Source organism: Muntiacus reevesi, chromosome 1 (assembly GCF_963930625.1).
Source record: "Muntiacus reevesi chromosome 1, mMunRee1.1, whole genome shotgun sequence".
NCBI classification, from domain to species: domain Eukaryota; kingdom Metazoa; phylum Chordata; class Mammalia; order Artiodactyla; family Cervidae; genus Muntiacus; species Muntiacus reevesi.
In genome coordinates this window covers 11,223,373-11,459,204 of record NC_089249.1, presented here as the reverse complement: position 1 = coordinate 11,459,204, position 235,832 = coordinate 11,223,373, and the positions used below count along the sequence as shown (strand labels likewise).

The 235,832-nt window shown below is 39.4% G+C and overlaps 3 protein-coding genes and 1 pseudogene across 3 annotated transcripts; 1 reads left to right on the top strand and 3 right to left on the bottom strand.

The window, feature by feature from the left end:
• Window positions 1-59,816: 59,816 nt before the first annotated feature.
• SPIC (Spi-C transcription factor) lies at window positions 59,817-71,817 on the bottom strand. Its single transcript, XM_065921020.1, has 6 exons — window positions 71,769-71,817; window positions 69,796-69,821; window positions 69,135-69,228; window positions 67,357-67,469; window positions 65,746-65,854; window positions 59,817-60,244 (listed from the first exon to the last, which is right to left on the bottom strand). Exons 2-6 carry the CDS (start codon window positions 69,796-69,798, stop codon window positions 59,817-59,819), a joined length of 747 nt encoding a protein of 248 aa, XP_065777092.1. The 5' UTR covers window positions 69,799-69,821; window positions 71,769-71,817.
• Window positions 71,818-86,140: 14,323 nt separating this feature from the next.
• On the bottom strand, window positions 86,141-113,388 carry LOC136163794 (zinc finger X-linked protein ZXDB-like; annotated as a pseudogene).
• Window positions 113,167-124,530, top strand: ARL1 (ADP ribosylation factor like GTPase 1). The gene is made up of 6 exons (XM_065937631.1): window positions 113,167-113,393; window positions 115,569-115,706; window positions 117,571-117,652; window positions 119,370-119,481; window positions 121,281-121,459; window positions 122,184-124,530. Exons 1-6 carry the CDS (start codon window positions 113,390-113,392, stop codon window positions 122,212-122,214), a joined length of 546 nt encoding a protein of 181 aa, XP_065793703.1. The 5' UTR covers window positions 113,167-113,389; the 3' UTR covers window positions 122,215-124,530.
• A 3,471-nt stretch (window positions 124,531-128,001) lies between these two features.
• Window positions 128,002-218,210, bottom strand: UTP20 (UTP20 small subunit processome component). The gene is made up of 62 exons (XM_065937618.1): window positions 218,009-218,210; window positions 217,018-217,098; window positions 215,236-215,302; window positions 214,991-215,123; window positions 214,093-214,281; window positions 213,152-213,233; window positions 212,391-212,528; window positions 211,785-211,940; window positions 210,973-211,119; window positions 210,754-210,888; window positions 209,506-209,583; window positions 207,584-207,762; window positions 203,292-203,447; window positions 203,059-203,147; window positions 201,359-201,464; window positions 197,763-197,913; window positions 197,032-197,094; window positions 196,120-196,278; window positions 194,605-194,681; window positions 193,765-193,844; window positions 193,151-193,394; window positions 189,253-189,438; window positions 185,909-185,999; window positions 184,784-184,869; window positions 183,868-183,993; window positions 180,648-180,814; window positions 178,561-178,769; window positions 173,661-173,804; window positions 172,989-173,068; window positions 170,544-170,761; window positions 169,770-169,914; window positions 168,333-168,420; window positions 167,302-167,445; window positions 167,047-167,097; window positions 166,788-166,940; window positions 165,311-165,466; window positions 164,857-164,997; window positions 164,303-164,440; window positions 160,716-160,855; window positions 160,392-160,474; window positions 155,722-156,011; window positions 151,193-151,332; window positions 150,858-151,014; window positions 147,523-147,621; window positions 146,730-146,897; window positions 145,223-145,389; window positions 144,394-144,535; window positions 143,394-143,510; window positions 141,853-142,023; window positions 141,489-141,620; window positions 140,695-140,805; window positions 138,834-138,913; window positions 138,332-138,401; window positions 138,026-138,208; window positions 137,169-137,300; window positions 136,556-136,688; window positions 134,584-134,771; window positions 132,043-132,114; window positions 130,150-130,413; window positions 129,827-129,953; window positions 128,575-128,720; window positions 128,002-128,331 (listed from the first exon to the last, which is right to left on the bottom strand). Exons 1-62 carry the CDS (start codon window positions 218,051-218,053, stop codon window positions 128,176-128,178), a joined length of 8,346 nt encoding a protein of 2,781 aa, XP_065793690.1. The 5' UTR covers window positions 218,054-218,210; the 3' UTR covers window positions 128,002-128,175.
• Between the last annotated feature and the right edge of the window lie 17,622 nt (window positions 218,211-235,832).

Here is a 235,832-nt window from a genome sequence, read left to right as displayed (position 1 = left end):
TTAATTCAACATATACTTTAATTTTCACTAAGACTATAAAGAAAAACTTCTGTATTGATGATAATGTTATGTTCCCATTAGCTTTTTGTTTTTATCTGTTCTTAATTATTGGGTTTAAATTTTTTCTTACTTTTCATCAATATACTAATATTTATTTGTCAAGACAAATCTCTGTGTTGAATATTTTGTCTCATTTTCTCCTCCAAGAATAGCAAAATTTTCTATTAAGAAATATTTAGCTTTTATCTTTGTTTCAAGAAACATCCTTTAAAAAATTACAGTGCATACAAAAAGATGAAGTAATGATACATGCTACAACATGCATGAAGCTTGGGAACATTATGCTTAGTGAAAGATGCCAGGCAAAAAGACCATATATTGTATGATTCCATTCATATGAAATATCCAGGATAGGCAAATCTATCGCATCAGAAACTCAATTAGTGGTTGCCTGGGTTTGAAGGGAGGTGGGATTAGAAGTGACTGCTAGTGGATATGAAGTTTCTTCAGGGAATGATGAAAATGCTCTGGAATTAGGTAGTGGTAATAGATGCACAAATTTGTGAATATATTAAAAATCACTGAGTTATATATTTAAAAATATATGGGGCATGGGCAAAAAAAGTCAGACCAGTAGCCATTGTTTTGTTTCAACATGGCAAACATGTACACAAATCTAACTTAAAATATTAGTAGACTGTTAGCCACTTTATCCCCAAGTTCTCATGGAACTGATGGAGAAATATGAATTACCAGGTGGTCAACCTAAGAAAAGCATATTATTGGGTTGGCCAAAAAGTTCATTCACAGTTTGTGGAAAAACCCGAATGAAAATTTTGGCCAAAACAATAATTTCTTTGTCCACATCCATGGCATCTTATGGATGAGGACTAAAATTAGTTTATATGAAAAGACAACTACCTGTGTGCTTTTATTGGTATGTGTTTTCAAGACCATTTTCAAAAGACTTTGATTGATTTGTATGGAATCAGCCACACTGTCTCACTTAATTTCCCCCGTGGCTAAGAGCGCAGCTGGTCAGACTTAGCTCTGCCAAGCTTTGTGCCAAGCTATCTTTTCATATAAGGATGGAAACTCAACTTAGAATCAATATCATCATGCTTTAGCTATTTGGTGGGGAGGAGGCGGAAAACCAGTCAAGAAGCTCAGCAAACATCTTCTACAAAGAAAGCCATTTCTCAATCACATAGTGCTACTGGGCATGTTGTTTTGCTTTCTAAAATATTCCTTTGCTCTTAAACAGCTAAATGTCAGCCAGAATATAGTATATTCTGTAACGCAAAGTTAGATGTATTGAAAGGAAAAAACAGTAACTCCCCCCTCCCAGTCTATCATTAGAGTATCCATTAATAGATGAAACAAATTAAAAAACCTAGAATTTGAAGTCGGACTCTTGGTTTCTATTTCAGGACCTATCATTAACCAGAAGAGTTTAAGAAAGTCAAGTGGCCTTTCTGGGTCTCAGATTCCTTTTGTGTAAAATGAGGGGTCTGAAAAAATGACCTTTGAAGCCCCTTCTAGGCTTAACATTGTGATTCTATATGACTAGTCCTTAAAAAAAGAATCATTTCCCCCCAGCTTTCCCAGCACACTGAATACCACATATGAAATGGACATAAGCGCAAAGTGTCATGTTGCAAAGAATGTTTATAGTGATGGGCAGATTTCACACATGCCACAAAAGAGGTGCCATGCCATCACTGGCTTCTGCAGACACTTGGTTGGGTTTTTAATACACTGATCATTTTACTGAAATGAACATGTGCCAGGACATACTGCAATCCATGGAGAAGATATTTTATAGCCCAGGGAACTTTTTGGTAATTAAGGACTTGATTTTAAAAAGACAAAACATTATTGGAGGAATTGGAAGTATGGACAGATTCCAAGATAAATAGTTGTAGAGTGCATTACATGGTTAAAGCAAGATTCCAAGTTAGAAGAATAAGTAGACATGTATAATTTTCCCAGGACTGTATTTTTTTTTAGGACTGTTTTGTTTTAAAACATGTAACCTCTATTTCTGATGTTATATACTCAGCTAGAAGTTTTCAGATTCCTTATCTCCAACCTCACTCTCAGGAAAGGGAAAATTGGTCAACAGGACTCTTTTTTTTTTTTAATTAAATCCTTTACCGGGTTTTTCTTTTCATGTTATTTAGGATGAGATTAAGCTGAATATAACACAAAATCACAAAATAATGCCAATTGAACCGAGACAGAAGTATTTGTCACTCACTTAAAGCAAGTCCAAAAGTAATTAGAGTCACTGTTGTGACTCCACACAGCTATCAGGGATCTAGACTCCTTCTTCCTGTTCTGTCGTCCCAGGTAACTCCACAATCCAAAATGGCTGCTAGTGCTCTAGCCATTACATCTACATTCCAGGCAGCAGGAAGAAAGGACTCACTCTCTGAATATCTCTGTGATTTCTTTGAAGTCCCACATAAAGCATCTAATACATCCCGCTGGCCATAACTTGATTACATGTTCATATCTGACTACAGAAGAAGCTGAGTGGAATTCTCAGTGGTAATAAGCTTCTTTTATTAAAGAGAATGAGAATGAATGTTAGATAGGTCAATATCAATCTCTGCCACATCTTTCAAAATAAAAGCAGTAATGTTCCCTGCCCCAACCAAAGAGTTCAGAGAAATATAAATAAGTTATAAGCGTATGTTGTATAGCACAGGAATTACAGCCAATATTTTATAATAATTACCAGTGGAGTATAACCTTTAAAAATTGTGAGTCACTCTGTTTTACACCTGAAATTTATGATATTGTATATCAATTATGCCTCAATTAAAACAAATTTTAAAAAATCCTATACCCTTCATGTTAAGTTTGTGCCTAGACATTTTAGTTGCTTCAGTTAGTCCAACTTTTTGCAACTCTAAGGACTGTAGCCCACCTGCCTCCTCTGGCCATGGGATTCTCCAGACAAGAATACCGGAGTGGGTTGCCATGCCCTCCTCCGAGGGATCTTCCTGACCTAGGGATGGAACCCACGTCTCCTATGTCTCTTGTGTTGGCAGGCAGGCTCTTTACCGCTAGGCCACCTAGGAAGTCCTGGCAACTGGTTGTTGTGTAGTTGCTCAGTCGTGTCTGACTTTGTGACCCCATGGATTGTAGCATGCCAGGTTTTCCTGTCCTTCACCATCTCCCAGAGCTTGCTCAAACTCACCTCCATTGAGTCGGTGATGCCATTCAGCCATCTCGTCCTCCGCCGTCCCCTTCTCCTCCTGCCCTCAATCCTTCGCAGCATCAGGGTCTTTTCTGATGAGTTGGCTCTTTGCATCAGGTGGCCAAAGTATTGGAGCTGGTTACTGAGTATAAAGAAAAGCTACGAAGTTATAATTATTTTGTATCCAGATACCTGGGCTTCCCAGGCGGCCTAGTGGTAAAAGAATCCACTTGCTAAGCAGGAGACTTGGGTTCTAACCCTGGGTTGGGAAGATCCCCTGGAGAAGGAAATGGCAACCCACTCCAGTATTCTTGCCTGGAGAACCCCATGGACAGAGGAGCCTGGCGGGCTACAGCCATGGGGTCACAGAGAGTGGGACACGGCTGAGCCACTGAGCGCAGTACACGACAGTTACATAACATGCAAACTGATAATTTTGTTTAATTTCCAATCTTTATTTAATTTTCTTATTACATTAGCTAGAAGCCCAAATATAATGTTATAATAGTGCAGAGGGTGAGTCTTCCTCTCTTATTTTTGATTTTAATAGAAATGGATCTAGATTTTGAACTTTAATATGACATTTGTTATTTGTAGTAAATATGCTATTATGTTTATATAGTTCCCCCTTTTTCCTATTCACTTAACTATTAGTAATGACTATTGATTTTTATCAAATGTATTTTTGTATACATTGTTATAATCACATGTTTTTCTTCTTTAATTTGTTTATAGAATGAGTTCTATATTTTGAAAAATTGCCAAATGTTGGATAATCCTTGCCTTCCTGGTAGTAATCCTATTTCATTATGGTGTATTACTCTATTAATACAACTCTGTATTCATTTGCTAGTATTTTGTTTTAGGTATATTTGAATTGGTTGATGAAATTACTCTATAAGTTCTTTTTGTGCTATTTTTATCAATAAGTTATATTAGCAACATAAAATTAATTTAGACCTATATCTTTTCTGACATTTAAAATAGTGTAAATAACAGGAAAATGTTTTCACTGAAAATAGATGATATTTGGTTATAAAACCATCTGGCCTGGTGCCCATTTAAATGGTAAATCTTTGACAATAATAATTCAATGTCTTCTATGGACTTTTAAACAATGTACAATGCTATATTAGTTTCAGGAGTATCTACTTTTTAAATAAACTTTTTTGCTTTACAAAACCTTTTAATTCTAGATTTAAGAAAATTTTATGTACAATGTTTTATTGGTAATATTTTGCCATTTTTCTGACCCTTGATTACTAATATGTATTTTTATTTTACCTCTTTCCATTAATATGTTTTCTAGTGTATAACTATTTTTGTTGGTGCCTTGAAAAAAATAGTTTATGATTTTGCACTATTTTCTTCTCCTAACTTCTTTTGGTCCATTTTGTTTTTGTTGTTGCTTTCTATGTTGAGAATTTGACTTAGACTTTATTTACAGCCTAAGTCTTTAGTTATATTACACATATTTTGATTTAGAATACTTACTTTTTCATTAATTTCTGAATAATTTCTAAGGAATTAAGGGGTTTGTTACTTTATAAATAAATTTTTTAGTGAGGTAAAATTCACATCACAAGTAATTAAGCACTTAAAGAGAAAAATTGAGTTGCATTTAGTACATTCAGAATGTTGTGTACTCACCTCTATCTAGTTCCAAACGTATTCATCATCCTAAGAGGAAACCTGGGACCCACCTCTGCTCATTCTCAGGCAGCCAGTGGTATGTTTTCTGTCCCCATCAATTTATTTGTTCTACATGTTTTATATAAATGGGATCATACAATATATGACCTTTTGTGTCTGACTTTTTTTACATAACAATGTCTTCAAGGTCCACTCACACTGTGTTATGTAGAAAGGAGTACTTTACTCCTTTTCATGACAGTAATATCTAGCATATGAATATACCACAATTTACTTATCTGTTCATCTCTAATGGATATTTAGGTTATTTCCACCTTTTGTGACTAATGCTGCTGTGAACATGTGTGTATGCATACTTCATTGAATACTTGATTTCAATTTTCTTGGATATACACTTAGGAGTAATTGGTGGATCATGTGGTGATTCTATATTTAACTTTTTGAGGAAGCACCAACTGTTTTCCTTAGTAGCTGCACTATGCACATTCCCAGCGGCAATGCACAAAGGTTCAATTTGTTCATATCTTTGTCACCACTTATTATTTTCGTTTTTAAGAATGATAGCCATTCTGGGAGTTCCTTGGTGGTCCAGTGGTTAGGACTCCATGATTTCACTGCCCAGGGCTTAGGTTCAATCGTCCTTCGGGGAACTAAGATCCGGCAAGCTGCAGGGTGTGGCCAAAAGAAAAATAGCCATCCTGGAGGGTGAGTTATATCTCCCTGTTGGTTTTAATTTGCATTTCCCTGATAACTAATGATAGCATTTTTTTATGTGCTTGTTGACTATTTGCATATTTTCTTTGGAGGAATGTATAGTCAAGTCCTTTACCCATTTTTCAATTGGGCTGTTTCTGTTTTAAGTAATAAGAGTTCTATATATTTTGTAGTGCTGGGAAAGCTGAGCAGATTCATGTAAAGAATGAAATTAGAACATGCCCTAGCATCATACCCAAAAATAAACTCAAAATGGATTGAAGACCTAAATGTAAGGTCTGACACTATAAAATTCTTAGAGGAAAACATAAGCAGAACATTCTTTGACATAAATAGCAGCAAAATCTTTTTTGATCCACCTTCTAGAGTAATCACTATAGATAGTAACTGAAGCCATTAAATTAAAAGATGCTTGCTCCTTGGAAGAAAAGCTATGACAAACCTAGACAGCATATTAAAAAGCAGAGACATTACTTTGCAACAAAGATTCATCTAGTCAAAGCTATGGTTTTTCCAGTAGTCATGTATGGATGTGAGAGTTGGACTATAAAGAAGGCTGAGCACCAAAGAATTGATGCTTTTGAACTGTGGTGTTGGAGAAGATTCTTGAGAGTCCCTTGGACTGCAAGATCAAACCAGTCAATCCTACAGGAAATCAGTCCTGAATTTTCATTGGAAGGACTGATGTTGAAGCTGAAACTCCAATATTTTGGCTACCTGATGTGAAGAGCCGACTCATTGGAAAAGACCCTGATGCTGGGAAACATTGACGGCAGGAGGAGAAGGGGATGACAGAGGTTGAGATGGTTGGATGGATGGCATCACTGACTCAACAGAAATGAGTTTTAGCAAACTCTGGGAGATGGTGAAGGACAGAGAGGCCTGGCATGCTGAAGTTCATGGGGTCACAAAGAATTGGATGTTACTGAGTGACTGAAAACAACCTAAAGAAAATAAAAACAAAAATAAACAAATGGGATCTAATTAAACTTAAAAACTTTTGCACAGCAAAGGAAACCATAAACAAAATGGAAAGGCAATCTCCGAAATGGGAGAAAATATTTGCCAGTGAAGCAATGGATAAGGGGCTAATCTCCAAAAGGTACAAACAGTTCATGAAGCTCAATAACAAAAAAAGAAAAAACAAACAACCCAGTCCAAAAAATGGGCAGAAGATCATCTAAGTAGACATTTCTCCAAAGAAGGTATAGAGATGGCCTCACTTATCTATTTTCCTTTGAAGCCAACTTAAGCCAATTTGTAAAATGGCAAATTTAAATTAAATAAATAAAAGAAATGATGTTTGTATTTCAGGTTTAAACATATTTTCTTTAACTTAATTTGATAATAAAATTATCTGTCAAAAAATTTAAAAATGTCATATTAAATAAAAGCTACTCATATATCATAAAGTAGACTACATAGCCTAGGAAATCTTGTAACAATAATTAAGGACATATATTTCAAAGTATTGTTACATTTTATAGGCATGAATGTATCATGAATGAAAATGTTATATATTCGGTTCAGTTCAGTCACTCAGTCCTGTCCAACTCTTTGTGACCCCATGAACCACAGCACGCCAGCCTCCCTGTCCATCACCAACTCCTGGAGTCCACCCAAACCCATGTCCATTGAGTCAGTGATGCCATCCAACCATCTTATCCTCTGTCATCCCCTTCTCCTCCTGCCCTCAATCTTTCTCAGCATCAGGGTCTTTTCAAGTGAGTCAGCTCTTCACATCAGGTGGCCAAAGTATTGGGGTTTCAGCTTCAACATCAGTCCTTCCAATGAACACCCAGGACTCATCTCCTTTCGGATGGACTGGTTGGATCTCCTTGCAGTCCAAGGGACTCTCAAGAGTCTTCTCCAACACCACAGTTCAAAAGCATCAATTCTTCGGCACTCAGCCTTCTCTATAGTCCAACTCTCACATCCATACATGACCACTGGAAAAACCATAGCCTTGACTAGACGGACCTTTGTTGACAAAGTAATGTGTCTTCTTTTTAATATGCTGTCTAGTTTGGTCATAACTTTCCTTCCAAGCAGTAAGCGTCTCTTAATTTCATGGCTGCAATCACCATCTGCAGTGATTTTGGAGCCCCCCAAAATAAAGTCAACCACTGTTTCCACTGTTTCCCCATCTATTTGCCTTGAAGTGATGGGACTGGATGCCATGATCTTAGTTTTCTGAATGTTGAGCTTTAAGCCAACTTTTTCACTCTCCTCTTTCACTTTCATCAAGAGGCTTTTTAGTTCCTCTATACTTTCTGCCATAAGGGTGGTGTCATCTGCATATCTGAGGTTATTGATAATTCTCCCGGCAATCTTGACTTCAGCTTGTGCTTCATCCAGCCCAGCGTTTCTCATGATGTACTCTGCATAGAAGTTAAATAAGCAGGATGACAGTATACAACCTTGATGTACTCCTTTTCCTATTTGGAACCAGTGTGTTGTTCCATGTCTAGTTCTAAGTGTTGCTTCCTGACCTGCATACAGGTTTCTCAAGAGGCAAGTCAGGTGGTCTGGTATTCCCATCTCTTTCAGAATTTTCCACAGTTTAGTGTGATCCATGCAGTCAAAGGCTTTGGCATAGTCAATAAAGCAGAAATAGATGTTTTTCTGGAACTCTCTAGCTTTTTTGATGATCCAGCAGATATTGGCAATTTGATCTCTGGTTCCTCTGCCTTTTCTAAAACCAGCTTGAACATCTGAAAGTTCACAGTTCATGTATTCCTGAAGCCTGGCTTGGAGAATTTTAAGCATCACTTTACTAGCATGCGAGATAAGTGCATATTAAATCAATGTAAAATTATTTTTACAAAAAAAGTTTTATATATATTTCGAATACTAAACACTTAACAAATAGATGATTTGCAAGTATTCTCTCTTGTTCTGTAGGTTACCTTTTCACTTTCTTGATTATGCACAAACTTTGATGCACCAAAGTTTTTAATTTTGATGAAGTCTGATTTTTCTCTTGATGGTCAAGCTGTTGGTGTCCTGAAGATTTCACTCTGTTTTCTTCTAAAATTTTTATGGTTTTAACTCATATTTAGGTTGTTAATGTTTTCCTTCCTTCCATTGTTTTTGTTGTTGTTGTTAACACATTTTGAGTTTATTTTTTATCAGTGTGATGTCAGGGCCTAAATTCATTCTTTTGTATGTGGATATCCTGCAAAGCAGTAGACCTGGGTTCAATTGGGTTAGAAAGAGCCTCTGGAGAAGGGAACACTACCCACTTCCGTATACTGGCCTGGAGAATTCCATGGACAGAGGAGCCTGGCGGGTTACAGTCCGTGTGGTTACAAAAAGTTGGACACAACTGAGAGACCTTCACTTTCACTTTTATCCAGTTGTCCCAGCAGCATTTGTTGAAGAAATTATTCATTTCTCACTGAATGGTCTTGGCACTCTAGTTGAAAATCACTTGGCCGTAGAAGTGAGGATTTATTTCTAGTCTTTCAGTTCCATTCCATTGGCCTATATGTCTCTCTCTTATGTCAGTACCACCCTATTTTTATTACTATAGCTTTATAGTAAGTTTGGGACTTGGGAACTGTGACCTCTAACTTTGTTCTTCTCTTTTAGTATTATTTTGGCTATTCAGGGTCCCTTGAAATTTCATTTAAGAATCAGCTTTTAAGGACCTAAAGTGGGTGCTTTAGTTGCTAAGTCATCTCCAACTCTTGCAAACCCCACGGACTATAGCCTGCCAGGCTCCTTTTTCCATGGGATTCTCCAGGCAAGAAAACTGGAGTGGGTTGCCATTTCCTTCTCCAGGGAATATTCTCAACCCAGGAATTGAACCCCGGTCTCCTGCATTGTAGGCAGATTCTTTACCAAATGAGCTACAAGGGAAACCCCAAGGATCTAAAGTTAGTGATTAAAAAAAAAAGAAAAGAAAAAAAATGTATATATACATATAACTGAGTCACTTTGCTCTACATCTGGAGTAATCACAACATTATAAATTAACTATAATTCAATTTTTTAAAACTGAAGTTTAAAAAAAAATATGAAAATGTATAAAGATTATCCAAAAAAAAATTTTTTTGAAAGTGGATTAGTCAACTCAGGCTGCCATAACAAAATACCACAGACTGGGTGTCATAACAGTAAGTCATTTCGCACAGTTCTGAGGCTGGAAGCCTGAGTTCTGAGCGCCTGGTCTGATTACAGTGGGCGCTCCTGTCCTGGTTTGTAGATGGCTGCTTTCTCATTTTGTCCTCCAGGACACAGAGGCAGAGAGCAAGCTCTCTCGTGACTCTTCTTATAAGGACACCAATCTCATTGTGAGGCTCACACCCTCAAGACCTCATCTAAACTTAATTACATCTCAAAGGCCTCATCTCCAAATACCTTCCTGTGCACGGGCGGGGGAGGGGTAGGATTCAACACAGGAATTGGAAGGGGAGTGGGGACACAATTCAGTCCATAGCAGAAGATATATGTAGAGCTAAAGGACTCTGTTTAGATGACTGAGAAGCAATCAGGAGGAAGGGGCTTATGGCAGCAGATGATAGACCCCTCGTCTCCCCCCAGGTGGCACCAGTGGTAAAGAACACACCTGCCCCTGCAGGAGACGTAAGAGACATGGGTCCAGTCTCTGGGTTGGGAAGATCCCATGGAGGAGGGCTTGGCAACCCACTCTAGTATGCTTGCCGGATGAATCCCATGAACAGAGGAGCCTGGGGGCTACAGTTGGTCCGTAAGGTTACAAAGAGTTGGACACGACTGGAGTGATTTAGCGCGCACACACGCACATCTCCCCCAGCTCTCCCTCTATTCCTTGCTGGGCCCCTGGCCAGGGGCGAGGTAGGGAACTTAGCCTAAGCTTCTGCCCCCAGGCCCCTTTCTCTCTGTGTACATTCTCCATCCGGATAAGCTCATCCCCTCTCGCATCCTCAGCTATTACTGTGTGAACAAATTTCAGAATTCATCTGTGTTCTTGATCCTGAGTTCTGCTTCTAAACTTACAATTAAATATTAAAAATTTAAACAATTAGAGACAAAAATTGCTAAAATTGTTGCATTTGCTTCCAGTTTTTCCTATGCAAGTTTTGTGATGATTTATGAGCTTCAACTCAGTAACTGGGTAAACGGTGGAAACAGTGACAGACTTTATTTTTTGGGGCTCCAAAATCACTGTCGATGGTGATTGCAGCCATGAAATTAAAAGACATTTACTCCTTGGAAGGAAAGTGATGACCAACCTAGACAGCATATTAAAAAGCAGAGACATTACTTTGTCAACCAAGGTCCATCTAGCCAAGGCTATGGTTTTTTCCAGTGGTCATGTATGGATGTGAGATTTGGATTGTGAAGAAAGCTGAGTGCCGAAGAATTGATGCTTTTGAATTGTGGTGTTGGAGAAGACTCTTGAGTCCCTTGGACTGCAAGGAGATCCAACCAGTCCATCCTAAAGGAGATTAGGCCTGGGTGCTCACTGGAAGGACTGATGTTGAAGCTGAAACTCCAATACTTTGGCCACCTGATGCGAAGAGTTGACTCATTGAGAAAGACTCTGATGCTGGGAAAGATTGAGGGGAGGAGGAGAAGGAGACGACAGAGGATGAGATGGTTGGATGAAATCACCGACACAATGGACATGGGTTTGGGTGGACTCCGGGAGTTGGTGATGGACAGGGAGGCCTGGCATGCTGCGGTTCATGGGGTCACAAAGAGTCGGACACGACTGAGAGACTGAACTGAATGTCTTAGTAAAACAGAGAGGGAAAGAGACTCTCTCTCTTTCATCTCTACCTGTATCTGTATGTATGTCTCAGACTTACTCTGCATGCACTTGAAGCTACCAGGAAACTGATGTTTCGACTCATAACATCATAAATTGCTATTATGAATAAATGACCTTTAAACTTAGCACTTCAGTGAATGGATGGTGATAAAACTGAAGCTGTTCCCCCAAATACTTACAGAAGCCCATTCCATTAAAAAACAAAAAACAAAAAAACTTTCTTGCACAAAATGTTCCTGGACTCAACCATTCTTAAAATGAAAAAGAAAGGAACCTGCCTTCTTGACATTCCTTAGTGTGACTTTGGATTTTATCTCACACCAAGTACAAGTTCATACTGGAAGCCTTGCAGGCTATCAATAGAACTCTGCTCACCCGCCTTATTTTAAAGCTGAAGCATGTTAAGCCCTCTAAGCCTCTCCTCATAAGACATACCCTTCATCTCCCAAATTAGTCCTGGTGCCTTTGCTGGATCCTTTCCAAGATTCGGATGGTCTTTTAAGTTTCGTGTCCTGCCACACACTGTTGTAGTTTACAGTCACTGAGAGTTCCATGGCCTTAAAATCTCTTTTAATTTATGAACCCTAACAATTTCCAGTCTCCATGTCTTCTCCATGCTTATAGTGTTTATCGCACACAGACATTTTTCTAATTCTGATGACTATGGGTTACATGGGCAGTAAATGTATTTTTAGCAAGAAACTAAAAAACAAACCAAAATGAAACAAATAAACAAGAATATCAAAGTACAGGGCAACTCAGAGGCCCCTGACCCTGACCTGTGGTTTCCCATCCGCAGGTCTTAGCTGGTACTATTTCCTGCAGCTGAAGCAGTGTTCATTCCCACTGTAGTGTTTCCAAAGCTGATGCATTTCGGAAGGATCAACTCAAAGGTGACATCCTTCACAAAGTCTTTTCTAATGCTCTGGCTGGATATTATCTCTGACTTTTCTGAATACTTTAAATATATTCCTTGTGTGCCAATTACAATCTAGCTCCTATTGTCCATATTTATGTGTCTTACTGTTTAAACCAGAGATCTCAGCCTGGTAGCCTGTGACCTAAAACCAATCTGCAGGTTAATTTTGCCTGGCCCACACACTTGTTTCATGTAAAAACTATAAAAATCATTCAAATCATGAACTTTTGGCTTATCTTGGAAATACTGGGTGTAGGTAGAGACAACAGGCTGGATCTCAGGGGGGTCACCCAAGTTGCTTCTTAGGTCACTTCACTCATTTGTATTAAGTACCAAGCCCAGGTGGGCATTTCAATTTGCAGTACTTAGTCAAAAGTTTGGTATTCTTGAGGTAGCATCTTGTCTTATCCTAATAGTTTGTAACCAGCATTCAGGCTTCCCAGGTGGCACTAGTGGGAAAGAAGCCCCCTGCCACTGCAGGAGACAAGAGACACGGGTTCGACCCCTGGGTGGGGAAGATCCCCTGGAGGAGGGCATGGCAGCCCACTCCAGTCTTCTTGCTGGGGAATTCTGCGAGCCGAAGAGCCTGGCAGGCTACAGCCCATAGGGTCGCCAAGAGCCAGACACGACTGAAGCGACTTAGCATGCGCACACAGCTGAACAAAAAAGTGTGAACAGGTTGACAGGTAGGCCTTTCTTCTTTTTTCTTTAAGTAACTTTGAGGTAATGTCAGTGAGATCTGACCAATTTCTCCCATTCCCCTCTTCCATCATAACATCTTATCTGTCAGTAAGTATCCACTCCCTCCTTACTGGGCATTGAAAGCTTAGAGATAGACAACAAACAAGTGTTTGCCCCTTCTCTGAGGTGACAAGACACACGCAAAGGAAATAATTTATGAGCAAGCCATCATTGTCATTTCAAGGAAGCGCAGCAAAGTTTTAACAGTAAGACCCTGGAGCTGGGTTTTTATCTTGGCTCTGTACTTAGCATCTTCCAGCGTTCAGTGAAGTATCTAACCCTTAGTTTCTGCATCTTTGGCTGGTCCCTTTTCAGGGTCTAGACTGGGACAATAATCACAGCTGCCCCATAGAGATGCCAACACATGTGAAGTCCTTGGCATACTTTCTGAACCTGGTAAATGTCTTACAGGTGGAAAGAGTTACTATTGGCAGCTAAACAATCTAGAATCCACTATATGAGAACATCTAAGCAGTATACAAAATTCACCAAGCCCTCTCTCCCATATACATAATCTGTATTCTCAGTTAGTCTACTGTTCTCTACTAAAAAAAAAAAAATATATATATATATATGTATACATGTACATATTTACATGTATACATGTATATATGGCTGCTAAACATTCAGAGTCTACTCCTATGCGTGATTGCTGGCTTTGTGTGGGTGTGATGGAAAAGACTGGTTTGTCACAATGAATCTTTTCACACTGTGGACATGTAAAGACCAGCCGTTGGTCTGCAGCTGCAGCTGCTATTTGCAGCGCTGGGGCCTCTGCGACGGGATTCTGCAGCTCAGATTTACTTTCTGCCTGCTGCCTTTGTTTGAAAAGACTCTGGTCCTGCTCAGCTGCCTTGACTCCTGCCGCTGTCACACATTGCTGTGGTTTTTCTCGCTGGCTGAAGACGTGCTTCTTCTCTCCTCTGATGCCCAGAAAACTCAGGGGAGTGACCATCATCATTCAGGAAACTTTTCCAGAGCTTCCCTGGTAGCTCAGAGAGTAAAGGATCCGCCTGCAGTGCAGGAGACCTGGGTTCAACCCCGGGTTCAGTCTCTGGATCAGGAAGATCCCCTGGAGAAAGGAATGGCTACCCACTCCAGTGCTCTGGCCTGGAGAATCCCATGGACAGAGGAGCCTGGCGGGCTCCATAGGGTTGCAGAGTGAGACATGATTGAGCGACTAACACTTTCACGTTTACACTTTCCAATATCCCAGGCAATCTGCTAAGCATTTTACATAAATTATCTCCTTTCACACTCATAAAATGCTGCATTCTATCCACATTTTAAGATGAGAAAATTATAGTACAAGGAGTTTGGATAATTTTCCAAAGCTCACAGTTAGGATGGATCCTGTATTTGAAAGAAGGTATGCTTTTTGTAACCCAAGGTCTTAACCACTAAACTGTATTTCCTCAAATAAATTTAGGTGAATATCTTTCCTTTGAAAACACATGTCTCCTGATCCTGAGATGCTTACTGCTCCCTTAGCATGACAAAGAAGGTGGCGAAGAGGTGTCCTGTCTAGGCTCAGATCTCTGTAGCGCCATCTGCAACGCCACTTTTTAAGGGCTCTGGGAAAATGAGGAAAATGCAGTGATCAACTAGCAAAGTCTGCAAAGGACTGCCATTCATAATGTCTGTCTATTGACTGTGAAGGGAAAGTTTGACATATAAGACTTCCAGTGTTTTACTTTAGAGGGATGTAGCAATAGAATGATTTCATGGCTTAGGACCACAAGTCAGACAGAGTCATAACCATCATATAAATATTCCTGAAAGTTACACTAGCCTTAGTTTCCATTAAGTAAAATAGAAAAACTTTTTTATATCTTAGGATTTAGTCCAGCTCAAAGTCTTTTAAGAGAAAAAAAAATGTATATATCTTCAAATTCTGTTAAGTCCTTAGATCTTCAGATATAAATGAGAAACCTAGGTGCATATCTTAAAAAGTAAAGGAACGTGAAATGAAAGGAAGTGGTCAGCTGGATGTGGGGTTGGTCCAGAGTTGCAGATACTTGACAGAAAACCAGGTAAAACCATGGTTAACAGGGGCAAAGGGGTGGTAGGATAAGACTGATAGTGTTTAAGGGTACAAACTTGTCACAAATACTAAAATAGAGATAGGGGATTTAATGTACAGTTCACTGGACACAGACAATAATATTGTACTTTAAGTATGTACTATGATAAATATTATTAGTGTCAACCATATTAAAAAATATAAATGTTATCAAAGTAACATGATGTATACCTTAAATTTATACTATGTTACATATCAAATTTATCCAATAAAACCATGGTATTAATATCTTCATTTACCATTTGACATGTGTACTGTGCTGTTTAGGAGACAGCCTGGTAATTAAAATTTGAAATATATAATTGAATAATTGATTTAGATTTGTGGTCTTAAGCTGAAATCTCTTAGACTTTATGGGCAATATTAACATATCTCAGAGAATTTTATTTTATACATACACATGGGTTTACTTAAGTATTTAAAGTTTTACTTAATTCATAAAAATAAAATATTTTTTAAATAACAAAATATATTAAATTTATGAAACCTGGCCTATTAGAGCAATGTGTTGTTTAGAAAGATAATTTAACTAACCAGATTCATAAATGGAACAATCTGATTATGCTATCTCCTTAAAAGTGCTGACTAAATTTTGCCAGAGGTAAAAATATAATTATTTGATTTGTAAGTTCAATTAAAAAGCTTTTAAAAATCCTAGGTTTGATTATAATCAATTTAATACCAATTGTTTATTCCAAAGCAAATTCTGAATAATCTTTTGTCTATACAGAAGTTTTCAGCACCACCCTAAATCTTCCTGTCATTCAATTCAACAACAGTCTGGAGATAAACAAGACTCCCATTCCTTAAAGAGACCTCAGTTCAGTTTAGCTTAGCATCCATTTATGGAGTGTGTCCTCTGGGGCTAGCACAATGTTAGTTTAGCACTGGATATTCAACAATGAAAAGACCCACCATCTGCCCTCAATAGTTTGCTGGGGAGACAGACACAGACACCCACGGTTCTGTGGGTGAAACTCAAAGGAGCTGAGGGATTGAGCTGACACCTTTCTATACCACCCAGGGGACTAGAACTCATGGTTGCTGATGCCATCTTGCCATTGTTGACTTAGAATGGATTTTTTTAATCTATTTATTTTTTAAGTGAAGGATAGTTGCTTTACAGGATTTTGTTGTTTCCTGTCCAACACCAACATGAATCAGCCATAGGTATACATATATCTCCTCCTTCTTGACCCTCCCTCCCATCTCCCTCCCATCCCACCCCTCTAGGTTGACACCAGACAGCAAATTCCCATTGCTATCTATTCTACATATGGTCATGTAAGTTTCCATGGTACTCTCCATAAATCTCACCCTCTCCTCCCCTCCCCTTCACACCCCATGTCCTAGTATGCTTTATTGGTAAAACCTACGAACTACTTAAGAGGCCAGACTCCTTCCACTGGTTGAAAAATTTGTTCCCACCAACATAGAAAGCCTTCTTGGAGTCAGAGCTGCATTAGCCACACAGCATGACTTGCTTCTCCTATATTCTTTATCAGGATGAATAAACCTATCATTAACCCAATCATCTGAGCCAGAAAATTTGACTCCTCTTTGACCCCACAGTTCTCCAAGATCTATTAAGTCTATTTCCACCATAGTACTGTGATCATTTCCCTTCTCAGAGACAACAACAGAGATGATCATAACTGCACACAGGGATCAAGTCTTCTGTTACATTCAAATATCTTTGTGTATAACTTGCCTCCTGTGACATATTCCCAAGTAAAACATCAACAGAGTCACATCGCAAACTAATTTTGCAGAAATGACCTAAATCTCCAATAGCTCTTTTAAAATTCTACAGTTTGGATATATCTTGGACTCTCCACACAGAATGCTGGCCATCTCCTTTGAAGTGTGGATCTGTTCTAGAATCCCAATTGATGGTGATGGTTTAGTTGCTGAGTTGTGTCCGACTCTTGCGACCCCATGGACTGTAGCCTTCCAGGCTCCTCCAGGCAAAAATACTGGAGTGGGTTGCCATTCCCTTCTCCAGGGGATCTTCCTGACCCAAGAACTGAACCCAGGTCTCCTGCATTGCAGGCAGATTCTTTACCAACTGAGCTACAAGGAAAGTCAATTAGGGAATTTAAATTTTTCTCCAGAAATGTCTCAAAGAAAGAAGAGTTTCAGACATGCTATCTAAGAGCCTCTTAGATGAAGAACTTTCAAACAGATCTTCTTCTGACCCTCATATGCTGTCTGAACCTTACAGGCTAACACCACAAAGCAAATATTTTAAAACCAAAACTAGAACAACCAGCTTGAAAAAAAAATGCATGGCATCATTTACAGAAGCTGATTATGACCCAGCAATTCCACTCCTAGCAACCCAATAGAAATACAGTCACATGAGATAAATAGCAGCAATATTCATAACATAAAACTGGAAATAATCCAACTGTTCAACACTGTAATGGATAAATTATGATATGCTCACACAAGAGAATATTAGATAGGAATGGGAATAAATAGTATGGATGAATCTCACAAACTTAATGCTAAACAAAAGCTACTGGATACATAGAGAATACATACATACTTCCATGTTGCAAAGAACAGAATAGGTAAAAATAATAATCTATGCCATTAAAAGTTGTAATATTCTGCATCTCAGTCGAGATGTTGTCTACACAATTGAGCTTGTATGATAGATCATTATACCTATAGAATGGAGATTCATTATAATATTCTTACATTTAAAAACTTGGGTAATAAAATGCAAAATCAGGAGAAAAACATCTTCTCATCCATCTCATGTTAATTTTAAGGAAAGAGTCTACTGTAAAGGAACAAATTCATCTTTTCTATTTTCCTCCTAGTGTGAAATCTTTGGAATATGATTCAGTAAAATTCCCTTTATCTGATATGACAAGATGGTGGGTTAATAAAAAAAATCTGATAATTTTTGAAAATGGTATGTACCAATATTTTAATATAAATTCTCTAAGTGCATTCAACCATCAACCTTTTGATGTAAGACCAAGTCTTTTTTCCTTATTAGTTAGACTGATTAGAGATTCTTATCATTACTACATAAATGATATTCATATGACTGCCAATATTTGTTTTTCAAAAGCAGAGCCAAAACTTAAGGTCATTTAAAAGTCAAACTGTACCTAAATTGCCTCTAGATTTTTACATTTTCTAAGTCTGTTACAGTTAGTTGTTTTATCACAACTACTTTTTTTCTTTGCAATGTGAATTTACTTATGCATTCAACCTAGTTTTCATAGAAATAACTCTTCATATTCATATTTCTTCTGTTTACTTAATATTTAATTAAATTCCAATAATAAGAATAACTGGCATTAACAGGTTTGGGAACAAATAATACTCTTGATAAGTCTATAACTCAGCTGGTAAAAGAAGTAAGCCTGTGTGCTTAAGAGTATTCCAGGGTGCTTGGGGCATGGGTCAGTATGTTTTTTTAGAGAGAGAGGTGGTTAATTTTTCCAGTCAGTTAAGTGGAGGTGGATAAAGACAGTTAAGATAATAATACCTGTTATTTCTTGGCTACTAATTCTGAATCAAATGCTATGCTGAGCATTTTGCATACATGATTTCATTTAATCCTTACATTCTGTATTCATTATTCCATTTAATTCTTATAATACCCCTGAAAATTAATATCACTATTTCACAGATAAGGAAAACAAACTTCAGAGAAACTGAGTAATTTGATCTAATATTTAAATATTCAGCAAGTACAAGAGTCAGAATTTGAATCTGGTTGGTCTCTAACCACCCTAACTCCCATGGTGTACTTCTTCTCATACTGACAAAAGCTGGGAAGAAATGTTAAGATGAAAAAAAAAAAAAAAGAAATGTTAAGATGTTTTCCCTTTACCTAAAGCGAGAGGGCTATGTTTGATCAGAAATGTTCTTCACTTGAAAGTTTCACAGGCTCAAGTCATCTTTAGAGGTTACTAAATGGGGGATAAGACAAGATCCTGGAGAAAGCCAACTGTCTGGGTTCATCCTTTCTAAGGAAACTGTCTCTGAAAGGAGAAAAATATCTTGGCAAGCATGATATAATAAATAGTAGCTATGAGGCATCCTGGGCCAGAAAAGCTTACTTTCTTTAAATAATTTCTGTGGGTATCTTTGGACCTTCCCATAAGTCACATTCTTTTCTCCCCCCAACTTGGTTATATCATTAGCACAGTCCAGTTGCCTCCTCCTAAGAAAGGGAGGAAAAAGCTTCAAATTTTAACCAGATGCTCGTAAGTTTTTCAGAGAATGTGAAATGGAAAATTTATTTTAGATTTAGATAGGTAGTTCGCAGGGCTACCCAGCTGGCACTAGTGGTAAAGAACCCATCTGCCAAAGCAGAAGACATAAGAGATGTGGTTCAATCCCTGGGTCGGAAAGATCCCCTGGAGGAGGGCCTGGCAACCCACTCCAGTATTCTTGCCTGGAGAATCCCATGGACAGAGGAGCCTGGCAGCCTACAGTCCATAGAGTCTCAAAGAGCTGGACCCGACTGAAGTGACTTGGCCCGCAGAAGGCAGGTAGCTTGCTAACGCTGATGGACATCAAACTCTCTTGTAGGACAATGAAAAAAATGCCCGAATTAGGATTTTTACTTCCTTGTCCAGACCCACATTCGGATTTAATTGGGGTGGATGGGACAGGGCTGGGAGTCAGTCTTTTTTTTTAATTAATGTTTCCCCCAGTGATTAAAATGTGCAGCCAAGATTGTAACTACAGGTCTCAACAGTCAGACTTTTAAGGACCAAATGGTGTAGTTGATTGATTCAGAGGAAGGATGTCTGCAGGCATTGCTGACTTGATACAGTGGAAGTATTTCTGAAAGGTCACTGGACTAGAGCACTCCCCTCACTTATTATTTTTTCATTTGTGGTGGTTTGTTGATGCTTCAGCTTCTTTGTCGAGTAGCTAATGACCTAATAACCATCACTAAATCCACCAAGAAAGAGGATATAAAAGGAATCTTGCAGTGAACAGTTTTGTGATTATTTTTAGAAAGCTTAATATTGAGCTGAGTATAAAAGGCTATATTCTATTCATGTCACATTTAAAAAAAAAGTGTTCTTCCCCATTTCATACCAAAGTTATCACTTACTTTTCCTTTAAAAACTGAAGTTAGGTTAAGATGGGATTTTGATGTATCAGACTTAGACTGCACAGGAGTATTTAAAAACACAAGGTTGTCACCCATGGAGAATGTTACATGAATATTGGAGCAAATAATTTTACATTTTATCATTTTCAAGTTGAAAATTCCCCACTTTTTTTTTCCTGTATGTCATTATCAGGATATTCCCGGGGAAGAGCATCAACCTAATGATGAGTTCAGCTAACTTAGAACAGAATACATCTTGGTATTTTCACCTATCATTAATAAAATATTCTATTAGAAAAGACCCTAGCTTTACATTCTCTATCTAGATTTGAAACAGAAAAGGGAAGAGGGGAAGAAGAAGATCTGGGTGTATTTTTAAGGACTAAAATTTTGCAAGTTATGGTGACAGTAAGCAAATTCTGTGTGTCATAGTGCAAAATGGTCCTCAGAGGGCTCAATGTGGAATTTTCATAGTATTCAAGGTACAATTAGTCAAATGCATCATAAGTGCTAATTTTCTTCTCCTCAGTTCAGTTCAGTTCAGTGCAGTCGCTCAGTCGTGTCCGACTCTTTGCAACGCCATGAATCGCAGCATGCCAGGCCTCCCTGTCCATCACCAACTCCCGGAGTTAACTCAAACCCATGTCCATTGAGTCGGTGATGCCATCCAGCCATCTCATCCTCTGTCGTCCCCTTCTCCTCCTGCCCCCAGTCCCTCCCAGCATCAGGCTCTTTTCCAATGAGTCAACTCTTCACATGAGGTGGCCAAAGTACTGGAGTTTCAGCTTCAGCATCAGTCCTTCCAATGAACACCCAGACTGATCTCCTTTAGGATGGACTGGTTGGATCTCCTTGCAGTCCAAGGGACTCTCAAGAGTCTTCTCTAACACCACAGTTCAAAAGCATCAATTTTTCGGCACTCAGCTTTCTTCACAGTCCAACTCTCACATCCATACATGAACACTGGAAAAACCATAGCCTTGACTAGACGGACCTTTCTTCTCCTACCAAACCCCAAACTCATCTTTATTATTTTTCTGAGAAAACTTATGTATTTGAATCATTTTTTAGGAGAGACAGGAACTCTGTTGAGACATTTCCATATTTATAGAACAGGCAAATCATGAATTTCCAGTTCTGTCCTATATTTATCTTAAAGGTTTATTCAAGGTCATCCTAATGTATTTTTTGGTGGGGAAAAAATTTATAGTCGTTCTGATCAAAATGTTTAAGAAAGTAAAATGTTAAACTTTTACCCTGAGCTTTCTGGATATATTCATTTTAAAGGAAATTGACACCTACCCCAAAACAAAATTACATGTCATCACAGTTTTTAAAATTATGGTTTGCTGTTCCTTTCTCCCTGGCCATCTTAAACATGTATATTTATAGGTTTGATGAAATGGATACTTTGTGTATATTTGAACCATCAACTCTATGTACTTAAGGAGATTTGTAGAGTCACTTTCCTAAGCATAATCGACTGAAATCACTCTCAATGTGACCCTTCAGTCCCCCTGAAGCTCTGCGTTCCCCTCTACAAATTGAGTAAATCTGATCAACACAGGAGTCTGACATTTTCTAAGAGAAACAGGCAGTTCTGCAGATTTAGAAAACATTTTCTCCTTCAAAATTTCCCAGTTTCTACAGACAAAGAAATAGAGACACTGGTTGAGAGGCCCTCCTATGGGGGAAGATTCTTCATCCCAAAATAAACTCTTCCTGCTCAAGTTAGAGCCTCAGGCTTAAAGTCTCAGCGTCCTGGAACCAGAACAATACAAACATGGGATAAGTGGAATGAGACAGGGGCATTTGTACGTGATGTGATCATTGCTTTGTTGGTGCGGGCGCAGTGTCACGCTGGGAATGTGCTCAAGTTAGGGGGGATTTTAGTCGAGATAAAGCAAGACTAGGTGCCATCTACTGGTGAAGAAACTGAATTTTTTTCCAGTTTTCCAACAAAATAGAGTCTCTTTTCAGACAATGCAGTGTACAGGTTACACACGTCATCGGCCCGTGGTCATGATAAGCTGTCTAACCCATTCCCCAGCCTGATTTAGAAACTTCCATTTCTAGTTCTAAATACTTACAAGATGGTAAAGATAATACAAAGGGATGCTTACTATGGCACTGTTTGCAATTAGGAAGAACATGAGCCAAGTGCCCAGTAATCAGAGTCTGACTAAATATATGCTACACAATAAAATGGCACTGCAAAGGAGCTGATAGCCATCCGAAAATAAAGAAGCATGTATGTATGTATATGTGGGTGTGGGCCGATATGTCAGAGATATGTCAAGAGAGACAAGCAAATTGTAGGACAGTGTTATAATATGATCCTGTTTTGTAAATAACATTTAATAATAACATGGAGGATCGCTCATTTACGTATTGACAGTTTTCAGTTACTGTTACAGTAAAGTAGTACCACATACCTACTGTTTGTTACCAGGACACAAGAAAACCAGAACAAATGATTTTTAAAGGAAAATGAAAATTTTCAAAGTTTTGGCTATGTAACATTTTAATTTTGAAATTTTATGCGTTTATAAAATAAAAATTGTCATAACCTTTCTAAAAAAAACCTTTGGTTTATATATGCACTTCCTTTCCTAGGAACTTATTCTACAGAAAACAACCACACAAAATAGCAAAGATTGTATAAAATCACATAGATACAGAGAAAATATAGAAATGCTATAGAAATGAAAAGGGGAAGTATTCCACACTATATACAAAAGAAAAAAAAATCACCTACAACCTACAATTCCATTATCCAAGTGTTTGATGTTATTGGTATATGTTCTTCCTTTTGTGAAATTGAAACAGTCAATTTCACACTGTTCTGTTCACATATATATTTTATGTACTGCTTTTTGTAATGTTTGACTTTGCAAAACTTTAGAAAGTCCTAGTTTTAAAGGCACACTTTTTTTCATTTTCCAGCTGCATCTTGAAATAATGTGAAACAAAACATTTCCCGTTTCACCCTCCCATCTCAACCCCTTCTCTTTGTTAACCTAGTTTAGGTATTGTTTTCATGCTGTCACCAAGGCTAAAACACCAGCATCTTCCAAAATAGAGACTAAGGAAATGATCAGATTTCGTTAATGCTCAGCTCAGCACAGTAACGTGGCTGGAGGAATAAATATATGCTGAACAGTGGCAAACACTGTTCCTTGAATAAAGGACTGGCTGAAAATTTCACAATCCTTGCAAAATCTGACAAACGAAGAAAATAAGATCCCCTGGTGAAATGAAAGCAAATGGGAAGATGGTCTTAATCTCATTCAAATCTGAGTGAAGAACGGTATTAGTCACTAGGAAAACTCATTCAGAAGAGAAGTGCTCGATAAGTCCAGCTTATGTACTTTTCTCTTTAACTGACAGGGAGACTCCTAGTGGATTTGGAGAAGCAAAAAGAAGGGGTTTATGCAACTCTGTGTGTTGACGGAAAATTTTATTCAAGTGCCTGGCTTGCCTAAGAAAGGAGGAAAGAACGCTTGGGGTGACAATGATGACAGGTCAAAGGCTTGAGGGTTTAGCTACGTGAGGGCCTACTGTATTACACTCAGGGTTATTTTGGGATGGTCACAAGAGTACTTGAACCCTGAACAAAGAACTCCTCCTTGCCTTATCCTATTGCAGAGGGGAGTAAAGTGTTTAAGTGCCCCAATTCTGAAGCAACTGTGAAACCCCAAACAAAAGGTTAGTGAATGGGACTCTCTTCCAATTCTCTTGGGCTGCCTTTCTCCTTAAAAACCATTGCATTCACATACCCAGGGTTAGCCCTGTTTTCCCCATAATATTTATAACAGACTGCTAAAAGGAACACTTAATAGGACTGATGAAACACGAGTGGGTATCTGATATAGCTGGTGACAGGTACAGTAAAAAAAAAAACATAGTGACTCTAGTTACACTTGGTTTTAGCCAACTTTGTCCCAATAGCACTGCCCTGGGTACTGCTGGGAGTTGAATTTAGAAAAGGAAAAAATAGCAGAACCAAGAATCTATGATCAAAGTCAGTTTTCCTTGTAGATAAGCAACTCAGAAAGATGAAGCCTTCAAGCCTCTCTCATGACAGATACAGGAGAATAAGTTTTAAATAATAATACAAACAATACAGACAAAAACACTTTAAAAAGAGTAAACAAGTCACCCTATAGTTAGTTGGATAACATTAACTTCCCTCCAAATTCAACACCACTCAGTATCTGCTCTGGAAAATATCTCTGTGACCAGTAAAGACATTGGTCACAAGCCCTGTGTTAAATTAGCGCCAGCTAACTGAAGTCTTTCATCTCTTCCTTCCATTAGCCTGAACTTGACAAAGATCCCAAATGAGTAAGAATCTTTCATCTCAGCAGTAGACTTCCAGGACAGTTATAAATATAGGCTTTCTCGTGGGGTGAGGTTTTAACTTCTGATATACAAAGTGTTAATGGTTTCAGTAACTACCTGGCCAAAACTCTGCAGTACTCTATTTGCTTGTGATATATTATGATTCTATTATCCAAGCTAATAACTACTCAGCCAAATGAAAGTCTCTCCAAGCCTTTGTGCTTTCTTTCCTCATCCCATTCAGATTTAATTATAATGTTCAAGATTTAGTTCATCAAAAAATTTAATATAAGACCATTCACAACTCTCCATCTCCAGCAGGCAATGTAACATTACTGGTTACTCTTCATCAAGTACAACAATTCTGTGTGGTAGGTAGTGTGATTGTCTTCATTTTACAGATGAAGAAACTCACGAATAGAGGTTTCAGTATTTGGCCCTCCACCACAGCTATGAAATGGTATTCCTTTGTGGCTCAGCTGATAAAGAATCTGCCTGCAATGTGGGAAACCTGGGTTTGATCCCTGGGTTGGTAAGATCCCCTGGAGAAGGGAAAGGCTACCCACTCCAGTATTTTGTCCTGGAGAATTCCATGGACTGTATTATAGTCCATGGGGTTGCAAAGAGTCGGACTCGACTGAGCAGCTTTCACTCACTTCACTTCCAGCTGTGAAGTGGTAAAAATGAGATCTGACTCTAGATTTTCAGGCTCCCAGCCCATATTCTGAACCTTGGAGAAAACATAAGCTAAACAACACCCTCAGTCTCTCATTTTATCTTCCCAATTACCTTATATAACCATGGATAGAATCCATTCATCAACAGTTCAAATTCTACCACACTAGGAACATCCAATATCAATAGAGTCAAAAGATATTTTAAGTTACAATCAGATGGTTGGGTCAGTCCATCTCTCCATCCTGGCAAACCCATCTGTTGTTACTCCTTTCATGTGCCTTTCCACTCCTAATTTGGTTTTCCTCTTACATTTGACTCTGACACATTCTTTCCTGCAGGTTGCCAAACATCCTTGCGATGAAACAAACAAAAAAGAGTCCTGGAAGAGTATCCACAGCTTTCCTTTCCTTTCCTCTCTGTCTGTCAAGAAAAATTCTCCTTCTCTCCAAAGCAGAAGAATTCTTGCTTGGTAAAAGAGAAGCTAGGTCAATTAAACGATAAGGAAACTGGGGCAGAGAGATCATTTCCCCCAAAGTTTGTTCTGCTCTACAGTGATAGTGTCAAGATTCTAAATCTAAATACTACAGGAATTACATTTTATTAATGCTTGTACACCCATAACATGATGCTAAGTAAATATTAGGTACTTGGTCAAAATTTGTTATATGAATGAAATGAATAGAAAGGAAAAGAGAGAAAGAAAGAAAATTGGTATCAGTGATATATATTACTATGTCTGAGTTCATGGAAGGCAGAGACAAAATTAGGTGAAATTATTCTCACAGTTCTTTTTGTGCTTCCTACAACTAGCACCCTCGAGGTGACATCTGAACGTGTCCTAGGTTTATACTTACTTATGTGTTAGAGCTGGTTGTGCAATAGTGAGGTGCTGAATTAAATTGTCCTTGAATATCACTGAATAAGCAGTTCTCTTCCTGTGTTTTCATTCCCCGTGTATTTTGTCAACCAGCAGACTTGCATGCCCACTATTTATGACTGACAGCACAGGGTGAAAGAGAAACAAACAAAAAAATGGGTATGGATGCCATTATAGTTGAGGGTGTCACATTATAGAGCCAAATAGTTACAGCATAGGATGGTAGGTGCTCTGGTGGAGAAATGTACCCAGTGCTGGGGACAGTGGACAGGGATTCCATCTTTTGCAGAAAAAGTGAAGATGATGGGGAAATGGTTACAGAGGAACCTGCAGGGTGTGAAGGACGTTCCCAACAGAGAAAATAGCCTGGGCAAGGGTGTAGCAGCGTGCACATCATGCCGTGTCGAGGGCCTGGCGAGAGGGCTTGGCAGAGCAAGGGTGCCTGGCAGGGTCCAGCCTAGTGCCAGGAGTGGAGACTAACGAGGAGGCTGAGCCAGACTCGGGGGGGCCTGATCTGCCTTGCTAAGGAACTTGGGTTGCTTCTTCTGTTTTATTTTATTTATTTTTGGGGTGACACCACATGGCATGCAGGATCTTAGTTCCCCTACCAGGGGAAGCATGGATTCTTAACTACTGGGCCACCGGGGAAGCCCCTCTTCTGCTAGCATTTTAAAGCACGCTTAGTTTTCCTGACTAAGTACACAGTGTCTGTGTGTTCCTTGCTGTCCGATTTCTAAGTGAATCTGATTGAAACATGTCTGCCTGCCTGGACCTTGGTCTTTCTGGTAAGTCATCCTAGAAGACTCCATATTTTGGGAAGACTGCAACTGCCAGCCACAAGTTTGATGAGCAGCCCAAGGACCATGGGGATATTCTGGGTTGCCTGTGTGAAGTAGTGTGAGGAGAGGCATAATAAACATTTGTCCCAAGCACACCAGAAAACGTTATTCTTATTGTCAAAGAATAGCCTGCTAAGTAATATTGTTTGTTGGATTTGCTTTCAATATTATACATGTATTTAAGTTACCACATAATTAAACTTCAAAAGGAAAGATCAATAAAATTAAAAAGACAAATGATTTCATGTTAAAATACCAACCACTAACATTTACAAAATTTTTGTGGTTGGTATTTTAACATGGACTCATTTACCTCTTTAATTTTGTTCATTAATTTTTACATAATATAAAACATACATGTCCCATTTCACTTTTTCACTTAGCAGTGTCTCATATAGAGTTCTTCACTCATTTATTTGTTCACTCATTCACTATAGAAATATTAAGTAGTAGTAATCACAGGCTGTGCATATCTCATCTAGTCCTCAGAGAAAATCTGAGCTAGATACTATTGTTATCCCCATTTCAAAAGGAAGAAACTACAGCTCAGGGATGCTGTGACATGCTTAAAGTCACACAACCAGCAAGCAGTAGAGCCGGAACTCAAACAGACCCCACAGATGTTAACACTTAGTTCTGGCCTTTACTATTCAATTACAATGTACTTAGTAACTTCTGGTTCGCTTAAAGACTCTCATCTGAGGCCATGTGAGTTTTCTATAGGGCTTCTGAAGAAAAATTTGTGCCATTGTTTTTTGTTTTTTTTTTTCCCATTGTTTTTTTAAAGAAGGAAGTTCAGAGAGAGGGGAGAGGTAGCTCTTTCTTTGGGATATATTCCCATTTTGAGTATCATCTGTTTTAGGACCCTTGTTTATTCTGTTCTGATCTTTTCCACAATGATGCCACCGATTATCAAGGCCCCCAGTTATCTGTTGACATACCTGCTGGTCCCATCAGCACTGAGGGTTTTTTCTTCACAGTCCATTTAATTTTCTTTTTAAACTTAAAAAAAAAACAACCCTGCACTTTGCCATAAAGTGAACAATATAATGGAAAAACAACATTTATGTCCACAGTAACCCTTTCACTACAAATATCACTGTGGCCCCCAGCCCAATCTCAAGTAACAGCCAAAGTGTATTCTTCCATATTGTTGTTCTCTATCTCATACAATTATATTTGTTCATATCTAAAGCTTTTATTTTTCTTTTACTTAGATGAGTGAAATAAATACAGTACAATTTGTTAATTTCTCTCACTGTGTCATGACTCTTACTCAAGTCAATACATACAACACTAATTCATTAATTTTATTAGTATGGATATACCACAAATTTTTGTTTTTTCCCCCATTTTAATGAAATTTATATTTTTGCTTAAACAACGCTACATAAACATCCTTTTGTAAATATGCTTATATTCTGGTGCTATTATTTGTTCAGGAAAGAGTCCATAAAGAACAAAAGGATACACATGTTTTGTAATCTGAATGTAGGTTACTACATTTCTTTCCCCAAATGTAAGTCAAATTTCTAACAGCAATGTATGACAAGGTCCCTTTCCCCATATCTTTGTCAAAACTGAATATCATTAATCTTCCAAATGTTTTCACAAATATTTCCCTGCAAATGGTATCTCATTATTTTCATATGCATTTTCCTGATTACCAATCAGGTGGAATGTCTTTTCATGTATTTATTATGCTAGTTAGCCCTTTAGGAAATTTTCTCTACTATGAATCCATTTTTTATAAATACTCTATATTACAGTATTTAAAAATTCATGCAAGAAAATAACAATCTTTATAAATTGATAAAATGTTTATTTCAGTTGGAGAGAGGAGCTCTATAGAGGGTTTGATTGTGTGGGGTTTCTATTTATTATTTTAAATTTTTTTGTTAATAGATCTCATTGCTACAAACGCACACACACACATATATACATACTGTATTGTTCCTGTCTTATTCCCTTCATATTTTCTCTTCACCTTTCTTTTCTCTATAGCAGATCTTATAGTGTTCCACCCATGTCCCCTGGGCACCAGCCATTCCAGTACGTGCCTGCAGGAGTCATCTTCCTCAAGCGCCTTTCCATCCCCCTGACCCCAGGGCTCCCCCACTCCCCAGAGGCAGGCAAAATGGATGGGAGTTGGAGGATAATGGCCTTAGCTTTCTTCTCTCTGGGAGAGAAGGATGATTTTGAGATGCCTTTGATACGTCTCCCAGATTTACCCAGCAGGACGGTCTCGGGTGCCCATTCACATGCCTGTATTGACTCCCCCACCTCTCGTCCCACCTCTTTATTAGTGCTTCCTTTGGGGAATATCTACTTTTAGTCAGGCACGTTGTGAACTGCTGAATATACTCTGGTGATCAAGACGCCCGGAGTTCCTCCCCATGTGAGCCTAGTCTTATGGTTTTCCCATTTCTTTGCTTCTATGTTGGTTGACAAGTATTAGTATGGAAAGCAAATGTTGCAGAGCCCAACATGATTTTTAAGGAGGTCTAATATTCAGATGGTGTTAGAACGAACTCAGAGGGGCAAACAACTTGGAAGCTGCTCCTTTTGTCTTTATAGGAGTCTGGCATGAACGTGTTTAAACTGACACATTTCCGTCATCAATCCCAAATGTTTGCATTCCCTATCCCAACTTACTTCATTTACTTCTCCTGATTGGGAACATAACTCTACTGATATGTAAATTCTGAGTCATAAGGAGATCTGAGGGTACAATGTTGATCTTGACATCACATCCTGTTTGAAGGATTGTAAGGCCTCCCCTCTACAAACACACACACACATACACTACCTCTTGCAAACTTCAGAAAACTTTCCTTTGGATATGTGGGTTGTTATGGTGATGAGAACAATGGGACTGAGAGGCACTTTCAGAAATGACTGTAAATGAGGCTTAAGTAACTTTCAAGAACATTTTCCTCTCTAACTCAGTCTTGGTCAAGAGCATTGCTGGGTTCCCTTGGCTTGTGGCAAATACATGTCTATGCTCATTCACTGAGTAGCTTCAACCGCCAAGTGACTGGTGTAGATACAGTGGGGAACACAGATACAAAACCTGCCGTTCAGGGGTTAATGGTGAAAAAGAGCACCTTAGCTAGCAAGTAGACACGTAAGTAGAAAAATGGTATCAAGAAAAAAATAGCGGCTATAAGCAGAATTATATCTTGGATTTGTCATTTATTTACATATTTGTGATAACACAAAAGGGAAAAAACAGGGAGCGCCTACTTTGGTTTGGGGCAGGAGGTTCTTTAAGGAAGTATTAGTAAACTAAGTTCAGAAAAATGAGTAAGAGACAGAGGATGGAAAGAGAGGACTGTTTCAGGCAGAGAAACAGCACTGCAAAGGTCATGAAGTGGGAGAGGCCATGCTATATCCCAGTACTGAGAGCACAGTGAGAGTGGGGTGCTGGTGTTGGAATTAGAAGTGATGCACCGAAGGCTTCATACCACATCTATTAGTAGGTCTGTCCCTAGAAGATATATTCAAAGCTATGGTTTTTCCAGTAGTCATGTATGCGTGTGAGAGTTGGACCATAAAGAGGGCTGAGTGCCAAAGAGTTGTTTCTTCAACTTGTGGTGTGGAGAAGGCTCTTGAGAATCCCTTGGACTACAAGGAGATTAAATAGTCAATCCTAAAGGAAATCAACCCTGAATATTCACTGGAAGGATTGATGCTGAAGCTAAGCTCCAGTACTTTGGCCACCTGATGAGAACTGACTCAATGGAAAAGACCCTGATGCTGGGAAAGATTGAGGACAGGAGGAGAAGAGGGTGGCAGAGGATGAGATGGTTGGATGGCATCACTGACTCAAGGGACAGCAGTTTGAGCAAACTCTGGGAGATCGTGGAAGGACAGAGGAGCCTGGAGTGCTGCAGTCCATGGCATCCCACAGAGTTGGACTCAACTTACTGACTGAACAACAACAAGAACCCTAGAAGATCATTACTTCACTCCTAGAAAAAGAGTCTCTTCAACTTGACTTCTCTCTTTCAACCTCTCTCTCCTAACTATGCACCAAAAGTGAGAACTGTTTGGATAAAGATGCACCAGCTTTTGGGCAGAGACAATTAATTACCAGGAAGGAATAAAAGGGAAGTACATTTCAGGATTCCCATTAAACCTTGAGGAGCATATCCCTGTGTTGATATGGGAGAGCATTTGCCAGGCTCACCCACGTAGATTTTCTATGCTTCCTGAAACACTTCCTTCCTCTGGCTCCATGACTCAAGCCTCTCCTGTTTTCCTCCTACCTTGACACTGTCTCCTCTTTCTCCTTTGCAGGCTCATCGCTGTCCACTGGGCTTTGGAATGATGGAGTCTCTCCAAGCTAGTTAATGCTTAGTCATCCTCCAAATCTTCTCTTCCTTGGGGAAGCCTCTCCTGGTCTCCTTGATTAATCAAACCCCCTTGGTATGTACAAATGGTGTGTCCCCCTACCCTGAATTTATATCTTGAAGCGCTTCCCCCCAATGTGATGGTGTCTGGAGATAGGGCCTCTGGGAGACAATAGATTTAGATGAAGTCATGAGAGTAGGGACCTCATGATGGGATTAGTGCCCTTATCTGAAGAGGAAGAGGGACTAGAGCTCTCTGTCTGCCTGTGAGTATGTGAAAAAGGAGGCCGTTTGCAAACTAGGAAGACAGCTCTCACCAGAACCCATCCACCCTGGCACCCTAATCCTGACTTTCTAACCTCCAAACTGATAGGAAATAAATCCATTGTTTAAGCCACACACATGATGTTTTACTGAGGGACCTTGAGCTAATATACCCACTCTGACAGGTATTCATAGAACCATGGTCCTGTTCTTCAACAGTTCTTAGAGAGTCGTGATTTTAGATTAATTGGTTTGACTAAAGAATTTTTGATTAATAGGTATAACTAAAGAATTTTAAATTAGTTGGTATGTGTGTATTAAAGAATTTATCCCCAGAAATTCAACTGCATAAACACAAAGTCTCTTGTCTCCTAAGGCTTAATGAGAAGTTAACAGGCAGGAAGGCCAGGGGTCCCCAAATGGAGAAAATAGGCTGCAAGTGTCAGACATTTTTTCTCTCTCTCTTAAGTGGCAGGAGGAAACAAACTAGTAATATATATTTTTTCCCTTTCTCTATACAAATTTAAAAAGAGGTTTCTCTTAAAATACTGTATTGCCATAATGATACCTGGTTCCACCTGAATGTAACTTTTCTCAAATCTTGAGTTAACCAATGCATTTTTCTATAGAAATGTTTGTCTTAAGCTATATTAATGTACTGTGCATTTACCCCAGACTCTGTCTTCAAATTAGTTCTGCCTAATGGCTCAGAACCAATTTGACAAACCAGTATGTTATACTCAGACATTGTTCCCCTAATCTATGTAAATGAAACTATTTGTATGGTAATCTGCCTTTCTATAAAATTCAAGTCAATCGTTTTATGACTGGTACCAAGATTATCCCAAACTACATCTTATGGGTGAGGGGCCTGGTGCCATTCTCTGAGTTTTAAGACATTCCTTTCTTTCATTAATAGATTGCTAGTAACTATATAACATCCAGCTGAAAACTAGCAGGCAGGTATTCTTTCTGCCCCTTCTGATGCCGATGTCAGAAGCTTTCTCTATCTCCTTTATACTTTAATAAGACTTTATTACACAAAAGCTCTGAGTGATCCAGCCTCGTCTCTGGCCCTAGATTGAATTCCTCTCCTCCGGAGGCCAAGAGTCCCGGCGTGCTCTGCGGTGCAGCAGCAACCTTGCCTTATCACGAGAACCAGTTTCTTGCGGAGCTGTAGCTCGGGGCCCCTGCTCAGATGGACTCCACGCTTGGCTTAATGCTCTGCTGGTGCCATGTTGAATCGTAATAATTTTTGAACAGAGGGCTGTGCATTTTTTTTCCCATTGGCCCCATAGATTATATAATCAGTTCTGCTTATCATTATATCCCATCTAGCAGTGTCTGGCACATAGTAGGGTCTCTCTAAGTATCAGCTGAATGACTAACTGACTGTCTATGAAGCGTCCAGAACTGAGAAGGGTGGCTGGGTCTATCTAACCCCAAAGCCCAGGCATTTTCTGTCTCTCCATAGATCACTATTTACACTCAGATATGAGGCTGGGTTTGACTAAATCTGCTCAGGGACCTTCCTCCCTCACTCGTTGCTCTAAATTACTTGCTCCTGGGGCATCTCTGGGGTAGTGTTGCAGTGGCAGCATTCTCTGGCATAAACACACTTCTGAGTCATAGAGCAATGCCATCTCGAGGGGCCCGGACAGCTGCAGCTGTCAGGCATCTGTGAGTTACTTTGAGATGGCATGAGAAATATCTCCTGATTGGTTAAATCTGCCTTACGTCCTGCCCCCCAGATCTGTAGAACTGACATTTGTACAGAATACTTTTATACAGCATATGAAAATATGAGACCAGCTGCTGAAAAGAATGGACCTCCTCAAATTCAGTTGCAATAATCCCACTCGTCAAAATTAACCTGAATTTTATCTGAAGCTCTTTGACCTTCTCTAGTCATAGTTAATTTACAGAAGCAACATGAAAGGACTGCGCTTGGAATCAGGAACCTGGGACAAGACTGGAGAATGGACTCAGGTTGCTGTTGTTCAGTTGTGTCCTTCTCTTTGTGACCCCATGGACTACAGCACGCCAGGCTTCCCAGTTCTCCACTGTCTCTCAGAGTTTGCTCAAACTCACATCCATTGGGTATGGATCCATCCAACTCATGGCATCCGTCCACATGCCATCCAACTGTCTCACCTTCGGCTGCCCTCTTCTCCTTTTGCCTTCAATCTTTCCCAGCAGCAGGGTCTTTTCCAAAGAGCTGACTCTGCATCTGGTGGCCAAAGTATTGGAGGTTCAGCTTTAGCATCAGTCCTTCCAATGAATATTCAAGGTTGATTTCCTTTAGGACGGACTAGCTTGATCTCTTTGCTGTCCAAGGGACTCTCAAGAGTCTTCTCCAGCACCACAGTTTGAAACCATCAATTCTTCAACAGTCAGCCTTCTTTATGGTCCAACTCTCACATCCATACGTGACTAGTGAAAAAACCATAGCTTTGACTATTCAGACCCTTGTTGGCAAAATAATGTCTGTGCTTTTTAACACACTATCTCAGTTCATCACAGCTTTCCTTCCAAGGAGCAAGCATCTTTTAATTTCATGGTGGAGTTACCATCTGCAGTAACTTTAGAGCCTGAGAAAATAAAATCTGTCGCTGACTCAGGTTAGGGAACGTGTATTGTGAATTGGCTTGCCTTCCTAAGGACATGAAGTCTATCTTTATGGTTAAGGGCTCAGGAAGATAGATTTGCAAAATCTTGCCTTGAAACAACTGTCAGGGCCATAAAGCTGGGACCACCTTTGGTGCAGGGCTCCCTGGGTGAAGTTTTTGCTCTTTCAGTGTTTCCGACAAGAGCTCTGTGCCCTTAGACCATCTTCAAATGGCGATGAGGAGACAGTCAGGATTAAAAAGAATTAGCTGGTGCGCTTTCAGTCATTTTTTAAAAAGTCTTATTTATTCATTTAGGCCATGCTGGGTCTTCAGTGCAGCACAAAGGCTTTTCTCTAGTTGCAATGTGACGGCTTCCCTTTTTGCAGGACATGGACTCTAGAGTGTGGAGTCAGTGGTCACTGTGTGCTGGCTTAGCTGCCTTACAGCATGTAGGATCTTATTTCCCTGACCAGGGATCGAACCTTTGTTTCCCTGCATGGGGGACCACTAGGGAAATCCCCCAACACTCTTTAAATAAAAGGCTGAGCAGGGCTTATTTCATGAGACTGTGCTTTGCCACACCAATTGTAGCAAGCAAAGGTAATGTTACCTTTGCTTTAGTTTGTGTTGTGGTTCTGGGGTGGATAACTCTGTCTCCAATGAGCTCCTCATAAGGGTGGTGAGTATTATCTTTTGGATCTATAGGTTTAAATGCCAAGTGGTTAGAATCTCAAGGAATCTTTTGCCTGCTTGGTGACTCTGGGTACCCTAGAAAATCTCAAGCACAGAGTTTAAGGTTCACATGAGTCTCGGGTGGGTCCAAAAAGGACGCCGTTACACATTCATCCATCCTGGACTGATCAAGATCCCTCAAGTACCACTTCATTCTCTTTCTGATGTCATTCCAAGAGAATGCTGGGCCAGGAATGTCTCCTTCCAGCCACTCAGTCCTCATGTAATTATAGTGTTGATAATAATAACAAAGTATCACTAACACTTTTTGAGTGTAACTATTCTGAGCATATAGACACTTTCTGTGTATAGACTGGTTTTTCTTCCTGCAACAACCCTCTGAGGTAGGCACTATTATTACTCTCTTTGAGAGATGATGAAACTCATACACAGAAAGTTATGTACAGTCACTCCATCCGGAAAAAGGACTGCACTGGTTATCCTAGTGACATTTTCAGGGCTCTGTTGTAGGAGTTTGCAAAGATGACTTAAAAATATTTTTAAGTGAACTTAAATTGCTGGAGCTTAGAGGATGGGGGTTTAAATAAAAGGAAGAAATTAGTAAGTTGTTCTTGGGTTATTTTTTTAAGGGAAAGGGTACGCACATCTTGAAAAAAGTCAACTTGAAACATAGGGCCACTTTGGGAAATCATATTTCAAGAAGTTAGCTCAACTTTTCACTTGGAATTATCAATGTCTTTGACAGAGATTCTTTTTCTTGTTAGGGGTCAGGTCAACCTAAGTATGTGTTAAATGTCAACTCAAACTTCTCTTTCAAGAAGTATGGACCAATGGGCCATCTAACATTGTCCCTCTTGGAATCACCCATTGAAACAAAAGCTGCAACTTTCACTTTTGATCCATGAATACACTTTCTTCAAATTCATTTTCTGAGTTTGGCTAGCCTGGGCTGCTTTCAAATCATGACCTTTTAGATGGAACTAATATCTTTTTACCCCTCCAAATTACGATGCCAGAATAATTGAGGAAAGTTAATCAAAGTTATGCAGAAATATTTAGAGGTTATCCAAACTCCCATCTCAAATTATTCTTCTTTTTACGTCTTCATTTTTTGAATATCTGTTAGATTCTTTCTTAAGTAGAAGATTTTCCAGTAGTACCCCTGGACACTGCATAGATGCACAACAGAACTCAATTTTCACATAATATGAAGGAGTAGAAAAAGGGAAGAGGGGCCATCATATCAAGAGAGCCAACAGTTGGCAGAGTTTGTTTTTTAAGTAGTTTGGAGGGGAGATCTTCACTGCTGTTCTTGGGCAGTATATTCTCTAGTTGTGTGTGGGCCCCTCACTACACCGGCTCCTTTCGTTGTGGAGCGCAGGCTCTAGGCACTCAGGCTCAGCAGATGTGGCTACAGACTTTGCTATCCGTGGCATGTGAGCTCTTCCCAGACTAGGGATTGAATCTGTGTCCCCTGCATTGGCAGGCAGATTCTTAACCACTGGACCACCAGGGAAGTCCCTATTTTTTTAAGTATCCATTTATTTGGCTGTACTGGGTCTTAGTTGCAGCACATGGGATCTTCAATCTTCATTGCAGCATGCCAGATCTTTTAGCTCTGCATGCAGACTTTTAGCTGGGGCATGTGGGATCTAGTTCCCTGACCAGGGATCAAACCTGGGTCCTGTGCATTGGGAGCACAAAGTCTTAGCTACTGAATCACCAAGGAAGTTTGCAACTGACAGATTTTTTAAAAAGTACCTGTTTTAGTTCAGGCTTCTATAACAAAAATACCATAGACTGGGCAATTTCAACAACAGTTATTTCTCACAGTTCTGAATGCCAGGCAGTCCAAGATTAAGGCATCTGCAGATCTGAGTCTGATGAAAGATTGCCGTTTAGTTCATACATGACAGCCTTCTCACTGTATCCTCATAGGAGGGAAGGGATAAGGGAGCTCTCCAGATCTCTCTTTCATAAGGACACTAATCCTGTTCTTGAGCCCCTCCCCTCCATGACCTAATCACCTCCTATAAGGCCCTACCCCCTAATACCATTGGGGATGATATAGACATTCAGTAGAAACTGTATCTTGGATTTTAAATTGTGATCTTTTCACTGGCTCGCTTATGAGGATACTCTCTCGTGGTGCTGAGCAGCGGGAGCAGGAGCAACTGCCAGTAGGCCAGGTGATTCCATGATTACTGATACACTTAATAAGCACCCTGAACCCAGATAACTATTCTGTTTTTCACTGTCAATACAGTATTCAATGAATTACTTGAGAGAGTCAAAACTTATTTTAAAATAGACTTTATGTTTGATGCTTTTGCCCAACTGTAGGCTAACATAAGTGTTTTCAGCATGTTTAAGGTAGGCTACTCTTTGGAACTCTGCATTCAAATGGGAATATCTTTCCCTTTCTCCTTTGCTTTTCGCTTCTCTTCTTTTCACAGCTATTTGTAAGGCCTCCTCAGACAGCCATTTTGCCTTTTTGCATTTCTTTTCCATGGGGATGGTCTTGATCCCTGTCTCCTGTACAACATCACAAACCTCCGTCCATAGTTCATCAGGCACTCTGTCTATCAGATCTAGTTCCTTAAATCTATTTCCCACTTCCACTGTATAGTCATAAGGGATTTGATTTAGGTCGTACCTGAATTTCCTTACTTTCTTCAACTTAAGTCTGAATTTGGCAATAAGGAGTTCATGATCTGAGCCACAGTATATTGTCACCCTGCTTATTTAACTTATATGCAGAGTACATCATGAGAAACGCTGGACTGGAAGAAGCACAAGCTGGAATCAAGACTGCCGGGAGAAATATCAATAACCTCAGATATGCAGATGACACCACCCTTATGGCAGAAAGTATAGAGGAACTAAAAAGCCTCTTGATGAAAGTGAAAGAGGAGAGTGAAAGAGTTGACTTAAAGCTCAACATTCAGAAAACTAAGATGATGGCATCTGGTCCCATCACCTCATGGGAAATAGATGGGGAGACAGTGGAAACAGTGTCAGACTTTATTTTTTTGGGCTCCAATATCACTGCAGATGGTGATTGCAGCCATGAAATTAAAAGATGCTTACTCCTTGGAAGGAAAGTTATGACCAACCTAGACAGCATATTAAAAAGAAGACACATTACTTTGCCAACAAAGGTCCATTTAGTCAAGGCTATGGTTTTTCCAGTGGTCATGTATGGATGTGAGAGTTGGACTGTGAAAAAAGTTGAGCACCGAAGAATTGATGCTTTTGAACTGTGGTGTTGGAGAAGACTCTTGAGAGTCCTTTGGACTGCAAGGAGATCCAGCCAGTCCATCCTAAAGGAGATCAGTCCTGGGTGTTCATTGGAAGGACTGATGCTGAAGCTGAAACTCCAATACTTTGGCCACCTCATGCGAAGAGTTGACTCACTGGAAAAGACCCTGATGCTGGGAGGGACTGGGGACAGGAGAAGAAGGGGACGACAGAGGATGAGATGGCTGGATGGCATCACCGGCTCGATGGACATGAATTTGAGTAAACTCCGGGAGTTGGTGATGAGCAGGGAGGCCTGGCGTTCTGCGATTCATGGGGTCGCAAAGAGTTGGACACGACTGAGCGACTGAACTGAACTGAACTGAAGGTAGGCTAAGCTAAGGATGATATTCTGCAAGTTAGGGGTATTAAATGCATTTTTCACTTAAATATCTTCAACTTATGATGGGGTTATTGGGACATAACCCCATCGTAATTCGAAGAAAATCCGTATGTTTTAAGTGGCCCAAAACAACTGTCGTAAAATTAGTCCATTGTTTTTTCAAAAGTTGTCATACAAGTTCCCTAGGTAATAATTTTTATATCATGATGCTTAGGCCCTGAAATACATCCTGTGATATTAATCAGGATTTGTAGCTAGAAGCCATAGTTTCAAGACTACTAAAGCTATCTTCTTACTGTAGTAAAACATGGTTTCAATCTCTTAAGAGATCATCAAAAAGCAAGCTGGGATAATTTTATAGCTGTGAACCTAATTTTACCTCCTAATAAAAATATGATACTGCCTATTTGGAAAATTCAAAAAGACTTTATTTGCAGATTTAATAGTATTAAAAACAAAAAGTTTGTTAAATTACAGATTATCCAGCTTTGTGAAAGCACAGCTCAGGACCCAACACTCCTAGAAAATTTTTGTTTGAAGTGAAGTAAGAATTCTGAAGTGGCATATGATTTCATCATTGCAAGATATCAGACATGCAGTCCCAATTTAGAAAGCCCAGAATAAGACCATACTGAAAGACAGCTTTGATCATTATAAGGATGTGGGCAAACATCATGCATCTGATGATTGTAAGAGGTAACATTTACTAATCGCCAACCTTGTGTCAGGCAGTGTTCTAAGTGTTCATTTAATCCTCATAAAACCCAATTCTGAAGGAGGTAGAGACTAACATTTCCTCCAGTTTACAGATGAGGAAACTGAAGCACTGAGATTACGTTACTTTCCCAGGATTATACCCTTAGTGTAATCCTAGCATGGGGCGCAGAGCCTACACTTGCACTGTCCAGAGCCTACACTTGCACTGTGGTGGCTGCTGAGCACGTGAAATGCGGCCAGTGGGAACTGAGATGTGCTGTGAGTATGAAATGCACTCCAGATTTTGAAAGCTTAGTATGAAGTATACTTCTTATGTATATGAACTATACTCAGTATGAAGTATGAAGTGTCTCTTTAACAGTTTTTCTAATGATTACACATTGAAATGATATTTTGGATACACAGCATTCGATAAGACATGATCAGAATTAGTTTCATCTATTTTTTTCTTTTTCATGTAGCTATGAGAAAACTTTCAGTTACACTCATGACTTTTTTTTTTTTTTAATATTATTTTATTAGTTGGAGGCCAATCACTTCACAACATTTCAGTGGGTTACACTCATGACTTTTATTCTATTTCTATTGGAGAACTCTGATGCAAACTCTTATACAGTCTCTTCCTCTGGTCGCAAAGCCTTTCATTGCTAATGGTTTTCATTTTGTGTAAGACTATTAGCAATGTGAATAAACTGTCAGCCTGAATGATTCAATGAAGAATGTGAAGAGAAGAGAAGCAGAGATCTCATCCGAAGTTATCAGCAGTAAAATCTTGAAGCAGGAAGACACGTTGACTATTGTCTTCAGCACATATAGCTCTGTGGTGCAAATTCATTTATAGAATGTCTCTTTATTTCTAGACTCAGTACTGGCTGAAAGCTTTGATGTGCCAACACCAGCAACCAACTGACATACTTTTTACTGCCTTCTCAAGGACAGAAGAGAAACACTTGATGATTTACCTTGCGGCCCATCGACAGAACACTTGTCTGTCCATAAAAGGCTACCCAGCATTTTTATTCACACATGGATTTGTTCTTTTATTCCCAAATCATACAAGACCCCTGCCTTGGTGTTCTGAGGACATACAGGTTTCTTCTCCTCCTTTTTGCAGACCCTGTGGGGCACAAGGGTGAGGAGGAAGGGAAGAAATGAGAAGAAAGGGTCTTCACGTGGAAAGGAGTGGACCGTGGTGGTCAAGGCCCAGGGTACAGAGGAGAACCAACAGCTCCTGCTCTCTGTCGGGGGCTACTTCCCCTCCCCCACTCCATCAAAGTGTGGGCTTTGACCCCCGCCCCCCACGCTCCTCACTACTCTAATTCAGAAGGCTCTTTCAGGATTTAAGTTTTAGTTGTTCTCATCTGAACCTTCAAAGGGGTAGAATTATTTTCCAGTTTGTCATGCAGGAATAGAAGAGGGAGGACCACAAACAATATGAGTCCTGATGACTCCAGAAAATTCTTTTTAAGACCTAAAGGGGAACGTCGCTGGCGGCACAGTGGGTAAGAATTCACCTGCCAATGTGGGGGACGCGGGTTCTATCCCTGGTCTCGGAAGATTCCACATGCCGTGTGGGCAATTAAGCCACGACTACTGAGCCCGTGCCCTAGAGCCTATGAGCCACACCTGCCGAAGCCCATGCACCTAGAGCCCACGTTTTGCAATTAGAGAAGCCGCCCAGTGGGAAGCCCACACACAACTAGAGAGTAGCCCCACTCTCTGCACTAGAGAAAACCCACATGCGCAACCACGACCCAGCACAGCCAAAAATAAAATAAATAGGTAAATTATTTTTAAAAAAGAAAAAGACAGCCCATACTCTCTGCAGACCCTGAAAGCTGCTCATCCATCTTCTCCCTTGATTCCCACAAAGTGTTTCCAACCTTCAGTGCCAACGTCAGGTAGAATATTTCAGAATAGGGAGAGCAGCCAAGATGGCAGAGGAGAAGGATGCTGAGCACACCCAAATCACAACTAGCTGCAGAACAACTAAACCAAGAAGGACCCTGTGGGGCTCTTGAGTGTGGAAGGCTTTTTTTGTCCCCCATTTCTTATAGCAAGACTCCAGCTTCCACGACCTTCCCTGAGTTCCAAGGGCAGATTCGAATAATTGCTCATCAAGGGAGGAGCAGCCAAGAAATCCCCTGAGGCAAGATTAAAGGGAGGGGGACTTCCCTGGTGGCCCAGTGGTTAAGACTCCAGACTTCCAGGGCAGGGGGTGAGAGTTTGATCCCTGGTCTGAGAACTAAGATCCTGCATCACGTGTGGCCAACAAAATTAAGGAAAAGGCGGCGGCTGGGGGTGACTAGAAAAGCTCATAAGATTAGGAGACTGACCACCTGAGACTCTGCACACACCCTGATCTTATCAGCAACCCTGTCCTTGAACTATTGGTATGACACTCTTCATCAAATCCCACCAGGCTGGGACACACAGTTTTTGAGAGCAGGAGCCCCCTGTGTATCCTTTTGCTTGGCAAAGTAATACCCAAAACTCTGTCCCTGATGCAGAGAGGCCAAGCTTTTGGCATTACAACCAGCAGTGAAAAAGATGGGAAACTCCCAGGAAAGATCTTCTACATCTAAAGATATAAAGAAAGAACCACAAGAAGAGTAGGAGACGGGGGACTCACAATAGAATTAAATCCCATCCCCCCAGGGTCGGTGACTCACGCATTGGAGAGTGATTTTATTGCAGAGTTTCTCCTACAGGAGTGAGAGTCTTGAGCCCCACAAGCTCCCCGGCCCAGGGATCTGGAACCAGGATAACAAGCCCCAGAGCATTTGGCATTGAGGGCCAGAGGACTTAACTGCAGAACCCCCCATCCCTCAGGACTGGGGGGATAGACTTCACTCTTGAAGGGAGCACCCAAAATCTCAGTGCACCAGGACCCAGGGCAAGAGAAGTAATATGATAGGAGCCTGAGCCAGACCCACCCGCTGGTCTGCAGAGACGCCTTAGGCCAAACAACTAAATCATTAGCCACAGGCTTTCTAAAAATTAGAGAGCCCACCACCACCTCCGGACTCTTGCATCCCACAGGAGGGCCCAGACCCAATTCCACCCACCAGTGGTCTTGCACTGGCTCTTCCCACCAGGAAGCCTGCCTGAGCCTCTTTTTTTTCCCCCAAGTATCTGTTCTTCCCCACACTCCCCTCCCATCTAGGTAAGAGGGGAATAATTCCTTAAAGAGGTTGGAGAAATGTGTGCGTGTGAGTTGCTCAGTCATGTCCATCTCTTTGTGACCCCACAGACTGTAGTTTGCCAGACTCCTCCATCCAAGGGATTTCCCAGGCAAGAATACTGGAGCGGGTTGCCATTTCCTACTCCAGGGGATACTCCCAACCCAGGGATTGAACGTAAGGGATAGGCTACCCACTCCAGTATTCCAGCCTGGAGAATTCCATGGACTGTATAGTCCTTGGGGGTTGCAAAGAGTTAGACACAACTCAGCAACTTTCACTTTCACTTCACTCCTGCATTGCAGGCAGATTCTTTACCGTCTGATCCACCAGGGCCTGAGCCTCTAGACTGGCCTCATCCACTGGGCTGGGGGCAGGCGAGGAAGGGAACACACACCAGAAACAAGAAACTATGATCTCTGAATGCAGGCCAGACACTACCCTAGGGCTGGCTGGGCCCACGTACAGGCCAATGCAACCTTCAGGACGCCCAAGATTCCACCCCCAACTATGTAAGGAAACACTCCCCATCCCAACCCATGATCTGAAACAAGCTCTGGGATCCCTGGGCCCTGCAGCCAGACTCCAGGAGCCAGCTCTGCCTGCCAGTTCAGTTCAGTTGCTCAGTCCAACTTTTTGCGACCCCATGGACTGCAGCACACTAGGCTTCCCTGTCCATCATTAACTCCCGGAGCTTGCTCAAACTCACGTCCATTGAGTCGGTGATGCCATCCAACCAGAGTCTGGGATTAATCCCAGGACTTATCTTCTTCACCTGTAGTGGTGGGCAATAGCCCCAGAGTCTTCTCAATAACTTTTTCTTTTTTTTTTTTTTTTTGGCCACACCGTGCAAGGCTTGCAAAATCTTAGTTCCTGACCAGGGATTGAGCCTATGCTCTCACCTGTGAAAACTCAGAATTTTAACCACTGGACCACCAGGGAAGTTCCCCCCAATAACTTTTTAAAAGGCATATTGGTGTATTTAACGCCAGTCAGGATGGCTGCTATCCAAAAGTCTACAAGCAATAAATGCTGGAGAGGGTGTGGAGAAAAGGGAACCCTCTTACACTGTTGGTGGGAATGCAAACTAGTACAGCCACTATGGAAAACAGTGTGGAGATTTCTTAAAAAACTGGAAATAGAATTGCCATATGACCCAGCAATACCACTCCTGGGCATACACACTGAGGAATCCAGATCTGAAAGAGACACGTGCACCCCAATGTTCATCACAGCACTGTTTATAATAGCCAGGACATGGAAGCAACCTAGATGCCCATCAGCAGACGAATGGATAAGGAAGCTGTGGTACATATACACCATGGAATATTACTCAGCTGTTAAAAAGAATTCATTTGAATCAGTTCTAATGAGATGGATGAAACTGGAGTCCATTATACAGAGTGAAGTAAGCCAGAAAGATAAAGAACATCACAGCATACTAACACATATATATGGAATTTAGAAAGATGGTAACGATAACCCTATATGCAAAACAGAAAAAGAGACGCAGAAGTACAGAATAGACTTTTGAACTCTGTGGGAGAAGGTGAGGGTGGGATGTTTCGAAAGAACAGCATGTATATTATCTGTGGTGAAACAGATCACCAGCCCAGGTGGGATGCATGAGTCAAGTGCTCGGGCCTGGTGGGCTGGGAGGACCCAGAGGAATCAGGTGGAGAGGGAGGTGGGAGGGGGGATCAGGATGGGGAATACGTGTAACTAATGGCTGATTCATATCAATGTATGACAAAACCCACTGAAAAAATAAAATAAAATAAAAGGCATATTGGTGTATTTAAAATAACATAGATATTTCCTCCTTTCTACTTCATTTTCTAGATCACTGATACATGCTGGTCTTAGAAGGCATTCTATGCAGAGGCTGCATTTTAGCTTAGGACCTATATGTCAGACGCTGTGGACACAGAAGGCTGAACACTCATAACCTATAAAGCAGGTCCTGGGGGAAAATCTGAGGAAGTGATAAAAAGTTTTAAGGAAATCCTTGCAGTTGTACTACATTTACAGTTTTACATTAATTATCCCTTTAAAACATAGAATACCTGAGGAATCAGGATCGACGTATTGTTCCCATTTTACAGATGAGATTCAGTCACTGGGAATGTGAGCTGCTTGCTCAAGGTCAGCTGTGAGGTGGTGGCAGATCCACGCACACCCAGGTTTTCATACCACCCTGAGCTGTCAACTTTGCAAAGAGCTGCTGCCAAGAGGCTCTGACCTGGTCCTGGGGAGGAATTCTAACCGAATTCATGTGCTTTTCTAGCCACATGAAGCTACTTAAATTAATTAAAATTAACTGCCACTAAGAATTCAGTCTTTCAATTGCACTAGCCACATTTCAAGCACTGTGAAGCCATGTGTAGCTAAAGGCTGCTGATTTGGACAGGACACTTCCATAATCCCTGAAATTTCTACTGGAGAGCACTTTTATAAATTCATTTTAATTGGTTTTTACTTTCAAATAATAGTCAAGGCGCATTGAACAATTACAAGGTGTAAGGCCTCACTTAAACCTCCTAAAAACTTGTAAAGGAAGGCTCTGTTTTGTCTCCATTTGCAGATGAAGGAACAGAGGCCAGAGGGATCAAGCAGCCCTCGGGAGACCACACATCTAGGGAGGAGATGGAGCAGGGCCTTGACGGCAGCCAGCCTGGCACCCAGAGTTCAGTTCAATTCAGTTGCTCAGTCGTGTCCGACTCTTGGCGAACCCATGGACTGCAGCACGCCAGGCTTTCCTGTCCATCACCAGCTCCCAGAGTCTGATCAAACTCACGTCCATCAAGTCAGTATGCCATCTAACCATCTCATCCTCTGTCATCCCCTTCTCCTCCTGCTTTCAATCTTGCCCATCACCAGGTCTTTTCCAAAGAATCAGTTCTTCCCATCAGTTGGCCAAAGTATTGGCACTTCAGCTTCAGCATCTGTCCTTCTAGTGTATATTCAGGACTGATTTCCTTTAGGATTGACTGGTTGGATCTCCTTGCTGTCCAGGGGACTCTTGAGAGTCTTCTTCAACGCCACAGTTCAAAAGCATCAATTCTTCAGCAGTCAGCTTTCTTTATGGTCCAACTCTCACATCCATACATGACTACTGGAAAACCCAGAGTTGGTTGGTGTGTTTAACCCCTGTCGGTCATTCTGAAAGTGTGGTCCCTGGATCAGCAGCATCAACATCACCTGGGAGCTTGTTAGAAATGCAAAGTCTTGGCCCCACCAGATCTACTGAGTCAGAAGCTCACCGAGGGGCCCAGCTCTCTGAGGTTTGATCAGCCCTCTGGCTGACTCTACCGCATGCTTGAGTACGAGAACCACTGCACTCTCATGTTGCACTCCCATGTTTTTTCTGGATGTTAGTGCCTTTCTCAGCAGTGCATACTGTCCATACCCCCTTTCCTCTCCCTACTGGTAACCACTAATTTGTTCTGTGTATCTGTGAATCTGCTTTTTTGTTACATTCCCTATTTTGCTGCATTTTTTAGATTCCATGTATAAGTGATATCGTATAGTATTTATTTGTCTTTCTCTGTTTGACTTATTTCACTTGGCATAATATCCTTGAAGTCCATCCATGTTCCTGTAAATGCCAGGTTTTCCTTTTTCATGGCTGAGTAGTATTCCACATCTTCTTTATCCATTCATCTGTTTATGGACATTTAGGTTGCTTCCATATCTTGGCAATAATAAACAATGCTGCTATGAACACTGGGGTGTATGAATCTTTTTGAATTAACATTTTCATTTTTTTAAAGATATATATCCAGGAGTGGAATTGCTGGGTCAAATGGTATTCTATTTGTAGTTTTTGTGAGAAACTTCCATATTGTATTCTGCGGTAGCTGCACCAATTTATATTGGCACCAGTGAACTCCCACATTTTAAGCATCTATGACATACCCAGCTCTGTGCTAGATCTTGGCTATTGTCATCTTTTAAACTTACAATGGTAAGCCTAAAAAAAATCTTTTCAGCAGAATGAAAAGGATAGTTAATTAATGTGAACTGAACACTTACTCTGTAGTGGACTCAGGGGTCCATTTCTCACTACAGTGGACTTGGAACCATTATCTAACTTGCTGGTGGTCACACAGCCAGTAAAATTTAGGGCAGCAATGTGAATTTGGCTCTTGGCATCAAAGCCCATCCTCTTCTCCATGGACCCTATTTAGAGGATAGTGGAGAAGAAACTCACTGTGTCCCTAAATACAAATGAGTTTTAAAATTCCTTGCTTCTCCACTGTGTTCCACTCTGCTAGTCTCCTAGAGGAGACTAACTTTCCCTTCTCCTTTCCAGGTCACATTCTATCCATTTTTTAAATTTAGTCCTACATAAAAATAACTTTTCACATCAGAAGATATGTATCCTAGAATGTACCAACCTGGAGTTCAGAATTTCTATTCTTGGGACTATCTTGGCAGTTCAGTGGTTAGGACTCCACGCTTTCACCGCCAAGGGCATAGGTTCAATCCCTGGTTAGGGAAATAAGATTCCGCTAGCCACACAGCACATCCCCCCTCCAAGTTTTTTTAATTTTAAAAATTAAAAAATAAGAATTTTGATTCCTAGAGGTTTCAAACAATGGAAATTCACTTGTTCATTCTTCATGTAATACATTATTGAGTGCCTACTGTGTGGCAGGCATATTCCTAGGCAATGCTCCTGCCTTCTTGGGGCTTATGGTCTAGTGGGAAAGATAGAAAATAAAATAAGTATAGACTGTAAAAAGCAGTAAGAAGGAAATAAACAAGATGCTGTGTTAAGGAATAAATGATGACCATTAAGGATGCCTTCTCTGAAAATGTTATCTTTGATGGATACATGAAGCATGAGAAGAAGCCTGTCATCCAAAGAGCCAAGGAGATGGCCTTTCAGACAGAAAGAACACCATGTGCAAAATTGTTCTAGGAACTGAGACTGGATGTAGGGGCAAGGGAAGAGTGATGGGGGTAGGCTAAGCTGAGGCTGGAGATGTAGGAAGAGGTCAGGTCACGTAGGGCCATGTGGGCCAAGGTAACACATTTGCATCTGATTCTAAATGGATTTTTTGCTTTCACAAAGGAATGCACAATCTGATTTACACCCTTAAAAGATCACTCTGGATGTGAAGTGGTTTTTAAAATTCAAGAATGGAAGCAGAGAGAATAGCAAGGAATTTGTTGCTGTGGTCCATAGGATGACAATGGTGGAAGCAGAGAGAATAGCAAGGAATTTGTTGCTGTGGTCCATAGGATGACGATGGTGATGGAAGTAAGAAAACACAGAAAAGTGTTTTGGAGGTAGATTACGTGATCTGTACCTGACTAAAAAGTAATGAATAAGCAAGTGTTCAGGATGTTTCTGGTAGTCCAGTGGCTAAGACTCCGAGCTCCCAATGCATAGGGCACAGGATAGATTTCTGGTCAGGGAACTAGATCCCACATGCCACAACTAAAGATCAATCAAGATGCATTTAAGACTCAGCACAGCCTAATTGATTAATTAATTAGTTAATATTTATAAATAAATAAATGTGTTCAATGAATGAATAGATATTTCTAGATTGCACCCCTGGCCACTGTCTTATTTAATATACTTCCCCCATACTTATCATGGTACCTATTTAATAACTTCTTCAACAAATGAATCTGGTGAGAGGACTATAAAAAGGATTCTGGGAAGAAGAGTTCTAATTTTTCTTCTGAGAAAAATAAAGTAACAGTTGTAATTTATGGAGCACTTTTTATATGCCAATTGTGCAGTCATCAGTTTGTCCTTACAATGGCCCTGTGAATTGGTACGATTATCATCCTCATTTTAGAGCTGGCAAAACTGACATTCGCAGACTTCCATGCAACATATTTATTTAATAAGTGCTTGCTGAGGGCCTGAAGTTTTGGGTCTCATGAATAGTAAGGGGCAGATCTAGCCTTGATCTAGTCTAATTAGATCTAGTCTAATTTTGAAGCTCATGTTCTTTTAGTTTTACTAGTGAAAATTAGAGAATTAAAGACTTGAAAAATCTATAACCTCCCTAAACCTGCTCTGTCAGTTATAGATAACAGCAAGGACAAATGTGAGTTGGTTAGGCTGGGTTTCAGGCACACCATGAGCCTGTACCCCTGACCTTTATCCCCAACTCAGAACGCCTCTATGCACGACACCAAGATCTCTTGCCGCGGGTGGAGACAGGGAGCTGGCCAGCTCCACACGTCTGCATTCCCACTCGCTCTCCCAAAGTTCCAACTGCCCACAGCTCCCCTGACGTTTGCTCTGATTGCTAAGTCTGCTCTGGCACGGGGACAGAGGGACTCCGAGGCCGAGGAGCTGAGAATTCTTGCTGGCCACTTTGGGAGGGCCGGATAACACAAGTGAGACGCTGGCATGCTAAAAAGAGGGAGGGCTATTTTGAGACTCTGTTCAAGCAATGTTTCACAGTGGAAAAACGGTAGCACTCTGCACAGGATGTGACTTGACAGGAGTTATGGTTCAGGGGTCAGTGCCTTGGGTTTCTATTTTCATTGCAAAAACTTGTAGTGTGAACCTAAAAAGGCTGGCCCCTAACAAAGAAGCAAACATTGGTGTGAAATCTGGAAACTTTTCTGAAAAACGTCATAGTTCAAGACTGGAGGCTGACTGTTTTAAATACATCATGGCATAGCCACATAAGGAATACCAAGTGGCTATTAAAATGATGGGCTTCCCAGGTGGTGCTAGTAGGAAAGAACCCAGCTGCTAATGCAGGAGGTGTAAGAGATGCGGGTTCAATCCCTGAGTTGGGAAGATCCCCTGGAGGAGGAAATGACAACCCACTCCAGTATCCTTGCCTGGGAAATCCCATGGACAGAGGAGCCTGAAGGGCTACAGTCCATAGGGTGATAAAGAGTTGGACACAACTGAAGCAACTTAGCATGCATGCATATGTTAAAATGATAATATAAAACTATTTTTGGCCACAAAGAAGTATGTTCATGCTACATTCTTCAGTACAAAGAGATTATTAGAAACATATGGCCCCATGTGTAAAATATGTGCATGGCTATAAATGTATAGAAAAAATTTGGAAGGAGATTTTTTCAAAGGGTGTTATTATGCCTTTCTTTTTGTTATTTTATGAACTTATTGTAAGAATTAGTTGAATTATTATTACAAGTTGGACTATTACGGATTTTGTGTGTATAACCAGAAACAAAAAATGAAGCAGTTCCCATTGTGAAGGGAAAGATGGTGATCAAAGGGGTCCCTGACCAAGTGGTTAAGGGTAATCCTATAGAGTAAGTATTGGGTAAGAAAGTGCTAAAGTCCCTAACTCAAGCTTTATTTCTAATATTCTCATGAAATAAAGTATCTTATTCTAAAATTATTCCCAATTGTTTATATATTGCGTTGATTAGAAGTATATATTTGGTTCCAAAAACATCTAAAAAGTCAATAAAGGAAAAAAGAAGAAATAAACATTAATCAGTCATCATATCCACAAGTGTATTGCCAGTTAATAGGAACTAATTACCACTGAAATCTTTGGGACAAGAACAGCTGTTAAAGTAGGGGTCTAGTTAAGACAGAGAACCTGGGAGGGGAGGAAATGAAATCTGCAAGGTAGGAGATGAAAGAGTTTCGGGCACCTTGACCACGAGAGCTAACGTGAAGGACACGCGGCGGAGGCAAAATAGAAAGGTTACCACACCACGTGCCAGTGTCAGATTCACCTGCCACGTTCAGCTTTCCTACTCCTTCAATTTATTTCCCCTCAGTTTTTCCCTGGACTGGGTATTCTGCCTAAATGCACAACATTTAAACTGCACAACATTTTGAGTAAATGTTTAATCTAAAAGAGATTTTTCATTAATACTTTGGAAGGTGTAAGACTATATTCAACCTTATACAGTTGTGATAGGTAGTACAAAGTTCTACATCGTTATGCTATGAGTTGACTGTGTCTCCCCAAAATCCCTATGGTGCAATTCTAACCCCAAAGCATCTCAGAATGTGACCTTTTGGTCAGAGTCCATGCAGATGTAATTCATTAGGATGAACTCACACTGGAGCAGGCTATGTTTACTATGCTCAGTTTCTCAGTTGTGTCTAATTCTTTGCAACCCCATGGACTATGGCCCACCAGGCTCCTCTGTCCATGGGATTTTCCAGGCAAGAATACTGGAGTGGGTTACCATTTTCTTCTCCAGGGGATCTTCCCCACCGAGGGACTGAGCTTGAATCTCCTGCATTGCAGGCAGATTCTTTACCGATTGAGCCACTGGAGTGGGATGGGCCGTTAATCTGATATGACTGGTGTCCTTACAAAAAGTGGAAATTTGGACACAGAGAGATGCATAGAAGGAGGATAATGCGAGGAGATTACGGGGAGAAGATGCCATCTACAAGCCAAAAAGACAGGCCAAGAACACATCCTTCCCTCACAGCCCTCAGAGGAACCAATGCTGACAATGTCTCGATTTCCAGCTTCTAGTCTCCAGAAGTGTAAGGCAATAGATTTCTGTTGCTACAGCTACCCAGCTTGCTATCCTTTGTCACAACAACTTTAGCAATCTAATACAAGGTGTAATATATCATAACCATATGTGTGTGTTGAATTCTACTAATAGGCATTTGAGTTGTGTCAGCATAAATTTTCACATGTTACCGGGGATGTCACCAAAGTTCATAGGTAAAGAACTTGCCCAAGGTCAGTCAGAGCTGGAAGTCATAATAAAATTACTATTCTATACATAGTCATCTGACTTATTATGTACACGTTAGAAGTTTATATTTTCAAGTGGCTCAAAACATTTTTTTTTTTTTAACATCAATAAGGGATTAAGTCAGGGGTTTCCCCGGTGGCTCAGATGGTAAAGAATCTGCCTGCAATGCGGTAGATCGAATCCGGGTTCTATCCCTGGGTTGTGAACATTCCCTGGAGAAGGGAATGGCAACCCACTCTAGTATTCTTGCCTGAGAAATCCCATGGACAGAGGAGACTGGCAGGCTACAGTCCAAGGGGTCACAAAGAGTTGGACACGACTGAGCAACTCACACACACACACACACACACACACACGATATTAAGTTATATTGGGGGCTACTTTTAGATGAGGTGAATATAGGTAGGTCATTTAGTCCTCAGGATAGCCTTGAGAGAAATATCTACATTATAACAAAAAATAAGTTGAGTGTCTAAAATTTTAAGTCACTGCCCAAGACTGAAGATTCAAACATAGTCTTTTCTAAGCTTGGTATACATTCACACATGTTTTAAAAGGCTTAGTACCCCTAAATTTTATTATTTTATTATGAGAATAATATTTTCTATGCCATGAGCCTCATTATAACACTTTCACCTAGTTAATTTATTTGTGATTTCCTTTCTTCTACAATATCCTCTCCACAATCCCCTTGTCAAAAGTTATATGCAATCCAAGAAATAAATTTTAAAGTTCTCTCATTTATTGCAACCATAATGAGTCTCCTTGTACTCCACAGAGTCAAATGATCTGATTAAGTTATTTAGTATGGAGGTAATAAGATAGCAAAAATATTTTTATGGGTTGGAATGACATATTCCTTCTGCCACTCAGGGGACATGATAGGATATTCTTACTCTACAAAAATGTTTTTACATCATCGTGATATCATGTGGTCCCTACATATAAATACTTCTAAAAATATCCATTTATAATGTCGGGTTGTTTTTGCCTCTGAAAAAAATTGCATAGGGAAAATGCTAATTTCTTGGGACCAAATAGCATAGAAACTGACCGTTTCCTTTGTATTTGAAAGTGCCTTACATATTTTAAAGTATGGCAATATAATTATTCCTTTTAGATGGCCTAAGGGCTCCTAATGTCTCTTATGTTGATTATCTAACCTTGTATTAGATTAGGCTGATTTCCCAGTGATTTTAAGAAAAGTGCCATACAAAATTATTAATAAGTCATGTCACTGTCTTTGAAGAAAACCTCAAAATAAGCTTACCTAACATGACAATGAGTAAAATAGTGTAATAGGTAGTTAAAAATAGATATAGTTTATGCACCCATTTGCGTCCCCAAAAGTCTATAAATCAGCAGACAATGAAGACACATAAAGGTATATTTGATAAATGAAGATAAAACAAGTATAAACAAGAAGGATAAGTAAATCAGAGGTCATGAATGAGAGTGCTTAAATAGATGGATAAAAAAATCAATGGGGTTGCTTATTACTGAATGTCTAGGATGTAATGTTTCAAATTTCCAAACCATCAGAGGGAAAAAAAGAGGAAGTAAACTTCCCTTGCAGTCAGTCCAGTGGTTGGGACTGCCGGGTTCCAATGCAGGGGGTGCATTCAATCTCCGGTTGGGGACTAAGATCCCACATGCAGGGTGGCACTGTCAAAAGAAAGGAAGATTAAATGTAATCAGCATTTCTCAAATCTTCTCCCTAAAGTTCAAAGAGAATGATTACTAGGGTACGTAAACTGAGATAATCCACCAGAAGTGAAAAATCACTTTATGATTTAGCATAAGAATTCATGGAAACATTGTATTCTAACATTAATGCCCTGAAATTTATTTTAACAAAAAATAATTATTTTTATCATTTCTATCTGTGAGTTTAATTTATTTTCAGAATAAAGTAGCACATTAATCCTATAGCTTAATACCAAATTCCAACAACATGGTACATTTTCTATTATTCCTGGGAAGTAAATACATACAGTTTGAAAAGCATATGTTTACAAAACTCTCATTACCTGATTTGTTTTCTAAAATCACACAACAGAATTTTTAAAGTGAAACCTTAAGATGTAAGTATAACATATGTACAGTGATATACTTTAGAAGATAGTATAAAAAATATGTTATATTATAAAGACTGGAACCCAGTCTTGTATGAGCTGAGTCCCTGACTGAATTAAGGTGATCTGCTCCCAACCTATCTTCTAATCAAAACTAAGAGAAATCCTTTCTGGGGGAAATAATATCATCCAGAATCTCTATAAATTTTCACATTCAATGCCTGAAATTCAAATGCAAAGGAAAACAAGAGCTTGAATTTAGTCTCCCTTTTCTTGGTTTCTGAAGTTCTCTGTTCTCTGAAAATGCAGTTTTCCACCTGAAGCTTGGCATCATATGATTTAGACTCCACCACATCTGTTGCTTACAATATTCTAAAATAATATCAACTGCCACCAAGGACAATGAATTTCTGCAAAAGAGAATCTATTGATTAGGGATCCTCTCTGTGAGTTCTTGTTAAAGCTCAGTTCTAGAGTGAGAAAAACACTACATTCGATTTAAAATGACCAGATATACAGAGAAATGGAACCAACAGGAAAAGCAGACTAGAAACAGACCCAGAAATGATTCAGTGGAGGCGCAGTAACTACCTTAGCCAAGAAGAGAAAACTTCAAAGACCACAAAGAAGAAATATAAGAACAAAGTTGATTTGTCTCTGCTTGAGAAGTCCAAAACTTGGAGGTTCCAGTTATCTGGGAAAGCAGAGAGCAACACAGAATTGAAAACAGAGTGATTAGTTGAAAGTCTTTAAAAAGAGAAATTGCATCCCAGGTCCTGCATCCAGAAAAGTAATTCTTCTATCTAATAGGAGATCACAGATTTATGATGTGGAGAAATTGGATTAGCATGGCTCCAACTTAGGTTGGAAGGTAGAGTTAAGTGTGAAGCTGAAAATACTAATATTAAGGGAATATCTGCTTACTGAATTGTGGGCTCTCTAGGCCCTTATTCAACCTGTTCTGAAAACCCCAGGAATCAGGAATATGCCTTTTCTGTCTCCCTAAGAATATTCTTCTCAGGAAGATTCTTTTGCAGGTGATGATACTTGGGACCCCCTGAGAAATAATCAGTTGCCAGCCAAACCATGTTGAAGTTCATAGCCAGCAAGTTCTACCCAAAAGTGATTTTTAGTGCCTTACACATTAGTGGAGAGACAAGAATCACCAGATATTGGAAGAAAGTCACAAACATAAGACAGAAGAAAAAGCAAATAGGAAAAAGAAAGCAGGGTTGGGGGTGGTGCTTGGAAAGAAAGGAGATTATATTAGAAATGGAGAAAAACTGAAAGCTACATACATGTGTTTAATAACTCAGAAGAACAATTTTTTTTAACCTTGAATGCTCTACGAAGTCAAACTAAAAATCAGATATGAGGAGAGGGAATTCTCTGGCAGGTTAGGACATCATGCTTTCATTGCTGAGGGCATTGGGTCAATCCTTGGTGTGGAAACTAAAATCACGCAAGCCACAGGCAAGGCCAAAAAAAAAAAAAAAAGAAAAAAGAAAATGAAGACATTTTTACACCTGTAGAGATTAAAAATGTTAAACTTGCTATGAAGTTATAAAACTGAGCGTCCTAAGTAATTTGATTTAGTTTATGGCTTGTGTTGGGTCCTCTCCCTCCTCCAGAGGCAAAAACTGAGACAAGAATGTGAATGTTAGTAGTTTGAGAGGTGGTTCCAGAAAACACAATTAGGGGAATAGGGAAGTCTAAGAACACGTTTCAGCATTATTCCAACTAAGAGGTGAAGAAGCAGAGGTAAGTATCGAACAACACCCAACCATCACTGGTTGAAAGCTGGTCTTATAGCACCACTGAACCCTGAGCGCTTTCAATATACTCCTCACATCCTCAGAGCCAGCTCTGGCAACCACAAAATGCTCTTGAGAAAAGAATATCAGTAATATTTTATACTTGTAACTGGCCGATTATGTTATTTTGAGCTCTTCCAACAATCTCAGTGAAACTAAATCATAAAACTGGAACATTTTAAGAATTTCCTGAACAAAGGAAAACAGATATGAGTGAAGCCTCCTATACTGTAAAAGCTACAAATCATAGGCTTTAATTTCTTAGATCAGCTTCAGTTATAGAAATATGTCACAATTTTACTTGATACCCAGAGAACTTAAATAACATGCTGAAATTGCTTCTCAGAAAGATAAGGAAAAGTTGTTTAGAAACTGTTTAAATTCCTACGACCACAGAAGCACTAAGAACAAAGAGTGTTTTTGGAGATGAGCCAGGTAGGGCAAAGGTCTTTAAAATCAAACCATTCATGCTCTGATCCTTGTTATTGTACTTTAAAATTCTAATGAACGCTTGTCATTCTTTTGGCTGCCCACTTTCTGAACCCCTTGCTATGTTTGGGGAATTCTTGACCTAAGGAGTCTCAACAGGATGAGAAACAGTCTCCCAGTATAAGAATTGAAAGTTCCAGATAATCACTTTTCTAGCTTTCTTTGCAGCCACACATGAACACATGACCAAGCTTCAGCCAATCGGAAGTTTTCCATCCCAGATTTCAAATACAGATCTAGCGATGCACAGAAGCAGGGAGGGCAGAATGCAGTGGTAGGTGCGGCAGTAGTTGCTGGGGGCAGGAGTGATCTATGCCAGCTCTGTTTAGTGGCATGCGAGAGGATGTAAGCCGAGACCCCTGGTGACAGTGAGGTCCTCACTTGGCCAGATCTTTGATGTGGTCTGGGGCTTTATATCTGGCTGCTTGTTCTCCAGTCTTCTCATAAATTTTGTTAGCAGTCTAATGCATGTGTGCGTGCTCGGCCGCTCAGTCGCGTCCAACTCTTTGCGATACTTTGGACTGTAGCCCCCCCCCAGGCTCCTCAGTCCATGGGATTTTTCAGGCAAGAATACTGGAGCGGGTTGCCATTTCCTCCTCCAGGGGATCTTCCCATCCCAGGGATCCAACACGTCTCCTGCACTGCAGGCGGATTCGTTACCACTGTGCCATCAGGGAAGCCCTAGGCAATCTTATACCTTTCAGTAAATCCTAGCGGATACTTCAGTGAGTCCAAGTTGACTTCAGTTAGCTTCAAGGGAGCTTACTGCTTCAAAAGTCAGTACCAGAAAGAAGGGTATTGTCAATAGCAAATGTTAAACCAGTTTGAGTCAAGGCTTTTTGTTATTTGAAGCCCAGCGCATCCCAACTGATCTCCCTGATTTTACTGAGTTAATTAGAAGAAACAAAATGTTCCAAAAGATGTCAGTCTGACTCAGGATTTCCATGGTGGTCCAGTGGCTAAGGTTCCATGCTCCCAGTGCAAGAGGCTTAGGTTTAACAGGAGATATATCCCACACGCCACAACTAAGCTGTCATGGCCCAACTAAAGATCCCAAGGGCCCAAACTAAGACCTAGCACAGCCAGAGAAATAAATAGTTTTTTAAAAAAGATATCAGTCTGACTCTGAAACTCATAAATGTGATCTTTCATCACATGACTTGTTATAATTGCTTATGTAAAATTACAAGTTAACAAGCTGAATTTCCTATAATGACCATTTCATGATCTGGGTGAACTATTTTCATAGTTATGTAAAGTATTATTTGTTCATACCCAGATCATGAAATGGTCATTATAGGAAAATCAGTTTGTTAACAGTTTGTTCATAAGTGGTACATCAACTCACTTGCCTTTCGTTGATTAATCCATCACAACACATCCTGGAAGGGTTTGCTTATCAAACAGAATCTTCACTAGCGCCTGAATCTTCACTACAGCCCCTGAAAATAAAACTTCTGACAGCAGATCCAAACACCGCGCAAAGTTTTGCTCTTAACACAGTTTGCAAATATCTTATTTTGAACCACATCTATTTCTTTGGTGCCAATGATGAACTCATCAGATCACCATTCAAACATTCATGGGCCCTCCATATTGGGATTTCTGATCATGTGACCCACTACTCAAAATACCTGGACACTTGATTCTTTTTCCACTTTGAGCTCTTTGCTGATGAGTCCAAGGCCTGGGTAAGTCAGGGCTAATCTTGACAACTCTTGAAGTGGAACATGTCCAACATTCATGGGGTGCCTCACTGTCCTTGCCTGACAAAGAACACACACTCCCTTTTCGTGTTGCAGTTCTTTATTTTGTGTACCCTCTGCCCTTAAAATCCATCCACATCCAAATTAGAAAGGCAGACGGAGTGGAAATGCCGAGTCCTACCTTGAGGTTAGCACTAATGGGAACTTTCTCCGTCTGTCCCGGCTGCTCTAACAGAATACTATAAACTGGATGGCTGATAAGCAGCAGGACTTTATTTCTCATAGTTCAGGAAGCTGGGAAGTCCATCAAGGTGTTGGCAGATTTAGTGCCTATGGAGGGCTTGCCTCCTGGTTCACCCTACTATCCTCTCAGGGTGGAAGGAGAAAGGGAACTCTGTCATCTCTTTTATGAGGGCACTAAACCCATTCATTAGAGATTTCCTTCATGACCTAATCACCTCTCCAAAACCCTACCCCCAAAGACCACCACAACGGGGATTACGTTTCAACAGGGATGTTGGAAGACACAGGTTGTCTATAACAAACCCACGACATGTGGGTATGGCCAATATTCAGTTAGTGTCCACTTAGTCACTTGGGATCTACCATGTTCTTTTCCTGAGGAAGAAAGGGCACCAGGACGGCACAAAGGAAAAGGGGAAACTGGGAATGCCAGACACGATGCAGAGTACTAACCACGATATGGCCACAGCAGTGTTGCAAATCTAAGGCAGCAAGCTCCCAGGAGCTCTTGACCTGCTGGCCAGGCCTTCCTGGCCCAGACTGAAGATGGCCCATTTAATCTAGGACGCTCTCTTGCTTCATGGTGATACAGATGGCTTTCCAGGTGGCGGGAGTGGTAAAGAACCTGGGAAGATCCCCTGGAGGAGGGCATGGCAACCCACTCCAGTATTCTTGCCTGGAGAATCCCATGGACAGAGGAGCCTAGCAGGCTACAGTCCATAGGGTCACAAAGAGTCGGACACGACTGAAGTGACTTAAAAAACCTGCCAAGCAGCAAGTAAGAAACAAAGAGTTTATTCTGAGAGTTTCTTATGGGACAGCTTCCATGCAAGACTGCCCACATCCTGGCTCCACTCCTGGGTTTATTATTTGCAAGCCTCCATCTTTTATTAAAGCCTTCCCCCCATCCTCCCGCTTCAACTGTTTCAGCCTCTAGCTGGGCTAGTTCAAGGAAAGAGATCATGAGCCAGGGCTGGGCTCGAGAACTAATGGTGCAAGAGCACCTCCCTGTGGTTGAGTGGCAGGAGAGCAAGAAACTTTAGCTCCTGGATCTCCCCTAAGCAAGAGAGAAAAGCAAGGAAATGATTTGTGGTAAGTGTAAGCTTTGGAGTTTGTAGGTGACATTTTCCTTAGACCATCGTTTCTTTAGTGCCGAAGGATTACAGACCATGAGGTCCAAGGTGCAGAGGATAGTCACTGAAGTTTTTATTTTTTAAATCTTTATTTATTTTATAGAAATATAGTTGATTTACAATATTATATTAGTTTCAGATGCACTACACAGTGATTCAATATTTTCCTAAGTTATACTCTATTCAAAGCTATTATAAAATGTTGGCTACATTCCCTGTGCTGTACATTACATTCTTGTATCTTTTTTATCTTATATTTTAGTAGTCTGTACCTCTTAATCCTCTATGTCTATCTTGCACCCCTCCCCCCAGCCCTCCCCCTACTGGTAACTAATTTATTCTAAGTCTGTTTCTACTTAATTTTGTTTCAATTTTTAGATTCTACATATAAATGATAACGTATAGTATTTGTCTTTCTCTGCCTGACTTATCGCAGTAAGATCCATCCATGTTGCAAATGGCAAGATTTCACTTTTTGGCTGAGTGTGTGTATATATTCTCTCTGTGTATATATATATATATATAGTTATATAGACACACCACATTCTCTTTATTCACCTGTCAGCTAGAAGGTTGCTTCCGTATCCTGGCTATTGTAAATAATGTCACTATGAGAGTTCCCTGGTAGTCTAGTGGTTAGGATTTGGCATTGTCACTGCAAAGGCCCGGTTGGGAAACTGATATCTGACAAGCCACAGTGCAGCAAAAAAAAAATAAAATAAAATGCTGCTTTGAACATTGAGATGTTTGTATCTTTTTAAATTAGTATTTTCATTTTCTTTGGATATATACCCATGAGTGGAATTGCTGGATCATATAATAGTTCTAGTTTTAGCCACTGAAAATTTTAAATCCCTGAATATAATTTAGCAGGAACACCATCACAGGCAATCAGTTTTTGTTCTGTTGCTAAAACTATTGAATATATGCCAAAGTTATTCTTTTTTTTTTTTTTTTTTGGTCTGAATGTATGACAAGAAAATAATGTTTAATCAATGTGCGAATCAAATGGTCTCCACTGGTATTATTAACCTAGAAAGAAATAATTGCATAGTTACTCGTAAGAGGAAGGACATTTAGTCTATACTTTCAAATGGGACAATCATTCTAAAGAGCTGTTCACTGGTAAAATTTCTCACCAAGTTAGTATAGATTATATGCTATGTCATAAAAGATAGCAATCATGAAGGTTTTTTTTTCAGTATTTGCTTTTAGAGAAAAATCTTAAAACTTGTAGGGACTTCTGATGTCAGAAAATTATGAAATGTAAGAGTATATTTAGCAATCAGGGTGACTTAGCTCATGGTAATTAGCATATGTATAATTATAATTAGCATTCCAGTTATTTAAACTGAGATATCCTTGATCAGGTTGAACATACTGTGAATAGAAGATCTCTTTTTCCAAGAAATAAGGTGCAGACAGTCTTTGGAGAATGGCCTCACTGAACTGGTAAGTTAGCTTTCTCCGGATTTTGATGATCTCCCCAGTTCTTCCATAATTCCTCAGCGCTCTGGCCATTTTCTGGTAAGTCATGGTCTTCCGGTTGCCTTTTCTTTTTCCCCAGAGTTGGGCGAGTTTTTCTTTGTTTTTTGATACAAACTGAAAGATGCCTTTGGTTTGATCTATCCACTGAATACAAGATGCCATCTCTGGATTACACAGGGACTCGTGAAGGTATTCAAACAGTCGGAGTTTCTTCCTGCCTAAAACAGAGGAAAACAGCGTCACACTTCACCACGGCCCTCCACGGAGCACCTCCTCAGGAAGGATTTGTTGAGTGAATACAGAACTGAAAGTCCACTGGGACTGGTTTCCTCCTATTCACTCTCATAGAATGTATTTATGGTACCGTTTTATGGGACTTGGCCTATTGCAGTTTCAAATGAAACTTTCTTTGTTGGGGAAGTTGTCCAAGATTTTGTAGTCCCTCATTGGAAAAGGGAAGCACGGGGCCGCTTTACCCCAGTCTCTGTGGCCTTTCTTTCCAGTTAAATCTTGACTTCTAGTTTTATGTTAAACTGCCTACAGGACAGGACTGAGCAAAATGTACTACAAAGTTTAGTGGTTCTAGAGAGAAGTTTCAGGATTTCCTCAGTGGTCTGGTGGTTAAGACCTTAACCACCTTTCAATCTGCCTTTCAATGCAGGGGATGTGGGTTTGATCCCTGGTCAGGGAACTAAGATCCCACATGCCACAGAGCAACTAACACCCGACACAGACAAATAGTTGTTTTTTTTTTAAAGGAGAAGTCTCAAAAGACATGTCCAAAAGGCAACTCATTTGAAGCAGCTTTATTCAAGTAAGTTAAGTCAAATGAGGTAAAGAAGGTGAATGCGTTTTGTAAAATGTAAAGCAATGTGCAAATACAAGTGAAATCAGTAATAGACTTATGTAAAAATGCTAACTCTGGTTCTGCATAATTACTTGAAAAAAATAGAAAAAAAGCAAAGTTGAAATGCCAAAATATCTTCATGACATTCTGACATTATTAATGAGGAACGACAACGAGCATTGTGATGTTTTTCATTGCTGTGAATAAAATGGTACTGCCAGAGCTTTTAATCTCTTTAGGAACACAGCCCTTTATATTTCAGAGTAACTAGAAAGGAAACTTTGAGAAGATTTGCTGTGATTTTTGCTTGTTTGGTCGACTGGAGAGCAAAGGTGACAACCCGTTTTATGACTTCTGGATTGGCCTATAAACACCATGTCCCACCAGATCTGTCAGTAGCGAAAAGTTCCATGGCCAAATTCCATTTTCCTCTTGAGAAAGTAGAAGAGTGGATTCCCAAACTGCTTTAAATAGTCTCTGGGGTGTAATACTCATACATCGGTCATCATTCATCCAAAAGCCTCAAAGATTATCTTTTGTGTTTTATTATCTTGAGTTTATGAATTGAGAAATGAAAGGGACTTACCAAAAAACACATTATGAATTAAAGTCACAGACTTAAACAATCTCTCTGGCTGTCATCCAATGGTCAAATCAATTATAATAGATCCTCATCTTTTAAAGTTTGTTTTCAATTTTGAAAAAAAAAGATGTTTGAACTTTTATGTTTTGAAAATAAAGGTATATGATAAAAAAAAAATCCAAACAGAAGCACAAACTGAAAGTAAAAATTTCAATCTAGTCTGCATATCTCTAGAAAATAATTTATTTTTTGCATAATCATATGCATATTGGAGAAGGGCATGGCAACACGCTCCAGGATTCTCGCCTGAAAACCCACGGACAGAAGAACCTGGCGGGCTATAGTCTATGGGGTTGCAAAGAGTCAGACACAGCCAAGCAACTAATACTTTATCCTTTAAAAGTGAAAATTAGTATAGTAGTTTGTACTTTTTCCAGTGTATAATATATCTTAAATAAATCATTGAGCCATATAGAAACTAGCTATAGATAGAGGAAATACTAAAGTGTTGACAACAGTTACTTCTGGGGGATAGCATGGGAAGAAAGAACATTTTTTCAGTCATTCTTCACATACTTCTGAATCATCTGAAATTTTCATGAGTATTATTACTCTTGAGTTATGGAATTACAAAGGATTAAAACCCAAACCAAAATGGTATTCAGAGCTCATTCTGCTTCAATACTTAAAGTATGCCCTTTTGCATTTTAATAATTATATATGTTCTATTTGTGTGTGTGTGTGTGTGTGTGTGTTAGTTACTTAGTCATGTCCCACTCTTTGCAACCCCATAGACTGCAGTCCCACCAGGCTCCTCTGTCCGTGAGATTCTCCCCTGGACCCTGGAGTAGGTTGCCATTTGCTTCTGCAAAAGGAACTACAGAAACAAAGAAAGTGAAGTCACTCAGTCTCCCAATAATGAATTCTTGAAGTATTTAGAAATTTCATTATTTCAAATGTATCACTGCTTCAGGTGGGTGAAGTTTTCTCTAAAAACAGAAAATAGTAAATTATATTTTCCCTAATTGCAAAGACCCAAAACATCAGTGAAAAGAAGTTTGCTAAAAAAAAAAAATGTGACAGAGGTAGAAGCATTACTGTCCTAATACTAAATTACTACCATTATTCAATATTTAGTAGTAATATTCAGTAGATTTACTTTACTTATGTGATATTTTACATTATTCCTTTCTGGATTAGAGTATTACTGCATAGTAAGATTTTATAATTCTAGAATACAGTATACTGTTTCAAGGGAACAAAATTAGTTATCTCAAAAAATATTCATTTAAAATCATTTTAAGTATGAACATGTAAAAGAATAAAATTAGAACATTTTCTCATAGATTTACAAAAATAAACTCAAAATGGACTAAAGACTTAAATGTAAGACCAGAAACTATTAAACTCCTAGAAGAAAATATAGGAAGAATGCTCTTTGACAAAAAGTACAGCAATATATATATATTTTTTATCTATCTCCTAATGCAAAGAAAATAAGAACAAAAATAAACAAATGAGACCTAATTAAACTCAAAAGCTTTTGCACAGCAAAGGAAACCATCAACAAAACAAAAAGATAATCTACTTTTATTTGCAAATGGGAGAAAATATTTGCAAATGATATAAATGGTTAATATCCAAAATATGTAAATAGCTCAAGCAACTCCATATCAAAAAATAAACAATCCCATTAAGAAAATGGGCAGAAGACCTGAATAGACAATTTTCCAAAGACATACAAATGGCCCCAATAGGCACATAAAAATCTTCTTATACTCAACGTTGATACTGATTAGAGAAATGCAAATCAGAATCACAATGAAAATCATCTCACCCTATCAGAATGGCTATCATCAAAAAGACCTGGGACTCCCCTGGTGATTCAGAGGCTAAGACTCTGCTCTCCCAATGCAGGGGTCCCAGGTATGATCCCTGGTCAGGGAACTAGACCCCACGTGCTGCAGCTAAGACCTGGCACAGCCAAATATGTAAGCAATAATAATAATTTTTAAAAAGACCACAAATAACAAGTGTTGGCAAGAATGCAGAGAAAAAACAGCACTTATGCACTGTTGGTGGGAATGCAAATTGGTAAAGCCGTGTGCAAAACAGTGTGGAGCTTCTTCAACAAGCTTAAACTAGAGCTACCAGTGACTTCTCTGGCAGTCCAGTGGTCAAGACTCTGTGCTTCCAATATAGGGGGCTCAGGTTCCATCCCTTGTTGTGGAACTAAGATCCTACATGCCATATGGAGTGGCCAAAAGAAAAAAAAAGAACCACTATATGACCCAGCACCCAAAGAAAATGAAAACACTAATTTGAAGATACATGCATCCCAATGTTCATAGCAGCATTATTTATAATAGCCAAGATATGGATGTAACCTAAGTGTGAATAAATAGATGAATGGATAAAGAAGATGCATATACACATACATTTGAATATAACTCATCCATAAAAAAATAAAATAAAATTTTGCCATTCGTAACAAAGTAGATGGACCTAGAGGGTATTATGATAAAATGAAAAGTCAGACAGAGAAAGACAAATACTGTATGTTATCACTTATATGTGAAATCTAAAAAAAATTTAAAAGTTTAAAAATTAACAAATGAATATTAGCAAAATAGAAAGACTCACAGATATAGAGAATAAACTAGTGGTTACCAGTGGGGAGAGGGAAGGAGGGAGGAGCAAGATTAGGATAGAAAATTAAGAGGTGCAAACTACTATGTATAAAATAAGTTACAAGGATATATTAATGCAGTACAAGGAATATAGCCTATATTTTATAATAATTTTAAATGGAGTATAACCTATAAAAATTTTGAATCAGTGTGTTGTAAACCTGAAACTAATATAATATAATCAACTACACCTCAATTAAAAAATTAAAAATATAAATTTAAAAAACAAAATTTAATTTTAGCTATGATAAGGTATCATTTTTTAAATTGCAGTATAAAGTTGTGATGCATTTTACATGTCTTTGTATTTAGTAGGTGTATACTATCACAAACAACATTGCAAGGAACCTCCTAATACATATTTATGTACACATATGCACCTAAGGTATTTGAGGAAATATCCATAGTACTAGACTATAAGCATAGTGATTTATGTGGGTTTTCTAACTTAATTTTTACAGCAATCTTACAATGTGTGTACAATTATTATTATTTGCTTTTCTTTATTTTTTGAATAAGAATACTGTGGTACAGAAGGTTAAATGATTTGGCCAGGCTCACATAATTAACCCAGACTTCACACTCAACCACTGAGTCATAGAGTCACTAAGAATCGAAAGACAGGAACATTTAAAATTTTGGCAGGTATTGCTAAATTGCTTTACAAAACTATACCAGTTTATACCCCCTTTAATAATGCATGTGAAAAAAAAAAATAATGCATGACCCACATCTTGGCCAACACAAGTTATTAGCCTACTTTAACACTTTTTGCTTACCTGTTAGATGAGATCACTTTCAATTTATGAAATAGGGATTTCAAATTTATGAAATAAAGTTATTATTATGGAACTTGTTTTTTGTGGAAAACTTAATAGAGAAGATGATTTCTATCCCTAGGGCTTCACAATTGGAATAAGATTGCTAACACAATTTATGGAAAACTTATCCCTTCTATACCTAAAATTTATATACCTTATTCTTTTTTTTAATTGAAGTATAGAGGATGGATAATATTATTTAAATTATAGGTGTACAATATAATGATTAACCATTTTTAAAGGCTATATGCCAATTAAAGCTATTATAAAATATTGGCTATATTCTCTGTGTTGTAGAATGTAACCTTGTATCTTACTTTATACATAATAACATCTTAATTCCCTACCTTTATATACCCCCTCCCCCCACTGGTAACCACTAACTTGTTCTCCATATCTTACATCCTATTCTTTTTTATTTTAGGCTGCACTGGATGGCATGTGGGATCTTAGCTACTTGATCAGGGATCAAACCTGTGAGCCCTGCATCGAGACTATAGTCTTAAGAACTGAACCACCAGGGAAATCTCCTTACACCCTATACTTGAACACAGATTTATTTGAGGGAATGACACTTTGCACCTTCACATCTCTATGAAGCAAAAGGAAGCTCATTCAAAATAAACAGCTTGGAGTCTTTTGTCTGTCAGAGTTAAGTTATTCTCAGTTGTGAGAAAAGAACATTTTTCAAGTCATTTCCAAACTCAGATATGAAATTCCCTAAACGCTGCTTTGATAAAGACTTGGTTCTTTTGCAAGGAGTGATATATCCACATACCTTTTCCTCCCTTTTGCTGGAGAAGAGCAGGTTGTACCAGCTGGTTTTCGGGGATGTTCTGCAGAGATTGATGAATGTTTCCTTCAAAATAGAGGTCCGCAGAACTGTTCTATATAAATAATGTATCAAGATGTTAAATGGGACTTTCTGTGCGGCCACCAACTGGTGGCCAAAGTCAAAATCTGAGGCAAAAAGAAAGTTCACCAGCTCTCAAACCTGAAGAGCACTGCCTTCAGTGGCTGTCTCCCAGGAGAGAGCTAGCATCAAACCCATATACAGAGCATGCCAAGCAACAGAGGATGCTCTGAGAGTATCCTCAGATTGAGAGGAATTCTGTATTCTCCCTTCCCGCTGATAAAGGAGAGTGGGTTACTTTCCTCCTTTCCCCTGAAAATGACCAGCAAGAAAGATTCAAAAGAGTCATTAGTAGAAAAGGAGGTGACAGCAAAAAGGGAAGACAAGCTTCCATTCCTGAACTGGATGCCCATCGAGGCAAGACGAGACAAGGCGAGACAGGTGGCAGCTGCGGGAGGGCAGAGCCAAGAGAGGAGGCAGGAGGGAAGGGCCTGAGCGTCCACCATTACATGTGGCAAAAAGATAGGGCAGAAGGGGCTAGACTGGAGCCATCCCTATATAGCAGGCAACGAGGTCCCAACCCCAAGAGGCTGTGCAGTGCATGCTGGGGTTAGACTCTGAAGAGGAAGTAGCGTTGCCCTAGCAACTAAAATATTAAGCATCCTATAATTTACCTAACCCTAAGGGGAGGTGAGAGAAATTAAAGTGAAACCAAAACTCCCTCTTAAAAGAAATGTCTTGTTGGAGAGACCCTGACAGTACAATTTACAGGGACATTTGACATACCATGATTGAAGTTAATGACTGAAAAAAAAATGGCTACTTTATATTTATACTCTACTATATTAAGACTGTTTGATAAAATGGATACATCAAGAGAACAATGCAGAGAATTCCCTGGCAGTCAAGTGGTTAGAACTCCACACTTCCGTAGCAGGGGGCATGGATTCAGCCCCTGGTTGGGGAAATGAGATCCCACATGCCATGACATAGCCAAAATAATAATAATAATAATAATAATAATTTTTTTAAAAAAGAAAACAATGCAAAAGAATACACAGAAGGAGAGATGGTAGGGACACTTCCATTTGCAGAAGGTGCTAAAAGAGAAATGAATTGGTGCAATATACATAGCTAGCCCTGAGCTTGGGAGGGGAAACGAAGCAGGTTAACACAGATTGTAAGTAAAGCCAGTACAGGGAATGCTTTTAGGGGAATCATAGCTTTTCTGCAGTTTTCTGGATGGACTGAGGAGAAGCACTGACATGAGAACCCTAAAATACCTCCTCCTTAGGGAATCATTCAGACCTGTCTGAAATCAGATGAAGAGCAATGATAAAGGGGAGTTTCCTTCTTGACAGCATTGATGAGCCCCCAACTTGCCTGCCAAATTCACACCTCAGGTGGCCCCACGTGAGCATTTTCAGTCAGTGCCGTCTTTAAGCTGGTTTCAGCTAGCATACACCAAGGGAAGGCTGGTGTAATAGGACATGTGCTTGTTACTGAGGGATGACAGTCTCCTGGTAAAGTACTCACTATTACTGTTCTCCAATTATAGACGGGTTCCTCTGCAGGCTGCATACCACAGCTGTTGGCATTTCCTCTGATATGAGGACGGTGGTTGATAAAAGCCAGGTAATTTTTGTAATCTAATTTAAAAACAGAGAAAGAAACTGACAAGGTCAAATTTTATATTTGTGTGTGTGTGTGATAATAAATGCTTAGGTGGTTGATTGTGGCACTTTTATATGTGAGACACTAAATTTATTTAGGATAGAGAATAGGCAGATCTGTCTCCTAATGTAGAAGAAGTAAAAGCAAAGAGCAAGCAAATGGGGGGCTTCCCAGATTGTACTAATGGTAAAGAGTCCACCCGCCAATGCAGGAGTCATAAGAGATGTGGGTTCCACCCCTGGGTCGGGAAGATCCCCTGAGGGAGGGCATGGCAACCCACTCCAATATTCTTGACTGGAGAATCCCATGGACAGAGGAGACTGGTGGGCTACAGTCCCTGGGGTCTCAAAGAGTTGGACACAACTGAAGATACTTAGCAAGCACACACACAAACAAATGGGATCTGATTAAACTTAAAAACTTTTTGTACAGCAAAGGAAACCATCGACAAAACAAAGACAACCTACAACACGTGAGAAAACATTTGCAAATGATGTGACTCACAAGAGGTTACTCTCCAAAATATATGAAGAGCTCAATATAAAAAAATGATCAAAAAATGGGCAGAAGACCTGAACTGACATTTCACCAAAGAACACATAGAGATGGCCAATAGGCACATGAAAAGATTCTCAACAGTGCTAATTATTAGAGAAAAGCAAATGAAAACGACAGTGAGATATCATCTCATGCAGGTCAAAAGGACCATCATCAAAAAGTCTACAAACAAAAAATTCTGGAGAGAATGTGGGAAAAAAGGAACCCTTGTACACTGTTAGTGGGAATACAAATCTGTACAGCCCCTATTCAGGATAGGGATTCTCAAAAAAAAAAAACATGATAGAGGATTCTCAAAAAAATAACTAGCATAAGATTCAGCAATTCCACTCCTAGATATATATCTGAAGGAAATGAAAACTCTAATTTCAAAAAGATACATGCATTCCAAAGTTCACAGCAGCACTGTTTACAATAGTAAAGACAGAGAAACAATCTAAGTGCCCATCAAGAGACAAATGGATGTGGCGTATACATACATGGAACATTACTAAATCGTAAACTACGAAATTCTGCAACTTGCATCAAGGGTATATCTAGAGAACATTATGCTTAGTGAAGTAAGTCAGACAAAGACAAGTGCTAGATGATATCACTTATATGTGATATCTAAAAAATAATACAAAGTAATAATCTAAAAAATAATACAGACAAAACAGAAAGATATTCTCAGACATAGAAAACAAATGTGTGGCTTTGTAAGGGGACAGGGAAGCCGGGAAGGACAATTCAGTGGTATGGGATAAACACACTACAATGTATGTATGAGAAAGATAAGCAACAAAGATATGTTGTACGGCACAGAGAATTATAGCTATTATCTTAGAATAATTTATAATGGAGTGAATCACAATGTTGTACACCTGAAATTAATATTATAAATCAGTTATGCTTCAGTAATAAAATACAAAACTAACAAAAATTGTTTAAGGTGGATAATCCTGTTTGATTTCTGCCTTTGGGACTGATCCTAGATGCACTGGGTAAAAAGGATCTTGTCTGTTCGGGTTATTATTCTCATGTGTGAGTATGTGACCAACAGGCCATTTGATGTACACGCAGAAGGGGACTGACATCTTTACCTGGGGAGTACTGAAAGTCTCCAGTTGAATGCTGCCTCAGTACTTCAAAAGCATCTTCAAATGCTTGACCCAGCTTGTCTTGTTCAACACAAGCCTGTTAGAACAATGGCCGGACTCTGGAGTTAGGAAATTACCAATTGAACTTAATTTTGCCTATGTAAAAGAGGGCTTCTCAACCACAGCACAACCTATTAGCATTTCTGGTTGACTGTCTCTTTTGTAGGGGGTTGTCCTATGCATTGTTGCGTGCAAAACAGCATCCCTGGTCTTTGCCCACTAGATACCAGTGTCAATCCCACTGGTGACAACCAAAAATATCTCAAATATAGCCAACTATGCCCTGGAGGACAACATCAAGCCTGGCTGAGATCCACTGCGCTACAATATAGTATCTAAAACCAGTGCTTATTCTATAGTATGGTATTTAATGTCTTATAAATTTTTAGCAAGGAGTCAGTTATATAACAGAAGACTGATTTAGAAAAAGGGATCGAGAAAGCATGTTTTATCAAACAGAATCGGGCTCATTATTTAAAAAATGAATTGTTTTTAATTTCAAAAGCATGTCTCCAAGACCTAAAATTAAAACATATTGCAACCATCTCATACCCTTATTAATCCAATGAGGAAAAGTAAAGATGATTTTTAAATGTCAACTTACCATGCTTCATTAAAAAATTGACAATTCTGAAAGAAATTAATATATATAAAACAAAATTAGTGTTTCTATTTAATTTGCCTCTGAATTAAAAAAGACTTTACTTAAAATATTTTCTGCATATACCTTATATAAATCAAAAGTACCATCTGAATTTTGATGAGTACAAATTTCCTTTCTACAAAAATTTCCTATGAAGATTTATGTTTGCTTTTCTATCATTATAAAATTTCTTTTAAAAAATATTTATTTATTTATTATTTATTTGGCTGCACTGGGTCTTAGTTGCAGCATGTGGGATCCAGTTCCCTGACCAGGGATTGAACCCAGGCCCCCTGCATTAACCACTGGATCACCAGGGAAGTCCTCCAAATTTCTTAAATGTTAAAATAGCTAAATATGTATCGCTGAATCACTTTGCTATACACTTGAAACTAACACACTGTAAAGTAAATATACTTCAATTAGAAAAAGAGATTAAAAAAATAAATACAATAGCTAAACAGAGTTAAGCATGCAAACCACTTAACATGAGAATACAGAAATAGTTTGAATATATTTAAGTATGTCAAGTATTTCAAAATTCCTGTAAGTATTTAAAAGTTCTGGAAATGAAAATCTTTTTAACCTTAGCAAGGCTGTCCATTTATAACACTGATTTTGTTTTTTAACTTTCTGGCGTCATACAGACTTCTGAAAATCTGGTCAAAGACATGTTTTTTCTCTCACAAAATGTGAATTTACAAATAAAATGTACTCTATGAAACCCACCTGTAGACTTAAAAATCCTACGTTAAGAATCCTGGTCTATAATTTTACATCTACTTTCTTATCTCTATAAAGTAAGTTTTGTTTTAAATAGTTGCCATACTGACCCACATTAAATGTTTTAAAACTTTCGGTTCTAATAACCACACGAAACAAACAAATCCACATAAGAAAGAGCGGGTGGTGGATCTACATTGCTTATCATTTCAATTCAGCACACCAAACCACACTGTGTATACAAGTTTTTAGAATTTATCCTACAAACACAATGAGCTTTCTCTTTAATATTTAACCTTGCGTAAGATGATACACTCTAATACTATTGCTAAACATATCCATAACATATCAATATAATATGTCAAACATCAAAATTCTGTTCTGCTCTCTGAAATCACTATGTCATTTAAAAGACCTCAGCCATAAAGAATCCGCCTGCCAATGCAGGAGACCCAGGTTCAGTCCCTGGGTTGGTTGAGAAGATCGCCTGGAAGAGAGAATGGCAACCCACTCCAGCACTCCTGCCTGGAGAATCCCATGGACTGAGAAGCATGGTGGGCAACAGTCCACGGGGTCGCAAGGAGTAGGACACGACTGAGCAACTGACGTGAGAAGAAAAACCTTTACGAACGATAACTATGGGAGGTGATGAATCTGTTAACTAATCTTATGGTGGTAATCCTTTCCCAGTTTACATGGGTGTCAGTTTACATGTACATATTGTACACCTTACACAGTGTTATACATCAATTATATCTCAATAAGGTTGGGAAAAAATACGGCTTCTCAATGTGGAAGATGTTGAAAAATTTAGCAAAAACTTAAAAAAAAATCCATAAATAATTTGAACTATGATCTCTAATGGCTATTACCAGTACCGGTATTTTTTAAAGGCCATATCAATAACTTTCAATTAATTATGACTCATAAGCACCCAAGGAAATACCTATCTAGGTGAGTGCTGTACTTCGAATTAAATACTTACATGAAACTACTCCCTTTGACTAAAATATCTCCCCAAACAATCATGAGTCTTTAAAGAAGCAAACCCAAGTGGAAGGAAAAAAGCTTGAAAACATTATCGATCAGTTCAATCGATTAATATGTCTAGTACCAGAACAGGCAGTCAATGAGAAACACTCATTAGGTCAAAGAAAGAAAATTAATAGTTATTACAAGGAGTTTTGAAAAGCATAAACTAAACCACTTACCAGGAAGACACTTCAGCCCTTTACCAAGTTCTTTCATTAATGTCAGAATCGTTAGGACAGAACTGTCAGGAGCTCACTGACAGAGTTGCATTAAGTAGCTGTTTTTAAGGAAGTGCTACAAAAGGGGATTTTTTTTAAAAGATACAGTGCCTTCATTATTTCTCTTTCATGATATGGCCAGTAGACACCAGGGGCTATTATTTTGAAGTGGCACCGACTATTTGTATACTGTGGGCCAAAACTATTAGAACAAGCCCCATGAACCCCCACCGCACCCAGCATTAAGCTGTGGCCCCGGGACCCACACAACCCGACTGGGCACCTCTGATCTGTACAACCCTTGTTCATATTTCTTTTTTAAAAAAATTATTCTTCTGTAAAAGCTGGAAAATTAAATTTCAAGTATATTAGCATAAGTAAATATCAAATATCTAGGGGAAAAAGTTATTCTTCTTGTATTTCTTCCCTGATTCTGGAGCCTGTGTTGCTTTTCTTGCCTGAACTATTAACAGCCTTCACTCTGGTCTTTCCTTTCAAATAATTTTCTTGATAATGTCATTCAATGACCGCCCCCCACCCCCTACACACACACACACCTCCCCCACTTAGAGATCTTAAAGGTACAGGCCCTGGCCCTGGCACTCAGGCTCCTCTTTCCACCATATTTACCACCACTCCTTTAAGAGGAGGCAATTGAATCCATGTTATGGTCTTCCCTCCACACCTGGATAAAGTAACAATTCCAAAACAGAAGCTTGTGGATATGTTTGAGGCCAGTGCATTTATAGAGCAGGTCCAGCTCTCTCATTTAGTTTGAAGGTTTATTTGGGATGGTTTTGATGGCTCTGATGAAGGAAATTACGGGGGACTCCATCCACCGTAATGCTTCCTTCCCAGCCCACCCCTCTGCCTATTTACCCATTTTATCTTACCTGTCCATCAGAGGCCAATCCAACATTTACAAGCGCTCCAGGTGGAAACAACTTTCCCCTCTGAAGCACAGGTCTGCAACACGCTCAAGTAACTGTAACCTTCTGTCTTTTTAATAGATGTCACAGTTAGCCAGGGGGAAAACCACCTAAGAATTTTTTGTAAACCTTGTGGGTGGGGAAGAGAGATTTTCTATTTTGCATAATTGGAATCTGAGCTCACCTTTGATATGGGACTATTGTTCTAGACCAATTACGTTTTTTGCAGAGTTTTATTATGCAGATATAAACACACATCCCCTCTTGTGAAATGTAAATGTTATAAGTAACAACTGTACAAAACCAAATTGCTAATGCTGATGAGTTTTTAATCTGAACCATCGCCAGTCTACGCCCTTTTCGCGCCTTTTGATTTTCTTTGGTTCATTTAGTCAACAAATACATATCAATGAGCTCTTTCCTCTGATGGATACTGTCCTGAGTCCAGGGGTCACAACCCACAACAAGTTCTGATGAGGAAAAATGAATTTTTTAAAAAGCAAACTAGAAAACTGTTATTAATGATAAGTACTAAGAATTCAATAAGAGAAAGGTCATAGTGAATGTATATGGTTATGGTGAACGGTCAAAAAAATTCTAAGGGAATGTGTGTGAGCTGAAATCCAAGGATAAGAAAGAGTGAGCAAAAGAAAAGCAGAAAAGCAGCAAAGCACCTTTCATCAGAAGAAACAGCAGATGCCAGGAATCTCAAGTGGAAATGAGTTTGGTTTATTTAAGGCCCTAAAAAGAACGGCAGTGGGGCTGGGGTAAAATGAGTCTGGGGGCCAAGAGGCAAAGGCAGCAAAAAGGAGGATGGGTCTGGATCAAATACACACATCAAGCCCCCCCAAATATTAGTAACATGAAAATGTTCAAAAGAATCTAAAAATCACATGTGATCGTAGTTACTTCTCAGCTCCATTTCACAGATGAAGTCTCTAAACCAAGCCTCAAACACATCTTATGATTTTTTTTCCTCTAAAGTCCAATTGCTAATGAAAGATGGACTGTTCTGGGTCCAGGTTTGGGCCCAAATGACTTCATGCAGATGCTCTCAACTGCCGTGTGCCGGAGTCCTATGTCCATAGATTAGGTTCCACTGGACCAGGGTTCTCAGTATTGATGGCAGTCTCCATAGCACCCCGAAGAATCTCATAGTAGCACAGGCTTGGTATGTATTTGAAATAAAGGGGGAAAAAAGCAAATCAATATTCTAAACCCACATTTTCCCAAACAGGTGTCTCCCAAGTTTTATTTTGCAAGATGTAAATAAATGGACCCTGAAAAAGAGTTGAGTGAAACCAATGAGCACATGATGTTTGGGGGGCACGATTCTCTATTATAGATGAAAAATAGAAATGCAGTTTTGAGTCTTTTGGAAAGGTAAAGTATGAAAATGCTTCCAGCAACTTAAAAAAAAAAGATACATTCTTTTAGCATTCTAGGGGTTAAGGCTCCTATTCCTTAAGAACCTAAGGAAAGTATGATCAGCTATTTCTTCAGGACAATGTCATCAGCACATTTTCAGGCAAGTTCTCCTAGTCAGGCCAACAGAACCCAGTTTAGGAACTCCTACTATACTCTATTTTCAAAGCCTTCTTATCTAAGTAGTCCTTCTTGAGATATTTGTAACCAATGCACACACAGAGCATCTTTTTAAAGGTGGTCATCAGTGTTTCCCTTCTCTCTAGGACCGAGCTGAGTAACAAGAGCTCTACAGAGAGAATCCCTAATCAACAGATTCTCTTTTGCAAAAATTCATTATCCTTGGTGGCAACTGATATTATTTTAAAAAATTGTAAGTAACAGATGTGGTAGTCTAAATCCTATGGTGCCAAATTTCAGGTGGAAAACTGCATTTTCTGAGAATAGAGAACTTCAGAACCCAAGAAAAGAGAGATTAAATTCAAGTTCTTTCTTTGTAGTTGCTACTTAAATAATTCGATTCTTTAGGGGAGTTAAGAACTAGGTCTTAATCTTGGTAATATCTCTGAAAACCTAATGAGCAAGTAAGATTGCTAGACCAGGAAGAAGCTGCTAGAGAATTTGTTATGTCTGAGTAGCATTCATGGAACCAGAGATTACAAGACACATAGCTAATTCTCACCCTCATTTCACCCTCCTGCACTGGATTACTCTTTGAAATTTATTGAGACTTGTTTTGTCCTAGGCATGAGTGTTCCACTTGCACTTGAAAGAAGGTGTGTTTTACAGTTATTATATGTGGCACTGGGTAAATGTCAATTAGATCAAGTTGGTTCATAATGTTATTCAAATCTTCCATATCCTTACTGATTTTTGTTCTTTGCATTTTCTATCAGTTACAAAGACTACAGAGATTACAAAGAGGAATGTCAAGTTATAGTTGTGGATTTGTATATTTCTGTCTTTAATTCTGTCAATTGTTGCTTTCATGTGTTTTGAAGCTCTATTGAGGCAAACTCATTTAGAATTGTTATGTTCTAATGAGTTATGCACTAGGTTCAGCCTTTTATTATTGTAAAATTTCTTTCTTTCTTGTAATCCTTTCTGGTAATCCTTGAAGTCTACTTTGATATGAACCACACTAATTTTCTTATTCCTTTTCCTTTCAACATGTCCAATTTGTCTGTGTCTTTATATTTAAAGTATGTCTCTTTAAAGTAGCATACAGATGGCCTTTGATTTTTTACCTAGTTTGATGACCTCTGCCTTTTTAGTGCTTAGTTTAATTTAGTAATTACTGCCATAGCTAGATTTAAGTCTACCATCTTGCTATTTGTTTTCTGTTTATTCTATTTATTTTTTGTTTCTTTGTTCTTCCTTTCCTCCTTTCTTTTGGATTAGATAAGTATTTTACTATTTCATTATATTTCCCCCATTAGCTTTTTATTATGTCATGGTATAATAATGGCATGATATACTTCTGTACTTAATCTTTAGTGGGTGCTCCAGGGGTTACAACATGAATTCTTAATCTATCGAGTCTACCTTGAGTTACTATTATATTGCTTCATGCATAATATAAGAAACTTATCATAATGTAGTTCTGTTTACATCCCCTCTCATCTTTTGTGCTACTCTGTCATATATTTACTTCTATAGAGGATATCATAATATATTATTTAATCCTCACAATAATGCCCTAGGAAACTTATTATCCCTGAATTCCAACTGTGGCTCCATACATACCACCTATCTGTGTAAACTGGGACAAGTTATTTAAACTCCCAGTTTCCTCTACAAAGTGTAGATAAAGATTTTACTTACCACATAGACTGTGAAAATCTAAGTGAATTCATGTCACATACTTTGAACAGTCCAAACATCTAATACATGTTGAACAAGTGTTAGGTCCCACTTTGTAATTATACTGGTATTACATATAAAGTAACAAACGGACAGGGAGTGAATGACTTACTTAAGGTCAGTGAGTGATAGCAGTGAATTTCAAACCAGTTCTACCTGACTCCAACCAAAGGCTTTTCACCATTCAATCCAACTTTGCTTCTTTATCTGTGGAATAAGACTGAGATGAGCATAAGAAGAAGAATTCGATAATGGCCTTATGTCAAAGGGCCCTTGAGAGGTTTTACAGAGATAGCGCAGAAGAGTAGTAAACACGCCTGGCGGTAGCTATTAATCACCAAAACTGCCCCTATTTTACCATACCCGAGACCTTCACCACACCAGTCCATGGGATTCTGCAGGCAAGAATACTGGAATGGGTTGCCATGCCCTCCTCCAGGGAATCTTTCCTACTCAGGGATCGAATCCCCATCTCTTATGTCTAACCTGCATTCGCAGGCGGGTTCTTTACCACTGGCGCCTCTTGGGAAGCCCATAAACTCTAATAAAATTTTTTTTAATTTTTTAATAAAAGAATCAAAGGAAACAAACAAACAAAAAAAAAGCTCTCTATAGGCTCTAGTATTTACTGTAATTACTGTAATAGCTCCCACAAGTACTCATACCAATGGAGGAAACTCCCCCGACACAGGATTGGTTAAAAACAAAAAACAAAAAAATGACACAGCTGGGGACTCTTTACCCCCTCTCAGTGTCTATGCTGAGAGCTTTGTACTTTCCTTCTCTTTAATAATTCTAATTTGCTTGCTAAAACAAAAGACAAAAAAAAAAAAAAAAAAAACCCAACCACGCAGCCATATAGGGAGGCAGGGAGATAACTGATCGACTCTCCTACCTTCCATGGAGGCACTGATGGAAGGGGTGGAGGTTTGTTGGTCCGGTGTTCAGAGCCGGGACAGAGCCTGTGCGAGAGCTGTCTCTAGGCCTCTAACAGCTAAGTTCTGACAACCTACTGTGTATTCTAGGCAGGGAGAGGTGAGTTCACCCATTGTGAAATCCTTATACATCTTTATCTGGAACCTCAAGAGCAGGTATGCCTCTCCGCTTCAGCCCTTCTAGCCTAGAAGCTTCTAAACCTAAACCATTCACTGGCTTAGGAAAGGGAAAAGAAATGACTCCTCCCTAGTACTGCCATCATGCCTATTTTCACTTTCTAGTTCACTAAGAAGACAGGCTTGCAATTGATTTGGCTTCATCTCCAGACCCTCTTGGCTAGGATTTTTTCTTTTTTCCCCTAGCCATTTGTGAGTGATAATTCCCTATATTTTAGCAGAATCAAATAGCAGGGCAATGATATCTCTCACTACGGAGAAAGAGGGATCCCATTCCCACAGAAGTGAACTGAGTAGGAGCTGATAAGGAACGCGGGACAAAGTGGGGAGGAGATTCTCTGAGCTCAGAATAGTTTGGGAAACGGACAGATTAAAGGGATCCCAAGTTACGCTGCGTGCCTATCGCAGTTTAGATTTTCTGGCTTCAGGTGCTTTTCATTATAAAATTTATAGTTTCTTTGTATTTATCAGATAACTGCAATTAGCAAAAAATATACTCATTTTTGGGCTTCCCAGTTGGTGCTAGTGGTAAAGAACCTGTCTGCCAATGTAGGAGACAAGGGACCAGTTCAATCCCTGGGTTGGGAAGATCCCCTGGAGGAGGAAATGGAAACTCACTCCAGTATGCCTGCCTGGAGAATCCGATGGACAGAGGAGCCTGGCGGGTACAGTCCGTAGAGTCGCAAAGAGTCAGACGTGATTGAAGTGACTTATCTTGCATGCATACTCATTTTTTTTAAAAAAATCTATAGAATGCCTTTGGTATGGTTAGAAGACAGAGAAAACTTTGAAATATCTTCTTAAAAGGATTCTCAGTATTGTTTTGCTCCATTTTTTTTTACGACTTTCATATAATCGTCATTATAACCACCATAATTGTAAAACATTTTACTTTCATAAAATTCTTTCATTTTCAGCATTATCTCTGCTATAATACTTTGCCAACTCTAGGGGGTAGGGGGTGGATGAGAAACAATTCTTATATGTTTTTGTTTTCCCAAAACAAATGGTAAAATACTATAATCCAACATAGGACTTCAGTGGAAGTGGGAAGAGTGACTGAATTGTATCATTTAACTCACAATAGCCCGTAAGGCTGGCAGGGTGTTATTTTCATTTTGCTGGTGAGGAAGCCTACACCTAGGGAGATCAGAGATCATTCAGTGAGTGAGTGTTAAGTGAGAATTGAGATCTCCCTATTCTCAACTCAGTTTTTCAGATAACGTCTCTGGAAGATATTGGTAGATACCAAATGACTTTTAGATTTGTATTTTCTTAGGAAGCTAATATACACAAATGTAAACAGTTTTAACATAAAACTGGGTTTATTTTAATTTTTTTATTTATATTTTTTTTCATTTTCTGTGCAATTTTATTGACTCTGCTGACTTGTTCAGCACATATTGTTAATTAAGTTAATAAATTTCAAAAAATATTTTTATAATTACATACAATATTATGAGCAAAACTAATTGAAAAACACCAAGAGCATTTGAAAAATAGCCCATTTAAAAGTTTCAAGATGCCCTAAAGACATATCTGTATTAAAGATAGAAACTTGGAATAAAAAATGTTTATAGTTTTTAGTAATTGGAGAGATCTATGAATCAGCGGGTGGGAATACAGTTTCATTGCTGTTCATTTGGCTTATTTTTAAGAAGAAAAAAGTTTTTAAAAAACACACAAAAAAATATTACACAGCTGCTTTCTACATCGAAGTTTTGTGGTTGGGGTTTATGAAAAGAAAAGGAGAAAAAAGAGCATGTGTTATCAAAATATCATGAGCTTCTAATGCCCAGATTGGATATAGCTGAGATCACTTTAAAGTGTCAATTGGTGTACACTGCAATGTATACAAAATTAGCAAGCTGCCAATAAGACCAGCAGGGCTTCCCTGGTGTCTCAGTTGGTAGAAGAATCTGCCTGCAGTGAAGGAGACCCAGCTTCTATCCCTTAGTGGGGAAGAGCCTCTGGAAAAGGAAAGGGCAACCCACTCCAGTATTCCTGCCTGGGGAATCCCATGGACAGAGGAACCTGGCCGGCTACAGCCCAGGGAGTCACAAGAACCGGACGGAGTGACTAAACTGCCACTATCAATAAGACTGGCAGGAACTGCGATGCTGCTCCCACTTGATGATGCGGGGACAAGTGGGAGCTGCCATGTGGGCAATCAGCTTCTCATGGCCAAGAGCTGCAAGAGTTTCCATTTGGAACCAAATCCATCAACTTTCACAGAAGGTTTTATTCTGTTTTTAATGCTGTGGTTGAGATTAACAAAAATTAGCAAGTCTGGTTTGTTGTTGTTTTGCTAAATCCTGTCTGACTGTTTGGCGATTCCATGGACTGTAGCCAGCCAGGCATCTCTGTCCATGGGATTTTCTAGGTAAGAATACTGGAGTGGGTTGTCATTTCCTTCTCCAAGGGGTCTTCCCAACCCAGGGACTGAACCTGTGTCTCTGGTGTCTCCTGCGTTGGCGGGTGGATTCTTCACCACTGAGCCACTAGGGAAGCCAAGAAGTCTAGTAACACCAACTAAATGAAGAAGATGTGAGTCAATGGGGATTCTCCCCATTACTGGTAGGAGTCTAAACTGGGACAACCATTTAGGGAAACAGGGATTTACTCGTAAAGCTTAGGAGTATACACAAGTGATACATTTGTACATGAAAACCAGGATCTATGTGAAAGATGTTAGCAGCTCTTTTTTTTTTTTTTTAATATTATTTTATTAGTTGGAGGAGCAGCTGTGTTTATAAAGAAAAAACTCTGCAACAAGTCATCTCTCTCAATCTCTCTCTCTCTATATATATATATAGGTAGATATGTATCTACCTATCTATCTATATATACACAAACATAAGGACTGATAAATAATACATAGATACCTACATATAGCCCAGATGGCACAGTGGTACAGGAGACACAGGAGAAGCGAGTTCAATCCCTGGGTCCAGAAGATCCTCCGGAGAAGGAAATGGCAACCCATTCCAGTGTCCTTGCCCAGAAAATCTCATGGACAGAGGAACCTGGCGGGCTGCAGTCCATGGGGTCACAAAAAGATGGACATGACTGAGCACAGGCACAAGACCTGCATATACATTTATGTGTAGTGATAGGAGAAATGATAAATTGAGGTATATCCACATGATGAAATAATATACAAAAGTGAAAACGAATAGACTATAGCTAAATGCAATAACATGGGAGAATCTTGAATATATAAAGTTCAATGAGAAAAGTAAAACCTAGAAATTTACCAGGTTCAAAAATAAACAACTATACAATATATTTTTACTCAGGTTTTCTTTTTTCTTTTTTTCTCTACAAAAAGGTTATCTAACAAAGCAAGTTATGTTCCAGGACCGAAAATTCTAAGGAGATGATTTTGCTTTGGATCACTGAACACACTCATCAGTCAGTAATATAAATTTACTTTTTTTTTTTTTTGCCCTTATCACTTGTGGGATCTTAGTTGCCCAACCATTGGTGGAATCCAGGCCCATGGCACTGGGAGCCCAGAATGTTAACCACTGGACCCCCAGGGAAATCACAAATTACACTTTTAATTCTGTTAAAACTCCAGCATGATTTAAATATAATCTATACATTTATATCATGAAAAAATATGATTGTAATAAGGATTTACAAAGCATAGAAAATAGGTTTTGTCGCCCTCATCTCAGCCTTCAATCAATTCCTAGTGTTATTTCTTATTTGAAACCTTGTACTCAAATGGGAATAATTTTGCCATTAGTTCAGTTCAGTTGCTCAGTCATGTCTGACTCTGCGACCCCATGGACTTCAGCCTGCCAGGCCTCCCTGTCCATCACCAACTCCTGGAGTTTACTCAAACTCATGTCCATCGAGTCCACCGACTCGATGCCATCCAACCATCTCATCCTCTGTCGTCCCCTTCTCCTCCTGCCTTCAATTTTTCCCAGCATCAAGGTCTTTTCAAATGAGTCAGGTCTTCGCATAAGGTTCAAAGTATTGGAGTTTCAGCTTCAACATCAGTCCTTCCAACAAATATTCAGGACTGATTTCCTTTAGGATGGACTGGTTAGATCTCCTTGCTGTCCAAGGGACTCTCAAGAGTCTTCTCTGATATCACAGTTCAAAAGCATCAATGCTTTGGCGCTCAGCTTTCTTTATAGTTCAACTCTCACATCCATACATGACTACTGGAAAAACCATAGCCTTGACTAGAAAGACCTTTGTTGACAAAGTAATGTCTCTGCTTTTTAATATGCTGTCTAGGTTGGTTATAACTTTTGTTCCAAAGAGTAAGCGTCTTTTAATTTCATGGCTGCAAGTCACCATCTGCAGTGATTTTGGAGCTCTCCCACCAAAAAAATTTTGCCATCAGATAACACAATACCTCAGGCTGCCCTGGTAGCTCAGTGGTAAAGAATCCACCGCAGTGGAGGAGACTCTGGTTCGATCCCGGGGTTGGCAAGATCCCCTGGAGAAGGAAATGGCAACCCACTCCAGAATTCTTGCCTGGTGAATCCCAAGGACAGAGGAACCTGGGGGGGCCACAGTTCATGGGGCTTCAAAGGAGTTGGACATGACTGAATGACTGAGCACATATGCAAAAAGCAGACCCACCTTCCTTTAAACATATTTAGTAAGGCATCTTATTGTGTTTAATGAGAAACCAAAGAGCTTGGTTATTTTTCTTTTGCATTCACGGTGTGAATTCCCATGGTTTCTGTGGAAGTTAAGATCAGTTGTAAGGTTTACAGTATATATAGATGCTACTGTGCCAGAAAGTTTGTGGGTATGAGAGGATCATTACCAGCTGAGGTCCATGGGAGAGACTCCTGGATCTTGGAAAGGGGAAAGCATAGCCTCCATTAGCTGAAACAGCAAGAAGAAGAAAAACCAATCTCAAAGTCTCCTGAAAGAGAAGGACAAGAAGGAATATCTGAAAGGAGATGAGTCATTCAGACAGGAGGGCTGCTACTGAAAGAACAAGCCTATTCTAGAACTCCAGAAGGAGAGGTAATCTGCTTCTAGGCAAAAGAATCCATATCGTAATGATAGATGCAGGGCGTGGTAGTGCATGAGTATTAGAAATCTCTATCATCTTTATCTTGAGGTGCAGAGCCAGATAAAGGGTAGGCAAGGCAGGCAGGATACAAGAACCTACAATATGTAAATCCAAAATAAGACCACAAACAGAGGTAAGGGAAACATTTTTTGTTTTCTTTGTTTGATTTTCAGCAAGATCCTTTATTTACCGTTTGTTCTCAACCACATCACATGAGTATAGGTAGCCAGGTACCTGTGTGGGCTGTTGGCTTTGTAAATGTAGAGCAATCAGTATGTGTAGAAATCATGCATCTCAATGATTCTTTAACAAGAAACTTAATGAGTAAAAAGACTTCATGTGTGTTTGAAATGTCTGCCCTTTCCTGCATTCCAATCACTGAAAATTATGTGTTGAAATTTTACTCAATGTAGACATGTTATCTTTTTTTTCCTTTGGCCACATCACACAGCTTGTGGGATCTAAAGGGATCTTCAACCAGGGATTGAATCTGGGTCATGGCAGTGAAAGCACCAAGTCCTAACCACTGGGAGTGAATGAGAGTCCTCTTGAGAGTCCCTTGGAGCAAGGAGATCAAACCAGTCAATCCTAGAGAAAATCAACCCTCAATATTCATTAGAAAGACTGATGCTAAAGCTGAAGTTCCAATAATTTGGCCACCTGACGCAAAGACTGACTCATTTGAAAAGACCCTGATGCTGGGAGAGACTGAGGGCAGGGGGAAAAGGGGACGACAGAGAATGAGATGATTGGATGGCATCACCAACTCAATGGACATGAGTTCAAGCAAACTCCAGGAGATAGTGAAGGACAGGATAGCCTGGCATGCTGCAGTCCATGGAGTTGCAAAGAGTAGGACATGACTTAGCGACTGAATGACAACTAACCACTGGACCATAGGGAACTCCCTAGACATGTTTTCTTTACACATTTGTTAGTAACTGCCTAGTGTGTTTCAGGTCATCTTTACTTCTGACAGTTGTTCCTTCAAGAAACTGCTGGTTCGTTCTCTCAAGGACAGGGCTGTAAGTAGTTGGGGAAAAAAATGTTTGATAAACTGTGGGTTAGAGGGGAGAAGTGAGACATCTGTGATACTCCCTCTCAAAACTTTGATGGTCTCAGATTCCAATAGATGCTGCGGGTTTCCCAGTTTGCTCAGTGGTAAAGAATCCCTGGGTCAGGAAGATTCCCCTGGAGGAGGAAATGGCAACCCACTCCAGGATTCTTGCCTGGTAAATCCCATGGACAGGGGTGCCTCGTGGGTTACAGTCCATGGGGTTGCAAAAGAGTCAGACAGGATTTGGTGACTGAACATGCACACCTATATAGATGCTGGGCTAGGTGCTAGGATATATTTGTGGATAAAACAAAAATTCCTGTCTTTGTAGCATTTCTATGGGGGAAAGAGAGATAATGGGCATGACATGTAAATAAATCACATAGCATAGTCAACAGTAAGTGGTTTATGAAAAAAAGAAAGCTGAGTAGGGTAATGAAAAGCAGGAAGGAGGACAGTTCCTCTTTTAAATGGGGTCATCAGCCATGCCATTTTAAGATGGTAGACTTTGTGCAAAGACTGGAAGGAGGTGAGGAAGTGAACTGCTCAGTTGCCAGTGAGACAAGTCAAGGGCCGAAAGAAGCTTAGGACCAATAGTTTCTTAGGAGGGAGAGCTGCAATTAATTCTTGGGATTATATTGGTTGCCTGGGGTCATAGAAGTAGTCTTTATTTCACCTTTCCTGCTTTCAGAACCCACTTCTAAATGGTTTAAATGTCACATTACTATCTCATGGATATTGATTTTGAGTGTTGACAAAATCAGGTTCTCAGGACGCCCACTTGTTTTTCTCTCTTCTGGTGCCATTAATGCTATGAGTGATGTGTGATGTGTGCTCAGTCAGGTCTGAGTCTTTGAGACCTCATGGCCTGTAGCCTGCCAGGCTCCTCTGTCCATGGGATTTCCCAAGTAAGAATACTGGAGTGGGGATTGGAGTTGCCATTTCCTACTCCAGGGATCTTCCTGACCCAGGGATCAAACCCACATCTTCAGTGTCTCCTGCGTTGGCAGGCAGATTCTTTACCACTGTGCCACCTGGGAAGCCAGTACTATGGGTAGCAGAGGCATAAATTTTCTCTCTAACTTCCCTGGTGGCTCAGATGGTAAAGAATCTGCCCACAATGCAGGAGACCTGGGTTCAATCCCTGGGTCAGGATGATCCCCTGGAGAAGGGAATAGCAACCCACTCCAATATTCTTGCCTGGGAAATTCCATGGACAGAGGAGCCTGACAGGCTACAGTCCATGGTGTTGCAAAGCGTTGGACATGACTGAGCAACTAACACTTGGATTGAGAGCTTGCAAGCCCCTACACTATGATTAAGTCAAAATTGGAAGTCAAATTGCCTTACTAGAAGTTTTAGCCCAGTTTGTAGCTATCATTTTAATTCCTGAAATTGGATTTAGGGACTCAAAGTTGCTAATGCCCTGTGGCACTTTTAGATAGAAGATAGCACTATGGCCTCAGGGTTTCAAATACAATGCCCACAGGCATTAAAAAATCATTAAACCTGTAGGGAGATAAGGCAATTTGAAGGAGAACAAGTAGTAATAGAAGACAGAGTTACCACACCAGGCCTTCTGATATTGGGATTGTCAGCCACAGGCTTTAAAATAATTATGTTTGATAATGTTTAAGGAGATAAAACCCAAGATTGAAAATCTCAGCAGAAGACTAAAAACTATTTTTGCTGATAGCAGAGGTTAGGGGTATGGCAGATTTGAAGAAAAACCAATGGAAATTCTAGAACTAAAAGCATTCAGTAATCTAGATTAAGAACTCAATAATACATCCATTCATGTCTTTTCTATCTTAGAAAATAAACCAAATAATTTTGTTCACCTTTTCAAAAAAATTTGGCTTCGTTGATTCTATTGTGTGCTTCTTCTATTCTTTGTTCTCTGTATTATCTATCTCCTTTCCTTCTGTTTGGATTTATTCTGTGTTCCTTTTCTAATCTCTTATTTGAGATACATGTCTTTAATTTTTATTTGTTTGTATTTGATTAACTAACATGAGCATAAAAGGATAAAAATATCTGCTTTATCCTACAAGTTTTGTTTGTTTTTTTCTATTCCACAAGTTTTAATGTAGAGGGTTTCCACTATCATTCTGTTCCAAGTATTTATTAGCTTTTTGTTATTATTTCTTTTTTACCCTGGAGTAATGTATATTTTAAATTTCTAAGTACAGTATCTCAAAGGGCTTTTAATATGCTTTTTGTTATTAATTTTTAATCCTGAGACCATGTTCTCTAATCACTCACTATTAAGTTAAGAATTAGCAACAAAAAGAGAACCCAAAAAACTTCCTCTGTAAAAGGCCAGGTAGTAAATATTTTAGGCTTTGCACAATATATATAAGTTTCTGTGGCATATTTTGTTTTTGCCTCACCACATGGCTTCCTGGATCTTAGTTTCCAGGGCAGTGGCGCAGTGGTGTGTGCTCAGTCGAGTTCGACTTCTTCTGACCCCATGGGAGGAGCCCACCAGGCTCCTCCATGCAAGGAGTTTTCCAGGCAAGATCCCAGACCAGGAATCTAACCCAAGCCCACTGCAGTGAAAGTGCTGAGTTCTAACCACTGGAGTACCCGGGAATTTCTGTGGCATATTCTTTAATGGACTGTTATGTAGCCATTACAATGAGGCTTTTTTTTTTTAATCACTGAAAAAAATGTTCTAATTTTTCCTAAGGAAAGAAGCATATTATCAAGGAATCATAGAGTTGAAAAGAAACAATCTATTCAAACCACCTCATCGTATAAATAAGGAAATTAAGGCTCAGATAGGATAAGTGACTTGTTCAAGGTCACACAACCCGCAAGTTCCAGACTCAAGATCAGGATTTAAATCTCCAAACTTGTAGCCCAGGGCTCTGTTCTTCTTCAGACCTACAAGAAATGACTGTATTTAAGCATTCAGTCCAGAATATTCTCCAAATTGAGAGTCATCAGTAAAAGTAAGCCATGTGGCAAGGAATGAACAGAGTTGAGTTCATACCAAAAATGAGCTGCCAGTCACTATGATAAGATCTGTTTCTTTCTGAGACCCATGGTCTCCTGCTGGATTGGCGAATCCAAACTGGGTTTCTTCCTCCTGTGCAAAGAAGTCAGAGTCAGGACGTACATTCCATTCCGTTTTGGTTGGTGGCAGTAGTTCTGAGACACTGTTTTCATAAGGGGTACTTGAAGGAGTCAGAGCATCTGTGTCTACTGTTAGCTTATTACTAGGGGTCATATCTTGGGGCTCTTGACTTGAGTTTTTCACAGCCAAAGAGCTCAGAGACGCCAACAGCCCCGCACTTAGACTTGAGACATCATCCATATCTAAGGGACCCTGCTGAAAACCTGCTGCTGTCGTTCCAAAGAAGAGTGAGGTATCCAAACTCTGAGGAAGGTCACTGGTGGCCATCAAGGCCTGAGGGTCCACCGCCTGCCCTAAGGGATTATTGTTATTAACAGGGAGGTTTCCTGACAGAGCTGAGTTCACAGAAGCCACATCAACAGTCAAGATCCCAGAGCTCGCCAATGCCGTGTCCACCACTGCAGCAGAACTATCAACAGGGACATCAAAGAGAGACGCAAGCCCAGCATCACTGAGGTCACCCTGCCCCTGGCTGCTAGTTCACCGCTGGGTGTAAGGGAATTTGCAGCTTCCAGCTGAGCTAAGAGATCCTGGCGCAGGTTGTGCCTTTTGGCCATGTGGGTCTTCACGCTGTGCTTGGACGGGAAGAATTTATTACAAGTGGCGACTGGGCATCGGCTTTTCAAGTGTCCACATCCTGCTAAAGCCCCGGGGGCTCTCAACAGCAGCCGGCCCTCCGCCGCCTGCTCAGGCGCTGGGGCAGGCGCAGGCTCTGCGCGCTCCGCCAGCAGGAGGTCGGGCGGCAGCTCCGGGCAGCCTCCAGGCTGCGCGGCGTGCGGGGTCCCGGCCTGCGGGGCGAGGAGACCCCGGGCTGCGGTGGGGGCGTGGCTAGCGCGAGGACGCCGTTCTCCGAGCGCAGCGGCAGGTCTGGGCCGTGAATGGTGGCTGTGCCTGCGAAGGCCGCGGCAGGGCCAGGCCAGGAGCGGGGAGCGGGCCCGGGGCCGGGCCTGGGGCGGGGATAGCCGACAGGCAGCCGGGGCCCAGCGCAGGGCGGCCCTCGGGGTTCGCGCCGCTTTCGCCCCCCAGGAGCCTTGGGCCCAGCCCGGCCTCCTCCCTCCACACGGGCCCTGTGGCCTGGCCAGCGCCCGCGGTATCTACGTCTCCACCGACCGGGTCCAGGGAGAAGTCATCGCCGCCGCCGCCGCCGCCGCAGCCGCTAGCGTGATCTGGCCTCAGCGCCAGCGGGCGCGGGCCCGGGCCTGGGCGCGAAGAAGCCGCGCAGGCCTCCTCACGCCGCCGCCCGGGCCCGCCGTCTTCAATGAGGCATTTTTAAAATATCAATATGGAACTCTAAGTTACATTATAAAATAGAAAATGCCAGATCTAGTGTATATATGATCATTCTATTTGTATTTTAAAGAATATATTAAGTATATGTGCTTACATATGCATGGAATATCCTGGAAGGATATATAGGAAATTGTTAAAAATGAGTGTCTCTGGAGAAAACTGGGGATTGGGTACGAAAGATGTGACTTACTTTTCACTAAATACTTTTTGATATTCTGAATTTCTTTTTTATAACTTGTATTATCTAGTTTAAAAAGCATTAAACCTTTAAAAAATTATAGGCTGGCATTTTATCCTATAATACTATTTAGCATATACTTTCCTCCCTTGTCCAGAAGAAATGTCACAATTAGAAATAAAAGTTACTGTGAAAACAGGTAAAAATATTTTATTAACACTTCATCTCAGTAGAATAAAAAAATCTTAAATGTTGACAAAAGAAAAAAAACCTTAAGCATGCATTTAAAAACTGGCTGTTTCTGACCTTTAAAAATTATATTTTAAACAGAATTACCTCTTGTCCCAAGTCTATTGTTCAGATTACAGAAGAGTTTAGCTTTTTTCCCCTTAATATATATATTTTATTGAAGTATAGTTGACTTACAATGTTTCAGGTACGCAGCAAGGTGATTCAGTTATACATATACACGTGTTATTTAAAAATTATTTTCCATTATAGGTTATTACAAGATATTGACCATAGTTCCCTGTGCTATTAAAAATTTTTTTTTTTTTTTTAATTTTTTGGTCCCAGCATGCAGCATGTGGGACCTTACTTTCCTGGCTAGGGATCTCAGGAATCAAACCCACCTCACGTGCATTGGAAGCAGAATCTTAACTGCTGGACCACCAGGAAAGTCCCAAGTTTAGCTCTTTTAAAAAGCTGAGCTGACAAAAGTTAAAATCTAGCAGAAAGAGTCCGAGAGTCATACAACTTAATATGAGTTAGGAAAGTTAAATTTCAAAAGCCTTATGTAAGAAGTAGCAGAGGGCACAGCAAGAGCATAAACTTGGAAAATCTTTCACCATGTAATAGCTACAGAAATTTGAATAATGGCTTACCTATTGGTTCCTTTTCTTATTCGTAAAGTTTATCAACTACCTGACTCCTTGGCTGTTCTGGATCAACTGAGAACACACATCCCAGAGATGGAGTATTGAACAAGAGTTGGTTTTCTCTCTCTTCCCTTGGTATATTGTCACATAGAAGGAATTATGATGATACAAATGCTGCTTTGACTTTTTTTTATAATAAGAAGAAAATGATAAAGTAACACTAAAGAAAATATATGAATGATAAACATATGAAGTGTTGCTCATCAATATCACTGTCATTGGAAAAATACAAATTAAAAACCACAATGAGCTACATCTACACCCATACTAGAATGACTATAATTAAAAAGATTGATAATTACCAAGTGTCAGCAAGGATATGCAGCAACTGGAACTTTCATAAGTTGCTGGTGGGAATGTAAAATGGTATAGCCATTTGGAAAATAATTTGTTAGTTTCTTATAAAACTGAACATGTGTACCTCCTGTTATGACCCAACCATTTCACTCCTAGATAGCTGCCTAAGAGAAATGAAAGTGAAAGTGAAGTCGCTCAGTCGTGTCCGACTCTTTGTGACCACGTGGACTGTAGCCTACCTGGCTTCTCCGTCCATGGGATTCTCCAGACAAGAATACTGGAGTGGGTTGCCATTTCCTTCTCCAGGGAATCTTCCCGACCCAGGGATTGAACTGGGGTCTCCCGCATTGCAGGCAGACACTTCAACCTCTGAGCCACCAGGGAATGAAAACATGTTCAAATAAACACTTGTATGAAAATGACCATAGCAGCTTTATTCAAAATAGCTCCAAACTGGAAAAACCCAAATTTCTATCAGCTCATGAATAAGTAAACAGTTTGCTGCATAGCCATGCAATGGAATTTTACGCAAAAGAAAAAGGAACAAATTATTGATACACATTCATTCAACATGGATAAATCTGAAAAGCATTATGCTAACTGAAAGAATCCAGACACAAAAGACTACAAACTGTAAGGTTCAATTTATATGAAATACCAGAATAGGCAAAATGATAGTGTCAGAGACCAGATCAACAGGTGTCTATGGTTGGGGACTGGGGGAAAGGACTGGCTGTAAAGGAGCACAAGAAAAATCTGGGGGAAGGGGATGATGGAAATATTCTATATTGTAATTATGGTGATGGCTGCACAACTGTGTGAGTGCTAAGTTGCTTCAGTCATGTCTGGTGACTTTATGAACTGTAGCCCTCCTGGCTCCTCTGTCCAGGGGATTCTCCAAGCAAGAATACTGCGGTGGATTGCCATGCCCTCTTGTAGGGGATCTTCCTGACGCAGGGATCAAATCCACATTGTTTACACCTCCTGCACTGGTAGATGGGTTCTTTACCACTAGCGCTATCTGGGAAGACCACATAACTGTATACATTTGTCAAAACTCTTTGCACATTTAAAACTGGTGAATTTTGGCTGATTCATGTCAATGTATGACAAAACCCACTGAATGTTGTGAAGTAATTAGCCTCCAACTAATAAAAAAAAAAAAAACTAGTGAATTTTATTGTGTGTAAATTATATTTGGATAAGGCTGATTTTTAAAAAACTAATGATAGAAGATATAATGAACAACCTTATGTCCAAAATGTAAGTTTAGATGAAATGAGCAAATTCTTTGAAAAACATCTTACTGAGGTGACACAAATAGGCAGGTTTTCTAAACTAAGTATGTTTGTGAAAAAGAAGCTAATACTGGCAAACAAACCAGCATCATAGTTGTCAGGAGCATGTAGAGGATGCAATTAGGACTTGTTATTTTTTTTTTTTATTGCTGCTGTTTTATTTGCTTTGTTTTGAACTAGTATGTTGAAACCATATTTAATCCCTCTTTTTTCTGTTTGCTTTTTTTTTTTTTTGCACCAAAAGGCTTGTGGGATCTCAGTTCCCTGGCCAGGGATTGAACTCTGGCCACAGCAGTGAAAGTGCCTGAATCCTAACCACTAGCTCACTAGGGAACTCATTATCCCTCCATTTTCTTAGGAACTTTATCAATGAATACTATATTGCTTTCAGAAAAAAAAATTCAACTACATTTGTTTACCAGAAACCTGGAGATAAGTATTGTTAAAATTAATTGTGAAAACCACAAAAGAAAAACAAATGATTAAATATATTAAAGACATATGTAATTCAGGATATTAAAAAAATTGTAGTAGAAATAATTTTTCCCCCTTTTATCCTGTCTTTGTAATTCCCAATTTGGTTTTGGTAGAAAATAAAATCTTACTTAATATGTCTTTATGAACATCTGGTAGTGGGTAGGAGAGGAAGATAGGTCTCTGGATTGGATTTTTGCTTTCTTTAAACAGAAAACAAAGAGATTATTCCTCCCCCCATTTTTCTTACCCTTAAAAAAAGATAAAGTTAAAGTCAAATCTGTAAGTTATTGACCTTGCTTTTGTGTATCTGCACTTATTCAGGCTCATTTACATAGTGTACTTCCTCCTGGATATCTTCTCATCTATTTTTGCTCTTTTTTTTCTTCTCAATTTAATAAATCAAGAAAAATTGTCAAGAGCACAGACTCCTAAAGCTGGAGACAGATTCCTTGGGTCAAAATCCCAGCTCTTCCATTTTCCAAATTCAAATTTTCCTATGCCTAATATTAATAACAATAACAACATCACTGACACTATATGGCATAGAGCAGGTAAGTAACTTGGCCAAGGTCACATAGCACTCACTACTTGGGAAAAGCCTCACCTTTATGGAAATTCTATGCAGAGGCAAATTAATCTAGACACTCCCATTCAAGTCCGGGAAAGCAAAATTCCTTCAACCCACTGTTGTTGATTGAGCAGGCAGGGAAACAAGACAAGACTTACAACCTTAGGTCCTTGATCATCTCAAGGGAAGGTGAATGAGGAGATGTGTTTCTCATGTGTGAGAAACAGACATGGGAAAAAAATTGGGGAGCTGATTTAAGAATGGATATGGGGTCCTAGAATAAATCAGGAAAAGCCACAGGACATTTGAAAGGCAGCCGTCAAGCGTGTTCTTTAGAATCATCTTGGGCTTCCTAGGTGGTGCTAGTGGTAAAAGAACCTGCCTACCACTGCAGGAGACACAAGAGATGAGAGTTCAGTCCCTGGGTCAGGAAGATCCCCTGGAAGAGGGCACAGCAACCCAAGCCAGTATTCTTGTTAGAAGAATCCCATGGACAGAGGAGCCTGGTGGGCTACAGTCTATAGGGTCGCAAAGAGTAGAACTTGGCTGAAGCAACTGAGCACAGAATCACCTTGAACCTACAGATTCTGCCAATGTCTGCTAATGCAATTTTTGTAGTGGTTCTTTCAAAATGAACCGACAAAGCCAGTCTGGTGAACACAGGGTTCCAAGCTGTTTACCTGGGACTGAATGGTCTCTCAGGATGTGGGACTTTCAGTTTTGAAACTGAAGAATTAAAGCATCCCTGGTCAAACTGGAAGAGTTAGTTGCCACTGCAGAAGTAAACTATAACAATGCTTGCTAGCATCTGTTGGATCATCTGCACTGTGTTAGGCACTTCTCAGGTGGCTCGGTCATAAAGAATCCCCTCGCCAATGCAGGAGACGCAGGAGATGCGGGCTCGACCCCTGGAGGAGAAAATGACAACCCACTCCAGTATTCTTGTGAGGAAAATTCCATGGACAGAGGAGCCTGGTGGGCTACAGTCCACGGGGTCACAAAGAGTGGGACATGACTGAGTGACTAAGGACGCATGTCTACTATGTTACATGGACACTGTTCTAAGAATTTTCCATATGTTTGTTCATTTAACTCTCCTAATAACTTCACCCACCATTTGAATACTATCAGTAGCTCCATTTGGAGAAGGAAATGGCAACTCACTCCAGTATTCTTGCCTGGAAAATCCCATGGATAGACAAGCCTAGTGGGTTACAGTTCATGGGGATGCAAAGAGTCCGACACGACTTGGAGACTAAACAACAACAACAGTCAACTCCATTAGGCAATGAAGGACACAGATGCTCAAGGTCATGGTTCCGGGAAGTGTTGGGACCAAACCCAGACATTGTCCTTCTGGGGTCGACCTTCACATTGTTCTATCCTGGACAAACATCCACATATCCAGCTGTGCTTTGTGTCTGAGAATCTTGGATCCCCAGGAAAAGCAGAAAGGTCAGACTTTCAGGGGGCTAGTATTACATGGATAATGCGTCTGACTACGGATCAGAAGAAAGGTCAGGCTTGAGAACCAAAGCATTGAAAATGTCCCTTAATTTGAATCTAAGACTACTAGACTCCCAAGTCCATGACTCTCTAAGGCAAAATTCCTTCTGCTTTGGATGAAGTTCTAGGTCCTTTGGATACTGTGCAGTTGGTTCTTATGGGTTCTGACTTGTTCCCAGACAACAATGGTTTAAATGGAACTCAATCTCAATACCACTCAGCCAATATTTTTCTTTTAAAAAATAAGTTATCATTAGTTGAGAATGTACTGTGTGCCTGGAATTGTTCTGAATACCTTGCCTATATTAAATCATTTAATCCTTATTTCTTGTAATTAGTCGTATGCACGCCTGCAGAAGAGAAATTTGAAAGTTATGTCTACCCTCTTTTAAAATCGCCGACGGCTCGTGAGGGAGGGGAAATGTGTACACTTACAGGTGACTCACATCACACAGCAGAAGCTAAAGCGACTTTATAAAGCAATTATCTTCCAATTAAAATATAAATTTAAAAAATTAGAAAGAAAAAAATAAAATTGATGTTGGCTAGTTGGATAAAATAAATCAATGGGGAATGGAACATGTTGATACTTCAATTAGTATTTCTCCTAGTATATAAGTAATTTTGTTTTCTCACAGCTAATCTCTGCTTTTGCAATATCCTGTTATAACCTATTTGTTTTCCTTTTAAACACAATTTAATTCTCCCCATCAAAGTTCTATAGAAGTGTTCTTGGTGATTTATCAACTCATGATCTTGGTGTTAAGGAGCTTTGGAAATGTTGGTTTGCTTGTTCTTAAAGGTTTTTATCAGGCAGTTTATTTGCCCCCATGCTTTAGGGGAGAAAGAGAAACCACCAGCATCCGTGGAATTTGTTGAATGATTTGACTTAGAGCGCTAATACTTGGGGGAGAATGGATTTGAATGGAGGGGGCTTTTCTCCCCCCTAATTCGCAACCAGTCTACCAGAGCCTTGGATTTCTGTTGCCAGAATAGTCTTGCTTTCAAGTGGGATTTCCACTTCTCAATTTTTATGTTGCCATAGGACTAACAGTCATAAAAATTCATGTCCCCTTACAAGCACCTTACTCAGAATCTTCATTTCTTTCCTCCTTCAACACCTCCAAGGAGGACTTTCCTGGTGGTGCAGTGGATAAGAATCTGCCTGCCAATGCAGGGGATGTGGGTTGGATCCCTGGTTCGGGAAGATTCCACATGCCAAAAAGCAACTAAGCTGGTGTGCTTCAAGTACTGAAGCCCCAGTGCCCAGGCCCGTGTCGTGGTAAGGGAAGCCACCGCGCTGCCCCTGCCGTCAGGAGCCCGCACACGCCGACGAGGAGCAGTGTCTGCTCTCCACAGTTAGAGAACGCCAGCGGAAGCAGCAAGGACCAGAGCAACCAGATAAATAAACCAATTACATCTTAACAGACCTTTAAAGAAAAAGCCTCCAAGGAGGGAGAGACCAAAACTTTCCTTCGAAAACCCAGACTAGTGAATCAAAGCCTTTATGGTCAGGAAAGGCAGTCACAGCTTGGATTTGCCGCTTAGTCTCATCAATGGTGAATTATATTTATATCATTTTGGATACATTCTTGCCAAAAATGTACTGTCCTATGTCTAGAGCAGTGCCTGCCACCAACAAATAAATGCTTTTTTTTTTCTTTAACATTTATTTATTTGGCTGTGCCAGGTCTGAGGCATGTGGAATTTTTTAGTTGCAACATGCAAGATCTAGTTCCCTGACTTTGGATCAAACCTGGGCCCCCTGGATTGGCAGTTTTGCGTCTTAGCTTCTGGATCACCAGAGAAGTCTCACAACTTTCTGTTTTAAAATAATTTCAAACTTTAAAGAGTTTCAAGAATAGTACTGATTCAGCTATTACTAATGATTTGCTACATTTGCTTGTCTGATTGCTTTTATTTTTGGAGGCCCCACTGAGATCTATTTATTATTTATGCATAAATTTTTAATAAATCAACAAACATCATGCTCCTTTATATCTAAATAGTTTGGTATCTATGTCCTATAAACAAGGACATTCTCTTACATAGCCGTGAGGCAACAGAAAACATATATTGATCTCTGCCCCCAGTTCCTGAAATCTTTGTAAATTCCTTCATGATAAGAGGGAATACTAGGTACATCTTTTGTTCTATTGATGTAACTGGATGACCTCCCTGGATGGCTCGCAGGTGTGGGGTGGTCACCAGAAAGACCAAACTGTGATTAGAGGCTTGGAATTTTCAGACCCAGTCTCCATCCTCCAGAGAGAGGAAGTTATTAACAAAGTTAATGGGGTGATGCTCCCCATCTCCATGGGGCCAGAAGCTTCTGCATTCAGGATCCTTCTGGACCTTGCTCTATACTCTTCATCTGTCTGTTTACCTATATCTATTATCATGTCCTTTAATAAACTAATAAACATAAGTAAATACCCCCCTGAGTTCTGTGAGCTACTCTTGCAAATTAATGGACTCCAAGGAGGGGGTCTTTGGAACCTCCCACCTACAGCCAATAGTGAGAGGCACAACTGGTGTTAAAAATTAATATGTTAGCTCAAGGGGTGAGGGGCAGTCTTATGGAACTGAGCCCTTAACCTGTGGAATCTGATGTACAGTTGCAGAACTGAGTTAAATTGCATGACCCCCAGGTGGTGTCAGAGAATTGCTTAGTGTGGGCGAAAAAAAAATTCTTGGTGACCAGAAATGGAGTGTTTGGGGCTTCTCTGGTTGTCCAGTGGCTAAGACTTCATGCTCCCTATGCAAGGGGCATTGGTTCAATCCCTGGTCGGGGAATAGATTCCCACATGCTGCAACTAACGATCCCACATGCCACAACTGAAGATCCTGCACGCTGCATCCAAGATCAAAGATCCTGCATCCCCGCAACTATGACCCAGCACAGGCAAATAAATATTAAATTTTTAAAAGTGAAGTGTTTTAGTTAAGTAGTAAAGGAGACTCATAGGGAAAAAACATAAAGGTGGAAAACTGAGTTGTTTCCTTTTTAATAATCATGGTGTAATTATAAAGTTTGGGAAATTTATTATTTTTATAATACCTAATATATTGTTGATATTTGAATTTCACCAATTGTTCCCAATCCCCTCATTTGGAAATTGATCATAGTGAGAGTATACGTAGTTCATTTATCTGCAATTAGGTTTTGTAATAAAGCACTTAGTCCTTGGCTTGGCACAAAGTAAGTGCTCAATAAAAATTAGTGATTGTTACTGTTATCATCAACCTGTACAATGGCAGGCAGAGACAGCTAGTTCTCCTTAAAATTTTCTCAACTTCTTTTGCCATTGGGATGGGGCCATATAATCCAGTCTGGCCACAGGACTATAGGTGGCAGTGCCATGCGCCACTTCTGGGCTGAGGGAGACCCTTATAAGCTGGGGCTCTTCCCCTGCCACAGTGACCCTGGAGGCTTTGTGTTCCAGATGGGGCAGCTACAAGGTTTAATAGGCTGCCTATTTAAGCTGATGTTGGAAAAAACTCTCTTGGTGACCAAAAGTGTCTTAAATGGGGTGTTCTATATGAGTAGTAAAGGAGAAGAAACACACAGGTGGGAAACTGAATTTAAATAAATAAGAAGTAAACTTTTTTGTCTTAAGCCACTGATATTACATTTTACTACTACAGTAACACTTAACATTTCCTTGATTAGGTAGCAGGTCCACATAATATGTAACAGTAATTTGACAATTATTCAAAAGACTAAAACATACTGTTAATTCTGTCTTTACTGCTGGTTGACTCTATGCTTACTGATACTCATTTAAATGTTTATCGAGGCTGCCTGACTGTCATGCCAAATGGCAAAGCAAAACCAGAGTTTCTGTCATCTGAGTGTAGTAGTCTAGTGGGGAAGACAGGCATTAATCAAATAATGGCATAAGCCAATGCAAAAATGTAACCAGCTTATGCTATGAAGAAGGGAGAGGATCATAGTGCTTTAAGAGGCTATGATTGAGAAATGAGATCTGACACTAGCAATGTCATCTTGGGTATCCTGGCTTGTTGTTTTCTTGCTAAGTCGTATCCGACTCTTCTGCAACCTCATGACCTGTAGCCCACCACGCTCCTCGGTCTGTGGAATTTCCCAGGCAGGAATAGTGGAATGGGCTGCCATTTCCTTCTCCAGGGGATCTTCCCGACTCGGGGGTCGAAACTGAGTCTCCTCCAGAATCTTTACCACTGAGCCACCAGGGAAGCAACCTGGCTTAGTATGCTCAGTAGTTTCTCTATAAAATGAGTACATTGGCCTCGTTGATCCTGAAGGTCCCTTCTTTTTTTAACTCTCATATTCTATATTTCTGTGTGGATTCCTCTTTTTTCCTTGTTTGTGTGAGCACTTTTTAATTAAAAAAAAAAAACAAATTTAGCAGAAAATTTGGCTAGCACATGAGACAATGTGACTTCTTTCCTTATAGCTAACATAAATACAATAGTGTTAGGCAGCCTCCCTCAATGTTTTTGCTGAAACTTTGAAATAATGCTTACTAATCATCTGCAGGGGAACCTTGTGAGCTATGAGTAAGCAGTTTCATTGAGTGACAAAGGCAGGACGCTGACATCCATTTAGCAGATTCTCTGGGGTAGAATTTGAAAAGTCCTTGAAGAAATCTGGGGGTGGAGACAATATTTCACCCTTTGGCTACCTGAATTCCCATATTACTCATAACTTCAGAAAATCTTAAAATAGTAATGAAAGAATTTTCTCAGAAACATCATAGTTCTTTTTCTCTAATGCTTCAGTGTGAATGTTTTATGGTAGCTCAAAGTCACTGAGGGATAAAAAAGGGAAAGAGCTCAGGAAAACTGAGTTTATGGTAGCTCAGTCACTGAGGGACTTGGCCAGAGAATGCAGATTTGAGTCTGTGTGCAGAGGTCATACACTCTAGGAAGACCCTGGCTATCAGGCTGAAGAGACAACCCATAGTGAGGGATCCAGGGACAAAATCCCACCTCACAATGCTGCCAAGGGCCAACAATGAGTACCTGGCTTGTTTATCATCCAAGCTCACTACCTCATACCAAGTACCATGATAACATGAAACAGTGGACTTAACACAATCTAAAGAAAGATGCACAGTCCTCTGAGTAAGAAAAGTAAAGGGCATGATGTCCCCCCGCCTCCCCGGTAATGACTGGAGGTCTTTGCTATGAGTTTCATAACACTTGTCTACCCTAGATAGGTGTCAAAGAGGAAAAAACGACAGAAAGAAATTAGCACAAACTTCACTTCATGTGACTTTGATTCCCACGTTGATGGAAGCGAAAAAGCCAATACATAACTGCAAAATAACTTTAAAAAAATTACATGACTAAGCAAAACTGGTCTTAATAAGCCAGTTCTTCTTTTTATAAAGGACTCGAAACTTGCTAACATAATAGGAGCAGTTTTCTCATGCCCATAGAACCATTTTCACATCCCACATCTTGCCAGTTTGGTATTTCCTTCCTTTATTGCTTAAAAGATTGTCAGACATTTTTGAAAGGAGAGAAGAAGTCAATTAAAATACATTTAGACTGTTCTTTAAAATTCTAACAGGACAAGGAGAATTTAAAATATCAAAAACGATTAAATATGAGGAGTTTATTTTTTGAGAAGGCAAGGAACTTTGGTTAATATTCTGTATCTAAAAAAAAAAATATTCTGTATCTCTGAGGGAAAATATGATATTTTGTTCAAAGTAAATATGGTTTTTTTTATTCATTCAAGCAAAGAAATTTACTTTACTTCATATTCTTGAGTTGTCTCCAACATTATGTTCATATAAAGTTCTTCATGATAATACATATATCTAAGATTGTATGGGGACTTTGGGGACTCACTGACTTTCAAATCCTTTTCTATTTTAATCAGTGGAACTAGTGTCTCATGGGAAATGTCAACATATGAAGCATATGAAAGCCACTTTGATGGGAGAGATGATTGAAAATCCACCTCAAACTCAATCCAATATTCAGGTCAAATAAACTTTCACTACTTTATCACCAGAAACCAACAAAGTATCTGGCACAAATGTTTGTTGAAAGAATATGTTATACCGTTTCAGTCAATATCAAATAGAGGTCATCACTTATAATACATATTAGAAAAATTATAAAAATAAATAACCCCCAAGTATTCATCAACAGATGAATGGATAAAAATATTACATATATATATTATATGTGCAATGGACTATTACTCAGCCATAAAAAGAATGGAATTTTGTCATTTTCAGCAACATGGATGAACTTGGAGGGTATTATACTTAGTAAAATGTCAGATAGAGAAAGACAAATACTGTATGATATCACTTATATGTGGAATCTAAAAAATACAACAGACTAGTGAGTATAACAATAAAAAAGCAGATTCACAGATACAGAGAACAAACTAGTGATGAGAGGGAAGGGGAACATAGGAGCAGGGGCTTAAGAGATACAAACTATTAGGTATAAAATAAGCCACAAGGATATATTATACAACATAGAGACTGTAACCAGTATTTTGTAACTATAAATGGAGTATAACCTTTAAAAATTGTGAATCACTATATTGTACATTTATGATGTATAATATTGAATAGCAAATATACTTTACTATAGAAAAAACAAATTAAAAAAATGTAATAACAGAAACTACCATTTAACATATTCTTTTTAATAATAGTAATTAGCCAGGTAACAGCCTTTGAGTACATTTTAGTTCTTGGCAAAGCAACGTGAATTCATTTTCATTAGAGAAATATATTTTGAGCTCAATAGGGTATGTGAATGTGTGCTAAGTCGCTTCTGTTGTGTCTGATTCTTTGCCTACCAGGCTCCTCTGTCTGTGGTATTCTCCAGGCAAGAATACTGGAGTGGGTTGCCACGCCCTTCTCCAGAGGATCTTCCCAACCCGGGGATCGAATCCACGTCCCTTATGTCTCCTGCATTGGCAGGCTGGTTCTTTACCACTGGCGCCACTGGGGAAGCCCCTCTCAAACGCTACAATGAACTGAAGAGCTCAAGTAACTGGTGTCCACTTTGCCTGGACACTCTTCTCTGGTCTTCACATGACTGGCCGCTTCTTCTCTTTCACCTTTTAGGCTTCAGCTAAGATGTTACTTTCTTCCAGGCCTTCAGGGATCCTTCTATCTAAAACAAGCCTTTTCCCCCAGTTACATTTTATCACACTACCCTACCCATTTCCTCCACAGAATTTACTGCAATCTACATGTACCTTGTTCATTTTTTTGTTTATGTGTTGAAAGTGACATGTTCTGCCTCCTTTGCAGGCGAGGCCCAGGGCTAGGCACAGTGGCTGGCTTATTGTCAGGGCTCAATGAGTAAAGAATCAAACATGTAGTGCCCCAAAGCACATAGCTGTCCATGATGAGCTTAGAATTTAATAGGAGTTTGAAAACAGTTTGTGATTGGAATGGCTGTGGATGGAGGGGTTCCCCAGCCCTGGGGAGGCAGTCTGGAGGGACAGAAGACTCAATATCAATTAATTAATATCAGCCCCCTGTTTGAACACCCCAGACCAACTTCTTTCCATCCTTGTACTGAACCTCACTTTCTTTAACTGTAAATGAAAACAATAACATCAAATTTGATGTCTATTGATAAAAATCTTCTCTTCTCCATGCATACTGATAAGTTTCGAATGAGGCAAGGGAACTCTATGGGAGTGCCTCATTGTGTATATTTAGGAGATGGGAAATAGGGGGTGGGATGACTCATTTTGAGCCAAAGAGCAGAGTTTTACTACGTAGATTGAGATCCAACTGGGAATAGTTGGACTTTAGTTAGAGAGGGTCTACCAGTTTGTATGAAAGACTCAGGAGCTTCCTAAAAGGCTCTTATTTCAAGCAAATTAGTTACTGGAGAAGAGAGCCAATTTCGAGTGTTGCCTATTGTTTATCAGTCAGATTGAAGAGCTTGTATATCGTGTCAAAAGCAAGAACTGGACAAGCTGTTTTGACACAAAGGTTTCGGTAGGACATGGTGGGGGAAGGAACATGCCGTTGCTCTCTGTAGTGCAGTGATAGGGTTACTGCATCAGGTCCAGCTGCCGAGTGCTCAAAAATCAACACTCATGAGACAGACAAATCTCGTTAGAAAGGAAAGTTACTTGTAATCAGAATGCCAGCAATCTGGAGAGATGGTGGACTCAGTGCACCCCACCTTCTCAAAACCAGCTCCAGAGATTCTGCTCAGCCATGAAAATTTTTAAAGGGAAAAAGGGAAATAATCTCAGTTAATAATTGAGATGGGGGGTCAGAGTCATCACCATCCCCCACTGTTTGCAGGCTTGTCGACTTCAGATGCTCTTTTGTTCACACAGTTTGTTGATGAGGTTACTGAAGGGGAAGCTAGGGAAGAGATCCGGTCATCTGTTAATTACTTATTCTTCATTTCTACTTCTTCGATCTACAGAAAGAATCAACAGATTAGGTGAGGTACTGTGTGGTCAAAAAGATCTGATATGTGTCCTTAGACCAGAGATGAGTAGAGTGTGGGGGTGCCTGGTTTTGGGTCAGTAACAAGACAAGGAGACCTCCTGCAGAGAGCTGTCTTTACAAAATCTACTTATAAGAGCACAGTGTGAACGCCCTGTATGATGGCACCAGTATCCACCTGTATCTATTCCCATTAATAGATGGGAGGTTGAGAGGACATATCTGTGGACTTTGCAGGGGGCCTAGGAATCTTCTAGTCACATCCAGAAGGTGGAACCTAAGTGATGCTCTTTATTACTGTTACTCAGTTTCCAGCTTTTCATTTCACTTTATTCCTCCATGTCTCCCCAATAGAACATTTTGCCAGTGTTAAAAGAGAAGTAAATATATGTGTATTGATAAAGAATATTCTCCAAGATATATCATTTAAACATTTTTTATTGGAGTACAGTTGATTTACAATGTTGGGCTACTTTCTGCTGTACGGCAAAGCAAATCAGTTATACGTATACACACACCCACTCTTTTCTAGATTCTTTTTTCACATAGGTTATTACAGAGTACTGAGTAGAGGCCAAGGTATATTAAGTGTAAAAAAGTACAGAACAATGTAAATATTATGCTACAACTGATAATAAAGGAAATATACATACAATGCATAGAAGACATTGGAAGGATACACAAGACCACTCAGTTCAGTTCAGTTCAGCCTCTCAGTCATGTCCGACTCTTTGGGACCCCATGGACTGCAGCACGCCAGGCTTCCCTGTCCATCACCAACTCCCGGAGTTTACTCAAAACTCATGTCCATCGAGTTGGTGATGCCATCCAGCCATCTCATCTTCTGTCGTCCCCTTCTCCTCCTGTCTTCAATCTTTCCCGGCATCAGGGTCTTATCAAATAAGTCAGTTCTTCGAATCAGGTGGCCAAAGTATTGAAGTTTCAGCTTCAGCATCAGTCCTTCCAATGAATATTCAGGATTGATTTCCTTTAGGACGGACTGGTTTGATCTCCTTGCAGTCCAAGGGACTCTCAAGAGTCTTTTTCAACACCACAGTTCAAAAGCATCAATTCTTCAGTGCTCAGCTTTCTTTGTAGCCCAACTCTCACATCCATACATGACTACTGGAAAAACCATAGCCTTGACTAGATGGACCTTTGTTGACAATGTCTCTGCTTTTTAATATGCTGTCTAGGTTGGTCATAGCTTTTCTTCCAAGGAGTAAGGGTCTTTTAATTTCATGGCTGCAGTCACCATCTACAGTGATTTTGGAGCCCAAAAGGCTCTTAATTTGTAGTGATTAATTCTGAGAAGGTGACTCTAGGTGTGGAAATCTGGGAGAGAGAGACTTTTTTATTATTTCTTTTTCAAACATATCTACATACATATATTGTCACATATCTTATATACATATAACTTTTAAAAACTATGCATTGCAAAATATAAAATTAAAAATAACTGATAAGGAGAGCGAAAAAGTTGGCTTAAAGCTCAACATTCAGAAAACTAAGATCATGGCATCCGGTCCCATCACTTCATGGCAAATAGTTAGAGACTTTATTTATTATTTTTTTGGGCTTCAAAATCACTGCAGATGGTGATTGCAGCAATGAAATTAAAAGACCCTTACTCCTTGCAGCACCTTGGGTAACTTAACCTGTCTAAGCTTCAGTTTCTTTGCCTTTTCAATGTGGGAGAATAATAGTACCTACTTTATATGTTTGTTAATGAAGACTACATGAAGTAATGCACTTGAAGTGGTTAGCATATTGGCTGACCCAAAGTAAGCACTTGATAAGCATTATGAGAAAATGCATGATGAAAATGAAGGGCACGCAGCAGTGAGGACTTATGGGAAGTCAGCATCTGTTTTCCTTTTTGAAAAATGTGGACATCCAGTGACAAATATCAATAATGAAACACTTTAAGGGACATTCCATTGTGTAATTAATAATCTAGTAATTTCCAGTCCCTGCCTGAAGTTTTGGATGTGGATTAAATGGCAGGGCTCAGTCAGTTTAGAAGAGACTATTACCTGTGTTGTCGACTTGTCTTTCTGGATGCTCTCACTATTCCTAGTTTCCCCATGTGTCACTTAACAAGGGATAGAACCAGGGAACAAAGAGAAAGAACAGTCCAAGCCTGATGGTAACTAATGACCTGGGCAACCTCAAGGCCACACTGGCCCCACTTGAAAAACAAGGAGACTGGCCCAGATGATCTCTGAGGTTCTTCTGGCTCTAACAGTTCTACAAAAATGCCATGCCTGAAAAAAACAAAACAAAACGCCACAAGTGCTTAAGCTCTTCTGGTCTCTACTGATTCTATATCCTGTGTTACTCCATTCTGATGAACTCAGGTTATGAGGTGACAGAAAGTTTTGTAAAGCGGGAGCTAAAAATAACCTCTTCCCATAAATATTTTTATCAAAAGCTAGAGAGCTGAATAAAATAAAGGTAATTAAAGATCAGTATTAATGTCTGTTTTCTGAGAATTTTCACTTTGTTATTCATTTTGTGAAGAAAAGTTTCCACCAGAAACTAAATTAAGAATGAAAATCCTTCAGAGTTTAAATAGAAGAAACAGATTTAAATGACTAAAATCTACTAAGAATAAGAATCATTTTGTTTTATATCTCGTATTCAAATGACACAGTACTTTTAACAGGTGTACTCACTTAGCTCATATTTTCTAGCATTTTGTAGAAATGTTATAAATTATGCGTAATAATGATTAAATGCTTTACATTTGTGGAACTGGTGTCTCATAGTTTACCAAGAGATTTTTATAGTTTAGTAATTTACTATCAAAACACCTGTCTGATCACGAATTTGACAATATACAACATAGCTCTTTTCTCTTGTCAAAATGATAAATTGATATTTGAGTTAGGGTTTATTTTATAAAGTAAATAGTGCAAATTGGTTGGAAAAAAACTGTTCAATAGAAATGCAAAATAGGGTGGTATGTTCTGGAATGCTTCTTTTTTCCCACAATAGTGAGTTAGGCAATATTCAAAGAACTTCCTTATTTTAACTTTAAAATTTAAAACAACTTCTCTATATCAATAATAAAGTTTCTTTGTTTTTCAACAGGCAGGGAGTTCACTTCATTGTTTGATATGCAACATGGTATTTGGTATAAAGCATGTTGTTTAACCAGCCTACTAAAATCATGCTATGATACTAATTCATATGCTATAGGACCAATCTTTTATTCTCTATAATGCCAAAGTTCTCATACAAACTATGTATTTTTGGTTTTGGAAGTTGGGACAGAAACAGCAGTAGCAAATTTCATTGCTTCAAATACCAAAGAGAAAATTTTATAAACTCATTTTAGGAATTTTAATATCGTTAATTTTAGAATAGATCAAATTACGGGGAAATTCCACATTGCCTCTCCTCCATGTTCTGGAAAATGACAGTATAGACAAGTAAAGTATTTGATTTAGCTTTGGGATAATAATGCTGAAGTGAGTCATTCAGTCATTCAACAACACTTTATTATGTATTTACAATTTCTTTCCTCACAGGAAAGAAAAAGAAGTATATAACTGTGTACTTGCACATACACAATGATAATCATTAACTGTTTGTAGATGATGGTTTCAAACTCCAAGTACCAAAAAAAAACAAAAAAACAAACCAAGTACCAAAAATCTCTAATAGATTAAAAAAAAAAAAAAAAAAAAAAAAACATTGGGAGCAGAAGCACTAGGTCAGTCAGGGAAGGCTTTGCCCAGCACAAAGAGCTGGAAAAGATAGATTGGATTCAAATAGGGGGAAATCAATGGAGGAAGTATCCCAGGGACAAGAGGCAATATATAAAACGCTATAGTATTAGTCAGGCAAAAGGCATGTCCTGAAGATAATAAATAGGTCACAAAGCATAGAACTTAAGGGTGGTTTGTGGTCCAGTAGCATTAGCATCCCGTGGGAACTTGTAGATCTACAGAACCAGAACCTAATTCCACATCTTCAAGGTCTTTGAGTGCCCTGTATCTATATTAAAGTCTGAGAAGCTCCAGTCTACAGATTCTTCATTTCATGGAGGAATCTGAACTCCAGAGCAATTGGATGTTTTCCCTGATGAAAACGCAAACTGTACTCTAGAATCAAAATCTAGCCATTCCCGGAAATAGTGAGTTTCCACCCCCCAATTCCACAAAGTGTGGTTAGTTTGGAGAGAGGAAGTCAGTCAGATATGATTGTGAAAGTATTTGATTGCCAAGCTAAGAAACTCAGGTCTCATCCACTCATGAATTCAATAAACATTTATTGAACTCCATTGTGACAGCACTGGGGATACAGAGAATAAGAAAAGCCCTGCCCTTAAGGAGCTCACAGTCTTATGGAAATCTAAGTAACCAACAACTATAAATATCATTGTGAAAATGAGTTTTAAAGATTTATAATTGAGAAATTAACGATTTATTCAGTTAACATTTACTGAGTGCCTAGTATATGCAAAATGATGGTATTCAAGTGTATTTGGGATTGGGGAGAAAGAGAGATGGATCAGTTAAGCGGCTACCATCTAAGAGTAGGCAGTAAAGGAAGAATAAGTAAGGTCTGGTTCCTGTGAATGTGATGGAAGGTCAGAGAAGCAAGTCTTCAGTAACTCAGAGGTGGTAGGGTGAGGGAGAATTTGGATCACTGAGCAGAGAAACAGGGAAGTGGAGAGAGTGAATCATATTTTGGGGGGTTTGTCTGTTTTACTTTTTAGCTGGGAGACAGATATGTTCAATTTTAGATATGTGAATCTTGAATGCATGTTCAAAGAGAACTTTCTAGTAAGGAATGGGAGGTTCAGAACTGGAGCTTAAGAGAAAAACAGAGCTGGAGAAATGATTGATCAGGTGTTTTTTCTTCCTAACAGATCATTTGAATCATTGGATAGTAAATAGGATTGATTGTGCATCTTGAAGTTTTCTGTTGCAGGTTAATTACACTTTATTTTAAAATAAATCTTCAAATTTTGCTTTCTTAGCTGAGAACAACACAAGCTAGTTCAGCGATCTCAATCACAACTATTATGTTCACTAACATCACTTTATTTCCTTTTCCAGCTAGTCAACTGTAACAGCAAAAAAAATTACAAGTTTTTCTTTAAATTCCATTTGCAAAGTCCTATTCTAGTACATTTCGCCTGTGTTCACTTTTTAAATGTGTTATCTAACTTCGGCAACCACAGCTGTCTTGTATCCTACAAAATGTGAGCAACTGTATCAATGGTTACTACAGTTAATGCACAGCTGAGTGACTTAAATTTCTCAAAAGTTAATCGTGCAATTTAATTTTAACATGCAGATTTAATGCTATATTTACCTATTACGCTCTTGCTCTCCCCCAGCTTCTGGCAAGATTTATTGACTATTCCAACTACCAACTTCTACATGGTATTCTCACTTGGTAGGGACTGAGTCTTATTGTGGTAGCCTTGGTGGACGGACTGTCCTGCGGTGATTTCTGAGCACTGATGCCATGACTCAGCGGTAGATCTCTCCTACATACCTGTGGTGTTGATTTAGTTCATATAACAGAGCTTCCATGTTGGTTGCCAGAGACACCCTTGCAATGTAGACAAATACATTCACTTTATAGGGGAGAAAACTGAGACTCCACATGAGGAAATTTAGAGTTATGGCTGATGGTATGAGCTTTGGTGTTAGATAGACTAGGACTTAAATCTAGGCTCTGTCACTTTTACCTAGATGACCTTGGACAAGTAAAAACAAACAAAAAGTCAGCTAGTTTACTTTTATTAAAAGGGTAATCCATGTGCATGGTATAAAATTCAAACATTACAAAGGGTACACAATAAAAAATGTCTCCCTGCACTTCAAGTCTGCAGCCTTCTGTGCAGAACCACCATTCTTAAGGGTTTCTCGTGTAAATGTTCAGAATGTCATGCATTTGCAAGCAAGGCATAGTACAAATGTGGCTGTGCAAATGTGCAAGCATATGTATATTAATTCCTAAAAGTGACATTTTGGTCAGGGGTATGTATATTTAAAATTTTGTATGTAGATGCTGCCTAATGGTAAATACACTGTGGTTGAGAGTGACAATTTTCTCACACAGAACTACTTAAAAATTTTACCAATTAGATAGGTGAATGTCATCCTAATGTGTTTCCTTCAAATTATTTTTAAAATATAACACATAGACAGGAAAACACACAAAATATAAATATGCCATTCAGTGAATTATTAAAGCAAAAAAGTCACGTCAAGAAAGAGAATATCTAAACATTCCAGAAACTTTCCTCATGTTTCCTCCTACCTCATTTCTCCTTTCCAAAAATTAACATTATGGTTCAGTCACGATAGCTTTGCCTGATTTTGAATTTATATCCATGGAATGATACATAATATGCTTTCTTTGGTGTCTGCTGCTTTTGCTCAGTAATGTGTTTAGGAGATTTCTCCAGTATACAACTCTAGTTCTTTCATTTGTTTTGTTATATAGATTTCCATTATGTAAATACGTGGCAGTTTACGAATTCTTCTACTGCTGACAGACACTTGGGTGTTTAGTTTTTTGTTTTTTAAGAATAATGCTACATAAAAAAAAAAAAAAAAAGAATAATGCTACATAAATGTTTTTGTACATGTCACTTGGTGCACATGTGCATGCATTTGTTAGGTCTATGCCCAGGACTAAGGCACTGTCACAGCCAAGTCAAGATCAGTCTAGCCTTTGTGAGGATGAACCACCACACGCAGAGAGAAGCCAGCCAACTCACCAGGTGCATACAGCTGTGTGAATAACCTCCAGCAAGATCAGGAAAAGAACTGCTTAGCCAATCCATATCACTGTGATAAATAATACTTACTGCTGGTTTAAGTCCCTACATTTCACAGCAATTTGTTACACAGCAATAAATAACTGACCTGGAAATCGGTACCAGAGGGATACAATACATAAAAATTGCATTTTCCCATGTACATGCACTGACTTAGGAACCATACTGTGAGTGAAGGCTGGAAAAATGAAGAGGCTCTTAGTGAGAGCTGGAGGACTGGCAAAAATTGTTTTAGGAAAGGATAGAAAGGTGGTGAGAAAATATTAACGAAGGCTTGGAAAAGACTGAACTGTGGTAAACAATTGTGGAACAGTGGATAAAAATGCTGCCTGTGGTAACTTGAAATAGAGATAAATGAACTTGCTGAACTGATATACTTCCAGGAAGAATACTGATAGTGTCATCTGGCTTCTTAGAGCTGAGTATGATAAGGTATGGGAAGAGAGAAAGGCACTAGAGAGCTTTTCAGTGTATAAGAAGAATTTGGAGGAAATACAGAGAGCCCAGACTTCCTGGGTCAGAAAATAAAACTGTTCCTTATCCCAAGTTTCTCCAGCTGGCAAGAATTTCAAAATAAGAAATATCCCCCATTCTATAATGAGATTTGAGAGGAAATAAAACAATGAGAGAACAGCTCTCACTGCTGGTATGATAACTCTGATAGAGAGACAACCCAGCCTTGCCCTTGGGGAAAAGGGGAAGGTGGGAGGAGGGGTGGGGTTGGTCAAGAGGGCGGTCTACAAAAGAGACCACAGGTCCTGTGCTACTGGGGCTTGTGTGTGTCCTCTGGAACAGAGGACAATCACAGCAAGGCATAGTTTAGGAAGAGCCGTTAAGACTTTATCTAATGCCAGCCACATCCACCCCAAAAGGACAAATGCTGGTATTAAAATAGACTAGAGTGAATACCTATTGTATCCAGCTTCTATAACTTCCCCATTCCTGCACCCTTATTCATCCACATGGTGCATATGAAAGCAAATATGATTTTCCAGTGGGCGCTGTTCTGAGCGTTGAAGAATTGATGCTTTTGAACTGTGGTGTTGGAGAAGACTCTTGACAGCAAGGAGATCCAACCAGTCCATCCTAAAGGAGAACAGTCCTGGGTGTTCATTGGAAGGACTGATGCTAAAGCTGAAACTCCAATACTTTGGCCACCTCATGCAAAGAGCTGACTCACTGGAAAAGACTCTGATGCTAGGAGGGATTGAGGGCAGAAGGAGAAGGGGACGGTAGAGGATGAGATGGTTCGATGGCATCACTGACTCAACGGACACAAATTTGAGTAAACTCCGGGAGTTGGTGATGGACAGGGAGGCCTGGTGTGCTGCAGTCCAGGGGTCACAAAGAGTTGGACACAACTGAGTGACTGAACGGAAATGAACTGTTCCCCTAACCACAGCTGACAGGTCCAAGTGTGGGCAGCCTCCTTACAAAGAATTTAGGGTGTTGGTGTGGGGAGAGTGGGTGCAAATGGTAGGGATAATTATGAAGCAAGAGTGACTCTGAAGTATGGCCATAAATTGATGATTATTACAGATGGGTGTTAAGTGCATGGGTGTTCTTTGTAACTATTCTCTCAAGAGTATTTTGAAATTGTGTATCAAATGAGAGTATGATGGAAGTGCTAGATTGTCTTTATGGGAAAAAATGCATGTACACAGAGAGATAAAATTCTAGAGATAATTTCAGTAGGTTTATATCCTCCCACAAGTCTATCTATGGATTTGTATGATGCCAGGTTAAGAACCCTTAGTCTCAAAAAAGCTCAAAATATTCAGGAATAAGTTTAACCAAAGAAGTATAAGACCTGTACACTGAAAACTAGAAAATATTTCTGAAAACAAGTAAAGACCCTAATAAATGGGAAAACATTCCATGTTTGTGAATGGGGAAGACTCACTATTATGATGGCAAAATTTCTCAAATTAACCTACAGTCAGTGTAATCCTTACTGAAATTCTAATTGCCTTTCTTTGCATTAACAACTGATCCTAAAATTCATATAGAAATGCAAGAGATCTAGAACAGCCAAGACAATCTTGAAAAAGGACAAAGTTAAAGAATTCATACTTCCTGATTTCAAAATCTCTCACAAAGCTACATGATGGTATTGTATGAGAACACTACATGAGAACAGACATAAACATCCCTGGAGTAGAACTGAAAAGTCCACAAATAACTGAAAAGTCCACAAATCTGTACATTTATGGTCAACTGGCTTTCAACAGAGTGACATGACCATTTAATGGAAAAATCAGATTCAAAAATAGTGTTGGAACAGCTGACTATGCACATGTAAAAAATGAATCTGGACTCCTACCTCATAAATTACACCAAAATCAATTAAAAATGGATCAGAGACATAAATCTAAAAGCCAAATCTACAAAACTTTTAGAATATGGGTATAAATCGATGTGAGCCTGGATTAGGCAATATTTTTTTTAGATATGACACAAAGAGCACAAGCTGAAAAATAAAAATACATAAATTGGGCTTCATCAGATTTTAAGTTTGTGCATTAATGGATATTATCAACAAAGTGAAAACATAATTCACAGAACTAGAGAAAGTACTTGTGAATCATATACTGGATAAAGGTCTAGTTTCCAAAATATATAGAGAACTTTTACAACTCAACAATAAGATGACAAATGATTCATTAAAAAATAAGTAAAGGATTTGAGTAGACATCTCTCCAAAGAAGATAAACACATAGCCAATAAGCACATGAAAAGATGTTCAACATCATTAGTCACCAGGAAAATTCAAATCAAATCCACAAAGAGATACCATTCCATATCTATAGGATGGCTATAAGTTAAAAGTCAAAAATTAGTGTTGGTGAGGAAGTGGTGAAATAAGAACCCTCAAATGTTGGTTTGAGGGAAGCATCCAGGGCAGTTTCCTGGGGGGAGCAGTGGTGAGTTATTGCTTAATGGGTATATAATTTCTGTTTGGGGTGATGAAAATATTCTGGGATTTGATAGTGGTGATAGCTGCAAACTTCATGAATCTACGAAAAACCACTGAATTGAAATGACTCAATGATGCTAAAAAATGATGCTACTGTACGTGGATGATTTCTCAATTAAAAAAAATACCACATAGTCTAACGAGAAATTCTCTGACAAAGTACATATTATTGCAAAGAAACATTTGAAATATAACATATCTATTATGTGAAAATCACACATCTAGTTATGATTTCAAAATGTTGCTTAGTTTAAAAGACAATTATAAATGCACGGTATGAGAAGCCCTTCTGAAGCTTATATTTACTACACTTTTAGATTTATCATATTTCATAGGTTCTGCTTCATTCTGCTTGGAATTTTTTTTTTTTTCCTGCTTGGAATTTTATTCTGCGTGGAATAAAATCTAAGCAAAGAATGTAACTTTCACTAGCAGTGGAACGCACTTAAATCTTAAGTTTCTAACTTCAGAAACTACAGAAAACTACAGTGTGGTAGTTTGCAAATCAATTTACCAAACGTACAGTTACAGAAGGCATCATAATGTAGTTACTTTAGGTCTGGAAGTCAAACGATTACAGTAGATGTTGTAGCTCTATCGCTTAGCTCTTTTCCACTTCATCTGTGACTGAGATAGGTGGAATTGAAGTTCCTTCTAGCTTTAAAATTTTAAACTTACTCCGTCCTATTGTGGCTTTACAGTCAAAAGAATTTTGGAAGTGTTTTCCTTGCTTGGGCTATATTAAAGCGTTCACATTTTAAAATTTAACAAATTATTATTGTACCATAACATTTAAAAGGGATTAAATCAATTAGACCAACTGATCTCATTCCGCTGAGAATTGGCCTGAGGCAATACCACCATCTGGTGGTTTCTCGTCAAACATAATTTACCAGAAGACGATTTGGCCTCTCATCAAGTTTAGATATGCCTATTTTAGGAAACAAATTTAATAATGTTGCATATGTTTAAGTTAACTAATGCTTATGTAATTGGTCTTAAAAACTTGTAGTTCAACACATTCTCTCAACAAGTATTTGTTTAGTGCCCAAGTGTAAGAACAAAAGAGCAAACAAAAATACTTGCATTCATAGATGTAACAGTCTAGTGAGAGAAAGTAGACAGATAAGCATAACAAGTAAATTACGTTAACTGATAAGTTCTATTAAATATCAGGATAAGGGGGATGTAATTTCAAATAAAATCTGAGCAAAGACTTGAAAGAGGTGACGTCAATTCTACACGCTTGTCTCAAGAATAAAATTCCACTGACTTACAATCTAAGTATCTAGCTTTAATTCTAGCGTGCTGCTATAATTCTGCTTCCTCAAATGTTCCTTTCTAGTAAGCAGGGACTGCAATACCAGGTCAATATTAAAAAGAAGGATATTAACATATTAACAGGATAAAATATTAACAAGAAGGACTGCATTTTGAAAAATGACGCTGCCCTAAAGATACATACCTTTCCTAGAGTAATGACTTTAGTATCAGTAAAGGTAAAGGTGGAAGAAATAGGGGCTCTAACGCTGACCCTACAGACCACTGCGACGCCTGAAATCTCGATAGCGGTCTCACTGTAAGGCTGCTCCGCAATGGTGACGCAGGGCTCTTCCTATCATTACTATGTAGTTCTATTTCCTGATCCGAGAAAGGAACGGGGGAAAATCAGGTAAACTCCGCACGGTGCTTCTGGACCAGGAATTTCTGCGACGCCGCAACCTGCGCCCGTGTCCAGTCGGACAGCCGCATCCAGGTCCGACGCGCATTCCTGGTTGGCGGATTCGTCACTTCTTGGTGTCAGAAGTTAAAATGAAAATTCAAATTTCCCTACTTCGGAAGCCCTTCTTGTCCAAGAAAACAGAAGCAAGAGCAACTCCGAGTCCTTGAATCTTTTTTCTTCTTTCGTGGCTTCCACAATATCTACACCCTGTCTGCCGGGGACTTGCGTCGAAAGTGACGACGCGGACGCTCAGGCCTCGGTTTCCAGCGCGCAGTCGCGGCGGCCCGTCGCTCCCGCCCTTGCCGGGAGGTCCGACGTGGAAGTTGCTGGCTGACCCAGCGTCCAAAGAAACTGTCTGGGAGCTAAGAGTCCGAGCCGGAGCCGGAGCGCAGGCCTAGGCGAGGGGAGGTGGCGGCGCCAAGACTCGAATAGGAGTCGCTGCCGAGGTCGGGGCCAGTCTCTGACAGTCGACGAGGGCGGACAGGCGGTTCATCATGGGTGAGAGATCTGAGAAGGGAGTCTGGGCGCACTGAGGCCGAGGCCGAGAGGGCTGGGGTTGGGGAGAGGAGGAACAGAGGGGCAGGCCTGGGAAGCCCAGAGTAACTAGCGCCTCAGGGAGCTGGTTGCTGAGGACTTCACTCACCTTGGCTCTTCACCAGTGTGCGTGGACTCTTGACTGGAACCTTCGCTTCCTGTCTCCCCGCGGCGTCAGGGGTGGGTCACCGCGGGTCGGTGAACTTTTTCCTTACCTCCTCGGACCCAGCGCCGCTTGCTGGACGGAGTTGGTCTGCGAAGCTTGGCAACATGTCAGTCGCAAGTTCACGAAGGTTTCTTGGGTGAAAGATGAGCTCTGACCTTGTAGTGGCAGCTTGATACTCTCTCCCTGGTCGCTGGGACAGCGTCAGTTTAAAATACAAAAGGTGTTGCTCGTAATGTTTTATTGCCAACACGGCATTTATCTGCTTGCCTGTAACTTTTCCTGTAAGAGAGGAATGTGGAGGGGCTAATGGGCAGGGAAGGTATTACAGGTCAGTGATGACGTTTTAAACTCAATTTTTGAAGTGCTAATTGAGAGATCTACATTGTCGTCAAAAGCAGCAGGTAGAGAGCTTCGCTCCCCACTGGAGCCCGAGTGAAGGTGCACTTTTTTAACTTGCTCACAACTCTCCAAGGGATGCAGATTCTTTGGGTTATTTAAATACCTCAGCTATTTTCTGGGGAGTTTCCATCTTGCTCTGAAACATCAGAAGTGCCTTCTTGTCTTTTTGCATAACCCTGTCAGTTTTTTTTCCTACTGCCTGTTTTTAACCTGTAAGAAAGGATTTTGTCAAGTCACACTCCTTATGTTACAAACTTTCAGGGTTCTCTAGCCCATGGTGGATTCATTTTTCCAGACTTGTTTTTAATTTTGTCATTTCTTTGTAAAATAACCAGGTGTTGTTTGTGAGCATCATTTCTGTTGTCAGCTTTTTTATATTGTTAGTGTAACTTTTTTCTAATCTTTTCATTTGTCTTTTGGTAAGAAAGGGCCAGAGTGCTTTTATTGGGTAGGGAGGGGTAATCATTAAAGAAAGAACTTATTTTAAAAGAGCTTCTTGTTTGATTGTAGAAATAGTAAAGATTCTGAATTTCCACCTCTGTTACTCTTAGGGGTTATTTTATTTAAACACACATCAACAATTTAATCTATTACTGGGAGGCCCTGCTGAGACAGAGGATGATTTTAAATTTTAACTTTTTTCCAGCTGTATTGAGGTATGAATGACAAAAATTATGTATATTTAAGGTGTACAGCATGATATTTTGATACACTGTGAAATGATTACCACATTCAAGCTGATTAACATGTCCATCACCCTTTTTGTGTGTGGGATGAGAACACTTTGAGATCTGCTGTCTTGGAAAATTTCAAGTGTACAATACATTATTTATTAAATATAGTTACCATGATGTTCATTAGAGCTCCAGAATGAATCTTCTAATCAAAGTGTATATCCTTTGACTAACATTGACTGTGTCATTTTCCCCACTTTCCTAGCATCTGGTAACCACCTTTCTATTCTCTGTTCACAAGTGCTTTTATATTACACAATACCTTGTGTATAGGAAGCTTTCTGGTAATAGTTCATGATATGTTGAATGTAGCTTTTTATTATTTTTTAAAATGTTTTCCATCAAAAACAATTTTTGCTATTTTTGGCTTCTGTCTCAATTTCTTTGCAAGTTACATTCCTTACAGAGAATTCTCAGTGATTGAAAGTACTTATGGTACTGCTGTTGTTCAGCAATAATAACTGCTTCTCGGACTTCAAGGACGTCATTGTCCCACTATCATTCTAATTTGCCCTTTAATTTCTAGGGGTAATGAGGATATCATGTGAAGCTATCCATATTCTCTTGTTTAGAAAGTGAGCTCCATGAGGGGAGTCATATTTCTCTTATTTTTGAGTATATCTTCTGAGCCTGCCTAACATAGTATCCAGGACATGGTAACAATCAGTAATTACTAGTGTGATGTTGAGTGATGTATTTCATTGGAAGCATTGCGCCTATGAATGGAGGAAAATATTACAATGTTACTGAATTTAGTATAGCTTTTAAAGAGCAAGATTAAATGTTTTGTGGATTTAGTTCTTGAAATGATATTGAAATACATTTTTGTTCTTTTCTAAGGTGGCTTTTTCTCAAGCATTTTTTCCAGTCTGTTTGGAACTCGGGAAATGAGGATTTTAATTTTGGGATTAGATGGAGCAGGAAAAACTACAATTTTGTACAGATTACAAGTTGGAGAAGTTGTGACTACTATTCCTAGTAAGTGTTGGTATGATAAACTAATTATAGGGGCTTTTGTTTTCCATTGAAAAAAATTTATTTCTGAATACATATGTAATGTAATTAATAAGATTTGTAGACTTCTATGAGCATAATATTGACAACATTTTTTTTATAAATTTATAGACAGTTTGGGTGTAATTTATGAACCCTTGTGCATGGCTGGGTTCTGCTGTTTAGAGCTGTTTTAAAAGTTGGTTAGAGTTAAGCCACATAGTATCATTGAGAGCCAATATCTTTATTGATAAAATGAAGATAATAAATATTCATTGGCTTTGAAAATAAAGACAGTGAATAAGGAAAATGAATCAGGTATATAAAATACTTTGTAAATCTGAGTAAAGAATTACCAGTATGTCGATACTAAGTCATACTATTACATGTGCAGTGTTTTTTTTTTCTGTACTTGTTATTATTTAAGATTAGTTTTTTTTAGTAATTCTATTGATTATTTTTAAAAATCTGAGTTGAAGAGACTGAGTGTTGAATTAATCTGGAATTTAAAAATATCCAGAAAAGTAACACTTTTAAATCAATTGATATCTTAGAAAAATATTCTTCAGTAGTCCTAATTTCCTACATAAGAAGACTGTTCTGTTACTTGCCCTGAAGATTAGTATACTTAAACTAAGTTTAATAGTTTGTAGACTTTGCTCAAGAACACTTATGTCTTTAAGTTACTCCGTCCTCAAGGTATTTCTATTTAGTACTATTTACATTTCCAGATTAAAAAAGAAAAGTCTAGCTTTTACAAAAGAACTTTTCGAGCCATGTCATCTGTTAGTTCTTGTTACCACCTTAAGGAATTTCAGCTTCTTTGGTTTTTGGTTCTCAAATCGCCCGTCTGTGCTGCAGTTGAGTCATGGTGGCCCCTGCGGTACCCATAGCTCAGTGGATTGCGTTTCAGCAAATGTGGTTTATACCACGTCCTTCTCCTCTGCAAATAAACAACATTTGTAATTGAGGTTGTATATGGTGATTACACTGCTACCTAATTTTAAGGGAGACATCATGAACTTGGTTTTTACTTTTTCACTCAGATTTGCTATAGTAATTTTTTTATACTTGCCATATATTCTCTTAAGCATTGTTTACCAGTATAAACTTAAATCTAAAAAATTGTCCAATTATAGCTATAAGTTATATTCTACTTCGATTTTTTTTGTTTGTAAAATTTTATTAATTTTTATATGTATAGCTCCTAAGTTTTTTCAGCATCCTCTCCAGCTCCTCTGGATTCCTTTCATTGAAAATAATAGTATCTTGCCTTAGGCATGTGATGCCAAGTCCCACCTAAGAAGGATGGCAGGGGAAGGGGTTGAGACTCCTCCCCTTTGACCATCTAGCTGTGACCTTACTGTGGATGAGTTCTTGAGGAGGTCTTCAGAGGGCCTGTGAGATTCCCTGCCTTAGCGAACTCAGCCTCCATAAAGAGGTACACAGCCATTGCTGTGCCTTACTGAAGTTTAGAATCTAGGCTTTTGTCCTATTTGCTACCTACCAAAATTCCATTTTTTGTAATATGTTTACAACTGTCCTTTCTAAGTATAGCTTTCTGAATGCTTTTGTATGCCAGTATTTAACATAATAGGATTTCCATTTAGCTAAGAATATCTAATTGCAGAGGTGGCTGGGGGTTCTTCTATACCCTGAAAGTGGGATTGATCTTGCTTATTGTGGGGGGGAGGTGTGTGTGTATGTATAGCACAGCATACTGTCGTAAATGGAATAATATTTAACTAATAATGTGATTCAATACTTAGCACTAATTGCTGAAACCCAGGACACTTTGAAGACAGAATGTATTAGTCTACATATACTGTTAATTTGCTTTCTTTTCCAGCCATTGGATTTAATGTTGAGACAGTAACATACAAGAACCTTAAATTCCAAGTCTGGGATTTGGGAGGACAGACAAGCATCAGGTATGGTACAAAGGCCAGACCATTTTGTAGTATTGGGATCTTTTTTTTTTTTTTTTTTTTTCAACCCGCCCCTTTTTTTTTTTTTATTTTTATTTTTTTTTTAGTATTGGGATCTTTATTGCTCTTTTAGGGTTAACAGCAGTAAACCAAAATATGTCTTCTTTTGTAATGTAATGGGTGCCACCTAGTTTAAAATGAGGTAAAACCGCCTTATTCTCTCAATTAAATCTGAGAATTAAAGATTTTTAACTAAAAAATTAAAATCTATGGAAGTCAGTTTTTCCTATATCACTTGGATGAAAATTTTTTCCATGCAAGTCTCAAGACCTGATTACTTCAGTCAGTTCAGTTCAGTCGCTCAGTTATATCCAACTCTTTGCGATCCTATGAACTGCAGCATGCCAGGTCTCCCTGTCCATCACCAACTCCGGGAGTCCACCCAAACCCACGTCCATCGAGTCGATGATGCCATCCAGCCATCTCATCCTCTGTCGTTCCCTTCTCCTGCCCTCAATCTTTCCCAGAATCAGGGTCTTTTCAAATGAGTCAGCTCTTTGCATCAGGTGGCCTAAGTACTGGAGTTTCAGCTCAGCATCAGTCCTTCCAATGAACACCCAGGACTGATCTCCTTTAGGATGGATTGGTTGGATCTCCTTGCAGTCCAAGGGACTCTCAAGAGTCTTCTCCAACACCACAGTTCAAAAGCATCAATTCTTCGGTGCTCAGCTTTCTTTATAGTCCAACTCTCACATCCATACATGACCACTGGAAAAGCCATAGCCTTGACTAGACGGACCTTTGTTGGCAAAGTAATGTCTCTGCTTTTTAATATGCTATCTAGGTTGGTCATAACTTTCCTTCCAAGGAGTAAGCATCTTTTAATTTCATGGCTGCAGTCACCATCTGCAGTGATTTTGGAGCCCAGAAAAATAAAGTCAGCTGCTGTTTCCACTGTTTCCCCATCTATCTGCCGTGAAGTGATGGGACCGGATGCCATGATCTTAGTTTTCTGAATGTTGAGCTTTAAGCCAACTTTTTCACTCTCCTTTCACTTTCATCAAGAGGCTCTTTAGTTCTTCACTTTCTGCCGTAAGGGTGTAGTTTTTAAATAAAGAGAATCCTCTAGTTAATTCTTGTCAGTCCCTTTCTCTGTGAAACAGACTGTTTTGGATTTCATGAAAATACCTTTTGGGCCCACCATTTAGGACTGGATGCATTCCCCAAGCATTCTGCTGCCTTTTAACTCATTTTATTTCTTGAACCACTTTGGAGTCATTTGTTAATTTTAGCCATTTCTACTTCTTGTCTTCAGTGATCAATTTAAAGTCTGTGACTAAAATTATTTTTAAAGAACCCATTTCTCTTAAGGAGTTTCTAGTTAAAGATTTATAAGATACAGTGATCAGGTCTGTATGAAACATTTTTTCATCAGTACATTTAGTGATTTTATAGATTCTTCTCTCAGCCTGTAGCCTAAACTCATTCTGAAGCTCCTTGATCCTATGTTCTATCAATATTCTTTCTACCCATCCCCATCTGAGGGATATGATACATGTCCATCAGAAACAATCATTATGGCATTGATACTGATATGGGTGGGAAAGGATTGGCAAGTAACACCCTTCACCCCACCATAGCCAAGTCCTAGCATATAAATTAACCTATCAGTTTCATTTTTCAAATAATAATACATTCTCCCTTTCTGAATTTTCTTTAGGCCATACTGGAGATGTTATTATTCAAACACAGATGCAGTCATTTACGTAGTAGACAGTTGTGACCGAGACCGAATTGGCATTTCCAAATCAGAGTTAGTTGCTATGTTGGAGGTAAGAAAACTTTATTAAAATGTGGGTAAGTCATTTATATTTCCCTGCTCTTTTTATTATTTATTGTCACATGCAGAAATAATTAAAAGGGAAACAACAGGGGTCTCCCCCACACCCACGTCTTTAGTGTCATGTTCTTTATGCAAATTACTTTCTATTCCAAAAATACTGTTGGGGAGAGAGTTGAAGACAAAAAAAAATTCCAGTCCTATAACTTCCTTTAAATTCCTTAACTTCCAGAAAATTCAGAGCTAAACCCTTTCTAAACTGAAGTGACCATTCTGAGTCACTCCTGTGAAGTGATTGTTTTTTTAATGCCTTTATTTCTGGTTGTATAAATTAGCATATGGAAGCAGATTTATTGTATAAGTATATAAATAATAAAGTATATTTGTTTTAGAAACACTGAAGCTCAGAGAAGTCTGGATTTCTGGCACAGTTCTGGCCTGTTTACCTCTCCCAGCTGTATCATTTTTTCACTCTTCCCTGCGTTTACAGTACCTCAGCCATACTGATATTTCTTTTCTTTGCTCACTGAGTTTGTGTACCTGACACCTGGTTTAGAGTTTTGCACTTGCTTCTCCTGCTTGGAATTCTCTTTCCCCAAATCTTTGTGTGGCTGTCTTCATGACATGTTTTATCTCACATGTTTCTTCCTCAGAGAGGAGGTCTCAGTTATCTTCTAACCCTTTATCTTACTTTATTCTTTCTAACTACTTACCATGTCTTTCCATTATTTTAAACATATTTGTTTACTTATGTATGCTTCCCACCCTAAAGTGTAAAGTTTTTTGCATTTACCTTGTACCCCTGATGTGTGGAACAGTGTATAATAGCTCTTAACTAAGAACCCAATACATTGTATTCACTGAGGTTTGTAAGACACTGATAAGCTAACTGAATTTAGAGGGTACATTAAGTAGTCATTTAAAAGATTTTAAAATTGTTAAATAAGCTTCTCAAATGTACTAGTGATTAACTTAATAATGAAATTGCCTTTACTTGAGAAAATTAGATGTATAGGTTTCCTTTTCCCACTGAAACAATGATTCTGACTTACTCAATTATTGAATGTTTAAGTTCTAGACAACTTGATTCCTAGTTAGAAGCAAGATTTAGACTATTTTGGACTTCTGAGTTCTTGGATGATTAACTTCTTAGTTGCTTCCAATTTATAAATTTCAACCTAAAGTTTTAAAGTTTTGCCTAAATTTTTTTTTTAAACAACATAGCGTCACATTTATCATAAGAGCATCTTAGACCAAATTCAAAGTATAAGGAATTTTAAGGGACTGGTTAATTGCCTTGGGTATAACATATTTTTAAAATATAAGCTTTATTTAGCTGTAACTCACATGGTATAATAAATTTTTATTATATAAAGTATGGCATAAAAGAAATGGATTATTAACTTCAGTTCACAGTTCTCAAATTGTATTGGATTGTTGTTAGGCTGTTTGTGGTATTAGGATTTGACTTGTGTAATCTTTCTCCATAGAAAACTAAAAATTGTATTCATTCTTTAGGAATTAACTTTTATTTGATTCAATCAATATTTATTTGTTAGTGATATAAAGTACATGTGGAGGTTGAATCAGGACTATTATATTAAAACTTACAGACACAAAACCAATTTGTTTTACCTTTGTACATAAAAACTTCTAAGTGGAGTAAAGAAATACAAAAAGGAGCTAGAAAATATGCTTTTAAAATAACAGATTTTTTTTTTTTTTTTTGGGCATTTCTTCCTAACCTCAGGAGCAAATTGATTAGAGGAAATATTTTTTTATTTTATTTAGGAAGAAGAGCTGAGAAAAGCCATTTTAGTGGTGTTTGCAAATAAGCAGGACATGGAACAGGCAATGACTCCCTCAGAAATGGCAAATTCACTTGGGTTACCTGCCTTGAAGGACCGAAAATGGCAAATATTCAAAACTTCAGCAACCAAAGGCACTGGCCTTGATGAGGCAATGGAATGGTAAGCGTCGTGTTTCCAGAAGCCATTTGTGGATTTGTGTGTCCATGCATTTGTAATTTCCCTTTGGTCTTAAGGATGAAATCAGATTACTTTGCAGTTTATCATATTAAGTTCCTTCACCCTTTTCTTCCACTGGTTTTCATCTACATCTGCTTTTGTTTTAGCCACAGGTACTTATTTTAGTTAGGTAAACCACCTATCTGCTACATTTCTAGCTTTTTTCCTTACTCACCTCACCCTCCAGTTCCTTATCCTCCAGGACTTAGGTTGAGGCTCTCTGCTTCTCAAGAGCCTTCCATACCTCCAGGCCCACTGCCTTACCACACACACAGATGTCCTTGTCAGAGATCAGTGATATAATAGTACTTGTTACACTGTCTTGTAGTTGGTTTGTGCATTTGCTTATTAAATTATCATCTTGAGGACTGAGGCTAGTTTTCATCTCTGAATTATCCACATCTGGCCTGGCTATAGTAGGTAGCATCCTGGAAAGTGGCTATTTGGTTGTTTTTGATTTTTCATTCAAAGCATAGACAAAGTGAGAGGTAAAATACACCCTTGTGGAAATTGAGTCCATAACCTCATTCTTCTAATATAACCATCTTAACTTTCATCATTTAAAGTGCTTTGGAATTCATCTTCAGTATGAAATTTATAAACAATCACTCTCTATACCTGAAAATTTGAAGTTAATTTTGTGAAACTGTTCATTTTCCCTTCACAGGTTAGTTGAAACATTAAAGAGCAGACAGTAATTCAGTCCCTTTTGCTCTTCTGAAACGAAGACCACATCACATATCCCTTTGGAAACAGCTAAGTGTGCTCCACACTGCTAAATGTTAAAGCTGTCTGATTGTCGGCGTATACCGAACTGACTGGAACATTTATAATGCATATAAACTAAGTATTTGGTTGGAAGGGCAACTCATTGTCATTGAACCAACTGAATGTCTGTCCTATATAATGTAAAATATTCCTTCCTTGTTATCTTGTGTTAAGGTATATATTCTATTTGTATGCAATTCTTATTCAGATACAGTCCTATTAAAGAATGTTCTCTTAATGAGGAAAAAGCCCTCTGGTTTTTAAACTAGTGGTTCCATCTTGTTTGTATTAACACTAATTTATATCTTAATTCAGATTTTTCCCTCTAAAATGAATTAGGTTTTTCCAAATTTCCTAATCCAAAAGATTAGGCTCAATAGAGTAGGCCAAGAACCTAGCGTGGGTAATTATAGTCTTCATTTGCTTAATGACCATTTGATCTAAGCTGTTTCATTTAAAAGCTTTTGGTTATAGGCATGAAATAATTATTTTGGTGGCTAACTTCACTGACTTATCTGTAATTATTATTTTATAGTATTTTTAGCTGTTTGGAAATTTTTTTCAGATTTGGACCTACTCAGTCAATTTGTACAGGAATCCTGCCATGTTGCTAGGACATCATTTTTACATCTTCATTTTTATGGACATGAACCCAAAATGCTGATAGACTGGCTTGACTAAAGTCACCTGCAAGGGAGGTGGGAACAGGGAGATTTCAGGGTCAGAAGCTTGTCCCATGAACTATACTATAAATTCCTGGAAGTGCCAACATTGACAACACAACTTAATTCCTTAAGTAAAATTAAGCTAATAGAAGTAGACATAGTAGATTCAAAATAGTGTCTATAAAACTTTCCATACTAGTTAGTAGAGGTAGTAGAAATAGTCCTAAATGGTTATATTTGATTGAATTCACAACACAGTAAAGAAAATTACACATTAAAGGAGATTTTTTGAAAATAAGACTTATTTTAAGAAGCATTGTAAAGGATTTTTTACTGCCTTTGGTTCCTTCTGTCTACCTGTAATTGAACATGTAACTTTGAATGGTGAAAAGTCAAAATCTTATTGATTCTAGAGGGAGAGAAACTAAGTATTCCTGATTTTTAAAATTAGGCTTACTGCTGCTAGACTATCAAAAGCAATTATTTCCTAATGGACTTTTAAAAGGAACTTTACAAACAACCCAGTCTACAGTGAGACAGAAATAAATGGAGACCTTAGTAATTACTAAAACTGGGAGCAGTTTTTTTCAGGCCGCCTTCCAGGAGCATGTGTTCCCAGTGTACCCAGTAGTGCTAACAGCATGTAACTGACATTGTGGCATAGTTTGCCAGGCACTCCTGATGGGCAGACTGTCTTTTCATGTTCATATCCCTAACGTCCAGTATGATGCCTGGCACATTATGGCACTTCAGAATATGTTCATGGTTAAAAATTACCATCTTTAACTGTGTTTGTCAGCTAGGAAGATAGTACACCAGCACTTTACACTTGGGTCCCTTTCTGGTCAGTGGCACATAGCTAGTGTTAGACTTGGACCCAAATGGATAAGCACTCCCAGTGGTTCAGGACACTGTGAAAATAGAAGTGTGGGGAGGTGCAACCCTAGCATGCAAACAGTGCCTGACAAATAGCCGTGGTAGCAAAGGCCCGCACTTGGGTGATCCTGATCCCCCTGATTTGCCACAAAGAATAGGATGGGGTAAATAGAGCATGCAGTGACATCAAGCTGGTATAAATGAGAAGGTCCTTGTCTAGCAGGAACATCTGTACAGGTATGTTATAGGAGGTTGAATGTTTATATTTATAAAAATCTACTGAGTCTTGTTTCATGAGAAGCCTGAAAAGGACCAAACTTGAAATCAGAGCATATGAGTTCTAGGCGCAAAGGGCCACTCCATCAGTTTCTGTTTGGTTTTTCTCTTTGTACAAATATCAAAGGTGTTTTAGCGCTCACATTCTGTTTTATGATTGTTCGGTAGTGGTACTGTGTCGTGTGATCAGATTTAAAGACAAGTTGAGAGTGGAGTTCTATTATCAGAATACCTGAGATGCACTTTAAATCGTGGACATGTAAGCTCCTTGAGGGCAGGGACCATACCTTACTTACTGTTAGAACCCCTTGCATCTAGTGTGGTGCACCTGGCACATACTTGGTACTGGGCTCTCAATAAATATTTACTGGAATAAATATTGATTAAATACTGATTAAAATGATTAAATATTGATGAAAACAAAGCCGTGCTCAGTATACTTGAGATATTTATTTTTCCTGACTTTGCCTTTAGTATTAATAACTTTTTTGATTTAGAAATTTTTTATAAAAGCAAATACCTGCACTTTAAATCACTTAGAATTGGGTCTGCTTTCCAGGATGCCCCATGTTTATTCTTTTGGGATATTACAAACACCTTGGAAGTGTGAGAACTCCTGTTTGAGATACAAACTGCATCATAAACACAAATTGTGAAGTTCATGAATGTTTGAACATTTGATTCCTATGCCACATGCTGTAATATTCTAACCCCGTCACCATAAAGAGCGTGGGCTTTCAGTCCCAGGTTTAATCTTGACTGCTGCATTCAACCTGTGTCACCCTTAGGTAGATTATTTAACCCGAGAGGAAATTCCTTATCTGTAAAATAATGAGTTTAAGGAAGCTGTCAGAAAGACTTAAATAAATATGAGTTAAATAAAATGTAAAGTATAGGATGATTTTTCCTCTCCCTACCCTTCCAAATGTATTGGATACTAAAGTATATTGCTTCTGTTTAATACATCAAGTGTAGAGAGGCAAAAGATACCATATGGTTGAACAAGATAATGCCAGACTGTTTTCCAAAGTGTTTTATAAAAAAAGTTCCCTTTCCCCCACCACGCTTGCCAACATTTGGTGTTGTCAGCCTTGTTAAAAGGGTTCAAAATGGAGTTTTATTTACATGTTAATCTGCATTTTCCTGATTACTAACAAGGTTAATACAGGAGTGACTCAAAAAAAGTAACTAGCAGACATAGCTGATACTCTAACCCTACTAGTGCAGGCTTTAGCCCTGTAATCTCTGGCTGGGGAGACAGTGGTGTCCAGGCACTCACCAAGCCAGGGTGGCAGTTCTGAAGCTCATGAGCGCCACCACGAGGTGGTCTCAAGGTAAGGACTTGCTAACCACTACGGAAGTACCTTAATATTCAAGACCTGTTATAGCCGTATTTGCTAACTGGGCTAGAGGGCCACTTATATTTCCTCTGCAATGCCTATTTCTATATTTTGCCACTTTTTCAACTGTATTATCTTAGTTGATTATAGGTATTTCTTTTTTTTTTTTTTAATAGGTATTTCTTATATAGCCTGGGTACTATTAATCCTTTATCAGTACAAGGTACATACCACGTCCAGTTGTGTCGTCTTGTAAATAGAAGTTCTTAATTTTTATCACATCATCCCTCTCTAGATAGCACTTTTTGTCTTATTTTTCATTATCTGACAGGGAAAGCCCCTCACCCTATTTTCCTTTTTTAAGAAGTATCATGGCTATTTTCGACTTACTATTCTTCATTGTACCTTTCAGAATCAGCTTGTTGCGATAATATGAAGAACTTCTTTGGGATTTTGCTCAGATTTGTATTTAACTACAGGTTTCCAACTGGGGAAGAACTAGCAACTTATGATACTAAATCTTCCTACCCATGAATGTAGTGAAACTTCTCCATTTGTCCAGGTCTTTCTTAATGCTCACGTTTTCAGCTCAGCAGTCGCTCAGTTGTGTCTGACTCTTTGCAGCCCCATGGACAGCAGCACACCAGGCCTCCCTGTCCATCACCAACTCCCAGAGCTTGCTCACATTCATGTCCATTGAGTCGGTGATACCATCCAACCATCTCATCCTGTCGTTCCCTTCTCCTCCTGCCTTCAATCTTTCCCAGCATCAGGGTCTTTTCTGGTGAGTCAGTTCTTCACATCAGGTGGCCAAAGTACTGGAGTTTCAGCTTCAGCATCGGTCCTTCCAATGAATATTCAGGACTGATTTCCTTTAGGATGGACTGACTAGATCTCCTTGTAGTCCAAGGGACTCAGGAGTCTTCTCCAATATCACAGTTCAAAAGCATCAATTCTTTGGCCCTCAGCTTTCTTTATAGTCCAACTTCTCACATCCACACATGACTACTGGAAGAAAATAGCTTTGACTAGACAGGCCTCTGTTGTCATAGTAACGTCTGCTTTTTAATATGCTGTCTAGGTTGGTCATAGTTTTTCTTCCAAGGATCTAGTGTCTTAATTTCATGGCTGCAGTCACCATCTGCAGTGACTTTGGAGTCCTCCAAATTAGTCTGTCACTGTTTCCATTGTTGCCCCATCTATTTGTCATGAAGTAATGGGACAAGATGCCATGATCTTGGTTTTTTTAATGTTGAGTTTTAAGCCAGCTTTTCCACTCTCCTCTTTCACTTTCATTGAGAAGCTCTTTAATTTTTCCCTTTCTGCCATAAGGGTGGTGTCATCTACATATCTGAGGTTATCGAGATTTCTCCCAGCTATCTTGATTGCAGCTTGTGCTTCATCCAGCCCAGCATTTCGCATGATGTACTCTGTATATCAGTTAAATAAGCAGGGTGACTATATACAGCCTTGACGTACTCCTTTCCCAATTTGGAACCAATCTGTTGTTCCATGTCCGGTTCTGACTGTTGCTTCTTGACCTGCATACAGATTTCTCAAGAGGCAGGTCAGGTGGTCTAGTATTTCCATCTCTTTCAGAATTTTCCATAGTTTATTGTGATCTATACATTCAAAGGCTTTGGCTTAATCAATAAAGCAGATGTTTACCTGGAATTCTCTTGGTTTTTCTGTGATCCAATGGATGCTGGCTATCTGATCTCTGGTTCTCCTGCCTTTCCTAAATCTGGCTTGAAAATCTGGAAGTTCATGGTTCACGTATTGTTGAAGCCTAGCTTGGAGAATTTTGAGCATTACTTTGCTAGCGTGTGAGATGAGTGCAGTTGTGTGGTAGTTTGAGCATTCTTTGGTGCCTTTCTTTGGGATTGGAATGAAAACTGACCTTTTCCAGTCCTGTGGCCACTGCTGAGTTTTCCAAATTTACTGGCATATTGAGCGCAGCACTTTCACAGCATCATCTTTTAGGATTTGAAATAGCTCAGCTGGAATTCCATCACCTCCACCAGCTTTGTTCATAGTGATGCTTCCTAAGGCCCACTTGACTTTGCATTCGACGACGTCTGGCTGTAGGTGAGTGATCACACCATCGTGATTATCTGGGTCATGAAGATCTTTTTTGTATAGTTCTTCTGTGTATTCTTGCCACCTTTTCTTAATATCTTCTGCTTCTGTTAGGTCCATACTATTTCTGTCCTTTATTGAGCCCATCTTTGCATGAAATGCTCCCTTGGTATCTCTTATTTTCTTGAAGAGAGCTCTAGTCTTTCCCATTCTACTGTTTTCCTCTTTTTCTTTGCACTAATCACTGAGGAAGGCTTTTTTTGTGTCTCCTTGCTATTCTCCGGAACTCTGCATTCAAATGGGTATATGTATCTGTATATATCTATATAAAATTTTGTAACTTTGCAAATTATCTGCTTGATTTACTCCTAACTTCTTCTACCTGTTGTCTTGCTATTTTAATGGGTATTTTTAAAAAGAAAAGTACATTTTTAAACTATCATTAGTGTCAAATGCTTTTTAGACAATGAAGATACAGTAGTAGTATGAAATATTTTAATTAAAAACAAATGAATTATATTAAACTGTATAATATTATACAATCTATGCCAAAGTTTAAATTAAATAATAAAACCTGCTATGATTTTGGACCAGCAGGTAGACCAGAAAGTTCATGTTTAGGGTAAGTTTGGACACTGTTAGCACAGGGAGCACTTTACTCCACCATTGCTAAATCTTTCAGGCTGTGGCTCTTTTGTCTTTTGGCCTTATAGCCTGGACGCAGGAACTCAATCTTTCTCTTCTTTGCTTCACTTTTGTTTTTGTGTTTCTTCAGCTTTTTCTTGGCAGCAATATCAGGATTAGTTACAAACTTGAAAAAAGAATAGAAATTTTGTATTACTTTAAAAGTAAATGTTAAACCAATAAAAATCAAATGCAGAAATGGACCATTTTTGAAAATCACAAAGTCTGGAGCCCCAGCTATAAAGTCCCACCTCTCAAACACAGCCAATTTCTCTTTCCCCCCTGAGCAAGTATGACACACACATGCACACATGCCTGGTTAAAAATAGTTAAGTCCAATGAACAGGTCGATTTCAAGCAGCAAGCCTACCTCCAAAGCCTTTCTCTTTTTCCGGAGTGCCCTTTTCTCAGTAGCCTGTTTCTGTACAGAGGCAAAGGCTAATGAGAAACTCTCGAGCCCGACCAGCTTTTTCAGTAGTTCTATGATTTCCTGGGATAGATTCTTCAGTGAAGGATCTAATGACACACAGAGAGTAACAATCAGGAACACACAGGAAAGGACATATTTGAATATCTACAAAATTAACATGCATTACTTCAGCATTAAACACTGATAAAAGCTAGTCTCTTCATCTCTGAGTTCCTGAGATAGGAAAATAAGCAGAAATGTTGGACACAGCATTCCAAGGCACCTCCTCCCTCCTCAAGGATGCGGCAAGAGATCAGAGACCATGAAACACTTTCCCACGGGGATCCTGGCTCAGAAGACATTCAAGTAATTTGAGAACTGGACAAATGTTTTGTGTTACCTTTATTAGCCTGCTCAGGTCTGTGCAGATGGTGGCAAAGAAAGGTAAGCATGTATCTCTAGGTCCTCTCTAATTCATGGGTCACAGAGGCTTGGCTCTGGCAGTAACCTCTTCTTTTTTGGGCGGGGGGTGGGGGTGGGGTGGAATCAAAGACTCTCTTAACCACCAGTGCCTGACAAATATTCGGTGCTCAGTGAGTGCTGGTTGAGAGCCAAAGCCAACCTGACCTACTCTAAGGAAACTCTCAGGGTTGTAGGAATTAAGACAGCTCCTGTTTTGATATTACTTCATTTGTTAATACTTTAAAACTCAACACTCACTTTACTCCCTTGCTTTCCAATCCCTAATTTCCACTAGTCCTGTTACCAAAAGAGATAACTTAAGGATCACTGAGGGAAAGGTACAAAGTGAACCAGGCAAGAAAATATCCTGGGAAAAATGAAAACATCTGAACTAAAAACTATTTGATAGTTCTGCCTTATAATTTTTAAGAGACTATAGTGAAATCTGTTCATTATTGTTCACAGCACTGTGAAGTTTAGAACCACCCCAAATTGGTTTTCTTTTAATATTTAATCTACACTTAGGAGTTAAAAACATCATCCTTTAGGAGAGAAACCTTCACTCTTAGACACAAGAAAGCATATAGAAGATAGTGAAAAATAACACAAATATGCCTTGTTTGCTGTTGCCTTGATACCTAGGCAAGTTTTCTTTGTTAAACTCTGGCAGAAAGGGAGGACAGAAAAGAAGAAGGAAGCATTCAGGAGAGAAGATAGGTATTTTAACATGTAGAAGAGGACGCAGAATTACCCTGCTCTGAATAGGTGCTGTTCAGTTCCCGGAACAAAGGCGCTATGATCACTGGGAGGTACGGCTTCACCTTGTCTATTCCAAGGTCCATTGCTATGGCTCCGAGAAATTTAAAGATGCATGTTCTCTGAAAGTACAGATCATTTTTCTTTTGTACTTGTAGCTACAGAGTTAACTTAGAAAACAAGGTCTATTTAGGGGCAGATATTATGCTACAGTTCTGGGTTGAAAAGGTTCTAGAGACTTGGGAGGATAGCTAGTATCATTAAAAGAAAAGAAAAGAAAAAAAGACTGCTTTCAGGCATTTTGCATATGCACCACACCTTTAAGGGGTTTCTAGGGGAATAAGCAGCTTCCACTGTTGCAATCCGGGACAGTTTCTGGATCAGCCAGAGCAGTGTGGCTGGCTTGCCGTGCTCTTCCTTCTCATCTGCACATGCCTTGTGTTCTTCCACACCCTCTCTGGCCGTGCCATCACCGAAAACTTCCTGTTCTTCCATGTCTTCTTTTATGTCCCCTTGCTTATCCCCAGAATCAGGTTCCAGTAAATATAAGACTTTGGCTACAAACAACAAATTCTTAACCACCTTACAAAAAAGGGGTGTGGGAGGGGGGGAGAGGGGAAAGGTAAGAATTAGATTCTGATTTTGCAGTAAATATGGCTTGGTAAAGCAGAAGCTAAAACAGCTATCCTACAATTAGACAATAAAAAACTGGTATTCCAATATTCATGAGCAGTCCCTTTTTGTAAAAATTCAGCTTACTCTACAGTGTGTCCAAATCTACTTCCATGTAACTTTTATCCATTTGGCCTACTTTTGTTCTTTAAGGTCCCACTGAGTAATTTCATTCTGGACCATCCATTTATTATTTTTCAAGAGGCTTTCATCCTCATTCCATTAAATTCCTTCCTCTAGTCTTCATAGAAGTAACAATTTTCATTTTTTTGAGCACTGACTAGTTGCTTTGTATACATTCCAATTCAACTTTAAAATATCCCTATCAGGTACTATTGGGCTTTCCAGGTGGCACTAGAATATGCCTGCCAACGTGGAGACTTAAGAGACATGGGTTTGATCCATGGGTCAGGAAGATCCCCTGGAGCAGGAGATGCAACCTGCTCTAGTATTCTTGCCTGGAGAATCCATGGGCAGAGGAACTTAGCAGGCTACAGTCCATGGGGTTGCAAAAAGTCAGACACAACTGAGCACATCAAGTACTGTTATCAACAGAGAAAACCAAGGCAGGCACAGAGTTGCTGAATCTCACCCAAAGACAAAGTGTTCAGCCAGAAGTCAAAGGTCTTTAGAATTCAAGCCCAAGTTCTTGTATACTGAGCCCCTTCTTTCCCACATATCCCATTAAACTAAACTGCCCAGGGGTGGTACTTTCAGTCTTGTAATAATGGACCCATTTATCGAATCCTAATCTTGGGACATCTATGAAATCTCTGGTGTGGGTATTTCACACCTGTTGTGTGAAAGAGGAAACCAAGTCGGTTTTGAACACCTTCACCATCCTGGCTACTCAACAAAGGAGTAGCCAGGAGAGGCTACTGTGTGCCTCTAGAGGAGCTATGTGCCCAAAGTTCCCCCAAATATGGTACTCAGAGTACTACACGCTGTCCAAGACTAGCCTGGCCATCAAGAGTTAATGCCAAGAGTATCACTTCCTTCTGGAAGCTGGGCCTTTGTGAGGATAGTACCAGATTTGAAGGCCTTTGACCCCTTAACAACCACTTCACATTGTTAACTCCAAGATTAAGGTGAACTAAAATCCATAATTTCGTTCATCCTGGGTCAGTATTAGTCAGTCTCTTCCTACCTGTCCTGAGTATGTATGGTTTATCAGCCTCTACTAAAATACATTGTGTGAGACCCCACCCACTGTCCACCTTGGCATGACTTCTTTGGCCTCACTTTGCTATCCATTCCCCCTGCATTGGGAGCACAGTCCTAATCACTGAACCACCAGCAAAGCCCCCCAATGTACCATTTTTATTGGTAATTTTAAACAGAGCCAGGAGTAATCCCAGTATGGACTCCAGAGTCGATTAGATATGTGTGCCTAATTGATCATGTATATAATTGTTTATTTATATTTCATTTAATTCCCCAAGACTTAACTAGGAATAACAAAAACCAAATGTGAGCTTACTCCTATACTGTTGGTAGCATAGGTCCCTTATATTTAACTGGAAGGATTACAATACTTACCTGCTCTCCTAGAGACTGGTCCAAGAATTTGGAGTGCAACTGATGGCAAGAGGCTAGGGAGATACTTTTCATCTGTGAAAAGAAAATGGACATTGGCAGACACAACACAGGGTATTCCTGATTGTTTTTAAAAAACTTCAAGTAACTGTAATAATGCAACTAAGGTAGCAGATTTTTCTCTGAATGACCACCTGCATAGATCTGGAGAAGAAAGGTTCATGAGCAGAAATTAGATGTTCCCTTCTATCTGTCATAAGCATTTTAGCTAAAGGACATGGGGAGAGATAAATCATAATCTTTAGATTACTGGTAGACAACGTTACAACGTTCAAATACTTTCCCTTCCTCTTTTCTTCCATCCTCCCCTCTATCTCCCCTAAGAAAAATCTGTTACCTTAGTTGCACTATTATAGTTACTTGAAATGTACCAAGAGAACATTTCATGCAAAGATGGGCACAATAAAGGACAGAAATGGTATGGACCTAACAGAAGCAGAAGAGATTAAGCAGAAGTGGCAAGAATACACAGAAGAACTGTACAAAAGAGATCTTCATGGCCCAGATAATGACGATGGTGTGATCACTCACCTAGAGCCAGACATCCTGGAACGTGAAGTCAAAGTGGGCCTTAGGAAGCATCACTACAAACAAAGCTAGTGGAGGTGATGGAATTCTAGTTGAGCTACTTCAAATCCTGAAAGATGATGCTGTGAAAGTGCTGCACTCAATAAGCCAGCAAATTTGGAAAACTCAGCAGTGGCCGCAGGACTGGAAAAGGTCAGTTTTCATTCCATTCCCAAAGAAAGGCAATGCCAAAGAATGTTCAGACTACCACATAACTGCACTCATCTCACATGCTAGCAAAGTAATGCTCAAAATTCTCCAAGCCAGGCTTCAACAATACGTGAACCATGAACTTCCAGATGTTCAAGCTGGATTTAGAAAAGGCAGAAGAACCAGAGATTCAATTGTCAACATCTGCTGGATCACAGAAAAAGCAACCGAATTCCAGAAAAACTATTTTTGCTTTATTGACTATGCCAAAGCCTTTGACTGTGTGGATCACAACAAACTGTGGAAAACTCAAGAGATGGGAATACCAGACCACCTGACCTCTTGAGAAATCTGTATGCAGGTCTAGAAGCAACAGTTAGAACCAGACATGGAACAACAGACTGGTTCCACATTGGGAAAGGAGTATGTCAAGGCTGTATATTGTCACCCTGCTTATTTAACTGATATACAGAGTACATCATGTGAAATGCTGGGCTGGATGAAGCACAAGCTGCAATCAAGTTTACTGGCAGAAATCTCAATAACTTCAGATATGCAGATGACACCACCCTTATGGCAGAAAGGGAAGAAGAACTAAAGAGCCTCTTGATGAAAGTGAAAGAGGAGAGTGAAAAAGTTGGCTTAAAGCTCAACATTCAGAAAACTAAGATCATGGCATCCAGTCCCATCACTTCATGGCAAATAGATGGGGAAACACTGGAAACAGTGGCAGACTTTATTTCTTGGGGCTCCAAAATCACTGCAGATGGTGACTGCAGCCGTGAAATTAAAAGACACTTGCTTCTTGGAAGAAAAACTAAGACGAACCTAGACAGCATATCAAAAAGCAGAGACATTACTTTGCCAACAAAGGTTCATCTTGTCAAAGCTATGGCTTTTCCAGTAGTCATGTATGGATGTGAGAGTTGGACTATAAAGAAAGCCGAGAGCTGAAGAATTGATGCTTTTGAACTGTGGTGTTGGAGAAGACTCTTGAGAGTGCCTTGGACTGCAAGGAGATCCAACCAGTCCATCCTAAAGGAAATCAGTCCTGAATATTCATTGGAAGGAGTGATGTTGAAGCTGAAACTCCAGTACTCTGGCCACCTGATGTGAAGAACTGACTCATTTGAAAAGACTCTGATGCTGGAAAAGACTGAAGGCAGGAGGAAAAGGGGACGTCAGAGGAAGAGATGGCTGGATGGCATCACCAACTCAATGGACATGAGTTTGAGTAAACTCTGGGAGTTGGTGATGGACAGGGGGGCCTGGCGTGCTGCAGTCCATGGGGTCACAAAGAGTCTGACACGACTGAGTGACTGAACTGAACTGATCCTTTACTCATTCAATGTTTATGGCGTTCCCACTATAAGCCAGGTGTCATGCTAGGCCCTAAGACATGGGAGACAGATATAACATGGTCCCTGCCTAACACTTTCATGAACATGATGATCTCATTGAGGCATCAACAAGGTTATGAAGAAGGCACGACAGACAATATCTTACTTTCCATCACTGATAACTTAAATATGTAATGGAGGATAAATATGCTAAATAAGCAAATAAAAAAATCTGATTCGTAGTCTAAAATTTTTCTTCAAAAAACTTTTGCCTTGAGGGTGACCCCTCTCTAGTGGTGTGGATCCACATGTGCATCAGGTTGTTGACGAAGAGTTCCTCCCAAGGGCCAACCCCAAGATAGTAACATGAACCAGAATGAATACCTCACGAAGATGAGGGAAGGAAAAGGTGTTAGAGGAAACTTACCTTTTGCTCAAGGTCAGTTGTTAGGAAGCGGATTGCGACAGGTTCCGAGACTTTCTTTTTAGTTTTTTTGACATGCTGTTTCCTGATAAGTTCCTCAGGTTGGCAAGAGGCAAAGAGCAATCCAAAAATTTGGGCTGCTGTGAGCCACACCCAGCTGTGTGGGTATCTCAAGTGGGCGTGCACGTGACCTGACGGAGCCAAAACACATTCTCAGACGTCTCAAGGCTTTCCTGACTCTGTGGTGGTGAGCACAACTAATGTAGGCATTTCTTGAGTATCTATTATGTGCCTGAATTTAGGAACCAAAGATGAACAAAATAGTCCCTGCTTCTCAGAAGTGAGGTGAAGACTGAAGTAACTAGAGAACCAACTCCTACCATGGGAAATGACATGAGAAGAGAGATCTGAGGAAGCCTAAAAACAGGCCAGTTTCACAAGAACTTAGCTTCAGATTCAAGGAGGTAAGGTAGCATTAACAACTGCAATTTCAAGTTAAAATTAATATAAATATATATATGGGTACACACTCGTTTCTCCTAACTGCTGAAATTGGTGGCACCAAGGAGCTGACTGGAAAGGTATCATTTATTGAGGCATTCTGTGTGCCAGCCATAAGCTAAGGGTGTTACACATATTAGCTCATTTAGACCTCACAACAGTTCTGTGAGGTTGGAATTGTTATTCCCAGTTTATAGTTCCAGAGGGGGTTAAGTAATGTGCCAAGCTGTAAGAGGCAGAACCAAGCCTGGCCCCAAACTCAATGTGGCCCCAAAGCTCATATCCTTCAATATGACCTCTTAAAGGATCTTCACTGTGCACCCTTAAAGCTCATACCCTTATGCTCCTCTCAGGGCCACTCTCCATATACCACACTTGGGAATTACAATAGAAAAGCCTTGTGTTGGGGAACAGGACTAAAATTTTGAATGATCCATGTCATATCTGAATTTTAGTCTATGTTATATTTCATAAAGATGGTTTTACTTTTTTTTTATTCAAGCAAAATTCACTTTGTGTTTTTTTGCTTATTTTTATTTATTATTATTTTTTTTCATTTATTTTTTATATGAACCTTTGTAATACCTCAAAGGAGCCATACCAGAGTAGGTTATACAGTAACTTAGTAACTGGATTATTTTTCTCATAAAATCATGAGTTCTCTTGAAACAAATGGTTATTTAAAGCATTCACTGCAGTGTCTATTTCCTAGTATTTAGTTTTGATTAATCAAAGCTAAAATGTTAAATTAATAATTCTAGGATCTTATTTTTTATTTAAAGAGTGTTACATAACAAATATTCCTATAGCAATGAAATGATTTCGTAAATTAGGGCACATTTACACACAATGGATTATTTATAGCCAATTAGAAGGATATCTACTAAATATGTTATATATAATATGCTTACTTAAATATAAACAGGATATAAAAGTTTATATGGAATTAGGCAACCTCATAAAAACTCTATGGCTATTTGACAAAAGGAAGACTGGATGGAAATGTGTAACAAGTAAGTAGCAAGGAGGACTTTGGGAAACTTCTTCCTTTCTTTTACTCCTCCATAATTAACATAAATTGGTGGCCCAGTGGTAAGGAATCCATGTGTGATGCAGGAGACACAGGTTTGATCCCTGGGTCAGGAAGATCCCCTGGAGAAGGAAATGGCAACCCTCTCCAGTATTCTTACCTGGGAAATCTCATAGACATAGTAGCAGCCTGGAGGGCTACAGTCCATGGGGTCACAAGAGTCAGACAATACTTAGCAACTAAACAATAATTAACATAATTAATTTTTCATTTATAAATGAAATATATTATTTATGAGATTATATAATTTGCTTTTTCTCCCAGAAAAAAATACTTTCACTGTAATCAATCTGAAAGGCCTTTTAAATCTTTTTCTTATGAACTTTCCCCCTGATATTATATATTTCTAATGTGTTTATTTTTAAAGAAAAAGGAAATACTCACTCCAGATTCTACTCAGAGTTTCAGAGGGCTTGGTAAACTGAATGATATTACATTCCTTGATGAGTTTACTTATCAGTACAAGAAAGCTGAACAGAAGGCGATCTGCAGCTTTTTCTTCAGTCTCTTCCATGATCTAAAAGTAGGAAGAATGTTAAATTAATTAAGACAATAATTTCAAAGTATTTTATGGACATTTTTACTCCAGGATGTACATCTATAGCAGGGTTTCTCAAGCACAACACTGCTGACATTTTGGTCAGGTAATTCTTTGCTTTGGGGGACTGTGCTGTGCATTAGAGGATGTTTACCAATACTCCTGGCATCTACCCATTAGATGACAGTAATGCCCTTCTGTCCTCCAGCTGTGACAACCAAAACTGTCTCCAAATACTGCTAAATGTCCCCGAGGGGCTTATGGGATTTTGATCATCATACACTATGGAAGATAACTTACTTTAATCTTCATTTCATAAAAGATGATAGAACTGCACTGAGTTCTTACTTTTAGTAATAAAAAAAAATTTTTGACACAAATATTTAACCTGTTAGCTATACTACCTCAAGTAAAACTACAAAAATAAGCAACACTTTTACTCCGTAACAAATAACTTACATCTGTAAAGTTTTCAGGATCAACCTCCTTTTCAATCACAGGGAGAACAATTCCAAGTCTTCTCTCAAAATTGACTCCTTCACTTTCCGCAAAGAAGCCACAGATCAGGGCAGCTAGTTGTCGATTTAAGCGCTACAGAAAATAAAACCATCACAAGACAATAAACTTGGGAGGCTGTTTCCAAAACTGAAATGAAGGTGGTTATGACTCTGTCCTCAATAGTTCTTTATGATACCAGAAGTCAACAGGATGTGGATTTTTGGTAGCTAACATGAAAAATACAAAGAAATCTTCATCTCCCTAGAACAAAATTTTTAAAAATTGGTATTCATGATTATCCATTGAAAAGCGTTCCAGGCCCCCTGCCCAAAATCCCATTCTGATTTTAAAGCCAGTGTTAAGTTATGATGTGTTGTTTGTATTCCACAAAGATGGGCCAGTGATGATGGTGCTAGATTTAGCAAGTTGATACAATTATTGGCAAGAAATACATTCTATAAATTGTATAAGCAGATATTCACCAATGGGGATGAATTGGAAACAAAGATATCAATGGAAATTGGTTATATAAATTACAATACATTCATGTAGTGGAGTTAACTGGGTAACACTGACCATGTTGTAGGAATACAGGTGATTTTTATGTTATTCTCTACTATGTTATTCTCTATTTGTTACTCTATAACTTCTTATATTTTCTAAAATTTTCCTACAAGCATATATTATTACCATAATCAAATAAAAACAATAAAGCTACTTGGGAAAAACTAATTCAACAATGTATAATATGCATTCTTAAAGTATAAACACCAAAAGCTCAGCATTTTCTTTGCAGTATGACTATAAGCAACCCTGACCTTCTTTGCCCCAAACCAGGTGGTAACCATATCGAAGAGCCAATCTTTCTTCTCAAGGCTGATTTTACTGAGTAAGGATTTGATTGCCATGGACGCCATCTTCTTACACATGGCAGAGTCATCGTTCACCATCATGAGACAGAGAGGAATAAAGAACATCCCACAGTTCTCATGGAGCAGTCCCTAAAAGAAAACAGACACTTATGAGCACGGTGAGACCAGAGTTCTCACGTATGTCCTACAAAAGGAGGCCCAAGGCTCCCAGAAGCCACAGCTAACAGAGTCTGTCTCCCTGATTCACAGTACCTGAGGGAACGTGTCAAAGAGATAAGCAATCATTTCCAAGGCGGACTCTCTCCCGGTCTCATGTTCATAACTAGGGTAAGAACATCAGAAGGACTTGTTAGTAACTTTAAAATTGACCAATAATTATTTTTAAGAATTTAAAATATTGCCTCAATGTGCCAGTCTATTTCTTAAAAAGTGGGAAAAACCTCCATTCTCCCAACTTTAATACAGGTACTTATCAGGCTACTTTGCAGTTTAAAATATAATTGTTAGATTTTTAGTGTTCTCCCAAGCAGACTTTAAGGACAACTGATAATCAGACTGAACTGAAAAGCAGCTTACAGAATTGCTCTATGAAGCCATATACAGTGCTTGGCAATCAAGCCAGTGGCTCACAGGATAACACCCTGGGAAAATGTGCCATTATGTTTTGACTTTGCCCTTTTCAAGACAGCCCACACATTAAAAGGAGAAGGAACTACCCCCCCACTACCTTGCATGGTTTATGACTCCAACTTACTTCAGCTGAGCGAGCATGAATTCCAAGTTTGGTCGCAGTTTGTCACCCAGAGGATAGTCAAGAATGTATTTCAGAAAAACCTGGAGACAGAAATCACACAAGAGAGTATTTGGAGTCCGTCTCTCCAGGATTCCCTTTTCCTGACCTGCTTTCTGGGACACACGGGTAGGCTACAAATAGCAGGGTGATCATTAGGTGAAGCCCACCTCCTGAGTCAGTAACTGTGCCTCTCCCGTCTCTGCCCACCTCACTTCCTCAGGTCCCGCCTGGTGAAGAGCCAAGTCCTGGCCCACCGTGAGCCTGGCTGCTTAGAGCTCCGAACCCCAGCTCACACCCTGGCAGCTCCTCACTCTGAAAGGAGGCTTTGGTGAGCTGAGTGTGGACTGTGGCTCACCCTACATTTCCCCTGAAGTGAGAAGAGCAGTAACAGCAATAGTAACAGTGATAATAACCACTGCACTCACTGAATGCCCTGTGTGTGCCACGCACGGGGTGAAGTGTTGCTCAGCTGGTTTTCATGCTCCCTTGGGCAGCAGATGTGACCCCTTTTACAGATAGGAGAATGGAACAGGCACAGAAGCTAAGTAACTTGCGCAGGTGGTGGTCCCAGAACCCCATGACTAGGGTGTCCACATCCAAAGGCTCTCCTTTCAGAGCCTCCAAACTGCTGCATCATTCCGCTTCCTTTATTAATAAGCTGTGAGAACTAGGCACATCATTAACCTTTCCAAAGCCTGTTTTTCCCTCGACCATAAAGCGGTGGTGCTGTTTCCTTTGAAGGAAAGTTACCAACAGAGGCTTCGTATGTAAAGTGCCGGGTGTGCAGCTAGTGCTTAATAAACAGCACCTGGCCCTCCTGCTTCCTAAATAAGTTAACTTCCTCTGAATATAGCCTCAGCAGCCCAGGCCCTCCTTTAACTCCGAGTTCATATTTCCAATTCAGAACCTTCTATTTCCTGTGTTGATATGTGGTCATATATCAGGACAGATTTTTATGAAAACAAACCTGCTAATGTCATTCCTCGGCCTACTGATTTCAATGACTTTTTGTTATTCTTAGAACAAAGCCCTAAATATTTAACAAGACTACAAGGTCTTGCCATATCTGGCACCCTCCCCTCTCATTCACCTTCAACAAGCTAAGCTCTTACCTACCTCAAGGCTCATCTTCCAGCCTGCAAGGCTAAGCCTTATTTCTTCCTTCAAATTCTGCTTACATGCCAATCCTCAGGAAAGCTTTCCCTCACTGTTCCACTAAGGTGGTCTTCCACTGTGCCATATGTTCTTCCATATTTTGTAAATTTTAAGAAGCACAGTTTTCTACATTTTAACGTATCAGACTGAAATTGAGATATCTTACAATGAATGGCATCATACCACTATGTCAAAGTTTTTTCTTTCTCTGAGATATGTAAGTAATGGTGTGTCTTTAAGTGATGAAATAGAAATATGACAGTATTGTTTTCCTCAGGGAACTTACAATGACTGTAATTAAATAATCATTCATGGGATTTCTTTTTTTTTTTTTCATTCGTGGGATTTCTGCTTTGTGCGTGTCTGCTATAGGACAGATAGGGACTCTGAGTGGACCACCATATGGAAATCTTTCTTGCAGGTTATCATGCTGCAAAGACAAATGTATTTCTTCATCCATCTGAAATATGCCACATAAGGGCTATACTCAAAATGCTCCTTATACTGAAAAATGGCCTGTACTTGGTATGTGAATGGGCTCCTGAGTCTCAAACAACAGCATGACACAAAGTCTTCAGAATTCAAGCAGTGTTGACATCTCTACCTAAAAACCAAACAGAGAAGGCAGGCCAGACCCTTGCCACGGGAAAAACTTCTCTCCACAAACCTGTCTGCACTGGACCCTGGCAGGTTCGCTTTGTGCAGAGATTGCCAGCTTGGATACTTTCCGCATGACATCATCAATTTCTGGAACCAACAACTTTCTTGATAAAATGGCCTGAAACACAAAATGAGAAGACATACTCGTTTCATGTTTTACTGCAAATGGCCTCTTGCTTACTAAGCCGACCTGATGTTCAAGTAGCCTCAGGCAGTTTTCAAATATAGTGAAAGTATCTCCAAAAGGAAAAAAATATAAGCTTAAAAAAATGGTTATAATGGTCAATTTTATGAAATGTACAAGTAAAGTACCTGCCTTTGTATAGAATTCCCTGAAGTTCAATATAGACCTCACATTTAAACATTTTAGTGAGGGTGGGATGTTTAGAGAGAACAGCATCAAAACATGTATATTATCTAGGGTGAAACAGATCACCAGCCCAGGTTGGATGCATGAAACAAGTGCTCGGGGCTGGTGCACTGGGAAGACCCAGAGGGATGGGGTGGGGAGGGAGGTGGGAGGGGGGATCGGGAAGGGGAACACATGTAAATCCATGGCTGATTCATGTCAATGTATGGCAAAAACCACTACAATATTGTAAAGTAATTAGCCTCCAACTAATAAAAATAAATGGAAAAAAAAATTTTAGTAAGTAGATATGTTACCTTATAATTAATCAAAAAATAATAATCTTTATAAGAACTATCTACAGCTAGTCAGAGCACTCTGTTCCATGTAATTCTAAATATCTGACACGAGGCTCGTACACTGCACAACCCAACAACCTGGTGATGCCATACCTTCAGAAGACCAAATGCAGTGGCTTGTCTTGTAGTATCATAGATGTCCTCCTCAGCATATGCTAGTAGAACCTGAAGCTGCTTTTGAGTTATCTGGTACGACTTCACTTTCTTCACGAGTATGGTCACACACTGCAAGGCAACAACAGTGAGGTTAACAGAGCATCTCACAGACCAGCATCCAGTGGAATGAGGAGGACTCAATACAACAGCAATGTTTTTTCACACAGTATACTAACACTCTGGCCTTACCAAACTAGTCTGGAAGAAATTTTGACCAAGACCATAAAGGATGATGAGGAAAATGCACTATGTTGCTAGTCTTGGTCCCGGCTTTTTCTGAGTGCATGTGAAAACATCTCACCTTGAAGCAATTTACCACCAGGTGGAAGTTCTGGCCCCTGGCAGCCCCAAGCTTTGCGTAGTCCTTCAGCAGAATGAAAAGGTGCTTTGTCAGCTGTTCTGCTTTTGTGCCTATAGACGGCAGGGGGAACCTCAAGATCCAGATCAGGCACTGCAAAGCACCTGTGATCACCTGAAAAACAAAAAAAAGAAAAAGCCAATCAACTGATGAAGTGACCAAACTCAGTAACCCAGCACCCGAGGCTGTGCAGACTCTGGGCCATCGAGTTGAAGGAATGAAGTGCTCTGTCAGTCTACTAAGGAAGCACTATGCCCGAAGTGTCAGAGTAAGATAAGGAAGTTTCCTCTTTCCTGCTGGAGAAGCTTAACTGCTTCTCCACACAATGGAAGGTACAGCCCAAACAAGGGAGAAAAGGTGCTCACTCATCACATTCTTAACCCACTATGTAAATGATTAGATGGGCTGGCTAATTTTAGCATTTCTTTTTTTGAAAATCACATTATAAATGCCTTTCCAATTTTCTGGAATGGTTCTTTCATGTAATCCATTCTTATTGAGCTTATATTATGTCACAAGAGACTCTACAGAGTGTTAGAAATACAATAAAACGGATGCCATTCTGCCATTTAAAGAACAGATAGCTGACTCAGAAAATTTGATATAGTTATGTGGAGTGCCAAAGATAAGAGAAATGTGCTGGGATCAAGTGACTACAAAAGGATCCCTGAACCTTCGAGATTATCTAGACCAGCTGGTTGACTTGGCTCAGCTCTACCCAATAGACACCTACACTCTGATTGCTGGAACGGCCTTATGGGTCTGGATCAGATGAAGACAGAGGAAAGAGCTTAAGAGTCACAAAACCAAGGCTTCAATCCCAGATCTGCAGCTTATTACCTGTTTGACTGCAGAGATGTTCCTTTACCTCCTGGCACCTTTACTGTGAAACACGCCATCTGACAAGGTTGGCAAGGTGTGGGCTTTGGAGTCTGACAGACTGAGGCTCACATCCTAGATCTGTCATAGGTGACAAGTCACTTAGCTAAAGGCCTGGAGTTCTCATATTTGAAGTAGAAGCATTAATAGTGTACGCTGCATGGGCTGTTGTGAGGAATCACGGCAGTGAGCAGTAGTGACAAGGAGAAGGAGATGACCCACTGCCCTGGGGACAGCACCTCTTGCCCTCGGGAAGCTGTGAGGATCAAACGAAACCACTAACGTACCTAGAAGAGCTTTTCTTGGCCTCACTGAATGGCATGCAGACCTTCCCAACCAGGGGTTGAACCTGTGACCCTTGCATTGGAAGCACGGGGTCTTAACCACTAAACCATCAGGGAAGTGCCTTAGAAGGGCTTTTGTAATTATTAAGGGTTCTCCATTATTATTAAGTTGCTGTTAAGGGAGCGATTCAATGCAGGGAACAGAGGTGGTTCATGTTGTTGTAAATCTCTTTAAACACTTAACCACCCTGTGAAGCACGAGCCTAGAAATAAGCTTTGTATTCTGCACGACACAGGCCCTGTGATGCAACAGACTCTCACCTTCACGTCCACGGAGCCCAGGCAGTCTACGAGGAGAGACACAAAGGGGTCCAACATCTCCATGACATTTTCACCTGAAGACTTGATCTTGGAGGTCTTCAGACTAAGGTGCAACAGCTAGAAGTTTTAAAAAGATACTTCATGTTAGTTGGGCATAAGAATGAGGTTAAGGTGAAATGATTTTGAGGGACTAATGTGAAAAGTTAAGACACTTCTATTTGAAATCATAAGAAGTGCAAAGAAAAGGGAACCACCTGGGAGAGAGTCTCAGTAAATGGAGAAGGTGGGAGCTCACCCTGAGCTCACCCTGCAGCTGAGATTCGACGTTCATTTACCAAATGCTTATTGCTCAGCATCTACTTTGATTCTATGCACTGGCCCAGCATGAAGGATGTGGCAATAAACCAAGATGGGCAGAGTCCTTGCCCTGATGTCTCTTGGCCAGGATGACAGACTCTAGCAAATAATTCACTATAAAAGGAGGGTGCTTTGAGAGTTCTGTGGGGACCTGGGCAGAGGGAGGAATAGATGGTGAGGTACTGGGGTGGGAAAAGTGAGGGACTCTGGAGAACTGAAGGGAAGCCCTGCATCCAGTGTGAGGCTATTCCCCTGTGGCCCAAAGGAAAGACACGGCTCTCTCCTGGGAAAAGGGGAGCCAATGAAGGATGAAAAGAAATACATACAGTAAAATGATCAAATTCGTGTTTTTAAAACCTCACCATCTTTTAAAAAAATTTAAGAGTAGTTCAGAGGTACAAACTCATAGGCAAAGCAACAGTGAAAGCACTGTAAATATTAGGTCAGAATCACTAATTCTGAGAAAGTTCTATCATCAAAGTAAGTAACAAATAGTAAATGGACCAATGCACCTTAAAACGAATTCCGTAACTGATGGTAAAAAGCGTTTCCCGTGGAAATGTGCAGCACTGGAGACTCAGCAGAAGATTAAAGGGCACAGACTCCCTGTGGGCAGCAAGGCTCACTTAAGGTTCATTCTTACCCGAAGCCCAGACTCAACAAATATGTGCATGTTGGTTTTCTTGCTCACGACAGCTTTCTGTCCGCCTCGAACTGGAGCTGGGGGGAGCAGAAGACAGCTCTGGGGTGGCAGGCGTGGATCTGGTGCAGGGGTTGCTGGATTTCTATCAATCAAATGGAATGAAAACCAGTGGAGACAAACACATTGTAAGCTGCATCCCCAGAAGCTACTGTGTCTCCTTCTTGTGAGGAGTGTCCAGCACCAAATAATGTGCTGTGAGGCTTTTCTCCCTTAACCACGAGACACAGAAGGGATGATCAGGTTGCTGATCAAAGTTTCTAGAGCCCCAGAAGGTCAGAGGGCTGAACGCACGTCTAAGTTAAAATGAACAGCAAAGGGATGCTCCCTTTGATTTCTGAAAGCAAACGCCAAGGAGTCTTTCTTAGAACACCCCAGAAGCAAAATCCAAAAAAAGTTCACAAATAAGGTATTTAAAAATCTCTGGAGGTCTAAGACTCTGTTTGGTCAGTACAAGAAGTATTTATTTAAAATCTACCCTAACTTGGATTGAATAAATAGCTAAAAAGTGGTGTCAGAGAAATGTTAAAATAATCGGTTGCCTTCACAGCTACTTCACTCAGCAGAAAAATAATCTTGTGTTGACATGTATCACTTGTAAGGACCTCAGTCCGAATACCACAAAGTAGTACCATCTCACAGCTCAGATAAATATACTCTTTTTTTTTTCTTTTACTAAAACCAGTTATTAAATGAACCCACTTAGGATGCTGAGGATTGAATGGCTTATTTGAAGCGAGCACCTAAGGATAGTTGCTTTTTTCAAACTTACTTTTCTTTCTGTGTTAACAGGGGGAGATTTTCGCTGACCAAACCATAACTAAGCAACAGAATGGATTCTGCTGTCATTTCCTGGTTTACAAGTAATCCTGCTATGATTCGGCGTAAGGTTTCGTGAACTTTCCGGGCCAGTTTTAAGCTTGTGGTATTTTGCAAGATCTAAAGGCAAACACAAATACACGCTGAGGTGACAGAACTGTATTTTGATTTGTTATAACAGTATTTTCTTTTATATATTATTTCTAAAATATGGTTTTTCCTAATTAAAAATGACACATTCTTAATGAAATTTCAAATATAAGAATAACATAAAATCAAATTTACCCATGACCTCAACCCCAGAAGTAATCACTGCCACTAGTGTATGCCTCTGGGGATTTTGGGCCTCCTCTGTCTTCTCTTTGCTGTTGAGGTCCGGGCACGGGGCTGGAGATAGGATGTGACACTTGGAAGGAGCCAGCCTTCCAAGTGCATCAGATGGGGTGGTTTACAGACAAGCACATATATATCAACACCACGCAGTCACTCCTCGCAGGCAACCGCGCTAATGAAGACACATGACGGCCAAGCCACAGGGCTGGGTATCAGGTACTGGGCCAAATCAGAGGAACTTAATGGGCGCTCAGCACCATCACCCCAGGAAAATCCTCAGCGCCTCACAGCTAGTCCTCTGCACAGGACATGGTATTACATTACCTTGCAGGGACTTGATAATTTACATGGAAAACATGTGTGCTTTGTCGACTTTTTTATCTTAAAAACATATCTAACAATCTTAGATCAGACTCAGATAAGCTAAATGTATCTTAGGAACAATTAGGACTTACATGGAATTAGTTAATTTACGTCATTAGATAGGGATTTTTGCTCTAGGTTTAGTATGTAAAACTGTAATAAAGTGAATTAATAATGCTTGCTGAATGTTCACCCTTGCAACAGGCATAGCGAGCACTCTGAAGGCAGGTAAATTATAGTCCCTGCCCAGTAGGAGGCAGAATGAAAATGGAAAGAATGTGAACTTTGAAATTCCAGCTTCAGAAATATCTGGCATGAAATCCTGGCTTTTCTCCTTATTCATGTTCCTTTCTGCCTGTTTGAGCCTGAACTTTCTCATGTGTCAGATGGAAGCACTGTCAATCTCAGGGATGGCTGTGCAGATCAGAAGTAATGAAGCACAGTGCTAAGAACACTGATGTGTTCCAAAAATGCCAGTGCACGTGCTCTTGGCAGTCTGGGAGCAGCAGTCTCACTCCAAAGGCTATTCTTAGTTACTGATGGGACTCAGCTATGTAATTCACCTATAATTCAATTCTTGTTGCCTTTTCTTTTGCATCTCATGGTTTACATCTGACTCCTGGATCAGAATACCCATCTCAGGATTGTCAGACACATGGTATGGGTGTTCTTAGTACTAAAGTGAATCATGATGTTCAAGGTTCTTTTCAAGAACTCAAGATACTGAAAGGTGGTGATTTCCTATATTACATTCAAGTCCTTACCTCTTTTAGTGGAAGGATAAGTTTGGTAACCTGATCTTTTCCTACAAACTTGCCCAAGATTTCGTAAGAATCATAACTCTTGCTTCTTCGTGCCTCCATGACTTTGGAGAGGATCTGCTTTACTTCCTTCTCCTCAGCAACAGCACCAAACAACTCATGGTTAAAAACCTTTAAAAGGAAAAAAATAAAAAATCTTTAAAAGAAAAAAGCTAAATGGTAATTATGTACACTCAAGCAAGATATGCAAACATAAGCAGTCTCAAAAAATGCATGATCTGTTGAAGTCAAGGAAAGCATATTGGACTGGATTAAAATTAGACAATAGAAATTTCTATTAGATTTCACTTTTTTCAGTGTAGCTTGGAGACAAATTACAGAAACACTTAGATGTTTATACCAATGAAAGACGAAAGAATACTACATAGACTTACATATATAATTATATAATACACATATAGGGACTTTTTTGATATTACCAAAAAGTAGCTTAATTTCCCTTTTTTCCACTATTAGACATACAGTTGTGGTGAGTATACATTTGTATAAACCCAGATCACACACCTGATTATATCAATGCAGGACCTACAGCAGGGCACCCATCTCATGTCACTTGAAACTCAGCTTTTTAAACCTTTGCCAGCCAAAGAGGTGAGACAGTACATTATTTTCATGTTTCATATTTACTAATATGTTTATATGTTTGTTTATAGGCTATTATTGTGTCTTATTTTATGAAATGATTTGTGTTTTGAACTCTTAAAAAAAAATTAGAATTCCTTTCTCTAAATCTTACCTCAATCATTATATCCAAACAAGAGTCCAAACTCCCGACTTGTAGCTTGCTGGCGAGGCCTTGCAGCAACATGTAGACAGTGAAAGTCAGCACATGGACCTGAAGTGAGATGTATGAGAAGAGTATGGACGGTCAGGGACACCACAGTAGGAAGAACAAGATCCAGGAGGACTGCAAAGGGTACACTCTGATTATATACCTGTCAGCACTGCAGGAAGCTTTGCTAAACAACACATACTTATATCAGTGTCTAAAGTCCTTTAGCCAAATGGTCTTTTTGTAGAAAAAACGCTCAGAAACACATCACATGCACAGGGTCTATCACTGACTAAATCAGGCCAATCATTTATAAAGAACAGCATGCATGATAATACGCTTCAGTCGTGTCAGACTCTTCGTGACCCTATGGAACCCAGTAGGCTCCTTTGTCCATCAGATTCTCCAGGCAAGAATACTGGAGTGGGTTGCCAGGCCTTCGTCCAGGGGATCTTCCCAACCCAGGGCTTGAACCCTGGTCTCTAATGTCTCCTGCATTGGTAGGAGAGTTCTTTACTATTAGCACCACCTAGGAAGTCCATAAAGAATAGCACAAGTCTTGAACTTTTAAAAACCAACCTCTGAATTAAGGAGCCTACATGAAGAAAACAAGTTTCTGCCCTTAATAGTGATCACACCTAGCATTCCTTAGAGCTTACTATGGGCTAGACACTGTATTACTACCCACATGTACTATATCGTTTAATCCTCACTCACTCTATGGTGTGGGAGAAATATCATCAGAGCTTTCACTTGAGGAAGCTAAGACACAAAAAGGTCAAGCAACTTGCCCAAGGTTACAGAACAGGAAGAGGTGAAGTCAGGATCGGAAAGCAGATGGTGCCAGAGTACCAATAGAGTATGTTCTCTACACCGCTTCCAATGCCGTAAGTTATCAAGGTAAACAGGTAATGACCGTGTGCTAAGAAAACACACTTGGCTGTCAATATATAGATTGGATTCTAAAGGCGTAATTTCATATATATCCACTTACGATCTTTAAATACCTTTATACATTTAAAGTGTTTGCTGGGGACACTGGATGCATGGAACCGCTACTGGGAAGAACCACCAAACTTCCAGTGAGCTTACCCCTGTTTTCTACATGCCTTTCCCCCAGCCAACATGGAAACTGCTAGGATTCAGAGAATTCTATGAGAAGTCCTGGGGCTTTAGGAATAGGAGAGAAAACTCAAGAATGTTCTAAGAGAATAAGGAAACCTATTTTTTTATTTTTTCTTTTCTCCATTTCCTACACCCCAAGGATCCTGCGGTGGTGGCGGCAGTGGCCCAGACACAGGGGCTGCAGCAGCCACAACTCTGCAGGGACCTTCCCCTCCCTCAGTGGGACTGCAGTTTGCAAAGGGTGGGCCCACGAGCTGCCTTTCTCCTCTGCAGCTTGCCACTGCCTGGCCTCTGTATGGTTACAGCTGTGGGAAGTGTGTGGCAAAGTAGGAGAAACAGCCCCAGCTTTGTAGCGGGAGATCTGAAACATGGAAAAATAAAGTGTTAACAAAGAATCAGAAGATATAAGGAACTACAGAAACTTGAGAAGTGAAAAGAAAAATAACTGACATAAGAAAATTTCCTGGATGGGTCCAACAGCAGGAAGGAGACTAAAAAGGAAGGAGTCGGCGAACCTGAATGTGAATCAACAGAAATGATGTAATCCAAACAGAAAGCAAGGAGACTGAAAAATAAACATGAACCACGCATCAGGGATGGCTGCTGCTGCTCAGTCGCTTCAGCGGGTCCAACTCTGTGACCCCATGGACACTCTCAGGCAAGAGTACTAGAGTGGACTGCCATGCCTCCTCCAGGGGATCTTCCTGACCCAGGGATCCAATCTGGGTCTCCTGCATTGTGGGCAGAGTCTTTATCACTGAGCCACCAGGGAAGCCCCCAGGGATGGATGGGACCCTTCAAAAAAGTCTAATATACAGTTCACGCAAGTCCCAGAAGATGAGAGAGTGCAGTGCAGCAAAGTATTTGAAGAAATAACAGCTGAAAACTTTCCAAAGTGACCAAGAAGCTCAACAAACCTCAAATAGGGTAAAACCAAAGAAATCTGTGCTCACAATCCAACTGCTGAAAAAGAAAAAGTCTTTATAGCTGCCAGAGAAAAATAACGCGTTATTCAGAGGGGAAGAACAATTCATCAGAAAGGCCAGAAAAGTGGCATGACATTTTTACAGTGCTGAAAGGAAAAGAAATAACTGTCAATGCAGAACTGTATCTCCTTCAGGGAAGAAGGTGAAACAAAGACAGTAACAAGAGAAAGAAAACAAAGAGGGCCTGCTGCCACCACAGTGCTCTACATGCTTGCCTAGACCGAAGGGAAATGATACCAGGGAGAAATCTGGAAATTCAGAGATGAAGAAAAAGCAGTAGAAGTGATAAGTATCTGAGGATTAAAAACAAAACTCTGCACTGCACTCGCCGTCTGCAGTGGCCCACACTGTCTGCGGAGCATGCTTCTCTGAATGTGAGTAAGTCTACTTCTTACCTATCAAAACAAAACAAAGCAAAACAACTCTAACACTGCCTGATAAGTTTTCAACATATGGTGAAGTAATACATAAACAACTATTAAACAAAGGAAGGGTGAAGGGATCTGTACTTTTACTTTCCACTTGAAGTGGTAAAATATTGATTCTAAACAGATTATTAAAAATTAAGTATGGTTATGGTAACCTAGAGCAACCACTCTCCCAGGAGTCTTGGCTGGTTACTTCAGAAAAACAAGCTGTAGTGTTTCTCAAACTTTCAATCACTTGGGGATCTTTAAAAATGCAGATTGCATAGGTCAGGGCTAAGGTCCTGATAGTTCTCCTAACAAGTTCCCAGGTGTTGCTGATGGCATGTGTCCAAGGCCCACATTTGGGAGCAGCAAAACAGCCAGGAAACTACTCAAAAGAGTTCTGCATTCCACCTGGTGCTCTTACTAACTTTACAACACATGTTTCAACTCAAAACAAATTTTTATTGTTCACATTTGTGGCGATACATTCAACAAGAAGTTTATTAAGAACTCATGGAATACAAAACCTGATATCAAGTGATTTGAGAGAAAAGCACAGGTTATGAAATGCAGGTCTATAAGAGTCTTCCAAACAACAAGTCTTTTTAAAAACTAGATTTTTAAAAAATATGGGTTAGAAATTTTAAAATATTCTTGCCTGCACTCTTAGTAGATCAACTTTGCAAAAGACAGACCCAAAGTACCATGACTTAGTGTTTAAAGTGCAACTATGTGAATTCCAACCCAATTTGAATATAAAATGCATGATGCCATTTACCTGATAGCCACGCACAAGCGTAGTCTGTAATTCTTTTAAAATATATTGTAGATAATGCACACCCAGATCCTCTATTATTTTTGCGAGGGTGCTGCGTGCAATGTCTCTGATTTCCTGTGCTCTGTTCTTGAGGAGGGCACACACTTTCAGCAAAATACTAGAACATAAGTTGAAAATCTAATTAGCAGAAACAAATAAAAATACAAATATCCTTTTGTTTCTTAATTATTTATAACCCAAATTATTCCAGTTAGGATTCTAAATTATAGCAAACTGTGACAGTGCTTCTCTTTCTAACAAAGAACCACCAATTTCTGACTTGTCACATAACATACCTTGGCAGATTAGTTTCCATAACTTCTCTTGGAAGGGACTGCATTAGTTTAACCATGGCAAAAGCTAAAGGAACTCGAACTACTTCCTCATCATTCACAACCTTTGATTTTATGAGTTTGTGTTCTTCATCTCTTTTAGTCTGTAAGAAGATAAATAAATAAACTGAAACAAAAATAAATGGATTAGGGACCCAGCAACACTACAACCTTGCAGCTGAAAAATTATCTACTGGTATCAAAATGATCAAGAAGTTGGATCATGAGGGAGGAGCCAAGATGGCGGAGGGACAGGACGGGGAGACCACTTTCTCCCCTACAAATTCATTGAAAGAACATTTGAACGCTGAGCAAACTGCACAAAACAACTTTTGACCGCTAGCAGAAGACATCAGGCACCCAGAAAAGCAGCCCATCATCTTCAAAAGGAGGTAGGACAAAATATAAAAGATAAAAAGAGAGACAAAAGAGCTAGGGACGGAGACCCGTTCTGGGAAGGGAGTCATAATAGAGGAAGTTTCCAAACACCAGGAAACCCTCTCACGGGCGGGTCTAGGGGAAGGTTTCGAATCTCAGAGGGCAACCTAACTGGGAGGAAAAATAAAGAAAACCCACAGATTACATGCCTAAAGGCACGCCCAGCAGAAAAGTACCCCAGACGCCGGCATCTGCCACCAGCAAGTGGGGGCAGAAAAGAGAGGAGCAGGCGGCATTGCTTAGGGTAAGGGCCGGGCCCGAATGCCCTGAGGGCAATCAGAGGGAGTTAAGGTGACATAGCAACTTAAACTGTGGGACAGCAAGAGAGAGAGAAAATTAACCGCCTGAACACACTGCCGGCTATTCACAGAACAAAGGGACTGAGCAATTCCAGAGAAGAGCTAGCCGGCGGGAGACCGGCCCATCCCCGCCAGAGGCAGGAGGCACGCTTCTGAATAACCAACAAATCATAGAAGAAATAAAAAAAGGAATCAAAATATGCATGGAAATGAATTAAAATGAAAACACAACAACCCAAAACCTATGGAACACTGAAAAAGCAGTGCTAAGGGGAAGGTTCATGTCAATACAGGCTCACCTCAAGAAACAAGAAAAAAGTCAAATAAATAATCTAACTCTACACCTAAAGCAACTAGAGAAGAAAGAAATGAAGAACCCCAGGGTTAGTAGAAGGAAAGAAATCTTAAAAATTAGGGAAGAAATAAATGCAAAAGAAACTAAAGAGACCATAGCAAAAATCAACAAAGCTAAAAGCTGGTTTTTTGAAAAAATAAACAAAATTGACAAACCATTAGCAAGACTCACTAAGAAACAAAGGGAGAAGAACCAAATTAACAAAATTAGAAATGAAAATAGATCACAACAGTCAACACTGAAATACAAAGGATCATAAGAGACTACTACCAGCAGCTCTATGCCAATAAAATGGACAACTTGGAAGAAATGGACAAATTCTTAGAAAAGTGTAACTTTCCAAAACTGAACCAGAAAGAAATAGAAGATCTTAACAGACCCATCACAAGCAAGGAAATCGAAACTGTAATCAGAAATCTTCCAGGAAACAAAACCCCAGGACCAGATGGCTTCAAAGCTGAATTCTACCAAAAATTTAGAGAAGAGCTAACACCTATCTTACTCAAACTCTTCCAGAAAATTGCAGAAGGTAAACTTTCAAACTCATTCTATGAGGCCACCATCACCCTAATTCCAAAACCAGACAAAGATGCCACAAAAAAAGAAAACTACAGGCCAATATCACTGATGAACACAGATGCAAAAATCCTTAATAAAATTCTAGCAAACAGAATCCAACAACATATTAAAAAAATCATACATCATGACCAAGTGGGCTTTATCCCAGGAATGCAAGGATTCTTTAATATCTGCAAATCAATCAATGTAATACACCACATTAACAAATTGAAAGATAAAAACCATAAGATTATCTCAGTAGATGCAGAAAAAGCCTTTGACAAAATTCAACATCCTTTTATGATTAAAACTCTCCAGAAAGCAGGAATAGAAGGAACATACCTCAACATAATAAAAGCTATATATGACAAACCCACAGCAAGCATTATCCTCAATGGTGAAAAACTGAAAGCATTTCCCCTGAAATCGGGAACAAGACAAGGGTGCCCACTCTCACCACTACTATTCAACATAGTTTTGGAAGTTTTGGCCACAATCAGAGCAGAAAAAGAAATAAAAGGAATCCAGATAGGAAAAGAAGAAGTGAAACTCTCACTGTTTGCAGATGACATAATCCTCTACATAGAAAATCCTAGACTCTACCAGAAAATTACTAGAGCTAATCAATGAATATAGTAAAGTTGCAGGACATAAAAGTAACACACAGAAATCCCTTGCATTCCTATACATTAACAATGAGAAAACAGAAAGAGAAATTAAGGAAACAATACCATTCACTATTGCAACAAAAAGAATAAAATACTTAGGAGTGTATCTACCTAAAGAAACAAAAGACCTATACATAGAAAACTATAAAACACTGATGAAAGAAATTAAAGAGGACACAAACAGATGGAGAAATATACCGTGTTCATGGACTGGAAGAATCAATATTGTCAAAATGGCTATCCTACCCAAAGCAATCTATAGATTCAATGCAATCCCTATCAAGCTACCAACGGTATTTTTCACAGAATTAGAACAAATAATTTCACAATTTGTATGGAAATACAAAACACCTCGAATAGCCAAAGTAATCTTGAGAAAGAAGAATGGAACTGGAGGAATCAACCTGCCTGACTTCAGACTATACTACAAAGCCACAGTCATCAAGACAGTATGGTACTGGCACAAAAACAGAAATATAGATCAATGGAACAGAATAGAAAACCCAGAGATAAATCCACGAACCTATGGACACTTTATCTTCGGCAAAGGAGGCAAGGATATACAATGGAGAAAAGACAATCTCTTTAACAAGTGGTGCTGGGAAAACTGGTCAACTACTTGGAAAAGAATGAAACTAGAACACTTTCTAACACCATACACAAAAATAAACTCAAAATGAATTAAAGATCTAAATGTAAGATCAGAAACTATAAAACTCCTAGAGGAGAACATAGGCAAAACACTCTCCGACATAAACCACAGCAGGATCCTCTATGACCCACCTCCCAGAATATTGGAAATAAAAGCAAAAATAAACAAATGGGACCTAATGAAACTTAAAAGCTTTTGCACAACAAAGGAAACTAAAAGCAAAGTGAAAAGACAGCCCTCAGATTGGGAGAAAATAATAGCAAACGAAGCAACAGACAAAGGACTAATCTCAAAAATATACAAGCAACACCTGCAGCTCAATTCCAGAAAAATAAATGACCCAATCAAAAAATGGGCCAAAGAACTAAACAGACATTTCTCCAAAGAAGACATACAGATGGCTAACAAACACATGAAAAGATGCTCAACATCACTCATTATTAGAGAAATGCAAATCAAAACCACAATGAGGTACCATTACACGCCAGTCAGGATGGCTGCTATCCAAAAGTCTACAAGCAATAAATGCTGGAGGGGGTGTGGAGAAAAGGGAACCCTCTTACACTGTTGGTGGGAATGCAAACTAGTACAGCCGCTATGGAAAACAGTGTGGAGATTTCTTAAAAAACTGGAACTAGAACTGCCATATGACCCAGCAATCCCACTTCTGGGCATACACACTGAGGAAAACAGATCTGAAAGAGACACGTGCACCCCAATGTTCATCGCAGCACTGTTTATAATAGCCAGGACATGGAAGTAACCTAGATGCCCATCAGCAGACGAATGGATAAGGAAGCTGTGGTACATATACACCATGGAATATTACTCGGCCATTAAAAAGAATTCATTTGAATCAGTTCTAATGAGATGGATGAAACTGGAGCCCATTATACAGAGTGAAGTAAGACAGAAAGATAAAGACCAATACAGTATACTAATGCATATATATGGACTTTAGAAAGATGGTAACGCCCTGTATGCAAGACAGAAAAAGAGACACAGATGTACAGAACAGACTTTTGGACTCTGTGGGAGAAGGTGAGGGTGGGATGTTTCGAGAGAACAGCATCAAAACATGTATATTATCTATGGTGAAACAGATCACCAGCCCAGGCTGGATGCGTGAGACAAGTGCTCGGGCCTGGTGCACCGGGAAGACCCAGAGGGATCGGGTAGAGAGGGAGGTGAGAGGGGGGAACGGGGTGGGGAATACATGTAAATCCATGGCTGATTCATGTCAATGTATGACAAAAACCACTACAATACTGTAAAGTAATTAGCCTCCAACTAATAAAAATAAATGGGAAAAAAAATAAAGAAGAAGGATCATTACTCCCTTGGCTGCAGGAGAGGAATCTGAAGATGAGGAGATCACAGAAGGAAAAGTGAAACGTGAAATGTAGAAAAAAAGAAAATCCAAAAGCTGATGTCAACCCACGCAGTTAGGAGCCTCAGTCTGACACGGGCCCACAGACACCCGAGTTCACAAAGGCCTGCTGGGTCCCGGACAGAATGATTACCGTAGATGCCAGGCATTTGTGAAGCCTGGGCAGGATGTCCCCCGTTATGGTTCCTTGGATATTTTTAATTGTTCTCTCCAATTCTTCCTTATTCTGAGGAAGGAAGGAGATGGACTTTGTGATACAGTCAGATTCCTCAGCTGCCGCCCCTTCACAATCAGCTGGGTCAGGTTTTTCTGGCTCTTCGTTCCTGCCCGACAAAGTCTTATCACATTCACCCTCCTCGTCCTCATCCATGGGCTCCAGTTCCAGGGCTCCGTGCTCTGGTGACTCAGTCACTGATGTGGTGTCTGTGTTTAGTAACAACACAAGTCAGCTTAAATGAGGAAACAACACAGGTGTATTAAGTAGTCTTTTCTACCAACATCTAATAAAAAAAAAAAATCAGCAACTACAAGGGCACAATAAAGACTGAGGAAACAGAAGTGAGTGTGTGTTGTGGCTCTTCACTTTCTTACAGTTTAGTTTAATGAGGAAGAGACACAGGTAAACTGATAATTATAAAAAAAGAGTGGAACAGCAAGTACAGGGTACTTGAGGAACACATGGGGAGGCTGGGAAAAAGGAGGGTTCTTAAACAAAAGAAAGCTTCCAAAGTACTGTGGTTCAGTTCAGTTCCGTTCAGTTGCTCAGTCGTGCCCAACTCTTTGCCACCTCCTAGACTGCAGAAAACCAGGCTTCCCTGTCCAGCACCAACTCCCAGAGCTTACTCAAACTCATGGCCATTGAGTTGGTGTTGCCATCCAACCATCTCATCCTCTGTCATCCCCTTCTCCTCCTGCCTTTAATCTTTCCCAGCATCAGAATCTTTTCAAATGAGTCAGCTCTTTTGGAGAAGGAAACGGCAACCTACTCCAGTATTCTTGCCTGGAGGATCCCATGGAAGGAGGAGCCTGGCAGGCTACAATCCACGGGGTCCAAAGACTCAGACACGACTGAGCAACTTCACTTCACTTGCTTATTTTAACTGGATGATAATTACTTTGCAATACTGTGATGGTTTTTGCCATACATTCCACTGTCACTCTTAAAGAACTAATAAAAATCTGAGCCTCATGATATAATCGTCTCTAACCATATCAAATATGTTATTTTTCCTCTTTGTTGCATCAGTTTAAAAAGTTTTGAAAGTCAAAGTCTGTAACTCTAGTTCTTCCTGGGTAATCAACTCAGTATCTTTCACATACGTGTTTTCCAAATTGCGGACAATTAATTGCATGGTTCCGATTTTAAAGGAAGAACTTCATGGTTAGGGAAGAATTTACTGTGCATTTGCCTTCTAAATATTTTCACTTTACATTTTTGTTCCATTCCATTAGAACATTTAGATGAAAATACCACTTCCAGACTACTTCAAGTATCTACAGAACATGATTAAAATGTTCTCATAGAAAAATCTTCGCCCGAAATATGTGGGATACTTGAAAAGAGCAATACATAAATTACAAAGTACATAAATATAAAATCCTACATCCAATATAAAAGGTAAGAAAAAGAGCAACAGAATAAACCTAAGGGAAAAAGAAAAAGATACTTAATAAAAGCCAGGTATGGATTGTTAGGAAGAGGAAAATAAATTCAACTAATAAAGACAATGTGCTAGTTTATGTAATTTTTTAACACACATATATACATTTTTTAAATATTCTTTTCTGTTGTGTTTATCACAGGAGATTGGACATAGTTCCCTGTGTTGTATAGCAGGACCTTGTTGTTTATCCATTTTGAGTGTAATAGTTTGTATCTGCTGACCCCAAATTCCCAGTCCATTCCTCTCAGTTTACATAATTGTGAAGAAAATGGACAAAGCCCAAATACACATAATAAGAAATATGAACAAGACACTAACAGTATGTTAGTGTATTACAGAATTAAAACAGTAGAGTCTGGAACTCAGATATTTTCAGAATATTGATGAAATGGCTAACAGGATAGAAAAACAAATATTTAACATATCCCACAGTAACTAAATAACTAAACATCACTGATACCGTAGATGAACTTTTGAAATTGGTCAGAGTTGTGTCTCAAAAGCCATTATCATTTAGAAACAAGGAAAAATATCTGCTTTTCCAGACTTTCTGTCTTCCTACTTGCTTTTCTGTCTCACTCATACTCCCTCTTGCTCTTCCTTTTCTTCTCTTCTCTCCTTTTTTTCTTTCTTTTTTTGGTGTGGCTGGGAGAAACAGTTCTATTTCTGCTTCACATTTCGATGTCACCATGTCGCCAGTGATAGTAATGACTTAAAATTAGTGTCACCATATAATTTATTATACCAACTGGAATGCTTTCCAGGGTGAAAAGAACCATTTAGAATTATATGAGGGCCACAAGGAAAGAGGGGGACAAATGTTGAACCATTTAATGTTGAACTTAAAACAACCATATCAGGGATAAACTAAAACAAATGAAAATTTCTATACTTTTCCACAGTAGAGAAGAAACAAATGTAATACTGGCCTTTTTATTTACTTCACTTAAGCAGTAACAGAGGTAAAACTGTTTAGCTATCCTATATTCAGAATATTATTTCAAATCAATACATGTAAATGATACTTTTGGGGGATTTTTTGGTTTCATTTTTTGTGTATTTTGTTTTCCTTAGGGTGTTGTTTGTTGTAAGATATTTTACTGAATGTGTACACAGTTTTGCCTTCTACTGAAAACTACCTTCTGATAGGTTCCATTGATTTCATTTGTTCTGAACTCAGTGTCCTTGTTTTCTTGTATAACTAGGAAGAGTAGTGTGTTTTTAAAAATACTTGTAATGTGCCTGAAAAGTCTACAAAATCTCTAGAGAGGATAAACTGAAGGTAAGCCAAAGGGTCGCCCTTAGTGTTCCTGTTTTAGTCTATTTTATAGAACTACAACTGCAGTGAACTTTGTATACTTCTCCTATCATCGAAATAAAGTTCTGCTAAGTACCTTTAATGTTTATATTATAGGTGAAGGGCAACCATTTGCTTGAAAGAAGATAAACTGAAACCATCTATGCTGTTCTTATGCTGTATATTTGACTGTTAAAGTTCTGTCAATAAAGTTTCATTTTCTTAAAAAAAAAAAAAAAATGAGTCAGCTCTTCACATCAGGTGGCCGAAGTATTGGAGTTTCAGCTTCAGCATCAGTCCCTCCAATGAATATTCAGGACTGATTTCCTTTGGGATGGACTGGATGGATCTCCTTGCAGTCCAAGGGACTTTCAAGAGTCTTCTCCGACACCACAGTTCAAAAGCATCAATTCTTCAGCACTCAGCTTTCTTTACAGCCCAATTCTCACATCCATACGTGACTACTGGAAAAACCATAGCTTTGACTAGACGGACCTTTGTTGGTAAAGTAGTGTCTCTGCTTTTTAATATGCTGTTTAGGTTGATCATAGCTTTTCTCCCAAGGAGCAAGCGTCTTTTAATTTCATGGCTGCAGTCACCATCTGCAGTGATTGTGGAGTCCCCCAAAATAAAGTCTGTCACTGTTTTGTTTCCCCATCTACTTGCCATGAAGTGGTGGGACTGGATGCCATGATCTTAGTTTTCTGAATGTTGAGTTTTAAGTCAACTTTTTCACTCTCCTCTTTCACTTTCATCAAGAGGCTCTTTAGTTCTTCTTAGCTTTCTGCCATAAGGATGGTGTCATCTACATATCTGAGGTTACTGATATTTCTCCCGGCAATCTTGATTCCAGTTTGTGCTTCATCCAACCCAGCATTTCGCATGATGTACTCTGCATATAAGTTAAATAAGCAGGGTGACAATATACAGTCATGAAATACTCCTTTTCTGATTTAGAACCAGTCTACTCTTCCATGTCCAGTTCTAACTGTTGCTTCTTGATCTGCATACAGATTTCTCAGGAGGCTGGTCAGGTGGTCTGGTATTCCCATCTCTTTAAAAATTTTCCACAGTTTGTTGTGATCTACACAGTCAAAGGCTCTGGAGTAATCAATAAAGCAGAAGTAGATGCTTTTCCGTACCTCTCTTAAGTTTTTCGATGATCCAACGGATGTTGGCAAAAACCGACATTCTTGTTCATGAGCATCATAATGGCAGCCAACAGGGCTCACGCAGATGTCCCTTACTACAGGATGCACACTGGGCAGTGTGGTGGGGCAAGTCCAGACCCGGCTCTGCTAACAAGCCAAGACCACAGTCCATTAATTTAACTCTTGTGAGCTTTGGATTCTTCACCAGTAAACTGGAAATGGTTTACTTGCAAGGCTATTATAAGGATTAAATGCGATAAAGTCTCATTTCTCACACTTCACTGACCTTAATAAATGACAGCTATCCATTAGCCTTTGTTTTGTTTACGGACTATGTGGCTTTAGGAAAGTTACTTTACATCTGAAATCTCAATTTCTCATATAAAAAATATGGAGTAACTAACACCTAAGGTTCTAGTATGATTCTTATGAGGACAAATGAGAATTTCTGTGTAAATAATCTATAGCTCAGATTTTTGCCCTGTACATTTTAGACTGGACTTCTCTATTGTTAAACAAGTTTTCAGAATAATACTCAAGCCATTCATTTTAACTTCTTCCTGACTCATTCACTGGTCACTACAAGAGCAGAAAAAGGAAGTTAAGCTGAATTATGCCGTCTTTAATTCATAATAATAAATAATAGAAGAATAGGAAGGAAATCTGGTTTAAGAAAGTTTAAAAAACTTACCCTCTTCATTCTGAAGTTTTCTCATTTGTTCTTCAAGAGTTTTGTGGTCAAAGTGAAATGCTTCTAACACTATCACTAGCAAACTGTTAAAAAAAATTTTCACAGAAACATTCATTTGATTAATAATATTTGATTCTTAAAAGGAAAGTTAGACTTATAAAAATTACTTTTACCTATTTTAGGTATTGTTTTACTTTAACAAATCTTAGTATCACCTCATTGATACAAATTAAAAATAAATTGGGATTATAGAAAGGTTATTTCAGAAAAGAATCCAAATTTTACATTTCAAAAACAAAACAAAAGTAAGAGGTTTGGCCATACCTGACACCCAACTTTTGATTGATCTGTCCCGCCTGTAAGACATGAATGAAATGTTTCAAGTAGTATACATATGCTGACCAAGAGAGATGTTTGCAAACAGCTCCAATAACTTCTGTGGCAGCAATGGTTATATTTTCATGCTGTAAAACAAATCAAGAGCATCAATAAGAATAAGTATCTGCAAATAAAATACACATACACAGCTAACTTGGGACAGTAAAAATCTTAGATAGTAGGTGATCAGAAATTATAGAAAGGAAACAGTGCCCAAACTATGTTAAATAGTTTTCCTCTAGCTCTGGAAAAGCCTCTGTCAATTTCAAATGATATCTTCCTTTCATTAAAGGGTTTAACACATTTTAGACCCTATTTCATTCAGACCTCCTTTACAGGTTCAAGCCTACAACTATGAGGTAAGTTGAAGGTGTAAAAGTTGATATATGTCAAAGCTAACTCTAGATTGCACTGGTGAGCACTCATCAGCATGATGCTTTGGAGACCACTCTTTCAGACCTCATGAAGAAGAGAAGCTGGATTCACTCTCATACCTTAACTAGGAAAGCAGAGAAAAATACATCAAACAGTTTTCAGACTTTGGACATCAGTGTAGGACAGTGACCCCAGAGAGAAAGGAAACAAATGAAATGAGCCTTATAACTCCCCTCAGCTGATTGTGTGGGGATAACTGTCAGGCCATAGCACAGGAGAAGAAACCCCAAGAGAGACCTGCATCTCCCTGAGCTAAGGGGTCAGAGTTGAGGCTGTGGAGCCTGAGTTCATAGGGCAGAGTACCAGAGAGAAGAGAGTTACACAGAGAGAAAAGCCACCCAAAGAGCCCCTTAAACTTCAGCTGCGAACTGACCCGTACACGCTGAGTGAGGAAGAGATGAGGAGAGAACTACCAGAAAGGGAGACATGCAGCAATCATCAAAGGCCATACAGGGACGAGAGCAGCTCACGCTCCTCGTGGCCAGGGTGACAAAGCTCCTGGTACCTGGAGTACTGGGCATTCGGGCACTCGGGTGAGTACCTCAGTGGTAGGTTCACACGAGCATCACACCAAGGGCTACTTGTGCCTACAAGCTTAAAAGTGAGCCTCAAAAGGACCAGGCTACTCACTAGCAGCCTAACTGCATCTGAAAACAATCCCAGAAACACCCAGCACCTAGCAAAGGCAAATTTATGATGTCTGGCGTCTGATAAATAATTACCAGGCATACAAAGAAGCTGAAAAATAAATCTAATGAGAAGACGAATCAAACAACAGAAGCACAGAAATGACACAGAAAACCACGATGCAAATGATCAAGAAGGGAGACGAAAGCATGAGCATGTTAAGGAGACACATATGAGGCATAAAAAAGGCCCAAACTGAACTACAGAGACAGAAAAGACAATTCTGAGGGAAGATATACTGGATGGGATTAACAGTAGAACACAAGGCAGAAGGAAACACTAGTGAATTTGAAGACACAGTAATAGAAAAATGAAACCAAATGAAACCCAGAATGAAAAAAAAAAAAAGCCTCAGTGAGTTATAGGATATGGGACAATTTGGAATAGCCTAATATATGATGTAATCTCCAAAGACAAGAAGGGGAACCAAAAATATCTTTGAAAAAGTAATGGCCAAAAAATTCAAAGTTTGACAAAGACTACAAATCTATAGATCCAAGAAGCTCAAGGAACTCCAAGCACAAAACAGGAAGGCAGGAAGGCACCTGATAATCAAATGGCTTAAAACTAGTGATAAAGAGAAAAAGGTTGGGGGGTGGGAGGGGGAGAGACATGGGCCACTCAGAACAAAGGATGACTTCTTTTGCAAACAGTATAAACGAGAAGTCAGTTCCAAGTATTCTTAAAGTATTGGGGAAAAAAATCCAAAACCTGTCAAACTAGAATTCCATACCTAGAAACATTATCTTCCACAAACAAAGATGAGAAAGGAGAAACAAGAGCTGAAAGAATTCATTACCAGTAGACCTGCACTACAAAAAATTTAAAGAAAGTCTTCCTGTCAGTAAAATGATACAGGGTGAGTATCTGGACCTACACAATGGAATGAAGAATACTCGGAACTATAAACATGGAAACAAATACAAAAGATCTTTTCTTTAGTTTTACAGATCTCTTTGAAAGATAGCTGATGGTTTGAAGCAAAAACAACAGTGTATTATGTGGTTTAAAGCTAACATACAGGTAAATCTTATGAAACAAAAACAGCACAAAGATAACTAACAGGCCAACAGAGATAAAATAAAATCACTAAAAAAAAAAATCCAGTTAATCCAAAAGAAGAAAAGGAGGAAAGAGAGGAAAAAATGGGACAAATGGAAAGTAAATAACAAGATCATAGATTAAAACCCAACCATATTAATAATCATTAAATGCAAATGGTCTAAAACTAATCAAAACACAGACTGTGTGATGAAGTAAAAAGGCAAGATTCAGCTATATTTGTTACCTACAAGAAACCAACTTTAAAAAGAAAAGTAAAAATCACAAATAGGTTAAAAATAATAGAAAGGTATACTAAACCAATACCAACCAAAGCTAAACAGTTTATTTTTTCCACCTACACCTCTTTCCTGTTTTACTGCCATCTAACTCTGAGGTGCTTACTGGCTCCTTAAACCGGAATTTAGGGACACATTCTTTTACCTACTTAGGCAATTTTTAAAAATCCTTTAAATATTCTGAAAATACAGAGAAAACCTATCCTTGAACAAAATCATATAATCAAGTCACAAATCCTGCTATGAGGTCCATTAGACTCAAATATTTATCTTTGTCTTTACCATGTGCAGGCACTGTTCTTAGGCACTGTGTCAGTTGCTCAGCTGTGTCTGACGCTTTGTGATCCCATGGACTGTAGCCTGCCCGGCTCCTCTGTCCATGGAATTCTCCAGGCAAGAATATTGGAGTGGGTTGCCATCTCCTTCTCCAGGGAATCTTCCTGACCTGGTTCTCCTGCATTGCAGGCAGATGCTTTACTGTCTGAGCTACCAGGGAAACCCATTCTTAGGCATATGTAGTATAAAACTGAAGACATTCTGAGTTCAAATATAGGTTCTGACTGTATGTCTCTGAGAAAGTTATATAACCTCACTGATTCTCAGTTTATTCTCTTATAAAATAGCAGTAGCAGTCCCTACACCATAGGGTTGAGTTGCTGTGAGGATTAAATCAGAATTGTGCCTGTATCTGGTATAATGCTGAAGAAAGGTAGCTATTGTTTTATTTCATTTCTTATGAGCCATTTGGGAAAATAATGCGAATTAAGGTGTATGATACAAAAATAAAAGTATGACATCTTGGTGATGTGATCATTTCTGTGAAAGGAAATATTCTGTGGTTAGCCTTTGTGAGCTAACAATAGTGAACATAAAATAATAGACACCGTTTTTAGAGCATGTGCCTGGCACAATTTTAAGGGTTTTTATAAGATCTGTTTTTTTAAAGAACTATTTTAAGTCTCTAATTATGGTGAACAACATCAGTGTGGATGCCACGAATCCCACCTATACTTTGCAGAAGCTGTCATGGAACAGGGAAAAATGTCCTGGCTTCTACAGCTAAAGCCCTACCTTGAGCATTTTCTCATCAAAAACTGGCGCCATAGCATAAGGCATGATGTAATTCTGTAGAGACTTAGAAGACAGCACGACTTTGCCTTCCACTAGTTGTTTTGCCAGTTTCTTCAGGGCTCTTGCTCTTCTGTGGATCTATGAGTTAGATAAAATATAAATTAGTTACTGAATGAGCTCACCACCCACCGGCTCCATTTCAGTCATAGTCCTCTTCGATGAAAAGATTAAAAGAGTGAAATACAGTCCAAGTGTTACATGAGCAAACACCTGTGCCTTGATTTGTTTCCAGAGGCATAATGCATAGCGTTTCTTTACCAATGGATCCTAGAGCATTTAAACTTCTTAGCAAATGGCAAAGAAAGGTGACACTATTATTATGGCTTGTGATACCACCAAGTAAAGAAGCATGTCCTTTGCAAATCTGATGACCACAAAGACCAAGAAATGAGAAGCTCAAAACTTTTTGGAAAATTAAAATATATCTTTTAAAATGAGAACCACTGAAATGTCTGTTTCAAAGACAAGGGGGAAAAAAAAGAACTGTCTTCTACCTGAATGTGCTTCATATTCTCAAAGAAGTCCATTTCTGGATCATGGCAATTAGTAAGTTGAACCAAGTCTTTAAATTCTGGTTGATTTGGAAAGGTTTGAATTAAACAGGAAAGCAGCGTGGTATAATCCTGTTGAATACTCTGCAAATATCAAGTTAAGAAAAAAAAATTTTTTTTTAAAGAATTTGATTAATACAAAGAAACACCAAAAAGTCAGTAAATTTTTTTTTAAAGTAAAACATTCCCAATGTAAAAACAAACTACGTAAAATCAGAAATGATTGCTCTCTTCTCCGTTTCCACTCCCCTGTTAAAAGTCTGGTAAGTATTTATACAATTAGGTATTTTAATTAAGTGTACTGAGGCTGACTGCTTTTCCACAAATTATAGCAGAACTGCAGGAAAACAAAACAAAAACCCACAGATAACAAGTACTTAATTGCAAACCCCAATACCTCTGTCTGGTTCTTCAATCCTTTCCTCAGTTTCTCTAGGAGAGAACGATGAATGATTTCTCTATATTCTTTCTCTGTGACATTCAAAGCAGCAAGCTTTTTGATGATATTCATCAAGCACATGCTTGCATTATCACTTAAAGACATGTCTCCTAACTGGACACAGGAAAAAGCCCAAATTATACTGTGCAATAACTATAACATGGACTATTATTTCCCAAATAAGATTTAGCCACTCTTCTGTATAAAACTCTCTACTAAGAAATGTCCCACAGGTACTTCACCCTTAAGGAAGAACAAATATAGGGGTGTGAGGAACACAGTAAGTGACTTGGAAAAATCATGCTTACCGAGAAGGGTTTTTTATTTGAGAAAATACTATGAGATGTACTTTTGTAAAATTACTGCTTTTGTCTTTTGAAATTTGGTATTTTATACATCATGGGTTGTTTTTCTTTCTCTCCCCCCTCCCCCCTACTTTTAATTGAAGTATGAGATACACTTTTTAATTAACTTTATTTTTCAAAGCAAAGAGAATAAAAGGTTCCCTAAAGCCAGTTTCAATTTTCAAAACCAGCTGCTCACTCAGAAGGACAGAGTTGGCTGGTATAATTCTGGTGAGCTGCTCCAGAGTTCCTCGTTTATAAAGAAGGTGGGTTGTAAGTGTAGAAAAGTATTCTCAACTACGCCAGCCAGGCAGTGATTCAGAATCCCTCATGTTGAACTTTGATAAGATATAAGAAGAATGAGCCCCAAATGGGGAGATTACTTTTTCCTCTATTACTTAATTCTTAATATTTGACAAATAACTATAAAATACCACAAAAGATTACTGATACCACTACATAGTTAACTATTAAGCAAGGGCTTCATTTTCCCTATTTTTGAAATTTAATTCATTTTAGCAACACGGCACTTAATATATAGCTCCAAACCTTTTTATTTCTACTGTGTCAATAAAAGAGGGCAACTGTCAAATAATATAGCTATTTAACTTAAAAAAATTGATATTTAACTGACACACTATGAAATTTACCCTTTTAAGTTGTATAATTCAATGGTTTTCAGCATATTCCAAAGGTTTTATAACCATGACCACCATCTAATTTTAGAAAATTTTTACCATCCCCAAAGGAAATTTTGTACCATTATAATATAATCACTCATTCTTCATTTCTTTCTCCCCTCACAGCTCCTGATAACCACTAATTTATCTTCTGTCTCTGTGAACTTTCCCATTCTAATACACAGCTTTTGACTTTTCAAAGTACTTCCACATACATCATTTTTTTCAAAATATCTGCCTTTCATATCATGAGAATAACAGTATGGTCTCTGCTAAATATTGTGCAACTAAAAGAAATTTTATACTAAAAATCCCATTGTCCTCAAAAACCAAACTAAGAAATTAGGTTATACAGTTGTACTGTCAAAATAATAAAAAACAATCCACAAAGTTTTACTATAAAAAACCTACCTCCATGTTATAGAAACAATTATGCATAACTGGAATTAGGTAGTTAATGTCCACAGTTTGCATCTCTTTAACGTAAGAGGTGATGCTCTGGAACGCCGAGAAGCGAACATCAAAGTTGATATCATCAAGATGTCTTTGATCAAAGGCGCTAAGCTACAAAAAATGCCAGTGAAATCATATAAATGAAGGTATATAAATCTTAAATAAGGAAAATAATAATAGTTTTGAAGCAAAAGAAACTTAAGATTTTTTTTCTTACCTTGACAACATCAGTAATATATGTTAATCCACTCTTAAAATCAGAAAGGGTCTAAAAGGAATGAAAGCAGTATATTATTAGTGAAAACAACCCTAACTTCTCTGCTCACCATCCCCTTTGATCCCCTGCCTGCACTCAAAAATATATGGAAACATCATACTGGCACCAAGAAAGCTGCTAATATTAATATGCATTCCATGTCATAGTTACCTTTTGAAAAAGGAGGGATTTAGGATAGAAATGAATATTACAGACCTGGAAAACTGTACAAAGCAATTGTCTTGACATCTTGTTCTTAATAACTGAGAAGAGTTTTGCTAGAGGCTTGAGGAAGCTTGTAGGCTCCAGACAGTGTTTCAACAGGTTTTGTATTGTCACCAGAATGTCGATTTCTGTATCCTTAAGAATAACATGGAGAGAAATCATATTTTAGTAATTCAGAAAACTGGTCATGTTGTTTTTAATATATCACAGCACAGAACACAAATAAATATGTGTAACAAGTAAAAGTAGTAGTAATTAGAAAAGTTATTTTATGGTCTTTTAAAAGTTCTTAACATTTTAACTTGACCAAAAACCCATAATAGTGTCCATCAACAGTTTCTTCCTTTAGTTCTAAAAGAAAGTATGCATGGTTTTAAAACATAATTTCTTCTATTTTCTAGTCAAAAAAGAAACAAAGAAAATGAACTTGCTGACAAAAAACACACACTTTTGGCTGTGCAGAAATGCATGGTCTTCTAAAACTAAATTACTACATGGTAAGAGTCATTTAGTATAACTACTAAGGCTTTATAAATGAGTGTGAGAAATGGGGAGACTCTTTTAAAAAATAAAGACTAAACTAGGGTTTGAAAATCATACCAGAGACTCTCAGCAATGTGTGAATATGAAAACAGTTTGACTTTTCATTCAGTTTGCCATTCATATTTAAGATCACTATCATTCACATTTAAGATCAATGCACACCTCACATTCCAGATTTGTTATTGATCAAAGTCAGAGAGGGGGAAAAAACCCTGAAATGGATTAGAAGCTAAACAAAGGAAAACAAAGAGGTAAGACTATTACTGTGATAGGTGATGAAGTCTTCACTTTCTGGCCTGCCCTCATTCCTTTCTGTCCCAATTTTTCTCCCCTGTTTTCAGTTTTATATTTCTTTATGAAGTCTTCTCACAAATACTCTGAGACAAACATCTCACAGACTCTAACCAATAGAATTATTTTTCACAAATAAACCTAATAAACGGTCACTTCAAAAATAAATCACTGCTGTGAATTCATACCTGAGCAACACCGCCGCGGCAGAGGAAGGGCAGGAGCAGTGTAATGAGCAAGGAACTCTGCTCTTTCTCTTTCACGAACTTGCTGATCCTGGAGAAGGAAAAACAAATGGGACAGGTATGGAAGATATGTAACATAAGAATATTTCCCTAGAAGTTAAACTTCTTGTAGAAGAACATCAGTGAGGAAAGACCCAGGCAGCTTGTAACTCTGTGAACAGTTTCTGAACAGTGCCCACTCTCCCTCCACCTTCAGGCTGGTGGCTGCCATTCCACTGTCTTTGTGACATCTGACTGTGCATTGCTAATTGCTTATTTTGCAAGGAAACAACATTTTTATTTTTATTTTTTTTATTTTTTATTTATTTTTTTTTTGGAAACAACATTTTTAAGTATCGAGATTTGTTTTAGGCTTTATATACATTTCAATTTAACTTCCACAAAAGCTGTATAATGTAGGAATTATTAACCCCACTTTGCCCAGAGAAAATTGAGGCTCAGAGAAACTGATGTCACCAAAAAGGCAGTGGCAGAGAAGGTCTTTTAAAGCCCGGTCTTTCTGGCACTAATCATCATCATCATCTCACTACCACATGGCCTATGATAAAATGTTGTAAGTATATTTGGTGTGGTTTCCCGTTCTGCATAAGTTAGAAATACACTAGTATAAACAAAACATTTAAAAGAAGTTCTTGGAAGATTTAACACATCATTTTCTGTTGTTGCTGAAAGTAACAGAAAAAATAAACTTTCAACAACTAAGTCCTGTAACAATTTAGAGTTTAAGACATAACCATTCTGGGGGAATTGCCCGGTGGTCTAAGGTTATGACTCTGTGCCTCCACTGCAGGGGGCGAGGGCTTGATCCCTGGTCAGGGGACCACATGGCACGGTCTATCCCCCCACAAAAAGGCAGGATCACTCTGTGCACTCAGACTTACCAACCAGACACTTTACAGAAATCACAGTTACCTACTACCAGGTCTAGAGGTATATACAGAATTTTTAAGAAAATCTTTAAAAACCCTTGCAAGATCTTGACTCTTAAAAAAAAACCACAGCAACCTGTTCTTTTAAGTTAGTTATTTTCATCAATCCCACTAAAAACTACGACTTTATGATCTCACATAATTCAAAATTCTAACTGAACAAAATATGCAAAGGCTAATAAAGCAAATCTATTAGTCTACCTTAGAATTTTGAAAATTCTGTTATGTTTTATAACAAAGGCAGATGCCATAAAAGGTCTATCCCAGCAAAGAAAAAGAATTCTACATAAACTTAAAACTGGAGGACATTTAAAATACTGAAAACCTTTTTAGGTTTAACCTAAACCTTTAACCTTTACCTTGCTAAAGCAAATGAAAAACCAAATATAGTTTTTAAAAACTAGAATCCCAAGCTGTAGCATTGCCGTTTAAGGACCAGAAGACCACTTACTTTGAAAGAATGCCAAGTTCCTTAGTGACTTGTGCTCTGTTCTTCTTCTTTTTCAACTTTTCTGCACTTATTGTGGTTTTGCTGAGATACTGGAGAATAGCAGGTACATGAGGTAGAATTAATCGTCCTCCTATTGTGATAGACTCTGAAACAAAGATAAATGTACTGATTTTAATTTACACTCTTTTTTTAACTATACTCTTAAAAGATAACTGTACAATATCTTCTCAATGCCAGAAAAGGCAGGAACTCAATTAGCATGAAAATTTCATACATTTCAACCTCCAAGATTAAATAAATTTCTTCTTAGTTAAAACATCTATGTTGTTGTTCAGTCACTAAGTCATGTCTGACCCTTTGCGACCCCATGGACTGCGGCATGCCAGGTTTAATCATTATCTAAATTAAAAATCCGATATGAGACCTTTGAGGTTTTATTTAAACCACTTTCAGTAGCACTAAAAGAACTGTTAGGATAATATGGTAAGAACAATTCAGACATGATAGTGGGAATCATTCGATAATGTCCTAGAGGACAGTTGAGCTTTCTGGAGTGTAAATAATCTGAATTTCTAACTACTGCCAAGAAAATTCAGTTTATATAAACTGAATTATTAGGCATTTAATTAATCTAGGTATTGATTCCTAGAGAAGAGAAACTCTCTTAATAGCCTAGATTATCTGAAGAGTCAGATTCTATTGACTTTTTCATTCTGAGGGTACAATTGATACCTCAAAAGTAGAAGAACCCTTTGCTCTGTACAGCTTACATACCATCTGCACTTTCTGTGTATACACATCCTGTCACCGGCAAGCTCAAAACTGCTTCTGAGGGTTCAAAATCTGGAAGGCTAAGAAGGTCGTCGGCTATTTCCATCACAAGACTAGCTGTGGCTTCAGAGAGGTTCTTTGCTGAGAGAATCGCGAAAACATTGGTCAGGATATCACATTCTGGGTGCCCAGGTTTCTGTTTAGCCAGGAAACAGAAATATCTGCAAGAGGAAACATGGAAACAGTCACCTTCTTTCTCAACATGTTTGTTTCTAAAAACATGTTCCCTGTGGATTTTCAGAGTTTAATGAAGATATGTGTGTATGTGTGCAGATGAATGCTAGCTAGTAAGGTTACTCAGAAGGGAAATTACTTTAAAATTTGATGGCACTTTATGTGTAGCTCTCATATCATCTGGGCGCTTTATGTGTATCTCTCGTATCATCTGGGCGCTTTATGTACATCTCTCATATCATCTGGGCGCTTTATGTACATCTCTCGTATCATCTGGGCGCTTTATGTGTATCTCTCGTATCATCTGGGCGCTTTATGTACATCTCTCGTATCATCTGGGCGCTTTATGTACATCTCTCATATTATCTTGGCACTTTATGTATATTTCTCATATTATCTTGGCATTTTATGTATATTTCTCTCTTTTTTGTGTGTGTGTGTGTGTGTCTGGTTAGGTTTTTATTTGCAGACTCAAGTTTGCTACATAAATCCACTGCATGGTCCTTCTCTTTTTATGTATACATTAATCTTCATAACATCTCTATGTTATGGTGGTATGCTTATCTCTACATTACAGATGCAGAAACAGAATTGTCCAAAGCCACTGAGCTAATAAGTGGTAAAACTGAGCTCTGAACTGCTAGTTCTAAGAGAAATGTACTAAAGACAGGCTATTTTTCAATTATAAACCTTCTAGGATGTGAATGTTTATACACTCACATAAAAACCAATGTACTACAACATGAAAGTTAGGAGTACAGACCACAGGTCAAACCAACATTTGCTGATCTAGGATATGCAACATTCAGACTAGGATCATTTGTGATAGGAAAGGTGATGAACCCATCTCCAGTAATGAAAGCCTCAGACAAACAATGCCCCAAAGAGCAGGGAACACAAAAACTTTCTAGCTACACGTAAACCAGCAACTGTTTTACAGCCAGAGATGCGTTCCTAAAAATCAGTAGGAAGGTCAAACTGAAAAAATTCAAATAGTTTGGCTTTACCAATTCATCATAACTGGAAAAAGAGCTCAAGCACTTGAACATATTTAGTCCTGACAAACTCAAAGAAAAGTTCAAAGAGGTTATATTCATACAAGTTTGTCCAATAGATACTGGGGACAGTGTGGGCAGGCACCAAACAAGACAGTTTACATATTATCATCTCTACTGTCAATGAGAGAGAAACTATAGAAAAGGATGAAATGGCATCCAGTGATGTGGCTCTATCCTTGATGAGGACCTAATTAACATAAAAACGGAATCACTATTGTAAAGTCTTCTTCAGTGAAAGTCCTTCATACCTTATTTGTGTAACAATGGTACAACTATAAAACATTCTCAAGTATGCCTATGAAGTGCTGCTTATAAACATCCAATGAAAAAACAAGATATGAAATCGCTTTATCCAACTGGGAATTAAAAGAGCCCTTCTGACAGTGAAGACAAAACAGGCTTTCCTGAGGAAGACAATGTCAAGGTGTACAGTGCTTTTGAAGACTACTTAATGACATGGGGAAATGTTCATGACAAAATATACAAGAAAAAACAAAATAAAAAAATTGCTATATGGTATGATCCTAATTTTGTAAAAACTGATGCCAAGATTTTAACATCACTGAATCAATGATAAAACACATTTTCCTTTATTCTATCTTTTGTTCTTCAAAATAGAACAAACTTAAGTCTGCTTCCATCACTCTGCAGTAAATATGCATTTAGTTTGTAACATAGCACCTCTGAACTATCAGTTGATGAAGGTTCTGTTAATGGCTCATAATGTCCATAAAGGGATACTGACTTGAGACCATGAGTGCTGTGTGCGAATTTAGATGGTGTTTTATAAAGAATAGAAGAAAATGACCTAGAAAATCCAGGAAGCCTATGAAATTTTTTAAGTGGGAACTGAGAAAAAGATTAGAATGCCAATTACAAATTAGCTTTTACTGATTTCCTATTTCATTTTATATTTATACATAGATACACATGTAAAAGCATTTTTCCTGGATCACACTACACCTATTATTCAGCAAATTGCACTTTTCTTTAAACTATGGATTTTGAGATTCAATTATTTTATTCTCTTTAACTGCACTATACATAGTTCACTATGTGGAAAGAGCATAAATGACACCATTAGTTCCCTTTATTAGTTTTGACTAGATTAGTCTAAAACACCACCATTTTTAAAGGTACAAAAAAAAATTTTTACCTTGCATTTCTGCACCAGATACTAATTAGTTTCAGTAGAGGAGTAGGAGAATACTGACTTTCAGATCCAAGCCTGCTGATCTAGATACAAAATAAAAACAAGACAAGATAAGAACATATGCAGACTTGAAGGGAAAAATCAAACAAGTGAAAAGCAGAACAAGAACAGAAGCCACACGAGGATACAAGAGCCAAGAGACAGAGATTAATATTTAAAGGACAAACTGAACTGTGAGCAACTGTGCCTAAGATCAAGTCTCTGCTACAGTCTTAGCTATAACCAGTTATCATCACCAAGTGGGGACAACCAGAGAAATCAACCAAGGAAACATGCAACAAAAATCCCGGTGTATTTTTTCCTCATGCTTGTCAAAACACAGAGGCATACCATGTGAGGTGCTATAAAAGTTATATGGCATTTGCTTAAGAGACACAGTCATATTCAAATTAGCCTTAAGTATAAACGCTACTATACCACAGAAACCAGCTCTTGAGCTTTTAGTGGTAGTGGAAACAAAGAAAAGTGTTCTAAAACTTCCAGAAACAAAGAACGGCTTGACATGACAGAAAAAGCCAGGATAAGCATTTGTGCCGGGGGTAGACCGTGTGGGTAAAGCAGTAACAAAGGAGAAAGCAGACAGCATCTGGGCAGAAGGCGGGCATCGAGGTTTACCTGGGGCCAAACTACACCATGAAACACCGCATCAATTTCTTCTGTTCTGAACTGATAGGACTCCCAATCCAAAAAGATATCAGTTACCATTTTGATTCCAAGACGTCTTAAATTTTTCAGTGGGTTAATAAACCTCAGCTGAATCTGTAAAATAAAGATCTTCTATTAAAAAAAAATATTGTTTTTATCTTTGACTCCTAAGGGAGGCACTCCTGCTCAGACAGCTAAGAATCAAGCTAGAAATCCTGCTATTAAGTCCGTTGACTCTGGTTCTGATTCACATGGAAACGTCAATAAGTCATATTGCTTTTCTCACTGAACAAGAAGGGAATACAGACTTAAAAAAAAAAAAAATCAAATGGTGAGATGTGTTCTATTATCAATGTCCAGCAAAATCACACTAAGTGTCCTCAAGGCAAAACAAAATCTCAGTGGGAACATCTGTTTTGTATTCTACATTGTTTTACTTTTTTATTCAAGCAATTGTCTCAAGTAAAATTCTGCTTTCTTCCCACAAATAGAACACTCTAAACAAAACTTATTCTGCCATTATAATGCTTCAGATTAAGAAAAATAAAATCTAAATGTTCATTTCAAATGAAAGCCACTTTTCTGTTTTTTTTTATATTTGTATTATTATTATTATTTTTTTAAAGACTATGAGTTGGTTATTCTTGTTAAAATTAGTCCACGGGACTGAAGAACTTATAGTTTCTTCAAACAGTGAAATACTTTGTGCAGTAAAGGAGAATGAAGTGACTGAATTAAGGCCTGCAAAGATCTCAAAATATACAGCTCAAAGGAAAATACAATTTGGAGAAAAATAAGATTAGTCTGTTTAGAGGCATAGAAGCTAGAGTCCACAGATGTCTAAATTAACAGCAAATTTCTTTTATTAACAGGTATTGCTACTTCCACTGGCATCTCCTTCCCTACGAGTTATAAAATATAAATAATGCAGCCAAATTTTTAGACTCAGAGTAGAAAAATATACTGAGCCTATACTAATGAGTCCAATGGTATGCTAGCCATAGTCCTGACCTCAACTTATAATTTTCCTGAACATTTACTAAACTACATGAGAGATGAAAAATACCAAAGATATTTGACTTAGGACAAGAATTACAATAAATTAGAGAAAGGTTAACTTCAGGCAGAATTTCCACTGGATCTTAAAAGATGAAGAGATTTAGGTCAGGCAGAGGAAAAAAAAAGGCCTCAGAGAGATTTCTCCCAAGCACAGAATGTTGTAAAACCAAATAAATGGGAGAAGATTCAAACTCTAATTGTTTTTCCACTTGATTAACACATTGTGAGCTCTGGATATATATAAGTGGCAACTTATTTTCTACACTTGACTTTAATTAGTGACATTTAAAGCACGCTAAAATGTATGAACACAGCACAAGTAATCTAACATAATGAACATCAAGTCGTGTCGCCACGATAACATGGAGAAAACTCTCAAGTTACTTGTCATAAGAATCTGATAATCTGACGAATGGAAGTATCTGCATGTGAAACTGAACATTTTAAATTCAAGCGAGTATGAAGATGCCATTAATTTGCTATGTAAACCTGAGGAATCATGATGGCTGACACACCCATCAAGTTCTTGCCATTCACTTTTAGCTAACTATCTCATCACACAAGTTACAAAGCGAGGACACGGCAGACAAGGCGGTGACACTGTCACAAGTCATTCTGTTTTGCCTCAGTTCACTGACAGTATTTCCATTATTCTCAGGATCACATCTGGCGAAAGATAAAAACTATGACTGATATTTGAAGAAGCATGCTATCACGATCCCCTGGAGCAGTAAGAAACTAACCTTGCAAACATGACACCAAATCATAGGCCCCATTTCCCCTGCCTATCAGCCCCCCAAGGCCCCCATCAAGTAGAATCTGCATGTTCTATTCTCTTTTGTAACTACAGAGCCAACTGCCCAGGCTTCTCAGTGATTATTAAGAAATTAAACTGGAGAAAAATCCTAATGAGCAATTGCAGACTTTAATTCCTAGAGGAATACTCCATATGACAGAGTTTATGGACATTTACAAGTTACTTCCTTGCTTAAATATACCAAAACAAAACAAACACAAAAAATGAAAACCAAATCAAAACAACCTTCAAGACACCATTTCAGTGTCAGTCAATGCCCTGAAGGATCTGAAAGATACAAAAAAGTCAATGTTTGACTTCACTCAAACACACAAGTGCAGAACTTTAACTCACTTGAGCATATTACTGTGCAATAATTCATTACAGAAACTCAAGGAATTCCTTGGACTTGTCCAAGAATTAACAAGAAAGAAGAAAAGAAGGCTCTTATCTATCAGAAAGGCTAGCACCTCACTGTCTAATGAACTGTGAAATTGTATAAATGATCCTCTGAATTACTGATTGTTGACTCAGGAGTAAGGCTGCATTACTGAGTAACATCTTCCAAGTTAACAAAAAGTCAGAGGACTTTCATGATTTAAAACGTCCATGTACAGGCAGTCACTGTCACTCACTATGAGACAAAAACTAAAATTCTGTTTCTTCCTGGGATGTGAATACTGTTCCACTCCAGGACTTTGTGCTACTAGTCATTTTCTCTGCCTGAAATGTTCTTCCAGTGGCTGGGTAGGTGTAAGCTCAAATATCAGCTCTTGAGAGGTGACCCTGAACACCCTACTAAAAGCAGCACCCATCTACCTCTAGTTTGGTCACTTCCTACCACATTCCCTCATTTTATTTTAAATTCTTTACATCTTCATGTCTTTCCCTAACACACTCATGCTTTCCTCTACTTTTGTGAATGTATGGCCCGTATTTCTAACAGCTGTCTTAACATCCTTGTCTAATTCTATTACCTGTGTCATTTCTGGGCCTGATTCTATCCATTGGTTTTGTTTTTTTTTTTTCCATTACAGGCAAAATCCTCCTCTTGCCTGGTTAACACCTGACTGTCAGACACTGTGAAATCTAGTTTCATTTAAATCACCCAAGAGGTTTTGAGCTTTATTCTGGGATGCAGCTGATTTACTCAGGGAAAGTTTGATCTTTTTAGGCTCTGTTAGGTGGAGCCTTTATGCCTGGGCTAATCTGGTTCCACTACAGAGACAATCCCCTTCCAAGGACACTCCTTGATGCCATATCTCATGAGGTTTCTGCTATGGCTGTTGGGAAACATGAGCTACTCCCAGCCCTGTGTTAGCTGCAGGGCTGCTCTGCCTGCTCCCTTAGGTGGTTTTACTGCTTCTAGACAGGATAAAATAACAGGGACAAGATTTAGCCTCCCCTCTCAAGACACTGAAGAATATATGAAACAATGATTTTTTGGACACTGGACAGCAGGCAACAGAGGACAGTCATCCTCAAGAGAGGAGAAACAGTGGAGATGAATCCTACACATTCCTTGGCTTCCTGCCTGCAGACTTTCAGACCTTGGTATGGGAAGGAAGCGCCCAGGAAGAGTCCGACAATCCTCCTAAAATGAGGGGACAATTGTGCGGCTTGGGGAGGCCAAGATGGCTAGAAGTCACAAACAGGGGATGACTTACAGACATCTGCAGAGGGACCTCCTGAGTTTATCTTCCTCTTAGAACTCACCAACTGATGCTCTTCTGATCATTTGGCTATTTATCTATAGTCTCCCCAAGATACTGAGTCCTTACCATTTAATTTCCCATCTACAACGCTGTCTGGCAGATAGCAGGTGTGAAGTAAGTATTTACTAAATAATTAAATGGACAGGAAGTTTTGTTTGATCCTCACCCCAGTGCTTAGTACAGTGTCTGACACACAGTAGGGGCTCAATGAATAAGGCAGCATAAAATTCTGGCTGTATCTCAGAGGCAGTTCACCAGGCACATCGATAAAACAAATGAGTTTTAGCCAAATTAAAATTGTGCCTATTTGTCATTAACACAAACAGCAGAAATCTGAGGTAAAAATCAATAGCAGAAATCTGAGTGTGGATTTTCACTTCAAGTCCTATCTCCTTCAAGAAGTCTTCAGTCCATAAAAACATTTTAAGTTCCCTTAAACTCCACAGAGTAAACTTATGTTCACACACCTGTTTCAACAGAACATAAATATATCATCTTCAAAATCATTCAGAAAACATTTCCTAAGCACCATCTCATGAAGCCTCCAGGCAGTTAGCTTTTTCGCTTGTCTTGCCCAATCTTGCTACTTACCTTCACTCAAAACACTGCATTTAGAGTAGGTAAGCATTTACTTTTACAAGAGCTCTGGGCAACTCTGCCTCAACAAGGACAAAGCCAACAGTGTTCTCTTCATTCTCCAAACACTGAATAAATGAGAGTTAGAAGACATCTCTCACACTTTCAGGCTTCTGAAATTAAAAATCTAAGAAACATCAGTTCAACTATCCCAGACTTTGGTCTCTGAGATGTAGATAGAACTAAATGCCTCCCTACCGTTTCACCTCCTTTTTAAATAGACACTTGATATAATCTGCATTTTCTAGCTATTCATAAGTACTTATAACAGTGACGATTCCAATTAACAGGAAAGGTCATTTTAGAGAGACACCTTACATAAGAAAGATTTAGCCTAGAATGATGTTAGCTATTCAGGCTCCAGCCAACTTTCCAAGTAAAACACCGACCTGTATGAGCCCCAGAAGAAAGTGATAGAAGTCGCTCAGCCGTGTCCGACTCTTTGCGACCCCGTGGGCTGGAGCCCGCCAGGATCCTCTGTCCATGGAATTCTCCAGGCAAGAACACTGGAGTGGGTAGCCGTTCCCTTCTCCAGCGGCTCTTCCAGACCCAGGAATCAAACCAGGATCTCCTGGATTGCAGACAGATTCTTTACCAGCTGAGCTACCAAGGAAGTCCTATGTGCCCACGAAGAAAGCCAAAGTTTAAAGTGAATCTCGCTCACCTTTTCTCGTTGGTCAAGGATGTGTGATATGGTTGCAGTTATGCAGAGCAGTAGCTGCAGAATCTTTGGTAAATATGCACTGATCAGGTGACTAATGTTCTTCAAGACTATCTCAAGGCTATTTAATATGCCGTGCTGACGACCCAAAGGAAGAACTTTAGACAAATCTAAATCTTCTACTGCTTGAATGACGGCGGAATGGCACTCTCCTGGTGAAACACAGAGGAGTAGAGACAGCACGTGCAGTGAAATACGAGCTCCCTCCTATTTACAATTATAGCTGCCTTTCAATTTCTCCCAATAATACAGCATTTTCTACTGTTATAATTTACAGATGATAATATATTTTACTTATTTTTTTTCTGCTTTTGATTCTTACCAAACATTAAATGAGCTAGATAGAGTAGGTTTTACTATTATCACTTTATAGATGAGGAAACTGAGGAATAGGAGAGAGTAAGAAATCTGTGAAAGAATTAAGTCTCTAAGCCCAATTCTACCCCTATTTATACAATTCCTCAAAACCTGAGGAATTCCATTTTATCAATATTCTGTCTATCAACTTCCCACATTTTTCCCTCTGAGCTTTCATGGACTATGCTAATTTCAGCAGTTTCAAAGAAAATACCTTGCTATGTGATAAGCTCTTTTAAGGCTGAGAATCAAATGTTTTATTTCTCTTGCAGCCGCTTGCAAATAAATAAAACAATAGTCCTTTATAAATGGGTGCCAAACTGATTTCATAATTTACTTAAATGACTTGAATAGTTATTGCTTGAGCTTTACTTCAGACCAACTGGTATGAGATCATGAGCTTGCTGATTCATACACCTAAGTGGTTTATCCAGAAGGGTATCATTTATAGCTACCCTCTTATAACAGAGGCCATTGTACTGAACAAAAACTGTATTTGTTAACAGCCAACATCCTTCACAGGGCAATATCATACAGAATGAAAACTTTTTAAATAGCTATACCTATTATTAAAAAAAACAAAAAGCAACACATTACCCTACAAATAAATCTATGTTTGCCTAAAGCAAAGCAATTATAAAACTGGAACAGAGGTATTGTAGTCAGGAAGATCTGGGTTTGAATCCCAGCTTCATCTGGATTCAAATCCCAGGGCAAAGTACTTACCTCTCTAAGCCTGTTTCCTACTTGTAAAATGGCAACAAATAAATACTGAACCCTAAAGTGGCTGTTTTAAGGGTCAACTGAGTTGTAGGTAAAGGAGCCTGTCATTAATTCTGGCACGAAGTAGATGCTCAATAAATGTTAGCCATTACTACTTTTAATTGCTAACCTTGCTTACTGGAGAACATATGACAGAACATCACATTGTATACAGTTACTAATCCACTTTGTTTAGACTGTGAGGTTAAGGGCAGAGGTTATAAATGCTCAGTTTTCTATTTTCAACAGTGTCCATGGCACAGAAGGTATTTGACAAATCATTATTTAGTAGATGAATGACTCAGTGAAAGAATACATGCCAGGACAATTAGGATTCATTTTGCAGCATGCTTTGAGTTTCTAAGGAATTCATTGTATATGGAGAAATACCACTTTCCAAGGGCTTCCCTGGTGGCTCAGATGGTAAAGAATACGCTTGCAATGTGGGAGACTTGGGTTTGATCCCTGGGTCGGGAAGATCCTCTGGAGAAGGGAAAGGCAACCCACTCCAGTATCTGTGCCTGGAGAACTCCCAGTGAGAGAGGAGCCTGGCGGGCTACAGTCAATGAGGTCGCAAAGAGTCGGACACGACTGAGCGACTAAGCACTTGGCACATGCTCTAACTTGGCACCACTTTTCAAATGGCCAAAATGTACAACAGAAGCAGAAAACACGTTTTATAACCAGGGGCTTATTAGCACAAGGCTAATGATAATCCCAAGATCATTTGTGAGGTCCACCTAATTCAATCAAATGTAAATGCCAGCATGTCAGCAAAAAGACCACCACTGAGACTGGGAGGAGCAACCACACCCCTGAGAAGGATGCCCGGAGCGCGGGGAACAGCCTGAGACAGCAGAGGTCTGAGCAGAGAACGTGCACTGAGAGCGAGGCAGGTGGCTGGTACCTACCGTTCCTGAAGTGCTTCACAGGCTCAAAGAGTAGGTCTAAGAATATCTCCATCTCTTCTGGCCGGCTCCCAGCCAGGAACCTCAGGACGATGGACATGCGGGTACCAGAAGCAGATTTCCCCTGAGTTTTACTTCCAGTCTTATTCTTCATTCGACCATACAAAATTCTAAAATGTCCAAAGAAGGTTATTTGTTTGCACATTAATCCTAAAACAGTTGTTTTGAGCTAGAATAGCAGCTCAACAGATTTAAATGAATGTATTCTAAAACAGGGACGAATGAAATAAAAATTAAATTTTTGACATGGAGATTTAAAAGTAACAACAAATAAGGCAAAGGGAAGCAGGAAGAAGAAAATGATAAAGACAAGGATTGGAAGCTGATTCTTTGAAAGAGAGAAAAAAATAAATACAACAGGCAAGCCAGAGATAAGTCTCAACAAGGAAAAATGAAAACAGGAATATATAGGTTAGAAGGAAGTAAAATAAGAGTACAACTATAAGTAAAACAAGGAAACTGGAAAGATTTCAATGAAATGGGTAATCTTCTGGAAAAAACTGACATCTATAAATAGTCAAAAGGAACCTAGCAAAACCTGAAGAGATCAGTAACTATAAGTAAACTTGGAGTCAACACAGTTTTACAGATGAATTGTTAAAACTTTCAAGGAAAAACAATCCCCATGATATAGTTCCACAGCAGGGAAAAAGAAGGAAATAGTCCTTTTTCAGGGATGGATCTAGAGATTATCACACTAAAGTGAAGTTAAGTCAAACGCAAATATTATATGATATCAATTATATGTGGAATCTAAAAAATAATACAAATGAATCTATATACAAAAACTGACTCACAGGCATGGAAAACAAACTATGATTACCAAAGGGGAAAGAGATGGGGAAAGGGATAAATTAGAAGTATGGGATTAACAGATACAAACTATTATGCATAAAATAGATAAGCAGTAAGGATCTACTGTATGGCACAGGGAACAACTATATTCAGTATCTCACAATAACCTGAAATGTAAAATAATCTGAAAAATACACACAGATAACAATCACTCTGCTGCACACTTGGAAGTAACACAATACTGTAAATGCGTCAATAATAAAAACACACAACGGAGGTCGGGGGAAGTCCACAACATTGCTGAAAACAGTACCCAGTGTTGCATTAAAATGGTGTTAGAGCTGAATAAGTATTACTCCAGGAATGCAAAGAATCACCAGTAAAATCTATTGATACAGATCAATGGCTCATAGAAAAAAGTTAATATGATCATTTAAATACATGTCAATAGTCATTCTAATAAAATTCAACATCCATTTAGTAAAAAAACTAAATAACATAGTAATAAAAGCTACCTTCCTAGCATGACAGAACTATTGACTTAACTTCAAAATTTAAACACAATGGTTTTTAAACTTTTTGATATTAGGATCCCTTTTTACTCTTAAAAATTACTGAACAGCTTTTGTACATATGTCTTCTATCTATTAGTATTTATCATAGTACAAGTTAAAACAAGTTAGCATAACTAACATTTTTAATAAAAATTGTATTTTCCAAACCTGCCCCTCCCCAAATTAGAGAGATCAGAGGCATTGTTATACATTTTTTTCCACTTCAAATTTCTTTATTGCCTGGCTTATTAGAAGATAAATGAATCCTCATATCTGCTTCTACATTCAATCTGTTGCAATATACTGTGGTTGAAGAAAATCCAGCCTTACACAGATATGCAACTGGAGAAGGGAAATATATTTTGTAAACTTTCAGATAATTCTTCTCAGATAATTGTGAATATTCCACTTTGATTCTACACCAAAGCTCAAGAGAAGGCAGTTTCTCAAAGGCTAGCTGCAAGGTGGAATCTAAAACCATTATCAGAGAACTCTGTAAACTCTGTTACATTAAAATCCATCTGTCTACTTTGCACTATGAACAGATCTTTACCCATGAATGATTCTGTAATATGCATCAGTTACTTGGAAAACCTGAAAAAAAATTCCATGGAAACTAGTGAGCTGAAGGAGTGTTTTATGCATACCTCTCAATTCATACAGAATAATAAAAAGACAAGTACTCAAGGCTCAAGAGTCAATGTGGGCAGTGAGTGAAACCAGCTTTTGTTTATTTTTTTTTTAAACTCTAGGCCTGTGGGAATGAAGAGCGACTAGCACAGTTTGGAGCCACTGTCCTGATCCATTAAGCGCCTGGAGTTCTATACACCACTGCTTTTGTCTGGTGAGCACAATCAGGAGCACAACGAGAAAAGGTAACGTCTTTATGAACAAAGTTTTAACTGCGTGGATGTCCTAAAAGCATCTCTGGGACAGCCCCCACCAAGAAGGAGCAGACCACACTTTAAGACAAGAACAACTGTTGTAGAAACATTACTGTTAAATACAGTAGCAAGACAAGGATAACCACAACTACCACCACTTCAATTAACTCATCGAGGCTCTGTAGGGAATACATAGATCAAACAACAAAACAGTGAAGGGGGTATTTATATCAGAAAAGGGAAGACGAACTTCATCTGATCACTGCTAATTAAGAGGCATGGAGTTTGTCTTCTGGTAGAGAAGATGGATAATAAGAGGCCATGTTGGATGATTAAGTATTGTGATGAAAGATTGTGGTGTGGGCTCTGAGAGGGCTGGTAAATCAAAGAGATGTTAGAGAAGGTCTAGGCTAGGTCATACCAGGCCCTTAAAGGAGTAGTAAGGACTCCATTTGTTGTTCTCAGTAAAATGAGACCTCAAAAGGTTTTTAAACAGGGACCAACAAGCTGACTGATGACTGTTATTTACAATTATCTTTTGACCCAGAAAAATAAAATGAAAACTATAAAAACTATAATAAAGTTTTATACATGGATGGTTAGTTTTTATATCTCATAATTAGTTACCTATCAAACAAATGCATTATTTTTACTATTTCTCAATGGCTTAAACCTTAGAGAAATACTGGATTTAATTTTAATAGCACTATTAAAATAACACAATGTCAAGATCTTTCCTCATATTAGGGACAAAATATTTAAAATAAGTCTCTATAACAATTTGACTTTCCCAAAAGAACCAATTATAAAAATACATAAAATTCAAGATGAAATATTCCATTACAATTGCTGAAAGAATCATAATAATATATTCACAACTGTTTTTGTGATCAATCTTTAAAATATCAGTTTTGAAAGAGTATAAATTACCTCATCAGAATAGGAAACAGTTCTACTCGGTGGGCTGCTTTCACCACTGTATTATCTTCAGAAATGCTAAAATGCACTATCTCTTCCTTAAAGTTTCTGTCTTCAAGCAGTCTTTGTAGGTTTTCCCTTTAAAAATGGAATTTAGCACAAATCATCAGTTAATCAAAAACACTTTTAAAAAATATAATTAATAGAGTGATAAATATATACATAAAAGAAATAGGCATTAAGAATATTTTATATTGTAGCTGACATCCATAAAAGAAAGTCTTTACACAAATACTTTCCAAAATGGCAAGTTTCAAATTTTAAAAGGTAAGAGGGATCATAGTGAAAGTCAAAGTGGCTCAGCCGTGTCTTGACTCGTTGTGACCCCATAGACTGTGTGGTCCCTGGAATTCTCCAGGCCAGAATACTGGAGTGGGAAGCCTTTCCCTTCTCCAGGGGATCTTCCCAACCCAGGGATCAAACCCTGGTCTCCCGCACTGCAGCGGGTTCTTTACCAGCCAAGCCACAAAGGAAGCCCAAGAGGGATCATAAGGGGTTATTCAATAATTCAGCTGTTTAAAAAAGCATAATATGAAAGCCTTCTTCAGTTCTTGGAGCGTAATTACGATGATTCCTTAAGTAATCACCAAGATTTTAATGCCATCATATAAGCAGGAAGAAATGACATAACCTTCTCAACACATATTTTTCAATCAATATTCTCTCTCCTACCTTATTACCTATGAAGAAGCACTCTTAACAAATATACTTCTAGTTTTCATGTTTTACCTGAAAATAGCACTATGATTACCTTAGAAAAGAGGGTAATTTCCTGGGGCCTTTAAAAAATTACTTTATAAGAGACTCTCTGGTAAAAAGAGTAAAACTAGCCCCCTAAACAGCATTTCTTTAGCTTCAAATAACTTACCTGTAAGGGAGAATATGTGGATGTTTATACGTCATTATGCAATCCAGTGTTATTTTCTGTACCATCTGATCCTGATGTAGCAACAACTAGGAATGGTATTTTATAAAATAAATTAATGAAGTCAGATATACACTGCCATCAGACAGTAATTTACTTTTACTAATTTGCTAAATTAAAATTCTTAGAATCTAAATTTTTAGGTGTGGGTTAAAGATGATTCATGACAATAGCTTTACATTGTCCTGGAGGTAACGGAAGATGAACAGAATGCACGCAGAGAACAAAACAAAAACACAACTCTGACACCTGCGTCCCACATGCCAGACTCTCAGCTCTGTCTCTTGGCCAAGGCCAGTTCCCTACACGACTTCAGGTTGACACCAACTGGATTGGTCCTGTAATGAGGGAAAGCTCTTTGCTGGTAACCACAGTCAGTAAGATGCCAGGAAAGACCCAGCTCTGAGGCCTCTCTGATCAGTCCAGATTTTTGCTTCCTGTCGACAACTCAGAGTTTGGACTTCTGATTCTATAAACAAGTTATATCTGAATTACAGACAAATAAGGATAAATTCTGCCAAAATAGTGTTACATTTAAAAAACCTCCAAGTGAAAAGAGAAAATCTTATTTCCCCAGATGGCTTAGAATGACATCCCATGCTTACTCTGCTTGTCACATCAGTTTTTTCCTTCTGCAACCGTTTCTGGAATCCAAGCTCGTATACTATAACCGCAGTGGACTACTACTGCACCTGCTTTCATTCAGTCTACCGGACCCTGAAACGCGAGGGCTCGCCTAGCAGTGAAAAGCAGCAGCTCTCTTGGCACAAACCCTTACTCCCTTCTAAAACCTAATTCTCATGAGACAACCAACACTTTGCTACACCCACTGTTAACACAGCCAATCAATTTTAGTCACCCTTAATTTCTTTAAAATCCACTAAATCAGTACTGTCTAAAACTGTTCCTCAAGGTATAGACAGTATCTGTTAGTTAAAAAATATATACTTAAAATGTAGAAATCAGCCCTAGTCAACAATTACTGAAAACCTACAAGTTACTTGGGTAAAGAAAATGGTAGAGAAAAGTTCACAACTAACTACAGTGACAAGAATTAATTTTACTTACCTGAAGATACAGCTCGTATAATTTGGATTCTAGATATAAGGCTCGTGGATTTGAAAACTTAGAGAAAACTTGCAAATGAGCAATTAATTGCCTAAAATGCAAAAAACAAACAAACAAAAGATACAGAGAGACAAACAGAAAAAAGAAAAACCAGAAGTAAAAACAGACATTATTTTCTGAAGATGACAGTATCTACCAGTTTTCTCTGACAAGTACTCTAAACATCTCAAATACAGTTTCACTGTTAATTACACTAGCAAGTTTTAACTACTTGAATTTAGGAAATCATTCTCCAGAAATTCCAAATCTCAGGCAGGCCTTTCCCTGAAATTCAGGCTCCCAACCTCAGAAAATCATTTAGGATGTGCTTAGAATGGTTTAAATGAAGCCAAATATAGAAAGAAAGTAATCAAAACACTTTAACATACTCCAAAACTGAACACAGATGATTTTGGGAATGATCCTTTTTTTTCTGTCTAGTTTTTACACAGTAGACAGAAAAGTGGAACATACTACACTTCCTCACTTTCATATAACAAAAAAACTGATGTCAGGCAACAGAGGTCCAAGTTTGGATAACCATGGCTCTTGCTTACCAAGAAACAGAAAGATAGAACAATCTTCTGTGGTTGGAATTTAAATTTGAAGATGGGGTTTCCTTCAAATAAATGGTACCATCAAAACAGAATGAGCAGAGAGCTTCCACTGCGTTTACATGTTCAACTTCCTAATACTTAAGACTCTGTGAAGCTTTAAAAACACTTGAGAAAACCGTTTTCTCTCTGTGTATAATTTAAAAGAGGTATTAAAACTTAAAAAAAAAAAAACCCAAAACTCTGAATGAATAAATTAAGATCCAGAGTGGTATCATTTGCCTCTTTCAAGAGCCTAAGCAGGGAGAAGTGAAGAGAGTGGAACCCAAGCCGAATGAGTGGTTCTGCCATTGTGAGCCGCTGACTCTGGGGAGAGCCACAGAATGTTTCAGCGACTCATTCCTCATCTCAGCAAAGAGCAAGACTTCCAGCTATTCTGCAGGAGTGAATGAAAGAAAACAAGCTGTGGCACTTCAGTTCCTAAGAGCTTAGTGAACAACGCAATTCTTTGTTCTTAGGCAAAAAGAAACACAAAAAAAGCAAAACTGAAAGTCTTACTAGTTAATATAGAGAAAAACAGCTGGAAATTATGACCTCTTTAGACACTGTAGAAAAACAGGGGTAAGGGAAGCACTATTATAATATTTAGCCTAAATGCCTGTGATGATTAGTCTTACGTGTCAATCTAAGTTACTGTCCCAGTTATATAACAAAACACTAATTTAGGTGTTGTGAAAATATTTTTGTACATGTGGTTAACATCCACACCCAGTGGACTTTAAATAAAGGAGATGACCCTTAATAATGTGGGTGGGCCTCATCGAGTCAACTGAAAGCTGAAGAATATAAACTGATGTTTCCCAGAAAAGGAATTCTGCCATAAGGCTGTCACATAGAAATCCTACCCTATGAATTTCACGTTTAAGACTACAGCAGCAAATCCTGCCCCAGTTTCCAGCCTGCACAACAAATTCTCTGGTAAGCTTTGACTGATACAATGTCCCTGGAATTACTTATCACTGAGCCTTTGCAGTTTTACAAAACAGATTTTAAAATCTACTGAAACATACATTCCTTTCCTCAACATTTACTAAGTATTTTTTATGTGCCATGTAGCCTTCAAGAGACAAACAGAAATTAATTTACAGGTTCCCATTAAATACCTACCAGTGAGGGGTGTGTTCCATGGGTCAATAAAACTGGACTATGAATATACTGAGATGGCCCCCAGAAGAAAGTGATTATCCATTTACTTAAACTTTCAATGATGGTGAATACTAGCAACATTCTAGGTTTGGCTACAGGGGGCAGGGAAATTAATCAAGACATGGAACCTGTCTTTAAAGAGCTTTAAATTTACATGGAAGATTTATTTTTAAAATATTAATATCCAAGGTAAGGAACAGCATCTGATCAGAGGAGCTGTTATCAAAGTTTGAAGGTGGGTAGACAACTAAATAAATTCCAGTTTAAAAGACAGGAAGAGTTTCATTGAAGAGTCAATGTGAGAACTGGGCCTTGAAGTTATGACTAGAATTTCCCTTGGCAGCAATGAGGAAAGGGCACTGCAAAAAGAATGCTACAGCAAAGGTCCAAGGATAAGACAAAAGATGCATGAGTGCCTGAGTAGCTTATTCATTCACTCAGCAAACAAATATTAGGACAAACCTTTGGCCAGCTGTTACGCTGAAGCATACAAAGACAAACACAGCAATCTCTGTCTTAAGGGAAGCAGTAGGCAATAGGCAGGAGCAGAGGGTGGGCCGTGACCCTTCTCGCCCCTGTGTTTCATATACTATCTCCATCAGCCAGCAAGTCCTTCTGGGGCTGGTACACTTGTTTTTCAGCTTCAAAGCTGATCTCCTCTTTGTAAAAGTCTTCCCTTTGTGGTAGAATTATTATTTTTTTTTTTAACTGTGCTCCTGTAACTTCTTTTAAAACATTTCTTCTATTAAAATATTTCACTAGGCATTAGATTGCTTCCAGCTCTGCAGAGGCTGAAGACCGTTCATCTCTGTGGCTCTGCACTTGGCAGAAGAACCTCAATCCAGCTGCTGAATGACGGGCTAACAGATGACTCACGGGAAAGTCTCAACAAGCGGGCACGTGGGACTGAGACGCAGAGTGTTACAGCCACACAGCAGCACCGTCTGGTGAATCCCTGACACCTCAACTCAGACAATCTTTAAGTAAGCTGAAAGCACAGGCCCTTCATTTTTCTAAGATTTCTAACAGTTTCGGTAAATGAATAATCCAGAGAGCCAGAAAGAGAATACAACAGCATGAAAAAGCGAAGAAAGTCAGAAGTAATCAAGACAGAAGTCAAAAGACAAAGTTGAGAGCGCTGACGCCCTTATTTATAAGAGAAAAGATGTTCCATTCTGTGTTCCCCAAGCACACAAACATAATGTCCCAGTGCTATGAATGTGAACGGCAAAGGTCAAGGCCATTTAACTGCTACAGGCCCCAGGGCTCTCATCTATAAAAAGGTGCTATGAGCAGATGATTCCAAAGTCCCTCAACTCTAACACACTGCAGCTAAAAAATAAGCAGGCAAAGAAAAAAAACTCAGAACACTGGCAGTTTTCTTTAGGCTGTAAAAGAAAATCCTGGGAAGATGCAGCAGTTTGGTAAATAATTATCTGAGCAATTTCATCTCATTCCTGGCTATGTCACAGGCGGTCACACGAGGTCTCCTCCTGCCCCGCCCGGAGCCCTGGACCCGTAATCTTTCAGCAATGCTCCACCTACTTTGCCGCGGCTCTTCTTGTCTTTTTCTTCTGTGACGGTTCCTCCTGGGGCCCCAGCTCTTCCTCCAACTCTTCATCATCTCTGGCGGCAGTTTCCTCTTCTGCTTCCTCCACCACCAGCCCTCTGCCTTTTCTTCGCAGATCCTGGGTTGGTGCAACCTGCAGATCTGCTGGGTAATACTCATTGCTACAGTGGAAAGAGAGTGATATGAGACAGATATCCTAAATGCTCCTGACAGATGTGTGCTCCCAGTTCCTAGACTCACACACAGAAGAAACGCCAGAGGCCCCTTAGTAGAGGTCTTCTACAACATTTAACGTCAGCCTCTCTTAAGGACCTTATTTGACAAGTCAATCACTAACTGCAGGAGAGAGCCCACTTCATTGCTACACTGTTGAGAATAACCGAAATGTCTATTTTGGACTAAGCTAAAATTGTCTCTGGACAGTTCAGTTGTGGTTCCCTGTCTCTGGAACCACAACTCGGGGAGGAGTGCGAAGGGGCAGATTACATTACAGTATTTAGACCAGGCCGTATGTGTATCCCAGATACACTGTTTTGAGGATGTCCTTTCAAAAAGAAATGTCACAACAAATTCCAGTCCTCCAGGTATGGCCTGGTAAGACCGGGGTGGAGGGGGACGGGGACTATCAATTCTGTTGCCTTTGAGGGAAGTCATAATATGACACAGACTCAAATGGAATATCCAGCAATGAAAATGAGTAATGCTTCATGTTTTGGCTCCTCTAAGCTTGTGCTGTTGGTACTCATATGGGTTCTTACTGAATTCCATCCCGTAAATTTTGGTCCACTGTTGTAGGTAACTAATACTACCTTGAAGGCTACTGCTCAGTACATTACTTTTGGGTCACTTTGGTTCATTCATCTAACAATTATTACTATGTTGTCTATTCTCTGCATGACGTTGGGTTATAGATGTGAGGAAACTGATCAGACTGACTTTAAAGTCCTCACTCAAAAATATACTGACACATGTTTGAGGATAGCATCCTACAGACACACCTTAAAAAAATATACTACAGGTTAATGCACTACACCACGCCTGGAGGGTTGAGACACTACCATGCTCAATGCTGTATTCTTAGCTAGCAGGGTCTTCCCCTTATTAAATTAAAAAAAAAATGAATGAATGAATGAAATGAACAAAGTTGCTCTGTCCTTTACAAACTGTACCATCACTATTTAAAAATATCTGTATTATACTCTCAACGCTCAATTAACCAAATGACGTATTTTTAACCTTTACCTCCAAGCACAGCATGCTCGCTCATTCATTTACTAAATAAGATAATTCATACAAAGCACTTATAAGAGTGTCTAAGCCACAGCAAGTAGTCATTATATGTCACCTATTATTAAGATACTGTTTCTACTGTTAGTCATTCATTCCTACTGCTGGTTTGGGGCTTCTTAGAAAATGTTTACAAGGAATTCACAGTTAGTACTAATATCAAATTATTTGAAACATATTTAGAAGTGTAAATGTATAACCCCCCAAAAGTAAAAGCCCATAATGTATTTCAAAGCCAGACTTAAAGGTGACTCTTGGGTTTTCCATTAGTTTGGATTATCTACCAAGATATTGGTTACAGGCAGTTAAGTGCCAATTAATCTTAAAACATTTTTTTAAAATTGTATCTTTTTAGTCATTGTCTTTTTAAACTCAGAGACTCACTTCCTACTACAGCCTCCTCTCCATCTCCACCCCCACAGTACCTAGTCCTACTAGAGGTAGATATTTACATGAGGCTAAGAAAAACTTAAAAACAACTGATAAAATATTACTTTACATGATCTTCAAAACAAGGATGTCACTGTTCTCATTCTAGAAATTAAAGCCCAAAGAGTGAAAAAGAGAAAATCATTACCCTACTACCGCCGTATCTATTGACCTGTGTGCACCTTTGCTTGTAACCTTTCCCAGAATGAATTATTCATGCAAACCTTTTTATTTACGCATGGGATCCTTTCTCCTCTTGCCTATTCAAAGACAGGGCTCTGGCGACCTCACCCCTCTGGCGTCCTCACCCCCTCTGGCGTGACTAACTCCCCCTCCCTTCTGGCTCACTCACACCAGCATTACGTACACAGAGACTGTCTAGGCTGGACAGCAACGCCGCTAAAGGCCCCTTCCATTCCCACACGGCCTATGCCTGCTTGCCTTCTACAAGAACTGCCCATACTTGCTGTGTCCATTTTACTTCTCCATTTTCTCTTAAGCCCATTTTAATCATACTTTCATCCCTATCAGATTAACCAAAACAACTCTTGTTAAGGTCAATTCTGAAGACAAATCAATTCTTATTCTTCATCTAATTGATGTCTTAGAGATCTGATTCCACTGATTACTTTAAGGAATACTGAGTGGTCTTAGTTCTTCTATTACTCTTTCCTGGCCTCCTTCGCTGGTTCCTTAACCTCTGTTGCAATTGGTCCTTGGAAACCTTTTCTCCCTACATTTACACTCCAGGTGTGACTTCACTCCCTATCTCATAATGTTAAAATCCACCCATATACTGATGAGTCTCAAATTTAATATCTTAAAACCAAATCTTTCCTTTGAACTTTAAACTCCACATTCAACTTGAAATCTCTATTTAGATGTCTGTTTAGTATCCCAAACTTAATATGTCTTTTAAAAAAACCGAACAAAACAACTCTCGATCTTCCCCACAAATTGGTAAACTTCTGCATTTCTTCCAATCTCAGTCAATGGTTAACATTCTTCTTCCAGTTGCTCAGGTCCCAAAAAACCTTATAGATATCCTTAATTTCTCCTTTTTTTCCTTCCTGCATACCCCCCACCACTCACAACCCCCATCCTACATGTAATGTTAGCAAGTGCCTCAGGTTAATCTAGTCGCAATTCTTCAAAAACGTATCTTTTAAAATTGAAACCTGAGAAGTGTCCAGAATTCACCTACTTCTCACCGTCTGCATTACTCCCACTGTGGTCACGCCACCATCATTTCTTGCACAGATTTTTGCCATCTCCTCCCAACTCTCCTCCCCAGCCCCTCTGCTCTCTCACTTCTGTCCCACAGTCCATTCTCAAAGCAGAAGCCAGAAAAATTCTAGAGAAAACTTTAGTTGTGTAACCCTTGTTTAACCTTCCCAAAGGTTTTCTATTTCACTGACAATAAAAACCAAAGTCTTGACTGTCACTTCAAAGCCCCTACACAAATTCATTCTCCTGTTAAATTTTTTGCTCTCACCTCCAACTACTTTCTTCCTGGATCACCCTGCTGTTCCTTGAAAAGGCTGGCAGGCTGTGGTCTGAGGCCTGCCTAACCCAACTCTACACCATTTTCCCATGTAACAAAATGATAATGGAAAATTTACCTTTGACTGACTAGTACTGTTCTATATTCCGCACCCCTTATCTTTAGCGTTTTAAAGCAATCTGACTCTCACAGAGGATATCTAGTCAAAGTAAAACAGTGCTCCAGGAAGTTCTTGTTATTCTTTGAGAGCACATTCCTCAGCATCATGAGAAACATTCAAGAGCTTTGAAACAGAGTGGTTGGGGTTGAGTTACCTGAAAGTACCTTTAAGCCCGAGGCAGGCAAAAAACAATGAACAATGGGGCCAGAAATCACAAGGCCATTGTGCACTGATCTAAGTCAGTATGGCCTTTCTTACTTTGCAACCTGGAATTTTTTATTAACACCATTTATGAGCTGGTTAGATTTTGATTCATGTAAGAACAAGTGAACAAAACTAGTTTATTTGTTACCCATAGAGCCAGTGCTTTAGAGATATGCTAGTGATTTGAAAAGATGACAGACGTAAGAACTCAGCCAATCTGGGAATTTCACTTTGTACCTTCTCTTCCTCACACCCTACTAGGGACACATTCCTAGGAAAGAACACTTACTTGATAAATCTCAAGAAAAGAGGGGAAAGTTCCCTGGACCGCGGCTCCACCCTTTCTGGGAACTTCACCAGAGCGCGCCAGAGCAGAAAACGAAAATTGGTGTGGTCCAGTCTTTCCTGAAGGTCAGTTTTCAATGTCAACTGCTTGTGATAAAGAGCTCCAACGTTTCCTTCCTGAGTCTGCTCCCAATTTGCATCTCCAATAGACTTCTCCTCATCTCCTGTGTCATTCTGCAATTCTCTCTCTGAAAGAAAAAACTTCATCATAACCACTAGAGAAATGTTACTAATAACATCTGCTCTATGTATGTCTTCCAGTGGGGGATTTCCTTCTCTAGTAATACAAGCAAACAATAAACCGTATCCAAAGGTTACTAAAGATAATATATTTCTTATTCTGCTTCCCAATTTCATGTGTAATTAAGCAAAAGAAATGAGAGAATTCCCTGGCTGTCTAATGATCAGGACTCTGCCCTTCCACTACAGGGGGAACAGGTTCAGCCCCTGGTTCAGGAATGAAGATCTTGCAAGCCTCACAGCATAGCCAAAAAATAATTAAAATAAACAATCAATCCCCCCGCTCCTCAGTTCTCTCCTTTAAATTCCTTTACATACCAGCATGTGTAGCTGCTTTTTCTAGATGCTCATAGTAGACTTTCCAAAACTGCTTATTTTCCATTTCATGTGCATGAGAACTAAAGTAAAGATCATAAAACAGATATGTGGTATAGGTCTTATTTTGAGAGATCTCATAGGAAAAAAAAAGTAAAAAAGGATATAATTAAAATATTAAGTTATCCTTGAATGTGGGTCATAAGCAACTTTTGTACTTCTTATTTTTCAAAATGCTTGCACTACTTAGAACTAACAGGGTTTTGAGAGGGCACACATAGTATTTCCAATCTGACAAAAAGTCAGAGTAGACCACCTGAAGACAAATGCCTACAAAAGAATAGATTTCTACAAAACAAAATATGCATTTTTCATGTGATTATGACAGTCCTCTTTGGAATTAAAGGGTTTTGGATACTAGATAGTGAAGGTTTTAAGAAGTCCTTATTTTTAAATTAAAGTTTGGCTCAATGATTTAATATATATATAAATAAAATTATGTAATTGTTATAATATCTACTTTTATTATTATAATTTTACTGTTACTATAAAAAAATTCAGTAATACAGACATGCAACATAAAGGAAAAAGAGAAAGTTCCTCAAAGTGATTTCAAAGCACAGAGAAACATATATAAAACACTTGACTTGTCAAACATCTGGTATCAGATAGAATAATTAATGTTTATCTTTTTCACCTTGTCCCACAAGTTACCTTGTCTTTAAGGTAACTATAAATACTATACACATCCAATCATTTAAATCACACCCTGGAGTATAATACTGGCTCCATCATTCTGCAGTCAGGAAAGCACAGCAGCTTATGCATTTCACCCAGGCTTACCTTATGAGTTCAATAACAGGATCCCAGAGAGCACTGAAGTTTACATACAACATGCCTAGTAAATAACGAAGTGGCACCTGCAATCATAGAGAACAAGTTCAGATCAGCATCAAAATGCATATATCCTGACTTAGGACAACCTGAGGTTTGGAAGGAAGCTTGTGTTTTAAGAAAAAAACTTCTAGGTACCAATTCAGATTTCAGTTACAGTAATTTTCCTCCTCTCCCCAAAATGTCACTGGCTATTCAACAGAAAAGAATCACTAAAGCAAACATAGTATTCTAACCCACTCCAGATGTTTATGCAGGAAGAATGTATCTGAATAAACAGATTTGACTCATGATTAAACTCGCTCCTAACCTGACAAGACAAAACGTGAACAGTAAGCAGGAAAGTACAGGTGCCTTAGAACCCAGCACAGTACTCTGTGAGTGGCAGCTGAGGCTTCTTGAGCAGATACGCGAGTTCTTAAGACTATACATCAAGAGTTTAGTTCAGAAGATCTAAAGTCTTCTCGGTCCCTTTTTGAATGACAACCACTGTCACCAGCATCCCCATGTGCTCAGGAAGCATCATGCAACACAGTAGTTTCATTGTTATTTCACTGTATCTCTTATGCAGCAGAACCCTTTTCCAAGTGAAACATAACATAGGACATACAAAACAAGAACAGAACTGCTCTGATAGAAACAGGAATGCCTCCACTTGGCCTTCTTCCCAAAGGGATCATGATATATCATCAAGGGTCATGGACAGAAAATGCCTCATAGAACAGGTAGAGTGCGGACGTCCTGCTGCACTGAAAAAATCTGGAGGAGAGTTGCTCTTCAGTCGCTAAGTTGTGTCCAACTCTCTGCAACTCCATGAATTGCAGCACACCAGGCTTCCCTGTCCTTCACTATCTCCTGGAGTTTACTCAAACTCATGACCATTGAGTTGGTGATGCCATCCAACCAAGAGCCTCGCAAGTCTTCTCCAGCACCACAATTTGAAAGCATCAATTCTTGGTATGTGGCTGTTAACTTGACCTTGCTGCTCCTGTGGCCACCGACACATCTATGTACTTAGTCGCTCAGTCGTGTCCGACTCTTTGCGACCCCATGGACTGTAGCCCACCAGGCTCCTCTGTCCATGGGGATTCTCCAGGCAAGAATACTGGAGTGGGTTGCCATGCCCTCCTCCAGGGGATATTCCCAACCCAGGGATCGAACCCAGGTCTCCTACATTGCAGGCGGACTGTTTACCGTCTGAGCCACCAGGGAAGCTCCCTTATTCTCACATACTATACACATACTCAGGAGAAGGGAGGATAATAGACTATTGTTACTATTGAAAAGGCTGCAGTCATTTAACTCAAAACACTGAACAGAGCTAGGAATTTAATTAAATTTTTTTTTTTTAATTCTCTCCACTTTTTTTTGAAGATTATTTGGTATACTTCCCTTTTATTAAAAAAAAAAAAAGCTAGCTAGGCAGATCTTAAAGTATAAATAATAAAAAAAAAAGTATTTTACCTCCTGCAACGGCCCATCAGGGACTACAGACTGCACTACATCATGCCTGAGTTTCCTCAAATGAAGAAGCTTCTCTCTGTAGTCGTTCACCGTGGCTGGCACGAGTTCCGCCTGGCGCAGGATAGCAAACACAGACTGACGCTCTGCAAGTCCATCCTCCTGAACAACCACAGGAAACCAAGAGGAAGGTCAGAGCTTTTATTTTTCCAAAAAGAGTATCAAATGTGTGCAGAAGTCTAAAAGATAAAAACTGGCATATATTAATGTTTTAAATTAAATAAGTAACACAATTTTGGAGTAAATGATTCTTTCTTCTTCACACTACTTACTTTTTGGTCAGTAATTTATGTTTAAGGTCCAGCACAGGCATGACAAGTAAAAAATCTCTAGACTGGCAACATTTGTCAAAATAAAGCAAATGTATATATACTTTCACTGTACAATTCTACTTCTGGAAGCAGTCATTTGCATCACTGTACAGATATCTGTGCAAGAATGTATACAGCTGTATTATTGGAAATGATTAAAAGTACCAATAACCCACCTAAGCATCCACCGAGACAGAACTGGTTAAATATAACATTTTAAACCGCGGGGCAGTGTTCAAACTTCAAAAGAAATGAGGTAAGGCTGGAGGAACTGGTATGGAAATTCCTGCATGACACCATTTGTTTAAATTATATAAGTATGTACTAAATTATATACGTATGTACAAAAAATCTAACAGTCACCAAGTAACTGGATTTTCAGTGACGGCCTTACTGAAGGGATGGAAAAAAGAATTACAATTTTCTTTCTTCAAATTTTGTGATAGATATTTACATAGTATTTTAATTTTCTGCAAAATTAATTTTAGGAAAAATATATCATATTACATTTTTTTTTGTTATCCAAAACGAACAGTTAAAATACCTCCATTAATTCCGGAAGCCGAACCTCAAAGTGGTTTAGGATCCTTATTGTCAAAAGTCGAATCTACAGAAATTAAAAGGCATGTTTCAAACTCCAAAGTTGAAACGCAAGAAGAAACTGATAGAGTAAATGACAGCTAGAGTTAAGTTTCATGGGATTATAAACAATATACCTACCACCTGTCAAGAGTAATACATGTTTATTCTATCTCTTATTTCATATTCTAACACCAACCAACACCTTACTCAAATGGTCCATGGGACAATTAATGACCAGACTAGACTGAGAAGATAATGAAACCATAAAACCATGTTGTTTCTTTGAACTATGATACTATAAGCATCTTGTAAGTGCAAAGATTCTGACTGAACTTCTAATTCCACTGAAATTAGTGATCCTTATTTACAAATAACATGTTCAGGTATTTCTACACACCTGAATGAGCAGCAGAATTACCTAGAAGTCTTTGAAAAATCATGTAGATATTTTACTTCCACTCTATGCCTGATGAATCAGAACCTGGGGCTGTGGGGACCCAGAATCTGTATTTTAAGTAAGCTCCCCAATTAATCCTGCTGTAATCAGCTTGTAGGTCAGTGTTTAGGAAGTATGGGTTTAAACAGAAACCACCTCAAAGCCCCATTTTCTGATTGAGGAGCTCTGACAACCCCTGGCAATACAAATAAAAACAAAAGATGAGAGGCAGAGAATACACCACAGAATCACAGTACCTTGGATATACCAGTTGAAATGTTTGCTTGTAACTTGGGAAATAATTCCATTAAAGCCTCCTCTGAAAGTGGCCCCCTGCAGCCACATAAGGATAATCTCTGATAATAGAGATCAGCCAACAGCAAGACAGATGGCTCCAAAGGAAACGTTCTGTAATGAGATATTTATTAGACCCCAACTGTGCCACACATCCCAAAGAAGTCAGGCTATACTAGAAACCACAGAAGATTATCACTGATGACAGAAATGTAAGACAGAACAAGTAAAAGTTATATGTGGACATTTAGCATCACTTAAGACATGAAGAATATGAGGCTCAGCAATAGTCAGTCACACGCTCAAGGACAGACACACAGCCAAGTGGAGGCAGAGACAGGATTATAATACTGTATTGTGACTAAAGTCCAATGCTGTCTTTTCAGCAATAAATGACAATGACATATGAGAGGATATGTAATATTTGTGGGGTGTTTTCCATGTGCCAGGCACTGAGCAGTGAGGGAAGAGGTACAGAGCAGGGGCCGGCACACCAGCTCTGGGGCGGGGTAGTCAGCCCATCCGCATCAGCGAAGGAACCCCGAATAAGCACTTAACCACTGTGTGCTATCCTCCAAGTATCTACTGAGTGTCTGCCATGTACCAGTGACTTTTCCTAGATAAAGCAGGAAACCATGGAAAAAGTCCCTTATTCTAACAGCAGAACGTAGCCCACAAGTAAATAATTAATGGCAGTGGTGAGGACGGTGGACAAAAACAAATTGGGGGAAGGAGGCTGGACTGAGAAGACCAGTGTGGGGGAGAGGGGGAGGGTGAGGAGTGGTCACGGAAGGCAGAACCTGAAGGAAGTCAAGAAGGGAGCTGCAGGACACCTGGAAGAAAAGCATTCCAGGCACAGGGAGCAGCAACGCCAATTCCCAGAGAGGTGTGCCTGCCTACGTGAGCAGAATTGAGGCAGCCACCCCAGCTGGACGGACTGGAGGAGGCGGCGTGACGGGCGACGAGGTCAGAAGCCAGGGCTAAGACTACAGAGCCCCAAGGAACACACGAGGACTGTGGGCGCCACCCCGCGGGAGCTGGGTGCCACGCGAGCAGGGTTCCTCAGCAGTGGCTCCGCGGTCACGGGGACCAGGGATTTCGCTGTAGGCCCATCCCATGCGCTGCAGGACGCTCCTCTACCCCCCAGACTCCACTGGCAGCCCCCAGCTGTGACAATTAAAAAGTCTCCAGAAGCACCCCTGGCTGAAATTCAGTGTCAGAGGGTTGTTGGCAAAAGTGACATGTGCTCTCTCAACTGAAAAGAATCGCTGTTGATGGGTACAAAATGGACAGCAGCAGGGCCAGTATGGAAGCAAGGACCCTTGCAGGAAGCTACTGTCGTCACCAGATGAGAGACAGCGGCTCCCACCGGGGCAGCAGCGGGTGCTGCGCACCGAGGATTCCGGATTTCCTTAGGAACACTTTTTGGGTTGTGTTGGGTCTTCACTACTGCATGGGCTTTTCTCTAGTCGCGGATAAGAGGCCTACCCTAGCTGTGGTGCGCAGGCTTCTCACACGGTGGCTGCTCCTGTGGAGGATGGGCCCTAGGGCATGCGGGCTTCAGTAACTGCAGCTCCCAGGCTCCAGAGCACAGGCTCAGTAGCTCTGGCTCATGGGCTGAGCTGCTCCACAGCATCTGGGACATCCCCAAGTCAGGGGCTCAAACCCGTGCCTCCTGTGTTGGCAGGCACATTCTTTATCGCTGATCTACCAGGGAAAGCCCCTGAATTCATTTGACAGCTTTAGTTCTCCCTTTTATAATGTGAACAGTACCTCTGGTTCAGGGAGTTGTGAAGATTACGTTAATTAACATACAGAAAGTACTCAGAATAAATACAATTTGCATAGTTATCACTGCACTCCCGGTTTGATTCAATCTCTAGGAAGGAAATACTGCTATTCTTTTTTGAGAATAAAGTGGAGATGAACTAACTGAATCCAGGCTATTGAGCTGGTAAGTAGTAGATACAAGGTTCAGATCTAGGTTGTCCTGGCTGTGAAGCCTCTGGCTTAACCAATAACCAGCCCACACCCAGCACAGAGGCCTCCACCTACAACCTTTACCACTAGTTTTCACCAACACCCTCCAAACTGGTCCACTCCTGTCAGAGGCTCCCAGGCCTCCAAGGCTACGAGCACCTGCCTGGGAGGCCAGTGGGCCTTCTGCAGGGGACAGACAAATGCTACTCTGTTACGAGTGCCTTTCTGTTTCAAAACCTCCAGGTGCTTCAATTCTTCCCTCCAAAGAACACAGTGTGAGAAGTCTGATGATTTTAAAAAAAAAACACTGGTGGGGGGGCAACACATGTAATATGATAAGTAGGATGATAGCGAATTCTCTCCTTAAAGGAATTTAAGGCAATTCAATTAACAACAGAGACAGGGCTGCCTTGCCCCGATTGTACTATTGCAGTTAAGTCTCCAAACTGGTCTCCTTTATCCTCCTTCAGTCTCTTCTTAATACAGCAGCTGGGATGATCCTGCTTCAGCCTGAGTCACTTCCCTATCAAAGCCCCCCCCCCCGCCCCCATGGCTTCCCCTTTCACTCACGAGTAAAAGCCAAGGTCCTGCGATGGCCAGAGGTCAAACTCTGCCTGCCCCCTAGACCTCTCCTACCACCCACGCCTAGCTCCGCTCAGGGACAGTGGCTCCCTGAGGCTCTAGTCAGGCACCTGCATGGGGCCTCAGCACTCATATCTCCCCCAGGTCCCGACATCCCCATGGCTTACTCCCTCACTGCTTCTGTGACTCTGCTCAAATGTCCCCTTCTTCGTAAGGACTTTCCTAGTTAAAGATCCTATTGTTCCCAACCTCCAGACTCGCCCTATCCCAACTTTCCTACTGTCCAACAGGCTACATATTTTAAAATATGTAGTTGTTTATTTTCTTTAGTATATCTTCTTACTAGTGTGTTAGCGCCATGAAGGCATGGAATTTTGTGTTTCATATACTGTTTCTCCCAGTGCCTAGAATAGGGTCTGGTATATGAGAAAAGCAGTAACTATCTACTGAATGAAGTAAATGAACAAATATATTTTTAAAAGCATGGAGATAAATTGGATTAGACTTTGGAAACAGAAGCAAACTACAAGATTTTCAAATGGCCTGATCTTTAGAAGGGGTGCTAAGTTGAATGGCTCCCAGTAATGGCCCTGTGTTACTACTCAAATCAAAATAAACTTAAGAGATCAAAAACTGAATTGTTTGGTATACAGTGAAGGACCACAAGGGAGTTTGCTAAATGTGTAAAGCTGAGAAAGGTGGTGAAAGAAGCAGAAATGTATATGCTGGAACCACTGTGCAACGTCGTGACTGACATTTAACCCACTACACTCGGTGACACTATAAATTTACATGCACAGTACATACCTTTTACAAAGATGAATCGTCTCTTAAGACTGTATCTGAAATGTTCTCATTTTAACTGAAGTATTTATACCGATAATAAATTTGCTATGTGAATATAGCTCAGGTAAAAAATAGACCCAAGATTTCACAAACACAGAAGCCTTTATATCTTGATTCATCATTAAGCTGAATGGAAGGTATGTCTACTCACAATACTAAGTTCTTCACACGTTCCACAGGAACCAAATGAAGAAGTTCGGAAGATTCTTCCAAACTTAGCAGAGTATTTACAGCTTGACAAAGAACAAATAAGTTTCCTAAAGGCAGAAAAACAGGAGAGACCACATTATTTATTTCTTTGATACAATAACTATCAGACCTCTCATTTATCTACCACTTGGTATTTATAGAGAGTTCCTAAATTAAAGTGAATCTGTGCCTTCTAAAGGATTTTCTGTCAAATGTCAAAATGTAACAGAAAGGAACTGAAAGAGGTTTCAAGTCTTATACTTTAACTTTCTTAAGAGAAAAATATATTCAGAAATAGAGAGTAAAAATGTATGTTCCCTTCAACTGAGATGAGAAAATTCAATGGTTCTGACTGGCATTATCAAAATTAGAACTTTTGAGGAGAACAGACTTAAGACTTTCCAAAAGCTAAGAAATTATCTTTGTATAAAACTTGAGTTGATTTTATGACTCCAATTTATAAGAAATCACATATCTAATGGCTACCATCTATAATCCACTCAATTTATGTTAATTAGATAATCATCTAATCCTAGATCAAAGGTTGGCAAACTATGACCCACAAGTCAGATTTTGTAGGAAGTCTGGTTTTATATGGGCAACAAAATGAGAATACTTTTCCCATTTTTAAAGGGTTGTTTAAAACAACAAATAAACAGAATATGCCACAAAGACTGAAGACTGAATGTGGCCCACAAAGGCTAAAATCTTTACTGTCTGGTCCTTTACACAAAAAAATTGCTGACCTCTGCTCTAGACCTTAGAACAAGGCTATCCAATAGAACTTTCTGCAATGGTAGAAATGCTCTATACTTGTGCCAATGTGCAGTCACAATCCAATATAGCAGTCACTAGCCACACGTGGCTACTGAGCACTGGAAACTCTCTAAACATGTCTGCTTAGTATCTAACACAGAACCCAGTACATTAATATTTAAATGAGTGATTACCACATATACAGAGTAGGAAAAAAAAATACTGAGCTGGAATAAAACAAAATACGTACTTTTATTTATTTCTTAATTGCAGCAAAATTTTAATACTTACCTTTTTTTGATCAAAATGCCTACTTTTAAACTGCTGTTATCAGGGAGTAGGGAGAGATGGACAAGTATACAACAGGAATGGAGTCTGGGATAGGGCAATCTAATGCTGCCTAGATGAGTCGAAGGCCTTCCTAGAGATACTGAGATGGAGTTGTTTTGAAAGCTAAGTACGAGTTCAGTGAACGACAACAGACCTAGAAAGGACTCCAGGCGGAAGGGACATGTGTGTGAGGGTAGCTGGGGGGGCACAAGAGAGTGTCTTGCTCAGAAGAAGTAAACGTTGGAGGACAAGTGTACACTGGGGCTGGCCTGGGCACAGAAGATGTGAAGAAGACACAAGCTGGTGCTCGCAGTTGTATCTCGTTTCTTTGACAATAGTAGCATTCTGCTGCTTTACCTGCGGACTCAGGCAGATGTTCAGACCATCCTGACCTGGTGACCACAGTACGAGGTGGTGACCTCGTAATTATATCTCAGCCTCTTTCTTCCCCCTTTACACTCTCGGGGTTCTGCCAGAATACAACAGTGGTACTGTTCTCTGGTACCTATGTGTTTACAGTTCCTCTGGGTGTGCCAGGAAAGACAGACAAGAGAACAAATGGTGATTGTAACTGACCTTTTCCAAAGCTCCCTCTGTCAACAGTCATGAAGAGTGACTCGATGAAGTAGGTGACTAGTGGTATCACCTTCTCTTTCTCCAGGGGCCTGTCCAAGAAGTGGAGAGAAAAAGGGAAACACTCAAACTGGCATTCAACAACTTTTTCGTGAAAAAGCAAAAAAATGAGTAATAAATATTTTCACCAGTTTGCTAAAATACTTTTCACAATTAAACACAGTTGATTTTCTCACCTAACATGAGGTAACACGACAAGGGCTGCCCAAGAACATGAAAGGTAAGTAGTATCTTGATTCGGGGGTGACTGAATTATAGATAAAAGATGCTCCAACACTGAGATCTGTTCCTTTCCTCCCTTGGATTTCGTCTTCTTCTGCCTTATATAGGATCTGAAAGAAGAAAAGATGAATATTTAAAATAAGAAAGGAGGTAATTGCTTTTGTCCTCTGAAGTTTGAAATAAAATTGGTTCCTCCCCTGACACCATGTATAAAATAGACACTAGTGAGGACCTCCTGCACAGCATAGGGAACTCTACTCAGCGCCCTGCGGTGACTAATCAGGAAGTCCAAAACAGGGAGTATACGCATACACACAGCCGACTCACTCTGCTCTACAGCAGAAACTAACGACGCAGTGAAACAACTACACTTCAACTAAATTAATTTTTAAAAACTGGTTCCTTTCCGTGTGTGGAGATGAGCAGGGAGGAAGGAATTGGTGCTGATGGTTGAATACAAATAACTAAACACATGTGACTCATTTACTGATTTTCAGTGACAAGGTTTTTCAAATCCATTGGTTCTGCTTTCTTTTTCTAATTTGCTTCGTAATTTGCAAAGCAAGTCTCTTCCAGTTTTAGGTATTATTTCTGAATTTGAACTACTGATGGACAAGTGTTTAAGGTAATTTACTGGTATGAACTGACTTCTTCCACCACCCCTTCCCTTTTTAACATCATAAAATGATTAAGGGGCTTCCCTGGTGGCTCAGACAGTATTAGAGGTTACTTCCTCTGCTGCTTTAATCTGGTAAGTGTTTACTCAACAATATTTTCTGACTTGACACTCAGTTTTAGGTACCTGTTACTTTGGCAGTATTCTTGTTTACCAATGAACTCTACCTCAGTCTTATTTCAAATTCAGAATCTAACAGAAAGAAAAGTCAAAGAAACAATAAATAAAATGATCTGCTATTATAATTTATCCTTCCATGACCAGTCTGGTAAACTTGTTATGAAACTGAAGTAGAATATCAGGTTTTTATTCCTATACCTTTTTATCATTAAAGTTAATGAAAAAGTTGCATTCTGTTTTGTTTCATACTTATCAGGATACTGAATGCTTAGAAACTACAATAGATAAAAATCAAGTTAATTTTATTGGTAATTTCTAAAAGTTGTTTTAGAACTTGTTTACACAGTCTTTCTAGTACTAACCACGACTCAATAATCTGCACAAAATCTTACAAATAAAAAAAGAATGAGATGCTTCATAAAGGTAAGCCATTAGTTGCTATGTCATCCCCCTGCTTTATCACACGTGCCAATGAGCTCCTCCAATAAAACCCGCAATTCTCACCTCACCCTGTGCGGCCCTGGGTGATCTGACCCTTGTCTCCTTCTCTCACTGCCTCTAATTCCATTCTCTTCCCTTCTCGATGCTCTTTATCTGCACGGGCTTGCCTTTAGTTCCTCAAACATACAGGCTTATTCCCATCCTACAGTCTCTGCAGGAACTCTCCTCTCTGTCTGGAAAACCTTTCACCCAGCCTTTCTCTGCCAGGTTGGATCCTTCTACCATTACAATCAGACCAAAGGTCCCCCTCCAGACAGGACTAGTGCTGTTCTCTATCTACTCTCTTGCAACACCCTGTTTTATTTTTCTCTTATCACTATCTAAAATTATCCTGTTTATTTACTGCCTCACGAGCTTCCCCCACTGAGAGTGTCATCTCCTCCAGAGAAGCCCTTTTTCATTATTACACGCCAGTGCCTAGAACAGTACCTGATATGATAAGTAGCTGTCAAATGACAGAATACATTTATCTTCTGATGACTCTTTTCACATCTATTATCTTCTTTAATTTCCACTATAAATTTGTGGATAAAGTGTGACCAGGAATATTCAGACAAAGACAAGTTATTCTACCGGGTGACAGAAATTTTCTTAGTGATGGAAGTTTTCTTACAGAAAGAAAACACCGAACCTGTGGCACTTGCTTTAAGTTAATATGCTTCCATTTATTAGGAATGACAATTTCTACTTGAAAAAATAATAAGCAGAATTCTTTCAAATAACCACATAAACTTTGATTTAACTTCCAAAGAGTATGTATCATTTTTAACAAAACTGAGAAAGTAATCCACAGCCCTTTCAACAATTCAAACAATGCAAAAGTGTAAATCTAAAAGCTAATAATCACTTCTTTCTTCCTCTTACCATCCTTCTGACATAAAGGTAACGGTTTTGTGTATCTTGAGGGTCATCAAATCTCCCCAAACTGACCTTTAGATTTAATATAATTCAAAACAAAATCCCAGCAAGGATATTTTTGTAGACATAGACAAGTTTCTTCTAAAATTTATACAGAAGAAGAAAGGACCAGGAATAGATGAAGCAATTTTGAAAACGAAGAACACAGCGGAAGGATTTAAGATTTCCTGATTCATTTTATTGTAGTAATAAGACAGTGTGGCATCAGAGGAGAAGAGACACATAGGTCAATGGAACAGAAGAGACAGCCAGAAAGTTCCACACATTAATGTCCAGCTGATTTTTGACACAGACTCAAAAGCAGTTCAATGTGAAAGAATAGCCTTTTCAACAAATCTTGCCAAAGCAGTGGACATTTAGACGCAAAAAAGGAAACTTGATCTAAAGTTCACACCTTATCTAAAAATTAAGTCAAAATGGATCATGGACTTATATGTAAAACATAAAAAGACTTTAAGAAAAATAGGAGGAAATACTTGAGAACTACAGCTAGGAAAAAAGTTCTTAGACTCAACATCAAAAGCATTATCCAAAAAAAAAAAAAAGGGCCTCGTCAAAATTTAAAACTTCTGATCTGTGAAAAATCTTGTTAAGTGAAGGAAGATAAGCTACAGGTTGGGAGAAAATACTTGCAGAGCAGGTGAAAGGATTTATATCAGAATATATAAAGCATTCTTGAAACTCAACAATAAAGAAACAATCACAATCAAGTTAGAAAATGGATCAAGGAAATGAACATATATTTCATTAAAGATGATATGCAGATGGCAAATAAGCTTATCAACATCCTAGACTGTAGGGAAACGCAAATTAAAACCACCATGAGATATCACTACATCCTATTGGACTGGCAAAACCAAAAAATCAGTGACAATATCAAATGCTGATATTATATCAAATCTGAGGATGCAGAGAAACGGGATCACCTATACTGCTGGTGGGAATGTAAAACGGCACTACCACTCTGCAAAACTATTTGACAGCTTATCAACGTGAACATGCCCTTATCATATAATCCAACAAGTCTGCTTTTAGGCATTTATCTCAGAGAAATGGAAAGCTATGTACGTGAATGTTAATAACAGCATTATTCATAATAGCCAAAAACTAGGAATGGCATAAATATCTTCAACAAGTGAATGACTAAACAGATTGCTTCATCCATTACCTTGGAATACTACTCAGGAACAACACACAGAAACATGTTCAACATAAAAAAGAACGGGTTACTGATGCATACAACTTAGATGGGTCTCAAGGGAATTATGTTGTGTGGAAAAGTCCATCTCCAACGTTGTACAGTATAATTCATGTATATATTATTCTTGAAATGACAAAAGTGTAAAAACAGAGTGTAAGATTAGTAGTTGCCAAGAGTTAGGGTTGGAACGCAGAGCCGCAGGGTAACTGTAGCTACTGAAAGTAGCACCAGAGATCCTTGCAGTGATGGAACAGCTCTGTATCTTGACTCTGGTACTGGTTGTGAATAGACATGAGATAAAACTGCACAGAACTATATATCCATACACATTTACACACAGAGATGAGTGACGTAAAACTGGTAAACCTGAATAAGGTTGGTGGATTGTACTGATGTCAATTTTCTGGTTGTGATACAGCAATAAGTTTATGTAAAATGTTGCCGCTGGGGGGGAAGTACAGGAAAGGTATATGGAACCTCTCTGTCCTGTTTATTATAACCACACGTAAATATACAATCGTTTTAAAATAAAAGGCTAAGAAAATAGTGACTTCTTTCTTCCACTTAGCACCTTACTGAAGTTAACAATTTAACCTGTTTTTGTACCACTCCACATATGTTCCTATGCTAATATATACTTTCGATTCTAACTTTGCAAAATGTGATGGTAATACACATACTCTCCCACAACTAATTTTTTTCATGTAACAATATATCAGACATTTTCAGTTAATACATGTAGATCTTCAGTTTTTACAATATTCTGAATGCATTATTTTAAAATGGGTAACCCTACCAAGAGTATAGGAAATTAGGACTTTAGAACTTACCCCACCGTGTGCTGGGAGAAAAGCAGAGGGTACTTCTCAATCGCCATGGAGCCAGCGGTGGGAGGTGCTGCTTTGTTAAGAATGAGCTTGGCCAAAATAGCCAGAGCTTCATCTCTGACTGCAGCATCATTCGTCAGGAAGCAATTCTCAATATACAAGAGAAAGCTGGGTAGGAAAAGCTAAAAAGAAAAAAGAAAAATCACACTTATTAACAGATGTAAATTTCAGAACACCTAACGAAGAGAATATTCTAACACTCCCATAAAGAAAAAGAGATCATAAACAAAGACACCAGACCTCTCCACAGGAGCAAAGGAGGCAAGAAGACAATCGAGCAAGGCCTGAGAAACTGGAAGAATGAAAGAATCTGAAACGCTGTGCCTGGGGAACTGGTGGCGTAGAGTGAGGAGACAAGACTAAAGATGGACTAAAGCTAGAACTTTACCACCGTTCACCTTTTCTCAGGAGCCTCTGGAAGATGTGTTTCACCAAAATAAGAAAGTAAACTACAATGTAAGAAAGCAAGCTATATAGTAAGAGAAAGACACGGGACCCCGTAAACAGGCAAGTCCCAGCACGGCATCTGTGCAGTGGGCAGAGAAAGCAACCCGTTCAGAGTTAAATGGCTCCGGGAAGACTGTCTCCAGAAGAGAAAAAATCTGTTAAATGATCTGCTAGTTTGCTGTGTGAAAGGCATCCTAAGAGGCTGGTGGAAGGCTCGATGACAAACAATTTTTAAAAAGCAATTTCCAGTTTTTAAAGAATGACGCAATTGGAAAAAAGAAAGGGTACACAAAAAAGGAAATGTAAATATAAAATACTCCTTGCTTACAAGGAGTACTGAAAATGACCTCAACGAAACTTTGTGATGTCAACTCTCTATTGAGAAAAGTAGTATAAAAGAACTAGAATCCACCTACCCAGGAGGAAGCCTACAGATGAGGACTAAAATTAATGTATCAAGAAAAAGCAGTATATTCAGATGACTTAAAAATATAAAGTAAATACTAGAAAAAAAAATAGCTTAAAAAAAAATCATTAGGTGTGCTTGTTCCTGGTGAGGAAGATGGGGGTGGGAATCAGCAATTGTTTTTTAGCCCTGTGTGACCTTTCAAACTACATGCATAGGATACTCTGATAAAAATAAGTTATTTAAAGAAAAAGACCAAAAGGAACGGAGGAGAAGGAAAAGATGCAGCTGCCAAGAAAATCAGAGATATAAAGGGTCCTCACTGGGCAGGAAAGGAGAGCGCTAGGACATGTCTAAAGAAGTGGGTTTTTTTTTTTTTTGAGACAAGCAAAAGTATATATTATTAAAGACTAAAGGGGAAAATGAGAGAACAGATACAGAGATAGATTTCTATGAAGTACACAGTAGGATCACCAGTTTTAAGGAGTGGCAAATGTTTGATGCGGGTGAGGGGAAAAGATAAACCCAGGATTTGAGGACACATGGTTTTGTAACTTCCTAAGTGAAAAGTGTGAAAGTGTTTGTCGCTCAGTTATGTCCAACTCTTTGCAACCCCATGGACTATAGCCTGCCAGGCTCTTCTGTCCATGGGATTCTCCAGGTTACTGGAGTGGGTAGCCATTCCCTTCTCCAGGGGATCTTCCCAACCCAGGGACTGAACACAGGCATTCCACACTGCAGGCAGAGTTCTTTACCTTCTGGGCCACCACTACAGGCTATAACTTCCTAAATGATTATTAAAACCAAATTGGTTACCTATTATAATTTAAAATGCTTAGCATGTGGAATAAAGTTTCACATGTGACCTAGAACTGGAACATAATTGCTTAAAAAAAAAATTTACATCAAATCTTTTTCTGTTCCTTTCAAAAAAAACAAAAATCACAGGATTTTTAAAACTGATCATTTCATCATGACAGAGTCAAATCCAAGACTTAATAATCTCACTCACCTGCTCAAACTGCTTCATAGCAAACATGACTTCTGAAAAATCCAAAATTAAGCGTCTTTCAAAGTTGCTTTCAAAAATCTGTGGCAAAGAATACTAATATAAGTACAAAGAGAGTACTCTCCCATTCCTGAAAATAGAAACATCCCAAATCTTCAAGGTCCTCTAGCTTGCAAGTAGGAAGTACTGGGATGCTCAGTACAAGTTAAGGTAGTCATGGGAGCAGAAAGAACTGGCTTGCTGAATCTGCCACTGCATGCCAGGTCTGAGCCCAGGCACTGGGCCCTCCTCCACAGGAGAGAAACTACTCAAGTAGAGGAATGGCCGGCACATTCCCACCAGTGCTCTAAGTGCTCGGCCTTCTCCACAGGGACTTACAGATTCGAAGGGCACTGTTCTTCCAATGATCTACACAGGGGCTCTGCCTAAGACCTGCTCATTCTTTCCCAGCTATACAGAAACATCAAAGGGCGAGCAACACTTTACACCTTCCTTGTAACTTTACACTGCTGCTCTACGAAGAACCGAACTGATTTTTACTTTCAGTCACACCTCCCTCCAATTCATCTGCTTAACTCACTAAAATGCCAATCTCATTCAATTATTTCGCTGTTTAACATTTTTCCAGGACCCTCCACTACTTGTAGAAGAAAAAAATCCAACCTAACTTTTCAAAGCCAAGCAGAGCCTTGCTGATAGGCATCACACTTCCTGTGCCCGTGAGCCCACATGGCATAGATTTTTGAACACATCTTTGTTCTTCTCTCTCCTAGAGTTTTTAATCCTTTCTCTGACTGGCAGACTGATATTTAACCTTTAAGGACTATCCAAAATATAAGTCCTTTGAAAAGCGTTTACTGTTCCACAATCCCAGACAGAATTAACCTTTATGTTTCAAGGTGACACAAATGTTGATAGACTGATTCAACAGATTTTAACTATATACTACCAGGACCTCACCTCCCTAACAATAAAAAAATCACAGGTAAAAAAAAAAAGTGTCCATCCTACCATATCTCGTCCATAGCCTGCACCTGGTTAAGTAAATATTTGTTCGGTGAATATTTGCTGAGCAGATTTAGCTTTTATCATGTTTGTTTTATTTCCAATACAGCATGTGATTCACATCTCCTTAACAAGATTATAAATTCCAAGAAGGCAGAGCCTTTGCCAGGCTTACTTACGCTGAAGGCTTACTCAATGCTAAACATAATATTAACTATTTGATTAATATTTGCTGAAGTAAATTACTTTTTCTATGGTTTCTCTGATGAGGGTCTCTGGCAAGGAAACATTTTCGCCTAGGATCAAAGCAGAAACTACACCCAAGAGTGTCTCCCGGCAAGATGTAGAGAGATGGGCTATTTGTAATGTTTGAGACAAGACCTGTAAAACAAAAGGGAAAACGATGCACACTTAGCAATCAGCTTCTAACAAACATGCTTTAAGCAAATTAAGTTGGGAACTTACTTTACACACATCAACAGGTTTGGTTATCTTTGATCCATTTCCATGTTTTACAAGTACCAGGTATGTTTCTAATAACCTTTTAACCTGTTCAGAACTTTCACCACAGTTAGTTTTGGTTACTTTTGTATGTAGATCCAGGAGTGATTCCTGCAAAGAATTTAAGACAGAAAAACTATCAACTATCAAACTCATCTGTTAATAATGAAAATATTATGTGAAGCCACTTAAATTTTCACGTTCTTTTGCTATTAAAGAAAAAGACACCTTTACTGGGAATCACTAATGATAACCATGAATGTTACTCCCATCCAAGTACTAACCAGGGCTGGCCCTGCTTAGCTTTTGAGATCAGATGAGATTGGGTGAGTTCAGGGTGGTCTGGCCATAGACATAACCACGAACATTTCTGAGTGCATGGTTCCAAGTTCTTAACAAGTATTTCCTCACCATCCTCACAGGTAGAGAATACTATTACTCTTATTTACCAGATGAAAAGACTGAGGACTAGACACTTAAATAACCTTCCCAAGTCAAAGAAGCAGTGACAAAGCCAGTTTGCAAAGAGGCCATCTGTATAGCTCCAAAACCTGTGCTCTTAACCACTATGTTCTACTGCATGCATCTCAAGATACTGAAAGCCAGTAAAAATATTAGCACAGGGGATAGAGGGAACGAAAATCCTAGTTAAGTGTGTAAAATTATGATAACAATTATAAAATATAACCTCCAGCAGCAATCCGCTAAGCTAAGAACAACAGCAATCAACTCTTGGACTCCTAGTTACACACAAATACTTAAAAACCAGAACTCACCTGCAAACATTCAAAGAATATTCCAAAATGTTCTTTGTAGATATAGAGTGCAGTGGATTTGACCATGTTTTTCAGTGTTTCTCCAACTAAAATCCACGGAAGTTGAGCTTCTGTTTCTGTAACTGGTCCAAGCTTTTGCAAAATTAGCTTTATTGCCTGTGGAAATTCGAGTCATGAAAATGAATATGTACACTCTTAGTCTCAAGTGTTACACTGTTATTTCACCTCTTGAATATTCTCTACTCTATCAGGATAATCAAGGATATGACAGTTTGGGTGGTTAACTATGTGTCCCAAAAGAATTTCAAAACTAGGATTAGGAATTTTATCATACAACTGCCCACCCCCCATCACCTTCACTCACTGATCAATTTACGTTACTTTCCAGCATGCAGGATGAAAAAGAGAGCAGTGATTTTTTACATGAGAAATACCTAATAAACCAGGGCCTATATTAGGTAAAGACTGCTTTTAAAGCCCTAATTCTCCCCAAATGTTTTCTATTTATTCTACGTAATCCTCTCTCTGAATCACCTGTGTATATATCATCCATTTCCTTTTTAATCCTTTCCACAAAGACTCAAGGAACTCCTCTAGCTTATTTACCTTCTCTGTACAAGAGTGAAACATATTTCTAACTCCTTTGCACATTTCAAACAGCAACTGTCCAACGCCTTCTACCTTTTCTGGATGTTCATCAAGATCAAGAAACATTAAATTGAAAAGTGCATTTTTATCAGAAACCTGAAACACAAAATGCAAATGGAAAACTGCATTTACAACATACATATATCCAAGAGAAGAATTATTATTTGCTATTCTGCAGATTTCTATTTAAAAGTAATAAGGACAAAAGTTCTGAAAAGCAGAGACACTGGCAACATTTCCAAACCACTGCAGGAGCACAGCAACACCTGTGACGTCACACAAGAGTGATGAGCTCACTGGTGTATGAAGGTGTGTACCGAGGAGCACTGTACAAGGCAGCACTCTACCTTTTATGAGTGTGAGAGACATGTAATAGCGATAATTTTATCATAAAAACTCTCATAAAAACAAAAACAAATGACCCTATACAATTGCTTACAGGAAACTATTATAAAAATCCCTGTTAATCTCAGTTCATGTCTAGACTGACATGAATTAGAGAATGTGTATACACCAAATAACAATAAAAGAAACAACCAGATTATTTCATATTAGGAAGCAAAAGCAACGTTATGATTGGATAACCTCAAAACAGTAATATGTTTCCATTTTTACATATATATGTCAGTCCATAATAAACATATTATAAAAGATATTGCCTTCTGTTCATCAGATTCTTGAGGATTAATGAGCAATAAACATATAATTATCAAACTAACCTTTCTCATCAAAAAAGTAAAGCTTTCAGCAGCAAAATTTCTTATATGTAGCTTTTTATGAGCCAGAAGTGTACTATACATGCTATAAAGGAGAAAATAAGAAATTTAATTAATCATTTTAATAAAGATATATTAATCGTACATGTCAATTATGTTCTCAACACTATGCAAGGAACGCAAGGAAGATATAATAAAATAAGTAGTTTAAAATCTCATTCAATTACCATGACACCCACATGTCAAATGGAAGACTGAAGGTAACAGACATTAGAAGTTCTAGGGTTGGTTGTTGTCAGTACCAATAAAAACTGCCTGGACGTCCCTGGTGGTGTAGCGGATAAAGAATCTGCCTGCCAAAGCAGGGGACATGCGTTCGACTCCTAATCTGGGAAGATTCCACATGCTACAGAGCAACTTAGCCCCTGTGCCGCAACTACTGAAGCCCATGCATGTAGAGCCCGTGTCCACAAAAGCAGCCCGCACACTGCAACTCGGGGGTATTGCCCGTTTGCCACAACCGGAGAAAGTCTGTGTGCAGTAACAAAGACCCAGTGTAGCCAAAAACCACAAAAATAAAAACTTCCCTTGACCAAAAGATAAAACCTTAACACAACTGAAACGCTAAAAACTATCATTGTAGAAGAGGCTCACTCTTCCGAGGGGCTTCGAGCACACAGTTGTTTCCACAGAGGAAATCTTGTGTTCGACAAGTGCATGTTGCTCTTGTTCTCAAAGCTGATACAGATGGGAAGCAGGAATGACTGCAGAAGGGCATGGGAAATCTTCTCAGGATGATGGAAACGTTCTTAAACTGGATTGTGGTGATCGTTGCATAACTTTATAAATTTACTAAACAGCACTGAATTATATACAAAATAAAATTTTAAAGAAAAAAAAAGAAGAGGACAGAAAGAAAAGCCTGAATGAGAGAAAAGGGTTACCTGTATATATTGGACATATCCTTCACCATCAGTCTCCAAAGATACTTGTACAGATATGACAGAGAGGTGAAAGCCCATTCTAACAACTCCGTGTCCTGAGTCTCTAGGATTGAGGTGATGGTCAGAAAAAAATCCTGAAAATGGGGATAGAAGTCTGTCTGCAGATCTCGGGCCAACTGTACAACCAAACTGGATGAAAAAAATAAAGGAGGTAACTGATTCTGAGACATAAAGATCAAAAACTGAACACTACAAATCTAGTTCACAAATGATAACCAATTGCCTATGATGAAATGATTAACTGAACCTTCTAAACCAAGTCTCAAGAGAAGTATAAAATTTTTCATGTTTTAAGAGTTGAGCAAAGAAATCAGGCTAGAGCAAGAAAATACATTCTATTACAAGTTATGGTCAATCATTCCAAGACTGTCAAAAATCAGGTTCTTATAAAAGCAGAGAAAACAAAAGAGTATGTATCCCTAAGATTCTGCTTTACAGTAATGTACTAATATTTTAATCTAACAACAACAAAAAAAGTAAATTCTTGCTTCTACATTACAAACACCAGATCTAAAGCACATACAGCTATAAAGCAATCTTTCTTAAAATTCAGATAAATGTTGTCACCTTTCTGTCAACATGCTCAGTTCAGTTCAGTTCAGTTCAGTCACTCGGTCATGTCTGACTCTCTGTGACCCCATGAATCGCAGCACGCCAGGCCTCCCTGTCCATCACCAACTCTTGGAGTTTACCCAAACTCATGTCCATTGAGTCAGTGATGCCATCCAGCCATCTCATCCTCTGTTTTCCCCTTCTCTTCCTGCCCCCAACCCCTCCCAGCATCAGGGTCTTTTCCAACGAGTCAACTCTTCGCATGAGGTGCCTATAGTATACTTACTCCAAAAGGGGTTGATAGGCGTAACTGTTCTTGATTTGCAGGTGAGTCTTCAAACTCTGAACTATCTCGTTTTGATGATACACCAGCTGATTGAATGACTGGCATTTGTCAATAACTTCTTTGTAAAATTTCCCTGGGTGAAGAAAAAAAAAAGTTCTACTTTTCCATCACACCACTCTTTAGCTGTTTTGACCATTTTCAGTGCAAATGACAGATGAATAAAATAGAAACAAAACAGAAAATACCAAAGTGTTCCGTCAGGTTCAATTCTCTCCACTTCAGCAGACCCTCAAAAAAGTAGGTTTCAACTTCCTGCCAAGATTAAAGCAGTCCATCAGACAACTCAAAGAAAAACTATAATCAAGGTAAATAAGAACAAAGATATATTTTAAGACAATGATGATAGACAACAGTTGAAAAATTCCTCTTAGAAAATTAAAAACAGGTATGTCCTTTGACCCAGCGATTCCATTTTTGGAGATTTTCTCATAAAATTTGTGAATATATAAGTATAAAGATGTTCATTCAGCTTTATTGTAGGGGGGAATATAAAAAAGTCTAAATATCCAACAATAGGAAAATGGTTGGCATATACCTCACGGTCTATACATAATAAGATATAACGTGTCTATCAAAAAATTATATCTATTACTGAATTAGAAGGATGTTGACAGTATTCTTTCAAAGTGAGAAAAGCAGGTTTTATAGTGAGGAATATGGTAGGAACCAATTTTTCTTAAGAGAGAAAAAAAAAAAAAAACCTCTTTAAGTGTTTGCACATATTTCTATGAAACTAAAGTTCTTTCTTCAATGACTATCGAATCCTCAAAAATGGTTGCCCTAACTCCAGCCATGCTCTTTCCTCCACATTAAAGCCAAAGAGATCTAAAACTTACATTTGGATCATGTCACACACTCCCGTGCCTTATAATCCTAGAGTGATTTCTCATAGCTTCAGAATAAATTCAAACTTAGCTGGATATGAAGTCTGTCATGGTCCTTGAATATCTCTTCAGCATTATCTTTCACCAGCTACCTCTTTGACCCTTTCACAGTTACCATCAACACAAACATCCCACATCCAATTATGAGCACACCAAAATGCTTTGCAGGTTCTTGAATGTGACATGCTCTCTTTAGCCTCTATTCCTTTATAAAGGTTTCTTTCTCAGCCTGAATCAGCCTTTCTTGCTTTCTTTGCCATGCTAAAATCTGTAGAAACAAGACTCAATTCACCGAACACCTTGTCTATTTAACCTTTTTTGACACCTCACTTTTCACCCCCAAACAATCTTGGTTAGGCTCCCTTCACTGTGAGCTCCCAAAGCATTATGTGCCTACCTAGATAACATCACTTAGCTGAATTCATATATTGATAACACTGAATTCACATATTAAAGACAAGGCATTCAAAGTGACAGTGAGCAGAGCCTGACTAGAGTCAAGTGAAAAACTGTAAAAACTGAGGTTGAATCAAGTTGATGGCATGTTATAAAAATGTTGGCAGAAAAATGATGCAGTGATTTTTGAATAGAGTTATGGCTGAATTACAGCATGATCAGAAATGGAAAAAAGTTATATGGTCAAGCCCCTCCCCCCTTTTTTAAATAAAAGAGGAAACTAAGCCCCAGTAAAGTAACTTGCTCAAAATCTCTTTAAAACTGTGGTTTCAAGAATACAGATCTGCACTAGGGCTCAGAATGCACAAGGGAAGGGAGAGAGTGGAGTCAGAGGTCACCTGAGAATCCAGTCAATTTTCTAATACCATTCAATAGAACTTTTGCAATGATGGAAAATGTTCCATATCTGCATTTGGTCAACACGGTATCAACTAGCCACATACAGCTACTGAGCACTAGAATTTTTTATTTAATTCTATCTAATCTGTCAAGTGTGGCTACTGTTTGAGACAGCACAAGTCTAATCATTTCATGTTCATAAAAGAATTGCTTAAGAAATAATTCACATCTCAGACTGAGAAATCAACTATGAGTACTTGAAGATCAGCTAATTTAACATTCTCTTACCTCATCATAGCTTGCAGTTCTATCAATCCGGTGAATAATGTCGATATTCACATTCCCCAGTCGCTCAGCAAATGTAAGAAACTGAAGGGGAGGAGTATATTTAAAATAATTATCATTTTATGTGTTTCACATCTTGAATATGTTTCAGTGGTATATAATCATATGTTGACAATTTCCTTGTGAAAGTATAAAGTTTAAAGCTTCCATACACCGCCTCATGTTCTATCATTAGAAATGATGATATGCTTCACTTTCAATTTCAGACTTGTATTTTCAATCAATCATCAAATGTATAACTGAGTTTTACAACTAGAAGTAGACATCACTGATGAATCACGAAAGACAACTTTAAACAAACAGAACGAGCGTTAAACAAATGTACTGCACTACTATAGGAAGAAAATGAAATATTTTCATGAGTGTATTTGCAAAATGTTTAAAATCAAATTCCCATACTAGACTGTTAAAAGATAGCATAGACTGTTAAAAGATAGCAATGTGGCCTCGCTAGATCTACTGCTAGGTTTCATTCATATCCTGCTGCAAATAGAGAATCTGGCGAAGTCGTTTCACCAACTCTATTTTTAAATATACACAGACCTATGGCTTGTGGAGTAACAAAGAAACCCTCAAGAAACAAACAGAAAGTGGTGTATCAACCAGAAACTGTAAATCACTTACCTCCTCCACCGACCCGCCTCCCCAATTCGGTCTTCAAGGATAAAAGAGCAAAAAAATATTCCTAACCGGTTAGTCTGTGATACTGAATTTAATTCTGGTCTGAAGGGACCTCTCAAGCAGGCCAGACCCCACAAACCACAGCGGAAATTTGGAGTTCGGGCTTCCTTCCCCATCCCATTATTTACTACCCCAGGAGAGAGGAAGGCTCGTTTGCCAGAGCCTCCGAACAAGAGACTCCCGCTCGGTCCGGAGCACGGTACTCCTAGAGTCCCGCTCAGAATCAGGCCCACCGGCAAGTTCCCTCGCTCACCCGGTACGTGTTCTCGGTCTTGTGGGAAACCGGCTTTGGCTTCATGGCTGCAGAGGGGCAGCGGCCCGCGAGGATCTCGGGAAGGGTCGAAGGGATGCTACCGGCTGTAGAGAAGGAAAACTGGTTCACACACTTGCACTCCCACGTACTTAGACTATCTCACGTGCGGCTTGAGTCCGTGGGAGCCGCCATGTCGGAAACGGGGAGGAGCCTGCGCGGATCACGTGAACGGAAGTAGCGGACGGAGCAGGCGCGCCAGTCCCCAGAGCCTTCTGGGAACGGCGGAGTGTGTGAATGAACAGGTGGGTGTGGGAGTTTATCAGCTGCCTTGAGCGAAGGTTTATAGGAAAAATGTGCATTTTTATTATAAAAGAAAACACGCCCGTCGTCATTAACAGCTGACCATCACTAACCCTCACTATGTTCCCTACACCAAGCAAAGTTCTTTACCTTCATGGTTTCACAGTAAAACGCATTGTGAACGTTACATGATTCGAAATGAGGTACATATTTTTAAGTCTCTTTGGCCTACGAAGAAAGCAAGAACGAGCAGCCGGTAAGTGGCAGTCTGACAGAGGTCACTCAGCTTCAAAGTCTGATATTCTTAACCCTCCTGCCAACGCATGAGATGTAAGAGACGCGTGTTCAATCCCTGTGTTGAGAAGTTCGCCTGGAGAAGGGCATGGCAACCTACTCCAGTATTCTCGCCTGAAGAATGCCATGGACAGAGAAGCCTTGAGGGCTACTAGTCTGTAGGGTCGCGAAGAGTTGGACAAAACTGAAGCGACATAGCACGCACACATCGCACAGTAACTCATGGTTTCATTCACAACCAATTAGCTTTTTGTTATTTTCCTACCAGTTTTATGTCCTGTTGTTAAACAGGGGTGTGTGTGTGTGTGAGAGAGAGAGATGTTTTTTCACTTCATTCAATATTTCTGGAGAGGCTGTTATGGCCCGTGCTCTGTTCTATTTGAACTGTGGTATTGGAGAAGACTCTTGAGAGTCCCTTGGATTGCAAGGAGCTGAATACAGTCAATCCTAAAGGAAATCAACCCTGAATATTCATTGGAGCTGAAGCTCAGATACTCTGGCCACCTGATGCGAAGAACTGACTCAGAAAAGACCCTGATGCTGGGAAAGATTGAAGGCAGGAGGAGAAGGGGACAGCAGAGGGTGAGATGGTTGGATGGCATCGCCTATTGGGTGGACATACCTTTGAGCAAGCTCAGGGAATTGGTAGTGGACAGGGGAGTTGGTGATGGACAGGGAAGCCTGAGGTGCTGCAGTCCATGGTGTAGCAAAGAGTCAGATACAACTGAGCGACTGAGCTGAACTGAATAATATTACTATTAATAATAATTTTGTTTGGGAATGTTTATTCTGGGGTGCTTACATCGTAAATGTATTATGCATTTTTTTACATCGTAAAATGCATAAGATATTCAGTAGACAAACAATATATTCCTGCCTAATGCTCATTGTAGAGGTCAGGGCTGGAGGTGTGACTTAAATACACTTAGCTGAAAGTGTGAAGTTATTTAAAGCCATGGAACTGAATAAGATGACTTAGGGAGAGAGATGATTAAAGGAGAAGGAAGAAGAGAAGAGAACCCAAGTTGAGCAATAGAATGCTCCAACATTTAGCAGCAGCCAGAAGGGTGACAGGAAGGAGAGTCAGTGACATAGAAACAGACTAGTCCTGGCCTAGAAGCAGAGCTGGTCACCAACTATAGTGAAAACCGAGGAGAGAGAAGTAGTTGCTGGGTCTGACAAGGTTATGGTCACTGGTAACTTTGAGAAGTACTGTCCAGTGTGGCGGGAAGGAAGGAAAGGAGTGAGCGAAATATGTATGGTGAAGATATTGTACTTTTATATTGTTGATGTTACAGCATCCATGTTTTTCTATGTTGTCACAGGGTTGTAAAAAATATTTTTTAATGTCTCCATAGCATGTATGAGGCTTTTTAAAAAAGTTTTTATAGGAGTATAGTTGATTTACAATATTGCATTAGTTTCAGGTGAGTAACAAAGTGAATCAGTTATACATATACTCACTCTTTTTAAAATTCTTTCTCTCTATAGTTAATTACAGAGTATTGAGTAGAGTTCCCTGTGCTATTGAGTTTTACTTTTTAGTAATAAAATATAGAAGCACCCAGTGTTTGGCTGGCTTCTAGTAGGCTAATTGACTTTTTTTCTGTAGGTGGTTGTTTACTTTGTTGGATCACAGATTCTTTAAGGAAGTCTAAGAAAGTTGTAGACTTTCTCTTCAGAAAAATGCTAAGAAGCTCATTCACACTAAAATGCATAGATGATTTCAAAGAGTTAGAAGTCTGCAGTTATCTGAGGGTAAAAGCCCATACTCTAAGCAATGTTCTCAACCTGTTTTTAAAATTATTCCCAGATATTTGTGTCCTTTTCCTTCTCGGTTGTTTATTTTTTGTAATGAAGTTAATGGGACAATAAGGAGTAGAGAGAAACATGAAAATAAAAAAGCTGACACTTGCAAGTTGTATATTGTGTTATTACTCCTTATATGATCCTTATATATGAGCAGCTCTGGTTGAACTGTTTATTAATACACCGTAGTGGTTAAGAGCGTAGATGCTAGAACCAGTTTACCTGGATTTCATTGAATCCTAGCTCTGCCATGTATGCCAGGTGTGGTTTGGGGGAAAGTTACCCTCTCTGAGCATCAATTCCTTCCATGTAAAATGGAGCTAACAAAAAATACATACTTCATAGGGGTTGTTGTGCAGAGTAAAGAAGCTAATGGATGAAAGGTACCAGGTACCATAACTGCACAACCTTTCACAAGTTACCTAACCTGAGACCCAACTTCCTGACCTATTAAAAAGAAGTGACATTAATAATGATACCATTTTTAAAAGGAATTGTATTGACGCAGAGGATGGAATGAATGTTTGCTGAATGGATGAATGGGCTGCTAACTTGCAACCTGACGAGCTCCTTAAGGGCAGAAACCATGGACTTTTCCAACCTTGTATCACCAGTGCCTCCCCTGAACTTGAGGTGAATGAATGTTTGTTGAATTAACAAAGCGTACAACATTTTGTTTAACCCTGACAAACTCAAGAGTAATGTAACTTCCTACATTGGACGTGGTTTGTGTCACAGGATTTTTAATATTTCTCCCAAAGCTGTTTCTTAGGTTCTATAGAATATCCAAAGCAGCCCTGAAAAGCACCACTGTTTACTTTGGAATCTGCTGGCCCCAGCTATTGCCCTCTATGCCAACGTCTTCAATACCCCATGCCGTCCTCTGTTTCCTTTTACCACAATGGTTCTGCCTGCCCCATCCCTTCCAGTCAGTTCGCTTAGACAATAATTCTTTCAATTCTTCATAAGCTTGGTTGGGAAGTCTTGGAAATTTTGCTCTTTAACCTGCGTTTCCTCGGTGCCCTCTAATTTAAAGCCCAGGGACTACAAGAACACAAGGAGTTTGCCCACCTGTGTGAACCTCAGTTTACTCACCCACAAGTGAGGGGTATTACCAGTGCCCCTCACGCAGTTGTTCTGAAGAGTCAGTAACCTAATACTTTGGTTATCAAATTGTGGTCCCCAACCAGCAACATCAGCACTGTATGGGAACTTGTTAGACATGTGAATTCTGAGGCTTTACCCCAAACGTGTCGAATGAGAAACTCTGGGGAGGAGATATTTGCTATTAAGTATTTGCTATTGTCATTATTTTATTCTCCTATCTATATCACCAGGTTAGGTTGTATTATCCTCGCTTTAAATATAAGGGATCTGAAACTCAGAGGACTTCTAAGCAGTGGAAGGATTTGAATTCGAGTCTTCCAATTCCAGTGTTTTTTTTGTGTTTTTTTTTTTACTGCCCCACATTTTTTTAAACTTTTTACTTTATATTGGAATATAGTTGATTAACAATGATGTGTTAGTTTCCATACAGCAGAGTTATACCTATACATATGTCTATTCTTTTTCAAATTTTTGCCATTTACCTTGTTGTATAGTATTGAGCAGAGTTCCCTGTGCTATACAGTAGGTTCGTGTTTTCTATTTTAAATACAGCACTGCTGCCCCATGTCTTAAGGGTGTGAACCAGGATGGACAGACTTAGAGAAATAAATGCATGGGTGTTGTGGTAGATGTTTGTAGATTTCATGACAATGTTTGTTCTCTCTTCTTCTGGAAACAGCATCCTGATTTTCTTTTCAGGACTCACTCTTCACTCATTCTCACTATTTGAAGTTCAGATAAGACACCTAGGAGGGCCTGTCCTAAGAAGTATTTCTTTGACCAACTCACTGTTTCAGAGGTGAGTGTGTGTCCTAAACTGGGCCAAGGGCCCTATCTGGAAGTTTTGTTAGTGCTGTTGGGAAAGAGGTGCTTCTTTTTCTTGGATTTTGCAAGATGATAGTAGCCTTAAACTGTTGGTGGCCGTTGTGTGACTTCATGGAGAAGTCTGCCTGAGAATGAGCTCTGCTGAAAGTAAATGAGGGAGAGAGAGACAGGGAGAAGGGGTGAGGTGGGGACGGAGATTGAGATGAACTTATGTGAGCCAACAGATCCCTCTATCAAGTTTTTGGTCTTTTCAGTTGCCCTGGTTCACAGATTCCCCCTTTGTGTGCTTAAGTCAATTTTAATTGGGTTCTGTCACTTTCGCCCAAAATGATACTTAACACATCAGATTTAAACTTTTTGTGTTGTTGATAAATAAGACTGGAAACTTAAGCCTTCCTCTCAACGCAAATGTTTATATGGTGAGTCAGAGCCAAAAAAAAAAAAAAAAAAAGACAAAATCTTGATAATAGGAGTCAGTGTGATGGACTGGAAAGACTATCAGACCAGGAGTCATAAAACCTGGTTTCTAATCCTGGGAGATTCACTCAGCTGTGTGACTTTGTAAATTAATGCTGCTCTGAAAGAAGTAATGTACACATATGTGCTTTGAATGTTCCATTTAAGTCAAATAATTATTAGAGTTTCTCCTTAAACTTCTTACATGTGTACAATGGTATGTTTTCAATTAATTTAGTGGTGGAGGTAGAGAAGGAGACCCTTCTCAGTTTCTTATGTACCGATCTTTGATCTGGGTGATAGAATACTTTAAAGATACATTTAAAAATACATCTTTGGAAGGGCAAGTCACAGACTGGGAAAAATATTTTAAAAATATATATCTGATAAAAAGATGTATATCCAAAATGTGCAGAGAACTCTTAAAATTCAGAAATAAAAAGAGCTGAGTTTAAAAATGGGTCAAAGACAGCAATCCCACTTCTGGGCATACACACAGAGGAAACCAGATCTGAAAGAGACACGTGCACTCCAGTGTTCATCACGGCACTGTTTATAATAGCCAGGACATGGAAGCAACCTAGATGCCTGGATTTCATTGAATCCTAGCAGACGAATGGATAAGGAAGCTGTGGTACATATACACCATGGAATATTACTCAGCCATTAAAAAGAATTCATTTGAACCAGTTCTAATGAGATGGATGAAACTGGAGCCCATTATACAGAGAGACGTAAGCCAGAAAGATAAAGACCAATACAGTATACTAATGCATATATATGGAATTTAGAAAGATGGTAACGATAACCCTATATGCAAAACAGAAAAAGAGACACAGATGTACAGAACAGACTGTTAGACTCTGTGGGAGAAGGCGAGGGTGGGATGTTTCGAGAGAACAGCATCGAAACATATATATTATCAAGGGTGAAACAGATCACCAGCCCAGGCTGGATGCATGAGACAAGTGCTCGGGCCTGGTGCACTGGGAAGACCCAGAGGGATGGGATGGAGAGGGAGGTGGGAGGGGGGATCGGGATGGGGAATACATGTAAATCCATGGCTGATTCATGTCAATGTATGGCAAAACCCACTACAATATTGTAAAGTAATTAGCCTCCAACTAATAAAAATGAATGGAAAATAAATGGGTAAAAGATGTGGACACCTCACCAAAGAAGATACACAGATGCAAATAAGTGAAAGAAAGATGTTCAACATCATATGTCACTAGACAGTTGCCTATGTGTTAGATTGACTAAATTCTCAAACAGGGGTCTCCAGCCCCCATACCACAGACCAGCACCAGTTTGTAGCCTGTTAGGAATGGGGCCACACAACAGGAAGTGAGTGATTGTCTTCCACAAAACCAGTCCCTGGTGCCAAAAAGGTTGGGGGCTACTGCTCTAAAACATTGGCAACACTCAATCCTGCAGAGGAGCACCATACACTCTCATTCATTGCTGGTGGTAATGCACAATGGTACAGTCACTTTGGAAGACAGCTGCCTATTTTTTGTAAAGCTAAATGTAAGCTTATCATATGATCCACCTGTCACTCTCCTAGGTATTTATCTAAATGATTTGAAATTTATGTCCACACAGAAACCTGCATATGGATGTTTATAACAGCTTTACTCATAATTACCAAAATTTGGATGCATTCAAGATGTCCTTCAATTGGTGAATGGATGAACAAACTATGGTACATCATTAAATATGGTATTGTTCTTTGATAAAATGAAATTAATCTAAAAAAGAATGGATATATATGACTGAAGCACTTTGCTATACACCTGAAAATAACACAGTATTGTGAATCAACTGTACCCCAATATAAAATAAAAATTCAATTAAAAAAATGAGCTATCTTGTTTAAAAAAAAAATGAAAGAAGCTTAGATACATATTGATAAGTTTAAAAAGCCCATTTGAAAAAGCTCCATACTGTGTGACTGCAACTTTATGACATTCTGGAAAAGGCAAAATTATAGAAACAATAAAAAGATTGGTGGTTGCCAGGGGCTGGGAGGAGGGGCCAAATAGGTAAAGCACAGCAGGGTTTAGGGCAGTGAATATATTCTGTATCATACCATAATGGTGGGTACGACTTTATGCATTTGTCAGTACTCACAGAACAGTAGAACACAAAGAGTGAGCCCTCAGTTAAACACAGACTTTAGTTAGTAATAATGTATCAGTATTGGTTCATCCATTGTAACAAATATCCCATAGTAATGCAATGCAAATAAAACTCAGGGACAGACTTCCCTGATGGTCCAGTAGCTAAGACTGCACTGCCAGTGCAGGGGGCCCAGGTTTGATCCCTGGTCAGGGAACTAGATCCCACATATTGCAACTAAGAGTTTGCATACTGCAACTATTAATAAGAAATACCACGTGCCACAGCTAAAAAAGAAAAAGAACCTGCATGCTGCAACAAAAACCAAAGATCTTGCATGCCTGCAAATAAGACCCAGTGTAGCCAAATAATAAATATAAAACAAAAAATGGGGGAAATTGTACAGGAAGGGAAAGTTGGCATACAGGAGTTCTCTACGCTTTCTGTTCAAGTTTTCTGTAAACTTAAAGCTGCTCCAAAAATAAAGACCATTAGCTTAAAAAAAATTGCATCTCCTCCTAACTCCTTCTTGTAAACCCAGAGTTCTTTGGAGAACATCATGACTACTTGAAATGGGATCTGGAAAGACAACACCCTACTCTTGAATCCTGGGCACTCCAAGAGGAAGTCGGACCAGAATCTTATTAACACTGGAAACCAAGAAAATTTGGATCTGTGTGATTCAGAGTGAAAGAGATGCAAGTGACTCAGAATGCCAGATAGGGAAAAAAAGTCTTATTTACATACTCAATGAATTTCTATTGAGTGCCAGCTATATGTCAGAAACTGATCTAAAGGCTTAAGAGACAACAGTAAACAAATGAATTCCCTGTCTTCGTGGGGCTCGTGTTCCAGTGTGGGGAAATAAAAAATAGTAGATTATCAGATGGCAATAAATGCTATGGAGATGAATATACCAAGTGAAGAGTGTGGCAGAAACCTTTAACTATTCCACAGAATTCATTCCCCTTTTCATTTTTTAGAATAAGAACCCCTATCTCAGCTTTTAACTGATAACATGCCCACGGCATTAGTCAGGCTTCATTTTGCATCTGGATATATAGTGCTGTGACCAAGTTCAGTTAAGTGGGGTATGAGTGTAACTTTCAGGTCGTTAACTGAAGGATAAAGCCACTTTCCTTGTATCCTCTCTTTCTCCTTCCAGCTGGCTAGGAGATGGCACTGACTGGAGCATCCTTGGAAGCCATGTATGGAAGATGACAGAGCCGGCAGATTTAGAGTGCTCAATTACTGACTATTACACAAGAAGGAAGTAAACTAACATAAGCCACTTTGGGTTTGGATCTCATTTCTGGGTCAGGAAGATCTGCTGGAGAAGGGGCAGGTGACTTACCCCAGTATTCTTGGTCTTCCCTTGTGGCTCAGCTGGTAAAGAATCCACCTGCAATGTGGGAGACCTGGGTTCAGTCCCTGGTTGGGAAGATCCCCTAGAGAAGGAAACGGCTACCCACTCCAGTATTAATGGCCTGGAGAATTCCACAGACTGCATAGTCCATGGAGTCGCAAAGAGTGGGAGATGACTGAGCAACTTTCACTTTCACTTTCACTGCAGCTTAGCTGGTACTTAATTTGGAGAGCACCAGAGCAAAGTGGGGAGGATTTACAATGTTATATAAGGTAATCAGGGAAACAGAAGCTTGAAGGAAGACAGGGAGGGAGCCATGGACATGAAGATAACTCCAGGCAGAAGAACAACAAGTGCAAAGGCCCTGAGGTGGTATCGAGCTTCAGTCTGGTCCAGGAATAGCTGGAAGTCTAGCATGTCAGGAACATAGCAGGTAGGAGAGGAAGTCAGAGAGTTGAGGAGCAGATCACATATAGCAGGTTATAGATCGTACTAGCAGATTGCTGAAATGGCTTCTTTAGAAAGTGGCCAAGGTCCCAGGGCAAGGACAGTGAAGGAAGGTCCATGGAAGAGGAAATCACCAAATGCCTTGTAGGAGCAGCGAAAGACGACTGCTATGCATTTCTCGATCATCTGTAAGTTGATTTATGCTTATATTCATGGGGAATTATAGAGACAAAGACATTATGATTTCAGTATATACTCTTGAATGTATTCTGTTAAACAGATGCTGTATTTGTAATCAAATGCTGTCTGAGCAGATGCATTTTCCAGAGATCCAGTGATGAGTAATCTTCCACCGAGAATAACCACAACCCAATGCCCAGGAACATCTTTGTCACAAGAACCATGCAGTCACAGTGTTGCAGGCATTCCCCATTTTACAGGCTAGGGTAACCCAGAGAAATCAAATGAGTCACTTGAGAAGACACAGGAAACTGATGGCAGAATTGGGACCTGGAATCCAGGTGTCCTGACCCCCAATTTAGTATGCTTCCCATTACAATTAACTTTACTTCATGCTAACTACAAAAGGTGATGGTATTTAAAATCACAAAACAATCCTAATGACATTTGCCACTGGATTTGGCAGTATTCTTGCTTGGAAAAGCCCATGGACGGAGGAGCCTGGTGGGCTTGGCGGGCTGCAATCCATAGGGTCACAAAGAGTCGGACACAACCGAGCGATTTAAACAACACTTCAGTTGAGAGATCCATTCTTTTGTCAGCAGGAGATTTTCTTCCCCCAATGATTCTTTGTCCAAAGCACCATGGAATGAAAAACTGCCTTGATTGCACACAGTCAGATAATCTTGATGGAGATAGTGTTAATAAGGCCTTTTATTTATAAAGGACTTGAAGATTTGTAAGAAATTTAACATCTGTCAACTCCTCTGATCCTTACAGCATCCCTGTAAGGTAGACAGGGTAAATATAAGTTCTGTCACATTACAGATGAAATGAAGTAATCCCAGAACATGTGAAGTGACTCAGTTGAGGTCACGCATCTCTGACTGATGATGCCAGATTTTCTCGCTCCAGGTTCAAAAGACTTCTTGCAACATGTATCCACCCAGATGATTAATAGCTGATACTTTATAGCTCCTGCTATGAATCAGGTACTGTTCTGTGTTTTGCATATTATGACTCATTTACTCATCTTACAAGGTAAATGCTGTTGTTATTCCCATTAGTGATGGGAAAACCGAGACTGAGTTACTTACCCAAAGTCGCAGTTTCATAAAGTAGTCAGAGCTGGAACCCAAATATATGTAGACTGTATCCAGAACCTGTGCTTTTGGCCACTGCACTGTGCTACCTCTTCAGTTATGACTCTGAAGCAATTTTATGATTCAGGTAGCTCATGGGCACACATCAGGAGTCTGTGAGATGAAATTAAGATACCTCATAGTTCCAGTGACTGTCCTAAGCCCTACCTTAATGTGAATGGCCTCTTGATCATTATCTACTTATATGATAGATGTAATCAAGATTTGATTTGTAGACCATTCTTCTGGGTGGGAAAACTTGTGCAGAACTACAGCTATTTTGGCATCAGTGTTGAAAAGTTTTTACAGATAGTGAACTACGTATGTTCTGCAAAGGAAATTAGTGCTGAGAAGTCATTGCTTCACTCTCTTTTTTTTTAACTCATTAGTAATATGAAGGAGTATAGAAGAATATAGACGAGTATAGAAGTATATTCAATAGAATACAGTGGAAGTAGCATGTGACAGTTGTGAATCTAGGTCTTGCACTGTTCCAGGCTCTCTCAGGCCTCTACCAGGGCAATCAAAAAGCCCAAGCTAGCTTTTTGGGTGATGAGAGACTGCATGAAGAAAGCCTTGTATCCAAGTCATCTAAAGCCAAGGCCATGCACGCATGTGTGCTAAGTCGCAACAGTCGTGTCCGACTCTTTGCAACTCTGTGGACTGTAATCTGTCAGGCTCCCTTGTCCATTGGCTTCTCCAGGCAAGACTGCTAGAGTGGGTTGCCTTGCCTTCCTCTAAGGGTCCCTTCCTGACCCAGGGGTTGAACCTGCATCTTTTATGTGTCCTGTATTGGCAGGTGGGTTCTTTACCATCAGTGCCACCTGGGAAGCCAAGGTCATGCATAGTATTCATCTATTCTTTTGATAGCACTACTTTAATTTTCTTTTAGGGAACCCCCTCTTGACTTATTCTCAGTCCATGTGTTTTTATCACCAACCCATCTCCTATTTCCGGGTTGGATGAAAATGATCCAGACCCAGGCACAGTGTATCGCCCTAAAAAGACAAAGTGGTTGATCAGGGATAGCTGTGTGATCCTCCCTGATATGTTTACCTGAACTATTAGAAAACAGGCTTCCCTGGTGGCTCAAACCATAAAGAGTCTGCCTGCAATGCAGGAGACCTGGGTTTGATCCCTGGGTCAGGAAGATCCCCTGGAGAAGGAAATGGCAACCCCCTCCAGTATTCTTGCCTGGAAAATCCCATGGACAGAGGAGCCTGGTGAGCTACCCCCCTTGGAGTCACAGAGAGTCAGACATGACTAACATACACACACATTAGAAAACAGAAACTCTTTCTACTTAACTAATACAATATAACCTAGAGGCTGCTGGTGGCCATCCTGACCAATAAGGGAATATTTGCGTGAAAATGAAACTAAGACAGACGGAAGTAGAGCCAAGAGATGGAGAAAATCAAGTTCCCAATGACAAATTAGGGCATCTAGATCTAGCTGTGTCTACTCTTGGACTTTTAAATAATGTGTGTGCATGCTCAGTCATGTGTGACTCTTTGCAACCTGACCCCATTGACTGCAGGCTTCTTCGTCCATGGGATTTTCCAGGCAAGAATACTGGAGTGGGTTGCTCTTTCCTTATCTAGGGGATCTTTCTGACACAGGGGTTGAACCCATGTCTCCTGTGTCTCCTGCATTGGTAGATGGATTCTTTACCACTGAACCACTTGGAAAGCCCAAATGAACCGATAAATTCCCTTGTGTATTTAAGGAAATCTGAGTCAGATTTCTGTCACTTGCAACCTAGATTAATTTTCCTGATTAATTGTTCTGGTTAATACTGGCATAATTCATGCACTAGACTTTCTGCTTTGCCTGAAAGCAAACTGTACCAGTTATCTATTGACACAGTAAAGCTGCATAAAAAACAGTTACAGTGGCATGCAACAAGCCTGTGGCTGGATGGTTCTCATGCTCTGGGTTGGTCGTGGCTGATCTTGACTGGGCTCGTTGGTGCTGGTGGTCTGCTGACCAACTAGGGGCTGGCTAATCTAGCATGGCCTTGGCTTGGATGACTTGGCTACATACCTCTGCTTCATGTGGTCTCTCTTCAGCAAGCAAGCCAGCTAGCTTGGGCTTGACTCGTGGCCGATAAGAGGCCTGAGAGAGCCTGAAAGAATGCAAGACCTAGGCTCAGAACTTCACACACCACTGTCACCTTACTCTGTTTGGCAAAGCAAGTTACAAGCATAGCCCATATTCAGTGGGTGGGGAAATAGTCCATCTCTTGATGGGAAGAGCTACGAATTCCCATTGCAAAGGGCAAAGCTACAGGGAGGAGCCAAGGATTAGAGCCATTTTTGCAGTCCATCTTCACACTCATCCTTGTTACATTTGATAGAATGGTAGTAAAGAGACAAAATAAGTAAATGGGGACTGGCACTTACCAGTTGCTCACCAAAGATAGCATGTTCTTTCAGTGCAGGAGATGATGCTGCCCTGTCCTAACTTGGCTCATTTAGCATGTGTGATTTTTCTGTAAGTTGGAAATAGATACAGAAACTGTATTCTGAAAGGGATTTTGAAGGTCATCTGGCCTAACCACCACATTTTTAAGAAGAGAGCAGACTCCAATGTTAGGGAACTTCCTGAGGGTCCTGCAGAGGCAGATCTGGACCCTTATCTGGTGACAGAAGCAGGCTTTCCATCATCTTGTGCTGTTCCCTTCCCCAAGGCAGTACAAGTGTGAACTCTGGAGTCAGTCAGCATGGGTTGTAATCCTGGCCTTATTACTTATGAGCTGAAGACTGGACAAATTATTTAAGCCCTCACTGGATGATGGCAGTCATGCTCACCACATAGGATTGTCATGAGGGTTCAATGGGAGAAGGTAAATAAAACACACTGTTCTTCAGTCACCCGGTCATATCTGACACTTTGCGACCCTATGGACTGCAGCATACCAGGCCTTCCTCACCATCTCCCAGAGTTTGCCCAAGTGCATGTCTATTGCGCTGGTGATGCCTTCCAGCTATCTCATCCTCTGATGCCTTCTTCTTCTGCCCTCAATCTTTCCCAGCATCAGGGACTTTTCCAATGAGCTGTTCTCATCAGGTGACCAAAATACTGGAGCTTCAGCTTCAGCATCAGTGCTTCCAATGAGTATTTAGGGTTGATTACCTTTAAAGATTGATCGGTTTGATCTCCTTGCTGTCCAAGGGACCCCCAGGAGTCTTCTTGAGCACCACAGTTCGAAGGCATCAATTCTGCAGTGCTCTACCTTCTTTATGGCCGAGCTCTCACAACTGCACGTGACCACTGGGAAGACCATAGCCTTGACCCCACAGACCTTGTGGGCAGAGTGATGTCTCTGCTTTTCAACACACTGTCGAGGTTTGTCGTGGCTTTCCTGTCAAGATGGTAGCAGATCTCTGGCTCTGAGGCAATGAGGTTGAAAGTTAGGATCCCCCTGAATTTTGTTTCTCAGGTCTTTCTGCCAGTTCTGTGAGCACCCAATTTCCTGTATTAAATACCCTTCTGCTTGAAATATCTAGAGTGATATCTGTATTCCCTATAGGGATCTACATGATACAGACTTCAAATTCTGGACTCTAAATTGTCGTCTCTCACAATTATTAACCTTATTATTATCCACTTTTTTTGTGTTCCCGGCCTGCTCCCTCACAGCCTGCCCCCTTGCCCACATACCTAGCATACCCTTAGGAAGAGAGCTCTGCTTCTTACTGCTGAGAAAAAAGAATGTGCTAGGTATGACCTCCCTCAGCTATTCTGTCTATCCACTTGGAACTGTAGCTACCCTTTTTGTTTCCTTCTACTGCATCTATACTTCTGGGGTAAAAAAAGAATAAGACTTTTATGTGTTACATGGCACCTTTTATTTACCATTTTAACCTAATTTTTTGCTGTTTTTCATATGTGCCTATACTAATTATGGTAGACTGACTGCACTAATAAATAAAAAAGATGGAAATGTTGCAGTAACAAAAGACCCAAAAATCTGTAGTAGCTCAAATACAGTAAAAGCTTATTTCTTGCTCAAATAAAAGTGCTGGACAGGTGAATAATCAATGGGACAAGTCCTCCTCTATTTAGGGACCCAAATTGATGGAGACCCCAACCATTTTCAACATGTGCTTTTCAATGTCACCTTTCCAGACATCCAGGAGGGGAAAAACATATGAGGGATATATATGCGGAGTTTTTTGTGGGTCAGGTCTAGAAATGTCTTTTCTATTCCCATTCCATTAGCTAGAATTCAGTCACATGGCTATACCTAACTGCAAAGGAGGTTGGGAAATGTAGTCTAGCTATGTGAAAGCTGAGTGCTAAAGAATTGATGCTTTTGAACTGTGGTGTTGGAAAAGACTCTTAAAAGTCTTTTGGACTGCAAGAAGATCAAACCAGTCAATCCTAAAGAAAATCAGTCCTGAATATTCATTGAAGGGACTGATGTTGAAGCTCCAATACTTTGGCCACCTGATGTGAAGAACTGACTCACTGGGAAAGATTGAGGGCAGGAGGAGAAGGGGACAACAGAGAATGAGATGGTTGGATGGCATCACTGATTCTATGGACATGAGTTTGAGCAGGCTTCAGGAGTTAGTGATGGACAGGGAAGCCTGGCATGCTTCAGTCCATAGGGTCACAAAAAGTCAGAAGTGGCTGAACGAATGGACTATGTGTCCAGGAGGAAGGGAAAAAAATGGATTTTGGTGAATATCAGTCTGTGCCATTATGCCTTAAACCTTGGAAAACTTAATTTTTCAACTATTCAACTTTGTCTCTTCTAAATTAAGGATAATAACAACATCTCTTTAGGGCTGTTGTAAGGATTAAATGTATTTTACTATAATCCTTAGAATATGGCCTGGCACATAGGCGGCATCCATCCATAACCATCAATGTTACCTGTTGTCATTGTTATCATTATCATTGTCATCATCCTTAGAGACTCAGCTTAAATATTACTTCCTAAGTAAAGCCTTGGTTCTCCCCTTCTCCTGCCCATTTCTTGCCCAGAGTTACACTGTATTATAACTGTTTTATGATTGGTGCCTCCCGTACATGCTTCTTGAGGGCAAGAAGTGTGTTTGGTTCTTTTTATATTTCAAGTATCTAGCATTGTCCCTGGGGTATGATAGACATTCACTAATATTTATTGAAGGAGGAAAAGGGGAAGGGGAGGACGGGAAGAAAGGGAGGAGGAGGGAGAAAGGGAAGGAGGGAGGGAGTAACAAAGGAAGAAAGGAAGGAAAACCATGCCAGGGTTAGCATCTTGCCAAAGGCAGATTCATGAAAGGGCAGCCTGATAAGCTGCATAGCGGCTTTAGTTGCTACCATACCCCAGATCCCAGAGGCTCTGAGTGCCTGCCAGCTCAGGGACCACGCTTCACACCCTGCGCTGGCTGCCCTGGGCACCACCTCCATCCTCTCAGCCCAGCTCTACTCCAGCCATTGCTGCAGCCCCCAGGCTGCCAGAGGTATGAGCCTGCCATCCCTCACCTCAGATGTTTGCATCTCATTCTGCCCTGGGCCTGCTGTCCATTTCTCTCTTGGACACCTGCAGAAATGTGTTTTGACTTTCACATGTGCAAACAACGCAAGTGTGAGGGAGGTGGCATCTCGTGGGGCAACTTAAGCATCGAAGGACAGGAGCTAGTAGATAAATGTTCCTTTTTCCCAGCTCTTGGGCAGTGGATTCTGGTAGGGTGACCATCTTGTCCTGGTTTTCCTAGCACTTTCCTGGTTTTTACCCTGAGAGTCCCACATGGCAGGAACCCCCTAATTCTGAAAGGCATTCGACAGGACTCTTCATGAGGTTCCAGTGGGGGTCAAGTCCCAGGGGCCCAGAGCTCAGTAACACACCCGGACTGCCTTTCCTTACCTACTTCAATGCAAGCCCTGTCTCAGGCTCTGCTTTCTATTGGTGTTTGAATGGACTTCCCTGGTGGCTCAGACGGTAAAGCATCTGTCTATCAAAGCGGGAGACCTGGGTTCGATCCCTGGGTTGGGAAGATTCCCTGGAGAAGGAAATGGCAACCCACTCCAGTACTCTTGCCTGGAAAATCCCACGGACGGAGGAGCCTGGTGCAGGCTACTGTCCATGGAGTCGCAAAGAGTCGGACACGACTGAGTGATGTCACTTTGAGCTTCCCTGTGTAGCGATGTGTTCCCAGCTCTAGAAAAGTAAACAGGGCAGGGCCAGAGGAAATGAGTCAGGGCCCCAAACAGCCAAATTATCACTTTCCTAATGTTGCTACAAAATTAATCTGGAAGAGATGGTATCATTTAAAAATATCCTGAAGCAAAAACAGAAAACCTACTCATTCAGTAAAAAAAAAAAAAAAAGAAGATATTATCACAAAATGTTTATTAATTGCTCAAACAGCAGGGTGTTGGAGAGAATGGCAGACAGAAGACTTAGCTTTCCTTTTTTAAATATGTTTTATTTATTTGGCTGCATTGGGTCTTTGTTGTGGCCTGCTAGATCTTTGTTTCATCATTCAGGACCTTTTGCTGTGGCACATGGGCACGGTTGCCCCGCAGCATGTGGGATCTTAGTTCACCAGCAGGGATCCAACCTGCATCCCCTGCATTGCAAGACAGATTCTTAACCACTGGACCACCAGGGAAGTCCTGGGAGACTCAGCTTTTAGCCCCACTTGAAGCCTCCTTGTGGCTCAGATGGTAAAGAGTCTGCCTGCAGTGCAGGAGACCCAGGTTCGATCCCTGTGTTGGGAAGATTCCCTGGAGAAGGAAATGGCAACCTAATCCAGTAATCTTGCCTGGAAAATCCCATGGATGGAGGAGCCTGGCAGGTACAGTCCATGGAGTTGCAAAAAGTCAGACAGGACTGAGCAACTTCAGTTTCACTTTCTAGCATCATAATCCTCTATGACCTTTGTTACTTTTCTTCTCCTTGGGCCTCAGTTCCCCATCTATAAAATGAGGACGCTGAACTTGTCCCTTCTTGCTTTTACCAGTTGTCCTGTCCTTGGCTGTTGCAGTTACTCGTGGGGGGAGGACAGAGGCTCCAGCGGTGTCAATAGGTCCAGCAAATAGATGGGGGACAGGAGTCGAGGTTCATACCTGCATCAGTAGTTGAGTACATGTTGCAGAAAGATTATATAAATGGATCATGGTGGACGGTTAAGAACCCCTAATGAGTGTCCCTAATGTTCTTAAGATTTATCAATTAATCAAAAACCCTCTACCCACCTAAACAAGATTTCAGGGCCAAGAAGATTTGCCTTTAACTTTTTTTTTTTTTGCCATATCTCTTGGCATGCGGGATCTTAAGTTCCACAACCAGAGATGGAGCCTATGCCCTCTGAAGTGCAGACTTAGCAACTGGACCACCCAGGGAACTCCCTTCCTTTAACTTTTAAGAAAGATCTTCGTAAAAACTGAAGAACTTGAGGCCATGACCTTGACAGCCAGATGGAAAACCCAGCCAGTGGTGTGCTAGAGTACCTTGTACCTACTTGTAAGAGGTGATTGTGAAATATTCAGGAATTTTGTGAGCCTAACAACCACTGGTAGTTTGAAACCAGTCTTGGGAAGAGCACTGACACCATAGAAATTGGCTGATGCTAAAACTGGGGTGCTCTCTGCCTCCTGAGTTGTTTTACCAGCCCTTCACTGCATCCAGCTTTGATCACTGTTAGTTTCTTATCCAGGATTGTGACTAAATTAAATGTGTGTGTCTTAAAACTAATTTTTTTCTCCTTTTTTTTTTTTTTGATTGTGGATACAGTGATCAGAGTCATTAAAACCTGTCATTCTCTCTCCCTCTACA

Coding starts and splice junctions, on each gene's coding strand:
- SPIC (XM_065921020.1), bottom strand. Junction 67,470..69,134: donor AGACTTTCAGTACTCCCCAG/GTAAAGATGTCA, acceptor TTTTTAAATTAG/ATTACAAAAATTACCTGGCT. Junction 60,245..65,745: donor CCAGCAAAAGGGAGGAAAAG/GTATGTGGATAT, acceptor CCTCTGTTTTAG/GCAGGAAGAAACTCCGACTG.
- ARL1 (XM_065937631.1), top strand. Junction 117,653..119,369: donor GGAGGACAGACAAGCATCAG/GTATGGTACAAA, acceptor AATTTTCTTTAG/GCCATACTGGAGATGTTATT. Junction 119,482..121,280: donor AGTTAGTTGCTATGTTGGAG/GTAAGAAAACTT, acceptor TATTTTATTTAG/GAAGAAGAGCTGAGAAAAGC.
- UTP20 (XM_065937618.1), bottom strand. CDS start 218,053: ATGAAGCCAAAGCCGGTTTCCCACAAGACCGAGAACACGTACCGG. Junction 203,448..207,583: donor TTCTCCCAGCACACGGTGGG/GTAAGTTCTAAA, acceptor TTCTTCTTTCAG/ATCCTATATAAGGCAGAAGA. Junction 164,441..164,856: donor AGAATATGAAGCACATTCAG/GTAGAAGACAGT, acceptor TCTAACTCATAG/ATCCACAGAAGAGCAAGAGC.